Source organism: Thalassophryne amazonica, chromosome 7 (assembly GCF_902500255.1).
Source record: "Thalassophryne amazonica chromosome 7, fThaAma1.1, whole genome shotgun sequence".
Taxonomy (NCBI): Eukaryota; Metazoa; Chordata; class Actinopteri; order Batrachoidiformes; family Batrachoididae; genus Thalassophryne; species Thalassophryne amazonica.
In genome coordinates, this window is record NC_047109.1 from 40,436,081 (window position 1) to 40,670,381 (window position 234,301).

The window sequence follows — 234,301 nt, forward strand, 5'->3', positions numbered from 1 at the left end:
ATTATCAACTTTAAAAAATGAGTGCATTAATTGGTGACATTAAATATTCTCGAGGTTGGCACCACATCCGATCCAAACGTGAGAATTCGTATTCCGCGACGAGCCACTCAGTAAAAACATGCTCGTGGTGTATTGAAATAAGCTGGTTTGGTTTTGTCTCTAGCTTGGATCTATCAGCCAGCTGATAGCAATCATTGCCTGGAACAATGAGCTTTATACCCTTTTGAAAAGTGACCAAATTACATGTATTTGCACAGTTCTGTGATGTTTTCACCTACAAAAAACGGCCACTAGAGGGCGCTGGGGTCATGCTGGATGTGGAGAATAAAGATGGTCATAAAACTGGGTTAAGGGGTGTAAACTGTTAATATCTTTGCCGTCTGTCTGCTGTTTTTATCTGCAAGGTACTGCAGTGTGACAAGTGCCAGAACATTGGAAAACCACGCGTTGTTCCACAAACACTGGAATTTATTAAGGTAATAATGTGTAATCATACCCACATATTTATTTTATTTTTGGCTTTTCCCTTTTTGGACTCTGTAACCACAGTGGGTCTTATATTGATTAGGTTGTTGATTTAGCACAAGGATATGCAATACTCCAGATATAGATTTGGTGGTCTTAAACAGGAAGCAAGTACATAAAGCACTTGTGCCAGCATTCTGTCCTGATTGTTACTGGTTACTTTTATTTTAGATTTCTGTTTTTTTTCCTGCTGCTCTTAAAAGCAAGAAGGCAGTTACAGAAATATGGTTCTTCAATCCAGACAAAGTGTATTTCGGTTTTTGTTTTGTTTTCTTTTTGTTTCTGGGTGCCAGCAAACCCACCCCACCCAAAAACAAAACATGCCAGACATTTTTTTTCCCTTTCTTTTCAAAGTGTAGTACTTTTTCTGTTTGCCAGCTCAGAGCAATTTTACATTGAAAATCTCTCAAATTTTGGTGCTGTAACCAGTGGAAGAAAATTAAGTAAAAAAATAAAATTTACATTATCAACGGTACATCCTTAATCCCGACTCACTTTAATGTCACTGCAGTGTGATGATATCGACCAGCAGTGGCCTCTGGATGAAACAGCAGCAGCTGCAGTCACTATAGCGGACCCGCAGGAAACCGGCATTGCTGACACCGTCACACCGCGGTCATACACGCCAGTGTCTCATGAACAGTCTGGTTCAACATGGAACACTTCAGACGATGGAACCTCAGTGGAAAATTCAATCAACAGCACATCTGTTCCTGCATCAGTCAAGAAGAAGAGACGACATGCACAGGCAGAGATGTTTCAGACTCTAGCTACCTTCTGCAGCGAGCACATGGCAAGATGCACGGCGATGCTTTCGGAAATGCACGCTTGTGTTAACAGTCAGCAAGATGAGTGCACCAGCTTGCTCTAGCAGTCGCACACTCCCTCCGTAAACTCCCACCTGAACGACTGGAAATGACAAAAACAAAGATTTATGCTTTACTGGGTGAAGCACATAACCAATCATAACTTGTGTTTTTTTTTTTTTTGTCTCATCCCCCTCAACAGCCGGAAGCAACAAGAATTTCCTAGATTTCTTTTAAACTTCCAACTCATTTTGGGTCTTTTTAGATCTTAAAAAAAAAAAAAAAGGGATCCAGATAACTTTTTAAAAATCATTTGTTACTAAACACACTCCATGTTCAGTTCATCATTAAAACACATTGGAGCCTCACACAAAACCTTTACATACACATCTCACTGTTTCAGTATGATGAGCTCATAAGAATGTGCTGCACCAGATTCAGCGAACACTTCGTAAATCCTTATAATTGTGTAAATTATGTGCGTAAACCTACTGAATTCTGCCAATATGCAAATTCTCCCTATTGCATATTATCACCTATGAGCCACTGTAGATGGAGCACTGTTATTGCCTGATTGCAGAGATTCACATACTGTTAGCCATACTTCCGGTTGCGCTGTGACTGACAGTGGTCATAAAATGAGCATTAAAAATGCATCCATGAAGTGTAAACCAGACTTGAGAAACTAAATAACAAATACATACGCTGCAACACAACCATACCCCACTGATTTAGTTCTCCTTCGGTGGCATACAGCAGCCACTAAGAATACAGTGCTACTGTCCGACACCGCTTTTCACTTCAGTTTTGTGAGCTTCAGTAATTCGTTCCCCAGGTTCAACACGCATCCGATTGTCAGTCACATTTGTTCTTGATTTATCGATTTGTTCCTGTTGAGATCAGGAATAAATTGTTCACAGAACTGGTATGCAGCTGCTTCAGACTTCAGAGCTTCATAAACTTCGATATTTCCAAGTTCCACAGGTCAGTCACATTTGTCCAAATACAGTCAGAATCAGAATCGCCTTTATTGTCATTGTAATTTGCTTTGCAGTGATATTAGAGTGCAACTCCAAAAGGTGCTCTTCCTGAGGTGCAAGTAACTGTTAGCCAAATAAAAGATAATAAAATTTAACAATAAATTATTCAAAGTATGTCAATTAAGCAGGTGTCATGTGCTGAGACTGCAGTGATCCTGGAATTGTTGTAAACATCCCTTTCTTATATTTCCCACTTTTGTTTTAACAAGGATAGTCTGAAGTAAAAATGTCATTTAGTTATTGGTTACTGAATTGCATTTTATGCACAGAATTAGTCATACTGAGATTGTTGCACTGACTTTTTGTCATGCTAAGTTGTATATATTTATTTACAAATGCTGAGTTTGTTTCTCAATTGCAAGTAGTAAGAAAACCTGAGACCAATTTCAGCACAGCAAAAGTGGCAGACATTGTTTTCCAGCAGTGCACATGGTAATTTAGTTTTCAGGGAGTACACATGTGCACTTGTAAATTCAGTACGGTACAACCTCAGTATTTGACAGTAAGCTTGCATATCGTGAACAGCGAGTGGTGCTGGTCATAATCTTATAAACTTGCACAGCTTTCTCATAGACAAAAATAAAACTGTCAGGTGTTGTGTGAATGGGACTGGACGTTCAGCAGCCAGAGGAAAAACAGGATGTTGACAATGCAGTGCATTCTGGGTCAATTTTTTCCCTATAGGGAAAATAGGATAAATCGGTGTGCTTTCACAAGAGTGAGATACCATAACTTCCCAAAAATACCAAATCAGGTTATGCTCCCCACCCATATAAATCAGAGGTGTCCAATCAGGTGCTTTTAATGCTGTTTCATTCCGCCAAACGTCCTTTTTGTCACTGAAATAAGGAAATACTCAATATTAACATGAATTTTAAAAACAAGTGTCTTTGCATCAAGACAGTTACGTCTGCCACAGGGTAAGTCACTGTCATTTCCCCTAATGTGGACTAAAAAAAGTATATCTGAGGCTATATGAATTAACAGAATGGTATGTAAATTATGTCAGCTTTCAGACAATTTTTTTTTTAAAAGTGATGAAAATTCAGTTACTGAAAACTAAAGTTTGGATGACGCAAACCAACACGACTCCACTACAGATTGGATCACTCAAAGTTTGTATCTACAGGGGGAAAAAAAATTATAAACAAATCTAGTACAACTGGTTCTTGGCATGGCATCATTGTTGTGAAGACACCAGACAATAATAATACATGTATTAGTGTTTAAGGGTAAATGTGCTCATGTAAATAAGTTTTTTTTTGACTGTGTTTTAACTATATCTGTGTTTGTGTTAAAACATTGACAAGGCCCATTTCAGTTTAAAACATTAGAATGTGACGCCCCCAGTGCTAACCTTAACTTATGACCTGCTTATCCAAACTTGTCCAAGGTATTAAACAAGATAACATATCTGTAAAGATTAGTGCTTAAACTTAAACTGTTCAAAGTTATCACTCGGACAAATCTGTCCAGGGCGAGCTTGAACACAGTACCACGGTCAAATGAGTGGTAAGAAAAAAGTATGTAATTCACGGACAAAGGAAAAAACATTTGGCAACGGACAAATTACTTAAAAAAAAAAATGTTGGACAGGATCAGAGGCATTTCGGTACGGCGGTGAGTCAGAGTTATTTGTCCTGTGGTGCATCCTGCCAGGGTGTTGTTCCTTCAGGAGACTGGGAAAAAGGCATGAGGTTCCTCCGCACTCCAACAGCAGCCCTGGAGGCTGTACCGTGTTGTGACAGCGGTCCAGGGTTAACAAGCCCACTGTCATCTGCCACCTGCCTTCTCCACTCACAGTCCTGCATCTCACCAGATTCTGACTGTGAGTCTGTGAAGTTGAGTGGGATGTATCTGGCTGCTTGTACATTTGTGTCATCAGTACTGATGAGGTAGTTGTGGAGGGCCACGCATGCCTTGACCACATTTATCGCCTTGTCTGTATGGAACTCAATTGGCCTTCCAAGAATCCGCCACCTTGCAGTGAGAATGCTGAAAGAGTTCTCGATGATGCTCCTTGCTCTGGCGTGTCGGTAATTGTATAAGCGAGGCCCCTCCTCAAGGTTTGAACCTGAAGACAGAAAAAACATTAAATGAGCCACGTGCCTCTTTCACAAGTCTGTTCCAGACTGCCATTTCACAGTCAAGGTTGACTGGACAAGGTTGGCAGTCGTACTGCGAGGGAGATGTCTACTGTAAGCCCAGACAACAAATGAAAACGCATTCTCTCTCTTGCATGTCAGGTCTGGGAGCATGTACTGGTGCTGTTGCACATCACTGCATCCACAGAACAGAACCGCCTTGGGCCCTGTATGGCAGCAACCCAAGCAGACAAACAATCCCATGTCCACCTCTCAAAAGTAACCATGCGTCTGCTGCAGCTAAGTGAAGCACCAATGTCCCCTTGGATTCTTCAGGTGCTGGGGTACATCCAGAAAGTATTCACAGCATTTTTCCACATTTATGTTACAGCCTTATTTCAAAATTGATGAAATTCATTTTTCCCTCAAAATTCTACACATAATACCCCATAATGACAATGAAAAAAAATAATGAGATTTTGCAAATTTATTAAAAATAAAAACTAAGAAATTGCATGTACTAAGCATTCACAGCCTTTGCCATGAAGCACAAAATTGAGCTCAGGTGCATCCTGTTTCCATTGATCATCTTTGAGATGTTTCTACGGCTTAACTGGAGTCCACCTGGATTAAATTCATATGGACATGATTTGGAAAGGCACACACCTGTCTACATATAAGGTCCCACAGTTGATGGTGCATGTCAGAGCACAAACCAAGCATGAAGTCAAAGGAACTGGCTGTAGACCTCCGAGACAGGATTGCCTTGAGGCACAAATCTGGGGAAGGGTACAGAAACATTTCTGCTGCTTTGAAGGTCCCAATGAGCACAGTGGTCTCCATCATCCGTAAATGGAAGAAATTCAGATCTACCAGGACTCTTCCTAGAGCTGGCTGCCCGTCTTGAGTTCAGCGATTGGGGAAGAAGGGCCTTAGTCAGGAAGGTGACCAAGAACCTGATGGTCACTGTCAGAGCTCCAGCATTCCTCTGTGGAATGAGGAGAACCTTCCAGAAGGACAACCATCTCTGCAGCAATTCACCAATCAGGCCTGTATGGTAGAGTCGCCAGACAGAAGCCACAGCCCACCTGGAGTTTGCCAAAAGGCACCTGAAGGACTCTCAGACCATGACAAATAAAATCTTCCGGTCTGATTAGACAAAGATTGAACTCTTTGGCATGAATCCCAGGCATCGTGTGGAGGACACCAGGCACCATCCCTACAGTTAAGTATGGTGGTCAGCATTGAGGGAAAGATGAACCCAGCAATGTATAGAGACATCCTGGATGAAAACCTGCTGCAGGGCGCTCTTGACCTCAGATTGAGGCAACAGTTCATCTTTTAGCAAGACAATGACTCTAAGCACACAGTCAAGACATCAAAGTAGTGGCTTCAGGACAACTCTGTGAACGTCCTTGAGTCGCCCAGCCAGAGCCCAGACCTGAATCCAATTGAACTTCTCTGGAGAGATCTGAAAATGGCTGTGCACGACGCTCCCCATCCAACCTGATGGAGCTTGAGAGGTGCTGCAAAGAGGAATGGGCAAAACTGCCCAAAGATAGGTGCACCAAGCTTATGGCATCATATTCAGGAAGACTTGAGGCTGTAATTACTGCCAAAGATGCATCAACAAAGTATTGAGCAAAGGTGGTGGCCAAGTGGTTAATGCGCTTGGTTTCAGTGCAGAAGGTTCCGGGTTCAAATCCCGCCCCTGCCACATTTCTCCATGTAATGTGGAGATGCATCAGGAAGGGCATCCGGCGTAAAACCTGTGCCAATTCAGCATGCAGATCCACCTTGGATTTGCTGTGGTGACCCCAAGTGCAAACAAGGGAGCAGCCAAAGGGACTTACTTTTTTATGTACATGTGGTTTCTAGTATTTTATTTTTAGCAAATCTGAGAGGGAAAAAAACAAAACTTTTCATGTTGTCATTATGGGGTGTTGAGTAGAATTTTGAGGGGAAAAAGAATGTAACCCATTTTGGAATAAGGCTGAAAAAAGCAAAAAGCTGTGAATACTTTATGGGTGTACTGCAACTAAAATGCAATCCATGCAATTAGTACCCACCTGGAAATGGTTTCATGAGATTCAAATGCAGTGGAAAGTCCGCATCCCCAACAATTACAGGTGGTGATTTGATGTTGGTTCCAGGAAGGCAAGAAGGTGGTGGAAAGTCCAGTTTGTTCTGCAGCAAGCTGTTACCAAAGGAGCTCTGCTGGAAAACATCTCCATCATCACCATAGGATCCCACATCAATCATTGTGAATTTATAACGGGCATCACACATGGCCAGCAGGACAATAGCCTGATTGTCCTTATTACCGACAAACTCGCTGCCAGAACGAGGTGGCGCTCTAATCTTTATGTGCTTGCTATCAATGGCACCCACACAATTGGGAAAATTACACAAACCCCAGAAATCTTCAGCAATGGCAGACCAACCGTCACGGTTGGGGAAAGCCACAAATTGTGCATGCAGGACCTGCCAGATGAGCTGACATATTTCAGACAGAATGCGGCAGACGGTGGTGGATCCCATCTTGAAGCTGGCGGCCACACTTTTCTGAGTGGCCCCTGAAGCCAGGATCCTCAGCGCCACGGCGAGACGCTCACCGGGGCTGATGGGACAACTGTGGGTCGACTGGTGGCTGACGTGCGGCTCCAAGCGCTGCAATAAGTCCGAAAACCGCTGCTGCGACATGCGAAAATACTTGAAATGCATGTTTTCGTCGATACTGTACATCTGCCGTAGGAGACTGTACTCGCCCTGGTCGGGCCTGGACTCGTACAGAGGACTGACGTACCAGCGCCTTTTCCGCCGACGTTTGGCTTCTCGACACATTTTACCGTAACACTTCCACATGTCCTCTTCGAGCAGCGCATACAAAGCTATTTCAACTTTCAGGGCGTGTAACAGAGATATTTGTCTGTCCATCCTCGATATTTTGTCTTCTTCGCTTTATTTCTTTTAATGGTCGTTACCAGCCCTTTTAACAGTGCATTAGCGCCACCTTCTGCTCTGGCGTGTAAATCACACAGTACGCGCAGTACGTTTGCATTCCTTGAGAATGAAAACACACAGTCTCTCTACGCTACAGTGGCGGCGCTAGGAAATGTTTGTTGGGGGGGGCTGGGTAAAAGTTGGAGGGGCTCCACAAAATGTCAATGAAATGAACAATACGAGGGCTGTCCGTAAAGTATAGGTCCTTTTTTATTTTTTTCTAAAACTATATGGATTTCATTCATATGTTTTTACGTCAGACATGCTTGAACCCTCGTGCGCATGCGTGAGTTTTTCCACGCCTGTCGGTGACGTCATTCGCCTGTGAGCACTCCTTGTGGGAGGAGTCGTCCAGCCCTTCGTCGGAATTCCTTTGTCTGAGAAGTTGCTGAGAGACTGGCGCTTTGTTTGATCAAAATTTTTTCTAAACCTGTGAGACACACCGAAGTGGACATGGTTCGAAAAATTAAGCTGGTTTTCAGTGAAAATTTTAACAGCTGATGAGAGATTTTGAGGTGATTCTGTCGCTTTAAGGACTTTTCACGGTGCGAGACGTCGCGCTGCGCTCTCAGGCAGCTTCATCAGCCTGTTTCAATCTTAAAACCTCCACATTTCAGGCTCTATTGATCCAGGACGTCGTGAGAGAACAGAGAAGTTTCAGAAGAAGTCGGTTTCAGCATTTTATCCGGATATTCCACTGTTAAAGGAGATTTTTTAATGAAAGACGTGCAGGCGGATTGCAGCGTCGGCTCGCAGCCGCCGCGACGCTCCGCCACAGGAAAAACACCTCTGTTGGAAGCCTTGAGGACAAGTTGGAACATCTCCAGCTGATAAACAATTTCTCATATACTCACTCCACTGAAAGCCATCAAAAGCCGCCTGGATTTTACAAATGGTTATCAACACGGAGGTGTTTTTCCTGTGCCGCCGCGCCGCGTCGGCTGCGTCCCGACGCGCGGACCCGTCCGCACGTCTTTCATTAAAAAATCTCCTTTAACAGTGGAATATCCGGATAAAATGCTGAAACCGACTTCTTCTGAAACTTATCTGTTCTCTCACGACGTCCTGGATCAATAGAGCCTGAAATGTGGAGGTTTTAAGCTTGAAACAGGCTGATGACGCTGCCTGAGAGCGCAGCGCGACGTCTCGCACCGTGAAAAGTCCTTAAAGCGACAGAATCACCTCAAAATCTCTCATCAGCTGTTAAAATTTTCACTGAAAACCAGCTTAATTTTTTGAACCATGTCCACTTCGATGTGTCTCACAGGTTTAGAAAAAATTTTGATCAAACAAAGCACCAGTCTCTCAGCAACTTCTCAGACAAAGGAATTCCGACGAGGGGCTGGACGACTCCTCCCACAAGGAGTGCTCACAGGCGAATGACATCACCGACAGGCGTGGAAAAACTCACGCATGCGCACGAGGGTGCAAGCATGTCTGACGTAAAAACATATGAATGAAATCCATATAGTTTTTGAAAAAAATAAAAGGACCTATACTTTACGGACAGCCCTCGTATATAGTAAATTGCTTTATAAATACCAAGGTATATGTTTTAGTCACCTGTGCTCCTCTAAAATGTGGTATCAATGCACACACATGACTTAGAATCACATGCTTTGTGATCTACAAACACAAATTTCTGATTTGTAACGTGTGTGGGTTTTTACAAATAAGTGTTTATTTGCAAAACTGAAAATCCTGTTTGCTGATGATACCAATATTTTTTTCATTCAGGGGATAATATAGTACAATTGCAGGAGGTATAACTACAGAAATGAACAAATTAAAAAAAATATGGTTTCACAGTAATAGATTATCATTAAATTTAGGTAAGACAAAAATAATGTTATTTGAAAATTGTAGAATAAACACACAGGTAAAGATAAAAGTAGAGGGGGTAGAAATTGAGAGGGTTCATGAAATAAAATGTTTGGGGTAATTATAGATGACAAAATCAGCTGGAAACCACATATCAAACATATACAGAATAAAGTCTCAAGAAACATTGTAGTAATAAATAAAGCATGGTTTGCTGAGGGGTTTGGGGCAACAACTACAAAACCTCATTAAGTTCATTAAATATCCTACAGAAAAGAGCGATACGCATCATTCACAAAGCTGGTTATCAGGATCACACAAACACATTATTTCTAAAGTCACAATTACTCAGCTTACTGACATTGTGCAATACCAAACAGCACAAATAATGTTCAAAGCAAGAAATAATTTATTACCGGGGAATATTCAGCAACTGTTCAAAAATCATGAAGGGGATTACGATCTTAAGGAGGAAATGTAACTTTAAAGAACCAAGATTTCATACAACCAGGAAACGTTTTTGTCTATCAGCAGGGGTGAGACTTCTGAAGGGATTTAGTGTGGAACTGAAGCAATGTTCAAATATGAGACAGTTCAAAATGCTGTATAAAAATAAGATTTTCAAAGGTATGAGGATGAAGGAGGTGTGGCCAATCAGCAGGTGTTTTAGGGGCAAATGTCTAGTTATTATTATGTTGTTTTTTTTTATATTATTATTATTCATGTATTTTTTGTTGTTTTTGGTTTTTTTTTTTTGTTTTTTTGTTTTCTTCTTTCCTTGCTTTTGCCAGCCTTGCTAGTCTTTTTTGTGGCGTTTCTTTGTATTATGTTTATATGGTACATGTGGATTTATATGTGCGACTATACATGTGCTGATGGATGAATGTACTTGATTATGTACCAGTAGATTCAGTAGATTCTCACAAATCCAACAAGACCAAGCATTCATGATATGCACACTCTTAAGGCTATGAAATTGGGCTATTAGTAAAAAAAGTAGAAAAGGGGGTGTTCAAATAATAGTAGCATCTGCTGTTGCACACTACACACACACACTATAAACTCAAAACTATTATGTTCAAACTGATTTTTTTTTTAGCAATCCTGTGAATCACTAAACTAGTATTTAGTTGTATAACCACAGTTTTTCATGATTTCTTCACATCTGCGAGGCATTAATTTTGTTGGTTTGGAACCAAGATTTTGCTCATTTACTAGTGTGCTTGGGGTCATTGTCTTGTTGAAACACCCATTTCAAGGGCATGTCCTCTTAAGCATAAGGCGACATGACCTCTTCAAGTATTGTGACATATGCAAACTGATCCATGATACCTGGTATGCGATATATAGGCCCAACACCATAGTAGGAGAAACATGGCCATATCATGATGCTTGCACCACCATGCTTCACTGTCTTCACTGTGAACTGTGGCTTTAATTCAGAGTTTGGGGGTCGTCTCACAACTGCCCTTGGACCCAAAAAGAACAATTTTACTCTCATCAGTCCACAAATTATTCCTCCATTTCTCTTTAGGCCAGTTGATGTGTTCTTTGGCAAATTGTAACCTCTTCTGCACGTCTTTTATTTAACAGAGGGACTTTGGGGGGATTCTTGCACACAAGTATATTATTAATGTCTTTAAAAATAATTTTTTTTTTTTTTTAAACATGCATAACAGTGTCTGTTTCATCTTGCCCTTTACTGTATTGTTCCATGCAAGTGTTCTGTTTTTAGACTGGCCAATAGATGTCGCCATATTTAATTGTATAAGGCTCTATGATTGTAACCACTTAATTAATTGTATCAAATGTTTCAACCATCTATTTCTAATTACTCACTAGATGGAGGACCGGGGCGATCCCCTCATTTGCTGGCTGTTGCCAGAGCGCCGCCATTTTGGTTAGCGTCTGACAACCAGACATCAACAGAAAGCAATGTGGGCATGATCAATGTTTTCAAGAGAGTTTCACCATGAATCTGCATTTTCTGTGCTATTACTGTGCTGTAACATTTATTCAAACTTACTCCGACATTTGTACAGCCAATATTTGTCAAAACACATACAGAAGGGATCAGATTATTTCTACAATAGACTTGAATTAATTTGTTAGTTCCAGTCCAAATGTTGTGAAGCAAGATAGCAAATAATACTATCAGTTTGTCAACACACTATGTCTGCCACAACACAAGATACTAGTCTGAAACTTAATTAAGTTTATGAAGTTAAGTTAAAGATGGGAAATAATCAGGGGTGAAAGTAAGAGCTTCGTGCGCTAGCATCATATTAAAGATATTAATATTAAAGACTGTTCTTAACCCACCTGTGGCACTGCTTTTACAGAGTGCTTCTCCGTGAAAATTTCAAATAAAATAAATAAAATCAAGCAGCCATGCCAGTCAGGGTGAAAGTAAGATTATTCAGTAATTTCTGGATCAAGGTGAAAGAAATCTGAAAACACTTCGCTGGAATATGGAGTATATCATAGAGAAATTAATCTCATTCATGTATTCTTATATTAGTAGACTATACAATGTCAAAGCGATTGTCATGCAACCCACCAAACTGAGAGAAAAAGTATTTCCATTCTATGAATTTACTCTTACAGAATATCTCAGGATGGAAAACGATGTGAAGAAGAAACCCGAGGCTAATTAAAAAGGGATGAATTGAGTCTTATGAAAGTGACTTCTAATTGAATCACTAAACGAATGGTGCGATATTTATCATGACAAAGCATTCGGGCAGTAAAACTGAAGTCACTACTTTACAGAATACCTACCGATCAAAAAAAAAATTCTAACCTTTATTCAGAAATTTTAGTCATTTCCCCCACATCATTTATATTACATATAAAACACATTTATGAAAGCTCACACCACAATTTATCACTTATTTTTTATTTATTTAAACTTTATTTAACCAGCTGACACTCCTTTGTCAGCTTGTCGCAGCACCTGAATGCTGCACAAAACAGTATTTTCAGATCACTTTAACCCAAGTTTAAGTCAGTGCATCATAGATTTCTACTTAATCTCATGCCTGATGGCGCAGAATAACGCTAAGCAAGATGGCTTGCTGCTGGCAACAGCTCACAGGCTGCATCCCATCTAGTGGATTAAATAGAAATCTTTGGGTTCAACACACTGAACCATTTTAACACATTTGCTCCATGTTGATTCAGTGGTTGAAAAGGAAAAAGCTTCGGTTTCTCCATCACTAGTTGGTGTCTTTCCTCACTAATCAGCTTCTTGCAGTCAGTTTTTGGGAACTGCTTACTCCTGGCAGATTGACAGTACTACACTGTCTGCATTTCTCAATGGATTGATGTAAATGAAGTTCAAGACCTATGCAGTGATGTACAGTAGAAATGTTAATGTATCCATCTCCTGAACTGTCTAAAGAAAACTGACTGGAAAAGTGACTATTTACTCGAGGCACCCGGGCACTTTGTACGACAACTGATGAATTTCATGATTAAACTCGGGGTTAGGGTTATACATTAACAGTTACAATGGATAGTTAAAATAGCAATGGGTATTGCAGTATTAACAATTTTGCATACGGTACCGTATCAATAGCAACGGCGCCCAAACTTATAAACATTTGGCATTTATCTTTTATTTTGTGTTATATTGTAGAGATTAATTTGTGAGTTTAAAGGGTATGATTTTTAGGAATTTTAATATAAAAAAAACTTCAAAAGTGTAGCTGCTGACAGGTGTGTAAATATGTAAACAGATATCGCCGTCACACACGCAGACTGAACGCTTTTTATTAAAGCCAGTGTTCGTTCTTACTGTAGAACCTGAGACGGATCTCCGTGTTTCCTGTACAGAAGAGCAGTTTGTCCAGCGGACTGACTGAAAGCACAAACATCAAACACCTTCTTCTCTCTGAAGACTTTTACAAGCAGCGGCGACGCGCCTCCTGCACACCAGCTGGGGTGGCAGCAACATTACGACACCCCCAATATCACAAACAAATTGTTTTGAAAAAATAGCTCTGCTACTCTGCGAGATTTATAATTTCTCAGAAAAAAATATCTGAACTTTGCAGAAAAGAAGCCATATTAAGATTTCTTCTTTTTCTGCAATTGGAAGTTGGTGGCAAACCAGATAAGGAACACTTACCGCCACCAACTGGACTGGCGTCGTGCTTAATACATAGATCAGCGTTTTTCATTGCCCTGCAATTGCCTGGCGTCCTTTCCAGCCTGTACCCTGTCTCACATCCCGTGACTGCTGGGATAAACTCCAACTAAGGGCGCAATTTAGAACTATAAATTGGGGGGGACAAAGTGCGAGGCCCGCATGGCCGAGCCCATAGGCCGGGGGTCTGGGGCCGCTTTAGGCCCCAGAAGCCAACGGTTTCTAGATAAGCTCTGCATTCTGAGCATCCAGAACAGTAATTTTAATGTTTGAGAAGACCATAAAGTGGACACCATTTGACTTATGCAATTTGAAACTGTGGATATAAGTACTTTATTCTGAGAATAGCCAGCATTGATTTTAACATCCTGGTGTAAATAAGGTATCACCACATGTGTAGAACTCAAAAAGAAGGATAGGTTGAGTTTTCATTAAAAAAAAAAAACAACTGCAATGTGGTAAAATGTATTCATAAATATGAAAGAACAGGCTCAATAATTATTAACTATCCCGCATACTGTATTTTTTTCCAAGATTTGTTTTTGCATAAGTTTGAAAAAACAACAGATCAATTACTTATCATGAATTTAATTTTCGAAGTGGCACTAATGACAACACTCATACTGAACATAATTTCGCATGCATAGACTGATTTTGGAGATCAAGCAATAATTGCAGATGTGCTTTCTGAGGTCCCAGATAGCTTTTCTGATTTCCTTTTCTAACTTTCAGAATTTAGTAAATTAACATATGGTCCATTGATACTTATGTGTAGACACTATAGTCCCTAGAGGCAACTATTTTTGGTTTCAAATCTGGGCAAATGCAGTCCCAGAAAATTCTGAATGTGACAAACAAGAAACAGGTGTTGTAAACAAGTTAATGCTGCTAAAATACAAACTTGCAGAAACAAAGCTACTATTCTGACATGGTTTTGCACATAAGACTGACATGGCATGTTTCAAGTACACACATATATGTCAGAAGGTGGGGGGGACATACCATAATTGGGTATAGAAAATGGATGGATGGATGGTTTTCACCACAGTGCAACCAGAACGCTAGTATTCAAATAATGAATGTTTCGCTCCTGGACTTCCAGTGTGTCAATGACAGCAGCGTGTCACACTTTATGGAAGAAGGTGTTTATAAAATTCTTCAAACCTTTGACAAAGCCTACATTAACACTGGTCTTCACATCAATCTGAAGAAAATACAGGTCCTCCATCAGCCATCAACCCAAAGCTTCCTGCTGTGACTGCATGGACAGGTCCTAAAGAACATGACCCACTGCCACTTTCCATACCTGGGCAGTGGGCACCAAGGACAAGATTCAGCACTGACGAAGACTGCAGGAACTGACATCGGCTAGCATCGCACCCCTGTTTTCAACATCGGAGACCTTCGACACCATGCGAAAATCCTTGTCTATATGTAACGGAGGCCAGCAGGTGTCGCTGTGCATATGTAGTAAGTAAACCTCACTCCCAATAGCTCAAAAGGATTCTCTGGTCACAAGGCCAGAGCCCTGGGTTTTAGTCTTCTGGTTACAGAGTGCGACTCCCATGCCGGGGATCGTGAGTTCGCGTGAGTTCGTGACTCCACCCATTCACTCCCGAGGAGAGCGAATGGGTAGAGTCAAAACAACACAGAGTGCAGCTGCTACATATAAAAGTCATCATGCCAAACTTGCTGTATGGGTCTGAGACCTTTAACACAGTGGCTGCCACCTGAGACCCTTGAGCACTTTCCACCAACGTTGCCTGAGAAGTGTCCTCTGCATCATGTGGAAGTCTACATCAGCATCCTGGCTGAAATCAATCTCTAGAGCATCGACTGTGTCATCCAGGACCAGCTTTTGTGGTGGGTCACATCGTTAGGATGGACGGCAGCCGACTTCCCAAGCAGTCCTCCTACTCTCAGCTGAGCAAAGGAAAACGGTCCAAAGGAGGGACCTGGGAAGAACACACGAGGAGCTGAGCCAGCTGGCAAGCAAATGGTCCCATAAGTTCTTCAAAAAAAATGCTTTCAGGACTAACACTGAATGAGGAAAGCAGAAAGAGGGAAGGAAGAAAAAGCAAGATGAAGACCAATCAAGAAATAAAAACATCAAGACAATAAGCTGATATTGCTTTGTTCTAAATTACCCCCTGATCTCCGTTGGGTGGAGCAGTTTTTTACGGGTTTTATGGTTCCCAGTTCACTCATAGAGTAACGCAAATTAATTAAATCACTCACTCACTCATCATCAATGCTTAATTCCAATTAAAGGTCATGGGGGCTGGAGCCTATTCTGGGCCATTAGTCATAGGGCATGAGGTGGGGTACACCCAGGATAGGATGCCAGTCTGTCCAGGCCCACTCATAGACAAACAAACACATTCACACCCAATGCGTACATATTAATCAATCGGGTGTTATACAATCCACCAATAAAATAACAAGGATATATTTAGGCGTCCTATAATGTCCAGATAATGTTTGTGTTCCATTCATGCATTGGTCAGAATATTTGCATGAGTTGCAGGAGTGAAAGCTCCATCTTTCATGAATTGTTCTCTCATGGAACAGGAAGCCGACAGCAGCAGGGCCAAATACAGCTCTGTGTCTGCCACAGCAGCCACCGACACGCCACTGAGCAAAGGTGAGAGCAGTTGAGGACCAAAGTGAAGGGTGTAGAAGCACGTCCGCTTTCCTCAATCCAGTGAAAATCATGATCAGAACTTATGCAATTCTTTGTCGGACAGCCACTAATAGATGACCCTGTGAACCCTGCCTAAGCTTCAAATCAGCTTATTGCATACTGGGTTTAGCTTCCTTGTATCATGGACACACTTTTGTAAAAAGGTAATAGAGTTGTTAAATAAAGGAAAATGTAAGAAATGCCAGGAAATGGAACCAAACAGCATGAAAAAAGACATCAGTCATACAATAAAGTATTTTTTCTATACACTAGGACAGATAATCAATAACACTGGACATACGACACCAATCAAATGACAAGGATTTGGTACCTCTATTCACACACCCCCCCCCCCCTTTTTTATTTATTATTTGTTGGTTTTGGGTCGGTTCTTACACATTTCGCCCTCCTCTTCAGTTGGTGGCAGTAATGTGCCGATAGGTTTGCGGCAATATTTATATATGACGAGGAGGAAGAGGGAGCTTTTGGCTGAAATTGGCTATGGTGTGGGCTCTTGAATGGGTGGAAGAAGTGAGACCGGAGAGGGTTGTCATCTGCTCTGACTCAGCTGCTGTGTTGCAGTCCTTGGAGTCCGGCCTCTTCCCGGTGTAGGCCTGATCTGGTGGTTGAGGTGCTGACTGCTTTGCTCAGAGTGGAGAAGGGAGGGTCAGACGTGTGCTTCCTGTGGGTCCCAGCACATGTGGGGGTTAGGGGTAATGAAATTGTGGATCAGGTACAAAGAACGCTTTAAGACATGACACTGTAGATCTTGAGGTGGGTCATAGCAGCTCTGAACATAAAGCCATTATTACAAAAGTAGTGTGGGCTCAATGGCAGCAAGGATTGGGACAATGGAAATAAGGGTATTCATTTTATAGTGTGCAGAAGTCTGTTTTTGGTGACTGCCCAACCCGGGGGAATAACAGAAGGGAGCAAGTACTGTTAACAAGACTGAGGTTAGGACACTGTGGACTGGCGTCTGACCTATGTCTAATTGGTAAACAACCACAATGGATTGTGTGAAACCTGCACAAAGAAAGAGACTATCCCTCATGTTCTGATGGAGTGTAAAAGATTTTCTGAGCAGAGAGTTCTTTTTTCCATCTTTTTGATCTTGGTTTTAAGTTTGTTTCTATTAAAGTGCTGCTTGATCCGTCTGCACGTCAGCAAGAGGTCTACAATGCCCTGATGGATTTTGTGTTCAGCTCTGGCTGCAGCAGTCTGAGTAGAGTGTAGTAGTCATGGTCTGCCAGTGAAAGGCAGCAATGCGCTGACTGGCGCGCAGCCTGCCAGAAATCCATAAGAAGAAGAAGAAGGAGCTTTTGCAGTCAAGCCCTTTGATGTTCACTATTTTTGCGAAACAACTCAGCAGCGTGTGTGAACGGTGAGGCTTAACCAGTTAATTACACGAAATTGTATATTTTCAGGCACTTAGACCTGTTTAGGAAGCATTCGATTCATACGTCTCGTAGTTGTTTCTCCTCCACTCAGTTCTTATACGTTGCTACTAGCTGGTTAGCTAGCTGTCGATAATAACTAGGGACTTTACCAAGTGCACAAAAAGTCTGTCTCCTGCGGTTACCAGAGCAGACACGTTTATACAGTCATTTGCTCAGTTCTAGGTCACTTTTTTGAAAGTCCCGCAATACGGAGCCATAATGCAACTGAATATCCTTTATTGGGTGTTGTATTGGGTATTTGGATGTTATCTAACTGAAAAAGTCAGGATGGGGTTAGCCCTTCTAAAGTGTGAAGCCACATTATGTGTGGTGCAAATATTTGCTGGAAATGGATCACTTTGCCCGGTTCTGGATCACGACACTGTGTCACTTTGGGGTCATTCCTGGCATCTGGCCGGAGCCTTCTAATGCAGAATGATACACACTGTGCCCGAGATTGTGTTTTGAACACAAAATGATATAAATTCTACCTATTAAATGAGAATTTTACTTAGTTTCAAAAGGCACTGTTATACCTTTTTACAAGCAAAAAATGAGGTGTTTACTCAAATTGGTTGGCATTCCTTAATAAATGAAGATAAAATAAAATCTGTGGTAATAAAGCTTTTAATTCAATGAAATGGGTCAGGATAGCACAAGATGCACCAACTTGCTATCATTTTGCACATTATATTGTTAGAGATGGAGAGCAAAGGAGGGTTTAAATGTGGCGGTGAGATTTCTCCCGAATTAAAAAGTAGAAGCCCCCACATTCTTGCCCATTCATGATGTTGAGATGACCCCCAAAGTACACATGGCTCACAAGTACTGACACAAGGCTGCTGCTTCAGTGATCCACAACCGGGAAATTTTTGTGTCAGAGATAAATGCGTGCAGCAATTAAACAGCAAGACATAACACACTGACATCTTCTACCCATGTAAGTAAGTATTTTCCCACTCTAGAACCAATGACACTGAATGGCTAACTCACCTTTGCTACTTCTTAGAGATCGTCCACTTTCACACTTGCACAAATGAGTGAGTCGGAAAACGTGCGCACACCACGGAGACCAGATGTTTTGATTCCTCTGCTTATCACAAAGATGGCTGGATCTGGTCGAGCTTGTGGTCGTTTGTAGACAAAATATCCGTCTTTCCATTGGTACCAAGTATTAGCTTATTCGTGCTGATTACGAGAAACAGTGGCACAAATACTACAGCGGTGATCCGGAGCCGGCAATGATCCAGAACTGGGCAAGTGACTGTAATGGAGTCAGTGAGTGAGTGGACCCGCAAAATTTCCAGTGAATCTCCTGTTTTGAGCAATGTTTACATCTTTTAAAATGTAATTTGCAGTTATATATAGGGTTGCACTGATGATCCACAATTTTTCACTTCCGATCCTATCCCGATACCTGAATTTGGATATCTGCCGATACCGATACTTTTTCGATCTGTTTGCTTTAAAATTATCATTATCATTAATTTTGTTTTATATGAGGATTTTTTTTTAAAAGGAGACCTGAAAGTTGAGCTACAATTTGACGGTGTATCTAAGGTGAAAGCTGAGATTTGATGTTTTGGTGAAAGAATTGAGTACTTTTATTTTTTTATAGACTTTTATAGCCTTATTTTTTGTAGACTTAAAGAGAAAAGACAGCACTCTCTCTCTCGCTGTCTGTCTCTCTCCCACTCTCTCTCTCCCTCTCTCTCTTTCTCACTCACTTTCTCTCTCCCTCCATCTCTCTCTTTCTTTCTCGCTGTTTTCGTGCTGTGCAAACTTCAAACTTTTGGAAAAATGAAGCCTTTCAACTGTAAAATAGGTGAATCATCATCGACGTTCATGTGCAAGATTTTAATGGAGACTTTTTTCCCTTTCAGCTGACAGAATCTCTTTTTGGCTTCTCCTCCTCAGCTGCACACTGGGCTGGCTTTTCATAGTGTTTTACAGCCTTGGGACAGTGAAACGGCTAACTTTTTAGCACACATTTTCAGCAACAGTATTTTTTCAGAAAATCCGTGGTTGACAAACAGATAATTTGAACCCGAGAACCAGGCAGAAATTTACTGCTACCCACAGCTAGAACACTGCGGAAGAGAGTGCTCTCAAACAGCCCGGCTTCAGAAAACTTCCTCCTCCCGCTCCGCAACAAACAAGCAGGGCGCAAACAACAGCAGTGGAGAGGATTCACAGTGACTCTATTCACAGTATCAGAAAATGTCGCGGGTTGGATCGGTATTTTTCGATATGTGAATTAAGTCGGTATTTCGGCCCCATCCCTAATATTCATATAGGCCGAGTACATTGTGGAATCATGTCTGAAGCTGTGTTGTGTGTGATGCTCCTCATCTTGTTTTCCAGCTATGGACACAAGGATGCATGATGTTTTCCTCTTCGTCACTCAGGGTTTATACCCCGAGGGTTGGGAAAGGCTAAACGACAAACTTTGAGGCGGCTTGCTGTCAAATTTAAATTAAAAGGTTAGTTAACTTATTTGAATTGTCTCTGTTTCTAGGCAGAGGTTGAGATGAAAATTGTGAATGCAGCCTATTTTTCCATCTTTGAATGAAACAACTACATCTCTGCTAACTGTATGTTTCTCTTATGTTGTTTTGCTCATTAACTGCATGTGTGTACCCCCAGATGGTGAGTTGTATTATGGCAACCGGAGGGTTGTCAAAACCAGAGAGGAGGCACGGTCACTTTTCCACAGGTTCCATGAGTCGCCAACAGGAGTGCACCACGGCATCAGTAAAACGAGGACTGCTTTGAGTTCCAGGTTTTACTGGTCTGCAATGTCAAAAGACATAAATAACTGGGTACGTACACCTCACATTGACAGCCCTACTACCCCTGGATAAGTATTTATCCCTTTTCCCCCCATTAATTTCAAGCAATATTATCAACTTTAAAAAATGAGTGCATTAATTGGTGACATTAAATATTCTCGAGGTTGGCACCACATCCGATCCAAACGTGAGAATTCGTATTCCGCGACGAGCCACTCAGTAAAAACATGCTCGTGGTGTATTGAAATAAGCTGGTTTGGTTTTGTCTCTAGCTTGGATCTATCAGCCAGCTGATAGCAATCATTGCCTGGAACAATGAGCTTTATACCCTTTTGAAAAGTGACCAAATTACATGTATTTGCACAGTTCTGTGATGTTTTCACCTACAAAAAACGGCCACTAGAGGGCGCTGGGGTCATGCTGGATGTGGAGAATAAAGATGGTCATAAACTGGGTTAAGGGGTGTAAACTGTTAATATCTTTGCCGTCTGTCTGCTGTTTTTATCTGCAAGGTACTGCAGTGTGACAAGTGCCAGAACATTGGAAAACCACGCGTTGTTCCACAAACACTGGAATTTATTAAGGTAATAATGTGTAATCATACCCACATATTTATTTTATTTTGGCTTTTCCCTTTTTGGACTCTGTAACCACAGTGGGTCTTATATTGATTAGGTTGTTGATTTAGCACAAGGATATGCAATACTCCAGATATAGATTTGGTGGTCTTAAACAGGAAGCAAGTACATAAAGCACTTGTGCCAGCATTCTGTCCTGATTGTTACTGGTTACTTTTATTTTAGATTTCTGTTTTTTTTCCTGCTGCTCTTAAAAGCAAGAAGGCAGTTACAGAAATATGGTTCTTCAATCCAGACAAAGTGTATTTCGGTTTTTGTTTTGTTTTCTTTTTTGTTTCTGGGTGCCAGCAAACCCACCCCACCCAAAAACAAAACATGCCAGACATTTTTTTTCCCTTTCTTTTCAAAGTGTAGTACTTTTTCTGTTTGCCAGCTCAGAGCAATTTTACATTGAAAATCTCTCAAATTTTGGTGCTGTAACCAGTGGAAGAAAATTAAGTAAAAAAATAAAATTTACATTATCAACGGTACATCCTTAATCCCGACTCACTTTAATGTCACTGCAGTGTGATGATATCGACCAGCAGTGGCCTCTGGATGAAACAGCAGCAGCTGCAGTCACTATAGCGGACCCGCAGGAAACCGGCATTGCTGACACCGTCACACCGCGGTCATACACGCCAGTGTCTCATGAACAGTCTGGTTCAACATGGAACACTTCAGACGATGGAACCTCAGTGGAAAATTCAATCAACAGCACATCTGTTCCTGCATCAGTCAAGAAGAAGAGACGACATGCACAGGCAGAGATGTTTCAGACTCTAGCTACCTTCTGCAGCGAGCACATGGCAAGATGCACGGCGATGCTTTCGGAAATGCACGCTTGTGTTAACAGTCAGCAAGATGAGTGCACCAGCTTTGCTCTAGCAGTCGCACACTCCCTCCGTAAACTCCCACCTGAACGACTGGAAATGACAAAAACAAAGATTTATGCTTTACTGGGTGAAGCACATAACCAATCATAACTTGTGTTTTTTTTTTTTTTTGTCTCATCCCCCTCAACAGCCGGAAGCAACAAGAATTTCCTAGATTTCTTTTAAACTTCCAACTCATTTTGGGTCTTTTTAGATCTTAAAAAAAAAAAAAAAGGGATCCAGATAACTTTTTAAAAATCATTTGTTACTAAACACACTCCATGTTCAGTTCATCATTAAAACACATTGGAGCCTCACACAAAACCTTTACATACACATCTCACTGTTTCAGTATGATGAGCTCATAAGAATGTGCTGCACCAGATTCAGCGAACACTCGTAAATCCTTATAATTGTGTAAATTATGTGCGTAAACCTACTGAATTCTGCCAATATGCAAATTCTCCCTATTGCATATTATCACCTATGAGCCACTGTAGATGGAGCACTGTTATTGCCTGATTGCAGAGATTCACATACTGTTAGCCATACTTCCGGTTGCGCTGTGACTGACAGTGGTCATAAAATGAGCATTAAAAATGCATCCATGAAGTGTAAACCAGACTTGAGAAACTAAATAACAAATACATACGCTGCAACACAACCATACCCCACTGATTTTAGTTCTCCTTCGGTGGCATACAGCAGCCACTAAGAATACAGTGCTACTGTCCGACACCGCTTTTCACTTCAGTTTTGTGAGCTTCAGTAATTCGTTCCCCAGGTTCAACACGCATCCGATTGTCAGTCACATTTGTTTCTTGATTTATCGATTTGTTCCTGTTGAGATCAGGAATAAATTGTTCACAGAACTGGTATGCAGCTGCTTCAGACTTCAGAGCTTCATAAACTTCGATATTTCCAAGTTCCACAGGTCAGTCACATTTGTCCAAATACAGTCAGAATCAGAATCGCCTTTATTGTCATTGTAATTTGCTTTGCAGTGATATTAGAGTGCAACTCCAAAAGGTGCTCTTCTGAGGTGCAAGTAACTGTTAGCCAAATAAAAGATAATAAAATTTAACAATAAATTATTCAAAGTATGTCAATTAAGCAGGTGTCATGTGCTGAGACTGCAGTGATCCTGGAATTGTTGTAAACATCCCTTTCTTATATTTCCCACTTTTGTTTTAACAAGTATAGTCTTGAAGTTAAAAATGTCATTTAGTTATTGGTTACTGAATTGCATTTTATGCACAGAATTAGTCATACTGAGATTGTTGCACTGACTTTTTGTCATGCTAAGTTGTATATATTTATTTACAAATGCTGAGTTTGTTTCTCAATTGCAAGTAGTAAGAAACCTGAGACCAATTTCAGCACAGCAAAAGTGGCAGACATTTGTTTTCCAGCAGTGCACATGGGTAATTTAGTTTTCAGGGAGTACACATGTGCACTTGTAAATTCAGTACGGTACAACCTCAGTATTTGACAGTAAGCTTGCATATCGTGAACAGCGAGTGGTGCTGGTCATAATCTTATAAACTTGCACAGCTTTCTCATAGACAAAAATAAAACTGTCAGGTGTTGTGTGAATGGGACTGGACGTTCAGCAGCCAGAGGAAAAACAGGATGTTGACAATGCAGTGCATTCTGGGTCAATTTTTTCCCTATAGGGAAAATAGGGATAAATCGGTGTGCTTTCACAAGAGTGAGATACCATAACTTCCCAAAAATACCAAATCAGGTTATGCTCCCCACCCATATAAATCAGAGGTGTCCAATCAGGTGCTTTTAATGCTGTTTCATTCCGCCAAACGTCCTTTTTGTCACTGAAATAAGGAAATACTCAATATTAACATGAATTTTAAAAACAAGTGTCTTTGCATCAAGACAGTTACTGTCTGCCACAGGGTAAGTCACTGTCATTTCCCCTAATGTGGGACTAAAAAAAGTATATCTGAGGCTATATGAATTAACAGAATGGTATGTAAATTATGTCAGCTTTTCAGACAATTTTTTTTAAAAGTGATGAAATATTCAGTTACTGAAAACTAAAGTTTGGATGACGCAAACAAACACGACTCCAACTACAGATTTGGATCACTCAAATGTTTGTATCTACAGGGGGAAAAAAAATTATAAACAAATCTAAGTACAACTGGTTCTTGCATGGCATCCATTGTTGTGAAGACACAGACAATAAATAATACATTTATTAGTGTTTAAGGGTAAATGTGCTCATTGTAAATAAGTTTTTTTTTGACTGTGTTTTAACTATATCTGTGTTTGTGTTAAACATTGACAAGGCCCATTTCAGTTTAAAACATTAGAAATGTGACTGCCCCAGTGCTAACCTTAACTTATGACCTGCTTATCCAAACTTGTCCAAGGTATTAAACAAGATAACATATCTGTAAAGATTAGTGCTTAAAACTTAAACTGTTCCAAGTTATCACTCGGACAAATCTGTCCAGTGGCGAGCTTGAACACAGTACCACTGTCAAATGAGTGGTAAGAAAAAAGTATGTAATTCAAGACAAAGGAAAAACATTTGGCAAGGACAAATTACTTAAAAAAAAAATGTTGGACAGGATCAGAGGCATTTCGGCCGGTGACGTCAGAGTTATTTGTCCTGTGGTGCATCCTGCCAGGGTGTTGTTCCTTCAGGAGACTGGAAAAAGTGCATGAGGTTCCTCCGCACTCCAACAGCAGCCCTGGAGGCTGTACCGTGTGACAGCGGTCCAGGGTTAACAAGCCCACTGTCATCTGCCACCTGCCTTCTCCACTCACAGTCCTGCATCTCACCAGATTCTGACTGTGAGTCTGTGAAGTTGAGTGGGATGTATCTGGCTGCTTGTACATTTGTGTCATCAGTACTGATGAGGTAGTTGTGGAGGGCCACGCATGCCTTGACCACATTTATCGCCTTGTCTGTATGGAACTCAATTGGCCTTCCAAGAATCCGCCACCTTGCAGTGAGAATGCTGAAAGAGTTCTCGATGATGCTCCTTGCTCTGGCGTGTCGGTAATTGTATAAGCGAGGCCCCTCCTCAAGGTTTGAACCTGAAGACAGAAAAAACATTAAATGAGCCACGTGCCTCTTTCACAAGTCTGTTCCAGACTGCCATTTCACAGTCAAGGTTGACTGGACAAGGTTGGCAGTCGTACTGCGAGGGAGATGTCTACTGTAAGCCCAGACAACAAATGAAAACGCATTCTCTCTCTTGCATGTCAGGTCTGGGAGCATGTACTGGTGCTGTTGCACATCACTGCATCCACCACAGAACAGAACCGCCTTGGGCCCTGTATGGCAGCAACCCAAGCAGACAAACAATCCCATGTCCACCTCTCAAAAGTAACCATGCGTCTGCTGCAGCTAAGTGAAGCACCAATGTCCCCTTGGATTTCTTCAGGTGCTGGGGTACATCCAGAAAGTATTCACAGCATTTTTCCACATTTATGTTACAGCCTTATTTCAAAATTGATGAAATTCATTTTTCCCTCAAAATTCTACACATAATACCCCATAATGACAATGAAAAAAATTTTAATGAGATTTTTGCAAATTTATTAAAAATAAAAACTAAGAAATTGCATGTACTAAGCATTCACAGCCTTTGCCATGAAGCACAAAATTGAGCTCAGGTGCATCCTGTTTCCATTGATCATCTTTGAGATGTTTCTACGGCTTAACTGGAGTCCACCTGGATTAAATTCATATGGACATGATTTGGAAAGGCACACACCTGTCTACATATAAGGTCCCACAGTTGATGGTGCATGTCAGAGCACAAACCAAGCATGAAGTCAAAGGAACTGGCTGTAGACCTCCGAGACAGGATTGCCTTGAGGCACAAATCTGGGGAAGGGTACAGAAACATTTCTGCTGCTTTGAAGGTCCCAATGAGCACAGTGGTCTCCATCATCCGTAAATGGAAGAAATTCAGATCTACCAGGACTCTTCCTAGAGCTGGCTGCCCGTCTTGAGTTCAGCGATTGGGGAAGAAGGGCCTTAGTCAGGAAGGTGACCAAGAACCTGATGGTCACTGTCAGAGCTCCAGCATTCCTCTGTGGAATGAGGAGAACCTTCCAGAAGGACAACCATCTCTGCAGCAATTCACCAATCAGGCCTGTATGGTAGAGTCGCCAGACAGAAGCCACAGCCCACCTGGAGTTTGCCAAAAGGCACCTGAAGGACTCTCAGACCATGACAAATAAAATCTTCCGGTCTGATTAGACAAAGATTGAACTCTTTGGCATGAATCCCAGGCATCGTGTGGAGGACACCAGGCACCATCCCTACAGTTAAGTATGGTGGTCAGCATTGAGGGAAAGATGAACCCAGCAATGTATAGAGACATCCTGGATGAAAACCTGCTGCAGGGCGCTCTTGACCTCAGATTGAGGCAACAGTTCATCTTTTAGCAAGACAATGACTCTAAGCACACAGTCAAGACATCAAAGTAGTGGCTTCAGGACAACTCTGTGAACGTCCTTGAGTCGCCCAGCCAGAGCCCAGACCTGAATCCAATTGAACTTCTCTGGAGAGATCTGAAAATGGCTGTGCACGACGCTCCCCATCCAACCTGATGGAGCTTGAGAGGTGCTGCAAAGAGGAATGGGCAAAACTGCCCAAAGATAGGTGCACCAAGCTTATGGCATCATATTCAGGAAGACTTGAGGCTGTAATTACTGCCAAAGATGCATCAACAAAGTATTGAGCAAAGGTGGTGGCCAAGTGGTTAATGCGCTTGGTTTCAGTGCAGAAGGTTCCGGGTTCAAATCCCGCCCCTGCCACATTTCTCCATGTAATGTGGAGATGCATCAGGAAGGGCATCCGGCGTAAAACCTGTGCCAATTCAGCATGCAGATCCACCTTGGATTTGCTGTGGTGACCCCAAGTGCAAACAAGGGAGCAGCCAAAGGGACTTACTTTTTTTATGTACATGTGGTTTCTTAGTATTTTATTTTTAGCAAATCTGAGAGGGAAAAAAACAAAACTTTTCATGTTGTCATTATGGGGTGTTGAGTAGAATTTTGAGGGGAAAAAGAATGTAACCCATTTTGGAATAAGGCTGAAAAAAGCAAAAAGCTGTGAATACTTTATGGGTGTACTGCAACTAAAATGCAATCCATGCAATTAGTACCCACCTGGAAATGGTTTCATGAGATTCAAATGCAGTGGAAAGTCCGCATCCCCAACAATTACAGGTGGTGATTTGATGTTGGTTCCAGGAAGGCAAGAAGGTGGTGGAAAGTCCAGTTTGTTCTGCAGCAAGCTGTTACCAAAGGAGCTCTGCTGGAAAACATCTCCATCATCACCATAGGATCCCACATCAATCATTGTGAATTTATAACGGGCATCACACATGGCCAGCAGGACAATAGCCTGATTGTCCTTATTACCGACAAACTCGCTGCCAGAACGAGGTGGCGCTCTAATCTTTATGTGCTTGCTATCAATGGCACCCACACAATTGGGAAAATTACACAAACCCCAGAAATCTTCAGCAATGGCAGACCAACCGTCACGGTTGGGGAAAGCCACAAATTGTGCATGCAGGACCTGCCAGATGAGCTGACATATTTCAGACAGAATGCGGCAGACGGTGGTGGATCCCATCTTGAAGCTGGCGGCCACACTTTTCTGAGTGGCCCCTGAAGCCAGGATCCTCAGCGCCACGGCGAGCCGCTCACCGGGGCTGATGGGACAACTGTGGGTCGACTGGTGGCTGACGTGCGGCTCCAAGCGCTGCAATAAGTCCGAAAACCGCTGCTGCGACATGCGAAAATACTTGAAATGCATGTTTTCGTCGATACTGTACATCTGCCGTAGGAGACTGTACTCGCCCTGGTCGGGCCTGGACTCGTACAGAGGACTGACGTACCAGCGCCTTTTCCGCCGACGTTTGGCTTCTCGACACATTTTACCGTAACACTTCCACATGTCCTCTTCGAGCAGCGCATACAAAGCTATTTCAACTTTCAGGGCGTGTAACAGAGATATTTGTCTGTCCATCCTCGATATTTTGTCTTCTTCGCTTTATTTCTTTTAATGGTCGTTACCAGCCCTTTTAACAGTGCATTAGCGCCACCTTCTGCTCTGGCGTGTAAATCACACAGTACGCGCAGTACGTTTGCATTCCTTGAGAATGAAAACACACAGTCTCTCTACGCTACAGTGGCGGCGCTAGGAAATGTTTGTTGGGGGGGGCTGGGTAAAAGTTGGAGGGGCTCCACAAAATGTCAATGAAATGAACAATACGAGGGCTGTCCGTAAAGTATAGGTCCTTTTTTATTTTTTTCTAAAACTATATGGATTTCATTCATATGTTTTTACGTCAGACATGCTTGAACCCTCGTGCGCATGCGTGAGTTTTTCCACGCCTGTCGGTGACGTCATTCGCCTGTGAGCACTCCTTGTGGGAGGAGTCGTCCAGCCCTTCGTCGGAATTCCTTTGTCTGAGAAGTTGCTGAGAGACTGGCGCTTTGTTTGATCAAAATTTTTTCTAAACCTGTGAGACACACCGAAGTGGACATGGTTCGAAAAATTAAGCTGGTTTTCAGTGAAAATTTTAACAGCTGATGAGAGATTTTGAGGTGATTCTGTCGCTTTAAGGACTTTTCACGGTGCGAGACGTCGCGCTGCGCTCTCAGGCGGCTTCATCAGCCTGTTTCAATCTTAAAACCTCCACATTTCAGGCTCTATTGATCCAGGACGTCGTGAGAGAACAGAGAAGTTTCAGAAGAAGTCGGTTTCAGCATTTTATCCGGATATTCCACTGTTAAAGGAGATTTTTTTAATGAAAGACGTGCAGGCGGATTGCAGTGTCGGCTCGCAGCCGCCGCGACGCTCCGCCACAGGAAAAACACCTCTGTTGGAAGCCTTGAGGACAAGTTGGAACATCTCCAGCTGATAAACAATTTCTCATATACTCACTCCACTGAAAGCCATCAAAAGCCGCCTGGATTTTACAAATGGTTATCAACACGGAGGTGTTTTTCCTGTGCCGCCGCGCCGCGTCGGCTGCGTCCCGACGCGCGGACCCGTCCGCACGTCTTTCATTAAAAAAATCTCCTTTAACAGTGGAATATCCGGATAAAATGCTGAAACCGACTTCTTCTGAAACTTATCTGTTCTCTCACGACGTCCTGGATCAATAGAGCCTGAAATGTGGAGGTTTTAAGCTTGAAACAGGCTGATGACGCCGCCTGAGAGCGCAGCGCGACGTCTCGCACCGTGAAAAGTCCTTAAAGCGACAGAATCACCTCAAAATCTCTCATCAGCTGTTAAAATTTTCACTGAAAACCAGCTTAATTTTTCGAACCATGTCCACTTCGATGTGTCTCACAGGTTTAGAAAAAATTTTGATCAAACAAAGCACCAGTCTCTCAGCAACTTCTCAGACAAAGGAATTCCGACGAGGGGCTGGACGACTCCTCCCACAAGGAGTGCTCACAGGCGAATGACATCACCGACAGGCGTGGAAAAACTCACGCATGCGCACGAGGGTGCAAGCATGTCTGACGTAAAAACATATGAATGAAATCCATATAGTTTTTGAAAAAAATAAAAAGGACCTATACTTTACGGACAGCCCTCGTATATAGTAAATTGCTTTATAAATACCAAGGTATATGTTTTAGTCACCTGTGCTCCTCTAAAATGTGGTATCAATGCACACACATGACTTAGAATCACATGCTTTGTGATCTACAAACACAAATTTCTGATTTGTAACGTGTGTGGGTTTTTACAAATAAGTGTTTATTTGCAAAACTGAAAATCCTGTTTGCTGATGATACCAATATTTTTTTCATTCAGGGGATAATATAGTACAATTGCAGGAGGTAATAACTACAGAAATGAACAAATTAAAAAAAATATGGTTTCACAGTAATAGATTATCATTAAATTTAGGTAAGACAAAAATAATGTTATTTGAAAATTGTAGAATAAACACACAGGTAAAGATAAAAGTAGAGGGGGTAGAAATTGAGAGGGTTCATGAAATAAAATGTTTGGGGTAATTATAGATGACAAAATCAGCTGGAAACCACATATCAAACATATACAGAATAAAGTCTCAAGAAACATTGTAGTAATAAATAAAGCATGGTTTGCTGAGGTTTGGGGCAACAACTACAAAACCTCATTAAGTTCATTAAATATCCTACAGAAAAGAGCGATACGCATCATTCACAAAGCTGGTTATCAGGATCACACAAACACATTATTTCTAAAGTCACAATTACTCAGCTTACTGACATTGTGCAATACCAAACAGCACAAATAATGTTCAAAGCAAGAAATAATTTATTACCGGGGAATATTCAGCAACTGTTCAAAAATCATGAAGGGGATTACGATCTTAAGGAGGAAATGTAACTTTAAAGAACCAAGATTTCATACAACCAGGAAACGTTTTTGTCTATCAGCAGCGGGGTGAGACTTCTGAAGGGATTTAGTGTGGAACTGAAGCAATGTTCAAATATGAGACAGTTCAAAATGCTGTATAAAAATAAGATTTTCAAAAGGTATGAGGATGAAGGAGGTGTGGCCAATCAGCAGGTGTTTTAGGGGCAAATGTCTAGTTATTATTATGTTGTTTTTTTTTATTATTATTATTATTCATGTATTTTTTGTTGTTTTTGGTTTTTTTTTTTTGTTTTTTTGTTTTCTCTTCTTTCCTTGCTTTTGCCAGCCTTGCTAGTCTTTTTTGTGGCGTTTCTTTGTATTATGTTTATATGGTACATGTGGATTTATATGTGCGACTATACATGTGCTGATGGATGAATGTACTTGATTATGTACCAGTAGATTCAGTAGATTCTCACAAATCCAACAAGACCAAGCATTCATGATATGCACACTCTTAAGGCTATGAAATTGGGCTATTAGTAAAAAAAAGTAGAAAAGGGGGTGTTCACAATAATAGTAGCATCTGCTGTTGCACACTACACACACACACTATAAACTCAAAACTATTATGTTCAAACTGATTTTTTTTTTAGCAATCCTGTGAATCACTAAACTAGTATTTAGTTGTATAACCACAGTTTTTCATGATTTCTTCACATCTGCGAGGCATTAATTTTGTTGGTTTGGAACCAAGATTTTGCTCATTTACTAGTGTGCTTGGGGTCATTGTCTTGTTGAAACACCCATTTCAAGGGCATGTCCTCTTAAGCATAAGGCGACATGACCTCTTCAAGTATTGTGACATATGCAAACTGATCCATGATACCTGGTATGCGATATATAGGCCCAACACCATAGTAGGAGAAACATGCCCATATCATGATGCTTGCACCACCATGCTTCACTGTCTTCACTGTGAACTGTGGCTTTAATTCAGAGTTTGGGGGTCGTCTCACAAACTGCCCTTGGACCCAAAAAGAACAATTTTACTCTCATCAGTCCACAAATTATTCCTCCATTTCTCTTTAGGCCAGTTGATGTGTTCTTTGGCAAATTGTAACCTCTTCTGCACGTCTTTTATTTAACAGAGGGACTTTGCGGGGGATTCTTGCAAATAAATTAGCTTCACACAGGCGTCTTCTAACTGTCACAGCACTTACAGGTAAGTTCAGACTGTCTTTAATCAACCTGGAGCTGATCAATGGGTGAGCCTTTCCCATTCTGGTTATTCTTCTATCCATTTTGATGGCTGTTTTCCGTTTGCTTCCACGCGTCTTTTTTTTTTTTTGTCCATTTTAAAGCATTGGAGATCATTGTAGATGAACAGCCTATAATTTTTTGCACCTGTGTATAAGTTTTCCCCTCTCCAATCAACTTTTTAATCAAACTACGCTGTTCTTCTGAACAATGTCTTGAATGTCCCATTGTCCTCAGGCTTTCAAAGAGAAAAGCATGTTCAGCAGGTGCTGGCTTCATCCTTAAATAGGGGACACCTGATTCACACCTGTTTGTTCCACAAAATTGACGAACCCACTGACTGAATGCCACACTACTATTATTGTGAACACCCCCTTTTCTACTTTTTTTTTTACTAATAGCCCAATTTCATAGCCTTAAGAGTGTGTATATCATAAACGCTTGGTCTTGTTGGATTTGTGAGAATCTACTGAATCTACTGGTATCTTGTTTCCCATGTAACAATAAGAAATATACTCAAAACCTGGATTAATCTTTTTAATCACATAGCACTACTATTATTCTGAACACTACTGTATATCATGTGTAAGTTAATTATGTTATTTACTTAAGGACAAGGGGTGCGAGTAAATAAGTTTTACTTCTTCTCACTCCTTTTTGAATATCCATTGATTATAGTTTTCTTTATACTTCATATTATTATTGTTATTTATTTTGTGCCTTGATATTCAAAATAAACATTTAAATCAATTCCTGAGATGTACAGCTCCTGCGCATAAATCTGGCCGCTTGTGACATCACACACAGGAAGTGGGAACATTAAAAGACAAAAATTCTTCCAAATGTCATAAAACTGTCACTTTCTACAAGGAAATTTTTAAAGAGAATTAATGTTAAAGAATCCATTTATTTTGTTATTGCACAATTTTTTTTTCCTCCGTCTCTTTTTTTTATGTTAATGCTGTGAATGTTATTTACTCCATTGGCCAGGCAGGTTTTCGGTACCACTGAAGGTGACAAAACAACACTTCAGCCAGCCTCAGTGTACCATGGCCTATGCTATGTCTTGAACTTTATTTACGTCAGTTATGAAGAAACACAAACAGTATGGCACTCTGTGGTAAATCTGTGTGGAGTAGACAGTTCTCAAAAAAAGAGTGACTCTGCAAGAAGGAGAAGAGTGAGGAAAGGCACCAAGACACCCAATCCAAGAGAACTTACGGGCTTCTGTGGCTGTGATTGGAGAAATTGTGCAGAGTGCAAGTTTTGCACTATGTATCCCCAGTTATACAGCTTCATGATGAAGTGGTATAGAAGAGGATTTCCTTAAAAAGAAGACGTGAAAGTTCAGCTACAATTTACCAGAGATGCAAGCCTAGATTTAACGTTTTAGTGAAAGAAAACCCTCTTCTATACCACTTCATCATGAAGCTGTATAACTGGGGATACATAGTGCAAAACTTGCACTCTGCACAATTTCTCCAATCACAGCCACAGAAGTCTGTAAAATCTTCCAGGTTGTCTGGGTGTCTTGGTGGCTTTCCTCACTCTTCTCTTTCTTGCACAGTCACTCAGTTTTTGAGAACTGTCTACTCCACACAGATTTACCACAGAGTGCCATACTGTTTGTATACTCAACAAAAATATAAACGCAACACTTTTGGTTTTGCTCCCATTTTGTATGAGATGAACTCAAAGATCTAAAACTTTTTCCACATACACAATATCACCATTTCCCTCAAATATTGTTCACAAACCAGTCGAAATCTGTGATAGTGAGCACTTCTCCTTTGCTGAGATAATCCATCCCACCTCACAGGTGTGCCATATCAAGATGCTGATTAGACACCATGATTAGTGCACAGGTGTGCCTTAGACTGCCCACAATAAAAGGCCACTCTGAAAGGTGCAGTTTTGTTTTATTGGGGGGGGGGATACCAGTCAGTATCTGGTGTGACCACCATTTGCCTCATGCAGTGCAACACATCTCCTTCGCATCATCCATGAAGAGAACACCTCTCCAGCGTGCCAAACACCAGCGAATGTGAGCATTTGCCCACTCAAGTCGGTTACGATGACGAACTGGAGTCAGGTTGAGACCCCGATGAGGACGACGAGCATGCAGATGAGCTTCCCTGAGATGGTTTCTGACAGTTTGTGCAGAAATTCTTTGGTTATGCAAACCGACTGTTTCAGCAGCTGTCCGAGTGGCTGGTCTCAGACGATCTTGGAGGTGAACATGCTGGATGTGGAGGTCCTGGGCTGGTGTGGTTACACGTGGTCTGCGGTTGTGAGGCTGGTTGGATGTACTGCCAAATTCTCTGAAACGCCTTTGGAGACGGCTTATGGTAGAGAAATGAACATTCAATACACGAGCAACAGCTCTGGTTGACATTCCTGCTGTCAGCATGCCAACTGCACGCTCCCTCAAATCTTGCGACATCTGTGGCATTGTGCTGTGTGATAAAACTGCACCGTTCAGAGTGGCCTTTTATTGTGGGCAGTCTAAGGCACACCTGTGCACTAATCATGGTGTCTAATCAGCATCTTGGTATGGCACACCTGTGAGGTGGGATGGATTATCTCAGCAAAGGAGAAGTGCTCACTATCACAGATTTAGACTGGTTTGTGAACAATATTTGAGGGAAATGGTGATATTGTGTATGTGGAAAAGGTTTTAGATCTTTGAGTTCATCTCATACAAAATGGGAGCAAAACCAAAAGTGTTGCGTTTATATTTTTGTTGAGTATATTTCTTCATAACTGACATAAAGTTCAAGACATATTCTGTGACTTGGAAATGTTCATGTATCCATCCCCTGACTTGTCTGAAGAAAACTGGCAATTAAACTAATCATTAACAGGTATTATACCAAAGGGGCTGATTACTTATGCAACCCATCATCTTGGCTTTTATATTTTTAATTAATTTATATCAACATGTAGAAATTTACTTGTTTGAGTCTAAAGGAAGATAATTTTTGAAATTTTTATATTGATAAGCCTGATTTCCTTTTTGCATTTGAAATGCCATAAACAAAGTAAAATGTGTGAAATACCAAGGGGCTGAATACTTTTGCAAGCCACTGTACAAAACACAATGCTAAAATACCCTCTGCCATATGAGCATAGAAACAGGAAACAGAATGTGACCTTTTAATTTCTCAAAACAGGTTAAGGTTAGTCATCTTTGAACTTGAACTGGGACAAGGTCTGTGTCCCAAAAATGTTCCCTGTGAATTTGAAGACCCTGGCAGTAATAGGACTGGACTTATACTGAGCACAGACAGGTGGACGGACGCAATGTCTTCGCAATACCCGGTGGCCATATTTTTGCCTCGGGTAAAAAATCAAAACAACACATAACTATTTGGATTTATGGCACCCTCTATTACTAATACTTGCCCGGTGATCTAAGGGATACCTTGCAGAGGGGCACTGGTGGAGAGCCTTGGGGTCATCCAATTGAATAAGTTTGTCTCTGTAGCCTGCTTGTATTTCTTTTTTTTCTTAATTACTTATAACTCAGATTGCTCCATGTTTATAGTTCAGTTTTGTTTTAGTTTTTTTGTGTTGTTCTGTTTTTAAAGTTACAATTTCAATAAAAATATGTTTACAAAAAAACACAAAGCATGAAATTGACGTTTAAAAAATACTTTCAGTGGTACTTATGGATTTTATTATTAAATAAGCAAATAAAAATAGTGGTTACTCAATTTCGCCATCCTCATCAGAATATTCTTCACTGTCATCATTTAAAGTACTGCATCCAGTGATATTATGACACTCATGTCTGGCACACACACAGATGATCTGTGCATGGAAAATTGTTTTGCAGACATGTACAATTGATTGCACCTCTGCATTTAGTTTTTTTTTTTTTTTTTTTTACAATTACCAATGCAAATTCCATTACACAATCATGCAATTGTATAAAACCACAATTAACAGGAAATCAATTAACCATGAGATACAGTATTCCAATTATGCAACTGATGAACAGCAAAAACAAAACAAAAAGAAATTGGCCAGACGTTTCACGTGCGGCAATGCATATAAAGTCACAATCACCGTGAATTTAAAGGCCATGAAATGTGGTATTTCAATCATATAATTGCTAATAAGTACATATAAATAACTACAACCCCAATTCCAATGAAGTTGGGATGTTGTGTAAAATGTAAATAAAAACAGAATACAATGATTTGCAAATCCTCTTCAACCTATATTCAACTGAATACACCACAAAGACAAGATATTTAATGTTCAAACTGATAACCTTTGTTTTTTTTTTGCAAATACTTGTTCATTTTGAAATGGATGCCTGCAATACGTTTAAAAAAAGCTGGGACAGTGGTATGTTTACAACTGTGTTTCATCACCTTTCCTTCAAACAACACTCAATAAGCGTTTGGGAACTGAAGACACTAATTGTTGAAGCTTTGTAGGTGGAATTTTTTCCCATTCTTGCTTGATGTAGGACTTCTGCTGTTCAACAGTCCGGGGTCTCCGTTGTATTTTGCACTTCATAATGCGCCACACATTTTCAATGGGCGACAGGTCTGAACTGCAGGCAGGCCAGTCTAGTACCCGCATTCTTTTACTACGAAGCCACACTGTTGTAACACATGCAGAATGTGGCTTGGCATTGTCTTGCTGAAATAAGCAGGACGTCCCTGAAAAAGACATTGCTTGGATGGCACCATGTGTTGCTCCAAAACCTGAATGTACCTTTCAGCATTGATGGTGCCATCACAGATGTGTAAGTTGCCTATGCCATGGGCACTAACACACCCCCATACCATCACAGATTCTGGCTTTTGAATTTAGTGTTGGTAACAATCTGGATGGTCTTTTTCCTCTTTTGCCAGAGGACACGACGTCCATGATTTCCAAAAACAATTTGAAATGTGGACTCATCAGACCACAGCACACTTTTCCACTTTGCGTCTGTCCATTTCAAATGAGCTCGGGCCCAGAGAAGGTAGCAGCATTTCTGGATGTTGTTGATGTATGGCTTTCGCTTTGCATGGTAGAGTTTTAACTTGCACTTGTACAGTAGTGTTCACAATAATAGTAGTGCTATGTGACTAAAAAGATTAATCCAGGTTTTGAGTATATTTCTTATTGTTACATGGGAAACAAGGTAACAGTAGATTCAGTAGATTCTCACAAATCCAACAAGACCAAGCATTCATGATATGCACACTCTTAAGGCTACGAAATTGGGCTATTAGTAAAAAACGTAGAAAAGGGGGTGTTCACAATAATAGTAGTGTGGCATTCAGTCAGTGAGTTCATCAATTTTGTGTAACAAACAGGTGTGAATCAGGTGTCCCCTATTTAAGGATGAAGCCAGCACCTGTTGAACATGCTTTTCGCTTTGAAAGCCTGAGGAAAATGGGACGTTCAAGACATTGTTCAGAAGAAGAGAAATGGAGGAATATTTTGTGGACTGATGTGAGTAAAATTGTTCTTTTTTGGGTCCAAGGGCCGCAGACAGTTTGTGAGACAACCCCCAGACTCTGAATTCAAGTCACAGTTCACAGTGAAGACAGTGAAGCATGGTGGTGCAAGCATCATGATATGGGCATGTTTCTCCTACTATGGTGTTGGGCCTATATATTGCATACCAGGTATCATGGATCAGTTTGGATATGTCAAGTACTTGAAGAGGTCATGTTGCCTTATGCTGAAGAGGACATGCCCTTGAAATGGGTGTTTCAACAAGACAGTGACCCCAAGCACACTAGTAAACAAGCAAAATCTTGGTTCCAAACCAACAAAATTAACAGCAGATGCTACTATTATTGTGAACACCCCCTTTTCTTTTCTTTTTTAACTAATAGCCCAATTTCATAGCCTTAAGAGTGTGCTTGTTTCCCATGTAACAATAAAAAATAGACTCAAAACCTGGATTAATCTTTTTAGTCACATAGCACTACTATTATTCTGAACACTACTGTAGATGTAGCGATGAACTGTGTTAACTGACAATGGTTTTCTGAAGTCAATCCCATCGTCACGTCTTCCGAAGAGGAAGCAGAGACTGGGGACTCAGAGGCGGACTCATCCATTACCCAGGCCGAAGTCACTGAGGTGGTTAGAAAGCTCCTCGGTGGCAAGGCTCCTGGGGTGGATAAAATCCGTCCTGAGTACCTTAAGTCTCTGGATGTTGTGGGGCTGTCTTGGCTGACACGCCTCTGCAACATCGCGTGGCGATCAGGGACAGTGCCTCTGGATTGGCAGACCGGGGTGGTGGTCCCTCTGTTTAAGAAGGGGGACCGGAGGGTATGTTCCAACTATAGGGGGATCACACTCCTCAGCCTCCCCGGTAAGGTCTATTCCAGAGTATTGGAGAGGAGAATTCGACCGATAGTCGAACCTCGGATTCAGGAGCAGCAGTGTGGTTTTCGTCCTGGTCGCGGCACACTGGACCAGCTCTACACACTCCATCGGGTGCTCGAGGGTTCATGGGAGTTTGCCCAACCAGTCCACATGTGTTTTGTGGATCTGGAGAAGGCGTTCGACCGTGTGCTCCGGGAGTACAGGGTCCGGGGTCCTTTGCTAAGGGCTATCCAGTCCCTGTACGACCGCAGCAGGAGCTTGGCTCGCATTGCCGGTAGTAAGTCAAACCTGTTTCCAGTGCACGTTGGCCTCCGCCAGGGCTGCCCTGTGTCACCGGTTCTGTTCATTATTTTTATGGACAGAATTTCTAGGCGCAGCCAGGGTGTAGAGGGGGTCCGGTTTGGGAACCACAGAATCTCGTCTCTGCTGTTTGCGGACGATGTGGTTCTGTTGGCTTCGTCAAATCAGGACCTTCAGCGTGCACTGGGGCGGTTTGCAGCCAAGTGTGAAGCGTCCAGGATGAAAATCAGCACCTCCAAATCCGAGGCAATGGTTCTCGACCGGAAAAAGGTGCTTTGCCCTCTTCAGGTCGGTGGAGTGTCCTTGCCTTAAGTGGAGGAGTTTAAGTATCTCAGGGTCTTGTTCACGAGTGAGGGACAGATGGAGCGTGAGATCGATAGATGGATCGGTGCAGCATCTGCAGTGATGCGGTCGCTGTATCGGACCGTCGTGGTGAAGAGAGAGCTGAGTAGGGTGGCAAAGCTCTCAATTTACCGATCGATCTACGTTCCGATCCTCACCTATGGTCATGACATTTGGCTCATGACCGAAAGAACGAGATCGCGAGTACAAGCGGCCGAGATGAGTTTCCTCCGCAGGATGGCTGGGCGCTCCCTTAGAGATAGGGTGAGGAGCTCGGTCACTCGGGAGGAGCTCGGAGTCGAGCCGCTGCTCCTCCACGTCGAAAGGAGTCAGTTGAGGTGGCTCGGGCATCTTTTCCGGATGCCCCCTGGACGCCTCGCTGGAGAGGTGTTCCGGGCATGTCCCACTGGGAGGAGGCCCCGGGGAAGACCCAGGACACGCTGGAGGGACTACATCTCTCGGCTGGCTTGGGAACGCCTTGGGGTTCCCCCGGAGGAGTTGGGGGAGGTGTGTGTGGATCGGGAGGTCTGGGCGGCCTTGCTTGAGCTGCTGCTCCCACGACCCGATTCCGGATAAAGCGGAAGAAAATGGATGGATGGATGGTTTTCTGAAGTGTTCCTGGGCACACGCGTAAGATCCTTTACACAAGGAGTAAGAGAGATCAAAGGTCACGGGCATTCAATGTTGGTTTTTGGCCTTGCCGCTTACATGTAGAAAGTTCTCCAGATTCTCTGAATCTGACTATATTATGGACTGTAGATGATGGAATCCCAAAATTCCTTGCAATTGAATGTTGAGAAACATTGTTCTTAAACTGCTGGACTATTTTTTCATGCAGTTCTTCACAAAGTGGTGATCCTTGCCTCATCTTTGCTTGTGAACAGCTGAGCCTTTTGGGGATGCTTCTTTTATACCCAATCATGACACTCACCTGTTTCCAGTTAACCTGTTCACCTGTGGAATGTTCCAAACAGGTGTTCTCTGAGCATTCATCAACTTTCCCAGTCTTTTGTTGCGCCTGTCCCAGCTTTTTTGAAACGTGTTGCAGGCATTGATTTCAAAATGAGCAAATATTTGCACAAAAACGTTTATCAGTTTGATCATTAAATATCTTGTCTTTGTGGTGTATTCAATTGAGTATAGGTTGAAGAGGATTTGAAAATCACTGTATTCTGTTTTTATTTACATTTTACACAATGTCCCAACTTCATTGGAACTGGGGTTGTAAAAAAAATGAATGAATGAGAAGCTGGAAGTTCTCCTACATGTCTAGCAATTAGAATTGTGAGATCATTGGAAATAAGGCTGTGTGTGAGATTGTGTATTTCATGATGTCGATCAATGCATCAAGTATTGGTGTATTCAGATTTCTTTGAATATCAGTGGGTCATACATAACCAACAACAGAATTTACACAGACAAACAGCATAGTTATCTTCATTGATTTGTATCACCATGACCAACACGTTATACTTCACAATCTTCATAAACAGCCCCCCAGGTAGACAAAGGCAGTGATACACAGACAGTGAGTCACAGCAGTTGCTTCATCATATATAAAATTTTAGCTTAGGTGAAATATCAAGCTTACCCACATAGAAGCTGCAGCACCTGATTTTTTTGATGCTTTATGTAGTTCTTTCAACCTGTTCCCATTCAGTAAAGTGTGAGTAGCGTGTCTTGTGTAATCCATCGTCGGGTATTGCAGGTTTACCATTATTATTGCCATCTATACTGTATATTAAAGCCAAGTGCCCTCTTTGTATGTATGAATATGTATGGCTTTGATCACAGAAACTGGGGAGTGCTGACATTTGCTGTTTGGTATGCCTCTCTATTTTGGGTCAAGGATAAACGGTGCGAAAACAAAGTTGATAGAAAAATATTATTGGAGGCTAACAGCAGTGATGAAAAACTGACACACACCATTCCAGTTGGAGGCGGTTAATCATCTATATATTAAAAGCCAAGTGGCCTCTGTGTACTTGTATGTGTGCGTGCATATGTATAACTTCAATCATGGACAAACTGGGGAGAGCTGACATTTGCTGTTTGGTATGCTTTTTTGGGGTCAAGGATGAACGGCGCCAAACTGTAGTGTTGATGGGACTAATATTTTTGGAGAAACTACGGATATTACCTAACAACACTGAATGATGGACATTACATTCGACACACCATTCCAGCAGGGGGCAGTAAATCATCTAAATATCAAAAGCGAAGCGGCCTTTGTGTAATTCCTATTTCTTCACTTCCTGTAAGTAATAAATTTGCTAATGTTTGTTTGTTTTGATTTGGAACAGAACATGCAGTGTTCCCAATGCATTTGTGTCTGTGGAAATGAAATCCGTTGGATTTTGAGTTACACTCACTTTTTTCAACATGCGCAAGCAATGGACACATTTAGGTCATGTCAATCCAACAGGCCTTGTTTCAGTTTGGGGTCAGTACTCATCCCAGTTATAATGTTAAAATAGAGCTATCAAATAACATTTTTATTAACCCTGCGATGTTCTGTAAATTCGGCCCTAAAAACTGGAAGACAACAAAAACATGAATATTGAAATATTTATTAGGAAACGGAGCAGATCTTTACATAAAACAATCACAGTAATACTTTGAAAAGCCTACATGCTGCTCATAATTGACAAACTAACCATTAAATCACCTGAGATAAGATACATGTAGTCTTATGGCAGTGAGCATTGATACATTCACTGGTAAAAAAATGCACATTTTTTGCCATTTACCTGAGGATATAAACACCACATTATGAAATGGCTGATGGTCATGAACAAGATAAAAGTACACACAAAGCAACAAGTTAACCAGGCTACAGATTGCTTTATGTGATTCAAAGGTTACCCTGAGCACATGGTCTCATCCTTACTTACATTTGATATGTCTAATCCATCTAACTCCCAGCAATCCACATCACAATAACAACACCACTGAGGGGTCAAAAAGGTTTTGTCAGTTTCCCAACCATCAATAAGTACAGCAGAATATTGCAAACATCACAACCCTTTCACGTGTTTGACAGTTGTCTTTCAACAAGATGGTCCTGCTAAAGCTGTAATCACAAAACCTGTGCAGAAAGGAAAACTGTCATTACTCAGAATATTTAATTTCAAACAAATGTGGGAGGTCTGACCAACTGACAGTAGAGTTCAACATAAATCTGAATGTTAATTCACCCGAGACATTCTTTTGGTCGTAAGCAGTGATAGTCTGAAACACTATCAACCATTGTGTTGAAATGAAACAACCCCTGATTACACACTACTCTCTCCAGTCCTTTGACAATATTCTACTATGTCCCCATCCACACAGATTATACAGCAAAAAAAAAAAAAAAAATACAATCATGGAACATTTCTTCAAATCACATCATGGCATGTTTAAGAGGAATGACTCAGAAGGAAAAAAAAAAAAAAATCCATAATTGAGAATTCGGCATAGTATATTCACAAAAGAGACACGTAGCTTGTAACTCTAAAAAAAAAAATTTGAATTGTTAGACATAATGTGGGACAAATGTCTGTGGCTTTTTATAGGTGAGAAATTCAAGAACAGATTCCACCAATCCTGTCTTAGTATAGTCCGACAAACATAAATGCAACACTTTCTGTTTGCTCGTTTTTTTTTCCCATGGATTGAAGTAAAAGATCTCAGATTTCTTTTAATAATTACACTACACATTACTTCTATCAAAATTGTGTTCATAACTTTGTTAAAATCCATGATTGTGAGCACCTGCTTTCCATATGACAGGAGTGGCACATCAAGTTGCTGATTAAACAGCATGATTATTGCGCAGATGTGCTTCAGACAGATTACAATAAAAAGGTCACTCTAAAATGTGCACTTTTAATCACACAGCACAATGCCACAAATGTCATATGTTTAAGGGATTTTAAATTGGCATGCTGACTGCAGACACTTTGCCCATGAACTGAAGTTTCATTTTATTACCTTAAACTACCTCCAATATCATTTTCAGCTGTGATTTCACATACCTTGATTTCCAGAGTATAAGTCACAGGTTACTTTTTTTTTTTTTTTTTTTTTTTTTTTTTTTTTTTACTACTTTGGGAGGTCCTACAACTTCAATTCCATCTGGGTGTACAAGTACAACTTAATCCCAAAAATAATTTATAAATCGGGTTTCATGGGAATAAAAGCAAAATGAAATAAAAATTATAAATTCCTAAATGCCAATGCAACAATGCACAAAAAATTAATAATTAAAGATGTGAGGATTCAGAAAAAGGTGCAACTTATGCTCTGGAAAATACAGTGATAAAGATCTCTTTTCAAAATCAACTGCACATGTTAGAATGCTCTTTTATTGTGACTAGTCCAAAGTAAAGCTGTCCATTAGTCATGCCATTTAATCAGCAACTTGATGTACCACACCCGGTAGATGGACAGATTATCTTGGAGAGGTTCTACTAACATTGATTTACAAAATTTGAGAAACACAGAACTTGTGAAGAAACCCTATTTTTGTATATTTGTTTTTTTTTTAACGTCAACTCGTGAAAAATTGGAGTGAAAACAAAAGTGTTGCCTTTATACTTCTGTGAGTACACAGTGATTCATTTGTCACATGATTCTATCAATATCCATCCCAAACTGATCTTGAGAAACCACTCCTCAACTCCTTACAATCAATCTAAAGAAATCCCTGAGTATTCAGATGGGTGATTCCTGAGACAAGTCTGAGGTAGAAGTTCTCCAAAGTTTTTCCTCCTAATCAGCAAACTGGTATACACATTTTAATAAAAAATAGTAATAATGAAAAAACTAGAAAGGCATAAAATAATGAATGTATTATGAAAGAAATTAATGCGTCATACACGTGATAGTGCAGAACAATATTGCAGTGGTCTTGGCATAGATTATCCCAGAGAGCCTTTATGTCAAAGACTTACCATGCACAGAAATGTATATGAAAAACAAAAAACATACAAGGAAATTAAACTAATTCACATTTTAAAGTGGTCATATTATATGGACATACATAATGGAACTCTAAAAGGAGCCATTTAAGGACTAGATGTAGGTAATTTAAAATTTGTTTCCACTTGCAGACAAAGACCACATTGGACTGTAAAAATCTCAAACCAATTGTACAATATAACCCCTTTAAGGTCAGTCCTCATAATACTATGTACCAGTACATATGTATGGTATAGTCTGGTTCATGAGTTGCAGTATCAAACTCACAATCAATACTTGTCAAGAACATATGTACAGAATGGTGCAAGTTTCTTGACGTTAAAAACTGTGTATCCTGTTAAAAACTGTATCCGAAATATGTTCTGAAGTCTTACGTAGTACTATAAGACATTTGGCAGTTTTCTAATAGAATGTTCATTGCTGTGAGGATTTTACATGAGCAAAAGGACAAGCTGCTGCACTCTTGGATGAAAATAAATTAGTATGATTTGTTTTTTAAACTTTAGAATAATTTTACATATATATTAATTGGGTGTAAAAGAACATGTCAGCTTCTCCTGTAAAACGGGAGTAAAATGCTGATTAACTAGCTACTTCTACACGCTGCTCCATGCAGGCTTGGTGTTCCTGAACTATTACCCTAGTAAGGGTTACATGGAGGTCATGACTTAAATAACTACCCAGGATCACAATGGATTACAAAAAAAAAAAAAAAAAAAAAAAAGCAAAAAGTGGAATGTCAAAATCTCAATACTTTAAAGTTGATTTTAAAATCCAAGTGTAATTTTAACACTATGTTAAAAGTTAATAATATCAGTGTTGATTCAGCTCTCGACAAGTGTAATTTAACTCGACAGTTAAATTACATGTCCATGACATGAGTGACCAATAAGTAAAAGGTGTAACACACAAAGTCAGTTTTCAACAGTGCTGCTGTGACAGCGCTGGGTCTTGGGTTCAAACCCAACCTCAGGTGTTCGTCAGTGTTCCTAAAAACACTGGCCACACAATTACACTTCTCAATCCAAGCAGTGATAAAGTACTTACTATAGTGTCAAAAATACACTTTCATACGCCATAAAGTACACTGAATTCCAGAAAGTTAATGCTATCAAACTGCTAATAGCTTAACATTATTAAAAGTATAACAACTCATAACTGGTGAAAACTACATAAAGAGCTATACTGTTATTTTTAACACTACTGTATGCAAGGTGAATTAACACTGAGGATTGTACAGTATACACTGTCAACATTGGGCCTCATGCAAGAATATTTTTAGAAACTTCCAAATTTACCGTATTTGTTTGGCATGATGGTCTGCATGTGTAAACCTCATGAATACTACCCACTGTAAATCAGCATGTACTGACAAGAGTACGTTTCCATAAATACGTGCCATAAATACCAAATAAGGCCACATGCACTGCCGATCAGGACAACGGCAGAGGCAATGCTGGAGAGAAATCTATTATTATTAGTAGTAGTAGTGTTTTAATATGAGTATTATGTGCCAGAAAGGGATTAATGGCTCCAGCTGGGGTGGGAGATCAGACTGGTTCATAAGAAGAATGGCCCAGTCTGCAAAAGAGAGACAAGGTTTCCTATAACACGCATCTACAGAGGGTGCTGCATATTTTCCCATTGTGGGACTAACTACTAAAGGAATAGGTTATTGTATCTTCAGTTAATGATACCGTTAAATGACTAAATTTAGAATTATACCACATTTCAAACATCAACAATTATAACATTTATGTACACTGCAAACAAAAAACACCCGCCATGTCATTTTATGGGGGGAAAAAAAAAAAAACTGGCAGCCTTGGGTGCGGGAATAATTCTGTAAAAACAACAACAAAACCCCACAGTAAAAATGTCAATACCTTTTCAGAAAATACTGTAAATTTTACAAAATAAAACAATTATAATTTCCAAAAATAAAAAATAATGCAGAGAGAATGAGGTATGGGCCACATTGAACCAGGGGTATTCTATTTGGGAAACCAGAAAACTGCTTGCACTACCATTCTGTCACATGTTGTCAGTTTGCCTGAAAATGCACAGAACTGCAGAAACTCTTATCCGATTGATAGATAGCCTACTCAATTCTAAGCAGACATGAAATATGTTAATATGGCAGAATGAAATGCAATTCATTACATTTTCATAGTAGTTCTGATTGTGTTGACAGCGTAGTAGTGTGAACAGCAAACGTGTCTGCCTCCCAAGCAAAATTTCCCAAGTTCAAGGCTGCCATATTCTATTCTCATTGTTCAGCTGGAGTTGTGTTAGGAAAACCAGTTTATATGGCTCCTATGCTAATCCTCCAGTGGTTGCTCTGAGCAAAATGGGAGCAGCACCACCAAATGTCATTGAATGGGATTCAGTGTAAAACCTGTTGAATTTCCTGGTTTAAAATTTTTTTTTTTTTTTTTTTGCAAATTACAACAGCTTTATGAGGTAAAACTTACAGGCCTCTCTGTAAAGGCATTTGCACAACTTTTACTGTATTATTTTTTTATTAACAGAATTATTCTGGCAACCACAGCAGTCAGTTTTTTTTCCCCCCCTAAAAATCCATGTATTTTTGTTTAAAACAGTGTAGGATTTTCAAACTAAAATGGCATCAAAACAATGAAATATTTGATCCATTACTAAAAATATAGGTTTGGAAAATAACTAACTCCACAGCACACTACAGGTATGAAAGACAATGGCAAAAAAGTAAAAATCTCAAAATCCGAGAAAAATTTGCGAAAGTTGAAATGCTCTTAAATCACTTGTACAACCACTTATGATCAAATATGTTCATAGAGTGGTTCTTGCATGAGGTCCAATGTGTCTGATTCTACCTAATTCAAGTATCAAGAGGAGAGCTCACAAAAGCGCTCAGTAACAGTCCAAGCAGAGGGAGAATGGATACTGTACGTACATGGGGTACTCTCGTCCTTGGGCTTCCATACGTTTTAGGGTTTCAAATAAAAATAAAAATTTTAAAAACATTTTAAAAGTGATCGTCTTTAATGTCAAAGTCAAAACAAATCTCTATAACATAATTTAAATAAAAATCATTCATTTTCTATACCCGCTTATCCCAATCAAGTGTCATGGGGGGCTGGAGCCTATCCCAGCAGACAGAGGGTGTGTGGCGGTGTACACCCTGGACGGGATGCCAGACTATCACAGGGATACATATAGACAGACAAACTTAGTCACACTTGCATGCACACCTATGGGGTTAATTTAAAAGTTTCCACTTCACCTAACCCGCGTTAAGTGGGAGGAAGCCAGTGCACACTTAAGCGAACCCATGTGACTATGGGGACAACGTGCATGATTTAAATGGAATTAAATTATAAATATTACTTTATTCAAATTATGCTGAGATTTTTTTTCTTTTTGAGATTATCAAACATACATTTTGAAGAATTTGTGTAAAGAAACCTGATTATTATTATTGTTTATTTGTTAGTTGTTTTGATGTGATAAAGTTATAAAAACATATAAAGTGTGTAATTTTTATAGGGGGTGCTATATATTATATTCAGTGGAATTTTATCAAATCCAAATTAAGCAATTTTTCACCTTTTAGCCAAAAATTAAAAATGTGAAAAATACTGCCATGTAATGTTAAATGTAATGGAAATCCTGCATAACTGCTGTAGTGCAAAAAAGGATCCAATTTTAATTCTACATCAATCCAGCGATTTCCAGAGCTGTGTTTAGAGCAGAAAATATCCTGATGTACCATCAGTAGTTACCAACAACAAGACTGACCATGCACCATGGAGGTAGACTGCCATCAAAATGCTAAACAAAAATAATGACAAATTAGCTGACTACCACTCCTCGTCTGACATTCATTTGGCCCCAAGTAGGAGAAAATATAAAATAAGAAATCTATAGACCTGCACTATTGGCACATGCCAATAGATTGCCAATAGCTTTGTCCTAAAACCCGTCCCATGAGGTTTTGCATATCCTCCCATTCTCCAAAGCGATACGCAAACTAACATTCATCGCGGAGACACAAACAGGTCCTCCCCTTTGTCGGATAGTCAGGTGTAACAGTCAGGAGGAGACAAAATTGTAAGGCAGCTAATGTACTAAACACACTGAGTATTAAGCAAAGACATGGACTTCTAATGCCATCATGAGACATGCAGCATCAAGTTAAAAACAAATGAAAATTCTCCAAAAACAACAAGTCATCAAGAAAATGTGTTCTATGGCATTAGTTATTAGAGCCGCAAAGCCTTCAGTCAAAACCAGAGATTCCCATTTCAAAAATGTCCTGAGTGCAATTGTACAGTAGTATTCCTGAGTGTTACAACCAAATTAAAAGCCCAAACAAAAGAAACACCTTCACGAGCAATTTTTTTGGTCAATCTGAGGAAGTTCCAAAAGCAGGTTTGAAAGGTAAAAGGGAGTGTTGCTTCCCATTTCCCCTCAAAGCAATTGATTGGCTTCTGTGCTTCCTCAGCTTCCAAGTTGCTCCCCTTTTTTAAGCCTTAATCAGATTTTTTCAGGAGGTGGTGCTGAGTGGGTGTGCTCCTGCTCGTCCTCTTTTAAGGAGGACGGTTTTTCCCTGAGAACCTGGTGAGGACTGCTGTGCTTTGATTGGGCAGCTGGCGACCATGTGCTCAGTGCTCTGGCAGAAATGGGCACTTTTTGGGCTGGGGTGGTAACTTGCACTCTTTGGCATGATGGTCCAGGCCTCCGCAGTTGTAGCATCTGTAAGCGCAAAGAGAATTTCATCACATGTATAATATTATGTGAGAAGCACCTGTTGGTCATTAGAGGGCAGTATTTTACTTGTCCTGACTTGAATTGGTAAAAGGCACTCCAGGGGGGCGTTACCTACTTTTATGTTTTTGTTTTTAAATGTTGTCCAGTTAGGTTCAAATAGCCCCTGTTCCATTTTCCTGAAAAAGCCATGCATGAGAATCAAATTATGTGACATTTCATAGTGTTCCTCAAGCTGTGTGCACATTATCAAGGAAAAACATTTTTGTTGTGTCTCTTCCATTACTGTATGGCAGTGCACTGCAACGGTCTTGTAGAGAGAAAAATCTGATGCATACTGCAGAGGCACGCTGCATCAACCATTCAAATTAGTTGAATCCCGAACTTAAAAATTTGATGAAGATATGGACAGCCAATAGGGGCAATTGCATGCACAGAAGTATCCCTCACACAATGCATTAGGGATTGTCTGTATGCTTATAGCCGGCATCCATGGATGTAAACAAAGAGAGATATGGTACTTTTAAGCCAATGTTGGACCCAGAAGATGTCACTGGAGCTGTTATTAACTCACCATTCAAGGCAGGAACAGTAGCAGCACTAAAAACATGGTTAAAGTGCAGAATTGCAAGTTTAAAAGGCAAGAAAAAGGATCTGATAGAGGAAAGTTCAACTAACTTACTACTAGGAGTTACTACCTTGTGAGTATGGGGTAAATAGCACATATTTAGGAGATTATATATCAAGTGTTCATAAAATGCTTATATTTGGCCTTTTTCCACAGAGGAAAAAATGAACAAAGATAATCTTGGCGAGGCCTCTTTGATATCATTCAGACTGTTGAGTGTGCACTGCATCATCTCTGTGCTGAGCCAAAACACCACGCATTTCTTGGTGAATGGGACAGATATCTGAAGCTTTTGTACAACATCATGTTACCAAGTTATGTGTCAATGGTGTTCATAGATTTTCCGCAGTTGTGGACAAAACTATTACACTGGTGGTTTTGATGGAAGTGGTTTGAAGTGGATAAATGTTGGTGTGTCTACCATACAAGTTTTCTGCAGATTCTGTGTACCTCCTGAGCATGTCTGTGCATCCACAGCAGGCACCATTCCCACAATCTCCTGCATGACCAAAATCTAATATGATGGGTATGCAATCCCCCTATCAAATCAATTTTATTTATATAGCGCCAAATCACAACAAACGTTTGCCCCAAGGTGCTTATTATTGTAAGGCAAAAGCTATACAATAATTACAGAAAAACCCCAATGGTCAAAACGACCCCCTGTGAGCAATCACTTGGCGACAGTGGGAAGGAAAAAACTCCTTTTAACAGGAAGAAAACCTCCAGCAGAACCAGCTCAAGGAGGGGCAGTCTTCTGCTAGGACTGGTTGGGGCTGAGGGGAGAGAATCAGGAAAAAGACATGCTGTGGAAGAGAGCAAGATCAATCACTAATGAATTAAATGCAGAGTGGTGCATACAGAGCAAAAAGAGAAAGAAAACACTGCATCATGGGAACCCCCCAGCAGTCTAAGTCTATAGCAGCATAACTAAGGGATGGTTCGGGTCACCTGATCCAGCCCTAACTATAAGCTTTAGCAAAAAGGAAAGTTTTAAGCCTAATCTTAAAAGTAGAGAGGGTGTCTGTCTCCTGATCCAAATTGGGAGCTGCTTCCACAGGAGAGGAGCCTGAAAGCTGAAGGCCTGCCTCCCATTCTACTCTTAAAAACCCTAGGAACTACAAGTAAGCCTGCAGTCAGAGCGAGCACTCTATTGGGTGATATGGTACTATGAGGTCCCTAAGGCTTTTCAGGGAACTTTTAGGACAACCTGATAATAATGAATTACAATAGTCCAGCCTAGAGGAAATAAATGCATGAATTAGTTTTTCAGCATCACTCTGAGACAAGACCTTTCTAATTTTAGAGATATTGTGCAAATGCAAAAAAGCAGTTCCTACATATTTGCTTAATATGCGCATTGAAGGACATATCCTGATCAAAATGAGTCCAAGATTTCTCACAGTATTACTAGAGGTCAGGGTAATGCCATCCAGAGTAAGGATCTGGTTAGACACCATGTTTCTAAGATTTGTGGGGCCAAGTACAATAACTTCAGTTTTATCTGAATTTAAAAGCAGGAAATTAGAGGTTATCCATGTCTTTATGTCTGTTAGACATTCCTGCAGTTTAATTGGTGTGTGTCCTCTGGCTTCATGGATAGATAAAGCTGGGTATCATCTGCGTAACAATGAAAATTTAAGCAATTCTTTCTAATAATACTAAGGGAAGCATGTATAAAGTGAATAAAATTGGTCCTAGCACAGAACCTTGTGGAACTCCATAATTAACCTTAGTCTGTGAAGAAGACTCCCCATTTACATGAACAAATTGTAATCTATTAGATAAATATGATTCAAACCACTGCAGCACAGTGCCTTTAATACCTATGGCATGCTCTAATTTCTAATAAAATTTTATTGTCAACAGTATCAAAAGCAGCACTGAGGTCTAACAGGACAAGCACAGAGATGAATCCACTGTCTGAGGCCATAAGAAGAAGGTTGGAGATTGGCCTATAATTAGCTAAGATAGCTGGGTCAAGTGATGGCTTTTTAAGTAATGGTTTAATTACTGCCACCTTAAAAGCCTGTGGTACATAGCCAACTAATAAAGAGAGATTGATCATATTTAAGATCGAAGCATTAATTAATGGTCGGGCTTCCTTGAGCAGCCTGGTAGGAATGGGGTCTAATATAGACATGTTGATGGTTTGGAGGAAGTAACTAATGAAAATAACTCAGACAGAACAATTGGAGAGAAAGAGTCTAACCAAATACCAGCATTACTGAAAGCAGCCAAAGATAACGATATGTCTTTGGGATGGTTATGAGTAATTTTTTCTCTAATAGTTTAACTTTAACTAGTAATGACTTCATGACTTTCTTTGCTAATAAAATTTTAAGGAATACTCGGCTCAATGAAAGAGCCGAGAGACCCCTATGAAAGTAGGATAGTGACTGTGCTCACAATGGAGGCGAGGTCACTGTTAAAAAGGCATGCATTCTAATTATGAAAACTGTCCAACAACAGTTTCATGTCAACATCAGGTCAAGTATGGGACCCTGCATTGGTGGCATGTGTCGCTGCATCTACCACTCTACAGAACAACCTTGGTCCTGGATAGCAACCATTCATACAGACATCTGAATCCACCTCAACCTCTCTAAGGCCCTGTACAGACTGAGGTTGGCTATCCAGCTCGAGCCAGATTGCTTTCTAGCTGGAAAGTTTTCAGACCTGTTTTTCCAAATCAGACTCATCCTACATATGCATCCAAACTCAATCCAGCTCTCACGCCAAATGCTTTGCAGTTTCATCAAAAATTGTGGCAAGAATTCAGGAAGAATTTCTTGGATCTGGAGATCATGGCACGGGTGTGTGTGGAGTTAGATGTGCGAGTGGGTTTTGTGTGTGTGTGTGTGTGTGTGTGTGTGTGTGTGTGTGTGTGTGTGTGAGACACATGCAAGGGAACCCACTGAGTGGATTCTCTTGGTGAGAAGGTGCTACAGAGAAAGAAAGTTGTGCCATCCTTGCTGTTGCAACCGCACTGAGGAGAGGACGCTGTGGGTGCACAAATATAGTGAGGACGTTTGACATCATGATCCACAAGTTCGCCGGATTTTAGCCATATTTGTGTTCAGTCCTCAGTGAATCCTGCTAAAATCCAGCTCAACCCTGGGTTGAGAAAATAATTAATCTTAAATCAGAGTAGCACTGTTCAAATTCAGAAAAAAAAACCTATTCCCAACACCAGTATGAACGGGACCTAAAGTAAACATCTACCCTATCTTCCACAGCCAGATGAAACATGGGTGTCCCCTTGGCCTTTTCCAGTTGTTGGGGTCATCAGCAGCTGCCTGAGAAACATCACATGGCTAATGTCCTGTAGTTCTTGTTCCCTCACAGTTCAAGTGAGTCACCTTATCCGAGTGTCCGTAAGTAAGCGGCCATTTCACAGTCATTCCAGTGGCACCCAAGGGTCCTTAAAGACATATTAGGTCGCTAGCATCACAACCATAGAGTAAGAAAGGAAGCATTATGACCCTAAAACCTGGACCCTTATTTTAAAACAGAGACGTTGGCATTGCCAAACATTTCCTATCCAGGAACCACATGCCTCTACAAGCTTTTCCTCTTCCTCTGTATATCCCAAAGGCCAAGGACATGAATGTCACTGGTAAAGTACTGTAAGCGAACTTCTCAGCAAGTTCAAAACTTTCAACTGCAGTCCGACATATGTCTGTTGGCTGATACTCTCAGCCAATATGAGACTTTCACAAGTGCATCGTTCACCATTATTTTTGCTGAAACAAAGATTTATTTCACTGAACAAACAATGCAGAAAAACACATTGTCTGTTGGAAACAGTATCATTATGTAGTTTGTCCAATAGAGGGTGCTCTAACAGCATTGTTTACAATGCTGTCAACCATGGCTGGGACCCCCTTCACTCCTTGGTCACATTAGCTACAAGAGACAGAGGTCAAGCAACCAGCTGCCATTCATTTTCAGTCAGAGTGGGCATTTTATGGAGTCAAGAGACAAGTGGTCACCATGTCTCCAGCTGGACAGGTTCAAAATAGATGGGAAATTAGACAGGAAGCATTTTAGGGAAATGCTGAGTGATGCAACACAGCAATTGCCAATTCAAGTGAAGGCAATTTGATGGAAGCACGACACACAATCTTTGGTTGCTCAAACAAATAAGGGTTGACAACCCCCACCCCCCCCAGACAGTTTGATTTCTGTATAAATATGGCTGTTTTTTCTGGTAAACGGATGCAGTCCACCCCCCACCCCTTTAAATTTTGTCAAAATTAATGTGAATTAAACATATATTGGCTATATATCAGTATCAATTTTTTTGCTCCCTATAATCAGTATAGAACCCCCCCCTCCAAAAAAAAAAAAAAAACTATATCGGTCAGGTTCTACTTTCAATGCATACAGATACACTTCAGATGGTTGAACCCAGAAAGTCATTGAAAGCTTGGATGTTAGTCTTGATCCATGATAACTACAAAGCCAGACTCTCTGAATCATCTCTTAGGTTCTGAGGTGCTACAATTGCAGCATCTATTGATTCTACAACGTTCACTGCATCAACTGCGAAGTCTAGGTCAGGAAACCTTTCCTCACCAAAGACACCCCAGCTGCTGGTCTCCACAAACCTCCCGAGCGCACATATCATGCATGTGTTAAACTGTGTAGGAGAGAGGGCACATCTCTGATAAACGTCAGAAGTCAATAGCAAAGGTCAGACACTTTTCATCCGCTCTACACAGCACTCAGTACATGTGTATCAGCTGCTTAGGATGACCAGCAACTTGTTGAGGATCCCATGAATTTTCAGGATCAAAACACTTTGTGCTTTACTTTTGAGAGCAGAGTAAAAAACAAACAAACCTACATGGGAATATGCCTGCTTTCAAATCCAGCTATCTGGTTAGTTATGAATACAGTTTAAAATCTGAAATGAGGGCAGTTAATGTAGTGAAGTTAGTGATCTGGTTTAATGATACCAAAGAGGAAGAAGAATGGCACCACCAGTGAGGAATACAAAGTCACAATACTAAGTTGATCAAAAACTGTCCATTTCTTTTGCATGCGATGGTATAATGTAGAGGTTGGCCTATTTTCTTCGTCGAAGCCAGGCTTTCCACTGAACTTTATTGTATTTAAGTACAATTGTTTTATTGAACACCACAAGGGGCCAAGCAAACGCCATCTCCCACTTCTGTTCAAAGGCAAGCTACAGAATAGCCACGTGTGCACGGGCAGAAGACAGATGGGCCGTGGGTGTGAGCTGGTCAGTCTCTGCCACTGTGCACTCCTGCAACCATTATAGCACCATATGAGTTTGGACAGGGTGGCTGCCGTGGGTCAGTTTGCCTTTGTAGCAGCAGCCATTGGGGTGGTGTCAAGGTCTACACCGTCACAGGAGCTTCCTACATCAGCATCCATCAGGGAGCAAGAGGAGCGAAGGGGAAGTGGTCCTTTGTCTAAAAAAGCTGCAGTAATGACCTCTGAACCCTGACCCCCACACCCTCTCCTCAGTTCTCCAACACCCAATCCTATACCATCCCAACCCCCGGCCTTCTTGCATTTACTCATACACAGTTTCCATGGCAACAGTGACCTTCACCCCTTTGCCTGGGCTCGTGCATCTGTTATCAATTAAATGGACACGAGCTTTTTTTCCTCTTGCTCAGTCATATATACATCCACAGCAGTGGCCTATTAAATACAGACTGTGGTTTACTTCAGGGCATACTGTGGGATCTCAGCAAAGCACTCCCCAACTGAGGACAGATCAGTTAATCCTGTCCGTAAAATGCCCCATAATTAAAAAAAAAAAAAATGTTTACAATCCAATATGCGTGTATGACACATCATTTGTAGCATAATGAGCCATGCTGGAGGAAAATGATCTCCATGGATCAGTATGGATGAGGGAGGGTTATTGAACCGCGTCAGTCCTCCCACGACTTTGAGGCGGTAATGATCTCTGCTTTCATACCGGCTACTCTGTGGTTCTAATCACCACTGACAGAGCGGTGACGATAATACACCTCTAACCCTGCCATATATTGATATTCAGGAGGACACAAAAATCATGCCCCGCCCCCCCATCCCTGCAGCACTTTTTTTGTTTTCCTCGAGAAGGAGTCATTGTTGCCTTGAGATCAAACTGTCAAAACCTTAAATAAATAATAAAAAAGTTTTAAGTGTGTTGCAAAACCCATGAAACATATTTAAAATTAATGATTGTTCTACGTGTGGCTTGATGTTTTTTTTTTTTTTTGGGGGGGGGGGGGGTGGAACTTCTGATCACAATGGCAGAACAGGTTGGGGAAGGGAGACAGTCCGCGGGTGAGAATTCACTGGGGGCCAGCAGATTTAAATAGTTATTGATCCAGGTCACACGTCAAGCCTGCTGCTGTGACCCTTATAGGGAACAGAGGTGGGGGTTGGGGGTCGAGAGAGAGAAAGGAAAATATGGAGAAACTACAACAACACCAACAAGTATGTGTATCTGTTCCAAATGGGACACAACAGTGACTGAAGACCAGCTTTACAACATAAATGGTCTTGAATGCAGATGAGCCAGGTTTTTAAGTTTCATCTTAAAAATCACGTTATTTTATTAATCTTATTGCATTGTTGAAAAATGTGAACTGAAATTTGAAATGTTCTTTCCCAAAGTCCAAAAAAACCCTAAAACATCATTCAAGTTTAAAAGAAATGTGCATCTGAGGTTGGATAGTCCATCTCACCTGTCACCTTTGGACCGTCGTTTCTGGACCTTTTTGCCTTTGGGTCTCCTGTCACTACCAATGCAGTAGATGCCTCCTGGACCTGTCACTCGCAGGGACTCGAGGCCTTTTGATGATTTCTTGAAGGTAAATTCAACTGCTTCTCCTTCCTTCAGGCTGCGGAAGCCTTCCATATGCAACTTACTCTGAGGGGACATGAAGACAAGAGCCATCAAAATTTTGTTTTCCTTCTCAGGAACTCTTGTTTTGTTTGCATAACTTATGATTGTGAACTTATTGTTGGAGTGTTTCAGATGATTCTAGAATTAATTTGAAAGTAACTTAAGTGTGTTGATAACCCATCCTAAAATTTATGGAAATGATTTATTAGCTTGGATCTTAGTGTTAAAGGTCCTTTATACACAAGATTGCTGGTCTTATTGTCCTTTACACATGTTCTCCAGCAACTCTCTTTACATGTTCTGGAGTAGCTAGTATTAAAAAAGAAAAAAGAAAAGTCATCAGGAGACAATATATCCCCTCCAGCCCCTACAAATCAGTAACACAAAGTGTCCCAAGTAACCCCGAATGAAACTTGTCAACTGGTTCTTGAAATATTGCACTATACAAGGGCTGGCAATGACAATATTTTGACTATCTTGCTGTGACCTTGAAATTAACCCCAAGGCCACTGTAATCAACTAGTGTCGGGGAATCACTCAAGTTCATGCTTATGCTCAGTATGAAATGAAATTGGTCAACTGGTTCTTGAGATATCATGCCATCAAGCAAAAAGGGATGGACGGACATTTAATTTAACCAGGTTAGTCCCACTGAGATCAAAATTTATTTTTACAAGGGAGACCTGGACAATTATAAAGTTTCCAATCCATCTAACCTGTATGGCTTTAAATGTGGGAGGAAACACAGGGAGAACATGCAAACTCCAGACAGAAAGGCCACAGGTGGAAGTAGATCACATGACCTCCTTGCTGTGAAGAAACAGTGCTAACCACTAAGCCACCGTGCTGCCACGTACACACACGATAAACATTGAATGGTTGTCCCAACCTACTTTGTAGGGTTGTTATAGTTTTATGTACTTTGTGAGGCTATCAGATACTCATTTGTTATTTTTGAACCATAGCTATAAATATATTTATGACCATCATGGGTCGTGTTTTGGCATTTAGTTCTAATTTCCATGTTGTCCTGTTCCTGGTTTATTCTCCATACGACATCATCACCATCAGTGTTCTCTGGTTAATCATCTCCTGTATTAGACTCTTTAGTGATATGGGCCAGGAGAACACAGTCAGTTGGTGCAGATCCTGATACAAGGGGATACAGGTTTGTTTGGTTTTTTTTTTTACTTAAAATTATGAGAGATTGTCTTGTATCCTGATGAACCTGATGAATCTGAGAGCTTATATATTTGTTTCCTCCGGTAGATTATGTCTGACCTCTAATATTCAAAGACATTTCCACCTGGGGAAGAAAAAATAAAACACCACAACTGGGCCAATTACAACCAAATTTATCTGATATGGGGTGGGCTTTATATAATGACAGACATCACAACCCCATTGAGGCACTTTTCTAAATGACCAAGATGGCTGCCACAGATTCCACCAGCATTAAACACCAGTATATTTTCTTTCATAGAAGAACAAACAACTGCACTTCAAGCCTTTATTGGCAAGAAAGATGTGTTTGCTGTATTTCTAACTGGCAGCATGGTTGATTAGCGGTTAGCACTGATGCCTCACGCAAGAAGGTTCTGGGATCACTTCCTGACCTCTCTGTGTGGAGTTTGCATGTTCTTCCCATGTCTGTGTGAATTTCCTCCTGGTGCTCTGGTTTAAAAACAACCACGCTTATTTAGGGTCTGCTCCTTTCTCTACTATTGACCAAGGTAGTGTCTTGACATCTGGAGTTGGTCCCTGGGCGCCAGACTGTGGCTTGCAACGGTCCCTAGTGGTTAGATTGTGTCTAACTGTAATAAGGATGGAGTAAATGCAGCAGGCTTGTATGCATAATGACAAAGTCTCTACTAATATTATTATTAGCTAAAAGTTTAATTTTCCAACTGGCCCTGTTTGCTAAAAATGTCTGCCAGTGGCTTTGACTACTATTGCTTCTTCATTGGCTGCTTCCATAGAGGAACAGATCAGGGAACAACCTGGGAGGTAGAAATCCACATGGACAGCGCCAGCTTTTATTTTGTAGCCCGGAGTCGTGGCTGAAAATAGTGAGCACAGGTGAAAAACTCCAGCTTCAGTGAGTAGGTCCAACAACATATTTGCCCCATCCACTCACAAAAACAGCCAATTCTAATTAGTTCAGTTCTTCAGGTAGAGGAACTAATCAGTGAAATCACTTTCTTATCCCCCAGGTACACAGGTAGACATGGTAAGCGTTATTCACTGAAACTGGGGTTTATCACCTCTGGAAGCAAGACAAGAAAACTTCATAAGGACTGTTGTGGATTAAGTTATTTATATTTAAATGGTATGCGTTGGCTACTAAATATTGTCATAAAAGCTCATCTATATGGCTTGTCAATCTATTTATAATTAGATCAAGGATTTATAAATCCATCTATCCATATGTTATAAAGGGTTAACAACCACAGCCTAAATGTAGTTATGGAAGCTAACTCACAAGTAGTTGTAGTGTCGAGCTGAAAACGTGATAACAGCACAAATACAGACAAAGCAGCAGGATGCAATTAACACCACTGTTAACTACAGTGACCTATGTTATTAGTGTTAGGAGCAGCTTGTTAGTTTACCTAAATGTATTCCGTGGGAGCTAACAAGCTTACAATTGAGCCTTTTGTACCCCCCAGTGTACATTTCATTGCTGTGATTGGTTGTAGGTCTTGACAATCCAACATATTGAGCAGCACAGTGGTGCAAGCAGGTTAGCGCTCGTCTCTGGAGTTGCATAATGAAGGACATGTAGTGTAAAAGTCTCCCAAATAAATATGTGCATCCATACTGAATCCACTGTGGTGATGACCCCAAACAAATCAGGAGCGGGACAAAGTTATTTACAAAACATTAAAATACAAAAAAATATAATGCAAAACAGCCACAGACAAGAACAAAATTAAACTCAACATTCCAATCGAACATGATATCAAGTCAGGTCTGGTAGCATGAACTGACCCTGTGCATAGTCTCATCCACTACACTACCGAACCACCTTGAATAGAAACCACCCAGACAAACAACTGGTCCGTTTTACCTTTCAAAGGCAACCATTTATCTGTCATGGACAGGTGAATCGAAGTAGTCCTCTTGGCTGCCTTCAGCCTTCAGATGGTCCTAAAGACTGAGGCACCTCTGGGCTGGACCAGAGAAACAAAACAGCCAAAATCATAGGTGATGTTCCCTCATAACGCAAGTACAACCCTAAAATGGAGTGATATGGGGAGTGCAAATAAAAAGCAAAATGCAGTGATCCTTACATTTACTTTGTCATGTTTTGGACCTGGTCCTGCTCAGAACCATGTTTTGTCCCCCAGTCTTCATCCGTTTCCTTCTATATTGATCTTCTATATTAATCTATATTGATACCATTATCAATTCCGCTTATAGATCCCATTCCTTATCGATTCCCTTATCAATACCTCTTGTGAATTTTCTGTGTACTAAAAGTAGGCTTTACAGGTTTTCTATATCAACATTTTATTGAGTCTTAAAGTAAATAAATGTGAAATAGGTCACTGGATCCTTAAACTCTAGACATAATAAGCTCGACATGGTGGATCCTTGATCTCTGGACATAAATAGAAATAAACAAAATCTGTAGTTTTTGACAAAAGCATTTCCTTTCAGATATTGACATGAATGTCTTTCCATACGTCCGACCTGAGCTCTTGGAGCTGGCTGTGCTGCATGTCAGGATGTAATTCATAAAGAATGCAGGACGCCTCATTTTGGGAGGGGGAAAAAAACGTTTTACTCGATTCTAGTTTATTATGTAGCGTTTGGAAAGACTCACTCACTCATCTTCAACCCCAGACCTCAGACTCCCCTTTCCCGTGCCACATTGACCACCTCTGACTGGGGGATCCTGAGACATTCCCAGGCCAGTGTGGAGATATAATCTCTCTACCTAGTCCTGGGTCTTCCCCGGGGTGTCCTCCCAGAGAGTGCCTGGAACACCTCCCTCGGGAGGTAATTGAACTCCTTCACTTGGGGCAAGGCCGTATTCCCTACCCAGAGTAGGCAATCCATCGGTTTCCTACTGAGAACCATGGCCTCAGATTTAGAGGTGCTGACCCTCATCCCAGCTGCTTCACACTCGGCTGCAAACCAATCCAGTGAGTGTTGGAGGTCATCGGCCGATGAAGCCAACAGGACCACATCATCTGCATAAAGCAGTGCTGAGACCCTGAGCCCACCAAACCAGAAACCCTCCTCCCCCCGACTATGCCTCGATATCCTGTCCATGAATATCAAACAGGATTGGTGACAAGGCGCAGCCCTGGCGGAGGCCAACCACCACCAGAAACGAGTCCGACTTACTGCCGAGCACAGCTCTCTCTTTGCGAGTACAGAGATTGGATGGTCCTGAGAAGAGACCCCCCTCACGCCATACTCCTGCAGCACCTCCCACAGTATCTCCCGGGGTACCCAATCATACGCCTTCCCCAAGTCCAAAAAACATGTAGATTGGGTGGGCATACTCTCAGGCACCCTCCAGGATCCTTGTGAGAGTAAAGAGCTGGTCGGTTGTTCCATGACCAGGCCAGAACCCGCAGTGTTCCTCTTCAATCAGAGGTTCGGCTATCGGCCGAACCCTCCTTTACAGCATCCTGGAGTAGACTTTACCAGGGAGGCTGAGTAGTGTGATGCCCCTGTAGTTGGCACACACTCTGGTCCCCCTTTTTAAATATGGGGACCACCACCCCAGTTTGCCACTCCTTAGGCACTGTCCCAGACCTCAACACAATGTTGAAGAGACGTCTCATCCAAGACAATCCCTCCACACCCAGAGCCTTCAGCATTTCTGGACGGATCTCATCAACCCCCGGGGCCTTGCCACTGCGGAGTTGTTTGACTACCTCTGACTTCCACCAAGGAAACTGATGACAATCCTCCATCATCTTCCAGCTCTGCCCCTACTTCTGCGTTTGGAAAGACGTGTCATTTTATTTAAAGCAGCAATTCATTTTGAAGTTATTAATTCTGACCAGACTCTGTCTTGGCAGAGAGCGGCACAGCGCTTGGAGCTGTGCCAACGGCACGGAGGATAATTCTCGTTTCTTGGCTGCAACAAGACAAGAGTCCCAGTTCGTGATTTTAATCCACACAAAAGTGACTCACGATTGACATATTTTAATGGCTCAGAGGGGTTAAAAAGCGGACTTGCCACTTCTGAAGAGCAGGGAATCAAAGAACCAACAAGCCAGTGGATCGAAGCATTGCTTCATTGGTTCACACTTCAAAGTGGAGTCGCGCTGCAGAAGCGGTTGATTACAGAGCTGCTGCAGGGTCTGCAATCAACGTAGAGAAGTGATCATTTTCCTGACAAACACCCTCAAAAACAATGGCTGCTCTGAAGGACTGATAAAGGAATTGTTAAGCAAAAAGACTACTGATATCGGTGATCGAATCATTTCTTAACAATACCCGAAAAGAACCGGTTCTCGATACCCAACCCTAGTTATACTTCACCCACATGTTGTTCTGTCCTAGTTTAGTCTCTGCTTTTTCTTGTTGTGTAGTCATTCTGTGTTATCACGTTAGGTTTTATTCTTCAGCGACATGTTGAGTTCTGTCCTAGTTTAGACCCAGCCATTTTTTTTGTTCATCTTTTTCAGTTCTTGCATTTGTTCTTAGTTCCTCTCACATTTAGATTTTAGGTATCTTTATTTCTTAGTTGTATTACATTTGTCTTGTCACATTTCTGTTTTTGCTGCTTGTGTTCGACATGCCCACTTGTCACTCCACTCTCATCCAGCCACATCTTCCTCCCTGCACCTGCTTCACATCACTCACCGATTCCTCTCTGTATTTAAGCCCCATGTTGTCCTCTGTTCTGTGCTAGGTCGTTGTGCATATTGACTCATTCCAAACCTCTCGTTTTTCTGCCATAGCCTGTTACCTTGCCTTTTACAACCCTCGCCTATTTTGACCTTGCCTTTTGTCTGAGCCAGTTGACCTGCTTCTCCGTGCCTGAACCCTGCTTGTTTGTGACTCGTTTTTGCCTCCTTCTGTACACCTGTTTGTCCGTGCTTGACCTCTGCTCGTTACTGACCACGCCACTGCCTCACGACTGTCTGTACCTCCGCCTGCCAGTTTGTCATCCAGTGTATCGACCTCAGCCCATTTTGATTAAACCTTTTCCTAAATCCCACCTCTGAGCCATGAGTCTGTAAATGTGTCTGCCTGCCTGCCGTGCCACGTCACCACAGTTCCCGACAGACTCCAGTTTTGTTGCAGACAGTATGAACCCAAGATATATCATCTTATTTCTGCTCAACTTCATTTAATTTTTTTTAAATATACATCCATTACCGCATTTAAGACCTGCAACTTTCCAAAATGTTGGGACCCTAAATCATTTACCATTTTATAATGTTGCTAAAATGTTGGGACCCTAAATCATTTACCATTTTATAATGTTGCTTTTCCTTCTCACAACACTTAGATATTTTGGCATTGAAGAAACTTTGTGATGTGTGCAGAATGGCTGGAAAATATGTCTTCTTGAAGGCAGCATATGCTGTTGCTCTAAAAATCTCAGTGTACTTTTCTCCATTAATGCTGCAATCACAGAAGTGTAAATTACCTTTGCCAAAGGCATTGACCTCAACCCCATACCATGACAGACTCTGGCTTTTGGACTTGTTGCTGGTAACAGTCCCTCTTGACTTTTGTCCGGAGCACACAGTGTGAATTTCTTCCAAAAATATCTGGAATACTGATCTGCCTGACCGCAATACACATTTCCACTCTGTAATGGACCAACCCAGATCTCAAGGAGTCCAGAGAATTCCACAGAGCTTCTGGATAAGGGTAACGTAAGGCTTCTTTTTTGTATACAGTGATGTTTTAAATGGCATGTATCAATGTTATACAAATAATGAATGTTTCAACGGTATGAATATTTATTTAATGAGGTGACAGATGGAACATACCATTCAACAAGGCTATTGCAGGGCCAAATACAGACAGACAGACATCCACACTTCTACGGTCAATTTGAAGTGTCTGATTCACCCAACCTGCATGTCTTTGGAAGTGGGAGGAAGCCAGAGCACCCAAAGGAGCCACGTGAACACGGGAAAGACATGCCAACTCCACACAGAACAAACCAGGTAAAAAGTGGACCCACAACCTTCTTGCTGTGAGCAGCAGTGCTAACCACTAAGCCACCATGCCACCTGTTGTCCAATCCACCCACTTTGACTTAGGGAAGTAACCTGTGCTACCCACACAGCAAAATCTAAAGTATTAATTTCAGTTAATTTGCCAGTGTAACTTATGTTGAGTTACTTGATGTTGTTTTATGATGTTCTTCTAACACATGTAGTGTTAAAATAGCTTTAGGGGTGGTGCTGTTTCAGCGTGTGAAGCTCATACAATCTTGGCTGAGTTGCATTCTACATCTGGGGTTTTTTTCATGCTCCTCGGTCTTCGATGAGTGGCGTAGGTGTCCTGAAGATTCGGTTAATAAGGTAAGAAACCAAATATTTTAATGTTTACAAGTTATTAACCGTTGTATAAACTATGTGTTTACATTAAAAGAGAAAAATGATTATTGTGGCTCTGAAGCTGGCAGAGTATTGCTAATATTACAGCTTCACCAGGCTTGCTTGCTTCCTTCAGTCGGTAGTGGACTTCTCTTTCTTCACAGTATACCAGAATGTGCAGCCATTAGAAGTACTCTTACAGTACGTTTCACTTTAATTAAGATGATTAGGGATGTTAAGTAATGTTTTGGTTAGAGTCGAGTGCTGGTCAGTGTTTAACACTAAATGAAATGCTGGTGTAAAGTGTGGCAGGAGACGATATCTTGTGCAAAAATTGTGTCAGGAAGAGGTAGACTATAATTGTAGGTTACAACTATTAATATAATACTTACATTAGTACTTGAATTCATAAGGTGTAGGTTTGCGCACATCTGTGTGTGAAAGGACAAGCTTGCTCAGACGTTAAAAATGGTAGTGTGTGTGCAGGCGCTAATGCAGCATTTTAAAAATATGCTCCCGTGTGACCATTGATCAGACAGATGGCAAAGAACCACGGTGTGGAGATACAAAGCCTCAAATTGTGTACCAACATGCTACGAATGTACTCCCAAATATCATATGATGAGTGGTACCAGAGAGATAACTTGGTATGCTCCGCACGTTTCCCGCTCCCTCTCCTCACTTGGACATTCACTCATTGCAAACTGCCCCACAGGTTACACCATGAGACGGGTGAGGAGGAACGGTAACTTTTAGAAAACAGAGCAAGAAGACAAACTGAAGCAATTTCTCATGATAGACTGATTTAGAATTTGATGTTATGTTTCGCTTCACAGTGATCGCTGATACCTTTGTTCAGTGGGCCAAATGCATCTGATTTCATTAAATCACTGCATGTTAGACAGACAGAGCCGACACAGTATGAAGGGGAGAGATAAAGATGGAGTCCGTAATAGGTACAATAGGTGGCCAGTACTACACTGCATGATTCAGGTTCATTTATTCCAGACATGTCAAAAACCACATGGACAAAACATAAACACACCCACATCTACATAACTTTAACACCAACAAGATTTAAATACATCTATACATACACACATACATACATACATACCTACACATTAACATATACACATACTCAAATTTTTTTCCCCATTTCTATTTTCATGTTTCCTTTTTGTGAATATTTACAAATAAAATAAAGGTAATCAATAGTAAATTAAATATTTTCTTAATGTTTATACCCTGTCTATATACCCATAACAGTTGTACAGAAAGCACATTTAATCTATATATTAAAAACCAAGTGGCCTCTGTGTACATGTATGCGTGCGTGTGCATAACTTTGATCATGGACAAACTGGGGAGAGCCGACATTTGCCATTTGTTATGCTTATGGATTTCGGGTGAAGTATGAACACCACCAAAACGGAACGTTGATGGGACTAATATTTTTGGCAATATTACCCACCAACAGTGAACAATGGACATTGATTATTACATTCTGGACTCATACACCATTCCAGCAGGGGGCTGTAAATCATTATATATACATATATATATATACATACATATATATATATGCTTATGTATTTTTGGTCACGGATGAACGCTGCCAAAATGGAACGTTGATAGGACTAATATTTTTGGAGAAATTACGTAACAATGAACAATGGACGTTGACAACTATATTCTGGACTAACACGGCATTCGAAATCATTAGAGAAACTTTGCATAATTTATCACCCTTGAAAAATGTCAGCTAGCTATTGTATAAACACTTCCCAATCTAGACCCCGTGGATCCCCACAGGGAATGCGCTAGTTAATTGTATAATTGGACTGTAAAAGTTTCCACTGTGTATTAATATCATCCAAATAGAGCTTTTATTTATTTATTAAATCTTGGGCCAAATGTGCCTCTATGTACTTGGAATGCTCTCATTTATGTTGCAACAATGTGTTTGTGTGGTCACTGAAAGATTTTAATTAAAAAAGAAAACTTTTTAGTCGTGTGAATACTTTATTTGGTTGGTCCACGTGTTTTTTGCTTTTTCCTCCACTGTAATTTGATGGCCACTTGCATTTCAGCTTTCTTGCACAGAGAAAATTAAACAGTTTGTATTTTCTTCTTTTCCAATGGGTACAGTTGCAAGATGCTGCCATATTGCTGAAGGTGAAATATAAGAGTGCCAAGGGTGCATCAAACTACCTTCAGGTTTCACTTATTTGGAATTCTTCAGTGAAGGTGAGCAGTGTTGCCAAAGTTACTTTCAAAAAGTAATTACTGATTACTCCTTGAAAAGTAACTTAGTTACTTTACCGATTACTCAATTTTAAAAGTAATCAAGTTAGATTACTAGTTACTTTCAGGAGCTGCAGACAACACCCCCCACCACCTCAATATGAAAATGATAACCCATTTTGCCAATACTCACTTTATAGGCACCCTTTCTTTACTTCAATGAACATAAATACTAGTTTCATAAAAAATAATATAAAGACATCTTCCTTGACCTCATATTTAACTGTTGACAGCACTGTAATGGTAAAATTTAACATTTCTAACCTACATTGTTTATAAATGTAACTATTATCCATCATGGACAACTCCTCTCACCCTCTGCACTGGGCTGTAGTGGAGCTGAGTAGCTCCTTCAGTGACAGACTGAGGCACCCTCAGTGCAAGAAGGAATGATACCGCAGGTCGTTCATCCCTGCTGCTGTCAGACTGTACAATAACACTGAAAATAACCACATGCAATAATATGTCCACAAATCATGTGCAATAACAACTTGTTTACAAATTCCAGCACTAGTGTCACCTTATCACATCTAAACTCCACTTCACATATTGTAAATAAGATGCTCCTATTTTTTAATTCCAAATCATGATTTTATATACATATACACAACACTTTTGGTTTTGCTCCCATTTTGTATGAGATGAACTCAAAGATCTAAAACTTTTTCCACATACACAATATCACCATTTCCCTCAAATATTGTTCACAAACCAGTCTAAATCTGTGATAGTGAGCACTTCTCCTTTGCTGAGATAATCCATCCCACCTCACAGGTGTGCCATATCAAGATGCTGATTAGACACCATGATTAGTGCACAGGTGTGCCTTAGACTGCGCGCCCACCACAGGAAACACCTCCGTGTTGATAACCATTTGTAAAATCCAGGAGGCTTTTGGTGGCTTTCAGTTGAGTGAGTATCTGAGAAATTGTTTAACAGCAGGGCATGTTCCAACTTGTCCTTAAGGCTTCCAACAGAGGTGTTTTTCCTGTGGCGGGCGTGCCAATCTGTCCGCACGTCTTTCATTAAAAAAAATTTCCTTTAACAGTGGAATGTCCGGATAAACTGCTGATTCCGACCTCTTCTGAAAGTTCTCTGTTCTCTCACGATGCCCTGGGTCAGAGGCTTAAATTTGGAGGTTTTCAGCTTGAAACAGGATGACGACATCGCCTCGGAGCGCTGCGCGACGTCTCGCTCCGTGGGAAGTCCTTAAGGCGATAGAAACAATCCAAAATCTCAGCCGTTAAAATTTTCACCGAAAGCCAGCTGAATTTCTCGAATGGTGTCCACTCGGATGTGCCTCACAGTTTTTGAAAAAATTTTGATCAAGCACAGCACCAGTCTCTCAGCAACTTCTCAGACAAAGGAATTCCGATGAGGGGGCTGGACCACTCCTTCCACAAGGCGTGCTCACAGGCGAATGACGTCACCGACAGGTGTGAAAAAACTCTTGCATGCCCACGAGGGTTCAAGCTTGGCTGATGTAATCACATGTGATTCAAATCCATATGGTTTTTTTTAAAAAAAAAAAAAAGGTCAGATATTTTCTAACAGACCTCATATATATATATATATATATATATATATATATATATATATATATATATATATATATATATATATATATATATATATATATATATATAAAAATTTTCTACCTCATTTTCTTATTTTATTGTATTGTTACAAGTATTATTATTGCTAATCTTTGCACACGCTGTTTGATGCACATTTTCTTCTACTCACACTCATCTTGTGCGTTTATTAAGAGCTGACGTAATGTGAATTTCTCCACTATGAGATCTATAGTCTTATCTTATTAAACTTTGTAACATTTTTCTAACATTTAAATTCTTTCTAAACGTTTTAGTTGTTGAAATTATTATTATAAGTAGTATTAGTATGAAATAATGTCTTCCAAAGTGGACCTTTAATCTAGTGCTGTTGTGGGGAGCCACTCCCCGTCCACGCTCCCTGCCCGCATGGATTCACCCCTGGCTTGCTGTTTGAACAGAAGAATGGATAACGTTTATGTATGCAGAAAACATGACCAGATTGACATGTAAAAGTTTTTAAATCAGTGTTTTTACGTAATGTCATCCTCAGAAAGAGATGTGGGTGCATTTGGGTGGGGAAAAAAGCATTAGTATTTGCGCGTCACGGATCAGCTGTTTTTAACTAGGACACGTACAGAGTCGCACAGAGTTTTAAAAGAAAAAAAGCGTGAAAATGTCTTTGTAAAACCATGGCTCTGAGCGTCACCACGCTTTCAGAGAAAACTGTTTTTCAAGTCAGAGCTGAGCTGTACAGCGGATGTGGCTCTGCACAGCAGCTGCCTGAAAGAGGGCAGTTAAAACCTTCCCCTGCATCTTGTCGGTACACCTGTTTTGAAGCTGTGATTGACCCACTATACAAAAATAATAGTAACGCCCAATGACTTAGAGAAGTAACTTTAATCTGATTACTGATTTGGAAAGATTAACGTGTTAGATTACTCGTTACTGAAAAAAGCAATCAGATTAGAGTAACATGTTACCAGCATCACTGAAGATGAGTAATAAAATTACTTTTGTAATAAACAGCTACCTGAACACAGCACAAGGTTTTATGTGGCTTAATGATTTTAAGAGACTATTTCCCCCTCTACTTTGAACTGTTTATTAAAATTAAAGAAGTGCAATACTACATTAATATCTGTTTCATTTTTATGATAGGTCATGAAGCTTCCAAATGCTTTAGTCAGTAGAGGGAAGCATGCTGTTTGTATTATGTTTCCTGCTGCATAAAGTTGTGATTTTTTGTGATATTCAAGTGTTAAATTGTATGCCAACATGTGCTTTCTGGGACAGTCTTAAAAACCCTCGTCTGAATCCTCTTGCTCTTGCTGGTTGACTGGTTTTGATTGTTGCCACCATGGAGGTGCCAATTTCCCCAAGGCTCAGTTTTAGGGCCTATTTTATTCACAATTTATACTACTGGCCTGTGTGCAAACCTATCAAACACCTTCAACCATCTTTATGCTGATGACACTGTAATCTGTTATTCAAACTCAGTGACACAGGCATTTTAATTTTTGCAGTGCTTTTGATGTAGTGCAGGACCATCTGGAGAAATTCAAACTAGTCTTGAATGCAAAAAAAAAATCTAAATAATGTGTTGGTCACCTCTTTCCTTGGAGAATATACCATCAATTAAAACTGCTCGACGTGATATTCTTGAGCTAGTCAGCAGTTACAAGTATTTAGGACTAACTCCACTGACAGTTTTCTTTTAAAGGCCATCTTAAACACTTGATCTCCAAATTAAGGGTGAAGCAAGGCTTCCTTTATAGAAATAAGTCATGTTTTTCCTTAAGTGCTCAGAAGCTCCTGATAACTGCTGCCTTCCTGTCCTGATTAGACTATGGTAATGTGTATATGTGTGCTTCAACCAGTTGTCAACAATCCCTGACCCTGATGTATCATTATGCCCTGAGATTCATCACTGGTTGTAGCAGCCTCACCCATCACTGAGTGGTATACCAAAGCTGGGATGCCTTCTCTGACTGCAAGGCGATATACACATTGATTAGTCTGGTTTACAAGACTGTTATTGGACTGGTTCCGATTTATTTTTCCAGTTTAGTTTGGAGATCTGAAAGCCATTATACTCTGTGCTCTAATGACATGTTATGCTTTTGTGTACCTCGTGCCCACACTGAAATGGGAAAGAAAGCCTTTAGTTTTTTCTGCTTCCTCTGACTGGAAAGCCCTCCATTCCAAATTGAAACTGTCCATGTCGGTTTCTTTGAACACCTTCCTCTCTATTGTAAGAGACCACATACTTCACATTTTTTTGAAACTGACACAGCAGAGGAGGACATTCTTCTTAAGGTGGTAGAGTGTAATCAAGATTTATACCTGACCATACATGACATTTCAGATGATCATAGGTTTAATCAATCAATCAATCAATTTTATTTATATAGCGCCAAATCACAACAAACAGTTGCCCCAAGGCGCTTTATATTGTAAGGCAAGGCCATACAATAATTACGTAAAAACCCCAATGGTCAAAACGACCCCCTGAGCAAGCACTTGGCGACAGTGGGAAGGAAAAACTCCCTTTTAACAGGAAGAAACCTCCAGCAGAACCAGGCTCAGGGAGGGGCAGTCTTCTGCTGGGACTGGTTGGGGCTGAGGGAGAGAACCAGGAAAAAGACATGCTGTGGAGGGGAGCAGAGATCAATCACTAATGATTAAATGCAGAGTGGTGCATACAGAGCAAAAAGAGAAAGAAACACTCAGTGCATCATGGGAACCCCCCAGCAGTCTAAGTCTATAGCAGCATAACTAAGGGATGGTTCAGGGTCACCCGATCCAGCCCTAACTATAAGCTTTAGCAAAAAGGAAAGTTTTAAGCCTAATCTTAAAAGTAGAGAGGATGTCTGTCTCCCTGATCCGAATTGGGAGCTGGTTCCACAGAAGAGGAGCCTGAAAGCTGAAGGGTCTGCCTCCCATTCTACTCTTACAAACCCTAGGAACTACAAGTAAGCCTGCAGTCTGAGAGCGAAGCGCTCTATTGGGGTGATATGGTACTATGGAGCTCCCTAAGATAAGATGGGACCTGATTATTCAAAACCTTATAAGTAAGAAGAAGAATTTTAAATTCTATTCTAGAATTAACAGGAAGCCAATGAAGAGAGGCCAATATGGGTGAGATATGCTCTCTCCTTCTAGTCCCCGTCAGTACTCTAGCTGCAGCATTTTGAATTAACTGAAGGCTTTTCAGGGAACTTTTAGGACAACCTGATAATAATGAATTACAATAGTCCAGCCTAGAGGAAATAAATGCATGAATTAGTTTTTCAGCATCACTCTGAGACAAGACCTTTCTAATTTTAGAGATATTGTGTAAATGCAAAAAAGCAGTCTTTATTTAATATGCGCTTTGAATGACATATCCTGATCAAAAATGACTCCAAGATTTCTCACAGTATTACTAGAGGTCAGGGTAATGCCATCCAGAGTAAGGATCTGGTTAGACACCATGTTTCTAAGATTTGTGGGGCCAAGTACAATAACTTCAGTTTTATATGAGTTTAAAAGCAGGAAATTAGAGGTCATCCATGTCCTTATGTCTGTAAGACAATCCTGCAGTTTAGCTAATTGGTGTGTGTCCTCTGGCTTCATGGATAGATAAAGCTGGGTATCATCTGCGTAACAATGAAAATTTAAGCAATGCCGTCTAATAATACTGCCTAAGGGAAGCATGTATAAAGTGAATAAAATTGGTCCTAGCACAGAACCTTGTGGAACTCCATAATTAACCTTAGTCTGTGAAGAAGATTCCCCATTTACATGAACAAATTGTAATCTATTAGATAAATATGATTCAAACCACCACATCGCAGTGCCTTTAATACCTATGGCATGCTCTAATCTCTGTAATAAAATTTTATGGTCAACAGTATCAAAGCAGCACTGAGGTCTAACAGAACAAGCACAGAGATGAGTCCACTGTCTGAGGCCATAAGAAGATCATTTGTAACCTTCACTAATGCCGTTTCTGTACTATGATGAATTCTAAAACCTGACTGAAACTCTTCAAATTGACCATTCCTCTGCAGATGATCAGTTAGCTGTTTTACAACTACCCTTGCAAGAATTTTTGAGAGAAAAGGAAGGTTGGAGATTGGCCTATAATTAGCTAAGATAGCTGGGTCAAGTGATGGCTTTTTAAGTAATGGTTTAATCTGATGGCAGATCGGAAGGAAAGGGCATCAGAGTAGTGATCAAACATAAATTAAGTTTTACAAGACATAGAAACGAGAAAAATCAACACCAACAAAATTTTGAAAACAATACACAGAACTCTGGAATATTTGGAATGGGACAATTTGTTTATTATATACAGTTGTATGTAAATGTTTGGGCACCCCTGATAATTTTCATGATTTTCCTTTATAAATCATTGGTTGTCTGGATTAGAAATTTCAGTTAAATATATCATATAGCAGATGAACATACTGATATTTGAGATGTGAAATGAAGATTCTAGTATTTACAGAAAGTGTGCAATATTTATTGAAACAAAATTAGGCAGGTGCATACATTTTTTCATTTTATTTATTTGAATACATTTAGCACTAATCATTGAACACAAAATTGGTTTGTAAGATCATTGACCCTTGACCACCTTACACAGGTGAATCCAATCATGAGAGGGTATTTAAGGAGGCCATTTGCAAATGTGTCTCCTCTTTGCATCACTTCTAATGAGTGGCAACATGGGACCCTCTAAACAACTCAAATCACCTGAAAACAAAGATTGTTCAACATCATGGTTTAGTGGAAGGATACAAAAAGCTGTCTCAGAGATTTCAGCTGTCAGTTTCCACTGTGAGGAACATAGTGAGGAAATGGAAGACCATAGGCACAGTACTAGTTAAGGCCCAAAATGGCAGGCCAAGAAAAATCTCATAAGCTGAAGTGAAGGATGGTGAGAACAGTCATTGTCACAGACCAGACCTTCCAGCAGAATCCAGACTCCCATTGGAAGCTATAGCAAGTGTTTAGAGGCCGTTATTTCTGTAAAAGGAGGATCTACTAAATATTGATATTGTTTTTTTTCTGTTGAAGTGCCCAAATTTATGCACCAGCTTAATTTTGTTTAAATAATTATTGCACACTTTCTGTAAATCCTATAAACTTCATTTCACCTCTCAAATATCACTGTTTGTCTGCTATACGATATATTTAACTGAAATTGTTGATCCAAACAACCAATGACTTATAAAAGGAAAATCATAGAAATCATCAGGGGTGCCCAAACTTTTACATACAACTATAAATCATTGGTCAGACCGCATATGGAATTCGCAAATCAAATATGGTTGCCATACCTGAAAAAGCACATTAACGCACTCAAAAACATTCAAAGGAAGGCCACAAAACTACCTGGATAGGTAGAAGTTTAACGACCTTACTTACTCTGAACAGTTGGAGAAAAATGAAGATCCCTACCCTAGCACATCGGCGGCTGAAAGGAGATATGATAAAGCTCTACAAAATATTGAAGGGAAATACGACGCTGCAGCTTTGAACTTCATAAATCTATGTAACACATCAACAAGGGGCCATCATCTTAAACTTGCGGGGGGGGGAGAAATCACACCCAAACTGAACATCAAAGAATATGCATTCACAGTCCCATCAACAAACACCTGGAACAATCTTCCCGAACACGTCGCGAGTGCACCAACCCTCAACTGTTTTAAAAACCACCTTAAACATTGGATACATATACCACTGCACTACCACTATGAGGAGTGGTAGTGCTGCTCGACCCCAGGGACACCAAGAACAGAACACAGCCAGACTCGGACAATGAGCAGGAAGAAGCAGAGAGCTATGAGAGCCTAACGCTGGAAATCATAGGTTGCATAAGTAGGATCAATATTTTATATAATATTGTGTGTAATAAATTTTTAAAAAAGAAACTGGACTCTGGATGCACACTACAGATTTTCATTAATATTCAGGTCTGGGGACTGAGATGGCCATTCCAGAACATTGTACTTGTTCCTCTACATTAATGCCTTAGTAGATTTTGAGCAGTGTTTAGGGTCGTCTTGTTGAAAGATCCAGTCCCGGCGCGACTTCAACTTTGTCACTGATTCATGAACATTGTTCTCAAGAATCTGCTAATATTGACTGGAATCCATGTGACCCTCAACTTTAACAAGATTCCTCGTACCTGCACTGGCCACATAGCCCCACAGCATGATGGAACCACCTCCAGATTTTACTGTAGGTAGCAAGTGTTTATCTTGGAATGCTGTGTTCTTTTTCAGCCATGCATACTGCCCCTTGTTATGTCCAAATAACTTTTTTTCATCAGTCCACAGCACCTTATTCCAAAATAAAGCTGGCTTGTCCAAATGTGCTTTAGCATACCTCAAGCGGCTTTTTCTTGGCCTGCCACTTCGGGCCTTAACTAGCACTGTGCTTGCGGCCTTCCATTTCCTCACTATGTTCCTCACAGTGCAAACTGACAGCTGAAATCTCAGACAGCGTTTTGTATCCTTCCCCTAAACCATGATGTTGAACAATCTTTGTTTTCAGGTCATATGAGAGTTGATTAGAGGCTCCCATGTTGGCACTCATTAGAAGAGATGCAAAGAGGGGAAACATTTGCAAATGGCCACCTTAAATACCCTTTCTCATGACTGGATTCACCTGTGTAAGGAGGTCAAGGGTCAATGAACTTACCAAACCAATTTTGTGTTCCAATGACTAGTGCTAAATGTATTCAAATCAATAAAATGACAAGGGTGCCCAAATTTATGCACCTGCCCAATTTTGTTTAAATAATTATTGCACACTTTCTGTAAATACTAGAAACTTCATTTCAGTTCTCAAATAGTGTGTTCATCTGCTATGATATATTTAACTGAAATTTCTGATCCAGACAACCAAGGATTTATAAAGGAAAATCATGAAAATTATCAGGGGTGCCCAAACTTTTACATACAACTGTATATAATAAACAGAAATTGTCCCGTTCCAAATATTCCAAAGTTCTGTGTATTGTTCGTTTTGATTTTTCTTGTTTATGTCTTGTAAAACTTAATTTATCGTCGATCACTATACTCTGATGTCCTTCCCTTCCGATCTGCCATCAGATTAAACCTACGATAATCTGCAATGTTGTCATGTATGGTCAGCTATAAATCTGGATTGCACTCTACCACCTTAAGAAGGATGTCCTCCTCTGCTCCTCAAATCAATAAAATGGCAAGGGTGCCCAAATATATGCACCTGCCCAATTTTGTTTAAATAATTATTGCACACTTTCGGTAAATCCTAGAAACCTCTTGTCACTTCTCAAACATCACTGTTTGTCTGCTATATGATATATTTAACTGAAATTGCTGATCCAAACAACCAATGATTTAAAAACATAGAAATCATTAGGGGTGCCCAAATTTTGCATACAACTGTAATGCAATTCACCATGGTAACAGGCATATTAAAGCCAGAGCCTCTCTTTAGTACAGAGGGCATGCAGACAATAATATGTACATTGCATATTTATCATAAGTTAATTCAGTGTTACCAGTTGTAAACCTGAACGTTGATTTTCACCAATCCTGCTTTCCTCAACAGGGCCATGTTCTTCTCATAAGATAACTTCTGTTGTATTTTGTGATATACAACCCCTGGCAAAAATTATGGAATCACCGGCCTCTGAGGATGTTCATTCAGTTGTTTAATTTTGTAGAAAAATAAAAAAAGCAGATCACAGTCATGACACAAAACTAAAGTCATTTCAAATGGCAACTTCTGGCTTTAAGAAACACTATAAGAAATCAGGAAAAAAAAATTGGGGGAGTCAGTAACGGTTACTTTTTTAAACCAAGCAGAGGGGGAAAAAAAAAAAAATAAAAAAAAATATGGAATCATGAAAACAAAAGAACACCCCAACACATCACTTGTATTTTGTTGCACCACCTCTGGCTTTTATAACAGCTTGCAGTCTCTGAGGCATGGACTTAATGAGTGACAAACAGTACTCTTCATCAATCTGGCTCCAACTTTCTCTGATTGCTGTTGCCAGATCAGCTTTGCAGGTTGGAGCCTTGTCATGGACCATTTTCTTCAACTTCCAAAGATTTTCAATTGGATTAAGATCCGGACTAATTGCAGGCCATGACATCATCAATGACTGTGGAAATTTACATGTTCTCTTAAGACAGTCATCTTTATAAATCTCACTGGAACAGCACCAAACAAAAGTTCCAGCATCATCACCTTGCCCAATGCAGATTCGAGATTCATCACTGAATATGACTTTCATCCAGTCATCCACAGTCCACGATTTCTTTTCCTCAGCCCATTGTAGCCTTGTTTTTTCTGTTTAGATGTTAATGATGGCTTTCGGTTAGCTTTTCTGTATGTAAATCCCATTTCCTTTAGGCAGTTTCTTACAGTTCGGTCACAGACATTGACTCCAGTTTCCTCCCATTCATTCCTCATTTGTTTTGTTGTGCATTTTCGATTTTTGAAACATATTGCTTTAAGTTTTCTGTCTTGACGCTTTGATGTCTTCCTTGGTCTACCAGTATGTTTGTATTCGGTCCAGAGTTTAGACACAGCTGACTGTGAACAACCAACATCTTTTGCAACATTGCGTAATGATTTACCCTCTTTTAAGAGTTTGATAATCCTCCTTTGTTTCAACTGACATCTCTCGTGTTGGAGCCATGATTCATGTCAGTCCACTTGGTGCAACAGCTCTCCAAGGTGTGATCACTCCTTTTTAGATGCAGACTAACGAGCAGATCTGATTTGATGCAGGTGTTAGTTTTGGGGATGAAAATTTACAGGGTGATTCCATAATTTATTCCTTAGAATTGAGTGAGTCCATATTTTTTTCTCTCTGCTTGGTCTAAAAAAGTAACCGTTACAGACTGCCACAATTTTTTCTTGATTTCTTATAGTGTTTCTTAAAGCCAGAAAGTTGCCATTTGAAATGACTTTAGTTTTGTGTCATGTCTGTGATCTGCTTTTTTTCTACAAAATTAAACAACTGAATGAACATCCTGAGGCCGGTGATTCCATAATTATTGCCAGGGGTTGTATAAGCTGACAAGATTGACTGTCTGCACTTTCTGCAGCAGAATGCGAAGTATGCCCTGGGAAATATTACTCTTTCCTTCACTGAAAGATCCTTTTTCCTCCTAAAGGTTATGCAAGTTTTAAAACAGCATTACTTTAACAGTTTTGCAATCTGGAGATTTGGGTGTTAGTTTATATGGATATTAGAAAACAGATAAATTCACTTTTAACATTTGGAATACACTATGTTCTTCTTATGTTTATCAATGCTGTAGCTTCTCCTTATCTTAGATCATGATTGGAGAAAAGCCCCATTTCTTTTAAATCAACTTAACAGGAGCACTTCTATGAACATACGCTGATACAGTTGTATGGGACACCAAGAAACAAAATTTTAACCATCACTTCAAGGTGTAAAAATATAATGTTTAGTTTTTTTAATTTATTTTTCAGTCATGCTGCAGCACTGATTCACACCTGTGGGAAAGAGGCCCAACAATCATGTATTCTTCCTGTAGGCTGAACCAGAACAGGAAAGATGCTTTCTACATTGCTGTGGATATACATCTCATCCTTCACCAAGCTACCAGCTCTTTGGGAGCCTTTGGCGCATGGGCACACAATCTGACATGCCAGTGAGTAAACTAGAGGTCAACTGTTGTAAACTGTGTGTGAACTGTACGCGGTTGCGTGCTCTTGCGCAAAGAAAATTTTAAAGTGTTCAAAACATCTGGCATGCATTAATTTTGTGAACTCATTACAAACATTGCACAACTATTCTAAAACACTGTGTGTCACTGCGTGCAGGGTATCTGAATGATGATGAAATGTTACATTTATAATAAACATAATTCTACAGATACATTATGTAACAAGCCATTACAATATAAATATTATAAATAACTACCTTTGAGTCAAGATTCCAAATGCATTCTGCAGCGCACAACGTGCACAAGCCAACCTGTAGCTGTACATAATTTCTCTATGATTCTGGGAGCGATGACAGACGGTTTCATCAGCCAAATTCTGAGAGCAAATATGTCATTGGCTATGAAATGGTTATTTTATACAGCGTAGTGTTAAGTGGGACAAAGTGCAGCATCCAGCGGGACAAAGCAGGTCACATTGGCATGATGAATTGTGTGGCAGTACAGGGATCAGGTTTGTGCAAGTGTCAAGGCATCATTACATCGTCACAGACTGAGAGGGTGCTGAATAACAAAGAAGCCCCTGCTCCAAAATTGACACCTTAGACAGAATTTATTTTCCATTTGTACTCACACAAAAGATTTGGCTACACTGGAAATATTGTGCAGCGCTCACAAGTAAACAAATATAAGGTACAAAGGTATAGCAGTATAAAATGGATACCAAGTGTACCTGAGAAAAAAAAAAAAAAAAAAAAAAAAAAATTATATATATATATATATATATATATATATATTACAGTGTCAGATTAATGGGGATAGAGAACAGCAGTGACTGCACACTTATTCTAACACAGTGGATACTGCAGAGATAATAAAGTGTAAATTGCACATGTTGATCAAACAGATATTGCACTAATGACTTATTTCAAAAGGTATACAATAAAATACTGCACATTAGGTTATAGTTGAGTGTTAAATATTGTCCAGTGGGTTTTGGTTGTGAACAGTGCAATTACTCTGTGTTCAGGGATGCCAACAGTCTGACTGTGGACATGAAGGAAAAAAAAAAACAAAAAAACTTTGAATCAAGTCCTGTGTGTATTGATGCCTTCTGCTCTACTTTTCCTCAGGCTGGAAGCTGTGTGTTTGGGCCTGAGGAGAAAGTGAAGAGGATGGTGAAGGTCCCTGATGGGGAATGTGAATTTCTCCTCTGAGATCAATAAAGTTTATCTTTTAATGTGCTGTGCCTTCTTTTTGCAACGTTGACTGTAAATTGAATCTATTGATGGAAGACCTTCAAGGTAGGCTGAAATCTGTAGGAGACCACAAGGACAAGGTTTTTTGGCCAGACAAGACAAAGATTGAGCCATTTGGCCACAATGAAAAGAGGTATGTTCAGAGGAGTAAAGGTGATACTTTCAAACCTAAGAACACTGTACCTGTGCAGTGCAGCATTATGCTCTGGGGTTGTTTTGCTGCCAGTGGTACTGCTGCACTGCACAAAGTGGATAGAGCAATGAAAAAGGAGGGCTACCTCCAAATTCTTTAAACGTCACCTCAAATCAACAGCTAGACAATTGAAACTTTGCCTCAACTGGGCATTCCAAGAGGACAATGATCCCAAGCATACATCAAAACTGGTTGTGGGTTGGATAATGCAGGAATCTGGAATGGCCTTCCCAAAGCTCCAACTACTGAAAAGTTGTGAGCTATGCTGAAAAGCCAGGTTTGTGCCAGGAAACCAACCACTGTATATGAACTCTCCCAATTCTGCCAAGAAGAGTGGTCAAATACATACACACACACACACACACCTTCAACCGCTTAGTCCAATCAAGGGTCGCGGGGGGCTGGAGCCTATCCCAGCAGTCAGAGCGCGAGGCGGGGTACACTCAGGACAAGACCCCAGTCTGTCACAGGGCCACAAACAGACAAACATTCACACACACTCGCACACCTATGGACAACTTAAAGATTCCAGTCCACCTAACCCACGTGGATGTGGGAGGAAACCGGAGCACCCAGAGGAACCCCACGCAAACACGGGGAGAACATGCAAACTCCACAGGCAGAAATTGAACCCATGAACTTCTTGCTGTGAGGCAACAGTGCTAACCACTAAGCCACCGTGCTGCCAGTGGTCAAATATTCAGCCAGAATTACACTGAACAAAAATATAAAAGCAACACTTTTGTTTTTGCTCCTATTTTTCATGAGCTGAACTCAAAGATCTAAAACATTTTCTTTATACACAGAAGACCCATTTCTCTCAAATATTGTTCATAAAGCTGTCTAAATCTGTGTTAATGAGCACTTCTCCTTTGCTAGGAGAATCCATCCCACCTCACAAACCATTTTTGTAACCTAGAATGCAAATATAAATTGTAAATTTCAAAAACATATGTACAAATGTAGCAAACAAAGTTATATACACAACAATTTACATTAAAATGCAGGAAATGCTTCGTTATTTTGTACAACTATTTACAAAATAAGATGCCACACAAATTTGTGCCACTTAGAAAAACAATTCCTGTCCAATACAAGACAGGTGTTGGGACATGTCACAGGCCTGACATTTTGTCATTCCTCCTGCTGTCCACCTGGAGGCAGGGTTGGCACCTCAGTCCATCTTTGGTAGCTTTTTCTTTTTTTAAATTCCTCAGTAACAATCCCACATGGGGTTCATCAACCCCTGTGTATTTCCTGTTCATTTACTATAATTGTCTGCTTTAATGGTCCTGGCATTATCTAGTGGTACTTTCAGGACAATTGTTTAACATCTACAATAACTGAAAAGTGTGTGACAATGGAGCTAAATGGTAAATTGACTGCATTTATATAGCGCTTTTCCATCTGCATCAGACACTCAAAGCACTTTACAATTATGCCTCACATTCACCCCCATGTCAGGGTGCTGCCATACAAGGTGCTCACTACACACCGGGAGCAATAGGGGATTAAAGACCTTGCCCAAGGGCCCTTAGTGATTTTCCAGTCAGGCGGGGAATTGAACCCAGGATCTTCTGGTCTCAAGCCCAACACCTTAACCACTAGACACATTACCTCCCCTAACTGGAGGGGAGGTGATGGTCTAGTGCTGGAGCTGAAATGACAAGCGCTTGCAAGGATTATTCTTAAAGGAAGGTACACTGGGGAGATTCAGGTTGACTGACGGAGACTCAGATTAATGGAGTTTGCGGCCATCTAGCACCCGCTGCGCCCCCCCCCCAAAAAAATTGCATTAGAACACACTGGAAAGACCAGAGCAGATGACCATGTAGCATGTACTTTCTACACGTGTAAACCCTCCATGCCACTAGGTCTGTCGTTCAGAATGGTAAACCAGAACTAGCCACCGACAGCTCCCAGTGAATGCTTGCTTCAAAGTGAGTTTTTTCTCCCCACTGTATTTGTAAGCATTGATTCAACCTTTGTTATTTACGTTTCTCTTTTTGTGCACTGAGTTGCTTAAGTTGAACAGCCAATCAGAGTGCACACTCTCACCCACAGATGCCAATGGCAATTAAAAGTTCTGAACCAGCAAAAAAGCCACTAATGACTGACAGACGAGTACATACTACGAGACACACAGAGCCAACATACATAATAGATTCCAAAGAAGGCCAGATGGCTGACCCTTGGCTCAGTGTTTTAACAGGATCCAGCCTCAAGCCCCTTTCACATTGGCGCATTCGTAGAGCGGCGTATTGCAGCATTTTGTTTCATTTAAGTATGCCCGAATTGCGCGTGTACTCAGCCATTTTCCGTGTTCATAGATCTGCTTGCAGCTGCGTGTGTTCACTTTTTAATGTGTGTTAATGTTTGATCACACACAGAGAGCGAGAGAGACACCAACCTACTGTTTTTTTTTTGTGTTTCTGGATTTGAGTTGAGGTTCGATTCCCTGTTCTGATCACACAGACGCTGTGGGCTGTGTGATCATGTTCTCAGCTGATTCCTCTGGATTCACGCACTCAGTTTTTCATTGTGTACAGGAGCACCATGTTGCACAGACTTGCATGCAGTAACGCTGTGCTGCGCAAACCTGCTTTAAATGCTGAAGAAAATTAAACATGCTTAATTTCTTCCATCCTGCGCGCATAGCCCTCAACATACTGCTGCGTAGGGAGCAAAAACTCGATGTAGAGCTGCTATTCCCCGGGCGCCTAATGGCGACTTCTGCTCCTACCGGCAATTAGGATGGGTTAAATGCAGTAGACATATTTCATTGTTCAGGGAACATGTTCTTCTGTGCATATGACAATAAAATTCCTTTGAATCCTTGAATCCTTAAAAGTGGATGGAGAGCTGCTCAACTCGGCGTAGATGATATGCTACAATAAGCAGCTCTACGAATACGCCAATGTGAAAGGGGCTTCAGCAACTTGCCACTCAGCAACTGAAATGATCTGGGTTTAACCTGAGCGGCAACACACAAGCTAGATAGTTTCCTCTTCCATGACAACTGTGAATTAGTTGAAGATGCTTTAATTACTGTAATTTCTGGAGTATAAACCGCTCTTTTTTCCACCACAAACTTTGAATACTGCAGCTTAAACAATGATGCAGCTAATTTATGGATGTTTACATGCTTTCTCATAAGCTGAAATACATCAATTAATGCTGTCCATTAATTGGCTGAAAGCTGTGTTCCTCATGTGGCCTAAGTTCACATATAAATATAAAGTCTTATCTGTTAGTTTTAGTGGATTCATCAACACGTCCTGAAGAAAATGACATCTGAAGATACTTTAGTGCCTTGTCGTGACTAGGGATGGGTATTGAGAACCGGTTCCTTTCGGGTATCGTTAAGAAATGATTCGATCCACCGACATCAATAAGCTTTGTGCTTAACGATTCTGTTATCGGTCCTTCAGAATGGCCGTTGTTTTGGCGAGTGTTCGTCAGGAAAATGATCATTTCTCTACATTCATTACAGACACTGCAGCGGGTCCTTAACTTTTCTGCAGCGCGGCTTTGCTTTGACCCTTGAACCAATCAAAGCGTGGTTCACAGATTGAAGTAATGCTTCGGTCGATTGCTTCGTTTATTTCTTTCGCTTAATTTTCCCCCGCTAAAACCCTAAATAGCATACGTCTGTGAGTATTATTTACCTTTTCTATGTTAAACCGACCTGTTATGGTCTTCTGAAACAGTTGATGGATGTATTTTATAACTTAAAAACGGGAGCGATGCTAACGCGTTAGCATGTCTATGGCAGTGGTGGGCACACTTCCGATAATAGATAATTATCGAAGATAATGTTTTCATTATCGGATTACCTTTTTAGATAAATTTAAAAACCATCATCGGACTAATTATTTTCCGATGAATTACCGTCCGATAACTTTTAGACCAATAACGTACTAAACTAAGCTGAACAGTGAAAAACATTTTAAAACTGTTAAAGCTGTTGAGATCTACCTGTTAAAAGTTTCCTAACAGGCATGTTGTTCTACCCTCTGCAAACAGAAACCACTCTATCGTCTGTAAGCAAAGGAGAACTGGTGACCAAAAAAAAAAAAAAAAAAAAAAAAGTCATTTCCTTTAACACCATACTAATATAATTACAATGTCACCAAGTCATCCAGAGGCATACATGTTTAACTTATGGTTCAAATTTTAACCACTCATTTTAGACAAGTTATTTAAAATTATTGTCATGTCTGAAGTTTATAAAGTGAAAATATCAGATACATGTTTTTGTTTTAAAGTAATGTGCTAATTTTTAAGGTTTTGTGAGCACATGCTGTACCAGGCAGCAATGCATTATGGGTAGCATAAGGTAATCTCAGACACTCTGTTCAGGGTCCACAGATAACAGCATTAAACTGTAGTGCCTAAAACTGTTGTGAATATATTCTCTGGGTTTATAGACGTTAGTGTATTTGCGTTTGTTAAATTCCACGCATCTTAAATGTAGCAGACACGGATTAACTGGAATTTTTCACCACTTTCATCCCTGAATATGAGTTGTGATTCACTTTTGTGCGGATTCAAGTTACTACTGGAACTCCTGTCTTGTTGCGAGAAAGAAACGAGAATCATCCTCTGTTCTGTTCACACAGCTCCAAACGTTGCGCGGCTCTCTGACAAGTCAAGATAGAACGATAGAATTCAGTCTGAATTAATAACTTCAAAGCGAAACAGTTTTATTTTTATTTATGTCCAGAGATGAAGGATACAGTGACTAATTTCATATTTATTTACTTTAAGACTCAAGGAAATACATAGAAAACCTGTAAAGCCTACTTTTAGTACAAAATTCATGAGGTATCGATAGGGGAAACAATAAGGTATCGGATCGATAATGGCATCGATAGATAAAACCTTATCAATACCCATCCCTAGTCGTGACTGAAGAAAACTCCCTCTGGCATTTTGCACTACAGTTGCGCCTCCGTCACATCAGTCAGCGGAGCCTTCTTTCACCCCCCACCGGATCTCATCTTTGCACCACAAGTTAGAAAAGTCACAGCGCCTCACTAACGTCTCATTAACCACAGACACCAGGCGATCCTGGCTGCACATGATGACATCCTCTCATGATCCACAAAGAAAAAAAAGAAAGTTTAAATTAGTCAGTTCTCCGTGTGGAGCAGAGATGCCACGCGACACCGTGCGCGCAGTGGATGGCGTGCTCGTCAGAGAAAAAAAAAAAAAAAAAAAGCATTTATGGTACGTATTTAATTAAAAGTTAAAAAATCCTTCTGTCCAACATCTGTGTAAATACCTCATGTTACAATGTGGAGACCTGTGGTTTATAGACAAGTGCAGCTTATTTATGTACAATTTCTTTTTAAAATTGGTGGGTGCAGCTTATATTCAGGTGCGCTCTACAGTCCAGAAATTATGGTAATAAAGTTCTTTATAATTGTGGGCGTGGTTGCTTTGAGTGACACTGACTCTGTTCATTGACGACGCCTCCCGTAGTCTGCCACGAGGATGGAGCCACTCTGTTTTGTGTCTGTTAGATTATTGTTACTCCTTTCTCAAATATCAGTGAGTTCGTCTGCTATATGATATATATTTAACTGAAATTTCTGATCCAGACAACCAATGATTTATAAAGAAAAATCATGAAAATTATCAAGGGTGCCTAAACATTTGCATACAACTGTGTGTATACACACACACACACACACACACACAGTCTATGGTTTAACCCCAAGAAGTCAACCATCCAACACAGCCAAGCTCTGCAAGTGTTCGCTGAATGCAAGTGCAATTGTATCTTTGTAGCCTGAATTGGCTTTCACAATTAATTTAATTCAGTTATCTAGGCTGCTTACTGGGACATCCTGAGAATTCATGGGATCCCCCCCAAAAGTTGCTAAATATTATAGCCAGTGTATACACAGGCACTGTCAGTGCTGCACTGAACAGGGACAGAATGTGTCATTTATTTTTTTTTAGTAAATACTTGTATGTATCAGGGAAATGTTCTGGCTATGACACTGCTCAATGTTTGCTGGTACGGGGTATTGAGTAAGTTTGTGTTGACCACTGGCTTAGATTTTCTGTGTTGATGAGGAAAGATTCATTAACCTCAAGTTCATAGACTAGTGGTGTCCGAAGTATTCCAAAAAGAGCCAAGAGGGTGCAGGTTTTCTTTGCAGCCACTGACTCCAACAGGTGGTTTCACTGATTAACATCATTGAGCAGATGGGATGAGTTCATCAGTGAAGAGGTGAGAACACAGCCTGCAGGATCTCTGCACAGAGGAATCAGGGTGCACAGTTTGACTGCAGGCAGACTCTGCACTCTGATTTCTCTTCTACTGTAGTTTCTATTTGTTCTTGTGCTGAGCTGCAGGTCTGCGTTCTGAGTTCTGTTATAGATTATCTTTCTTCCTTTGACATGTTCGTGCATGCACACGCACGAACCGTCCGTGAGTAAATGTGGAGTTATACTTGATGTGGACATGAACCGTCTCTGGCAATCAGTCTGTGAGCAGGACTTTTATGAACTTTATTTAAACACATTTGCGAGAGAAGAGCGAGGAGCTGCAGCAGTAGCATTTTTTTTTTTCTTGTCATGATGATGCCCAACGCAACTCGAAGCAGCCCCGGTGTGAAAGGGGGTTAAAAGCTAGGCTTTCAATGATTTCGTCAACTCAGCCATCAAGACTGTATGTGGTGAAAGTGTTGAAGTTCTCTCTGAATTCATTGGACTTTGACGGCCCCCTGTGCTTCCCAGAATGCACCGCGGTGCCAGCAGAGTTCCGGTGTCTCACAGCACATGTAAACAATGGCTAGTGAGGATGTGGACGGGGGTGATCCATCGAGTTCACGGATGATTAGGACGATGACACATTCTCCCAAGTTGAGAGAGTTATCTAGAGGAGGTGTAGCACCTGTGATGGACTTCTGCCATACTCTGATGTTGTACTGTTGTCCATACTTCGGGAGGTTTGTTTACATTGTGCCCTGAGCCAGAACTCTGCTGAAACTGACCTCTCGCGCGAGTCACAGACCACGGGATAGCGCGATGTTCACAACTGCGAAACAGCGAATGGTGTCATGATGTCCCTGGACAGAGGTGTTTGGACACACTGATATCTTTGCAGAAGAATGAAAGTCCAAGTCTTCAGGGTCCTGGTGCTTCCTGTAGAGTTGTGAGAGTTAAACGCTAACCAGTGACCTAAGGCAATGAATGGATGTCTTTGGTGCGAGGTTTCGTCGGATAATGCAGGATGACTGTGTCAAATGAGAGTATCACTTGGATTATGAGGGCCTGATCCAGCACACAGGTGCCTCAGTATCAATGATCTCAACAGGGGCACTCAATTTACATGGCTATGGTAGATATATAGTCACTTTGTAGATGTGGGGATGTCTCCCTGGAAAGATGACATCCATGACTCAACATGACCCAGACTAATACATACGCCAAGACCTGAGACCTTGCCTGTTAGCCACCACAAAGACAAAAAAAAGCACAATGTGCTTGTAGTGTAGACTTGCAGCTTTCATTCAAATGGGTTTAAAATGTAGACAGAGACAGATAGATTTAGCCATTTAGGTATTACAGCCATGTGTAGACAGATTCTCTATATTCAGAGCCAATATGTAAATGGACAAACCAATAATAAAGATTATTTTTAATACAAATCACCACTTTTACAGTTAGTTCTCTTTAAAGAAATTAGGGGATGGATACATGAACATTTCCAAGTCATTGTGTATTACTTGGACTTCAGTTTAGATCAAACATTTAATGCAAATAGATAAACCCAATGGGCCTCATGTATCAACGTTGCGTACGGCAATATTTGAGCATATGTGGTGTACGCCAAAATGGCTGTGCTACTCGGCATTTATCAATGTGGTCGTTGGCGTACGGTGCGCTGAAAATATACACCAGGTCGAGAGGTGGTGTAAATTATACACCAAAATGAACCAGCACTGGAATCCACATAAAAATGATCAACATGATAAACAGTGCCATTATACAAATCAATGCATATGTTAAATAAATAACACTTTCTTGATTATACTACATAATAATACAAATCCTGCTTTTGCGGGATTGTTGGTCTCGAGCACGATCCGTGGCCACAGCACTGACTGCAAAGAAAGCGCTGCTCGCCTTTTTCTCCAGACTTCGAACCTGGAGCCAGAGCAACGCTGAGCTTAACTGTATGTGGTGTGATCGTTTTAGACAATGGAATTGATAATTACAATTGTAGTGTTGTCATTCCCTTCGCCTGTGCTGCAATCAGGTTTTGTCTTCTCCATTCGTTTGTTACAATAAAATAAAGAAACATTTTAAAAATAAAGAAATCTGAAAAATTAGGCGTGTCTTAATTGAGCGAGCAAATATCCATGTCAAGAATTATTGACATGTGAAAAGAGAATACAGTGGTCCCTCACTATAACGCGGTTCACCTTTCGCGGCCTCGCAGTTTCGCAGATTTTTTTAGTCCAATTTTGCATGCTTTTTTTTTTTTTTTTTTTTACAGTGCATTATGGTCTGTGTTATCTGTTTATAAGAATCTTCTCGCCCAGAGGAAAAAAAGAGCGCCAACAACTACCCATAACTGTGTTCTTCACTCGGAAAAAGACGCGGCGTCAGGAAGAAGAGGCGCAGTCAGAGGAACTGTGAAATACTGGTCAGTCACTATTAATAATTTATGTGTCCAACCTCGTAGGATGATCGTTAAAATTAAATTTGTTAGTTCTAAAAGCCATCATAATTATTTATAGGAAAACGTTCCATTTTTATTTCTCAAACAAATGTTTGGGCCTGAAAACAGGTTGGTCTTATTTCTCTACAAAGGTTTGAACTTAGAGTGTTTACACACGAGAGGAAAGTGAGAAAATGTTCATGCCTGATTGAGAAAAGTGTATAAAGTGGTTTTACAGCTTTAAAACATCTATAATTATAAAAAATAACGCTGACTACTTCGCAGACTTTGCTTATTGCGGGCTATTTTTAGAACGTAACTCCCGCGATAAACGAGGGACCACTGTAACACTTTTTTGATTATACTACAAAACAATTAATACGACGGCCGCTTTTGACGCTCTATTGGCACGCGTCGTGATTGATGGAGTTCTTTTTCTTTGCCGTCTTCCATGTCGTAAAATGAGGGTGTGTCTGAAGCGGAGTCTGAATATTTATGGGCGTGTTCATTATAATTACGATTGTTTTCACCCGCCGCATTTATCAAGGTCACATCGGGTGTACGCCGGAAATGGGCAGGTGTGCACTGCTTGATATGTCACGGCAACTTTGGTGTACTTCAAATTTACACCGTAAATTTACGCCACAAGTGCGCAACATTGATACATGAGGCCCAATGTCTTTTAAAAAAGTAACCAAGTTTATGTATTTATCATAAATAAATAAATGTTTCAAATGCAGAGAAACTAGTTTAGCTGACAGTTACGTCTCACATTAAGTTTATTAATTTATGTTAAAACTATAATCCAAAATAGACAGAAAACTTGCATGAAACTAAAATATATACATTTTAGAACTGGGTGTAAATATTTTTGGACTGGAGGTTGGTGTTAATAAGGCTGAAGGGCATGTTGGTTTTTGTGTAGAGGGATGCACTCTACTGATATATACGTACAATGGCAGCATTTGAACACTTTGGCCACTGAAAAACATCCCCCACCCACCCTGTGCTGTGTGACACCATTGGAGCCTGGTCGGACTTATCTGATGTTTTAAAGTGATTGTGATGCCTCTCCTGATAAATAAACAAACTACAAAGTTCCCTGTTCTCACTCATTCGCCCTGTCCAAAGACATTTGGCCAACAATGGTTTATCTTTTTGCTGTGTTTAAGTGTTAAACCTGAAGGGAGTAATCTTCAACACCCCCCCCCCCCCCCCCCCCCCCAAGTGGAGCAGCATTCCACACCGCTGCTCCACCCCCACCCCTGTTCCCACCCACATCGCCAAGCTCCAAACACTGACCATCGCCACCAGCCCTAAAACTGCAGGGGTTAGCATGAGAACTGGGGGTGGGGGTCAGGGTGACATTCTTTGGATATTTGTTTGGCAGAGAGATATGCAAGATAAAAGTTGAGAGAAAAACACCATGATCAAATCCGATTGATGGCTCCTGTTCATATCTACATCTGAATCTCAGTGATTTGAAAACCTGCACATTTTAATTTTGGTTGCAAATTTAATTAATGACTACCTTCGGTATAATCACACTTCGGTAAAAAACACAGCTACAACAAGAGCAATCAGGGATTTCTGACATCCGCCAATACAGATCACGTCTAAAATGCAGTGGAGTCTTCCATGCCCCAATATCCATCTGTGGGGCATATTTGGTGAGAATCCGCAAAAGTCTTTTTATTCATAATCCTTCAAAGCCTATATAAAGTGAAATCTTGATCCAGAATCCAGATCACCTCCAAAACTGAATGGATTCTTCCATGGCCTAATATCTATCTGTGGTGAAAATTTTGTCAAAATCCGTACAGTAGTTTTGACGTAATCCTGCTAACAGACAAATAAACGCAGATGATTTTATTGCGTCCCTGGCGGACGTAATAATAATAAATATTAAGACTAAAAGTGGGAACAAAATGAGTCTGCTTCACTAGACCCCTTTCCATTCTGGGCATGATTACCCACACCTCCATATCGTTAGGCAGAAAAAGTAAACAGATCAAGTGCCTGTGTGCCAGTTATTGCTAAAGGCAGACCATGGTTAATTCGTACGTGGTGTTCGGGTGTACAAACCGTCACTAAGATTTTTGGCTTCCCAACAGTCATTACACAAAGAATGAAGCTGTTTTCTAGCAAGCGACGCCAGCTGTGGTTGGTTTAGAGCAACCCTGACCCAAACAAACGCCGTTACAAAGTGTGTTCTGAGCATTTTCTCTCTGAAGCAAGAATATTAAAATATATATATTTTTTAAACACCCCTGTTTCAATGACTCCACGCATGCTACAGCGATTCTTTGGATGAAGTAACATTTGCCCGCTACAAGGAGAAGCTAAAGGCATTTGATGGCATTGATCCTTAAGAGGTAGAAGCTGGGGCTGAAGTTTGGATGTTATTTTTTGCCATGACAAAAATCCACCATGGACAAGTTAGTTGATATCCTTTTAGTGACTCCTTCACTATGCTATATTTGGTGTCTTTAAACTAACTTATGTTTAAACTTGCAATTTCTGACCGACAATATGGAGGTGTGCTAGGAGTCATGGGTAGCCAAGCCCAGAATGGAAAAGGGGACTATTAGAACAAGCTAACTGATATAAAAATAAAAACAGGAACGTTCCTTAACCTAACACCATTGGACAAGCTATTACAGAATAAGAGAGCCATGATTGTTAAAAAAAAAAAAAAAAAAAAATGTTGAGATTTTAAGCCTTGATTTTCTAATTAATAACAGGTCACAGCCAAATGACTTTAGCCTATTTGGTCAAAGTCTTTGATTGTACCGGAAAAGTGAAATTCCATAAATTATGTAGTTAGCAGACCAATCACAGGCCATGCAGTTGTCTCAAAGTGTAGTTACAATTTTGGGGAGGTGCGCATCAGGCTCCAAAGAAGGGCTCAGAGAGGGTTCCCAATGACAGATAATCATTTTCAGATACAGTGGGTAAAATAAGTATTCAGCATGTCACCATTTTTCTGTTTTTTCTAAAACGGTGCCATTGACATTAAATTTTCACCAAATCTTACAAACCCTAGGAACTACAAGTAAGCCTGCAGTCTGAGAGCAAAGTGCTCTATTGGGGTGATATGGTACTATGAGGTCCCTAAGATAAGATGGGACCTGATTATTCAAAACCAGATGTCGGTAACAACCCAAGTAATCCACACATTCAAAGATATTAAAGCATAGATGTCCATAAATTATGTGTAATAATGTCAAATGACATGGGCGGGGGGGTGGGGGGTTGGAGTATTGAACACCTGAAGAAAGGGAGCTGCAAAAAAGGCATGGGAGGACACCAACTGAAATCTATCAGTAAGTAGAAAGCAATCCTGCCCCTTGTCGGTGTAAATTAATATCAGCTAGTTGAGTCCCATCTGCTGGCCTATAAAAAGGTGTCTCATCACCAAGGTATCACACAAGAAACATCTCTACAGTGCTTCCAGGATTATTTACACATGAAACAACGTACATACTGCAAAGTGTGGGACAAGCTTGGAAATAAACTCATGTCTGAACCTGATAGTGGAGTAAGCGAACATACCAGGCACCTTTCTGGCACTGAATTACAGCGGTACAAGGAGACAATTGCTGTTTTGGGTGCTTGTACACAGCACCGGGCGTGTTGATGTCTTTGTTAACTGCGCCTGGAGTGACATTGCTGGATTTGGAGTTCAGCGACATCATGGTGTACCTTGTGGGGAATCTTTCACCGTACACCTTACAAACAGTGCGGACAGCTACAAGTACTTCAGAGCAGGCTGGGTGAATGACGCTATAAGATCTTGAACTTTCAGTCCAAGAAGTTGCATGTTATCACTGCACGTGGAAGTACAGTCAGCATGCTAAGGACTTAAGTTAGTTGAGGACTGCAGACTTACATATTTATAATAGCATTTAGTGATAATGTTTGTCATTAGCTTGTACTGAATTTTGTGTACACTGTTGTGGGACTGCGGCGCAAAACTCAGCTGAGTCTCACTGTTTTTTGTGGTCCCATCAGCTTCCGCAACAAAATGAGTAACATTTTCGTTACTTTTTTTTCCATTTCTAACCCTACCCTTAATGATTATGTTCATCATTAACTTTATTGAATTTTGTGTACGATGCTGTGGGATTGCGGCGCAAAACTCAGTTGAGTCTCACTGTTTTTTGTGGTCCCATCAGCTTCCGCAACAAAATGAGTAACATTTTCGTTACTTTTTTTTCCATTTCTAACCCTACCCTTAATGATTATGTTCATCATTAACTTTATTGAATTTTGTGTACGATGCTGTGGGATTGTGGGGCAAAAGCCAGTGCTATGTGTCCACTGGAATCCTGTAGAAGCTCACATTCTCCTTCTGTCCACATGTGTTGCGACAAACTATATAAGTCTCTGGCATGGTGTAATAGTGGAAAAAAATGGCAAAAGAACAAAAGAAAGATGAGTTGAGATGGCTTGTTCACACAGCCAAGTGTATTGTGACCGGCTAAACCTGACCTTGTGCTGTGCGCGGCACCGCCCTGCACGCGACGTCACGTGCAAAGCCTCTATTACAAGGATTTGTACGAGTTACATGAAATTCCTACTAAAAATGTGAGACTAGTTGATTTCAGAATGCAGGCACCCAAGCATGAAACTGACGGAGTCTAGCTTTATTAATCATAACAAGGACTTGTATCATGTTTCAAAAACATGACACTGTCGTCTGCGCCAGTAGTAAGTCAATTACAGCCACTGAGGCCTATTGGGCTGATGTTCATCATCGGAAACCTTGCATGAAGTGGCTGGAAGACTTCACATCAGTCCACTATAGGTTAGCTCCCCAGCCAAGGCCAGCATCCATTTACAGCTGGGTCTACTGGGACAAGCCCGATGAAGTGACTTATCTATGCAAACTGAAGATGAAATTGGCAACAATAAGAACTATGTTTGACAAAATAATATGCATCTCATGTCGCTTTCTGCACAGGGTTTACTGAAGACTTTTCCAAAAGATGTGGAAATGTACAAGAAGGTGCATGTTGCATTTTCAGGTCTTTGCCTTTGGTATGTCACTTATTTTCTGGAAATGTAACCAGTTCTGTGGGAAAGTAGCAAAAATTCAAACCTGATGGAAAGTAGTTCTTCCCAAACAATTTCTTTCAACACTCTCTTTGGAAGCTGAAAGTCAGTCAGTTTTAACATTTCATACTTTGGGCTCCAGCTTTTTTGGCTTTGACAATGACGGTCACAGTACAACTAGTTTCACCCAAACTGTTAACTGTTCGACAACAGATTTTGTGTCAAACATTAAGTTCAAACAAGAAAAGTGCAATTTTATTAATCTTGGCACGGCAAACATGGTGGAAACAGAGTCACATCCACACCTGAGGTAGAGATTTAGGCCTTGTCCAAACGGAAATACAACGTTCCCCATTTGATCCTTTTCTTTGTTGCTTTCAAAAAGTCTTCCATAATCACAGCACCATTTCAAGAAATGCGACTATGACATCATCACTTCAGATAAGTTCAGTAATGCTTGCCCATACAAAAAACACAAAGCCAGATTTTTTCAGATTCATCCACTCTGGGACCAATTTTCAAAAAGTAACCTTTGATGCCTGAAAACCCCGGCTCTGCGTGGATGAAACGCCTATACGATACAAACTTTTGCTGACACGCCTGAACCTATCTCTGCATGGATGGGACCTCAGAATTCCACCTTGAGGAAAATTTTAAGTTCCAACTTCAGACAAAAATGTGACATAAATCTCAAAGAGCTTTCTTAAACTTGATCAACCAAGTCTGCTTGATTCAGCTCAAATAACATGAATGTGCTTTGAACTAGCAATGACTGAAACAAAACAGGCAAAATAAGCAATCATGCCAAATACTGGAATGTTCACAAATGGCTAAAATGTACCCGGATCTGCTGTACTGTCTGATGGAAACAAATGGTGAGCCATGACATTTGGGTGGCAACATGGATGACTCACAACCTTGGTTCCGGTGTCGCCGACTGAACAGCACCCCCTAAAAACAAAAATCGGTCTGCCCTGCCTTCACTGTGCATGCGTCATTAGCCACGGTTCACCGATTATCACCTTGTTTCTGCTTAAAACTGCACTCCAGTTATCTATCTCAGCGACAGATATCTGAAGCTTTTGTACAACAATCATTTCCACATAAATTGAGCATTTCATCATAAAAGACAGAGGAACGATCAGAGCGCAGCAGCCAGATGAGCTGCTGCGTTCACTGCGCCACTGTCATTTCAAAGCGTCAGTAGTGACTCACCGATTATCGCCTTGTTTCTGCTTAAAACTGACTTTAAAATGATTTAAGAGGTTTTACTTTGTCATCTGATGGTTAATAATCACATTATTCCCTTTGACTGCTTTGGCTGTAGAGAGTCAGAGGAGCTGCTGTGGTCCTAAATGATGCATGTGTAGTGAAGGCATTCGGTCTGCAACACCGGTGTTTTGTTTTGTTTTTTTACAATTAACCCATTTAACATCTATTATATAACGACTGAGTGGATCCTTGTCAGTTGATTGGTGGGTTGTATGTCACGTGACATGGATTATTCATACCATTTACCGTTGTGTTTCACTGACCATGCAAAAGTTTTTTTAAAGTGTGCAATTTTGGTGCTATATGAAATGTGCTACTGTACGCCCCGATCACCGCACATGCTCACACTAATGGGGCAGCATTTACCTAAACATTGAGGAGTTTGTTTTGCTGTCGGACGACGATTTGAATGAGCTAACTGACACTGCTAATTTTTCTAACACACACACAAATAAATAATCCACTACACTGTAAGCCGTCTGGAGGCAAGAAATGATGTTAGGATGAAAAGCTGGACAAATTTATGATGTGATTTATCGCTGGACTGAGGAACAACACGGAGTCCCTTTCAGTGCACGACATGACGGATGACATCGTCACAATTGTGGACTACAATTTAAAGTTTGTGTTGGACCAGTGGAACACCAAAATGTAAGTCCCTTTTCTGTTTATAAATTTAAAAAAAATATATCAAATGACAAGGATCTAGGGTGGGGGCCAAGTGGTTAATGAACTTGGTTTCAGTGCAGAAGGTTCCAGGTTCAAATCCCACCCCTGCCACATTTCTCCATGTAATGTGGAGTTGCATCAGGCAGTGTATCCGGCATAAAACCTGTGCCAATTCAACATAGATCCACCTTGGATTTGCTGTGGCGACCCCGAGTGGAAACAAGGAAGCAGCCGAAGGGACTTACTTACTATAAAACAAATAATGAATGTTTTTTCACTCTTTCAATGGTCTGAGTATTTAATTCAGTGAAAGCTGGAAAGTTCCATTCAACTCGGCTTCATCTTGTTCAATGGTACATTCCAGCTTTCACCGAATTAAATATTTGTACCACTGAACTCATTCATTATTTGTATACCATATGTGACCTCCTCCAGCCTATACTGGACTGAGGATACCCACACGGCCTCATTATGTTTAAGCAGGTTATTCATGCACAGGATCAAGGTATGACTGTTGACATGAGGCACCTGAGCTTCATGCTCTGAAAGCTTTGTGCACAATATGTGCAGAAGACAGTTGAAGAGAAAGACATCAGAGCTGTGAAGGGACAAAAGGAGGACTGCTGCTGAGACAAAAAAGGGTTTGGTCGCAGCCAAGGGGAGTTTTTCATTTGGATGCATGCCTCTATTGTCCATGACACAAAGGCCTGCAGACCATGAGAGATTATTTTCCTCGACACGTGGCTGCTAATTAGGGCTGAGGCCTCACTTTGGCCATAACCACAAGTAGCCAATAAACGTCACATCAATAGAAACGGCAAGGGTGATGGCAGGAATGAATGTTTGAGGAAATACAACTCATGGAATTAAGCTTGTGTAAATGTTCAATCTGTAAACCTATTTATTCAGTTAAAGGTTAGAGTGGAACTGGAGACAGGACACACCCTGGAAAGGATGGCAATCGATTGCAGGGTGTCCATATGTTCATTATCAATAATTATTGTCAATAACTCCATTATCTTTTATGACATGAGGATCTGAGACATTTGATTGATTAAAAAAAAAAAAAAAAAAAACAGCCAAATGGTGTACCATTCCCAGTTTCTGCACTGTCATCCACAGAAGCCTATAATTCTTTCAGAGTTGTTTTGGACGTCTTCAGCTTTGTTCAGAAGCAGGGGTGCTGGCCAAGTGGTTAATGCGCTTGGTTTTAGTTCGGAAGGTTCTGGGTTCAAATCCCACCCCTGCCACATTTCTCCATGTAATGTGGAGTTGCGTCAGGAAGGGCATCCGGCGTAATACCTGTGCCAAATCAACATGCAGATCCACCTTGGATTTGCTGTGGTGACCCCGAGTGCAAACAAGGGAGCAGCCGAAGGGACTTACTTCAGCTTTGTTCAGACAGAGTAAAAATGTGATTTATGTGCATATCTGATTAGAATCGGATTCTATGCTGCAAGTCTGGACATTTAAATGGTGCATGAAATCAATTTTTTCCCAAATATGTTTTAATCCTCATTCATAGGTAGCTTGAAATACCATTCAAATTGCATTTTTCAAGTCTGCTTTTGTCTGAATGCCCAGATTGGATTCCAACTATGCTTTGTCATGTCTGTGACGTTTTACACGGTCAGAGCTGATGGCTTACTGCCGGGTGACAGGAACAAAGGGGGGGAGCTCTTATAGGCGCACATGCACACAAAGCCTAAACAAACCTCTAAAAGCACTTCAAAAAAAAAAAAAAAAAAAAAAAAAAAAGCTCACACCTGAAAAGCACTACATGGCAGAGTTTCAGCTGCTCAGTCTCTCTAAATCAAATTTCACTGCATTTTGTGTAACCATTTCTGGACCTGACTTTTAGAGTGCACATTCAGTTTGGACTTTGTGTGCATGTGAGCTCACACTTTTTCCCTAATGTGTCCTTTTGCTGATTGATGTGTCACCTGATTTTTGCCACAGGACAAATTATTTCAATCCATTACTAATCATCTTAAGCCTGGGTCCCACCGAATAATGAAGGCCGAAGAAGGAGCCACGCATGGGTGTGGGGTGATTATTTGAAGAATGACCCACGTTTTCATCTATCACGTATCCACTATGAAGGTGCCACTATGTGCCTCTCTGTACCCCGCATGTGCCGCGTAGCAGCCTCTAGTGAGCCACGACCGACCTGTCATTACAGCCTCGAATGGCTCGCATCAGCCACGTAGTGCCATGATAACGCCATGTTGGTGCACGTTTAGGCATGAGTTTGGTCCAAACCTCCAGCCCTCCCACACCTGGTCCCTTTAAAGTGTGGGTTTTCAATTCACAGAAGCATTTGAAGATGTCTTTTTTTTTTTTTTTTTTTTTAAACGCAGTCCAAAAATAGACACTCCAGCACAGTTCCCCAGTTGTGCGCCAGGCTGCTGTCCACCTGTAATGCACCAGACCAGCTAGACCCGAACCACGGGTTCCTGGAGAGCCGCCTCTGTGCTCCTCACTGGCTCCACAGCTCTCTGGCTTTTTTTTTTGCGGCTTTAAACACACAAAACTTTGTCAGTTTATTTCTGCAAAAATGGCTCTTTTGCACGAGCACTGCTGTTGTCCTTTCATGGACAGCCGCTTCTCTGCTCTTTCTGGCTTCCTTTCCATCCATGGCTTGCTGGCTTTATTTTTTCCTTGGCTTTAAACAATCATTTTTACAATGTGAATCCACTTTTGACTTTGTGTTCGTCCATTTATTTCTGCAAAAGCACTCTTTTGCGCGCAGTGCCATTCTGCATACAGAATGAGGTGGCCGTTTTATTATATATACCTGTGGATCATTTTATATATTTCTTTATTTCTTCCGCAGCTTACAAGTCACCATGATACAACTTTTAACTTTGTGTTATGTCTTCAAAATCGGTCTTTTGCGTGCTCTCCACCTGTGTTGCCGCACAGCTCCTGCTCTTAGCTGCTCCACTGGAGCCATTATCTTCCATGGCTTTAAACACACATCCACTTTCACGCAGTCACCCAAATTTTAACTTTGTGTTCGTCCAACATTGACTGAAATATCACTCTTGTGAGCTGGCGTTCTGCCTAAATGCTCGTTTGAAGCGTGATGATGAGTCACTGCATCAGTGCGCACACACAGCGGAGTTCATGTGATCCATTAATTCCAGAAGTGATTAAAGGTATTTTCGGCATCCAAGGTTTGACAGAAAATTATTAATCCGCTACAAAATAATTTTATATAGAGTCCAGCGCACAGAGCCAGTGGAATTGTGTGGAGGAGAGCCGCTCCAAAAATAGCATCTCAGGTCCTGCCTCAGTGCGCACACACAGCGGAGCTCATGTGATCCATTAACAAGATATTAAAATCAACATACAGACATACTTTTACAGCAAGGAACTGTTTTATCAAGCTTTAAAAAAAAAAAATTAAAAAATTACCTTAAGCTGTTCAAAATACATGCCACATGGAGCAGGAAAGAGATGGGAAAAAAGTGTCCAGATGAAACAGTCCTCTGTGATGCCAGAAGTGATTAGAAGTGTTTTCAACATCTAAGGTTTGGCAGAAAATGATTAATCCACTACAAAATATATAGAGTCCAGCGCACAGAGCATGTGTAATTGTGTGCGCAAGAGGAGGAGCCGCTCCAAAAATAGCCTCTCAGGTCCCGCGTAGCTGCCAGGCGCATGGATAATGGACTTTTAGCAGACTCGTAAGCACCACGCAAATGCCTCTAAGCAGTCGCAGTAACACGAACACAAACTGCGCCACGCTGTTGTTGCTAAATTTTGAACATCTTGAAATTAGCGCCACGCTCAGAGAGGAGCCTCGTTACGATAATGCCTCGAAGAGCCACTATACTGCCACGAAAGCTCATGAAAACAAAAACAGGGTGCGTGGCTCCTTCGTCACTCCTTCACTCGGTGGGACCGAGGCTTTACTCAGACCGTCAGATTGAGCACACCTTTCTGTCTACTTCTTCACATAACTTGTGACATGTACCGAGAAAACAAAAATACAAACACTCAGCGTAAGGTCCATGCATAGTGGTGCTCAATGTGTAATCATGATGCCAATATTTCAATACAGAAAACTAACAACTCAGATGTGTGATTGTTGTTACATTGTCAGTGCACATACGCAGCAGTGCCTAAATCTCACACAAATTACGCCCCTTTCACACTGGGGCTACCCCCAGTTGCGTCATTATGATGCCGCCGCGTGGAAGCAACCTAGTGCCGAGATGATGCAGCTCGGCACCACAACAGTGCGAGGGGCGCAAACAAAAATGAAACGTTTAATTTTTTTGCGTCCTCTGCTCAACGCAGAATTAAGTGGTTTCAGTGCAAGTCAGAGCAACAGGACGGTACTCAGCGTGACACTCACAAGACAACGTTACCCGACGCCAATTTATGATTTCTGCTGTGTTCCACTGTTCCCGAAGTATAAATCACGCAGGATTGTTTTTATACCGTGTACACAATGCCGTAAAAACGACACACGCAAAAACAGCACAGAAAAAAAAAGTTTAAAAAAATGCGGATTGCAATTGCAGCAGCTCCTCGCTTTTCTCTCACAAATATGTTTGTATGAAGTCCATAAGTTCTGCTCACAGACTGATTGCCAGAGACAGGACATGTCAACAGTAGAACTCCAGACATCTCCACATCTGCTCACAGACGGTTCGTTCGCGCGTCATGTGCCTGTAGTTACGCGGAGCATGCATGTCCACATTAAACCACTTTGCTCTCTTCGGCGGTCTGTTAATGACAGTAGTCATCTGAGCATTTCAAACGAGACAGTGTCTGATAACTGTACAGATTTCATGTTGGCACATTTACTCTTAAACACTCTTGTTATCCCTAATATTTCATATACAAGATACAACACTTCAGAATGGGGGAGAATATATTTTTCTTGAATTTTCTACAGACAAATGGCTCACTGAATGCAGGAATGAAAATGGATTGACTCTTTCACTTGTATCATGTCAGCAATGGACAGATCATTAGCTCACACACTGAAAAATACAGTGAAGAAAATAAGCATTTGAACACCCTGCGATTTTGCAAGTTCTCCCACTTAGAAATCATGGAGTGGTCTGAAATTTTCATCTTAGGTACATGTCCACTGAGGAAAAAAACAAAAAAAAAACAAATCACAATGTATGATTTTTTTAAATAATTTATTTGTATGTTACTGCTGCAAATAAGTATTTGAACACCTGTGAAAATCAATGTTAATATTTGGTACAGTAGCCTTTGTTTGCAATTACAGAGGTCAAATGTTTCCTGTAGTTGTTCACCAGGTTTGCACACATTGCAGCAGGAATTTTGGAATCTCACAATACATGACCCCATCCATCCTCCCTTCAATACGGTGCAGTCGTCCTGTCCCTTTTGCAGAAGAGCACCCCCGGAGTATGATGTTTCCACCCCCATGCTTCACGGTTGGGATGGTTTTCTTGGGGTTGTTCTCATCTTCTAAACATGGTAAGTGGAGTTGATTCCAAAAAGCTCTATTCTGGTCTCATCTGACCACATGACCTTCTCCCATGCCTCCTCTGGATCATCCAGATGGTCACTGGTGAACTTCAAACAGCCCTGGACATGTGCTGGCTTGAGCAGGGGGACCTTGTTGCCCTGCAGGATTTTAAACCATGACAGCATCATGTGTTACTAATGTAATCTTTGTGACTGTGGTCCCAGCTCTCTTCAGGTCACTGACCAGGTCCTCCTGTGTAGTTCTGAGCTTTCTCAGAATCATCCTTACCCCACAAAGTGAGATCTTGCATGGAATCCCAGACCGAGGGAGATCGACAGTCATCTTGTGTTTCTTCCACTTTCTAATAAATAATCCTAACAGTTGTTGTCCTCTACCAAGCTGCTTGCCTGTGCCCTTAGACAGCTCTTTGGTCTTGGCTATGGTGGACAGGTTGGAGTGTGAGAACAAGTGTCTTTTATACAGGTAAAAAGTTCAAACAGGTGCAATTAATACAGGTAAATAGTGCAGAATAAGAGGGCTTCTTAAAGAAAAATTAACAGGTCTGTGTGAGCCAGAATTCTTGCTGGTTGGTAGGTGTTCAAATACTTATTTGCAGCAGTAACATACAAATAAATAAATAAATAAATAAAAAACATACATTGTGATTTCTGGATTTTTTTTTTTTTTTTTTTTTTTTTTTAAGAAAATCTCTCTCACAGTGGACATGCACCTAAGATGAAAATTTCAGACCCCTCCAAGATTTCTAAGGGGGGAGAACTTGCAAAACCGCAGGGTGTTCAAATACTTATTTTCCTCACTGTATAGACCTTTGTAGACCCAACATGTAAATGTAGCACTGATGAAACTACACCAGAAATATAAATATGTGAGCAGTATTAGTCCGGGGGCCAGTGGAGCCCACCATACGCCCCCCACCACTGGACTGAGTAGTATAATAAAATATTCCAGTGGGTGTCGACTTTAAGATTTGACCTGTACCTCATTTGCATGAAACCAAAATGGCCACCCATGCTTGTCAGAAAGATATTGAATACACCACAAAGACAAGATATTTAATATTCAAACTGATTGTTTTTGTGCAAATATTTGCTCATTTTGAAATGGATGCCTGCAACGTACCACTGTGTTACATCACCTTTCCTTCTAACACTCAATAAGTGTTTGGGAACTGAGGACACTAATAATTGAAGCTTTGTAGGTGGAATTCTTTCCCACTCTTGCTTGATGTACGACTTCAGTTGGTGGTGGCCGGCTGCTGTCTCTCTCTGCTCAGTGTGAGGGGCTGTCAAACCGGGCAAGTCACAGCTCTGTCGCTGGCCACTCTTTCTTCTGTGTTTCCCTCAGACTCACACTGAGTGTTTGACTTTTTAATTTTTGCTTTTTTTAGGCAACACACAATACTTCACAAACACTAAGTTAAATAAAATAATAATAAAAAAAAAAACTGACTGCGAGGGACCCAGTCTATCAACCTTTATAAAACTTAAAAAAAAAAAAAAAAAAAGTTAAATGTTACAAGTTGGAGAAAACAAAAACAGAAAGCCACATCCCATCGCCATTTCAGCAAAATGCCAACACTTTGGCGCAGTGACATTGTGCCATTGCTTAGGGAGAGCCCTGGACTATTGATGTTATTTAAAAACGCAAGAGTACTTTTTATCCGATTACTTGAGTAATCATCAGGATAATCGATAGAATACTCGATTACTAAAATAATCAATAGCTGCAGCCCTACTCCCATGTTGCCACTCATAAGAAATGCAAAAAGGTGAAACATTTGCAAATGGCCACCTTAAATACCCTTTCTCATGATTGGATTCACCTGTGTAAGGAGGTCAAGGGTCAATGAGCTTACCAAACCAATTTTGTGTTCCAATAATTTTGTTGACAGTTTTCACACATTCTGTAAATACTAGAAAATTGATTTTACTTCTCAAATATCTGTGTGTTCGTCTGCTGTATGATATACTGAACTGAAATTTCTGATTCAGACAGCCAATGATTTATAATGGAAAATCATGAAACTATCAGGGATGCCCAAACTTTGCATACAACTGTACATACATTACATGCTAATATAAGTGGTACAGTGGCTTACTGGTTAGCACTGTCGCCTCACAGCAAGAACATTGTGGTATCACTTCCGACATGTTCCATTCAGTGCAGAGTTTGCGTGTTCTCCCAGTGCTTCCATGGGTTCCCTCTGGGTTTACCTTGGCTCTTGCCCTATGACTGCTGGGACAGGCTCTACTCATCGTTGTCAGTAGATTCAATAAGAAATCTCTTTTTTTTCTTGTAGAATGATCATCAGAAGGAATGAAAACATGAATGGAACAGCCAACAAGAGTTTAAAAAAAAAAAAAAAAATCAAAATGTACACTCAATATAGCAATGAAACAATGTGTCAACTTTGCAACCATCAGTATGTTGGTGGTACAACACTGCCTGAAGAAATACAGCCAGCTTAGTGTACTTTTGTTCAAGTGTAACTAATTTATATTAATCCTGTGCCAGTTTTAGGAATAGTCACTGGGTAGTTTGTTTACTCCAGATGTTAAATAAAGTAAATGGTCACCGCTGTGCTCCGGAGTTTTGCTGTATCTGTTAGCTGTTTAATCTGCGCAGTTAGATTGATCTAGTTAACTAGATAACGATTTGTTTCACAGTGTAATCTTCACGTGCCTTAACTAAAGCACTCCCTCTGCTGAATCACCTCTAAATTATTTACACATTATTCACTTTGTGTGTTTTTAGGAATCCGCTAGCTTAGCGCAGCTACTAGCTCTTAGCCGGTTTAGCATGGCGGCTTCTCCTGTCTCTCCCGCACTTTTCTGCTCTGGGTGTGAAATGTTTAGTTATTCCTCGGCCTCCTTTAGCAGTAATGGTACTTGTAATAAGTGTAGCTTATTCGTAGCTTTGGAGGCCAGGCTGGGCGAATTGGAGACTCGGCTCCGCACCGTGGAAAATTCTACAGCTAGCCAGGCCCCTGTAGTCGGTGCGGACCAAGGTAGCTTAGCCGCCGTTAGTTTCCCTCTGGCAGATCCCGAGCAGCCGGGAAAGCAGGCCGACTGGGTGACTGTGAGGAGGAAGCGTAGTTCTAAACAGAAGCCCCGTGTACACCGCCAATCCGTTCACATTTCTAACCGTTTTTCCCCCACTCGGTGACACACCCGCCGAGGATCAGACTCTGGTTATTGGCGACTCTGTTTTGAGAAATGTGAAGTTAGCGACACCAGCAACCATAGTCAATTGTCTTCCGGGGGCCAGAGCAGGCGACATTGAAGGAAATTTGAAACTGCTGGCTAAGGCTAAGCGTAAATTTGGTAAGATTGTAATTCACGTCGGCAGTAATGACACCCGGTTACGCCAATCGGAGGTCACTAAAATTAACATTGAATCGGTGTGTAACTTTGCAAAAACAATGTCAGACTCTGTAGTTTTCTCTGGGCCCCTCCCCAATCAGACTGGGAGTGACATGTTTAGCCACATGTTCTCCTTGAATTGCTGGCTGTCTGAGTGGTGTCCAAAAAATGAGGTGGGCTTCATAGATAATTGGCAAAGCTTCTGGGGAAAACCTGGTCTTGTTAGGAGAGACGGCATCCATCCCACTTTGGATGGAGCAGCTCTCATTTCTAGAAATCTGGCCAATTTTCTTAAATCCTCCAAACCGTGACTATCCAGGGTTGGAACCAGGAAGCAGAGTTGTAGTCTTACACACCGCTCTGCAGCTTTTCTCCCCCTGCCATCCCCTCATTACCCCATCCCCGTAGAGACGGTGCCTGCTCCCAGACCACCAATAACCAGCAAAAATCTATTTAAGCATAAAAATTCAAAAAGAAAAAATAATATAGCACCTTCAACCGCACCACAGACTAAAACAGTTAAATGTAGTCTATTAAACATTAGGTCTCTCTCTTCTGAGTCCCTGTTAGTAAATGATATAATAATTGATCAACATATTCATTTATTCTGCCTTACAGAAACCTGGTTACAGCAGGATGAATATGTTAGTTTAAATGAGTCAACACCCCTGAGTCACACTAACTGCCAGAATGCTCGTAGCATGGGCCGAGGCGGAGGATTATCAGCAATCTTCCATTCCAGCTTATTAATTAATCAAAAACCCAGACAGAGCTTTAATTCATTTGAAAGCTTGACTCTTAGTCTTGTTCATCCAAATTGGAAGTCCCAAAAACCAGTTTTATTTGTGATTATCTATCGTCCACCTGGTCGTTACTGTGAGTTTCTCTGTGAATTTTCAGACCTTTTGTCTGACTTAGTGCTTAGCTCAGATAAGATAATTATAGTGGGCGATTTTAACATCCACACAGATGCTGAGAATGACAGCCTCAACACTGCATTTAATCTATTATTAGACTCAATTGGCTTTGCTCAAAATGTAAATGAGCCCACCCACCACTTTAATCATATCTTAGATCTTGTTCTGACTTATGGTATGGAAATTGAAGACTTAACAGTATTCCCTGAAAACTCCCTTCTGTCTGATCATTTCTTAATAACATTTACTCTGATGGACTACCCAGCAGTGGGGAATAAGTTTCATTACACTAGAAGTCTTTCAGAAAGCGCTGTAACTAGGTTTAAGGATATGATTCCTTCTTTATGTTCTCTAATGCCATATACCAACACAGTGCAGAGTAGCTACCTAAACTCTGTAAGTGAGATAGAGTATCTCGTCAATAGTTTTACATCCTCATTGAAGACAACTTTGGATGCTGTAGCTCCTCTGAAAAAGAGAGCTTTAAATCAGAAGTGCCTGACTCCGTGGTATAACTCACAAACTCGCAGCTTAAGTTGGAGAGGAAATGGCGTCTCAGATCTTCACTTAGCCTGGAAAGAGAGTCTGTTGCTCTATAAAAAAAGCCCTCTGTAAAGCTAGGACATCTTACTACTCATCACTAATTGAAGAAAATAAGAACAACCCCAGGTTTCTTTTCAGCACTGTAGCCAGGCTGACAAAGTCAGAGCTCTATTGAGCCGAGTATTCCATTAACTTTAACTAGTAATGACTTCATGACTTTCTTTGCTTATAAAATTTTAACTATTAGAGAAAAAATTACTCATAACCATCCCAAAGACGTATCGTTATCTTTGGCTGCTTTCAGTGACGCCGGTATTTGGTTAGACTCTTTCTCTCAGATTGTTCTGTCTGAGTTATTTTCATTAGTTACTTCATCCAAACCATCAACATGTCTATTAGACCCCATTCCTACCAGGCTGCTCAAGGAAGCCCTACCATTATTTAATGCTTCGATCTTAAATATGATCAATTTATCTTTATTAGTTGGCTATGTACCACAGGCTTTTAAGGTGGCAGTAATTAAACCATTACTTAAAAAGCCATCACTTGACCCAGCTATCTTAGCTAATTATAGGCCAATCTCCAACCTTCCTTTTCTCTCAAAAATTCTTGAAAGGGTAGTTGTAAAACAGCTAACTGATCATCTGCAGAGGAATGGTCTATTTGAAGAGTTTCAGTCAGGTTTTAGAATTCATCATAGTACAGAAACATCATTAGTGAAGGTTACAAATGATCTTCTTATGGCCTCAGACAGTGGACTCATCTCTGTGCTTGTTCTGTTAGACCTCAGTGCTGCTTTTGATACTGCTGACCATAAAATTTTATTAGAGAGATTAGAGCATGCCATAGGTATTAAAGGCACTGCGGTGGTTTGAATCATATTTATCTAATAGATTACAATTTGTTCATGTAAATGGGGAATCTTCTTCACAGACTAAGGTTAATTATGGCGTTCCACAAGGTTCTGTGCTAGAACCAATTTTGTTCACTTTATACATGCTTCCCTTAGGCAGTATTATTAGACGGCATTGCTTAAATTTTCATTGTTACGCAGATGATACCCAGCTTTATCTATCCATGAAGTCAGAGGACACACATCAATTAGCTAAACTGCAGGATTGTCTTACAGACAAAGACATGGATGACCTCTAATTTTCTGCTTTTAAACTCATAAAACTGAAGTTATTGTACTTGGCCCCACAAATCTTAAAAACATGGTGTCTGTCCAGATCCTTACTCTGGACGGCATTACCCTGACCTCTAGTAATACTGTGAGAAATCTTGGAGTCATTTTTGATCAGGATATGTCATTCAAAGCGCATATTAAACAAATATGTAGGACTGCTTTTTTGCATTTACGCAATATCTCTAAAATTAGAAAGGCCTTGTCTCAGAGTGATGCTGAAAAACTAATTCATGCATTTATTTCCTCTAGGCTGGACTATTGTAATTCATTATTATCAGGTTGTCCTAAAAGTTCCCTGAAAAGCCTTCAGTTAATTCAAAATGCTGCAGCTAGAGTACTAATGGGGACTAGAAGGAGAGAGTATATCTCACCCATATTGGCCTCTCTTCATTGGCTTCCTGTTAATTCTAGAATAGAATTTAAAATTCTTCTTCTTACTTATAAGGTTTTGAATAATCAGGTCCCATCTTATCTTAGGGACCTCATAGTACCATATCACCCCAATAGAGCGCTTCGCTCTCAGACTGCAGGCTTACTTGTAGTTCCTAGGGTTTGTAAGAGTAGAACGGGAGGCAGAGCCTTCAGCTTTCAGGCTCCTCTCCTGTGGAACCAGCTCCCAATTCAGATCAGGGAGACAGACACCCTCTCTACTTTTAAGATTAGGCTTAAAACTTTCCTTTTTGCTAAAGCTTATAGTTAGGGCTGGATCAGGTGACCCTGAACCATTCCTTAGTTATGCTGCTATAGACTTAGACTGCTGGGGGGTTCCCATGATGCACTGAGTGTTTCTTTCTCTTTTTGCTCTGTATGCACCACTCTGCATTTAATCATTAGTGATTGATCTCTGCTCCCCTCCACAACATGTCTTTTTCCTGGTTCTCTCCCTCAGCCCCAACAAGTCCCAGCAGAGGACTGCCCCTCCCTGAGCCTGGTTCTGCTGGAGGTTTCTTCCTGTTAAAAGGGAGTTTTTCCTTCCCACTGTCGCCAAGTGCTTGCTCACAGGGGGTCGTTTTGACCGTTGGGGTTTTTACGGAATTATTGTATGGCCTTGCCTTACAATATAAAGCGCCTTGGGGCAACTGTTTGTTGTGATTTGGCGCTATATAAATAAAATGAAATAATACCACCAGAAAAAGGTGGGAGTTGATTATCTAGTGGTTAAAGCATTGGGCTTGAGACCAGAGGATCCCCGGCTCAAATCCCAGCCTGACTGGGAAATCACTAAGAGCCCTTGGGCAAGATCCTTAATCCCCTAGTTGCTCCCGGTGTTAGTGGGCACCTTGCATGGCACCAGCCTCACATCGGGGTGAATGTGAGGGATTGATGTGTAAAGCGGCTCCCGGTGTTAGTGGGCACCTTGCATGGCACCAGCCTCACATCGGCGTGAATGTGAGGGATTGATGTGTAAAGCGCTTTGAGCGTCTGATGCAGATGGAAAAGTGCTATATAAATGCAGTCCATTTACCATATGGTCTAAGTCAGTGGTTCCCAAACGTTTTCTGCCAGGCCCCCCTTTGGCCAATCAAAATTGTCTCAGGCCCCCCCTACCCCTGACTGTACACATCAACATGTAAATGTATGACAGTCACAAACTGCTATTGTTTATATAGAATAAACCTCAATGAAACTTTGAACTTTTGTAGAAATAATAACCACAGCTTATAACTGTTTTTTAAAATTCTGAATGTTTGAGGATGAACATTTCCCTGTGAATAAAACATTGAACATCTTGAATATGTTTTCTTCCAGCCCTGCAATAAGTCAGTGGCTACAGTGGGCTTGTTTTGTGTCACAGATCTTCCCCAGTCTTGGGTGCAGCTGTGAGACAGCCACTCTCAGTTCATTTTCAATGTCCAGTTTTGATCTGTACTTTGTCTTGATGGAGGCAACAGCAGAAAAACAGGTAGGATGTGGCAAAAGGGAGGAGTGTGGTCAAGACTCTCCTGCCCAGCAGTGGGTACTCCTTCTCCACTCCAATCTAAAATGCAGACAATGTCTTGGACTTGAACTCCAGTCGCATCCTTGAATCTGAGGTGACATCAATGAACTGCTCTTCCTCTGCTGTGCTAAAGTCATCAGCTGGAGTTGCACTGAAGGGGTCTCTGATCCAGTCATATTTTGATGAATCTTGCACCGGAAAATACTTTTGGAAATGTGTTTTAAGGGCAGAGATGTGATTTTTCATGCATGGGATCACTGTGTTCTGCAGCTTGTTTGAGTCAATGAATGACTTCAAGCTTTCAAATGAGTCTATATTCCCCCCCGTAACTCGCTGCTCCCACATCCCTAATTTTCTTGTGAATGATGTGATTTTATCTGCCAGCTGTGGGAGGTGTGTCTTAGTGCCCTGCATCTGCAGATTAAGTTCATTAAGTTTTTGAAACATGTCACTCAGTTATGCAAGCTTCATGAGGAAGTTGTTATCTTTAAACTTGTGGGCAAGCTCATTACCCTCCTCCTCCAGGAAGATTTTGATCTCATCCAGCAATTCAAACACCCTGGACAAAACCTTCCCCCGTGACAGCCACCGGGACTCGCTGTGGAACAGTACAGCTGTGTGGTCGGAGCCCATCTCCTCACACAAGGCAGAGAAAATCCGGGCTTTGGCAGGTCGTGTTTTGATGAAGTTTACCGTGGCAATAACGTCGGTCATAACATCATTCAGCTCAGGACTCAGCTGTTTGGAAGCAAGCGCCTCTCGGTGTATCATGCAGTGCGTCCACTGCACCTCTGGGGAGAGGTGCTTGATGAGCGCCTGCAGCCCTCCCTGTCTCCCAGCCATTGCTTGAGCGCCGTCTGTGCAGATTCCCACACAGTCCTCCCATTTTAAATCAGCATCTTTCAAGTAAGTGTCAATGATGTTAAACAACTCACCCGCAGTGGCCCTGTTTTTTACAGGTTTACAGAAAAGCAAATCTTCCCTCAAATCCTCACTATCGATGAATCTGACATATATTATTAATAAACAGTCCTTGTTGCTGTCCGTGGCTTCGTCCACCTGCAGAGCAAAACGGTTGTCTCCTAACTTGTCATTGAGCTGCTCCTCCATATCTTTTGACATGTCATAGATGCGCCTTGGTATTGTTTGATAGAGGTATACTTTAGTTTATTGGCAACTGTTTCATCAATCATCGTGGAAACCATATCAATAGCTGCAGGCAGTATTAATTCCTCAGCGATGGTGTGTGGTTTTTTACATTTTGCAACTCTGTAGGCTACTTTATAAGAGGCAAGTTGCGGATTTGATGTAGAAACAGCTGCGTTTGTAAACGTATTCTGTTGTGCACGACAGCTGAGAAGTTTTTTCCTGAAGCACTCCACAGGCTTCTGTGTGTGTGCAGGATGTAAGGTCTCTAAGTGACGCTTTAGCTTGTTTGGCTTCATGCTGTCGGAAGCTAGCACTTTGAGGCACAGCACACACTGTGGTCTCTTCATTACCCACCGTTGTACATGTGAAGCCGAGGGTGAGATATGAATCGTCATATTTTCTTGACTTTGCTTTAGTATTGTCTGTTGCGGTGTCATTATTGCCCTTACGTTTCCCTGGAGGTCCGCTGACATTTGCCATGGTTTGCTAGCTGTCCAACACAAAGTATATTGTTTATATTTAGCCTTGTCACGCCCCCCCCCCCCCCCCCGCAATGATGCCGTGCACGGCCCACTTTGGGAACCACTGCTCTAAGTAAAGAAAAATTGATTTTGAGCAGTTTATTTCTGTAAACATGATTTTTTTTCCCTTCAAATTACACCTGTAAGACATAAGCAGAGCACTCAAAAGCTTGACTGTTACCAAGGTTTTAATATCAAATCAATTTTATTTATATAGCACCAAATCACAACAAACAGTTGCCCCAAAGCACTTTATATTGTAAGGCAAAAGCCATACAATAATTACAGAAAAACCCCAATGGCAAAACAACCCCCTGTGAGCAACCACTTGGTGACAGTGGGAAGGAAAAACTCCCTTTTAACAGGAAGAAACCTCCAGCAGAACGAGGCTCAATGAGGGGCAGTCTTCTGCTGGGACTGGTTGGGGCTGAGGGGAGAGAATCAGGAAAAAGACATGCTGTGGAAGAGCATGTCTTTTCAGAAAGCCACATCCAACCTTCAACCTGTCCAACCTTCACTGGGTGTTTCGGCCCTGTGAAGGTTGGACACCACCTGACGACATCTGCTCCTGGCCTAAAGCTACAGCTACCTGCTAAGGTAGCTGAGGAAGGCACCAACAAGTGTATTTGCCAGTACATGTCCAGGGCCGTATGAAGTTTGCCAGAGAGCATATGGATGATCCAGAAGAGGATTGGGAGAATATGATGTGATCCGATGAAACCAAAATAGAACTTTTGAGAAACATCATGCTTTGGGGCTGTTTTTCTGCAAAGAGGACAGGACGACTGATCCATGTTAAGAGAAGAATGAATGGGGCCACGTATCATGAGATTTTAAGCCAAAACCTCTTTCCTTCAGTGAGAACATTGAAGATGCAATGTGGCTGGGTCTTCCAACATGACAATGATCCCAAACACACCGCTCAGGCAACGAAGGAGTGGCTCTGTAAAAAGCATTTCAAGGTCCTGGAGTGGCCGAGCCAGTCTAGATGTCAACCCCACATAAAATTTGTGGAGGGAGTTGAAAATCCGTGTTGCCCAGCGACAGCCCCAAAACATCACTGCTCTAGAGGAGATCTGCATGGAGGAATGGGCCAAAATACCAGCTACAGTGTGTGCAAATCTGGTGAAGCCTTACAGGAAACATTACAGGAAACATTTGACCTCTGTCATTGCCAACAAAGATTATGTTACAAAGTATTGAGTTGAACTTTTGTTATTGACCAAATACTTATTTTCCACCATAATTTACAATTAATTTTTTTAAAAATCCTACAATGTGATTTCCTGTATATTTTTTTTTCCCCCACATTTTGTCTCTCATAGTTGAAGTGTACCTATGATGAAAATTACAGACCTCTCTCATCTTTCTAAGTAGGAGAACTTGCACAATCAGGGACTGACTAAATACTTTTTTGCCCCACTGTATGTGCTCCAGAAATGTTTCCACAACTAGAAGAGTGTACTTTAACTAGGTAAAAATACTTTCATATTGTGCCAAGGTGCTTCATTCACGTTTTTAAACTCAAGTCATTTTATTAATTTATCCAACTTTTGATTTTAGTTTACTACACTTTGAGTAAGAAAAAAAAAAGTGTAAAATGTAAGAGAAAACTCATACTAACAAACCAAGTATGTTTATCCAAGGATTAAGAGGTTTTGTCATTCATAAACTCACCATCCAACTTAATGTAATATAAACTGTTGGTACTTAAATCATTTGGCTACCAGGCATCAATCATGGGGCTTTTCCACAGAGCACCGTTCCTTCCCATTTCATCCTCAGCAGCAAACTGCCTCATGTTTTGACATTTCATAGGAACTTCCTCAATCTTGATCTTGTTCAAATGTCTTTACGCGGCTTAGTCCAAGTGAGTGAAGCTTGAAACTTGTTTGATCATGCTCCATCAGGGTAAAAATTTGAAGCAGAAGGAGCATTTTTTTTGTGGTTCTGACCGAGGGCACAGATCCTTACTTTCATTTTCAGGTGGATTGCCAGGTCTGCACTTCATAAATCCCTCCCACATTTTATGGTAGTGGGGGAAGGAGACCCCCACTACCATGAAGCACAGATTGGTAATCACTGCACTGAAAAGTACTGTACATATGTACTCCAAACACCCCTTTTTGCACTGTCCCATTCCATTTTATTTAACAGTGAATATAGTTTTGTCTATTTGACTCTACTGCTTGTGTTTTTCTTTTCTTATCGTTTATGCGCAGATTTATGCAACAGATTCAATTCCTTGTATGTGCAAACTTACTTGGGAATAAATATGATTCCAATTTATAGGCCAGTCTGTAGGAGGCAAGCCAGAGCAAACCATTTCATCCTGTTTTTGCACTTTTTTTTTTTAATCATGGGCAATCATAGCAGAACAGCACCCTGTGGAATAGGGGTGTTAGGTAGAAACTAATGTTAACTTGCACGCGCACACACAGGTTGCCAACTCCCTGAAATGAAAATGAGGGATACCTATGTGCTGGGTTGGCCAGACAGGTGGCCTATATCCAAGGCAGACCCGCTGAAAATTTTTAGGATTTTTTTGTTTGCTTGTTTTTTTCCCCTCCAATTTTCCACTCTATTTGAGCTATTTCGAGGCAGGTCGTTTGCAGTCCGATCCATTCTATAATCATAAGGAAATGCAATGGCTTCATACCTATAACAACATTATATACAAAAACACTGAAAGCTGAATTTGACGAGATTCATGGGGGGAGAGATTTACTAGATTCAGTAGAAGAGATACTTTTGTGCAAAATGTAAGTCTCTCAAACTTTCTTCTGCTTAAATCAAAACTATTTAAAATACTGAAAAATAAATCCCAATGCAAAATATTTTTTAATGTTCAGTGCAAACAGAACTAAAAATATAAAGTCAGTAGTAAAACTGTAAACAAAAGGCAATTTGTGCCTCAAAAAAAAAAATATATATTTATTTATTATGTATAGGTATTGTTTTTGTGTAGTATATTAATCACCTGTACAACATTTTTTTTTTAAATCCGGTATGACCTGTTTGGGCCTGTAAGATCTGAGTAAAAGAGTTTGTGCATGTACCTACAGTACATCCAGAAAGTATTCACATCGCTTCACATGTTCCACGATGTTACAGCTTTATTCCAAAATGGAAAAAATTGATTTTTCCCCCTCAAAGTTCTACTCACAATAACCCATAATGACATCATGAAAGAAGTTGTTTTGAAAATTTATTAAAAAAAAAAAAAAAAAACCACAGAAATCACAAGTATTCACACCCTTTGCTCAATACTTTGTTGATGCACTTTTAGCAGCAATTACAGCCTCAAGTCTTCTCAAATATGATGCCACAAGCTTGGTGCACCTATTTTTGGTCAGTTTTTCCCCCATTCCTCTTTGCAGGACCTCAAGCTCCATCAGGTTGGATGGGGAGCGTCGGTGCACAGACATTTTCAGATCTCTCCAGAGATGTTCAATCGGATTCAAGTCTGGGCTCTGGCTGGGCCACTCAAGTACATCCACAAAGAGTTCAATCTTTGTCTTATCAGACCAGAGAATTTTGTTTTTCATTGTCTGAGAGTCCTTTGGGTGTCTTTTGGCAAACTCCAGGTGGGCTGCCATGTGCCTTTTACTAAGGAGTTGCTTCAGTCTGGCCACTCTACCATACAAGCCTGATTGGTGGATTGCTGCAGAGATGGTTGTCCTTCTTGAAGGTTCTCCTCTCTCCACAGAGGAATGCTGGAGCTCTGACGGAGTGAACATCAGGTTCTTGGTCATCTGCCTGACTAAGGCCCTTCTCACCTCCTGCTGGATCCAAACTTCTGTTTACGGATGATGGAAGCCACTATGCTCATTGGGACCTTTAAAGCAGCAGAAATATTTCTGTACCCTTCCCCAGATTTGTGTCTCGAGAGAATCCTGTCTCCGAGGTCTGCAGACAATTACTTTGACTTCATGCTTGGTTTGTTTACCGACATGTACTGTCAACTGTGGGATCTTATATGCAGACAGGTGTGTGCCTTTCCAAATCATGTCCAACCAAACTGAACTTATCCTAGGTGGACTCTAATTAAGCAGTAGAAACATCTGCGCACCTGAGATCAATTTTGAGCTTCATGGCAAAGGCTGTGAACACTTGTGTATGTGATTTCTTAGTGTTTTTTTTTTTAATTAAGTGTGCAAAAATCTACAAAAACCTTTTTTCATATTGTCATTATTTGTAGAATTTTGATGTGGAAAAAGTGAAACCCTGTGAATACACCATACACACACACACACACACACACACACACACATATAATGTATATATTAACAGTAAAATAGCATGGTCCTCAAACACGGACGGCACCCCGGGAAGAGCTGCAGCACAAATCATCATTAGGATGACCCCAGGGCCAGATATTCATTTGCCCATGCCAAGGACATGTCCTCCACTTTTCTCCAGTTCATCACACCAGCCATTGAAAAGATCATACTGGAAATGACAAATTTGGAGGGTTCCTGCAAATATGGAGACAACTTGAAAAATATGGATCGGACTGACCTGCGTGGCTACATAGGTCTTTTGATCTGAGCAGGTGTCTATAGGTCTCGTGATGAGGCTACATCTAGTCTCTGGGATGCATAGAGTGGAAGGACAATTTTTCTTGCCACAATGCCACTCAAAGTCTTCCACACTTTTCAAGAATGCTAAGATTTGAGAACCATGAGTCAAGACAGCAAGGCGTGTGACAGACAAACTGGCAACCATCAGAGAGGTCTGGGGCAAGTGGGTTGAGCGTCTGCCATACCTTTACAACCCTGGACCTGAAGTCACAGTAGATGAGCAGTTGGTTCCATTCAAAAGGTAACTTTTATTTTCATTTATGTAATGTTACTTACCTGAAATTTATATTTTTACTTTGTTGATTCATGTGATTTTTTTTTCTGTGACACTCACACTCATTACTGATTGTAATCTTTGTTTAAATCAGGTCGCTGTCCTTTCAGGCATTATATGCCAAGCAAGCCAGCAAAATATGGGTGGCCCGTGATGCAAAATCCAGCTATGCATGAAATATGCAAGTCTACACCAGGGAGCTGCCCAGAGAAGAACCAGGAGATGCGTGCTGCGCTTGATTTGGTTGGACTGAGGGGGCACAATGTCACATGTGACAACTTTTTCACCTCCTATGAACTCGGCCAGCAACTTCTGAAAAGGAAAATGACCATGGTTGGCACTGTCCAGAAAAACAAGCCTGAACTCCCCCCTGCACTCCTTGCAACAAGAGGGAAAGTGGTCTTTGCGACAAAGTTTGCCTTCACCCCCACCACTTAAAAAAAGAACAAGAACGTGGTCCTGCTGAGGACACTGCACAAGGCAGCTGGAATTACTGATCGTGAAGACAGGAAGCCAACCATCATCCCGGACTACAACCGCACTAAAGGGGCTGTGGACAACCTTGACAAGGTTATTGGAATGTACAGCTGCAGAAGGATGACTGCACGCTGGCCCCTGGTCATTTGTATGTCACGTGATTCCACAACATCCTTGATGTCTCATCATACAATGCCTTTGTGATACGGCAGACGATCCACCAAACCTGGATGGCTGAGAGGAAGAACAAGAGGAGGATTTTCCTGGAGCAGTCGGGAAAGGCTCTTGTCAACCCATGCATCGAAAGAAGGGAGCGCCTCCCCCACACAGAAGCCTCTGCAGCATTTGTGAGAGCTGCTCAGGAAGCCGAATCTTTTCCTGAACCACCTGAGGCTGCAGCTGGTTCAGGCAAGAGAAAAAGATACAATTTCTGCCCCTGGAAGAAGGACTGCAAGGCGAAAGTTGTGTGCTGCACGTGTGAGAAATACGTCTGCAAAGCTCATGCTTGCACATACTGTCCCCACATGTGCTAAGTAGAGTTGATGTAGTGGATTGTTCAATGTCAAGCAACATTTTGCTGTTATTAGAGAAGAGATGTATTTGATAATTCACCTCCTAAAGAAGATTAACAAAGAGTAAACTGTTGGGAAAGTTCCAGACTGATGACTTATTTTTCCTTTCAATAAAATTAATTCAATAGTAATTTCTTCACGTTGATATAATAGTAATAATAAAACCTTTACTGTATAAAATAAAACTATTATGACAGCTGGGTTGTGGTAAAATAAAAAAGAAAGAAAGAGAAATACATAATCATGTTTACTGGTGAAAGTCTTTTTTCCAGTGTTAGAAAAAAATATATGATAAAACTGAATAAAACTGAGTTGATTTGATAGATAACAGGATGTTTCATCATGCAAAATAGATACTGGATTTAAAATTCAATTAAGCTGCCTTATTTTAGGGCTTTGGTGAAGGTGGGTCATTTTTGACCCATAGGACAAGGGGAGTATACAGAATGTTAAGACTGCACAAGGGTTAATCATCCGTCCATTATGTTTGTTTATTAAATTAGATAAATAATAAAATCTTAAATTCATTGCAATGTCCCCATACGATCCAGCCCATCTATGACGGTGAGGATAGTACTGCCTGCTGAGCTTGACTCCCACACCTCTAATTCAGTTTTACAGCGATGAACATGTCTCTTCCAGTATCTTCTAAGCAAGCGACACTGAGTGACAGGGCTTCGACCAATGAGATGAATGCATTACCATAAATCACCCTGTCATACAGTCTATGTTTGATTCTCACAGAAAAATGGGACAAAATTGTGTCCTTTCAGTTTCAATTTATTTAACTTTATATACCACCAAATTACAACAAAGCTGCCCCAAGATGCTCCACACAAGTAAGGTCTAACCTTACCAACCCCTCGAGCAAGCACACAGGTGACAGTGGTAACGAAAATACTCCCTCTGATGATATTGAGGAACAAACTTCCTTTATCAGTTCGATACAGGACACATATTTTAGTTTCCAAATACGGGATGATTGGCAACCATAATGTTCACCCATACACACCAGCAAGCTAACATCAGAGAGCTGTGGAGTCATATGTCTAGCGAAGGTCAATATAGCTGGATCTGAATACTAAGTATGTACTTAAAGTCGGGTAGTACACATTACCCAACCATTGGTGTAGCACGTACTAGAAGTAAGTGCACAAATAGTCGTGACACAAGTTAAGTACTCTGCAGTCGTCTTACATGTCCTTTGCCCCAGAATTTTGCAAATGGCACATATGCACATATGTAACAGAGGCCAGCAGGTAATGCTGTGCATTATAAATTAAGTAAACCTCACAGCCCAAGACCAAAAGACACTCTGTCGACAGACATTAGAGCCCATGGGGTTTTAGCCTCATGGTTAGAGAACCTACCTCCCACCTCAAGGACCGTGAGTTCAAGCCCACTGAAAAATGAAGTAGGGCTGAAAAACTCAAATAATTCAATTACAAAAATGATTGAGGCAAATTCACTGAATGCTGTAATATATATATATATATTTTCTCCACTCAGATTGCAATAGCCAATCACAGCTTAGCTTTTATGTCCATCATTTACCTGTATTTTGGCATGCTTGGCACCAGAAAGTTATGTTGGATCCAAAAAGGCTAGGACCAAATGTTATATTGGATTGGTTCCCACTGACCAATAGTGTTAGAGCTTACTGCCAACAACACCGGTCATCATCACCGTGATTGCTCTCACTGCCTCTGATGCGTTACTGAGTCTGCGGTCTTGGTAAACGCAGCAGCGGGCCACTCACACAGCCCTCCTGTCTGCTGTGCGGAGCTGCGCCAAATCTGGCAACAGGTCCAGAGACTACGCTTGCTGTTTTGATGCGGATGTTTGACCGCAGCCGCAGAGCTCCGTGGCCACCGAGAGAGGACTTGGATTCTTTGCGGGTCCCGCATCCGTACCTCCGGAGGCAGTGAGCGAATGGAGAGTTCTGCGTGTCTGTTTATAATCTTCTCGCCCAGAAGAAGAAGAAGAAGAAGAAAAAAAAAAGTGTTTACACAGGAGAGAAAAGAAAGAAAATGTTAATCCCTGTTTGAGAAAAGTGTATAAAGTGTGTAGTGAGGGGTTTTACAGGCTTAAAACATCTAGAGTAATTGCAAAAAATAGCACTGACGACTTTGCGGATTTCGCTTATCGCGGGTTATTTTTAGAATGTAACTCCCGCGATAAATGAGGGACTACTGTGTGTGTATATGTATACGAGTATATGCCAGACCTGTATGTGGTGCTATAACGCTTCCACAAAAAAATGGAGAAGACAATAGAGCATGCACATAACCAAAGTCTTAAGAGAGAATCTGGAAACAGACAATGACATTTTAAGCTAAGCAATGAGACTGTGCATAAAAAAAATAAAAATTTAAAAAACACACACACACACTGCACACGATGCTGTGTTTTGGTTCACTGGCTCCTCTCCACCTTGCAGATGAAATAAAAAGATGCACACTATAACTGAATCAAGGTTAACTATTCCAAAAAAAAATCAGAGTTTTCATCAACAGGGTGAAAGTGGATTTATCATTGTGGGTTTTGCAGAAAAGCTGCACTCCACTGACCACCTGCGCTTACGGTCTGGGAAAGTTCTGAAACTTGTTAGGATGTGAAAAAACAAATGGTTACCCAGGAAAACAAATGGGGAACACCCTAAATGTGAAAATCTGCAGGATGCGGCAGCGGCATTGTGTCACTGTTTAGGGAGAGCCCTGGCACTATAGATATCTTAGAGAATCTTATAGAATTACTGTTTTATCTGATTACTTGATAAAATACATACTCAAATCCAAGAATATTTGAGAGCTTCAGTCCTAGAATAAAGCAACGCAGGGTACTCGTAACCTAGACCCATGAATGCCACAAGAATTTCTTTAATGCACCGGCATTAAACAACCCCACGGCCCCTCAGATGTGGTTACCGGATTTCTTTATGTCCACTATCTTTGAATTTTCCTGGCACGTTCTACTACTTCAGTTATCAGGCTGCAGTTGTATCATGGGATGGTGTAGTGTAGTCTGTTTGCACACTATGGACACAGTATCTCAGAGTACTTTTCACCTACTCCTAAACATACCGAGTGTGCAAACTGCTTTTTGCCTACTATATAGTGAACAAACATGAATATGTGGATGTTGTCTGGGTGTAAAGTTAGCTAAACTTTCTAGCTGACAATGATATACTTTAAGTGAGGAGTATTCCATTTAATACTTTATCTGTAAGTAAGTCCCTTCGGCTGCTCCCTTGTTTGCACTTGGGGTCGCCACACCAAATCCAAGGTGGATCTGCATGTTGAATTGGCAGAAGTTTTACACCGGATGCCCTTCCTGACGCAACTCCACATTACATGGAGAAATGTGGTAGGGGTGGGATTTGAACCCGGAACCTTCTGAACTGAAACCAACCGCATTAACCACTTGGCCTGTGATATCTTTAAATGATGCCACATTCATCTGAACATCTCCAGCACCAGATTAGACAGAACTTTATTAATCCCTTGGGAAGGCTTCCTCAGGGAAACTGAGGTTCCAGCAGCATTTATAGCAGCACACAAGGTAAGAAGCACACAGTATCAAAAGTGAAAGAAAAGCAATTTGCAAATATAAGTATAAATACTGCTCACGACTGGCTACTACTGTTCCTCTCCTTCCCATCCTTTGTCTTCCCGTTATTCCTCCTCCCCCCAAGTGAGGAGTTGTACAGTCTGTACAGAAAAACTGTTGTCAAATTAACAAAATATTAAATGAAATGTGGCACTTTATGTAAAAAAGAAAAATAAAAAAAATACCGACTGGAAAATTTGCAGGATGTCGATATAAAAACAAGAAAGCCATTATAACGTGCAACCACACCCACGTGCCCAGGCACAGGGTGCTGAGAGACGGCAAAGAGCTCTTAATCACTTTATGACAGGAACCTTGAGGTGAATGGGCAGTCAGAGGGGGCTCCTTTCATTCACATGCTAAACCTTTATCTTATCAGACACAGTGGAGGTGCTTAGCACAGAAAAGCACCCTGCCCCCTCCGTCCCACTTCACCGTCACCAACCTGTGAGCGTTTCCCCCAATTCATGTTTTCAGCTCAGAGAGTATAACCTTAAAAAAAGAAAAGGCACCTAAAACTGCACTCAACCCCAAACTGCGCCCCCCAGATTATGCATTTTTAATGTCTAATGTTACCAAGTTGCAGGGGAAGCAGGCGGAATCATCAAATGTGCACTTCGTAAGAATTAGACCACTTTTTTTGGGGAGCGGGGGGTGCAGAAATATATTTTGGGTAAATGTGTGATGCGCTGCTCAAGTTGTAGAAGGTCTGATCCTACCTGGTGGACAAATACATCAATTGGTTCATCCAGCGGCACTCCCTCCCGGCTGGTCATGGACAGGAACCCGAAGCCCATGCGGACGTTGAACCACTTACAGACTCCAACCCCATGGAACGACTGTGGGTCCCTTTCTGTGCTTGGCCCCTCATCCTCTTCGGTTTTACAAACTCCTGAAATTATAAGTTTGTTGAACTTTAAAAAAATGTATATGAAATGTGTGTCTTGATGTCCTGCTTAAAAAAAGATACATAATGTATATAGGCTCTAAAAATGCTACACTTTCATAAGGCTTCAAATGTGTCAGTGTTAAACTACAAAAAGCAAGGTGGTGCATGAGGTTTGTTTTTTTATGGTTTTTTGATAAAGTCAGATGTGTTGATTTGTCTTTCATTACATAAGATTAGACACATTTTAGAACCTTAAAATACAGAAAGTGGCTCTTGAGCACAAACTTTAAAAAGAAAAACAAAAAAGCACAGATTATAATAATTTTTTTTTTTTAATAGAAGAAAGTTGCTTTCTGTCTACCTTCAAATTAAAATTGGAAAGCTACATGTTTCAATATGAAATTCAAAAGCACACTGGCCCTTGAGGCCCATTTAAAAAAAAGAGCAGAGTACTTTTTAAAAATGCAAAATAAATCAGTTTTCTAAACCTACAGACCTGCCATCTCTCTCTCTCTCTCTAATTAGAATAAAGTGGCATTTCTTTAAAATGCAGTAACCAGACTGTGTGCCTCTTGGGGCCCACCTTAAAAAACAAAACAAAAAAACCCATACACACACACAAATACGATTAAAATCTCTGTCAAGGCTGTAAAAGTGGCATTCCCGCTTCTATTAAAGTAGAATAAAGCAACGTTTTCATTAAAATATAAACGCACAAATTGGTTCTTGAGGTCGATTTTGCAAAACACAAAAATTTGAAAAAAGTTTATTTATTTATGGGAAACCTATTTTCTTTTTATCTTAGTCAACGTAGAATAAAGCTACACTTTAAAAGTAAAAAAACAAACAAAAGACAAGCAGAGAGTAGCTCCTGAGAACCTGTTTTTTTGTTTAAATGGCGTATTTAAAAGGAAAAAAATGGACAATTTTCGATTAGTTTGCAAAAGTGCTGTTGTCTGTCTACCTTAGTGTGAAATAAAGAATGTACCGACACTTTCGAACTTTAAAATTGTAGAAGCAGAGTAGCTGTTTAGGTCCACCTTAAAAAATAAATAAATAAAAAAAAAAATGCAAATTTTCGAAATGTCTTAAAATTCTCGTTTCCGCCGTCTTTCACGTGTGAAATTGGAATAAAGAGACGTTTTAATTTAATGAATCACGTTAACTTGAGACTGTAAAAACAAGCATTCATATTAAGTGTGTGAGAAATCTACAGTTTCACCCACACGCGGTGTTTGGAGCGTTAATGCATTGAGGATTACACATCACGCGTGTAAAATCCCCTCAATACAGTCTCACCATTCCCCGGAAAACGTCTTAATTAACTCGTGGGGGGAGAGGAAAAAAAAAAGAAGCTTAATTAACACGTAAAGTACACGCAGCTGGTTTTGTTACTCGACCTGGGAGTTCCTGGTTGGACACGGAGCCCATTTCTTCTGTTCTGCCTTGAGTCCAAATGAGCACCCAGACTGCAGCGTCCAGATTTGGCCCCTGGTTCCGATCCTCGCCGGTGGCCCTGCGCATGCAAAATGAAGCTGCGCGGCCCGAGGGAGGTAAACAAAAGGGGGCTGGTGTAACCTATTCCCCTAAACAATGAGGGGGGGGGACCACAAAACAACACCCCCCCCCGAGGGGGGGTGGGGGGGTGGGTGGAGGAAAAAACAAAACCCTAAAAGACAAAGAGAGGACAGCCGGCCCCCTTACACATCGCTGACATACCTTCTGCCATGTCCGTGGGTTTATTGTCTGCTCAGTATGAAATGAACACAACACACACCTTCGCGTGACGCGCTCTCACAGTCCCCCACGCACAGACTATATACACTGAGGAAGGCGACCAATCACATTCCTGCAACAATTAAATAAATAACTAATGAGATCGATACATACCTGTGATAGTTTTAAAAATGAGCTTCTGAAAATGCATGTTCACCCCACAAGCAAAAACTTCACCATTTTCAAGAAAAGTTTAAAAACAACTCATGAATCCATTTAGGTTTCGAAAAGTAAATCAGGGCTCTTTTCGGTTTCACTTAAATGTATTTATTTGTGATTGGATTGCACTTTATTTTAAGCCTGGATTTATTTCTATTTTTTTCTTAGTCAGCATTGAGTTTTGATTTTTTTTTCTTCTTTCGTCATTGTTTTTCATTTTTTAAATTTTATTCTGTTAAACTTGTGTTTTGCAAACTTCTTCTTCTTCTTCTTCTTCTTCTCCTCCTCCTCCTCATTATTATTATTATTATTATTATTATTATTATTATTATTATTATTATTATTATTATTAACAAAGGACGTTTGTAAAAGTAAATTAACTTTATATATGAAAAATCTGGATGTGGGAGTTAATTTATTAAATTTTTTTCATGATGCGGATAGCGGATAAAAATGAATTTGAAATGATAATGATCGGAACGGATCAATAGTGATTGATGACAGCACAATAACACGATTGTCTTTGTCTAGTGCCAGCTAAACCAAAGGCAAATGGTGATTTTTAAAATAAAAACCATTAAACTATAATTTTATATACGATTATATATATATATATATATATATATATATATATATATATATATATATATATATATATATATATATATATATATATATATATATATATATATCAGGTTTCAGAGTCCCCCATTGCAGACTGAATAGATAGGAACTCTTTTGTTCCTATATCAATCATAAATCATCAATCAATCATAAATATCAAAAATCAAATATCATAATAAACACCGCTAACAATTAGGCACATTAGGAGGTTTTAGTATTTGTATGTTTTTTATTTATTTATTTTTATTCTTTATTTATGTATTTATTTATTTTTATTTATTGTTATGAACTGTTTATGTCTTGTTCTGTATCTTTGTATGGGTCATGATTTTTGAGAAGTCCAAGACAAATTTCCCCATGGGGACATTAAAAGTATCTATCTATCTATCTATCTATCTATCTATCTATCTATCTATCTATCTATCTATCTATCTATCTATCTATCTATCTATCTATCTATCTATCTGTCTATCTGTCTATCTGTCTGTCTGTCTGTCTGTCTATCTATCTATCTATGGCAATAATGTAACATTAGTTTTTCCTAATGTATATGGGGGAATTTTTAATAAACTAATGTTACATTGTTGCCTTTTCATGCATCTGTAATGCTCATTTACTTTAATAAATATTTCTAAAAGCGTTTTTTTTATTCTATCTATCTATCTATCTATCTATCTATCTATCTATCTATCTATCTATCTATCTATCTATCTATCTATCTATCTATCTATCTATCTATCTATCTATCTATCTATCTATCTATCTATCTATCTATCTATCTATCACGTGCCAGACGTGACCTGTCAATGCCATCACATGTCCCACGTCGCCCCCTTTCGGACACACAAAGCGCACTATAATTAACACAGAAGTGTGTGTCAGGTCAAACCTACATTCGTGTTCAGACCTCATCCCGCAGTGTAATGGTGATTTCTTCAGAACAAAAATGCTTTGTACAAATGGAGTGTTAATACATTTATGTGTGTGTTGATTTTCAACGACGAACATAATATACAGACATACTGAGAAATAATACTGAGAAATAACACAGGTAGTATACATCCACAGACTAATTTGACAGATGTTGCAGGAAGTGAAGTATTTTGAATTTATAACATCAAAATAAAATGTACATACTCGTATGACTGAGCGGTCCAAGGTAACTGTCTCATAGGCACTCATCAGGTCTGGGAGCGTGGACTGGTGCAGTGCATCACCCCATCCACTGCACTCCAGAACTGGAACCTAACTACCTATCTTACCACAACCAAGTGAAGCATAGGCACCCCCTTGTTCTTGTCTAGGTGTCCTCAACACTAAGTCACCTGTGTGCTTAGATCATGCACAAAGAAAAGTACCACATGGCAACAGAGTAAGTGGTACCCAAGGTTTCTGTTATCACATTAGGTCCCTTGTTAGTTTTCAAGTCTCACAACTATACAGTAAGACAGGAAGCACCGGCATGCTAAAGACGTGGACTTTTATGCTCCTGCAAAGATATGGGCATCACCAAACGCCTCTGGCCAGCAACCTCATGACTTCATAAGCTCTTCCCAGGCGTCTCTCGACCTACAAAGGCTGAAGACCCAAAGACATGAACGCCACTGCTGAGGTAAGTGAATCTTTCACTGCGTACAGTGCACATCTGATGGCCAAGTCCAGGTAGCCATTGAAAGCCTAGGTCTTCACCAGTAATCAAGGACAATCACAAACACAGGGAATCTGAGTCCACACCCAGCTGTTCACATTATGCTGTCAGGGTAGACATGGAATCCACACCTGCAAAGTCAAGGTCAGTAAACCTTTTATCATTGACAAAGGCATCAAAGATGCTGTTCTCCACAAATATCCAACATACAGGCTCTGCTCTCTATATCTGGAGTCGGTACCCTGGTGCTGCACAACAACTCCTCCTAGTGGTTTGAGTGTGTCAGACTGTAACTGGGATGGGTTAAATGCAGAGGACAAATTTTGCTGTATGTATACATGCATGTACAATCAACTCAATTCAGCATTTATTTCTAAAGCACATTTAAAACGACAGCAGTCGACCAAAGTGCTGTACATAATTAAAAAATGGGCACCAAGTTACCCCCAATCGTAAATAAATAAATAAATAACAATAAAATTGTAACAGGCAATCAAACAAATAAAAGACAAAGTAAAATAAAGAGTAAAAAGTAGTAGGAAATAATTTAATTTAGTTTAATTAATTTCATTTACATAGCCTCAAATCACAACAAAGCTGCCTCAAGGTCCATTGCATAAGTTAGGTCTAACCTTACCAACCCCTAGAGCAAGCACACAGGTAACAGTGGTAAGAAAAAACTCCCTCTGATGAAGTTGTGGTAGAAACCTCAAGCAGACCACACTAAAAGGGGTGACCCACTGTTTGGCCATGCTACCAACACACTTGACAAATATACAGGAAATTTTGGTAGCCCATGCTGGTGTCCAGAATGGGAGGCCTGCAGAAGAAGACAGTACAATGACAAGAAAAGCCCTTCTTCTAGCACCCAGTCCATAGAAGCAATGAACTCAGTGGGTGCCAGAACACATCCCAGACAAACACCAAAACCCGAGTCTCTGTGCTCACCCTGCATAGCACTGACGACACTTGTGTATAAACTGGATAAGATGTCCAGCAACTTGTTGAAGATCCCACAAATGTTCAGCATATCCTTTTATGTCAAAAAGTAACCAAAAATCAAGCTTTTTTGTAGATGCTGTACAATAAAACGATTGCATAAGCCATGCTATATTTCACAGGAGACACTTCCATCATTTGGTCTATTCACTCCATGTTGAACATTTTATCCATTTAAACCGACACTTAACAGCAATGTTACAAGTGTACAAAACTCCCAGGATCAGAATTATTAACCTACAAATGATCAGTCATGCATGTTTCCATCAATACAAGCTGCAAATGTTAATGGCTGCTGAATAACGTCAGCACATATGATCACCCAGATCTGGACAAGCACCACCCAACCACAACATAAATAATACAGACATAATTCAGTGAATTACAAATATGAACTGATAAAGTTATTAAATATAAAAGTATTAGGAAATATCACAAATAGAGTAGTATTTCAAAGGGCCTTTTGTTTATGACCCCCTTTAAATTTCCATCTCCCTGAGAAAAAAGACAATTTTCCCATTGGTAGTATGTAGTTACATTACCTGACCACTAGATGTCCGTATAATTCTTATCTTCGTGATGAACAGTGGGACGACAAACAGCAGAGCTTTAACTTTATTTAAAAAATTTTAACATTAACTGTAGACTTTGTTTATAGATATAATTATTATATTGTTTCTAAACATCACATGTTACCACTCCTTTTATGTGAATGCTTTCTCCCTTCATTTATCATGTCTCTGAAAATAATTTTGTTTGTTTCTATACTATATATTTATTTTATCTTATAGTTTTACTGCTCTTAGTCTTCTGTTGTTTAGTTTTAGCTTCAAATCTGGCATATATTATGCTACATTTTTTAGATGGACTATAATTTTATTTATTTATTATTATTGATATTATTGTTGATTTTAATGTAAAGAAGGGCGTTATTTTGTTGTGAAAAGTGCTATCATTATTAATACACACAAACACACACACACACACACACACACACACATATATATATATATATATATATATATATATATATATATATATATATATATATATATATATATATATATGTTCCACGTGCATATATGCACGTGGAACATAAAAGTGGGCGGGGTATGCAGAGTCACGCACTGGTACCAAACAGCATCATCGCAGTTTGGACTTCAGTGAGCATAGCGTTTTCAAGGAACAACTCCGGGTCCGGGTTCGTGAAGTCGCACACGTGGAACATTTCCACTCGACAGAGCAGAAGTATTTATTATGAAGTGACACTCGCGGGATGTTTAAAAAAAAAGACGAGCCTGCAGAGCAAAGTGACAGATCCCACAGAGTTGGTGACATGTAGATATTTTGAGGAGCCCACAGAGATTTCTTTTCCCTCCTGATCTTGTCCACGCCGCGTGCCTCTTTTGGGAGGGAGCTGGCCCATTCCCGACGGAGATGGCAAGATTGCGCAAGAAAGCTTGCATTGCGCTTTTTCTCTTCACGCTCTTCGTCTTCGGGACTATGATGGGTTTAAGGACTCTAAAACCCAGTGACGGATTCTCGGATCTGGCTCCGGGCTTTGCGCTTCTGCCTATGATCGCGGGGAAAATGGACCGGCCATCCGCGTCCCGTGTCGGCACGGCGTCCCCCGGTGAAGCGCATCCGGCTGGCAGCAACACCAAATCGGTTTTATCCAGCTCCGGCACCGAGGGCGCAGTCTTTCACGATATCCACATTTTCTACTACACCTGGTACGGGAACCCGCACACGGACGGTAGATACATCCACTGGGACCACGTCCTGGTCCCACACTGGGACCCCAAAATCGCTGCCAGCTACCCAAGAGGGAGGCACATGCCGCCAGAGGACATCAGCTCCAGCTTCTACCCTGAACTTAATCCGTACAGTTCCAGGGATCCGGAGGTGTTGGAGTCCCACATGGAGCAGATCGTGGCATGTGCAGCAGGTACAGTCCAGATCCCCCTGAGACAGCGGCACAGAAGCGCGCCTTCAGCACCACACACACGGTGGACAGCTCCTCGTGCGCAATCCAGCAGGAGTGTCTGATCAGCAGCTGAGGTCTAACTTTTCTCACCTGCAGTAATGTGCAAAATAATTTAGCCATATTTTCTTGAAACAAAACAAAACAAACAACAAAAAAAGAACACATACACACACAGGGATGCTGCAAAAATATTACAGGCTTCTAAACATCAAGTAAGTTGAAACAAGAAAGGCACTCCGTAGAGAGCATTTTCACACCAATGTCCTAGAGTATCCCTTGCTCTAAATTAAACTCTAAATTTCTGTCCATAATCCACTCTTGTAGATCACCCCGACATCTGGATCATTATCTGGAGCTGGACCAGTGTACACCTTTGCAGGGGCGCCACCAGGGATTTTGGGCCCCATGAAAAGAAATCTTACTGGGCCACCCCCAATATTATTTTGTCAGTATTATAATTGTATTAAGGGCTTCTCTGGCCCCCTAGAATCCTTCTCCTTAGTCTCCCCTTTTCGGCACCCCTCCACCTATGGAAGATAAACCTGGGCTAGAGGACATATGTGTGAATTTTCTCATGAAGGTCTCTGCATCCAAGGTGGATCCGCATGTGGATGTGGCACACGTTTTATGCCGGATGCCCTTCCTGATGCAACTCCACATTACATGGAGAAATGTGGAAGGGGTGGGGTTTGAACTGGGAACCTTCTGTATGGAAATCAAGCGCACTAACCACCCCTGCAAGGGCTCTGCATTACAATACCATTGGAAAAACTGACCAAAATCTCCAAAATGACCTATCACAATTTCAACAATAGTTTTAAAAAAGTATTACACGATGCACTGACATTGAATGGTTTCTTCCTTGGCTCACAACTCATCACTCCATCAAGTTTTATTACAGTGGGACAATTACTTCCCTGCTAACAAACCAACAAACCATCACACTGCAAAACCTCAAAATCCTACTGTGTATATTTATCTTATTTCAAATAAAAACATCCAGTTACACTTAATATAAGACACAATCATCTAACAAGTAAAATTTAAACCACATACTAAGGCTTGTTTTTTGACAATGCATCTAAAATATCTTCAATTTTCACTTGTTCCATTGTCAGATTTATTTATTTTTGGCTACTTACAAGTTTTAAAAACCTTGTTTTCATGGAAAAAATGAAAAGCAATAGATAGATACACGATACACACCCTACATGCTCTTTCAAACTGAGACATCAGGTTATATTATAAATACCTGAAGGAATACACATAGGTGAGGTAAGGTGGGTTTTATTAATTATGACATGTAACGTCATACTGTAACTTTGTGTGACTTCATCATGAAGTCACTTATGTCATCCTTAACAGCTATTTTACTGATCAATATGAGCTTTTGATCCGATCTGTAGCCACATGGGCAGTGGCGATATGACAGTAAACTTATTTTTTGAGAAATGTATTTGTTGACCATGACCTTTGACCAGTCTGTTCCAAAAGTTAATCATCTGGAGACACAAGTTTGATGAAAATCTGTCCAGTCACATAGTGTTTATTCATTTATTTTTTGTTATTTTGTCCCCTTTCACGCTCTCTCTCTCTCTCTCTCTCTCTCTCACACACACACACACACACATGCACACAAAGGTCCAATGTGCTAATGTCATAGCGAATTGTCTGTTGTCCAGCATCCATCCACAATTCATTGAAGGTGCTTCTTCTTCTTCAGTTCTTGATGGATTTTGGTTCCAATGGTTTTATTCGCTCTCTCTAAGCAATGTTCACTATTTGTCCTCACAGAATTTGAAAAATTTCGATTTTAGACAAAATACAGACTTTTAGTAGTGAAAAGTATTTTTTCCAAAGCAGAAGGTTCCCGGGTCAAGGCCCCCCACTGCCCATTCTCAATTAATCAAATATGGATGTTTTTTGGAATGAAAACTAGGAAATTCACCCAAAATGCTTATTCTCCTTTGTCATAGGTTTTTGCTTCAAATGGTTTTGTGTGATTCATCTAAACACGGCTGACAATTCTTCCTTGAATTTCTTGTGAAAATATAGACTTTTGGTGGTGAAAACACCTAAATTCACCCAAAATTAGGGCACATTCTGGAATTGCATGGTTGCTTAAAAAAAAAAAAAAATCAAGTCATCAAAATAACAAACCCTTCAGGAAAATTTACACATTGTCATGAAGATTTGGAAAGAAAACCTCGACTATCACCAAAAATATTTACAGTAGTATGTAAATCACCACCAAGACACAGCTGTAAACATTTCACCTGGTAGTTCAGGTTTCATTCAGAATTGTACTATTTACACAATAGTACAAATGCTAAAATGACTCACTGAAAATTTACAGCGATAGGTAACAAATTTTTATTGACAATATGTCATCATTTTCTTCAGCTGCATCATGTGGGGAAATAGTTTGGAGAACAAAACCAAATGAGCTATGTGGCATTCATGCTCTGTTCCCCCCCCCCCCCATTTAATTTGTTTTATGTATTTTGTGTGGACTATAGCATGGATTTACATCACAACATGACACATTTGTTGATCTGCACACATTTGAAGACATATGAGCAGTTTTGACCACGTTGGCTTCTTTGTCATCATCAAAACCTTTAAATAAGACATATTTGAGCCTTCAAGCTGTTTTGTTCAATCATATTTGCCCAGTATCATGGCTTTATGATTTTCCCTTGAATGCATCACCTGTTTTATGCTCATGGTCTGTGACAAAAAGGTGCTTCCTAAAGGCAAGCGAAAACTTATATGCTGGTTTTGAGTAACAGCCTCGTTTGTCTTGCAGGAGCAGTTACACGATAGGCCAAGTCATTTTGATGCTGCAGCGCTGCAGGTTACAGTACACCACCCAGAGTGATGAGCAGAAACAGCACCACCAAAACAGATGGAGAATGAGAAAGTCTGCTTACTGTGCTTTTTAGAATATTCCATTTAATTAGGTATAGATGCAAGGAAGCCGAACTCTGAAATGTGCTACTTGGCTCAGTGATTGATTCAAACTCACAGGGGCCCGCAAGTAAAATGAGTGGCAGCAGTCATGCTCTCATGCACAGATGTAGTTGGATATCATAATCTAATTATGCCAGCAGCTCCACGGCAATTGGATGTGAGTTTAATTAATTATGTCTGAGTGAACATCCAATGTTCCGCATCCTCTTTGGTGCCAGGCAACACTGTGGCTGACGTGAAGCCATTCGTCAGCCTGCGTGACAGCATGAACCAGCATTTCTTTATTGGGATTTATGAGCAGACACATACTTGAGTTGCGCAGAAACAGTTCTGTGAAAGCAAGATGCAATAAATTTGGTGCACTCAAGCAAATGCTTATTTATCAGAAGATAGTCAGTTAGGTGCTTGGGGGGAGGGGGGTACACTGTTGTGCCACAGATGTTGTTTGAAATACTAGCCATTATTATTCCACTTTGCATAGGAACACGATGTACTTTATGGCGGAGCTTAACAGCCGACAAGTCTCCACACTGCTCACCCAACTCAATCTCATGAGTTTGTTTTCGTGATGGGAGTTGTTTTAATCTTACTATTATTAACCCTACCCCATCCCCCAACCATAACCATAACTCCCTCCCAGACCCCCGTGCATCACTTTTCATTTCGTGCTCCCCTCATGGAATGTATTTGAATGAATTTGTGCTCCTGTTACGAAAATGTGGCACTTTTTGTGACAATATCACAAACCAATAGATTAAGGTATATTTCGTGATGCTGAATGACAAAACGCCATGAGATATGGTAGGCTCATCACACCTTACCTCTGTGTCTGGCACAGCCTTATATACTGGTGCTTACCACCCCTGCAGGTAACCCAAGTTACTGCACCTTCAGAACCTTCCAGATACCACAGCCCTCCTCGTAGACTTTAACTACACCCAGTGTTGTATAGTAACTAAGTAAAAATACTTCACTACTGTACTTAAGTATGTTTTGGGAGACTTTGTACTTTACTTGAGTTTTTTTAATTCAGCGTACTTTCACTTTTACTTCACTACATTTCCGACGTTAATTGCATACTTCTACTCTGATACATTTTCTATGCACCGTGCTGTTACTCGTTACAAAAAAAAACAACACACGCACGCACGCACGCACACACACACACACACACACACACACACACACACACACACACACGAAAAAAGTCATCACCCAGAGACAACTAGTGACTGCAACGAAGTCAGGCCAGTTTGTCATGAGGCATGTCCGGTAGGCTTTTTTGCAGTTGCGCACTTGGAGAGTGTTTGTCAAGAAAATGATAATTTTTCTACATTGATTACAGACCTGCAGCGGGTCTGTAATCAACTTTTCTGCAGCACAGCATTGCTTTGAACCTTGAACCAATCAAAGCAGTGATTCTTGGATTCATTGTTTAATTTCGCTTTATCCTAATTTTTCCCCACTAAAACCCTAAAGAACATATGTCTGTGAGTAATATGTAATATTTTTATGTTAAACCTACCTGTTATGGTCTTCTGGAACAGTTGATAGATGTATTTTATAACTTAAAAACGGGACAGATGCTAACGTGTTAGCATGTCTATGGCGTTTTCAATGTTAAAGTTAGCATTAAGCTGTTCGCATCAGCACGTTGTGTTGATGTGTTTTCTGTATAATTAATGGCTCAGCATTCGTTGTCGTAAAAGAGTCAAATTGTAATATTTTAAATTTATTTTTATTCATATTAATAATAGCAGCAACAATAATAGTCTACATAATAGACAATAATAGTCAATAATAATAGACTAATAATGTTATAAGACAATTTTAGAGAAAGAGACAAAAAGAACCTAATGAAACAAAACACGACAGAAAAGATAAAACCATGTAATAATGAAAATAAATAAATACATATAGACATAAATAACTGTTTCCTGTGAACACCTAGTGAGTAGCCTACTCTCGTTTAGGTTTTGAAACCTCGTTTCTGAAGTGTTTTTGTGTGATGTGCACAATTTTCAGTATTTTGGCTAATACTACCAGTCATTTACACGCCTAGATAAACTTTGTAATATAAAAAAATCAGTCCGTTTTTGATTATTAACATTTACTTGTACTTTTACTTTCAATACTTGAGTACATTTAGTTCTACATTACTTGTCATACTTAAGTACAATAAATACAAGATACTTTAAGACTTTTACTTGAGCAGCATTTCAATCGGTGACTTGAACTTCTACCAATGTCATTTTTTTAAATGGGTATTTGTACTTTTACTTAAGTGTGATTTTCCTGTACTTTATCCAACACTGAGTACACCTGACTCTTCTCTATTTACATGCATGTGCAGTTCTTTCTTTTAAAACACACATTATTATTTACATTTTTCTACAAGTCCAGGCATTTTGGAGGACACACATTTCTCCCGAGACTCTCCACACGTTGTGTACCCACAGGATTTTCCACAGCTTGGTCCCTTTTCACCAAAACCTGAGGAACCGCATTCTGAGGACAGTTGGTTAAGTGTTCACCTGCAGCCTCATTTGACTCATTTTCGGAATCATTCCAGTTCATTGTCAAAATCAAAAGCAAAATTATCATCATCATCATTGACAATGTCTGGATTTGCATTCTTTTCTTCCAACACAATCGACACCTAATCATCCTGTGCTGGGAAAAGAGACATTTATCTTTGTTTACATGAAGATTATGGTTTTGCATCATTTTTTAGAACTTCCTCTAAATTTTCTGTCCTGTCCAGTGATCAAAATGTCATCCAAATAACATATTGCTCCATCTAAACCCTGTAAAACTTGATCCACCAATTTTTGGAAGATTACAGGTGCAGTGCCCACCCCATAAGGAAGTCTGTTTAACTTATACAGGCCCTTATGAGTGCTGATTATTAAGAACAGTTTTAAACCCTCATCCAGTTCCACTTGTTGATATGCTTGTGACAACTCTAGCTTGGTGAATCTGTCACCTCCTACCAACTTTGTGAACAGGTCTTGTGGTTTTGGAATGGGGTACTGATCTGCCTTCAACCAAGGGTTTATGGACACTTTGTAGTCACCACATATCCCGACAGAGTTATCCAATTATGGTATGCTTACAGTGGGTGTAGCCCACTCATTATAACTAGCAGCTGTGATAACACCTTCTGTTTCCAATTTGGTTAACTGTGCTTCCGCTGCATCTTTAAGTGTATAAGGCACAGGGCGAAGTTTACAAAATTTTGGAATGGACCTCAGTACAACATGTAGTTTAGCTTTCATGCCTTTTACTTTTCCCAGGTTAGGTTGGAACACCTCTAGATATCTCCGACAAAGCTCTTCTACACTCTCTGGTGCCTCTTGGTTTACAAAAGACTGATTGCTTACACACACTTTGCAAACTTTGGTTCACTGTGTCAAAACTCTATACACAAGCAAGATAAGAACTCTTCCGCATCAAACTCCATCGTGTGGATGGAGTTTCATCAGTTGACTTCCTGTTCCGGAGCACAGCAGTGTTCTGCTGTATCTGTTAGCTGTTTGAACTGAGCTGTTTGAGTTCTTTGAATTAACAGTCTTTTTCAAGACTTTTTTTTTTTTTTACTTTTTCACCGTGCTCCAATGCCTAAGGAAGACCTCTAACGGTCGAAGCATCGCGACGGAGCTCTTTTATCAGCTGGCCTTCATCAGCGTTGGCAGGCTAACTAGCTTGCTAACGCTTTCGTTTTTATTTTTGTTTTATTTTTTAGCACTGTTGTCGTGCTGCTCCACAGCTTGCCTAGTGGATTTTTATTTTATTTTTTAGCACTGTTGTCGTGCGTTACCTGTGCTGCTCCACAGCCTGTTCAGTGGATTTTTATTTTATTTTTTAGCACTGTTGTCGTGCTGCTCCACAGCTTGCCTAGTGGATTTTTATTTTATTTTTTAGCACTGTTGTCATGTGTTACCTGTGCTGCTCCACAGCCTGTTCAGTGGATTTTTATTTTATTTTAGCACTGTTGTCGTGCGTTACCTGTGCTGCTCCACAGCCTGTTCAGTGGATTTTTATTTTATTTTTTAGCACTGTTGTCGTGCGTTACCTGTGCTGCTCCACAGCCTGTTCAGTGGATTTTTATTTTATTTTTTAGCACTGTTGTCATGTGTTACCTGTGCTGCTCCACAGCCTGTTCAGTGGATTTTTATTTTTTTTTAGCACTGTTGTCGTGCGTTGCCTGTGCTGCTCCACAGCCTGTTCAGTGGATTTTTATTTTTTTTTAGCACTGTTGTCGTGCGTTACCTGTGCTGCTCCACAGCCTGTTCAGTGGATTTTTATTTTTTTTTAGCACTGTTGTCGTGCGTTGCCTGTGCTGCTCCACAGCCTGTTCAGTGGATTTTTATTTTATTTTTACCACTGTTGTCATGTGTTACCTGTGCTGCTCCACAGCCTGTTCAGTGGATTTTTATTTTATTTTTACCACTGTTGTCGTGCGTTACCTGTGCTGCTCCACAGCCTGTTCAGTGGATTTTTATTTTATTTTAGCGCTGTTGTCGTGCGTTGCCTGTGCTGTTCCACAGCCTGTCCAGTGGATTTTTATTTTATTTTTACCACTGTTGTCGTGTGTTACCTGTGCTGCTCCACAGCCTGTCCAGTGGATTTTGATTTTGATTTTATTTTTTTTTAGCACTGTTGTCGTGTGTTACCTGTGCTGCTCCACAGCCTGTCTAGTGGATTTTTATTTTATTTTTTACCACTGTTGTCGTGTGTTACCTGTGCTGCTCCGCAGCCTGTCCAGTGGATTTTTATTTTATTATTATTATTATTTATTTTTTTTTATTTATTTATTTTTTTTTTTTTAGCACTGTTGTCGTGCGTTACCTGTGCTGCTCCACAGCCTGTCCAGTGGATTTTTATTTTATTTTTTAGCACTGTTGTCGTGCGTTACCTGTGCTGCTCCACAGCCTGTCCAGTGGATTTTTATTTTATTTTTTACCACTGTTGTCGTGCGTTACCTGTGCTGCTCCACAGCCTGTCCAGTGGATTTTTATTTTATTTTTTACCACTGTTGTCGTGCGTTACCTGTGCTGCTCCACAGCCTGTCCAGTGGATTTTTATTTTTATTTTATTTTTTTTTTGGCGCTGTTGTCGTGCGTTACCTGTGCTGCTCCACAGCCTGTCCAGTGGATTTTTATTTAGCGCTGTTGTCGTGCGTTACCTGTGCTGCTCCACAGCCTGTCTAGTGGATTTTTATTTTGTTTTAGCACTGTTGTCGTGCGTTACCTGTGCTGCTCCACAGCCTGTCCAGTGGATTTTGATTTAGCACTGTTGTCGTGCGTTACCTGTGCTGCTCCACAGCCTGTCCAGTGGATTTTTATTTTGTTTTAGCACTGTTGTCGTGCGTTGCCTGTGCTGCTCCACAGCCTGTCCAGTGGATTTTTATTTTTATTTTATTTTTTAGCACTGTTGTCGTGCGTTACCTGTGCTGCTCCACAGCCTGTCTAGTGGATTTTTATTTTGTTTTAGCACTGTTGTCGTGCGTTGCCTGTGCTGCTCCACAGCCTGTCCTGTGGATTTTTATTTTTATTTTATTTTATTTTTTAGCACTGTTGTTGTGCGTTACCTGTGCTGCTCCACAGCCTGTCTAGTGGATTTTTATTTTATTTTAGCACTGTTGTCGTGCGTTACCTGTGCTGCTCCACAGCCTGTCCAGTGGATTTTTATTTTATTTTTTAGCACTGTTGTCGTGCGTTACCTGTGCTGCTCCACAGCCTGTTCAGTGGATTTTTATTTTATTTTTTAGCACTGTTGTCGTGCGTTACCTGTGCTGCTCCACAGCCTGTTCAGTGGATTTTTATTTTATTTTTTAGCACTGTTGTCGTGCGTTACCTGTGCTGCTCCACAGCCTGTTCAGTGGATTTTTATTTTATTTTTTAGCACTGTTGTCGTGCGTTACCTGTGCTGCTCCACAGCCTGTTCAGTGGATTTTTATTTTATTTTTTAGCACTGTTGTCGTGCGTTACCTGTGCTGCTCCACAGCCTGTTCAGTGGATTTTTATTTTATTTTTTAGCACTGTTGTCGTGCGTTACCTGTGCTGCTCCACAGCCTGTTCAGTGGATTTTTATTTTATTTTTTAGCACTGTTGTCGTGTGTTACCTGTGCTGCTCCACAGCCTGTTCAGTGGATTTTTATTTTATTTTAGCGCTGTTGTCGTGCGTTGCCTGTGCTGCTCCACAGCCTGTCCAGTGGATTTTTATTTTATTTTTAGCACTGTTGTCGTGCGTTACCTGCGCTGCTCCACAGCCTGTTCAGTGGATTTTTATTTTATTTTTTAGCACTGTTGTCGTGTGTTACCTGCGCTGCTCCACAGCCTGTCCAGTGGATTTTTATTTTATTTTTAGCACTGTTGTCGTGCGTTACCTGTGCTGCTCCACAGCCTGTCCAGTGGATTTTTATTTTATTTTTAGCACTGTTGTCGTGCGTTACCTGGGCTGCTCCACAGCCTGTTCAGTGGATTTTTATTTTATTTTTTGGCACTGTTGTCGTGTGTTACCTGCGCTGCTCCACAGCCTGTTCAGTGGATTTTTGTTTTGTTTTTTGGCACTGTTGTCGTGCGTTACCTGTGCTGCTCCACAGCCTGTCCAGTGGATTTTTATTTTATTTTTTGGCACTGTTGTCGTGCGTTACCTGTGCTGCTCCACAGCCTGTCCAGTGGATTTTTATTTTATTTTTTGGCACTGTTGTCGTGTGTTACCTGCGCTGCTCCACAGCCTGTCCAGTGGATTTTTGTTTTGTTTTTTGGCACTGTTGTCGTGCGTTACCTGTGCTGCTCCACAGCCTGTCCAGTGGATTTTGATTTTGATTTTATTTTTTTTTAGCACTGTTGTCGTGTGTTACCTGTGCTGCTCCACAGCCTGTCTAGTGGATTTTTATTTTATTTTTTACCACTGTTGTCGTGTGTTACCTGTGCTGCTCCGCAGCCTGTCCAGTGGATTTTTATTTTATTATTATTATTTTTTTTATTTTTTTATTTATTTATTTATTTATTTTAGCACTGTTGTCGTGCGTTACCTGTGCTGCTCCACAGCCTGTCCAGTGGATTTTTATTTTATTTTTTAGCACTGTTGTCGTGCGTTACCTGTGCTGCTCCACAGCCTGTCCAGTGGATTTTTATTTTATTTTTTACCACTGTTGTCGTGCGTTACCTGTGCTGCTCCACAGCCTGTCCAGTGGATTTTTATTTTATTTTTTACCACTGTTGTCGTGCGTTACCTGTGCTGCTCCACAGCCTGTCCAGTGGATTTTTATTTTTATTTTTATTTTATTATTTTTTTGGCGCTGTTGTCGTGCGTTACCTGTGCTGCTCCACAGCCTGTCTAGTGGATTTTTATTTTGTTTTAGCACTGTTGTCGTGCGTTGCCTGTGCTGCTCCACAGCCTGTCCAGTGGATTTTTATTTTTATTTTATTTTATTTTTTAGCACTGTTGTTGTGCGTTACCTGTGCTGCTCCACAGCCTGTCTAGTGGATTTTTATTTTGTTTTAGCACTGTTGTCATGCGTTACCTGTGCTGCTCCACAGCCTGTCCAGTGGATTTTTATTTTGTTTTAGCACTGTTGTCGTGCGTTGCCTGTGCTGCTCCACAGCCTGTCCAGTGGATTTTTATTTTTATTTTATTTTTTAGCACTGTTGTCGTGCGTTACCTGTGCTGCTCCACAGCCTGTCTAGTGGATTTTTATTTTGTTTTAGCACTGTTGTCGTGCGTTGCCTGTGCTGCTCCACAGCCTGTCCTGTGGATTTTTATTTTTATTTTATTTTATTTTTTAGCACTGTTGTTGTGCGTTACCTGTGCTGCTCCACAGCCTGTCTAGTGGATTTTTATTTTATTTTAGCACTGTTGTCGTGCGTTACCTGTGCTGCTCCACAGCCTGTCCAGTGGATTTTTATTTTATTTTTTAGCACTGTTGTCATGTGTTACCTGTGCTGCTCCACAGCCTGTCTAGTGGATTTTTATTTTATTTTAGCACTGTTGTCGTGTGTTACCTGTGCTGCTCCACAGCCTGTTCAGTGGATTTTTATTTTATTTTTTAGCACTGTTGTCATGTGTTACCTGTGCTGCTCCACAGCCTGTCCTGTGGATTTTTATTTTTATTTTATTTTATTTTTTAGCACTGTTGTTGTGCGTTACCTGTGCTGCTCCACAGCCTGTCTAGTGGATTTTTATTTTATTTTAGCACTGTTGTCGTGCGTTACCTGTGCTGCTCCACAGCCTGTCCAGTGGATTTTTATTTTATTTTTTAGCACTGTTGTCGTGCGTTACCTGTGCTGCTCCACAGCCTGTTCAGTGGATTTTTATTTTATTTTTTAGCACTGTTGTCGTGCGTTACCTGTGCTGCTCCACAGCCTGTTCAGTGGATTTTTATTTTATTTTTTAGCACTGTTGTCGTGCGTTACCTGTGCTGCTCCACAGCCTGTTCAGTGGATTTTTATTTTATTTTTTAGCACTGTTGTCGTGCGTTACCTGTGCTGCTCCACAGCCTGTTCAGTGGATTTTTATTTTATTTTTTAGCACTGTTGTCGTGTGTTACCTGTGCTGCTCCACAGCCTGTTCAGTGGATTTTTATTTTATTTTTTAGCACTGTTGTCGTGTGTTACCTGTGCTGCTCCACAGCCTGTTCAGTGGATTTTTATTTTATTTTTAGCACTGTTGTCGTGCGTTACCTGTGCTGCTCCACAGCCTGTTCAGTGGATTTTTATTTTATTTTTTAGCACTGTTGTCGTGTGTTACCTGCGCTGCTCCACAGCCTGTCCAGTGGATTTTTATTTTATTTTTAGCACTGTTGTCGTGCGTTACCTGTGCTGCTCCACAGCCTGTCCAGTGGATTTTTATTTTATTTTTAGCACTGTTGTCGTGCGTTACCTGGGCTGCTCCACAGCCTGTTCAGTGGATTTTTATTTTATTTTTTGGCACTGTTGTCGTGTGTTACCTGCGCTGCTCCACAGCCTGTCCAGTGGATTTTTATTTTATTTTTTGGCACTGTTGTCGTGCGTTACCTGTGCTGCTCCACAGCCTGTCCAGTGGATTTTTATTTTATTTTTTGGCACTGTTGTCGTGCGTTACCTGTGCTGCTCCACAGCCTGTTCAGTGGATTTTTATTTTATTTTAGCGCTGTTGTCGTGCGTTGCCTGTGCTGTTCCACAGCCTGTCCAGTGGATTTTTATTTTATTTTTACCACTGTTGTCGTGTGTTACCTGTGCTGCTCCACAGCCTGTCCAGTGGATTTTTGTTTTGTTTTTTGGCACTGTTGTCGTGCATTACCTGTGCTGCTCCACAGCCTGTCCAGTGGATTTTTATTTTATTTTTTGGCACTGTTGTCGTGTGTTACCTGCGCTGCTCCACAGCCTGTCCAGTGGATTTTTGTTTTGTTTTTTGGCACTGTTGTCGTGCGTTACCTGTGCTGCTCCACAGCCTGTCCAGTGGATTTTGATTTTATTTTTTTTTAGCACTGTTGTCGTGTGTTACCTGTGCTGCTCCACAGCCTGTCTAGTGGATTTTTATTTTATTTTTTACCACTGTTGTCGTGTGTTACCTGTGCTGCTCCGCAGCCTGTCCAGTGGATTTTTATTTTATTATTATTATTTTTTTTATTTTTTTATTTATTTATTTATTTTTTTTAGCACTGTTGTCGTGCGTTACCTGTGCTGCTCCACAGCCTGTCCAGTGGATTTTTATTTTATTTTTTAGCACTGTTGTCGTGCGTTACCTGTGCTGCTCCACAGCCTGTCCAGTGGATTTTTATTTTATTTTTTAGCACTGTTGTCGTGCGTTACCTGTGCTGCTCCACAGCCTGTCCAGTGGATTTTTATTTTATTTTTTACCACTGTTGTCGTGCGTTACCTGTGCTGCTCCACAGCCTGTCCAGTGGATTTTTATTTTTATTTTTATTTTATTTTTTTTTTGGCGCTGTTGTCGTGCGTTACCTGTGCTGCTCCACAGCCTGTCTAGTGGATTTTTATTTTGTTTTAGCACTGTTGTCGTGCGTTGCCTGTGCTGCTCCACAGCCTGTCCAGTGGATTTTTATTTTTATTTTATTTTATTTTTTAGCACTGTTGTTGTGCGTTACCTGTGCTGCTCCACAGCCTGTCTAGTGGATTTTTATTTTGTTTTAGCACTGTTGTCATGCGTTACCTGTGCTGCTCCACAGCCTGTCCAGTGGATTTTTATTTTGTTTTAGCACTGTTGTCGTGCGTTGCCTGTGCTGCTCCACAGCCTGTCCAGTGGATTTTTATTTTTATTTTATTTTTTAGCACTGTTGTCGTGCGTTACCTGTGCTGCTCCACAGCCTGTCTAGTGGATTTTTTTGTTTTAGCACTGTTGTCGTGCGTTGCCTGTGCTGCTCCACAGCCTGTCCTGTGGATTTTTATTTTTATTTTATTTTATTTTTTAGCACTGTTGTTGTGCGTTACCTGTGCTGCTCCACAGCCTGTCTAGTGGATTTTTATTTTATTTTAGCACTGTTGTCGTGCGTTACCTGTGCTGCTCCACAGCCTGTCCAGTGGATTTTTATTTTATTTTTTAGCACTGTTGTCGTGCGTTACCTGTGCTGCTCCACAGCCTGTTCAGTGGATTTTTATTTTATTTTTTAGCACTGTTGTCGTGCGTTACCTGTGCTGCTCCACAGCCTGTTCAGTGGATTTTTATTTTATTTTTTAGCACTGTTGTCGTGCGTTACCTGTGCTGCTCCACAGCCTGTTCAGTGGATTTTTATTTTATTTTTTAGCACTGTTGTCGTGCGTTACCTGTGCTGCTCCACAGCCTGTTCAGTGGATTTTTATTTTATTTTTTAGCACTGTTGTCGTGTGTTACCTGTGCTGCTCCACAGCCTGTTCAGTGGATTTTTATTTTATTTTTTAGCACTGTTGTCATGTGTTACCTGTGCTGCTCCACAGCCTGTTCAGTGGATTTTTATTTTATTTTTTAGCACTGTTATCGTGTGTTACCTGTGCTGCTCCACAGCCTGTTCAGTGGATTTTTATTTTATTTTAGCACTGTTGTCATGTGTTACCTGTGCTGCTCCACAGCCTGTTCAGTGGATTTTTATTTTATTTTAGCGTTGTTGTCGTGCGTTGCCTGTGCTGCTCCACAGCCTGTCCAGTGGATTTTTATTTTATTTTTAGCACTGTTGTCGTACGTTACCTGTGCTGCTCCACAGCCTGTTCAGTGGATTTTTATTTTATTTTTTAGCACTGTTGTCGTGCGTTACCTGTGCTGTTCCACAGCCTGTCCAGTGGATTTTTATTTTATTTTTTACCACTGTTGTCGTGTGTTACCTGTGCTGCTCCACAGCCTGTCCAGTGGATTTTTATTTTATTTTTTGGCACTGTTGTCGTGTGTTACCTGCGCTGCTCCACAGCCTGTTCAGTGGATTTTTGTTTTGTTTTTTGGCACTGTTGTCGTGCGTTACCTGTGCTGCTCCACAGCCTGTCCAGTGGATTTTTATTTTATTTTTTGGCACTGTTGTCGTGCGTTACCTGTGCTGCTCCACAGCCTGTCCAGTGGATTTTGATTTTGATTTAATTTTTTTTTAGCACTGTTGTCGTGCGTTACCTGTGCTGCTCCACAGCCTGTCCAGTGGATTTTTGTTTTGTTTTTTGGCACTGTTGTCGTGCGTTACCTGTGCTGCTCCACAGCCTGTCCAGTGGATTTTTATTTTATTTTTTGGCACTGTTGTCGTGCGTTACCTGTGCTGCTCCACAGCCTGTCCAGTGGATTTTGATTTTGATTTTATTTTTTTTTGGCACTGTTGTCGTGTGTTACCTGTGCTGCTCCACAGCCTGTCTAGTGGATTTTTATTTTATTTTTTACCACTGTTGTCGTGCGTTACCTGTGCTGCTCCGCAGCCTGTCCAGTGGATTTTTATTTTATTATTATTATTTTTTTTATTTTTTTATTTTTTTATTTTTTTTTTTAGCACTGTTGTCGTGCGTTACCTGTGCTGCTCCACAGCCTGTCCAGTGGATTTTTATTTTGTTTTAGCACTGTTGTCGTGCGTTGCCTGTGCTGCTCCACAGCCTGTCCAGTGGATTTTTATTTTTATTTTATTTTTTAGCACTGTTGTCGTGCGTTACCTGTGCTGCTCCACAGCCTGTCTAGTGGATTTTTATTTTGTTTTAGCACTGTTGTCGTGCGTTGCCTGTGCTGCTCCACAGCCTGTCCTGTGGATTTTTATTTTTATTTTATTTTATTTTTTAGCACTGTTGTTGTGCGTTACCTGTGCTGCTCCACAGCCTGTCTAGTGGATTTTTATTTTATTTTAGCACTGTTGTCGTGCGTTACCTGTGCTGCTCCACAGCCTGTCCAGTGGATTTTTATTTTATTTTTTAGCACTGTTGTCGTGCGTTACCTGTGCTGCTCCACAGCCTGTTCAGTGGATTTTTATTTTATTTTTTATCACTGTTGTCGTGCGTTACCTGTGCTGCTCCACAGCCTGTTCAGTGGATTTTTATTTTATTTTTTAGCACTGTTGTCGTGCGTTACCTGTGCTGTTCCACAGCCTGTCCAGTGGATTTTTATTTTATTTTTTACCACTGTTGTCGTGTGTTACCTGTGCTGCTCCACAGCCTGTCCAGTGGATTTTTATTTTATTTTTTGGCACTGTTGTCGTGTGTTACCTGCGCTGCTCCACAGCCTGTTCAGTGGATTTTTGTTTTGTTTTTTGGCACTGTTGTCGTGCGTTACCTGTGCTGCTCCACAGCCTGTCCAGTGGATTTTTATTTTATTTTTTGGCACTGTTGTCGTGCGTTACCTGTGCTGCTCCACAGCCTGTCCAGTGGATTTTGATTTTGATTTTATTTTTTTTTAGCACTGTTGTCGTGTGTTACCTGTGCTGCTCCACAGCCTGTCTAGTGGATTTTTATTTTATTTTTTACCACTGTTGTCGTGTGTTACCTGTGCTGCTCCGCAGCCTGTCCAGTGGATTTTTATTTTATTATTATTATTTTTTTAATTTTTTTATTTTTTAATTTTTTTTTTTTAGCACTGTTGTCGTGCGTTACCTGTGCTGCTCCACAGCCTGTCCAGTGGATTTTTATTTTATTTTTTAGCACTGTTGTCGTGCGTTACCTGTGCTGCTCCACAGCCTGTCCAGTGGATTTTTATTTTATTTTTTACCACTGTTGTCGTGCATTACCTGTGCTGCTCCACAGCCTGTCCAGTGGATTTTTATTTTATTTTTTACCACTGTTGTCGTGCGTTACCTGTGCTGCTCCACAGCCTGTCCAGTGGATTTTGATTTTGATTTTGATTTTTTTTTTTTGGCGCTGTTGTCGTGCGTTACCTGTGCTGCTCCACAGCCTGTCTAGTGGATTTTTATTTTGTTTTAGCACTGTTGTCGTGCGTTGCCTGTGCTGCTCCACAGCCTGTCCAGTGGATTTTTTTTATTTTATTTTATTTTTTAGCACTGTTGTTGTGCGTTACCTGTGCTGCTCCACAGCCTGTCTAGTGGATTTTGATTTTGTTTTAGCACTGTTGTCGTGCGTTACCTGTGCTGCTCCACAGCCTGTCCAGTGGATTTTGATTTAGCACTGTTGTCGTGCGTTACCTGTGCTGCTCCACAGCCTGTCCAGTGGATTTTTATTTTGTTTTAGCACTGTTGTCGTGCGTTGCCTGTGCTGCTCCACAGCCTGTCCAGTGGATTTTTATTTTTATTTTATTTTTTAGCACTGTTGTCGTGCGTTACCTGTGCTGCTCCACAGCCTGTCTAGTGGATTTTTATTTTGTTTTAGCACTGTTGTCGTGCGTTGCCTGTGCTGCTCCACAGCCTGTCCTGTGGATTTTTATTTTTATTTTATTTTATTTTTTAGCACTGTTGTTGTGCGTTACCTGTGCTGCTCCACAGCCTGTCTAGTGGATTTTTATTTTATTTTAGCACTGTTGTCGTGCGTTACCTGTGCTGCTCCACAGCCTGTCTAGTGTCGGATTCCCTGTTTGGGAATCCGCTAGCTTAGCGTAGCTACTAGCTCTTAGCCGTTTTAGCATGGCGGCTTCTCCTGTCTCTCCCGTACTTTTCTGCTCTGGGTGTGAAATGTTTAGTTATTCCTCGGCCTCTTTTAGCAGTAAGGTTCGGCTCCGCACCGTGGAAAATTCTACAGCTAGCCAGGCCCCTGTAGTCGGTGCGGACCAAGGTAGCTTAGCCGCCGTTAGTTCCCCCCTGGCAGACCCCGTGCAGTCGGGAAGGCAGGCTGACTGGGTGACTGTGAGGAGGAAGCGTAGCCCTAAACAGAAGCCCCGTGTACACCGTCAACCCGTTCACATCTCTAACCGTTTTTCCCCACTCGACGATACACTCGCCGAGGATCAAACTCTGGTTATTGGCGACTCTGTTTTGAGAAATGTGAAGTTAGCGACACCAGCAACCATTGTCAATTGTCTTCCGGGGGCCAGAGCAGGCGACATCGAAGGACATTTGAAATTGCTGGCTAAGGCTAAGCGTAAATTTGGTAAGATTGTAATTCACGTCGGCAGTAATGACACTCGGTTACGCCAATCGGAGGTCACTAAAATTAACATTGAATCGGTGTGTAACTTTGCAAAAACAATGTCGGACTCTGTTGTTTTCTCTGGGCCCCTCCCCAATCAGACCAGGAGTGACATGTTTAGCCGCATGTTCTCCTTGAATTGCTGGCTGTCTGAGTGGTGTCCAAAAAATGAGGTGGGCTTCATTGATAATTGGCAAAGCTTCTGGGGAAAACCTGGTCTTGTTAGGAGAGACGGCATCCATCCCACTTTAGAGGGAGCAGCTCTCATTTCTAGAAATCTGGCCAATTTTTTGGGATCCTCCAAACTGTGACTGTCTAGCGTTGGGACCAGGAGGCAGAGCTGTGGTCTTATACACCTCTCTGCAGCTTCTCTCCCCCTGCCATCCCCCTATTACCCCATCCCCGTAGAGACGGTGCCTGCTCCTAGACCACCAATAACTAGCAAAAATCTATTTAAGCATAAAAATTCAAAAAGAAAAAATAATATAGCACCTTCAATTGCACCACAGACTAAAACAGTTAAATGTGGTCTATTAAACATTAGGTCTCTTTCTTCTAAGTCCCTGTTGGTAAATGATATAATAATTGATCAACGTATTGATTTATTCTGCCTAACAGAAACTTGGTTACAGCAGGATGAATATGTTAGTTTAAATGAGTCAACACCCCCGAGTCACACTAACTGTCAGAATGCTCGTAGCACGGGCCGGGGCGGAGGATTAGCAGCAATCTTCCATTCCAGCTTATTAATTAATCAAAAACCTAGACAGAGCTTTAATTCATTTGAAAGCTTGTCTCTTAGTCTTGTCCATCCAAATTGGAAGTCCCAAAAACCAGTTTTATTTGTTATTATCTATCGTCCACCTGGTCGTTACTGTGAGTTTCTCTGTGAATTTTCAGACCTTTTGTCTGACTTAGTGCTTAGCTCAGATAAGATAATTATAGTGGGCGATTTTAACATCCACACAGATGCTGAGAATGACAGCCTCAACACTGCATTTAATCTATTATTAGACTCTATCGGCTTTGCTCAAAAAGTAAATGAGTCCACCCACCACTTTAATCATATTTTAGATCTTGTTCTGACTTATGGTATGGAAATAGAAGACTTAACAGTATTCCCTGAAAACTCCCTTTTGTCTGATCATTTTTTAATAACATTTACATTTACCCTGATGGACTACCCTGCAGTGAGGAATAAGTTTCATTACACTAGAAGTCTTTCAGAAAGCGCTGTAACTAGGTTTAAGGATATGATTCCTTCTTTATGTTCTCTAATGTCATATACCAACACAGAGCAGAGTAGCTACCTAAACTCTGTAAGGGAGTTAGAGTATCTTGTCAATAGTTTTACATCCTCATTGAAGACAACTTTGGATGCTGTAGCTCCTCTGAAAAAGAGAGCTTTAAATCAGAAGTGTCTGACTCCGTGGTATAACTCACAAACTCGTAGCTTAAAGCTGATAACCCGTAAGTTGGAGAGGAAATGGTGTCTCACTAATTTAGAAGATCTTCACTTAGCCTGGAAAAAGAGTTTGTTGCTCTATAAGAAAGCCCTTCGTGAAGCTAGGACATCTTTCTACTCATCACTAATTGAAGAAAATAAGAACAACCCCAGGTTTCTTTTCAGCACTGTAGCCAGGCTGACAAAGAGTCAGAGCTCTATTGAGCTGAGTATTCCATTAACTTTAACTAGTAATGACTTCATGACTTTCTTTGCTAACAAAATTTTGACTATTAGAGAAAAAATTACTCATAACCATCCCAAAGATGTATCGTTATCTTTGGCTGCTTTCAGTGATGCCGGTATTTGGTTAGACTCTTTCTCTCCGATTGTTCTGTCTGAGTTATTTTCATTAGTTACTTCATCCAAACCATCAACATGCTTATTAGACCCCATTCCTGCCAGGCTGCTCAAGGAAGTCCTACCATTATTTAATGCTTCAATCTTAAATATGATCAATCTATCTTTGTTAGTTGGTTATGTACCACAGGCCTTTAAGGTGGCAGTAATTAAACCATTACTTAAAAAGCCATCACTTGACCCAGCTATCTTAGCTAATTATAGGCCAATCTCCAACCTTCCTTTTCTCTCAAAGATTCTTGAGAGGGTAGTTGTAAAACAGCTAACTGATCACCTGCAGAGGAATGGTCTATTTGAAGAGTTTCAGTCAGGTTTTAGAATTCATCATAGTACAGAAACAGCATTAGTGAAGGTTACAAATGATCTTCTTATGGCTTCGGACAGTGGACTTATCTCTGTGCTTGTTCTGTTGGACCTCAGTGCTGCTTTTGATACTGTTGACCATAAAATTTTATTACAGAGATTAGAGCATGTCATAGGTATTAAAGGCATTGCGCTGCGGTGGTTTGAATCATATTTGTCTAATAGATTACAGTTTGTTCATGTAAATGGGGAATCTTCTTCACAGACTAAAGTTAATTATGGAGTTCCACAAGGTTCTGTGCTAGGACCAATTTTATTCACTTTATACATGCTTCCCTTGGGCAGTATTATTAGACGGTATTGCTTAAATTTTCATTGTTACGCAGATGATACCCAGCTTTATCTATCCATGAAGCCAGAGGATACGCACCAATTAGCTAAACTGCAGGATTGTCTTAGAGACATAAAGACATGGATGACCTCTAATTTCCTGCTTTTAAACTCAGATAAAACTGAAGTTATTGTACTTGGCCCCACAAATCTTAGAAGCATGGTGTCTAACCAGATCGTTACTCTGGATGGCATTTCCCTGATCTCTAGTAATACTGTGAGAAATCTTGGAGTTATTTTTGATCAGGATATGTCATTCAAAGCGCATATTAAACAAATATGTAGGACTGCCTTTTTGCATTTACGCAATATCTCTAAAATCAGAAAGGTCTTGTCTCAGAGTGATGCTGAAAAACTAATTCATGCATTTATTTCCTCTAGGCTGGACTATTGTAATTCATTATTATCAGGTTGTCCTAAAAGTTCCCTAAAAAGCCTTCAGTTGGTTCAGAATGCTGCAGCTAGAGTACTGACGGGGACTAGCAGGAGAGAGCATATCTCACCCGTGTTGGCCTCCCTTCATTGGCTTCCTGTTAATGCTAGAATAGAATTTAAAATTCTTCTTCTTACTTATAAGGTTTTGAATAATCAGGTCCCATCTTATCTTAGGGACCTCGTAGTACCATATTACCCCATTAGAGCGCTTCGCTCTCAGACTGCGGGCTTACTTGTAGTTCCTAGGGTTTGTAAGAGTAGAATGGGAGGCAGAGCCTTCAGCTTTCAGGCTCCTCTCCTGTGGAACCAGCTCCCAATTCAGATCAGGGAGACAGATACCCTCTCTACTTTTAAGATTAGTCTTAAAACTTTCCTTTTCGCTAAGGCTTATAGTTAGGGCTGGATCGGGTGACCCTGGACCATCCCTTGGTTATGTTGCTTTAGACGTAGACTGTGTTTCATAATTATTGTATGGCCTTGCCTTGCAATGTGGAGCGCCTTGGGGCAACTGTTTGTTGTGATTTGGCGCTATACAAGAAAAAAGTTGATTGATTGATTGATAAGACACAACACTTGTTGTAAAACACCTCATAGCTCTGTCAAAATGAAACCCTACAATCTAAACCTAACAATCCCTCCTATATAATGTCATTCTAGCAGCAAAAGGATACAAACATGCAACAATTTCAAATCAACAGCAACACACTGATGTGTTCTACAGAAAACACTGAAGTCGATGTAGGTGTACTCATGAGGCTGTGCAGCTGTTTCAAGGTCAAGAACTCACTGAAACAGAACATACATACGTACATACATATGTACATACATAAAACAGGCACCTATATCTTCAAGAAAGCTCCCTCACACACACACTCGCATCTACACAGCATTTCACAGAGTTACTGTAACAACCATTGGATCATATCACAATACAGTGTATATAAAGTGCAATGACACATACTTGGACATACTCATAGTGGAGATCCTTGACCCCCTGGCTGTTTCTTTCAAATGGAACCATGTAGAGCTGTTTCATGATGACTTGTTTCTGCAAAAATCGGACTGTGGAAATGCTGACCTGGTTACAGTTTTTGCCGATTGCTTACACTTTTTTCAAAATTTGGCTCACTGTATCAAAATGCTACACACAAGCAAGATAAGACACAACACTTGTAAAACAAATCGCAGCTCTGTCAAAATGAAACTGTACAATCAAACCTAACAATCCCTCCTAAAAATGTCATTCTAGCAACAAAATGATACACACATGCACCATTTTGAAACACTTTAAAATCAACAGCAACACACTGATGTGTTTTACACAAAACACTGAAGTCAAAACCTTTTTATTTACTTTTACTCAAACAAGAGCTCAAAGTTACAGTATTTAGCAACAAAACTGTTATTTCCCTGTTGTTTTGTTTCTTTGTTTGTTTACAAAGAAATACAAATTTCTTACAAATACCGAAAAAAGATAGAGTACTGTACAGTTCAATTTCAAAATGCAAGTCCAAACAATTAAAATAAGTGTTTACACTACTGTACTTCATGATACAGTAACATCACTTGACAGTACTACCCACTGTGTGGTGGCTGAGGTTTGGGTGGACCCTTTGTTCAGCTTCCCTCAGTGTGAGGCCGTGGTTCATTACATGGTCCACCAAAGTTGCTCGAATTTCATCGGAAACATTTCTCCTTCTTGCTCTTCCTTGTCTTTGTCCTTGTCCACGTATCTGTCTTTGTCTTCCTCTGTCTCTTTCTTTGAGTCTCACTGCTGCCACGATTGCAGATTTTAACAAATGTCTTACTTGAGCTCTATTTGTAGTGCCAAAGGTCAGACTGATTGGTGAGTTTTCTGTGTGTGTTTTCAGATGTATGCATAAGTATTTCTAGTTACCTGATGTGTTTTGCATTTTTACTAAAAGTGTTTTCCCAATGATAACAAGGTATTTTATCTTTGAGTAAAGTGTCTACTGTAGGAACCTGTGTGTAATGTTCTGCGCAACTGTGTTGAAGAATTGCAAGCAAAGTGCAAAGTAGAAAATGTGTTTAAGGTATTGTCACATTTTGTTTTAGCTATTGTTTCAAGAAGTTTCGGATTTGAAGCTTTAGTCTAAGCATTCGCTTTTTGGGTGTAAGCAGTTGGCAAAAACTGTAATCTTTCAATCCAATGTCTTCCCATTAAGGCTGGCCCACATCCTTTTACCACAAACAAAGCTAGTGTATAACTGTTTTCCTTACATTTTACCACCACTTGGAGGAGCCCTTTAACCTCCAGTGCTTGTTTGCTGTAGGTTCTCAAATCCTGACCAGTTGGTACAAGTTTACCCTTTTTACCCGAGGCCAACATATGGCGAGGGATGACAACCAATCAGAATAAAGCTGCATCGTGACGTCAGTGGCTGGTCCCTTTAAACCCATTTTCCTTTGTGCTTATATACATGTCTCTCATATATTATGTAAAAGCTAGTGAGAAATAAACACTTCTAAAACCGAAAACGCCATTTTTGGAACCTGCTAACACCTCTGAATTTATTTTGCGGACGTTAGCATGGTGACATCACAGGCTGGTAGCTAGCAGCAAAACGGTTTCATTTGTGTGTAAACATATCCTCTTTGTCATATATTATGTAAAAGATAGCGAGAAATAAACACTTCTATTTTCAATTTAAATTTATTTTCATTTATATAGCGCCAAATCACAACAGAGTTGCCTCAAAGCGCTTCACACAGGTAAGGTCTAACCTTACCAACCCACAGAGCAACAGTGGTAAGGAAAAACTCCCTCTGAGGAAGAAACCTCAAGCAGACAAGACTCAAAGGGTGACCCTCTGCTTGGACCATGCTACAGACATAAATTACAGAAACAATTCACAGAACAATTCACGGACGAATATACAAGAATTGCTATTGGTGCACAGGACAGGAGGGTTGCCAACACAAATACAACTCCCATCTCTGGATGGAGCTGCACCTTAAACAGAGAGAAAAAACAGAATCAGCCATGAGAAAGACAAAAAATACTGTATAATTTGCCAGCATTAAACAACAAGAAAAACAGAAGAAATGCTAAGTTGATCGCCGGCCACTAGCCCTAAACTTCATTAAAAGACCCTGAATTTAGGTAAAGTTGAGGCCGCAGCCCGCTCCAATTACTAATAAATGAATTAAAAGAGTAAAAAGCGTAAAACTGAAAATGCTCTTTTTGTAACCCGATAACACATTTTGTGGTGTTAGCGTGTACGCCAACTTCTGCTAACTCAAAGCTAACTTCCTGTGGAGTTAAATTTGTCTCATTAATACCAGCAAATGTACAGAGGGTGATTCTCCAAATATTCCTTGATTTGCATAACTTCTGCTTTTGTCAAAAGCTCATGTACACACACACACGCAAAGCCTCCTGCAGATGCTGTTAAAACGTAAATATTGTTTTTGATTGACTGATTAATAGAGGAGCTGACGTATAAATTGTACGTAAGACAACAGGATCTTAATAATAAATTAAACAACTGCAAATTATAAAGAACACAAGGCTCATACGGCCGAGGGTATTTTAGCATTGCATTATATTTAAACCTTCGTTTGTACAGTGCTTCTGATATAAGATACGGCTGCTCCTGTATCAAACTCCAATTTAATTTGTTTACCATTTACCTGCACATAAACATAAGAAGGTTTCATCACACCGCTAACAGTTCCAGACCCTTGTTTTTACCTCCCCTGTTTTTCACATTAGAGTCTGGTTTGGATGTGACCTTAAATGTTTTAGATGAAGGAAGCTGAGATCTCTGCCTCCTCACGTGCAGCTGTCAGGGTGTTGACCTTGGCATGTGGCATGTCATGTGGTTCCTCCCGATCCGTTGGAGCATCAACCGTGGCATGCAACGTGTTATGTGATTCTTCCCGATTGTGATCATCACTCTGCTTCACTGTCATTCGGTGATTGGTCCGCTTGGGCTGTCTGGCGCCTTTCTTTTCCAGTTGGGAACACTCTGCCTCTTTTTGTCGTGTGCTTCCTCTGGTCATGAGCAACACGTCCTGGCGATGTGCCCTTTCTTGTAGCATCTGTGGCACTCCACCTCTTTAAAATGGCAGTTGTCTGGCACATGCCCTCTCCCTTTGCACCTGTAGCACAGTTTTCCACTTTCCTCTTTCTTGAGAACAGCTTTCATGAAAACAGTGTTGGTTTTCAGGGACTTTTGTGACCACTGCTTTGCGTTTTGTTTTGCCACTTTGTGTGCCATGACTGTGAATATCATAAACGAATCTATCTCTTGATACATCGTCCAAAAATGCCTCAAATTTGTACGTTGAAGCTAGTTTTCTGAGACTAGCCATGAATTCACTGATAGACTCATCTTCTCTTTGCCTTCAGGTGTTAAACTTATATCTTTCAGTGATAAAGTTTGTTTTTGGCACAAAATGGGCACGTAGGAGACTTATTCAGTCAGTCAACTTTCATTCGGATGGCTTTCCTGGCGAACACAAGTCCATAAGCAACGTGTGATCTTGTTTTCCAACGACAGTCAAAAACTCTTCTTTCAAATTTTTATCACCATACTTCGGTACATTTGCCACAAAGAATTGTTCCAGCCACTCCATGTAATCTTCAAATTCTTATTCTGTTTCATCAAAGTGGAGGTCTTCTCCATTCCCAAATGCAGTCACCATTACACATGTGCTCAGTCGTCTCAACGGAGTTCAGACTTTGGCTCAAAACTCACTTCCAAAGCAGTATCCCAATCCTCGTCACCAATTTTCTGTTGTGTCACAGATATTGTTTGAAATACGAGCCAAGGAAGCTGACGACTTTGCACAGGAACACAACAAATTTATTATAGAGCTTCACAGCTGACAAGTCTCCACACTGCCCATAACACCCTCCTTCTTCGTCTGGCTCTGCACAGTACTGTTGTGACGTTCGCGAACGAGCCGGTTCTTTTGAACGGCTCTTTAATATGAACGAAGGGAGCCGAGTCGCGGCTGCGCGTGAGCTGTTCTTTTTGTCGTTCTTTTTTTTTTTCATGCATGTTTGTTTCACACTGCTCCCAGGAACATCCAGTTGCGGTTGCGGCTGTGGCTGCCCCCCCGCATAGAAAGAGAGCAGCTACAGGGGGAGGGGCACAGGCAGCATGTGCCTTCACATGAGTACTCCTGCAGGGGGGAGGGGGGGGTTCTTGTGGCGCGAAAATATTGTACCACCTAGTGGAATATTTACAATGAATTCAGACCAAAATTCTTTTCAACATATTATAATGGGGTTATAATCAGTATTTCCAAATAATTCAAACTCAGATAATGGTTGATAATGGCTGTGATATCAGATTTAAAGTGAATAGAAAAAAGAACATGTGCAATACAAAAACTTTCAAAATCAAAAAATATATGGAAAGAACAAAAAATAAATGGTGTTTCTCAGTATGGGTTTCCTTGGTTATTTACAATGCGTTAACGCCATCTACTGGCTACTTTAAGCAACAACAGGTTTGGTTTAATGTCAGGTTTCTATTCCCTGTTCTCTTCTCGTTTGGAACGACATTTCAGTCAGTCAACACCAGTCTTTTGCCTGAGCGTGCTGTTCTCCCCAAGGATTCATGTCGATGTCCACTGCTGGCAGAAAAGGTAGGGAGACAGAATAGGGGAGCAAATTTGAAAAGTGACATTGAGATGGCTCATCTCTCTCTCTCTCTCTCTCTCTCTCTCTCTCTCTCTCTCTCTCTCTCTCTCTGTCTCAATATTTTTAGGCTTAATTATCAATTTATGTCACAAATGGCGCTAGGAATTTCTAACCAGAATGCAATGTAATGGCAAAGTGCGCATGCACACTGCAGCATGCACCACCACGAATGTGCACATGGCAGAAATTGATAATTAAGCCTAAAATACTTTAAAAAAAAAAGAGCCATATGAGCCAGTTTTTTGAACGGCTCTTTGAAAGGAACATGCCATAAAGATCTGGATCCCCCCAAAGAGCCACAAATCCCATCTCTACTGCACAGTCACAGCCTTATATACTGGTGCTTAGCACTCCTGCAGGTAACCCAAGTTACTGCACTTTCAGAACCTTCCAGATACCACATGCACATCACAACTTCATACCACAGTAGAAGCATCTGTCTGTGATCTGCAAAAATGTGAAATAATTATTTTTGATGGATCAGAAAACTTTATTGCCCTGTACATAGGTGAAGTGGCAAAGCAGGATGTTGTAATCAGTGCAATCGGTCCTGTGTGTGTCTGTCTAAACTAAACATAATGCAATGCTAAAATCAGTGGTGGGCACACTTCAGCTAATCCAGTAACAGAATTATCAAAGCCAATGTTTTTGCTCGCAGATTAGTTTTTCAGATAAGTTTTAAAACCATCATCGGACCAATTGTCTTCCGATAAATTTAGTTCAGATAACTTTCAGTCCGATAACATTTTTTTTGCTTGTAAAGTGAGCAAAGTTTAACGGTCAAAAACGTTGGTAACCCTAAAATCAAACATTTTAGTCCATCTGTTGTGTGTTTGTAGCAGACTGGCTGCCTGTCACTTGCTGATGACATCATCATTAAGCGCAAAACGCGATTGGCAGGTCGATGCAGGGAGCATTGTGGGTAGTGTAGTTCAGGTTCACTTTGGACGTTACAGTGAGTGAGTCCACTCGACACAAAAACAAAATGGACTGATTTTAACATTATTTTATTTTATCTCTTTGTGGCTGTAATTTAATCGCCAAGACTAGGTGGGGGAGAGGAGCTCTCACGGCACAGCTGTGTGTACAGAGGGACTTTTCTTCACGTTTGGACACTGTTTTGGATTTTTTTAAAAAGGACGTTCTATGTGGATTATTTATTCAGATAAATCCCACTGAAACTAAGGATTTATATTTACTACGTGTATTTTACTCTGCCAATCAATGTATTAAAGGACGAATTTTGGATGTTTAAGCCGCAGGGTTCAAAGCATGTGAAAAAGCAGCAGCTTTTTAGTTTGTAAATGATGGTGTATAATACTGAGATAAACTGTGACTTTGAATACTGTGTTTTACTGCTTTTGAAGGATGATTACAGTGTATGGGGTTTTATTTTTTTATTCATTCATTTTTCATGCGTTCTTATGTGTTTGTGATTCTTGAATTTACCCAGCAGCGAAAAGTTAAACTGGTTTTCAGAAGCCAACAGTGTAATCTGATGTGGCCACATCTGAATCAATACTAAAAGTTATCGGTTATCGGTAATAAAGATACATTTTTTAGCAGTTTATCGGTTTAGCGTCATAAAAGATAACTTTTCAGTTATTGGATTAATGGTTATCAAAGCTATCCTTTTGGTTAGCTGTGCCCACCACTGGCAAAAATACCCTCAGTCATATGAGCATCACAATGGGAAACAGAATGTGACTTTTTGACCTCTTAAAATAGGTCAAGGTTAGCCATCTTTGAACTTGTCCAAGGTCTGTGTTCCAAGAATGTTCCCTGTGAATTTGAACACCCTGGCAGTTATAGGACTGGACTTATGCTGAGCACAGACAGACAGACAGACAGACATACAGATGGACAGATGGATGCAAAGCGTTTGTAATACCCGATGGTCATATTGTAGCCTCAGGTAAAAATGGGAACATTTATAGTGTGAAAAACATACAACCCCAATTCCAATGAAGTTGGGACGTTGTGTGAATGTAAATTAAAAACAGAATACAATGATTTGCAAATCCTCTTCAACCTATATTCCATTGAATACACCACAAAGACAAGATATAACATACTGATAGACTTTTTGTTTTTGTGCAAATATTTGCTCATTTTCAAATGGATGCCTGCAACACATTTCAAAAAAGCTGGGACAGTGGTATGTTTACCACTGTGTTACATCATCTTTCCTTCTAACAACACTCATTAAGCATTTGGGAACTGAGGACACTAATTGTGAGTGTCATGATTGGGTATAAAAGGAGCATCCACAAAAGTCTCAGCCATTCACAAGCAAAGATGGGGCGAGGATCACCACTTTGTGAACAACTGCGTGAAAAAATAGTCCAACAGTTTAAGAACAATGTTTCTCAATGTTCTATTGCAAGGAATTTAGAGATTCATCATCTACAGTCCATAATATACTCAGAAGATTCAGAGAATCTGGAGAACTTTCTACACATAAGCGGCAAGGCCGAAAACCAACACCCAAACACACCAAACCCGTGACCTTTGATCCCTCAGACGGCACTACATTACAAAAACCAACATCATTGTGTAAAGGATCATACCGCGTGGGCTCAGGAACACTTTAGAAAACCATTGTCAGTTAACACAGTTTCGTCTCCACATCTACAAGTGCAAGTTAAAACTCTACCATGCAAAGCGAAAGCCATACATCAACAACATCCAGAAACGCTGCCACCTTCTCTGGGCCCAAGCTCATTTGAAACGGACAGACGCAAAGTGGAAACGTGTGCTGTGGTCTGATGAGTCCACATTTCAAATTGTTTTTGGAAATCATGGACGTTGTGTCCTCCGGACAAAAGAGGAAAAAGACCATCCAGATTGTTACCAGCACAAAGTTCAAAAGCCAGCATCTGTAATGATATGGGGGTGTGTTCATACCCAAGGCATGGGCAACTTACACATCTGTGATGGCACCATCAATGCTGAAAGGTACATCCAGGTTTGGAGCAACACATGCTGCCATCCAAGCAAAGTCTTTTCAGGGACATCCCTGCTTATTTCAGCAAGACAATGCCAAGACACATTCTGCACGTGTTACAACAGCGTGGCTTTGTAGTAAAAGAGTGCAGGTACTAGACTGGCCTGCCTGCAGTCCAGACCTGTCGGCCATTGAAAATGTGTGGCACATTATGAAGCGCAAAATACGACAACGGAGACCCCAGACTGTTGAACAACTGAAGACGTACATCAAGCATGAATGGGAAAGAATTCCACCTACAAAGCTTCAACAATTAGTGTCCTCAGTTCTCAAATGCTTATTGAGTGTTGTTAGAAGGAAAGGTGATGTAACACAGTGGTAAACATACCACTGTCCCAGCTTTTTTGAAACGTGTTGCAGGCATCTATTTCAAAAAGAGCAAATATTTGCACAAAAACAATAAAGTTTATCAGTTTGATCATTAAATATCTGTCTTTGTGGTGTATTCAATTGAATATAGGTTGAAGAGGATTTGAAAATCACTGTATTCTGTTTTTATTTACATTTTACACAATGTCCCCAACTTCATTAGAATTGGGGTTGTAAAAAAATAATGAATGAATGAAAGCTGGAAGTTCTCCTACATGTCTAGCAATTAGAATTGTGAGATCATTGGAAATAAGGCTGTGTGTGAGATTGTGTATTTCATGATGTCGATCAATGCATCAAGTATTGGTGTATTCAGATTTCTTTGAATATCAGTGGGTCATACATAACCAACAACAGAATTTACACAGACAAACAGCATAGTTATCTTCATTGATTTGTATCACCACGACCAACACGTTATACTTCACAATCTGTTGTATGGCTGGGGGGGCCTGGCTGCCTTTTTGTTTCTGTCTTTTGTTTTTCCTTCCAGGTGGCTTGCATTTGGGACTGAGTGGCTGTGTAGCTGAGTTTATCAGGACCTCACCCTGATCACCTGCGGCTCGTCAGGACTCACAGCTGTGGTGCATCTACATGGATTGGAACATGGTGGCATTTAAGACTGGAGTACTGTTGTGTGGGCCGCTGAAGAGGAGGTACTGCTGGCCCACCACCACCAGAGGGCGCCCTGCCTGGAGTGCGGGCTCCAGACATCGGAGGGCGCTGCCGCCTCACAGGAGTAGCCAGGGTGACAGCTGTTACCCATCACCTGAGACAGCTGATATCAATCACCAGGGAGGTATATCAGCAGGACGGCATCTCCACCTCATTGCCGAGATATCGCTCTACTAAGGAGGTAACGAACTCAGCCAGTTGCGTTATTCAGAGAAGTAATACTTTGTTGCTTGTGCTTAGGTCAGCTGAAGACCGTATTGGCGTGGTTGGATAAGTACTCACATTCCAATCCTACAGTGCTGTTTTTGAGTAGAGGTGGAGGTGGTGTTTCCACCTGTGTGTTGCTGGGTGCGGCCGCACCCACACCTGACTGTTTCTGTTCCTTGCCAGGAGTACCGGATCCGACGAGCGGAGGCAGTGGCCACCTGGGAGTTTCGGGACTTGGCGGCTCCAGTATTCCCGGGGTTCGGTGGCAGAGGAAATCGGATGGTTCCGGTTCGACTCGGACAGACGTCTCCTATCGTCGAGGCCTGCCCACACGACACCATTGGAATTCGGCTTACTGCTATAATTGTAATCTGTTGTGTTTGTTGTGCGTGTTCACAACAGTAAAGCTTTGTGATTTGACTTCCTCCATTGTCCGTTCATTTGCGGCCCCTGTTGTGGGTCCGTGTACCTCCGGGCGCCGCTGCAGCTCTCCCTCCCATAGACCCTGTGCGTAACATTGACGTTCCACTGGTCGTTCAACGACCCCTCCCACCTTCCCCGGAAGCATACATAAGGCCCCCAGAGCCGTACGGAGGCTGTGTGGAGACGTGCGCGGATTTTCCTTATGCAGTGTTCGCTCGTTCTTCGCACAGCGTCCTGTTATGTACGCGACCGATGCTAGCAAGGTAGCTTATGTAATAAACCTGCTTCGCGGTGAGGCACGCGCTTGGGCTACAGCGCTCTGGAGCAGAACTCACGGCTCCTTCAGACATATGATGGGTTTGTGAGGGAGTTCAGAACCGTGTTCGATCACCCGAATAGAGGAAGAAACCGCTTCAACAGTGCTACTGTCGATGAGACAGGGGCGTCGGAGCGCAGCTGCTTATGCAGTCGACTTCTGCATCGCGGCTGCGAGGTCCGGCTGGGAATAGCACTGCCCTCCGCGGCCACCTTGTTACAACGGACTGTCATTGGTTCTTAAGGAGCACCTGGTGGCTAAGGACGAACCGCGGGATTTAGATGGGCTTATCGATCTTGTCATACGATTAGACAATCGGTTAGAGGAACGTCGTCGGAACGAGACGAAGGGCGTGGCCGGGCACGCGCCGTCCCTCTCCCTTCCGGTTCCGACCGCGCCCCGCCTTCCCCACGCTCCACGGCTCCGGTGCTCCGTGTGGCTACAGCTCCCCCTGCTGACGAAGCTATGGACACGAGCAGGGCAACATTAGGGCACCAGATACACAGAGGAGGCAGGCCCGCGGAGTATGTTTTAATTGTGGCTCGACAGAGCACCAAGTGAGAGACTGCCCCGAGCGGTTTAAACACCAACGCCCGCCCCTAGAGACTGGGCTAAGGGTGGGCCGAGACATTCACGTGGGACACACCCACATTGCCACACGACTCCCAGTTACGATCCTTTATGAGGAATCAACCCTGAAAGCCCCAGCACTGGTGGACACGGGCTCTGAAGGGAATCTGTTGGACAGCAGATGGGCCAGGGAGATAGGGCTCCCTCTGGTGGCGCTTACCTCGCCTGTGCAGGTGCGAACACTAGATGGCTCCCCTACTCCTCCAATCACGCATAAGACACCACCTGTAACTCTGGTGGTGTCCGGAAATCACCGGGAGGAGATCGAGTTTTTTTGTGACTCCTGCTACCTCCCGAGTGATTTTGGGGTTTCCCTGGATGTTGAAACACAATCCCCGGATCGATGGCCGTCCGGGGTAGTGGTTCAGTGGAGCGAGGACCTGCACATCGGGTGGTTTAGGTTCCTCGGTCCTCCGCGCTCCCAGGCTAAGGAGGAGGTCAGAGTCCCGCCCAATCTGGGGATGGTGCCGGTGGAGTACCACGACCTTGTTGACGGTGTTCAGCAAGGATCTGGCGCTCACCACTTCCCCCCCACCGTCCTTATGATTGTGCCATTGATTTGGTTCCGGGCAGTGAGTTCCCGTCCAGCAGGCTGCTACAACCTCTCACGGCATGACGTGAATCAATGGAGACCTACATCCGGGACTCGTTAGCCGCCGGTTGATCCGGAATTTCCACCTCCCCGATGGGTGCAGGTTTCTTTTTTGTGGGTAAAAAAGACGGCGGACTTCGTCCATGCATTGATTATAGGGGACTGAACGAAATCACGGTTCGCAACCGATACCCGTTGCCCCTATTGGATTCGGTGTTCATGCCCCTGCATGGAGCTAAGGTATTCACCAAGCTTGATCTTAGGAATGCGTATCACCTGGTTCGGATCCGGAAGGGAGACGAGTGGAAGACGGCATTTAACACCCCCTTGGGTCACTTTGAGTACCTGGTCATGCCGTTCGGTCTCACAAACGCTCCCGCGACTTTCCAAGCGTTGGTTAATGATGTCTTGTGGGATTTCCTGCACCGGTTCGTCTTCGTATACCTGGACGATATACTCATCTTTTCTCCGGACCCTGAGACCCATGTGAAGCATGTACGTCAGGTCCTGCAGCGGTTGTTGGAGAACCGACTGTTTGTGAAGGGCGAGAAGTGTGAGTTCCACCGCACTTCTTTGTCCTTCCTGGGGTTCATCATCTCCTCCAACTCCGTCGCTCCTGATCCGGCCAAGGTTGCGGCGGTGAGAGACTGGCCCCAACCCACAAGCCGTAGGAAGCTGCAACAGTTCCTCGGCTTTGCTAATTTCTACAGGAGGTTCATTAAGGGCTACAGTCAGGTAGTTAGCCCCCTGACAGCCCTAACCTCGCCAAAAGTTCCCTTCACCTGGTCGGATCGTTGCGATGCCGCGTTCAAGGAGTTGAAACGGTGCTTCTCGTCTGCACCCGTTCTGGTGCAGCCCGATCCTAGTCGCCAGTTAGTGGTTGAAGTGGATGCCTCGGACTCAGGGATAGGAGCCGTGCTGTCCCAGAGCGGGAAGACCGATAAGGTTCTTCACCCGTGTGCCTATCTTTCCCGCAGGTTGACCCGGCCGAACGGAACTATGACGTCGGCAATCGAGAACTCCTTGCGGTGAAAGAGGCTCTTGAGGAGTGGAGACATCTGTTGGAGGGAACGTCCGTGCCATTTACGGTCTTCACTGACCACCGGAACCTGGAGTATATCAGGACCGCCAAGCGGCTGAATCCCAGGCAAGCCCGCTGGTCACTGTTCTTCGGCCGTTTTGACTTCCGGATCACCTACCGTCCCGGGACCAAAATCAAGATCGGATGCTTTGTCCGGGTACATGAAGACGAAGTCAGAACGGAGTCGCGGATCCCCCGGATCCCATCATCCCGGAGTCCACTATCGTGGCCACCCTCACCTGGGACGTGGAGAAGACCGTCCGGGAGGCCCTGGCACGAGACCCGGACCCCGGAACCGGGCTGAAGAACAGACTCTACGTCCCACCAGAGGCAAGGGCTGCGGTCCTGGACTTCTGTCACGGTTCTAAGCCCTCCTGTCATCCTGGGGTGCGAAGAACCGTGGCCGTCGTCCGGCAGCGCTTCTGGTGGGCGTCCCTGGAGACCGACGTCCGGGATTAATCCAGGCCTGTACCACCTGCGCCAGGGGCAAAGCCGACCACCGCAAGTCCTCGGGTTTGCTACAGCCGCTGCCCGTACCTCATCGCCCCTGGTCTCACATCGGCCTGGATTTTGTCACGGGCCTCCCGCCGTCCCAGGGAAACACCGTCATCCTCACGATAGTGGACCGATTCTCCAAGGCGGCCCACTTCGTGGCCCTCCCGAAGCTCCCAACGGCCCAGGAGACAGCGGACCTCCTGGTCCACCACGTCGTCCGTCTGCATGTGATACCATCAGACATCGTCTCCGATCGCGGTCCCCAGTTCTCCTCGCACGTCTGGAGGAGCTTTTGCCGGGAACTGGGGGCCACGGTCAGTCTCTCGTCCGGGTATCACCCCCAAACCAACGGGCAAGCAGAACGGGCCAATCAAGAGATGGAGCAGACGCTACGTTGTGTGACAGCCGCGCACCCGGCGGCCTGGAGTACTTATCTGGCCTGGATCGAGTACGCCCACAACAGTCAAGTGTCATCAGCCACCGGCCTCTCCCCTTTTGAGGTGTGTTTGGGGTATCAGCCCCCATTGTTTCCGGTGGTTGAGGGAGAGGTCGGTGTGCCCCTCGGTCCAGACCCACCTGCGGAAGTGCTGTCGGGTGTGGCGTGCCGCCCGTTCTGCTTTGTTGAGGGCCCGGATGAGGGCGAAGACCCATGCAGACCGGCGGCGGACCCCGGCTCCTACGTATCATCCTGGGCAGGAAGTGTGGTTGTCCACCAAGGACATTCCACTGCAAGTGCCCTCCCCGAAACAACAGGACCGGTACATAGGACCGTTTAAGATCCTCAAGGTCATCAATCCCGCCGCAGTGAGGCTTAAGCTTCCGGCCTCACTGCGGATTCATCCAGTGTTCCATGTCTCGAGAATCAAACCACATCACACCTCACCCCTCTGCGCTCCGGGTCCGGCACCACCTCCTGCCCGGATCATCGACGGCGAGCCGGCTTGGACTGTGCGCCGGCTACTGGACGTCCGACGGATGGGCCGGGGTTTTCAATATCTGGTGGACTGGGAAGGGTACGGTCCCGAAGAACGCTCCTGGGTGAAGAAGAGCTTCATCCTGGACCCGGCCCTCCTGGCCGACTTCTACCGCCGCCACCCGGACAAGCTGGTCGAGCGCCAGGAGGCGCCCGTTAAGGGGGGGTCCTGTTGTGTGGGCCGCTGAAGAGGAGGTACTGCTGGCCCACCACCACCAGAGGGCGCCCTGCCTGGAGTGCGGGCTCCAGACATCGGAGGCGCTGCCGCCTCACAGGAGTAGCCAGGGTGACAGCTGTCACCCATCACCTGAGACAGCTGATATCAATCACCAGGGAGGTATATCAGCAGGACGGCATCTCCACCTCATTGCCGAGATATCGCTCTACTAAGGAGGTAACGAACTCAGCCAGTTGTGTTATTCAGAGAAGTAATACTTTGTTGCTTGTGCTTAGGTCAGCTGAAGACCGTATTGGACGTGGTTGGATAAGTACTCACATTCCAATCCTACAGTGCTGTTTTTGAGTAGAGGTGGAGGTGGTGTTTCCACCCTGTGTGTTGCTGGGTGCGGCCGCACCCACACCTGACTGTTTCTGTTCCTTGCCAGCAGTACCGGATCCGACGAGCGGAGGCAGTGGCCACCTGGGAGTTCGGGACTTGGCGGCTCCAGTATTCCCGGGGTTCGGTGGCAGAGGAAATCGGATGGTTCCGGTTCGACTCGGACAGACGTCTCCTATCGTCGAGCCTGCCCACACGACACCATTGGAATTCGGCTTACTGCTATAATTGTAATCTGTTGTGTTTGTTGTGCGTGTTCACAACAGTAAAGCTTTGTGATTTGACTTCCTCCATTGTCCGTTCATTTGCGCCCCCTGTTGTGGTCCGTGTACCTACACTTTCACAACAAGTACACAGTGGTATTTGCCAGAGACTCGACCTTGTGACCAGACGGGTGAGATCGTCGTCTCGAGAGCCATCTCATCATCAGTGGATGCAGAGAATGTCCAGGTTTGATGCATGGTCTGTGAAGGAGGAGGGGGTGAGGTCTCACACTCGTCAGCACACTTCCTGAGGTACGTTAGATTTTGTGACTAACATTTATACAGTCAGTAAATGTGGTGTCCCTCACACCTTATTATATGAGCTGTATGTAGTCGTTAATCAGCTTCCACTGCTGTGGAGTTTTGTGAACAGGGTGTTCTATGCCTGCAGGGTGGGAAGCTGATTAGTAATTAAGCCAGGAAGTGTTTGCTGTTGTACACCTTTGAGCGGTCCCTCTGTGTGTAGAGTGTGGACTCACATGATGATTTCTTCTTTCACAGACTCGGTTTGTCGCGGCCACCTGGGGGGTGTCGGCGGGGTCCTTGGGTCCGAACTGGTTCTGGCTTCGGACCGTTTTGTGCTGCTGGGAGCACACCGCTAATCCGCCACGCCAGACCGCGCACTTATTTGTTTGTTTTTTCACATCACTGTTATGTTTATTAAACCCTGTTATCCTTTGTACCGTGCTCTGCTTATTTTATACTGGGTCCTTCAAACGCTGGTCGGTTCTCCGGGCTGCGTCCGACACATAACACAATCTTCAAAAACAGCCCCCTGCTATATCTATTATCTATTTCTGCTATATCTCTGCAAACAGTAGGGCTAGAAAGACTACCTGTATTTTATATCGGTCAGCAAAATATTTATGATTGATTGGTATAATGAACTGTTGACATGAATACATCCCAGTGTGCAGAGCAAAGGCAGGGTTTGCATCAGCCCTCTGACTTTCATTTGGAGTTTTCAAATGAGTTCAGATGTTTGAGAAAGACATCATTGTAGATTCTTAAAAGAAATGTAAGCTTGGTATTTCCTCAAGATAAATGTCAACAGTTTTTGATCTCGTCAAGAACAGTGCATCATTTCAACAAAATCCTGCATATATTGTATACTTGCTGTATTTTAGACAGGGTTACATCAGTTAACATGTATGAATCAGAATCTTTATCCCAGATCCATGTTGCCGTGTGTCTCCAGGGGTTCTGGTGCTTTCCTGGTATCCTCCTGGTCTGGCTGATGACAACGGCGAACCCACTGAGGATTTTGTACCAGCTGTACTGGATGCTGCGTATCGACACAATCTGAAGGTACAGGGTGTCAGCAAATTCTGAGACAAGGAGGGAGAGGCGAGGGAAAGGGGGAAAAAACAATATATCAAATCTCTTCTATCCTCAGACTTCACTGCAACCACAAGTTTTTTGTTTGTTTGGGTAGTTTTATACATATTTGGTGTTGTCTTTCAAAACTACATGCAGACACAATGCATTTTCTTTGCAACGTTAACAGCGGGACAGGCAGAGTTGCTTCTGCTTGTTAGAAGGAACTAGTTGAGGTTGTTCAGGTATCTGATCAGGAAGCCTCCAGGCATTTCCAACTAGGACAAGACTCCTGGGTAGTCTTAGATTTTTTTTTTGCTGGAATGGTTACACATTCAATATGGGAACACCTTAGGCTTCCCCAAAGTAGCTGCATGATGTGACTGAAGACAGGGACACCTGCACTACTTAACCGGTGTCACCGACCAAACCGTCTCCTCTAAAAGTTGGTCTGCCGTGCCTTCACTGTGCCTTCACTGGGCCTTCACTGCACATGTCTGATTCTGACTCTCTGAGTCTGACTCTTTACCCAAAGTGATCAAAGGGAATAATGTTATTAACCTTAAATCATTCTAAAGTCAGTTTTAAGCAGAAACAGAGCTATTTTAAGCAGAAATGACTTGATAATCTGTGAATCGCTACTGACACTTTGAAATGACGGGGCGTCGTAGCTCATCAGACTCAGACGTGCTGCTGTGGCACTCTGATCGGCTCCCCGTCTTTTACTATGAAACAATGCAGTAATTATGTGGAAATGATTGTTGTACAAAAGCTTCAGATATCAATTTCTAACATGGCGGCGAACAATCTACCAAATGCGTCCTCATGTTTTCCAAGAAGATGCCTTTCACAAGTCTTAAATACTTGCAATTTTTGTTTCAACAAAATGCCAATCAGACATTTAAGGAGATTTACAAAAACATTTATTGTGATCATTCCAACAATTGTTCAAATCATTATTTTTACTCTAAAAATGTTTCAAATAAAGAATAATTCTTCAGTTTAGAGAATAGTTATTATTGTTTTCTTCACAATGAAACAGTTATCACAACTAGACCATTCTTCATATGTTTGAACAATAAACCATGATATTGACAAGTATTAGACTCCTATTTCCTACCCTTTTCCATCTGAGGCAGATCCTCAAAGTGTTTTGCAACAATGCCTCACTTTCACCTATTCTGACTCACACACCAGCGTCAGGGTGACAGAATGCGCACAGGGACTAACTTGGAGATTAATGACCCTGCATAATGACACCTTAGTGAATCTCCAGTCTGACTGCGAATAGACCTGAGTATCCAGAACATGTGGTGTATCTGGCCTTTATGCTTTGATTATGTTTTCTTTTAACCTGTAATCAGGATTGCTGAATAGTTTAGTGGTCAGGATCAGTGGTCAGGATCCACCCCTTAATCTTGACAAAAAGACAGAAACACAAATAAACAGCGACAATAGCATAACCTCCATGGAGACATATTAAGATCAAAGAATAGCAATTATGATGAAAGATTAGTGATCAGAATCAAAGATCAAGGATCACAGACAATGATTAAGATCATAGGTGAGTAATCACAAACAAGGGTGATTCATCAGGATCCAAGAATGTTGGAGAAGAAATCAAAACAATACAACTCTGACAGTGGAAAAGAAAGTGATAGAAGAGTAAAATGTCAACAGAGAAGTAAAGAAAGGACTTTGGTTGAATGTGTTTGCTCTGAGTGCCCTTCCATCCATCAACCATGCTGAGTGAATGGAGCAGTCAGAAAATGATGACCAATATTTCACATGTTGTCATTGATTAGAGAGCTTGCCAGTACTCAGATTACTAACACAAAATGTGTATTGTACTGTATAAAGCACAGAAGATAAGCCTGAGAGCTGCTGATGCACAGACTGTTCTGGGCATCCTTTAAAGCTATCTTAGAGAGTTCACTTGTTATGTGTCGGACGCAGCTCGGAGAACCGACCAGCGTTTGAAGGACCCAGTATGAAATAAGCAGAGCACGGTACAAAGGCTAACTGAATTTAATACATAACAGTGATAATATAATAACAAAAAGGTGCGGCCTGGCGTGGTGCGCTCCCAGCAGCGCTAACGGTCCGGAGCCAGAAGCTGTTTCGGACCCAAGGACCCCGACCCCCCCGGGTGGCCGCAACAACCGAGTCTGTGAAAGAAGGAACCATTATGTGAGTCCACACTCTACACACAGAACACTTAAAGGTGTACAAACAGCAAACACTTCCTGGCTTGATTACTGATCAGCTTCCCAACCTGCAGGCATGGAACATCCAGTTCACAAAACTCCACTGCAGTGGAAGCTGATACATGACTAACAAACAGCTCAATACAATAAGGTGTGAGGGACACCACATTTACTGACTGTATAACTGTTAGTCACAAAATCTAACGTACCTCAGGAAGTGTGCTGACGAGCGTGAAACCTCACCCCTCCTCTTTCACAGACTGTGCATCAAACCTGGACGTTCTCAGCATCCGCTGTTGATGAGATGGCTCCCGAGACGACGATCTCACCCGTCTGGTCACAAGGTCGAGTCTCTGGCAAATACACACTGTGCACTCCAGTCTTAAATGCCAACATGTTCCAATCCATCCAGATGCACCACAGCTGTGAGTCCTGACAAGTCGCAGGTGATCAGGGTGAGGTCCTGACAGCCTCAGCAACACAGCCACTCAGTCCCAAACGCAAGCCACCTGGGAGGAAAACCAAAAAACAGAAACAAACCGGCAGCCAGGCCCCCCCAGCCATATAACATCACTCGTGGATTCATTTATTTATTTATTTTAGCTGTAGTTTTTCCCAGCAAAAACTGGTGTTCATCAGGGATATGTTCTGGTTCGTACACTGTTCATTGCTTGCATGGACTGGATGTTGGGTAGGATTGTGGAAAGCAATGATTTAGGTTCTTTTGTTAGTGATGAAAGGTCTACTGACCTTGACTTCATGAACAATGCTGTAATCATTGCAGAATCAATGGATACTTTGCAGCATTTGAGAAGCTGAATGAGGAATCAGAGTGTCTACAACCCCTGGCAAAAATTATGGAATCACCGGCCTCAGAGGATGTTCATTCAGTTGTTTAATTTTGTAGAAAAAAAGCAGATCACAGACATGACACAAAACTAAAGTCATTTCAAATGGCAACTTTCTGGCTTTAAGAAACACTATAAGAAATCAAGAAAAAAGATTGTGGCAGTCAGTAACGGTTACTTTTTTAGACCAAGCAGAGGAAAAAAATATGGAATCACTCAATTCTGAGGAAAAAATTATGGAATCACCCTGTAAATTTTCATCCCCCAAATTATCACCTGCATCAAATCAGATCTGCTCGTTGACATTGACCCTGTGCCATGACATTGACCCTATGTGTCTTTTTGCAAGGAATGTTTTCGCAGTTTTTGCTCTATGGCAAGATGCATTATCATCTTGAAAAATGATTTGATCATTCCCAAACATCCTTTCAATTGTCCAAAATATCAACATAAACGTGCATTTATTGATGATGTAATGACAGCCATCTCCCCAGTGCCTTTACCTGACATGCAGCCCCATATCATCAATGACTGTGGAAATTTACATGTTCTCTTCAGGCAGTCATCTTTATAAATCTCATTGGAAAGGCACCAAAAAAGTTCCAGCATCATCACCTTGCCCAATGCAGATTCGAGATTCATCACTGAATATGACTTTCATCCAGTCATCCACAGTCCACAATTGCTTTTCCTTTGCCCATAGTAACCTTGTTTTTTTCTGTTTAGGTGTTAATGATGCCTTTCATTTAGCTTTTCTGTATGTAAATCCCATTTCCTTTAGGCGGTTTCTTACAGTTCGGTCACAGACGTTGACTCCAGTTTCCTCCCATTCGTTCCTCATTTGTTTTGTTGTACATTTTTCGATTTTTGAGACATATTGCTTTAAGTTTTCTGTCTTGACGCTTTGATGTCTTCCTTGGTCTACCAGTATGTTTGCCTTTAACAACCTTCCCATGTTGTTTGTACTTGGTCCAGAGTTTAGACACAGCTGACTGTGAACAACCAACATCTTTTGCAACATTGCGTGATGATTTACTCTCTTTTAAGAGTTTGATAATCCTCTCCTTTGTTTCAATTGACATCTCTCGTGTTGGAGCCATGATTCATGTCAGTCCACTTGGTGCAACAGCTCTCCAAGGTGTGTTCACTCCTTTTTAGATGCAGACTAACGAGCAGATCTGATATGATGCAGGTGTTAGTTTGGGGATGAAAATTTACAGGGTGATTCCATAATTTTTTCCTCAGAATTGAGTGATTCCATATTTTTTTCCTCTGCTTGGTCTAAAAAGGTAACCATTACTGACTGCCACAATCTTTTTTTCTTGATTTCTTATAGTGTTTCTTAAAGCCAAAGTTGCCATTTGAAATGACTTTAGTTTTGTGTCATGTCTGTGATCTGCTTTTTTTCTACAAAATTAAACAACTGAATGAACATCCTCTGAGGCCGGTGATTCCATAATTTTTGCCAGGGGTTGTAGGTTTGTAAATGTCCTTAATTAAACAAAATGAAGATTCAGTATTTTAATGACTTCCTAGACTCAGCCATCAGAAGTGTATCTGTTTGTGGCAAAAGTGGTGAACATTTGGAGACATTTACTTATCTCGGCAGTGACATACATGTCTCTGGGCCCTCAGCCTTTCAGTTAGAGCAATGCCTGGGGAAGAGTCATGAGGTCTTTGGACAGAAGTGTTTGGTAATGCTAACTTTCTGGTGCTACCAAACTGTATGGTTGCCAGACTTGGATGCTAGCTCGTGACCTGTGATGACTGGATGTTTGGTGATGGACTCTTTGGAGGATCCTTGGGTACCGTTGGAATGACTTTGTGTCAAACGATTGGTTATTCAGGGAGTGTAAGAGTATCACTTACATTTTGATGGAGTGGCAGCTTTGACATTTTGACCATGTGGCACATTTCACTACAGTTTTTGCCGATTGCTTACACTTTTTCAAAATTTGGCTCACTGTATCAAAATGCTACACACAAGCAAGATAAGACACAACACTTGTAAAACAAATCGCAGCTCTGTCAAAATGAAACTGTACAATCAAACCTAACAATCCCTCCTAAAAATGTCATTCTAGCAACAAAATGATACACACATGCACCATTTTGAAACACTTTAAAATCAACAGCAACACACTGATGTGTTTTACACAAAACACTGAAGTCAAAACCTTTTTATTTACTTTTACTCAAACAAGAGCTCAAAGTTACAGTATTTAGCAACAAAACTGTTATTTCCCTGTTGTTTTGTTTCTTTGTTTGTTTACAAAGAAATACAAATTTCTTACAAATACCGAAAAAAGATAGAGTACTGTACAGTTCAATTTCAAAATGCAAGTCCAAACAATTAAAATAAGTGTTTACACTACTGTACTTCATGATACAGTAACATCACTTGACAGTACTACCCACTGTGTGGTGGCTGAGGTTTGGGTGGACCCTTTGTTCAGCTTCCCTCAGTGTGAGGCCGTGGTTCATTACATGGTCCACCAAAGTTGCTCGAATTTCATCGGAAACATTTCTCCTTCTTGCTCTTCCTTGTCTTTGTCCTTGTCCACGTATCTGTCTTTGTCTTCCTCTGTCTCTTTCTTTGAGTCTCACTGCTGCCACGATTGCAGATTTTAACAAATGTCTTACTTGAGCTCTATTTGTAGTGCCAAAGGTCAGACTGATTGGTGAGTTTTGTGTGTGTTTTCAGATGTATGCATAAGTATTTCTAGTTACCTGATGTGTTTTGCATTTTTACTAAAAGTGTTTTCCCAATGATAACAAGGTATTTTATCTTTGAGTAAAGTGTCTACTGTAGGAACCTGTGTGTAATGTTCTGCGCAACTGTGTTGAAGAATTGCAAGCAAAGTGCAAAGTAGAAAATGTGTTTAAGGTATTGTCACATTTTGTTTTAGCTATTGTTTCAAGAAGTTTCGGATTTGAAGCTTTAGTCTAAGCATTCGCTTTTTGGGTGGTAAGCAGTTGGCAAAAACTGTAATCTTTCATCCAATGTCTTCCCATTAAGGCTGGCCCACATCCTTTTACCACAAACAAAGCTAGTGTATAACTGTTTCCTTACATTTTACCACCACTTGGAGGAGCCCTTTAACCTCCAGTGCTTGTTGGCTGTAGGTTCTCAAATCCTGACCAGTTGGTACAAGTTTACCCTTTTATACCCGAGGCCAACATATGGCGAGGGATGACAACCAATCAGAATAAAGCTGCATCGTGACGTCAGTGGCTGGTCCCCTTTAAACCCATTTCCTTTGTGCTTATATACATGCTCTCATATATTATGTAAAAGCTAGTGAGAAATAACACTTCTAAAACCGAAAAACGCCATTTTTGGAACCTGCTAACACCTCTGAATTTATTTTGCGGACGTTAGCATGGTGACCATCACAGGCTGGTAGCTAGCAGCAAAAACGGTTTCATTTGTGTGTAAACATATCCTCTTTGTCATATATTATGTAAAGATAGCGAGAAATAACACTTCTATTTTCAATTTAAATTTATTTTCATTTATATAGCGCCAAATCACAACAGAGTTGCCTCAAAGCGCTTCACACAGGTAAGGTCTAACCTTACCAACCCACAGAGCAACAGTGGTAAGGAAAAACTCCCTCTGAGGAGAAACCTCAAGCAGACAAGACTCAAAGGGTGACCCTCTGCTTGGACCATGCTACAGACATAAATTACAGAAACAATTCACAGACAATTCACGGACGAATATACAAGAATTGCTATTGGTGCACAGGACAGGAGGGTTGCCAACACAAATACAACTCCCATCTCTGGATGGAGCTGCACCTTAAACAGAGAGAAAAAACAGAATCAGCCATGAGAAAGACAAAAATACTGTATAATTTGCCAGCATTAACAACAAGAAAAACAGAAGAAATGCTAAGTTGATCGCCGGCCACTAGCCCTAAACTTCATTAAAAGACCCTGAATTTAGGTAAAGTTGAGGCCGCAGCCCGCTCCAATTACTAATAAATGAATTAAAAGAGTAAAAAGCGTAAAACTGAAAATGCTCTTTTTGTAACCCGATAACACATTTTGTGGTGTTAGCGTGTACGCCAACTTCTGCTAACTCAAAGCTAACTTCCTGTGGAGTTAAATTTGTCTCATTAATACCAGCAAATGTACAGAGGATGATTCTCCAAATATTCCTTGATTTGCATAACTTCTGCTTTTGTCAAAAGCTCATGTACACACACACACGCAAAGCCTCCTGCAGATGCTGTTAAAACGTAAATATTGTTTTTGATTGACTGATTAATAGAGGAGCTGACGTATAAATTGTACGTAAGACAACAGGATCTTAATAATAAATTAAACAACTGCAAATTATAAAGAACACAAGGCTCATACGGCCGAGGGTATTTTAGCATTGCATTATATTTAAACCTTCGTTTGTACAGTGCTTCTGATATAAGATACGGCTGCTCCTGTATCAAACTCCAATTTAATTTGTTTACCATTTACCTGCACATAAACATAAGAAGGTTTCATCACACCGCTAACAGTTCCAGACCCTTGTTTTTACCTCCCCTGTTTTTCACATTAGAGTCTGGTTTGGATGTGACCTTAAATGTTTAGATGAAGGAAGCTGAGATCTCTGCCTCCTCACGTGCAGCTGTCAGGGTGTTGACCTTGGCATGTGGCATGTCATGTGGTTCCTCCCGATCCGTTGGAGCATCACCGTGGCATGCAACGTGTTATGTGATTCTTCCCGATTGTGATCATCACTCTGCTTCACTGTCATCGGTGATTGGTCCGCTTGGGCTGTCTGGCGCCTTTCTTTTCCAGTTGGGAACACTCTGCCTCTTTTTGTCGTGTGCTTCCTCTGGTCATGAGCACACGTCCTGGCGATGTGCCCTTTCTTGTAGCATCTGTGGCACTCCACCTCTTTAAATGGCAGTTGTCTGGCACATGCCCTCTCCCTTTGCACCTGTAGCACAGTTTTCCACTTTCCTCTTTCTTGAGAACAGCTTTCATGAAACAGTGTGGTTTTCAGGGACTGTTGTGACCACTGCTTTGCGTTTTGTTTTGCCACTTGTGTGCCATGACTGTGATATCATAAACGAATCTATCTCTTGATACATCGTCCAAAAATGCCTCAAATTGTACGTTGAAGCTAGTTTTCTGAGACTAGCCATGAATTCACTGATAGACTCATCTTCTCTTTGCCTTCAGGTGTTAAACTTATATCTTTCAGTGATAAAGTTTGTTTTTGGCACAAAATGGGCACGTAGGAGACTTATTCAGTCAGTCAACTTTCATTCGGATGGCTTTCCTGGCGAACACAAGTCCATAAGCAACGTGTGATCTTGTTTTCCAACGACAGTCAAAAACTCTTCTTTCAAATTTTTATCACCATACTTCGGTACATTTGCCACAAAGAATTGTTCCAGCCACTCCATGTAATCTTCAAATTCTTATTCTGTTTCATCAAAGTGGAGGTCTTCTCCATTCCCAAATGCAGTCACCATTACACATGTGCTCAGTCGTCTCAACGGAGTTCAGACTTTGGCTCAAAACTCACTTCCAAAGCAGTATCCCAATCCTCGTCACCAATTTTCTGTTGTGTCACAGATATTGTTTGAAATACGAGCCAAGGAAGCTGACGACTTTGCACAGGAACACAACAAATTTATTATAGAGCTTCACAGCTGACAAGTCTCCACACCTGCCCATAACACCTCCTTCTTCGTCTGGCTCTGCACAGTACTGTTGTGACGTTCGCGAACGAGCCGGTTCTTTTGAACGGCTCTTTAATATGAACGAAGGGAGCCGAGTCGCGGCTGCGCGTGAGCTGTTCTTTTTGTCGTTCTTTTTTTTTTTCATGCATGTTTGTTTCACACTGCTCCCAGGAACATCCAGTTGCGGTTGCGGCTGTGGCTGCCCCCCCGCATAGAAAGAGAGCAGCTACAGGGGGAGGGGCACAGGCAGCATGTGCCTTCACATGAGTACTCCTGCAGGGGGAGGGGGGGGTTCTTGTGGCGCGAAAATATTGTACCACCTAGTGGAATATTTACAATGAATTCAGACCAAAATTCTTTTCAACATATTATAATGGGGTTATAATCAGTATTTCCAAATAATTCAAACTCAGATAATGGTTGATAATGGCTGTGATATCAGATTTAAAGTGAATAGAAAAAAGAACATGTGCAATACAAAAACTTTCAAAATCAAAAAATATATGGAAAGAACAAAAAATAAATGGTGTTTCTCAGTATGGGTTTCCTTGGTTATTTACAATGCGTTAACGCCATCTACTGGCTACTTTAAGCAACAACAGGTTTGGTTTAATGTCAGGTTCTATTCCCTGTTCTCTTCTCGTTGGAACGACATTTCAGTCAGTCAACACCAGTCTTTTGCCTGAGCGTGCTGTTCTCCCCAAGGATTCATGTCGATGTCCACTGCTGGCAGAAAAGGTAGGGAGACAGAATAGGGGAGCAAATTTGAAAAGTGACATTGAGATGGCTCATCTCTCTCTCTCTCTCTCTCTCTCTCTCTCTCTCTCTCTCTCTCTCTCTCTCTCTCTCTGTCTCAATATTTTTAGGCTTAATTATCAATTTATGTCACAAATGGCGCTAGGAATTTCTAACCAGAATGCAATGTAATGGCAAAGTGCGCATGCACACTGCAGCATGCACCACCACGAATGTGCACATGGCAGAAATTGATAATTAAGCCTAAAATACTTTAAAAAAAAAGAGCCATATGAGCCAGTTTTGTTGAACGGCTCTTTGAAAGGACATGCATAAAGATCTGGATCCCCCAAAGAGCCACAAATCCCATCTCTACTGCACAGTCCACAGCCTTATATACTGGTGCTTAGCACTCCTGCAGGTAACCCAAGTTACTGCACTTTCAGAACCTTCCAGATACCACATGCACATCACAACTTCATACCACAGTAGAAGCATCTGTCTGTGATCTGCAAAAATGTGAAATAATTATTTTTGATGGATCAGAAAACTTTATTGCCCTGTACATAGGTGAAGTGGCAAAGCAGGATGTTGTAATCAGTGCAATCGGTCCTGTGTGTGTCTGTCTAAACTAAACATAATGCAATGCTAAAATCAGTGGTGGGCACACTTCAGCTAATCCAGTAACAGAATTATCAAAGCCAATGTTTTTGCTCGCAGATTAGTTTTTCAGATAAGTTTTAAAACCATCATCGGACCAATTGTCTTCCGATAAATTTAGTTCAGATAACTTTCAGTCCGATAACATTTTTTTTGCTTGTAAAGTGAGCAAAGTTTAACGGTCAAAACGTTGGTAACCCTAAAATCAAACATTTTAGTCCATCTGTTGTGTGTTTGTAGCAGACTGGCTGCCTGTCACTTGCTGATGACAGTCATCATAAGCGCAAAACGCGATTGGCAGGTCGATGCAGGAGCATTGTGGGTAGTGTAGTTCAGGTTCACTTTGGACGTTACAGTGAGTGAGTCCACTCGACACAAAACAAAATGGACTGATTTTAACATATTTTATTTTATCTCTTTGTGGCTGTAATTTAATCGCCAAGACTAGGTGGGGGAGAGGAGCTCTCACGGCACAGCTGTGTGTACAGAGGGACTTTTCTTCACGTTTGGACACTGTTTTGGATTTTTTTAAAAAGGACGTTCTATGTGATTATTTATTCAGATAAATCCCACTGAAACTAAGGATTTATATTACTACGTGTATTTTACTCTGCCAATCATGTATTAAAGGACGAATTTTGGATGTTTAAGCCGCAGGGTTCAAAGCATGTGAAAAAGCAGCAGCTTTTTAGTTTGTAATGATGGTGTATAAATACTGAGATAAACTGTGACTTTGAATACTGTGTTTTACTGCTTTTGAAGGATGATTACCGGTGTATGGGGTTTTATTTTTTTATTCATTCATTTTTCTATGCGTTCTTATGTGTTTGTGATTCTTGAATTTACCCAGCAGCGAAAAGTTAAACTGGTTTTCAGAAGCCAACAGTGTAATCTGATGTGGCCACATCTGAATCAATACTAAAAGTTATCGGTTATCGGTAATAAAGATACATTTTTTAGCAGTTTATCGGTTTAGCGTCATAAAAGATAACTTTCAGTTATTGGATTAATGGTTATCAAAGCTATCCTTTTGGTTAGCTGTGCCCACCACTGGCAAAATACCCTCAGTCATATGAGCATCACAATGGGAAACAGAATGTGACTTTTTGACCTCTTAAAATAGGTCAAGGTTAGCCATCTTTGAACTTGTCCAAGGTCTGTGTTCCAAGAATGTTCCCTGTGAATTTGAACACCCTGGCAGTTATAGGACTGGACTTATGCTGAGCACAGACAGACAGACAGACAGACATACAGATGGACAGATGGATGCAAAGCGTTTGTAATACCCGATGGTCATATTGTAGCCTCAGGTAAAAATGGGAACATTTATAGTGTGAAAAACATACAACCCCAATTCCAATGAAGTTGGGACGTTGTGTGAAATGTAAATTAAAAACAGAATACAATGATTTGCAAATCCTCTTCAACCTATATTCCATTGAATACACCACAAAGACAAGATATAACATACTGATAGACTTTTTTGTTTTTGTGCAAATATTTGCTCATTTTGAAATGGATGCCTGCAACACATTTCAAAAAAGCTGGGACAGTGGTATGTTTACCACTGTGTTACATCATCTTTCCTTCTAACAACACTCATTAAGCATTTGGGAACTGAGGACACTAATTGTGAGTGTCATGATTGGGTATAAAAGGAGCATCCACAAAAGTCTCAGCCATTCACAAGCAAAGATGGGGCGAGGATCACCACTTTGTGAACAACTGCGTGAAAAAATAGTCCAACAGTTTAAGAACAATGTTTCTCAATGTTCTATTGCAAGGAATTTAGAGATTCCATCATCTACAGTCCATAATATACTCAGAAGATTCAGAGAATCTGGAGAACTTTCTACACATAAGCGGCAAGGCCGAAAACCAACACCCAAACACACCAAACCCGTGACCTTTGATCCCTCAGACGGCACTACATTACAAAACCAACATCATTGTGTAAAGGATCATACCGCGTGGGCTCAGGAACACTTTAGAAAACCATTGTCAGTTAACACAGTTCGTCTCCACATCTACAAGTGCAAGTTAAAACTCTACCATGCAAAGCGAAAGCCATACATCAACAACATCCAGAAACGCTGCCACCTTCTCTGGGCCCAAGCTCATTTGAAACGGACAGACGCAAAGTGGAAACGTGTGCTGTGGTCTGATGAGTCCACATTTCAAATTGTTTTTGGAAATCATGGACGTTGTGTCCTCCGGACAAAAGAGGAAAAAGACCATCCAGATTGTTACCAGCACAAAGTTCAAAAGCCAGCATCTGTAATGATATGGGGGTGTGTTCATACCCAAGGCATGGGCAACTTACACATCTGTGATGGCACCATCAATGCTGAAAGGTACATCCAGGTTTTGGAGCAACACATGCTGCCATCCAAGCAAAGTCTTTTTCAGGGACATCCCTGCTTATTTCAGCAAGACAATGCCAAGACACATTCTGCACGTGTTACAACAGCGTGGCTTTGTAGTAAAAGAGTGCAGGTACTAGACTGGCCTGCCTGCAGTCCAGACCTGTCGGCCATTGAAAATGTGTGGCACATTATGAAGCGCAAAATACGACAACGGAGACCCCAGACTGTTGAACAACTGAAGACGTACATCAAGCATGAATGGGAAAGAATTCCACCTACAAAGCTTCAACAATTAGTGTCCTCAGTTCTCAAATGCTTATTGAGTGTTGTTAGAAGGAAAGGTGATGTAACACAGTGGTAAACATACCACTGTCCCAGCTTTTTTGAAACGTGTTGCAGGCATCTATTTCAAAAAGAGCAAATATTTGCACAAAAACAATAAAGTTTATCAGTTTGATCATTAAATATCTTGTCTTTGTGGTGTATTCAATTGAATATAGGTTGAAGAGGATTTGAAAATCACTGTATTCTGTTTTTATTTACATTTTACACAATGTCCCAACTTCATTAGAATTGGGGTTGTAAAAAAAATAATGAATGAATGAAAAGCTGGAAGTTCTCCTACATGTCTAGCAATTAGAATTGTGAGATCATTGGAAATAAGGCTGTGTGTGAGATTGTGTATTTCATGATGTCGATCAATGCATCAAGTATTGGTGTATTCAGATTTCTTTGAATATCAGTGGGTCATACATAACCAACAACAGAATTTACACAGACAAACAGCATAGTTATCTTCATTGATTTGTATCACCACGACCAACACGTTATACTTCACAATCTGTTGTATGGCTGGGGGGGCCTGGCTGCCTTTTTGTTTCTGTCTTTTGTTTTTCCTTCCAGGTGGCTTGCATTTGGGACTGAGTGGCTGTGTAGCTGAGTTTATCAGGACCTCACCCTGATCACCTGCGGCTCGTCAGGACTCACAGCTGTGGTGCATCTACATGGATTGGAACATGGTGGCATTTAAGACTGGAGTACTGTTGTGTGGGCCGCTGAAGAGGAGGTACTGCTGGCCCACCACCACCAGAGGGCGCCCTGCCTGGAGTGCGGGCTCCAGACATCGGAGGGCGCTGCCGCCTCACAGGAGTAGCCAGGGTGACAGCTGTTACCCATCACCTGAGACAGCTGATATCAATCACCAGGGAGGTATATCAGCAGGACGGCATCTCCACCTCATTGCCGAGATATCGCTCTACTAAGGAGGTAACGAACTCAGCCAGTTGCGTTATTCAGAGAAGTAATACTTTGTTGCTTGTGCTTAGGTCAGCTGAAGACCGTATTGGACGTGGTTGGATAAGTACTCACATTCCAATCCTACAGTGCTGTTTTTGAGTAGAGGTGGAGGTGGTGTTTCCACCCTGTGTGTTGCTGGGTGCGGCCGCACCCACACCTGACTGTTTCTGTTCCTTGCCAGGAGTACCGGATCCGACGAGCGGAGGCAGTGGCCACCTGGGAGTTCGGGACTTGGCGGCTCCAGTATTCCCGGGGTTCGGTGGCAGAGGAAATCGGATGGTTCCGGTTCGACTCGGACAGACGTCTCCTATCGTCGAGCCTGCCCACACGACACCATTGGAATTCGGCTTACTGCTATAATTGTAATCTGTTGTGTTTGTTGTGCGTGTTCACAACAGTAAAGCTTTGTGATTTGACTTCCTCCATTGTCCGTTCATTTGCGCCCCCTGTTGTGGGTCCGTGTACCTCCGGGCGCCGCTGCAGCTCTCCCTCCCATAGACCCTGTGCGTAACATTGACGTTCCACTGGTCGTTCAACGACCCCTCCCACCTTCCCCGGAAGCATACATAAGCCCCCCAGAGCCGTACGGAGGCTGTGTGGAGACGTGCGCGGATTTCCTTATGCAGTGTTCGCTCGTCTTCGCACAGCGTCCTGTTATGTACGCGACCGATGCTAGCAAGGTAGCTTATGTAATAAACCTGCTTCGCGGTGAGGCACGCGCTTGGGCTACAGCGCTCTGGGAGCAGAACTCACGGCTCCTTCAGACATATGATGGGTTTGTGAGGGAGTTCAGAACCGTGTTCGATCACCCTAATAGAGGAGAAACCGCTTCAACAGTGCTACTGTCGATGAGACAGGGGCGTCGGAGCGCAGCTGCTTATGCAGTCGACTTCTGCATCGCGGCTGCGAGGTCCGGCTGGAATAGCACTGCCCTCCGCGCCACCTTTGTAAACGGACTGTCATTGGTTCTTAAGGAGCACCTGGTGGCTAAGGACGAACCGCGGGATTTAGATGGGCTTATCGATCTTGTCATACGATTAGACAATCGGTTAGAGGAACGTCGTCGGGAACGAGACGAAGGGCGTGGCCGGGCACGCGCCGTCCCTCTCCCTTCCGGTTCCGACCGCGCCCCGCCTTCCCCACGCTCCACGGCTCCGGTGCTCCGTGTGGCTACAGCTCCCCCTGCTGACGAAGCTATGGACACGAGCAGGGCAACATTTAGGGCACCAGATACACAGAGGAGGCAGGCCCGCGGAGTATGTTTTAATTGTGGCTCGACAGAGCACCAAGTGAGAGACTGCCCCGAGCGGTTAAACACCAACGCCCGCCCCTAGAGACTGGGCTAAGGGTGGGCCGAGACATTCACGTGGGACACACCCACATTGCCACACGACTCCCAGTTACGATCCTTTATGAGGAATCAACCCTGAAAGCCCCAGCACTGGTGGACACGGGCTCTGAAGGGAATCTGTTGGACAGCAGATGGGCCAGGGAGATAGGGCTCCCTCTGGTGGCGCTTACCTCGCCTGTGCAGGTGCGAACACTAGATGGCTCCCTACTCCCTCCAATCACGCATAAGACACCACCTGTAACTCTGGTGGTGTCCGGAAATCACCGGGAGGAGATCGAGTTTTTTGTGACTCCTGCTACCTCCCGAGTGATTTTGGGGTTTCCCTGGATGTTGAAACACAATCCCCGGATCGATTGGCCGTCCGGGGTAGTGGTTCAGTGGAGCGAGACCTGCCATCGGGTGTGTTTAGGTTCCTCGGTTCCTCCCGGCTCCCAGGCTAAGGAGGAGGTCAGAGTCCCGCCCAATCTGGGGATGGTGCCGGTGGAGTACCACGACCTTGTTGACGTGTTCAGCAAGGATCTGGCGCTCACCCTTCCCCCCCACCGTCCTTATGATTGTGCCATTGATTTGGTTCCGGGCAGTGAGTTCCCGTCCAGCAGGCTGTACAACCTCTCACGGCCTGAGCGTGAATCAATGGAGACCTACATCCGGGACTCGTTAGCCGCCGGGTTGATCCGGAATTCCACCTCCCCGATGGGTGCAGGTTTCTTTTTTGTGGGTAAAAAAGACGGCGGACTTCGTCCATGCATTGATTATAGGGGACTGAACGAAATCACGGTTCGCAACCGATACCCGTTGCCCCTATTGGATTCGGTGTTCATGCCCCTGCATGGAGCTAAGGTATTCACCAAGCTTGATCTTAGGAATGCGTATCACCTGGTTCGGATCCGGAAGGGAGACGAGTGGAAGACGGCATTTAACACCCCCTTGGGTCACTTTGAGTACCTGGTCATGCCGTTCGGTCTCACAAACGCTCCCGCGACTTTCCAAGCGTTGGTTAATGATGTCTTGTGGGATTTCCTGCACCGGTTCGTCTTCGTATACCTGGACGATATACTCATCTTTTCTCCGGACCCTGAGACCCATGTGAAGCATGTACGTCAGGTCCTGCAGCGGTTGTTGGAGAACCGACTGTTTGTGAAGGGCGAGAAGTGTGAGTTCCACCGCACTTCTTTGTCCTTCCTGGGGTTCATCATCTCCTCCAACTCCGTCGCTCCTGATCCGGCCAAGGTTGCGGCGGTGAGAGACTGGCCCCAACCCACAAGCCGTAGGAAGCTGCAACAGTTCCTCGGCTTTGCTAATTTCTACAGGAGGTTCATTAAGGGCTACAGTCAGGTAGTTAGCCCCCTGACAGCCCTAACCTCGCCAAAAGTTCCCTTCACCTGGTCGGATCGTTGCGATGCCGCGTTCAAGGAGTTGAAACGGTGCTTCTCGTCTGCACCCGTTCTGGTGCAGCCCGATCCTAGTCGCCAGTTAGTGGTTGAAGTGGATGCCTCGGACTCAGGGATAGGAGCCGTGCTGTCCCAGAGCGGGAAGACCGATAAGGTTCTTCACCCGTGTGCCTATCTTTCCCGCAGGTTGACCCCGGCCGAACGGAACTATGACGTCGGCAATCGAGAACTCCTTGCGGTGAAAGAGGCTCTTGAGGAGTGGAGACATCTGTTGGAGGGAACGTCCGTGCCATTTACGGTCTTCACTGACCACCGGAACCTGGAGTATATCAGGACCGCCAAGCGGCTGAATCCCAGGCAAGCCCGCTGGTCACTGTTCTTCGGCCGTTTTGACTTCCGGATCACCTACCGTCCCGGGACCAAAAATCAAAGATCGGATGCTTTGTCCCGGGTACATGAAGACGAAGTCAGAACGGAGTCGTCGGATCCCCCGGATCCCATCATCCCGGAGTCCACTATCGTGGCCACCCTCACCTGGGACGTGGAGAAGACCGTCCGGGAGGCCCTGGCACGAGACCCGGACCCCGGAACCGGGCTGAAGAACAGACTCTACGTCCCACCAGAGGCAAGGGCTGCGGTCCTGGACTTCTGTCACGGTTCTAAGCTCTCCTGTCATCCTGGGGTGCGAAGAACCGTGGCAGTCGTCCGGCAGCGTTTCTGGTGGGCGTCCCTGGAGACCGACGTCCGGGATTATATCCAGGCCTGTACCACCTGCGCCAGGGGCAAAGCCGACCACCGCAAGTCCTCGGGTTTGCTACAGCCGCTGCCCGTACCTCATCGCCCCTGGTCTCACATCGGCCTGGATTTTGTCACGGGCCTCCCGCCGTCCCAGGGAAACACCGTCATCCTCACGATAGTGGACCGATTCTCCAAGGCGGCCCACTTCGTGGCCCTCCCGAAGCTCCCAACGGCCCAGGAGACAGCGGACCTCCTGGTCCACCACGTCGTCCGTCTGCATGTGATACCATCAGACATCGTCTCCGATCGCGGTCCCCAGTTCTCCTCACACGTCTGGAGGAGCTTTTGCCGGGAACTGGGGGCCACGGTCAGTCTCTCGTCCGGGTATCACCCCCAAACCAACGGGCAAGCAGAACGGGCCAATCAAGAGATGGAGCAGACGCTACGTTGTGTGACAGCCGCGCACCCGGCGGCCTGGAGTACTTATCTGGCCTGGATCGAGTACGCCCACAACAGTCAAGTGTCATCAGCCACCGGCCTCTCCCCTTTTGAGGTGTGTTTGGGGTATCAGCCCCCATTGTTTCCGGTGGTTGAGGGAGAGGTCGGTGTGCCCTCGGTCCAGACCCACCTGCGGAAGTGCTGTCGGGTGTGGCGTGCCGCCCGTTCTGCTTTGTTGAGGGCCCGGATGAGGGCGAAGACCCATGCAGACCGGCGGCGGACCCCGGCTCCTACGTATCATCCTGGGCAGGAAGTGTGGTTGTCCACCAAGGACATTCCACTGCAAGTGCCCTCCCCGAAACAACAGGACCGGTACATAGGACCGTTTAAGATCCTCAAGGTCATCAATCCCGCCGCAGTGAGGCTTAAGCTTCCGGCCTCACTGCGGATTCATCCAGTGTTCCATGTCTCGAGAATCAAACCACATCACACCTCACCCCTCTGCGCTCCGGGTCCGGCACCACCTCCTGCCCGGATCATCGACGGCGAGCCGGCTTGGACTGTGCGCCGGCTACTGGACGTCCGACGGATGGGCCGGGGTTTTCAATATCTGGTGGACTGGGAAGGGTACGGTCCCGAAGAACGCTCCTGGGTGAAGAAGAGCTTCATCCTGGACCCGGCCCTCCTGGCCGACTTCTACCGCCGCCACCCGGACAAGCCTGGTCGAGCGCCAGGAGGCGCCCGTTAAGGGGGGGGGTCCTGTTGTGTGGGCCGCTGAAGAGGAGGTACTGCTGGCCCACCACCACCAGAGGGCGCCCTGCCTGGAGTGCGGGCTCCAGACATCGGAGGGCGCTGCCGCCTCACAGGAGTAGCCAGGGTGACAGCTGTCACCCATCACCTGAGACAGCTGATATCAATCACCAGGGAGGTATATCAGCAGGACGGCATCTCCACCTCATTGCCGAGATATCGCTCTACTAAGGAGGTAACGAACTCAGCCAGTTGTGTTATTCAGAGAAGTAATACTTTGTTGCTTGTGCTTAGGTCAGCTGAAGACCGTATTGGACGTGGTTGGATAAGTACTCACATTCCAATCCTACAGTGCTGTTTTTGAGTAGAGGTGGAGGTGGTGTTTCCACCCTGTGTGTTGCTGGGTGCGGCCGCACCCACACCTGACTGTTTCTGTTCCTTGCCAGCAGTACCGGATCCGACGAGCGGAGGCAGTGGCCACCTGGGAGTTCGGGACTTGGCGGCTCCAGTATTCCCGGGGTTCGGTGGCAGAGGAAATCGGATGGTTCCGGTTCGACTCGGACAGACGTCTCCTATCGTCGAGCCTGCCCACACGACACCATTGGAATTCGGCTTACTGCTATAATTGTAATCTGTTGTGTTTGTTGTGCGTGTTCACAACAGTAAAGCTTTGTGATTTGACTTCCTCCATTGTCCGTTCATTTGCGCCCCCTGTTGTGGGTCCGTGTACCTACACTTTCACAACAAGTACACAGTGTGTATTTGCCAGAGACTCGACCTTGTGACCAGACGGGTGAGATCGTCGTCTCGAGAGCCATCTCATCATCAGTGGATGCAGAGAATGTCCAGGTTTGATGCATGGTCTGTGAAGGAGGAGGGGGTGAGGTCTCACACTCGTCAGCACACTTCCTGAGGTACGTTAGATTTTGTGACTAACATTTATACAGTCAGTAAATGTGGTGTCCCTCACACCTTATTATATTGAGCTGTATGTAGTCGTTTAATCAGCTTCCACTGCTGTGGAGTTTTGTGAACAGGGTGTTCTATGCCTGCAGGGTGGGAAGCTGATTAGTAATTAAGCCAGGAAGTGTTTGCTGTTTGTACACCTTTGAGCGGTCCCTCTGTGTGTAGAGTGTGGACTCACATGATGATTTCTTCTTTCACAGACTCGGTTTGTCGCGGCCACCTGGGGGGTGTCGGCGGGGTCCTTGGGTCCGAACTGGTTCTGGCTTCGGACCGTTTTGTGCTGCTGGGAGCACACCGCTAATCCGCCACGCCAGACCGCGCACTTATTTGTTTGTATTTTTTCACATCACTGTTATGTTTATTAAACCCTGTTATCCTTTGTACCGTGCTCTGCTTATTTTATACTGGGTCCTTCAAACGCTGGTCGGTTCTCCGGGCTGCGTCCGACACATAACACAATCTTCAAAAACAGCCCCCTGCTATATCTATTATCTATTTCTGCTATATCTCTGCAAACAGTAGGGCTAGAAAGACTACCTGTATTTTATATCGGTCAGCAAAATATTTATGATTGATTGGTATAATGAACTGTTGACATGAATACATCCCAGTGTGCAGAGCAAAGGCAGGGTTTGCATCAGCCCTCTGACTTTCATTTGGAGTTTTCAAATGAGTTCAGATGTTTGAGAAAGACATCATTGTAGATTCTTAAAAGAAATGTAAGCTTGGTATTTCCTCAAGATAAATGTCAACAGTTTTTGATCTCGTCAAGAACAGTGCATCATTTCAACAAAATCCTGCATATATTGTATACTTGCTGTATTTTAGACAGGGTTACATCAGTTAACATGTATGAATCAGAATCTTTATCCCAGATCCATGTTGCCGTGTGTCTCCAGGGGTTCTGGTGCTTTCCTGGTATCCTCCTGGTCTGGCTGATGACAACGGCGAACCCACTGAGGATTTTGTACCAGCTGTACTGGATGCTGCGTATCGACACAATCTGAAGGTACAGGGTGTCAGCAAATTCTGAGACAAGGAGGGAGAGGCGAGGGAAAGGGGGAAAAAACAATATATCAAATCTCTTCTATCCTCAGACTTCACTGCAACCACAAGTTTTTTGTTTGTTTGGGTAGTTTTATACATATTTGGTGTTGTCTTTCAAAACTACATGCAGACACAATGCATTTTCTTTGCAACGTTAACAGCGGGACAGGCAGAGTTGCTTCTGCTTGTTAGAAGGAACTAGTTGAGGTTGTTCAGGTATCTGATCAGGAAGCCTCCAGGCATTTCCAACTAGGACAAGACTCCTGGGTAGTCTTAGATTTTTTTTTTTGCTGGAATGGTTACACATTCAATATGGGAACACCTTAGGCTTCCCCAAAGTAGCTGCATGATGTGACTGAAGACAGGGACACCTGCACTACTTAACCGGTGTCACCGACCAAACCGTCTCCTCTAAAAGTTGGTCTGCCGTGCCTTCACTGTGCCTTCACTGGGCCTTCACTGCACATGTCTGATTCTGACTCTCTGAGTCTGACTCTTTACCCAAAGTGATCAAAGGGAATAATGTTATTAACCTTAAATCATTCTAAAGTCAGTTTTAAGCAGAAACAGAGCTATTTTAAGCAGAAATGACTTGATAATCTGTGAATCGCTACTGACACTTTGAAATGACGGGGCGTCGTAGCTCATCAGACTCAGACGTGCTGCTGTGGCACTCTGATCGGCTCCCCGTCTTTTACTATGAAACAATGCAGTAATTATGTGGAAATGATTGTTGTACAAAAGCTTCAGATATCAATTTCTAACATGGCGGCGAACAATCTACCAAATGCGTCCTCATGTTTTCCAAAGAAGATGCCTTTCACAAGTCTTAAATACTTGCAATTTTTGTTTCAACAAAATGCCAATCAGACATTTAAGGAGATTTACAAAAACATTTATTGTGATCATTCCAACAATTGTTCAAATCATTATTTTTACTCTAAAAATGTTTCAAATAAAGAATAATTCTTCAGTTTAGAGAATAGTTATTATTGTTTTCTTCACAATGAAACAGTTATCACAACTAGACCATTCTTCATATGTTTGAACAATAAACCATGATATTGACAAGTATTAGACTCCTATTTTCCTACCCTTTTCCATCTGAGGCAGATCCTCAAAGTGTTTTGCAACAATGCCTCACTTTCACCTATTCTGACTCACACACCAGCGTCAGGGTGACAGAATGCGCACAGGGACTAACTTGGAGATTAATGACCCTGCATAATGACACCTTAGTGAATCTCCAGTCTGACTGCGAATAGACCTGAGTATCCAGAACATGTGGTGTATCTGGCCTTTATGCTTTGATTATGTTTTCTTTTAACCTGTAATCAGGATTGCTGAATAGTTTAGTGGTCAGGATCAGTGGTCAGGATCCACCCCTTAATCTTGACAAAAAGACAGAAACACAAATAAACAGCGACAATAGCATAACCTCCATGGAGACATATTAAGATCAAAGAATAGCAATTATGATGAAAGATTAGTGATCAGAATCAAAGATCAAGGATCACAGACAATGATTAAGATCATAGGTGAGTAATCACAAACAAGGGTGATTCATCAGGATCCAAGAATGTTGGAGAAGAAATCAAAACAATACAACTCTGACAGTGGAAAAGAAAGTGATAGAAGAGTAAAATGTCAACAGAGAAGTAAAGAAAGGACTTTGGTTGAATGTGTTTGCTCTCTGAGTGCCCTTCCATCCATCAACCATGCTGAGTGAATGGAGCAGTCAGAAAATGATGACCAATATTTCACATGTTGTCATTGATTAGAGAGCTTGCCAGTACTCAGATTACTAACACAAAATGTGTATTGTACTGTATAAAGCACAGAAGATAAGCCTGAGAGCTGCTGATGCACAGACTGTTCTGGGCATCCTTTAAAGCTATCTTAGAGAGTTCACTTGTTATGTGTCGGACGCAGCTCGGAGAACCGACCAGCGTTTGAAGGACCCAGTATGAAATAAGCAGAGCACGGTACAAAGGCTAACTGAATTTAATACATAACAGTGATAATATAATAACAAAAAGGTGCGGCCTGGCGTGGTGCGCTCCCAGCAGCGCTAACGGTCCGGAGCCAGAAGCTGTTTCGGACCCAAGGACCCCGCCGACACCCCCCGGGTGGCCGCAACAACCGAGTCTGTGAAAGAAGGAACCATTATGTGAGTCCACACTCTACACACAGAACACTTAAAGGTGTACAAACAGCAAACACTTCCTGGCTTGATTACTGATCAGCTTCCCAACCTGCAGGCATGGAACATCCAGTTCACAAAACTCCACTGCAGTGGAAGCTGATACATGACTAACAAACAGCTCAATACAATAAGGTGTGAGGGACACCACATTTACTGACTGTATAACTGTTAGTCACAAAATCTAACGTACCTCAGGAAGTGTGCTGACGAGCGTGAAACCTCACCCCCTCCTCTTTCACAGACTGTGCATCAAACCTGGACGTTCTCAGCATCCGCTGTTGATGAGATGGCTCCCGAGACGACGATCTCACCCGTCTGGTCACAAGGTCGAGTCTCTGGCAAATACACACTGTGCACTCCAGTCTTAAATGCCAACATGTTCCAATCCATCCAGATGCACCACAGCTGTGAGTCCTGACAAGTCGCAGGTGATCAGGGTGAGGTCCTGACAGCCTCAGCAACACAGCCACTCAGTCCCAAACGCAAGCCACCTGGGAGGAAAACCAAAAAACAGAAACAAACCGGCAGCCAGGCCCCCCCAGCCATATAACATCACTCGTGGATTCATTTATTTATTTATTTTAGCTGTAGTTTTTCCCAGCAAAAACTGGTGTTCATCAGGGATATGTTCTGGTTCGTACACTGTTCATTGCTTGCATGGACTGGATGTTGGGTAGGATTGTGGAAAGCAATGATTTAGGTTCTTTTGTTAGTGATGAAAGGTCTACTGACCTTGACTTCATGAACAATGCTGTAATCATTGCAGAATCAATGGATACTTTGCAGCATTTGAGAAGCTGAATGAGGAATCAGAGTGTCTACAACCCCTGGCAAAAATTATGGAATCACCGGCCTCAGAGGATGTTCATTCAGTTGTTTAATTTTGTAGAAAAAAAGCAGATCACAGACATGACACAAAACTAAAGTCATTTCAAATGGCAACTTTCTGGCTTTAAGAAACACTATAAGAAATCAAGAAAAAAGATTGTGGCAGTCAGTAACGGTTACTTTTTTAGACCAAGCAGAGGAAAAAAATATGGAATCACTCAATTCTGAGGAAAAAATTATGGAATCACCCTGTAAATTTTCATCCCCCAAATTATCACCTGCATCAAATCAGATCTGCTCGTTGACATTGACCCTGTGCCATGACATTGACCCTATGTGTCTTTTTGCAAGGAATGTTTTCGCAGTTTTTGCTCTATGGCAAGATGCATTATCATCTTGAAAAATGATTTGATCATTCCCAAACATCCTTTCAATTGTCCAAAATATCAACATAAACGTGCATTTATTGATGATGTAATGACAGCCATCTCCCCAGTGCCTTTACCTGACATGCAGCCCCATATCATCAATGACTGTGGAAATTTACATGTTCTCTTCAGGCAGTCATCTTTATAAATCTCATTGGAAAGGCACCAAACAAAAGTTCCAGCATCATCACCTTGCCCAATGCAGATTCGAGATTCATCACTGAATATGACTTTCATCCAGTCATCCACAGTCCACAATTGCTTTTCCTTTGCCCATAGTAACCTTGTTTTTTTCTGTTTAGGTGTTAATGATGCCTTTCATTTAGCTTTTCTGTATGTAAATCCCATTTCCTTTAGGCGGTTTCTTACAGTTCGGTCACAGACGTTGACTCCAGTTTCCTCCCATTCGTTCCTCATTTGTTTTGTTGTACATTTTTCGATTTTTGAGACATATTGCTTTAAGTTTTCTGTCTTGACGCTTTGATGTCTTCCTTGGTCTACCAGTATGTTTGCCTTTAACAACCTTCCCATGTTGTTTGTACTTGGTCCAGAGTTTAGACACAGCTGACTGTGAACAACCAACATCTTTTGCAACATTGCGTGATGATTTACTCTCTTTTAAGAGTTTGATAATCCTCTCCTTTGTTTCAATTGACATCTCTCGTGTTGGAGCCATGATTCATGTCAGTCCACTTGGTGCAACAGCTCTCCAAGGTGTGTTCACTCCTTTTTAGATGCAGACTAACGAGCAGATCTGATATGATGCAGGTGTTAGTTTTGGGGATGAAAATTTACAGGGTGATTCCATAATTTTTTCCTCAGAATTGAGTGATTCCATATTTTTTTCCTCTGCTTGGTCTAAAAAGGTAACCATTACTGACTGCCACAATCTTTTTTTCTTGATTTCTTATAGTGTTTCTTAAAGCCAGAAAGTTGCCATTTGAAATGACTTTAGTTTTGTGTCATGTCTGTGATCTGCTTTTTTTCTACAAAATTAAACAACTGAATGAACATCCTCTGAGGCCGGTGATTCCATAATTTTTGCCAGGGGTTGTAGGTTTGTAAATGTCCTTAATTAAACAAAATGAAGATTCAGTATTTTAATGACTTCCTAGACTCAGCCATCAGAAGTGTATCTGTTTGTGGCAAAAGTGGTGAACATTTGGAGACATTTACTTATCTCGGCAGTGACATACATGTCTCTGGGCCCTCAGCCTTTCAGTTAGAGCAATGCCTGGGGAAGAGTCATGAGGTCTTTGGACAGAAGTGTTTGGTAATGCTAACTTTCTGGTGCTACCAAACTGTATGGTTGCCAGACTTGGATGCTAGCTCGTGACCTGTGATGACTGGATGTCTTTGGTGATGGACTCTTTGGAGGATCCTTGGGTACCGTTGGAATGACTTTGTGTCAAACGATTGGTTATTCAGGGAGTGTAAGAGTATCACTTACATTTTGATGGAGTGGCAGCTTTGACATTTTGACCATGTGGCACATTTCACTGCCCATGATCCAGCACGTAGGTGCCTGAGTGTTGAGGACCCCAGTGGCTGGAGAAGGCCAAGGGACACCCAGGTTTCACCTGGCTGTTCCAGACTGATCATTATTTTAGAGATGTGGGAATGAACCAGTTGTTTGCCTGGGTGGTTGCCATGCAGGACCCAAGATGGTTCCGTGGTGTCATGGAAGCAGTAAAGCACAGCACCAACACATGCTCCCAGACTTGACTTACCTTGACACCAGTAGAGTCAGACAGCTGTTCTTGTATCTGCACATCAGTGGCTGGAAAATTTACTTGTCAGTGTGGTCATATAAAAAATATATATATTTTGGTCCATCTTGTCAAAATCTTTTGGTCCATCTTGTCAAACTTTAAGAAGGAATCTTCTTGGTTCTCCATTCAGATTTGTGATGGACAGAAAGTGAGACTGATGTTTTTTTGATGAGATAGTGACAGGATCCCTCACACAGGTGTCTGACTTTGTGATGGAAACCTTTCAGCTGTTCTTGAGTTCACAGTTTGAAAAGGCTTCATGTGTTTGAAATAGTAAAAGTGATTTTGAGGCTAAAGTGAACTTTTTTTTATATGTGACTCAAACCAAAATAACAGCCTGGAGCAGGCTGAGTCTATCACTAAATAATGCATCAACAGTCATTTACTGGATATGCTTCATGTTTAAGTGAAGAAACACAGCCAGCAGAGATGGGAGGTGGAAGAGGAAGTCCTTTAAAACAAGTCAGGAAGTCGCGAAAGAGTCAATATTGATAAGTATACAAAATAAAGTGCAGGGCAACTGTGAAGTTTGAGTGAAAGAAAAAAATTAAATACATCACTACATAAATATTTGAGCATTGTCAAAGTTTGTTATATTGGCTGTGTGCAAGAGCATATTGGATTTATTATTAACAAAAACAAAATCAAATATGATCCCAGATTTCTTCTTTTGTCGATCACCTTTCATGGCTGATTCATATTCCATACAGATTGTTTGAGCTATTCTCAGGTCAAGATATGTCTCCCAAAGTCCTGCCTGCTATGGGCCAAAGCAAATGCTGAGTAATTGTGTAATGGCCCGTGGTGCCTGAGCAGTTCACACCGTGCCACAGCTGGACATCATCTGCCATCATTAGATTGTCAGGGTCACATTATTTCACTTTCACTGGTGCTTTTATTTTGGTGGTTTCTGTCAATGTTGTTTTCCACAGCATTTTTCCAGTTCATATGCCCTCCCAATTGTTGATCTCATACACACCTCTTTCCTCCCTGATTCTGTTATTTAACCTACACATTTCTGTCACTCTAGTGCCAGAATGTCTTGCCCCATTCAAGTCTTTTAGTGTTATATTCCTTGTTTTGTTGTTGTTGTTTTTCAAGCTTGCCTGCAGTTTTTGGACTATTTACTGTACTTCGTACAACAATCATCTGTGTTTTGAAACTTTGCCTGTACCTGTAAATTGTCTTCCTAGTTTGCCCCTCGCAGTGGTGGGCACAGCTAACCAAAAAGTTAGCTTCGATAACCATTAATCAGATAACTGAAAAGTTAGCTTTTATAACGATAAACAGATAAACAGCTGAAAAGTTATCTTTATTATAGATAACCGAGAACTATTAGTATTGATTTGGATGCGACTACAATCAGATTACGCTGTCGGCTTCTGATAAACTTAAGCGCCGCAGGGGCTGCTGGGTAAATTCAAGGATCGCAAACACAAAGAACACACGAAAAATTAATTAATAAAAAAAAAACAAACACTGTCCTCATCTTTCAAAAGCAGTAAAACACAGTATTAGAAGTCACAGTTTATCTCGGTATTTGATACACCGTTGTTTAAAAGCTAAAAGCTGCTGCTTTTTTGCTTTGAACTCTGCAGCTTAAACAACCAAAATACGTCCATTAATGCATTGATTGGCAGAGTAAAATACACGTAGTAAATATAAATTCTTACCTGTTAGTTTCAGTGGGATTCATCAAAATAAATAATCCACATAAAGTGTCCATTTTAAATGCAAAACAATGTCTAAACGTGAAGAATAGTCCCACCCTCTGTACACCGAGCTGCACCATGAGAGCGATTACATTACAGCCACAAACAAAAATAAAATAAAATAATGTCAAAATTAGTCTGTTTTGTTTTTGTGTTGAGCGGACTCACTGTAATGCCCAAAGTGAAACTGAACTAGACTACCCACAATGCTCCGTGCGTCGAACGGCCAATCATGTTTTGCGCTTAATGATGTCGTCATCAGTAAGTGACAGGCAGCCAGTCTGCTCTGTGGCTATAAACACACAACAAATGGACTGAAATATTTGATTTTAGGGATTACAAATGTTTTTATCTGTTAAACTTTATCAGCAAAAAAAAAAAAAAAAAAAGTTATCGGACTGAAAGTTATCTGAACTAAATGGAAGATAATTGGTCCGATGATGGTTTTAAAATTGATCTGAAAAGGTAATCCGATAGCAAAAACATTAGCTTCGATAATTATCTGCTATCGGATTAGCTGAACTGTGCCCACCACTGGGCCCTCGTGAATACTGTTGCCTCACAGACTGCCTTCTTTTGTTTATCGACCTCTGCCTGCCCATCGACCAACAATAAAACCTGCCTTATGTATCTACCCCAGGCTTGCTTAGTTCATTACACAGACAGAGACATTTACACCTGGCATAAAAATGTGTGTCATATTTGTTAATAAATATCCTAAAATACATATGTCATATAATATTATTGATTTCAGACTCTCTAAACCCATGTTGATATATTGTAGCATTTCTGTTGGGGGTTATGTAAGGTTAAGAGCCATGACTGTCAGCAAGTTTGTACTGGGTCAGTATGTTCTTGATATCACAGTAAGTTACTGTACTCTTGTTAAGATATTTGTCTGCACCCAAAGTATCTCTCGTAAAAACCTGCGTCTTTCATTATCTTCAGACAACTTTATTGATCCCAAAAAGGGCAATTACGTTTACACTCCAATTACCTCAGACAATATACAGCAGTTAATCCACAATTATTACTTGTTTACCGTAATAATGGCACACATCAAAATGAAAGACAACACATATACATTTGACATTGTTTATGTGTACTAAACGTGAAGCAGTCCGTCATCCAAATTGAGGTAAGTGGGTGAAGACATTCCTCTGGAGGTAAACATTGGGCAATTTGTCCTTGAGGCTAGATAAACCTGGAGTGTTGTGGTTGAGCAGTGAAAAACACTTTTAACAGTTCCACTTGAACAACCAAATCCCAATTATGAATTAAGAATTTTCCCAATTATGAATTAAGAACATTCACCGGCCTCCGAAACCTTCAGTTTCAACTGCAAGGCACGCATCAGCTCCAAGGTGTCATCCAATTTGCGTCTGAGTTCAAGAGTCAACGCGGTCTGAGAATGCACTGCCTTGCCAACCTTGTTAATCATGACGGACAAGCGAGGGCCCGTGGTTCTTGATGCCGCCATCTTGATAATTTTCCTGTGGATCAGGGCAGCACATAAGCCAAAAAGTACCAGCCCTGCTGCCATGAGACCAAAAATGAATAAATCCTCGACGTCCTCAACGGAGAAAGGCACCAAGCATGCAACACACCAAGACCCCCGGGAGTCGAGGACATAGCCCGCAGGATACATTCCATCTGGGCAGGTAGGATCCCCCAGTCCTGACCTTCTTGTACAAAAAATGGTGTCAGTAGCGTTCAGAGACCAGCTGATCAATTCCATGGTTAATCCAATAGTAGTCCAATAGATCCAGAATCCAATATAATTTGAGGAATTCACAGTCTGGTGAAGTCAGGACTTGAAGGATAAAGGCAGAGAACAGAGATAAGGGAGAGTGGAGGAGATGCGACCACCCTCGTCGGAGTCCCAAGCAGCTCTCTTGTTGTTGTAGTTAGCCACATGGCTTAAACATGACATGGTATTTTTTGATCACGTAAACACACACATGGGAGGATCACTTCTTTATCATTGATGTCAATAGATAAAGCCTTACTGTAAACTGTGTTCGGGGTCTCATTCCTGAACGAGCTCCTGCGTGACCTCGGGACGGTGAGAACACCAGATCTAGTATGATTAACCTCACATGAAATGAATTATACTGTCCTTTTTGTAACAGAGTCTCTTTGATTCAGGACAGACCCAAAGAACTCAGGGGCTAACAGTTTGGTGCTGAAACCCGGGATCAAACCAGGGACCTTTAGACCATCCATTTTCCATACCCCCTTACTCCAACATCCAGCTAAGGGTCATGGGGGGTGGTGAAGCCTATTCCAGTAGTCAGCACGCAAGGCAGGATACACCCTGGACAGGGCACCAGTCTGTCACAGAGCCACATATAGACAGACAAACATTCACACTCGTACGCACACCTACGGAAGTTTCCATTTCACCTAACTTGCATGCATTTTTTATGTGGAAGGAAGCCAGAGCACCCGGAGGGAACCCACGCAAACATGGGGAGAACATAGAAACTCCTCACAGAAAGGATGGGAAGTGATCCCATGACCTTCTTGCTATGAGACATCAGTGCTAACCACTAAGCCACCATGCCATCTCTGTCTTATCCAGATTATCTGCTCATAAACCTGATACCATTTGCACTTGGTATTAATGTGTCACCGGTGACCACAATGAAATCAAACTGAAATGTAAGTGCATTGTCCAGCTCACATCACACCTGCTCTGGTTTGCTCTGGTTTCAAATTTGGGGAAGAACCTCCTGGAGCACAACCTCAAGAACTGCTCCAACAACTGGAAGACCTGGGAAGAACAAGTGTGGGACTGAGCCAGCTGGAGAGCAGTGATGCACACGCGAGTGGAAGTCTCCAAAAAAAAAAAAAATGCGTTTACATTTAAAAGCAACCACGTGCAGCGTTTATTTTATTTACTTATTATTTTTATTTATTTATTTTATTTTTATTTTATTTTATTTACTGTTTATTTATCTGCCACATCCTTTCCACAAGCGGGTTGGATTTGATGGTTTGTCAGGTCAGTCCTGATAGATTTTCTATTACATTTCTTTCTTTTGCCGTTCGCCTGCAGGCAAATAAACTCCATCTCTTTTCTCAGGAAGGATGAGTTTTGTAGCAGACGCTGTCAGAGAAATGGATCGCACACTCAATGGAAGGATACGTTTTGTGGTGTCCAGGGACCGAGCAGGCACAATACTCTGAGATAACACTGAAATGAAACAGTTTTAGAATCAAACTCAAAGGATAAATTCTTGTTTGGGTGAACTCCGGCACGTTCCCTGAACAAGATGTTTATCTTTTCATGCTCACATAGGAAATATTGTTCTCCTCTCCCACTGATAATTTGAAACTTGTGCAATTTTTCTAAAGTAAAACTTCAAATAATGAAGTGATAGCATCCATGTGCATGAAGACAGAACAGGATGTGTAAAACTGACATTTGACACCACTGAGCTTGACCTTCATCCAAATAATTGACCTTTAGCTGTAGAATTCATGAAAGTGTGTGGAACATTTGGTCCAAATAGGGCTGAAAATCTAATTCCTTGACCTTTGCCAAAATTAATTTTTTTAAGGTTAATTTCGGGGTCATTGACAAACCAAGTTTGGTAGAAATCAGCAAAAGGACCTTGGAGGAGTAGACCAACAAACAGAGGCAGACATGACCTTTGACCCTAGTGAATGACTTTTGGCAAATTTAGCCTCACCTGGGTACTTCCAGAACCTACCTCTATATGTGTGCCATGTTTGGTGCAAATTGGAGTGAAAAAGTTAAATTTTGAAAGTTGACCCCAATGGTTGACCTTTGGTAAATATAGAAACTTGTCTCTGCAGTTGCAGCACCCACCTAGATATCTGTGCCAATCAAAACCTTTGAACTTTGATCCCAATGATCCAGACCTTTGTCAAAATATCAAATTCTGGGGTTGATGGTGATCAGTATGTCGTGTTTGGTGGAAATCTGCAAAAGGGTCTGGGAGGATTAGGGGAACAGATAGACATATGTTTCTTAAATTATAGTGTAATTTATTTGCTCTTCTCAACTGAAAGGTGCACAGCAAAATCTCCATGTTAAATGAATGCTGTAAAGTTTTGTGGGACTGTCCATTTGTTGTGTATTTATTTGTCTCTGTGTCATGTTTGCATGTATAGGTCATGTCTGTGTCCTGTGTGGCATTCTGTCATGGTATATGTGTGTGTTCCCTTGCTTCATGTCCGAGTCTTAGGTCTGTGAGTTACATACTTCCCCTTTTTCTGTCAGTTGTGTGCTTATGTGTGTATATGGGCACGCCCCAGTTCATGTGTGAGTCTGGTGTGTGTGTGTGTGTGTGTGTGCGCACGCCCCCCGATTCATGTCTATATCTGGTATGTGTGGGTGTGTGTAGGCGTGTCTGTCTCCTGGCTGTCATCTGTGTGTGTTCTGTCGTTTCTTTATCTGGAGTATGTGTGTGTGTGTGTGTGTGTGTGTGTGTGTATATATACATCCTCGATTCATCTTTGAGTCATCTGTGTGTGTTCGGTCATGTGCGCCACTTCTCCCTGCCTCTGGTGTGTGTTGTGTGGTTGTTGTGTGCTACACTATGGCGCAGATGTGTAGTTTGTTGATCATCTGTGTTTGCGAATGTGTCTGTCCCCGGTCTGTGCCTCGGCATCATCCACCTGCTTCGTGTGTACATCGTCTTTGGTCTGTTGTTTTCTGGGTTTTGGTTTTGATTGTCATGTATGTTTGATATCTTTGATGTTTCATTCTTCGTTTTCATATTTGTTTCCCTCAGAGGTTGTGTTATTTCCGTATGTATATTTTTCTTCATCCACGGTTTTGGTTATTTTCCGACTCACACTTTGTTGGCAGTGTTATTATTCTATCTCTGGTTATTGTCTGTATAATTATGTATCTCTTGGGTGTTCTCTTCGTTCACGTGCATCTCTTAGTTCCACCTTCTTGCACACCTGTTGCCCTTTAGTGCAGTCTTTATAAGCCACACCTTGTTTTCTGGTCAGTTGCCTTTATTATGAGTGTTTGTTGTCTCCTCTTTGTTTCTTGGGTTGTAAGTAATTTTCTGTCTTCATACTTTGCAGTGTTCCCAATTTTAGTTTTTGTCTCCTGGTTCCCTCACTGTATGTTCACATCCTCTCTCCATGTTATATTTTGGTGTCACCTTGGATTATTAAAGCACCTTGGTTTTTCTATCTTTACACCTGCCTACTTCTGGGGCTCAACTTGACTTTGTTGCTGGCTCCAAATTGTAACAGGAAAGTGTCCATATGTGTTGCTCTTTTCGGTATTAAATTACCACTGACACTCTTCTCTCTTCCTGTTGGATCCTTCTTCTTTTAGTTGGGATCCTCTTCCTTCATGCATCCCACACACTCACGATTTAAAACCTTGTCTGTTGGGAAAGTGTAGTGACACGGACCCACAACAGGGGGCGTAAATGAGCGGACAATAGATGAGCCAAAAATACAACACTTTACTGTTGTGAAATGTGCACAATGAGAATACAGACAAACGCAGAATTTGGATCACAATCAAAATATACAAGGTGATGTGTGGGTAGGCTTGAGGATAGGAGACGTCCGTCTCGAGTAGAACCGGATCCCACATGAATTCCACTGCCACTGAACCCGAAGGATACTGGAGCCGCCAAGTCCCGAGTCCCCAGGTGGTCACCGTCTCCGACTGTCGGATCTGGTACTGCTGGCAGGAAGCAGAAGAACAGATGTGATGAGTGTGTGACAGTACACTAATACACTCAGTAAACAGTCAGCAAGTCGTCTTTCCAGGTGGGAAACAACACCTCCACCTTTAACACAGAACACAGTTGTGCAGAGCCTAAGAGCTACTTATCGTTTTGGAGTGAGGGTGAAGAACGTCACTCCAACACGGACCACAAAACGCAGCACCCAACTGACAGCAGCTACAGCAACTCCTGCAAACACTCAGAAAAGAGATCACGTGCGTAACGGCACAGTCAAACGGCTGAGAATATCTCGGCGACGAGGTGGAGATGTCGTCCGGCTTTTGTGTGTGTGGTTGATGACCTGGTGATTGGTGACAGCTGTCATAGTTGATGAGTGACAGCTGTCACCCTGGCTGTTCTTGTGAGGTGGCAGCGCCCTCTCGTGCCTGAAGCCCGCACTTCAGGCAGGGGGCCCTTTGGTAGTGGGCCAGCAGTACCTCCTCTTCAGCGGCCCACACAACAGGACCCCCCCCTCAACGGGCGCCCGACCCGGCTTGTCGGGATGGCGATGGTAGAAATCGGCCAGGAGGGCCGGATCCAGGATGAGGCTCCTCTTCACCCAGGAGCGTTCTTCGGGTCCATAACCCTCCCAGTCCACCAAGTACTGGAAACCCTGGCCCTTCCGGCGGACGTCCAGGAGCCGACGCACAGTCCAAGCTGGCTCTCCGTCGATGATCCGGGCAGGAGGCGGTGCCGGTCCGGGAGCACAGAGGGGTGAGGTGTGATAGGGTTTCAACCTGGAGACATGGAAAGCCGGGTGGATCCGCAGTGAAGCTGGGAGCTGGAGCTTCACTGCGGCAGGACTGATGACCTTGAGGATCTTAAATGGTCCAATGTATCTGTCTTTGAGTTTTGGGGAGTCCACTTGTGGAGGAACGTATTTCGTGGAAAGCCATACCTCCTGCCCGGGCTGGTATGCAGGGGCCGGGGAACGCCGGCGATCTGCATGGGCTTTGGCCCTCATCCGGGCTTTCAACAAGGCAGAACGGGCGGTGCGCCACACCCGACGACACCTCCGCAGGTGGGCCTGGACCGAGGGCACACCGACCTCTCCCTCCACCACAGGAAACAATGGGGGCTGGTACCCCAGACACACCTCAAATGGGGAGAGGCCGGTGGCAGAGGACACCTGGCTGTTATGCGCGTACTCGATCCAGGCCAGATGTTCACTCCAGGCCATCGGGTGCGCGGACGTCACACAGTGCAGGGCTTGCTCCAGTTCTTGGTTGGCCCGTTCTGCCTGTCCGTTGGTCTGCGGGTGATACCCGGACGAAAGGCTCACGGTGGCCCCCAGTTCCCTGCAGAAACTCCTCCAGACTTGAGAGGAGAACTGGGGACCTCAATCCGAGATGATGTCCACGGGTATCCCATGCAGACGCACGACGTGGTGGACCAGGAGGTCTGCTGTCTCCTTGGCCATAGGGAGCTTCGGGAGGGCCACGAAGTGGGCCGCCTTGGAGAATCGGTCCACTATCATGAGGATGGTAGTCATGTCCCGGGACGGCAGGAGGTCCGTGAGGAAGTCCAGGCCGATGTGGGACCAGGGGCGATGGGGCACAGGTAACGGTTGGAGGAGTCCTTGTGCCCGTTGGTGGTCAGCTTTACCCCTGGCGCAAGTGGTGCAGGCCTGGACATAGTCCCGGATGTTGGCTTCCATGGACGCCCACCAGAAGCGCTGCCGGACCACTGCCACGGTCCTTCGCACCCCTGGATGGCAGGAGAGTTTGGAACCGTGACACAAGTCCAGGACGGCAGCTCTGGCCTCTGGTGGGACATAGAGGCGGTTCTTCGGTCCATTACCTGGGTCCGGGTTCCATGCCAGGGCCTCCCGGACGGTCGTCTCAACGTCCCAGGTGAGGGTGGCCACGATAGTGGACTCAGGTAGGATGGATTCCGGCGGATTCGACAGCTCGGTTTTGACTTCGACTTCGTGAACCCGGGACAGAGCATTCAATCTTTGGTTCTTGGTCCCGGGGCAGAAGGTGATCCGGAAGTCAAAACGCCCGAAGAACAATGACCAGCGGGCTTGCCTGGGGTTCAGCCGCTCGGCGGTCCTGATATACTCCAGGTTCCGGTGGTCCATGAAAACCGTAAATGGTACTGCGGCTCCCTCTAACAGATGTCTCCACTCCTCAAGAGCCTCCTTCACTGCGAGGAGTTCCCGATTGCCCACGTCATAGTTCCGCTCAGCTGGGGTCAACCTGCGTGAAAAATAGGCACAAGGATGGAGAATCTGATCGGACTCCCCGCTCTGGGACAGCACGGCTCCTATCCCTGAGTTCGAGGCATCCACTTCTACCACAAACTGGCGGCTAGGATCGGGCTTCACCAGAACTGGTGCAGTCGAAAACCGGCGTTTCAACTCCCTAAACGTGGCCTCGCACCGATCCGACCAGGTAAATGGTACTTTGGAGGAGGTCAGAGCTGTCAGGGGACTAACTACCTGACTGTAGCCCTTTATGAACCTCCTGTAGAAATTCGCAAAGCCGAGGAACTGTTGCAGCTTCCTACGGCTTGTCGGTTGGGGCCAGTCTCTCACCGCTGCAACCTTGGCCGGATCAGGGGCGACGGAGTTGGAGGAGATTATGAACCCCAGGAAGGACAAAGAAGCGTGGTGGAACTCACACTTCTCGCCCTTCACAAACAGCCGGTTCTCCAACAACCGCTGCAGGACCTGACGTACATGCTGGACATGGGTCGCAGGATCCGGGGAAAAAATGAGAATATCGTCTAGGTATACGAAGACGAATCGGTGCAGGAAGTCCCGCAAGACGTCATTTACCAAAGCCTGAAACGTCACGGGGGCGTTGGTGAGGCTGAACGGCATGACCAGGTACTCAAAGTGACCTAATGGGGTGTTAAATGTCGTCTTCCACTCGTCTCCCTTCCGGATCCGAACCAGGTGGTACGCATTCCTAAGATCGAGTTTTGTGAATATTTGGGCTCCATGCAGGGGCGTGAACACCGAATCTAACAGGGGTAGAGGGTACCGGTTGCGGACTGTAATCTCATTCAGTCCCCTGTAGTCAATGCATGGACGGAGTCCGCCGTCTTTCTTGCCCACAAAAAAGAAACCTGCACCCATCGGTGAGGTGGAGTTCCGGATCAGCCCGGCAGCTAACGAGTCCCGGATGTAGGTCTCCATTGATTCGCGTTCCGGATGTGAGAGGTTGTACAGCCGGCTGGACGGATACTCAGTGCCCGGGATCAAATCAATGGTGCAATCGTACGGACGGTGTGGGGGAAGAGTGAGTGCCAGATCTTTGCTGAAGACGTCAGCGAGATCGTGGTACTCCTCAGGCACCGCCGCAAGATTAGGGGGAACTTTAACCTCCTCGTTAGCGGTCAAACCGGGCGGAATCGAGGATTCCTGGTGACAGGTTTCGCTCCACTGAGCCACAACCCCAGACGGCCAATCAATCCGGGGATTGTGTTTGATCATCCAAGGGAAGCCCAAAATCACGCGGGAGGTAGAAGGAGTCAAAAAAACTCAATCTCCTCCCGATGATTCCCAGACACCACCAGAGTCACAGGTAGTGTCTTGTGTGTGATTAAAGGGAGAAGGGTGCCATCTAGTGCCCGTACCTTCAATGGCGAAGGAAGCGCCACCAGAGAGAGCCCTACCTCCCTTGCCCATCTGCTGTCCAGCAGATTTCCTTCTGACCCCGTGTCCACCAGTGCAGGGGCCTGAAGGGTTAGATCCCCACTCAGGATCATAACTGGGAGTCGTGCAGAATGACGGGCTTGTCCCACATGAATTTCTTGGCCCACCCTTAACCCAGTTTCTAAGAGCGGGCGTTCATGTTTAACCGTTTGGGGCAGTCTCTCTGCTGATGCTCCTTTGAGCCTCAGATAAAGCACTCCCCGCGGACCAGTCTCCTTTGTCTGTTAGTGGTTCTGACTTTAGCCCTGCTCGTGTCCATAGCATCGTCAGCAGGGGGAGCTGTCGCCAAACGGAGTGCTGAGGCAGTGGAGCGTGGGGAGGGCGGTACCTTTTCGGATCTGGAAGGGAGAGGGATGGCGCGTACCCGACCGCGCCCTTCGTCTCGCTCCCGACGGCGTTCCTCTAACTGATTGTCTAATCGTATGACCAGATCAATAAGCCCATCTAAATCCCGCGGCTCATCCTTAGCCACCAGATGCTCCTTCAGGACTGATGACAGTCCGTTTACAAAGGCGGCCGCGATGCGGAAGTCGACCGCATACTCAGCTGCAGTCCGACGCCCTGTCTCATTGACAGCAACGCTGTTGAAGCAGTCTCGCCTCTGTTTGGGTGATGAAATACTGTTCTGAACTCCCTCACAAACCCAGTATAAGAGGTAAGGAGCCGTGAATTCTGCTCCCAGAGCGCCGTAGCCCAGGCGCGTGCCTCACCTCGAAGCAAATTAATCACATAAGCCACCCTACTGGCGTCGGATGCGTACATCACAGGACACTGTGAAAAGACGAGCGAACACTGCATTAAAAAGTCCGCGCAGATCTCCACACAACCCCCGTATGGCTCTGGGGGACTTATGTATGCTTCAGGGGATGGTGGGGGGGGGGGTTGTTGAATGACCAGTGGAATGTCTATATTCGGCACCAGGTCAGCAGGAGGAGGAGCTGCAGCAGCACCCTGAGCGTGCACAGTGAGAGCCTCCATCCGGCGATTGAGGATGAACCGAGCAGTAAAGGCGGTGAGGATTTGCTGCAACTCACCTAACACGCCTCCTGCAGACGCCTGTGCACCCTGCTCTTCCATTGGCTGTCCATCAGATGGTTGACGTCCCTCGGGATCCATGACAATGGCCAAGATATCCTGTTGGGAAAGTGTAGTGACACAGACCCACAACAGGGGGCGTAAATGAGCGGACAATAGATGAGCCAAAAATACAACACTTTACTGTTGTGAAATGTGCACAACGAGAATACAGACAAACGCAGAATTTGGATCACAATCAAAATATACAAGGTGATGTGTGGGTAGGCTCGAGGATAGGAGATGTCCGTCTCGAGTAGAACCGGATCCCACACTAATTCCACTGCCACTGAACCCGAAGGATACTGGAGCCGCCAAGTCCCGAGTCCCCAAGTGGTCACCGTCTCCGACTGTCGGATCTGGTACTGCTGGCAGGAAGCAGAAGAACAGATGTGATGAGTGTGTGACAGTACACTAATACACTCAGTAAACAGTCAGCAAGTCATCTTTCCAGGTGGGAAACAACACCTCCATCTTTAACACAGAACACAGTTGTGCAGAGCCTAAGAGCTACTTATCGTTTTGGCGTGAGGGTGAAGAACGTCACTCCAACACGGACCACAAAACGCAGCACCCAGCTGACAGCAGCTACAGCAACTCCTGCAAACACTCAGAAAAGACATCACGTGCGTAACGGCACAGTCAAACAGCTGAGAGTTTACCATAGAGGTAGACGATATCTCGGCGACGAGGTGGAGATGTCGTCCGGCTTTTGTGTGTGTGGTTGATGACCTGGTGATTGGTGACAGCTGTCATAGTTGATGAGTGACAGCTGTCACCCCGGCTGTTCTTGTGAGGCGGCAGCGCCCTCTCGTGCCTGAAGCCCGCACTTCAGGCAGGGCGCCCTTTGGTAGTGGGCCAGCAGTACCTCCTCTTCAGCGGCCCACACAACACTTGTCCTTATCTTGGAAAACTTTAGAGGGTCCAGGAGGGCGTCCATGTTGAACACTCTCTCAGCAGCTGTGGTTTAGTTATAATTATGACTACATGTTCAGAAATGTATGATTTCCTCTTGTGTCCTTTGACATCCTTTTGTAATCTTTTGCATTTCCGTGGGGCTCATAGCAATGGTGTACATGCTGTAAAATCACCTGGAGGTTTTCCTGAAGTACCACAGTTGTGCTCACGCCTTAATGCAGGGTGGGTGTAGCAGTGTTGTTTTTGGAAACATCACATGGCACAAGTCAATCAATCAATCAACTTTTTTCTTATATAGCGCCAAATCACAACAAACAGTTGCCCCAAGGCGCTCCATATTGTAAGGCAAGGCCATACAATAATTATAAAAACGTTATGTCATCAAACCCCTCACCTCTTGCGTTTATGGTCAGCTGTTATCTGAGGAAGCTCACGGTTACAGAGTGGGAGCTTCTGGAATGCGTATCTGTGAAAGCCAGAACCTGGCTTAAGGAAGCTCAGGCTTTTGAAGAGTTAGTGGATATTTTCAGTAAAATTATGTTACGCAATTGGATTTGGGGAACTGGACATGAGAGATTAGTGGAAGAAAACACAATAGGAAAAGAATCAATGGCAACTGAAAAGCACACTCTTTACTATGTGCTATGCAATTAACTGCAATCATAGACTGAGTGCATGGATGAGTTTTTACAATGTGTGACATTAATGACTTTAACATGAAAATGCAAATTAAAAAGCAACAACTAAAACCTAGTGATTGTATATTTACATTTGTTCTGACCACTATTTTATTGCAGACAGTATGAACCCAAGATATTTCATGTTTAGTGTCGACAATTTTATTTAATTTGTTAATATATACCCCGCCTCACGCCCTATGACTGCTGTGATAGTCTTCAACCCCCCGACCCTTAATTGGAGTAAGCGGTTGAAGATGAGTGTGTGTGACTGTGTGTTAATATACATTGATTCCTGCATTTCAGGCCTGAAACAGTGTCCAAAAAAGTTTGGACACTAAAGCATTTAACACTTTGCAATGTTGCCTTTCTAATGTCTAAATATTGGTAACTGTTCATTGAAAGAGTACACTTATGCAAATCCAAGTCAGAAAAAGTAGGGACAGCAGTGGGTGGGTGGGGGTGGGGGGGATTTAGAAATGTTGCCATTCTGTCTCAAAACACTTAAAGGAAGTTTTGGCATTGAGGGTACCAAGCAATAAAGCATTTCAGATTTAATTTCTTCCTGCAAACATGTCTTCAAGTGTGGAGCAGTATGGAGACATAATTATTGTATTTTTCAGTCAATTCAAGTCAAAATTATCCACATATACAAAACTGCAAGTAGGCCAGTCCAGTGTTCATCCCATCTTCTTTGGTAGCCATGCTTTTGTAATGTGCGCAGAATGTGGTTTTGTATTGTCTTGTTGAAAAATGCATGTATGTCTCTGGAAAAGATGTCCTCTTACAGGCAGCACATGCTGCTGTAAAATCTCATTGTACTTTTGCTGCATCAGTATTGCATCATAGAAGTGTAAATTACCTTTTCCAAGTTCATGGATACAAGCCCATACCATGAGAGACCCTGGCTTTTGGACTTATTCCTGGATTGGTTCTTTTCGTCTTGGGTCTAGAGCACACAGTCTTTCTCTTAAAAAAAGATCTGCAATACTGATTCTTCATTTTTGCACAGTAGAGTTTTACGTGGCATTTGTGACTTTAACTATACTGCAGTGTTTGACAAAGGATTCCTAAAGTAATCCCTTGTCCATGTGGTTATATCATCCATTGATGAATGCTGATTTTTGAGGCAGTGCCATCTGAGGGATTGGAGATCATGGATTTTCAGTTGCACCCTTACTTTTTATGCACTGAAGTTACTTCAGATTTCTTGAATAATCATTTAATGATATTATGCACTGTGGAGGAAGAAATATGTAAATCCCTTCCAATCGTTCTTTGAGGAACATTCTTTTTAAACATTTCAGGAATTTTTTTTCATGCATTTGTTGACAAACTGGAGATTATCTGCCCACCTTTGATGCTCAAAGATGCAGCCTTTTGTGGATACTAGTTTTGTACCAGTTTTCTCTGTATACAAGGAGACTGAAGAGAGAATTCTTCCTGAAACAATCAGCTGAGAGACTTAAAATGTTGAGCAACTGTATTCAAGGCCATATACTCAGCTTGTGTATCGAATAAATATTGTCATTGTGTCCTGCTCACCAAAGGTCACACCGGTTAACCCAACTCATTTTCCCAACACCTGGGCCTATTAGTGAGTGGTAATGTCCAGGCAAATAGGTTAAAGCATTTTTATGGTTCCTAAACACTGACATGACAAGCCCACTTCTCATCCAGTATGATATTCGCTGAGCACGTAGAAATTATGGCTCATTTCCACCAAGCAGTCCGGGTCAGTATGGCATGGTACGGAATGCAATTTTGCGCATTTCTACATTGAGCTTTAGGGATGGGTACCAAAATATCAGCCCCCTATCGTACCACTTTTTGGCACCCTTCACTTGGGGTATCAAAATAATGGAACAGTAACAAAAGGGAGGAGCTAATCCACTGCCTTCCATTGGTTGGCTCATAGCAACATAGGAACTTGTCACCACCCTAATCATTGTAGCAGCAAAAACTAAAGCTACAGTACAAAGTGGCACACTAATAATAATAATAATAATAATAATAATAATAATAATGAAATATATATACAAGGTCTGTCAATAAAGTATAGGTCCTTTTTATTTTTTTCAAAAACTATATGGATTTCATTCATATGTTTTTACGTCAGACATGCTTGAACCCTCGTGCGCATACATGAGTTTTTCCACGCCTGTCGGTGACGTCATTCGCCTGTGAGCACTCCTTGTGGGAGGAGTCGTCCAGCCCCTCATTGGAATTCCTTTGTCTGAGAAGTTGCTGAGAGACTGGCGCTTTGTTTGATCAAAATTTTTTTCTAAACCTGTGAGACACATCGAAGTGGACACGGTTCGAAAAATTAAGCTGGTTTTCGGTGAAAATTTTAACAGCTGATGAGAGATTTTGACGTGATACTGTCGCTTTAAGGACTTCCCACGGTGCGAGACGTCGCGCAGCGCTCTCAGGAGCCGTCGTCAGCCTGTTTCAAGCTGAAAACCTCCACATTTCAGGCTCTATTGATCCAGGACGTCGTGAGAGAACAGAGAAGTTTCAGAAGAAGTCGGTTTCAGCATTTTATCCGGATATTCCACTGTTAAAGGAGATTTTTTTAATGAAAGACGTGTGGGCGGATTGCAGCATCGGCTCGCAGCCGCCGCGACGCTCCGCCACAGGAAAAACACCTCCGTTGGAAGCCTTAAGGACAAGTTGGAACATGTCCAGCTGTTAAATAATTTATCATATACTCACTCCACTGAAAGCCATCAAAAGCCGCCTGGATTTTACAAATGGTTATCAACACGGAGGTGTTTTTCCTGTGCTGCCGCACCGCGCCGGCTGCGTCCCGACGCGCGGACCCGTCCGAACGTCTTTCATTAAAAAAATCTCCTTTAACAGTGGAATATCCGGATAAAACGCTGAAACCAACTTCCTCCTCACAGGTGTGCCATACCAAGATGCTGATTAGACACCATGATTAGTGCACAGGTGTGCCTTAGACTGCCCACAATAAAAGGCCACTCTGAAAGGTGCAGTTTTGTTTTATTGGGGGGGGGGGGGGGGGATACCAGTCAGTATCTGGTGTGACCACCATTTGCCTCATGCAGTGCAACACATCTCCTTCGCATAGAGTTGATCAGGTTGTCATTTGTGGCCTGTGGAATGTTGGTCCACTCCTCTTCAGTGGCTGTGCGGAGTTGCTGGATATTGACAGGAACTGGTAGACGCTGTCGTATACGCCGGTCCAGAGCATCCCAAACATGCTCAATGGGTGACATGTCCGGTGAGTATGCCGGCCATGCAAGAACTGGGACATTTTCAGCTTCCAAGAATTGTGTACAGATCCTTGCAACATGGGGCCGTGCATTATCAAGCTGCAACATGAGGTGATGTTCTTGGATGTTGGCACAACAATGGGCCTCAGGATCTCATCACTGCATCTCTGTGCATTCAAAATGCCATCAATAAAATGCACCTGTGTTCTTCATCCATAACAGACGCCTGCCCATACCATAACCCCACCGCCACCATGGGCCACTCGATCCACAACATTGACATCAGAAAACCGCTCACCCACACGACGCCACACACGCTGTCTGCCATCTGCCCTGAACAGTGTGAACCAGGATTCATCCATGAAGAGAACACCTCTCCAACGTGCCAAATGCCAGCGAATGTGAGCATTTACCCACTCAAGTCGGTTACGACGACGAACTGGAGTCAGGTCGAGACCCCGATGAGGATGACAAGCATGCAGATGAGCTTCCCTGAGACGATTTCTGACAGTTTGTGCAGAAATTCTTTGGTTATGCAAACCGATTGTTTCAGCAGCTGTCCGAGTGGCTGGTCTCAGACGATCTTGGAGGTGAACATTCTGGATGTGGAGTTCCTGGGCTGGTGTGGTTACACGTGGTCTGCGGTTGTGAGGCTGGTTGGATGTACTGCCAAATTCTCTGAAACACCTTTGCAGACGGCTTATGGTAGAGAAATGAACATTCAATACACGAGCAACAGCTCTGGTTGACATTCCTGCTGTCAGCATGCCAATTGCACGCTCCCTCAAATCTTGCGACATCGTGCTGTGTGATAAAACTGCACCTTTCAGAGTGTCCTTTTATTGTGGGCAGTCTAAGGCACACCTGTGCACTAATCATGGTGTCTAATCAGCATCTTGGTATGGCACACCTGTGAGGTGGGATGGATTATCTCAGCAAAGGAGAAGTGCTCGCTATCACAGATTTAGACTGGTTTGTGAACAATATTTGAGGGAAATGGTGATATTGTGTATGTGGAAAAAGTTTTAGATCTTTGAGTTCATCTCATACAAAATGGGAGCAAAACCAAAAGTGTTGCATTTATATTTTTGTTGATATATATATATATATATATATATATATATACGAGGGCTGTCAATAAAGTAATGGTCCTTTTTATTTTTTTCAAAAACTATATGGATTTCATTCATATGTTTTTACGTCAGACATGCTTGAACCCTCGTGCGCATGCGTGAGTTTTTCCACGCCTGTCGGTGATGTCATTCGCCTGTGAGCACTCCTTGTGGGAGGAGTCGTCCAGCCCCTCGTCGGAATTCCTTTGTCTGACAAGTTGCTGAGAGACTGGCGCTTTGTTTGATCAAAATTTTTTCTAAACCTGTGAGACACATCGAAGTGGACACGGTTCGAAAAATTAAGCTGGTTTTCAGTGAAAATTTTAACGGCTGATGAGAGATTTTGAGGTGATTCTGTCGCTTTAAGGACTTCCCACGGTGCGAGACGTCGCTCAGCGCTCTCAGCCGCCGTCGTCAGCCTGTTTCAAGCTGAAAACCTCCACATTTCAGGTTCTATTGATCCAGGACCTCGTGAGAGAACAGAGAAGTTTCAGAAGAAGTCGGTTTCAGCATTTTATCCGGATATTCCACTGTTAAAGGAGATTTTTTTAATGAAAGACATGCGGACGGGTCCGCACGTCGGGACGCTCCGCCACAGGAAAAACACCTCTGTTGAAAGCCTTAAGGACAAGTTGGAACATGTCCTGCCTGTTAAACAATTTCTCATATACTCACTCCACTGAAAGCCATCAAAAGCCGCCTGGATTTTACAAATGGCTATCAACACGGAGGTGTTTTTCCTGTGCCGCCGCACCGCGTCGGCTGCGTCCCGACGCGCGGATCCGTCCGCACGTCTTTCATTAAAAAAATCTCCTTTAACAGTGGAATATCCGGATAAAATGCTGAAACCGACTTCTTCTGAAACTTCTCTGTTCTCTCACGACGTCCTGGATCAATAGAGCCTGAAATGTGGAGTTTTTCAGCTTGAACAGGCTGACGACGGCGGCTGAGAGCGCTGAGCGACGTCTCACACCGTGGGAAGTCCTTAAAGCGACAGAATCACCTCAAAATCTCTCATCAGCCGTTAAAATTTTCACTGAAAACCAGCTTAATTTTTCGAACCGTGTCCACTTCGATGTGTCTCACAGGTTTAGAAAAAATTTTGATCAAACAACGCGCCAGTCTCTCAGCAACTTCTCAGACAAAGAAATTCCGACGAGGGGCTGGACGACTCCTCCCACAAGGAGTGCTCACAGGCGAATGACGTCACCGACAGGCGTGGAAAAACTCACGCATGCGCACGAGGGTTCAAGCATGTCTGACATAAAACATATGAATGAAATCCATATAGTTTTTGAAAAAAATAAAAAGGACCGTTACTTTATTGACAGCCCTCGTATATCGCTTTTGTGACGGGCTGGAGAGAGCGCACAATGCACACATTGACAGGCTGTCCCAGCTGAAATGGACCATCAGTTCATGAGGACACACAGCAGGCGAACTGAATGTCACCTCTGTCTGACAGGACACGCGTGTCCTGTGAGCGGCGCGCCACAGGAATATATGACAAGCCAGTCGTATAGCAGTGTTTCATTGAAATCAGATAAGTGCTGAGGTTAAATAATCATGTCTCATTGAATAAATACAGAGATCAAATATGTGAATCCAAAATGTTTTGATTGTGAATTTGGTAGTTTGATAGTGATAAATGTTACTGAGCCCTGTGGATCTTATCAGTGACACGGACACATTTTAAGTAAATTAATGGTCTGATTGTCATTAACTGGGGGATCCTAAGACATAAGCATGTCACACTGGCTGATGTCTTGTTTAGGTGACCTTGGCTTCATCTCCGAAAGTCATTTTTCTTTCACGTTGTTTCCCTCGTGTGTCCACTGTGCAGAAAGAAATGTGTTTTACTTTGATCATGTATAATTCAACATCACGAATTCCCTGGTTGTGCCTTAGAATGTTTAATAGACACTTTTTCTGTTGGCATCACTTCTTCAGGTTGTTCCTCTGCTGCTTTTCTTTGCCATATGTAAAGAGTCACTTTCACCAGAGACATGGACTGAGAGTGAGGACGGACAGAATACATTTTGAAAACTAGAGCACAGCACTCGTAGAGCGCAAACCTCCGCCAACACTAGTTTCCTATTACTGTACACAAATTTTTACCTTGGAAAAAAATGTTCAAGGTAAAAGTCAGGTTAGAAGTGGCTTTTCATAAGCTAAAATATAATACAAGTATAAATCAAAAGGGGTCTTCATTGTTAAAATCAAATATCTGCTAAACCCACAATACAGATCAGATGTTGATCAAACTTAGTCTATTCATTGAGAGTGCCAGTTTGCACCTCATTGTCATAAATGAGAGAGAGATTGAGGCACACCATCCACATTCCAGATCAGATCCTGATCAAACATTGTCAGGTGATAGCCTGTGCCAGTCTGTACCTCACATTAAAATTTGAGAGTGATTGGGGCACATTTGATTAAGATATAATGTGAAATATACATTAAAAACCTTCCTTTTTAGAATGACTTTTGCACAACCAGCCACGCGCTGACATTTTATTTGTTTCTTATCTGCAAATATTTTTGGACGCATATTTTTACTGATGTGTCTGTTTTAAATTTGCTTATTGTCTTATGGTTTTAAGTTATTCTCTGTTTTTATCTGTCTGTGAAGCACTTTGGCCACACTCTGGGCTGTGGAAAGGGCTATATAAACTTTCATTGATCGACTGATTGATTAAATGGGGTTTTCAATGTTAAATTTAAATGGCCACAAAATTTGTCAGTCAATAAAGGATGCCATCCTATATCAAACATTCAAATATGAAAGAAATTTGATCTTTGTGACAGAGTTATGAATTTTTGAAAATTCATTCAATGTTAAACAGAGGGATTTTTCCAATGTTCCAAGATTTTTGCTGACTTTGATCTATGACCTTGAAAAATGAATCAGTTCTTGCTTATTAGGATATGTAAAAAAAAATTAAAAAGTAAAAAAAAAATCATAAAGATATATGAAAAATTGTGAGTTACAGGCTGTTCACATCAGACAAACAAACAAACAAACAAACGTGAAAACATACGGTAACTTCTGCCCAACTTCACTGGCAGAGGTATAAAAAAAAGGAAGCATGCTACTGGGTTTGAAGCACCAAGGCCCTTATTTACGAAAAATTGCACAGGCTTTGTGCTAAAACTGCATGAATGAGCAAAAGGCAAAAATGGCATATGAACAAAAACAATCAGACTTATAAAGATGTTTACATGCAGCAAATACAAGCATTCAGAGAATTCATACCTCTGCCAATGTTACATATTGCTTAAAACGTCTTCTGGATGCTGGATCCGAAATATGTTCCAAATCAAATTCAGAATCTCTCATTTTCTATGAAATTATTCATCTGTTCACCAAATTTAATCAACATCTATCTCACATTGTTTTGAGTTAAATGTTGGCCTGACTAAAGTGTAATATGTTATATTTAATAAGATATTTTCATGAAAAAAGACACAAATGTGCAGTTTACTGCATTTTATTTTTTTTCTTGTGTAAAAACAGCTTAGATGTAGTTTGACCGAAACAAATTGTCATTAAACTTAAATAAAACAGGGATGAAGTGGAGGTGTAAGAGTCACTAGGTGTTTACAGGAAACAGTTATTTCTATATTTATTTATTTATTTTCATTGATAGTTGGTTTAATCTTTTCTGTTTTGTTTTATCAGATTCTTTTTGTCTGTTTCTCTAAAACTGTATTGTGGCATTTTTAGTTATTATTACTATTATTGTTGTTGTTGCTATTATTATTATTGATATATAAATAAAAATAAATGAATAAAATATTACATAAATAAAAATAAATGAATAAAATATTACAATTTGTAATACATTTGACTCTTTTATGACAACAAATGCTGAGCCATGAATTATTATACAGAAAACAAATCTGCTGACAGCTGCAACAGCTTAATGCTAACTTCAACATTGAAAACGCCATAGACATGCTAACGTGTTAGCATCGGTCCCGTTTATAAGTTATAAAATACATCTATCAACTGTTTCAGAAGACCATAACAGGTCAGATTAACATAAAAAGGTAAATATTACTCACAGACATATGCTCTTTGGGTTTTAGTGGGGAAAAATTAAGATTAAGCAAAATAAAACACTGAATCAACAACCAGATCGAAGCACTGCTTTGATCTGCGAATCACTGCTTCAATTAGTTCAAGGTTCAAAGCAAAGCTGCGCTGCAGAAACGGTTTTATATGGAAGAAACGAAACATTTGAGGTAAAACAAAGTTATTTAACAACTAACTGATGACAAAGTTAGTTGACAACTATTTTAATAATCGATTAAATCGATTAGTTGTTTCAGCACTACTAAACACCTCCTCTTTCTGTGATGATGTGTGTGTGTGTGTGTGTGTGTGTGTGTGTGTGTGTGTGTGTGTGTGTGTGTGTGTGTGTGTGTGTGTGTGTGTGTGTGTGTGTGTGTGTGTGTGTGTGTGTGTGTGTGTGTGTGTGTGTGTGTGTGTGTGTGGCAGAGTGCCACCTGTGTGCCTGGACTAAACCATTGTACAACTGTGCAGGGGTGGGAAGGGCCCTCATCTTTCAATATTATTGTTAGAGCAGAATTATGTTTTGTAACATTTATACATTCATTCTAATTATATTATTTTACAACATGAATTGTATGGACATTAATAACATGCAACACAAAAATGTATTTAATGCCAGTTTTTTGTGGGCCCCCCATGCTCTGGGCCCTGGGTACATAGTACCCTTTACTCCCCCAGTCCGACGTCCCTGGTGCCAACCATTCTTCTGGATCTCATTTCCTCCGGGGCACTTAGATCACCTCCAAAACTGACTGATTTATCCCCAGAACATTATCTATCTCCTCAACAAATTTAATTGAAATCCATTCATGGCTTTTTGAGTTATCCTGCTAACAAAAACATAAACAAACAAACAAACAAACAAACACCAGTGAAAACATCACCTCCTTGGTAGAGGTAATAACTGTATGCACCAAAGGGACTAAAGTGGGCACCACATGCTGCAGAATGCGGTTTGAATCCTAGTGCATGTACCTAATACTCAAAAAGAATACAACTCAATTTTTTTATGAATTACAGGAGACCACTTAAAAGACATTATGTAATTCAATTCACATATTTCTATTTATTCATAAACTTGGCACATTTACCATTTTTCTTTATTTAAAAAGTTTTAGGCACAGTAAGCATTTAACTTGTACTCTACTGTGCATCCTTTTTTCTAAGATTGAGCATCTGCCAATACAAGCCTGAATTTGCTTGAGCTGCTGCCCCCACGACCCAACTCCGGATAAAGCGGAAGAAAATGGATGGATAACAATATTATTTTGCTTGATATAATAACTGCACATTACAGTACAACAACTTCATCATGTTGTTCTGGGTTTCTTACAGGAAGATTAACTCCATCATTTTTGTCTGAGAGCCTTTTATTTTGTGACAAACTGATCCTCGTCCAGCACATTCATTATGAACACGCACACACACACACACACACACACACACACACACACACACACACACACACACACACACACACACACACACACACACACACACAGCTCCAGCACTGAACAAAGCAGTGATGGTTCACCGCAGCCTTAACGTGCGGCCAAAAGGTGCATCGCTGACACTAAGCTGATGTCGGCGCTAAAAGCTGCTGTGTGCGACTCTCCCTGCTGCAGTCTGGACCATGTGACTCTCTGGTCACTTTCCTGCAGGCTGTGTGTGTGTGTGTGTGTGTGTGTGTGTGTGTGTGTGTGTGTGTGTGTGTGTGTGTGTGTGTGTGTGTGTGTGTGTGTGTGTGTGTGTGTGTGTGTGAGTGAGAGAGAGAGAGAGAGTGTTGTAACAGCACAAAAACACAACACAACAGAGTGTGGCAGCTGGCGTGTGCAGCGCAGTTAAACAAAGCACCAGAAACTGAAACAGACGCCACAGTGCACATGCTGTGTCCTTTATAAATCAACCGCATTGTCTCCGACTCCGGGGACTTGATACGTCTTTGCTAGAGACTGTTACTGTAACTTCTAGGGGAGAGAGGTCAAAGGGCAAGAAACACAACATTTGTTGTTGTGTTGGATAATGTAACGTTCCACCACTCTGCTGCAGTCACTGACTAGTTTTTGCTGCACATCCCAGTATGTCTGTCCTTTTCTCGCCTCCGTACTCACCTTTCCTGAACCCCACAGCAGAGTTTTTGTCTGCATGGAGGTGGAACGTTTATGACCAGCTGTCCTTAGTGGATGCCATGAAAGCAGGGTGTGAAGATATTCCACCGAAAGCCTGCCAGGGTTGGATCAAACATCCTAAAAGATTCTTCCCAAGGTGCCACAGAAGACATAAGATATGCTGTTGGCACAAACATGTGGCCAAATGCAGACTAGAGGGAGTGAATTCCCCTAATTATGCATAATTTTATGACTTCATTTAAACTATGTACATAAAAATTAATTTCCTGCACAGTTGTCATGAACAGGGAAACTATAACTATGGAGACTAAAACCATTTTTTGTACCAGGCTGCTGATGTGTTTAATTCTGCTGTAAAGTTGGGGATTTTAACATGGGGGTCTATGGGGAGTTACTCTGTTTTTTTCAGGCAGTCTCCAGTGGCCATTCGAGGAACAACAAGTTTTGGCACTCTGTTTTCCAGCTCGGGAGGTTTCCACTTGGTCACTACTGTCACTGCACTTCAAAATAAAATGTTGTTTACCTCTGATCTAGTGTCATGAGTTAAGTAAGTTTATGAATGTTGGAAAATACCATGTAAAACTTAATTTTAGATGTAATTTGATTGATTCAAGACCTGGAAAGGGAAGAATGTAACCCACAAAAAAAGCAGAAAATTGTGAACCTGTAAAAACTGTTGAAATTCAGGTCTAAAAATGATTTAGTTATTATTTGTGAGAGGAGGGGTACACTCTTGTGATAGACCACCTTGATGTTTTATTATATGTATCATTTGACTTTTGATTGGATCAGTCAAAGATCAAGGTCAAATTTCCAGCCCCTTGCTAATATATAGATAAATAGCTAAGTGCATTGAAATTCAATGCGTTCCTGTTGGTGGGTAACTTGGAGAATTTAAATGTGGATTATATTGCACTCTTGTATCCATCTGACCTCTCAGAGTTTTGAGTTTGGATCATATCCACATACTTCTCCTCCTTTTATAAGTCAACAGTCTCCCCAGAGGCACTATTGAGTTCCAGTCAGTTGTTGCCACGGTTACCTCTAAGTGCTTACGACAGCATCTTTCTTTTAGTGACAGTAATTTGATGAATGAAACCCAACAAGGTGTACACGCTTTCTTTTCAGGTTGCATTTCACATCCAACCATACAGAGGACGCAACGACCAAAGTGTCCATGACAACATCAAGTACATCATTGACAGGTAAGCTGAACGACTTTTTCAACGCTCAGTCAGCTCGGATGGAAACGCATTGAAGCTTTAAACATAGATGAAAGAAAACTGCAGAACTGAAACACTTTTAGAAAGCCATTCAGATTATATAAAACCATTGTGATTATTTATGAATGAGTTTCTGAAGCACAGACTTAATGGGGTTGTTTGAAAAAAGGTGCACCTGTCATGTACCTTTAACTGTGACTCCTCCCCCCTTTAAAAAAAAAAAACCTATTTCTAGGTTGTGGAGACATTTCAGGGGTTGTATCCATTTATCCCCCCTCCAAATTCAAGAACTTTGTAAATTTAATGAGACTTTTTGTGTGCAGACTGAACCACAGAACAACCACTGGTCTTTCTTTTGGACACAGGTTAACAGGTCTACCAACAGCAGCGGCAATTGCCGTTTTAATTTATTTTTTTGCGCGTACAACATCTAGATTGTTATCAAATGTAGTGTGGCTTATCCTACTGATTTGTGTCTACAGTTCCTCAACAATAATGCAGGTGAAGTCTCTCCAGCTCAGTTTCAGTATATTTTTGATGATTAAAACACAGGCTTTGTATCAATTCAAAGGCTGCTGCATTTGTTGACCCCATATGTTATAAGTTGTATGACTCTACTGTCCCATTTTGAATGCTCCTTGGAGCTGATGTTCAGCTGATGAAAATTAAAGATACAGTATTTGTATCCTTCAATTTCAATTTATTTCATTTTATATAAGGCCAAATCACAACAAAGCTGCCTCAAGGCACTTCACATGAGTAAGGTCTAAAGTTACCAACCCCTAGAACAAGCACACAGGTGACAGTGGTAAGGAAAATCTCCCTCGGATGATGTTGAGGAAGAAACCTCAAGCAGACCAGACACAGAGGGGCGACCCACTGCTTACGTCATTCTAACAATTACAAGGATTTTAGAAAGTTTTACAAAGTTGTAGAAACAGAAAACAGGACATCAAACAGCAAGGGGGGGGGGGGGTCACCCAGTGCCCTGGGGTGCAGGGCCAGTTTTCAGTCATAGTGCCGTCAATAGGCCTTTAATTTGGGCAGTGAAGGCCCAACACTAACCCTACATAAATGCCACTGTGGGCTGCATCAGCAGTGACCAAGAGGCTGAGTACAGGAGTGTGGTGGACAGGTTTGTGGAGTGGTGTGGACTCAACCACCTGCATCTCAACATATCTAAGATGAAGGAGCTGGTGGTGGACTTCGGAAGATGGAAGACCTGTACAAAATCAGTTACCATCAATGGAACTGAGGTGGACATTGTTGACTACTACAAGGACCTGGGTGTCCACATACAGTAGTGTTCAGAATAATAGTAGTGCTATGTGACTAAAAAGATTAATCCAGGTTTAATCAAACTATGCTGTTCTTCTGAACAATGTCTTGAACGTCCCATTTTTCTCAGGCTTTCAAAGAGAAAAGCATGTTCAACAGGTGCTGGCTTCATCCTTAAATAGGGGACACCTGATTCACACTTGTTTGTTCCAATTTCATAGCCTTAAGAGTGTGCATATCATGAATGTTTGGTCTTGTTGGATTTGTGAGAATCTACTGAATCTACTGGTACCTTGTTTCCCATGTAACAATAAGAAATATACTTAAAACCTGGATTAATCTTTTTAGTCACATAGCACTACTATTATTCTGAACGCTACTGTAGATAAACTAGACTGGACTGTAAACACAGATGCTGTGTATAAGAAAGGTCAGTGCCAACTGTACTTCTTCAGAAGGCTCTTTCAATGTCTGCAGAAATATGTTGCAGATATTTTACCACTTGGTGGTCTTCAGCATCATCATCTACACTGTAGTGTGCAGGGACGACAGGCTGAAGGCAGCTGACACAAACAGACTCAACAAGCTCATCAGGAGAGCTGGCTCTGTCCTGGGGGTTGAGCTGGAGTCCATGGAGGTGTCAGAGAGGAGGATGTTGAGGAAACTGCTCAGCATCCAGGAAAACACCTCTGCATGCCGCACTGATGTCCTGTCAGAGCACCTTTAGCTATAGACTTAGACCACCGAAGTGCACCACAGAACATTACAGGAGTTTCTGGCAAAATTTGATGCAGTCGTGCTGCTGTAGTCGTTTCGCCATTTTCCTTGCAAAAAAAAAAAAAAACGACGAGAGACTCCACCCATCCTCACACAAAGGCTGCTTGCAAGCAAATGACGCAATCGACAGGCGTGAAAAAACTCACACATGCGCACGAAGGTTCAAGGTTGGCTCATGCAAGCACACGTGATTCAAATCCATCAAGTTTTTGAAAAAAATAAAAAGGTTGGATACTTTTCTAACAGACCTCGTATATTTAATAATTAAGAATTAAGTATTAATTAAGTATTAATTAAGTATAATTTCCCTTTCTCATGCCATTATCATATATTTTCCCACATTTTTTTTGGGGGGGGGGGGGGAGCATAGTAATTCATGGCCATTGGCACCTGGGAAGAAGATAGAATATAATGTTGGCTTGTTTCTTATGATTATGAGACTTTTAATTCACAACTGTTTACAGAAATACTCAAAAATATGACAGACTGGAGACAATACAAAGGGTACACATTTTCAACTTGAAAAATATTGAAGTATGATTGAGGTTGATTGATATGAAGTCAAACGTTGACAAGGCCCCCTCTGTGGACTACAGTGAAATGTTTCCACACTGCTTGACTGCATTATAACTTTTCTGTCTTATGGTGCGTACAGATATGGTGAGCACGGGGCCTTCTACAAGTTCACTTCGAACATAGGGAAAAGTCTTCCTCTGTTTTACATCTATGACTCCTACTTGACTCCTCCAGAGGCCTGGTCTGAATTTTTGACTCCCACCGGCTCCCACAGTGTGCGCGGCTCAGCTTACGATGCCATTTTCATCGCTCTGATTGTGGAGGAGCACCACAAGCACGACATCCTGGCAGGCGGCTTTGATGGCATGTACACTTACTTTGCCTCCAATGGTTTCTCCTTCGGCTCCTCTCAACAGAACTGGAAGACCGTCAAGGCCTTTTGCGACGGTAACAATCTGCTCTTCATCCCGACCATAGGACCAGGCTACATTGACACCACCATCAGGCCATGGAACAACCACAACACACGCAACCGGGTCAACGGCCGGTATTATGAAACAGCTCTGCAGGCGGCGCTGAATGTGCGACCTGAGATTGTCTCCATAACATCTTTTAATGAATGGCATGAAGGGACGCAGATAGAGAGGGCGATGCCCAAAAAAACAGCAACCCGCATGTACTTGGACTACCAGCCACACGGGCCTGATCACTACTTGGAGCTGACCCGCCACTGGGCGGAGCAGTTCCACAAAGAAAAGGAGCAGTGGCTGGTGTGAGCTGAAACAGGAATTGGATGCAGAAAATGGTCCATGCAGATGCACAGTTACTGTTCACAGTGTTTGCAAACATGTATGCTTCCAGGTCTAATGTTCCCAGGGTCTGAGGATTCCAGGTCTAATGTACCCAGGGTCTGAAGATTCCAGGTCTGATGTAAACAGGGTCTGAGGATTCCAGGTCTAATGTACCCAGGGTCTGAGGATTCCAGGTCTAATGTTCCCGGGGTCTGAGGATTCCAGGTCTAATGTTCCCAGTGTCTGAGGATTCCAGGTGTAATGTTCCTGGGGTCTGAGGATTCCAGGACTAATGTTCCTTGGGTCCGAGGATTCCAGGTGTAATGTTCCCAGGGTCTGAGTATTCCAGGTGTAATGTTCCCAGGGTCTGAGGATTCCAGGTTTAATGTTCCCAGGGTCTGAGGATTCCATGTCTAATGTGCCCAGGGTCTGAGGATTCCAGGTGTAACATCTTCAGGCTCTGAGAATTCCAGGTGTAACATTTCCAGGGTCTGTGAATTCCAGGTCTAATGTACCCAGGGTCTGAGGATTCCAGGTCTAATGTTCCCAGGGTCTGAAGATTCCAGGTCTAATGTTCCCGGGGTCTGAGGATTCCAGGTCTAATGTACCCAGGGTCTGAAGATTCCAGGTCTAATGTACACAGGGTCTGAGGATTCCAGGTCTAATGTACCCAGGGTCTGAGGATTCCAGGTCTAATGTTCCAGGGGTCTGAGGATTCCAGGTGTAATGTTCCTTGGGTCTGAGGATTCCAGGACTAATGTTCCTTGGGTCCGAGGATTCCAGGTGTAATGTTCCCAGGGTCTGAGTATTCCAGGTCTAATGTTCCCGGGGTCTGAGGATTCCAGGTCTAATGTTCCTTGGGTCCGAGGATTCCAGGTGTAATGTTCCCAGGGTCTGAGTATTCCAGGTTTAATGTTCCCAGGGTCTGAGGATTCCAGGTTTAATGTTCCCAGGGTCTGAGGAGTCCAGGTCTAATGTTCCTAGGGTCTGAGGATTCCAGGTCTAATGTGCCCAGGGTCTGAGGATTCCAGGTGTAACGTCTCCAGGCTCTGAGAATTCCAGGTGTAACGTTCCCAGGGTCTGAGGATTCCAGGTCTAATGTTCCCAGGGTCTGAAGATTCCAGGTCTAATGTTCCCAGGGTCTGAAGATTCCAGGTCTAATGTTCCCGGGGTCTGAGGATTCTAGGTCTAATGTTCCCGGGGTCTGAGGATTCCAGGTCTAATGTGCCCAGGGTCTAAGGATTCCAGGTCTAATGTGCCCAGGGTCTAAGGATTCCAGGGATTATTTTCCCAGGGTCTGAAGATTCCAGGTCTAATGTTCCCGAGGTCTGAGGATTCCAGGTGTAATGTTTCCAGGGTCTAAGGATTACAGGTGTAATGTTCCCATGGTCTGAGGATTCCAGGTCTAATGTTCCTTGGGTCTGAGGATTCTAGGTCTGATGTTCCCAGGGTCTGAGGATTCCAGGTGTAATGTTCCCAGGGTCTGAGGATTCCAGGTGTAATGTTCTCAGGGTCTGAGGATTCCAGATGTAATGTTCCCAGGGTCTGAGGATTCCAGGTCTAATGTACCCAGGGTCTGAGGGTTCCAGGTCTAATGTATCCAGGGTCTGAGGGTTCCAGGTCTAATGTATCCAGGGTCTGAAGATTCCAGGTCTAATGTTCCCAGTGTCTGAGGATTCTAGGTCTAATGTTCCTGGGGTCTGAGGATTCTAGGTCTAATGTTTCCAGGGTAATGTTCACAGGTAATGTTCCCAGGGTGTACGGATTCCAGGTGTAATGTTCCCAGGGTCTGAGGATTCCAGGTCTGATGTACCCAGGGTCTGAGGATTCCAGGTCTAATGTACCCAGGGTCTGAGGATTCCAGGTCTAATGTACCCAGGGTCTGAGGATTCCAGGTCTAATGTACCCAGGGTCTGAAGATTCCAGGTCTAATGTTCCCGGGGTCTGAAGATTCTAGGTATAATGTTCCCACGGTCTGGGGATTCCAGGTCTAATGTTCCTGGGGGTCTGAGGATTCCAGGTCTAATGTTCCTGGGGGTCTGAGGATTCCAGGTGTAATGGTCCCGGGGTCTGAGGATTCCAGGTCTAATGTTCCCAGGGTCTGAGGATTGCAGGTCTAATGTTTCCAGGGTCTGAGAATTCCAACTGTAACACTTCCAGGGTCTGAGGATTCCAGGTCTGTTTCCAGGGTCCTGTGTTTCCAGATGTAATGTTCTGAGGTTTCTATGATTACGATTTCACACAATAAAGTTCCTGAAATTTCTTTTGGGATTGCCGAATGTGGCGATCGAGCCGGCCATCACACCAGTGGCCAAATGACAGCGAATGGCACCCGAATGCCCATTCGACCCACACTCGGCCACAGTCGAGGTGCCACCCACGAATTTCCAGCAGCAGTCACGGGGCACTTAGAAAATGTGGGCCCACATGGGGAAAAATAAAAAACAAACAAAATCACCTTTGGATCACCCCCAGCCATGTCATACAGCCAGGCTGAACCATCTGAAATTGTCCGTGTGATCTTTGTGATCAGCCAATGCTAATGTCACATCCAACACATATGTTATAGTCCACATGATATGGTGTCCTTTGGCATACTGCGCACTAAGCGGCCACACAAAGCTGGATACGTGGACCCTCCATGTGGCCGGCTGCTTTCACCTCCGTGTGGCTGGCTGATGTGTTCATGATGTCAGCGTGTGGATGCCTCACATCCGTGCGTCATCCACGCAGGTGGCCAGGCAGGTACATCAGGCAGGTACATCAGGCAGGTACATCAGGCAGGTACATCAGGCAGGTACATCAGGCAGGTGGCCCGCAGCAGCTATGAACTTCACTGGCTTGACCACCGGTCACTGCATGCACGAGGGAGAGAGGGAGTGTTGTTTTTATTTCATTTTATTTAATCTAATTAATGTAATTACATTAATTCCTTGTTTACTTCCATGGGCGTCCTTCATGAACGTATTCTCTGCTCTTTGTGACAGGAATTAAATCCTTTAACAGACAAAAATAAAACCATTTGTTTCCTCAATTCCAACACAGATGCCGTCCCAGCGTCAGGGCACCAAGCATCAATTAAAAATCATTACCAGTAACATGATTGTCTTACATTTCAACAGTACATTCATTGTTCTTAGAACACTATGTAAAAAATTTTATTTTTGTTTTGTTCCTGGGTACACAGTGTGTTTTCCTAACCTGTTATGCCTTAAATAAATAGAAAATAGCTGTTATTCCACAGAAACTTTGCTTCTGTGATCAGGACAATGATATTTGAAATTTGTCTGTTTTCAAGAATATTCTCGATTCTAGAATATTCTTTAACTGCTAGAACTGTCCAGAATTTTCTAGAAGTTTCCAGAATTATCTAGAAATTTCAAGAAACTTTTAGAACTTTCTAAAATGTTAAAGAAAATAAAATCAAAGTTTGTGCTGAATGTAGTCATTTTTCCATAGACTTTAGACATAAGCAGTTGAAATACACTTAGAAGCCAGGAACAAAAACTGTGTTACATAGTGTTATGTTCTATATTCTCTCATTATTTGGCCTGTTTCGCCCAACTTCCGTGTTGTGCGTGCAGATGCCTTAAAGTACTGATTATTATTTATTTTTTAGTGTTTTTGAAGGTCTCTGAAGAGGTGATATTTTCTATACCAAAGAACACGTGGCCTTTGGACCATACCAAAAAGTTAAAGTCAATTTTTTTGCTGTAATGATGTTTTTTCTTTTTGAATGGTTACTGGGTGGGGGGCGAGGCTCTGGACGCTGTAAAGAACCTTGAGGCAATTTAAGTTGCTGTTGTGTACACAAGTGGATGAAATTTTTGGTACCGCAATATTTTATGTACACATTTTAATATATGGTCATAAATAAATGCAAGGAAAGGAGTTTTGTTTAATCAAAATATTTTGAAAAACATCCAAAGTTTTTGGCAACAAGAACAAAACAAAATGAGAAATCGTGCATATAGTGTAACGTTTGTTTGTTGCACCGCCACTCGCAGCCTCATAGAGAAGTGGAGCAGAAAGGGATTTTCATACAACAAAACAGATCAAATCTAGGCTTACTCAGGCAAACTAGCTGAAATTTCACATCATTTAAAAAAAAAAAAATCCTCTCTTCCACTCCACCATGAAGCTGTATACAGTGGATCTGGTGTCGCAGACCGAACGGTCCTCCCCTAAAAACTGGTCCACCCTGCCTTCACTGTGCACGCGTCACTTGGGACCACAGCAGCATGTCTGAGTCTACTCTATGCCCAAAGTGATCAAAGGGAACAATGTGATTATTAACCATCATATGTCAAAGAAAAACCTCTTAAATCATTCTAAAGTCAGTTTTAAGCAGAAATGAGGCGATAATCGGTGAGTCGCTACTGACACTTTGAATATGACAGAGGTGCAGTGAATGCAGCACCAGCAGCTCGCCACGGCTGCTGCACTCTGATCGCTTCCTCCGTCTTTTATTATGAAATAATGTTGAATTTTTGTGGAAATGATTGTTGTACAAAAGCTTCAGATATCTGTCACTGAGATACATGATGACTGGAATGCAGTTTGAAATAGAAACGGGGTGATTATTAGTGAACTGCGGCTGATGCACAGAAATGATGCATGTGCAGTGAAGGCAGGATGGACCAATTTTTAGGGGGACAGTTCGGTCGGCGCCCCCGGAAAGTATTCACAGCAGTTCACTTTTTTCACATTTTGTTATATTACAGACTTAATGCAAAATGGATGAAATTCATTTTTCCCTCAAAATTCTACACACAATACCCCATAATGACAATGTGAAAAAAGTTTTCTTTATTTATTTATTTTTGCAAATTTATTAAAAATAAATAAATTACAACAGACCAAAGTTACACTGTATGCAGGTTCTATAGTCACAGTCACAGATGGCTATGACTTCTTCAGAGTTGTCTTGGGTGTCTTGATGGCTTTCCTCACTCATTTCCTTCTTGCATGGTCACTCAGTTTTTGAGAACTGCCTCCGCCAGACAGATTTACCATACAGTACTGTATTGTTTGTATTTCTTAAACATTGTTGGAAATGATATCCAAGACATGCTGAGTGGCATAGAAATGTTCATGTATTGTGTCTAGTATGTCTAGTGTGCTGGTAGCATGGCCCAAGCAGAGGGTCGCCCCTTTGAGTCTGTCTGCTTAAGGTTTCTTCCTCAATATCATCAGAGGGAGTTTTTCCTTACCACTGTCCCCTGTCTGTTTGCTCTAGGGGTTGGTATGGTTAGACCTTACTTATGCATTGCACCCGAGGCAGCTTTGTTGTGATTTGGCGCTATGTAAATAAAATAAATTAAATTATTTCCTACTACTTTTACTTTTTAATTTTACTTTGACTTTTATTTGTTTTATTGCCTGTTGTAATTTTATTGTTATTTTTAATTCATTTATTTACGAATGGGTGTTAACTTGGTGCCGATTTTTTAGTTATGTACAGCACTTTGGTCAACTGCTGTCATTTTAAACGTGCTTTAGAAACAAAGGTTGAGTTGATTTGAGATGTATCCATCCCTTGACTTATCTAAAGAAAACTGGCTGTAAAAATGATGATTTACTCTAAGTCCATCAACAGGGTGCCAATAACTGTCCAGTATTCACTTTATTTTTATTTTATGTCAGGATTTTTTTTTTTCACTTCATGAAATAATTTCGTTTTGTTTGTGTTTCCAAATAACTTTGGACATTTTTAAAAAATATTTTGATTAGTAAAATCACTTTTTTTGCATATATTTCTGACCATATATTAAAATGTGTAAATAAAATATAGAGGTGGCAACAATTTTGTGCATGTGTATAGTACATGAAACTGGTAGTTCTACATGTCACCCCTTTAATTTATTTAGAATAAAGGGGACAACTAAGTGCCACTACTACATTAAAAATATGAACTTGCTGTGACTCATACTAAAGTGATACACACAAAGGGTTAAACAGTAAATAAACATATGAAACTGAGCTTAATTAGACTGAAGTCATGAGGTAAGAGGCTACATTTGATTTTCTTTTGTGGTGAATTAAGAAAAAGATAAAATTTGACAGATACAAAAAGAAAACACATACATTTTTTGTTGTTTACCCCTCTTTACTTTTAGCACAATATAGGGATACAGGGATTCAAGTAAACATTACAACATGTTGTTTTTTTATGTTTTCAGGGCTTTTTGTTGTTCCCTTAACATGCCCACACATACATCACAAACACCTGTTCTGATTTTCTGACATAAATAAATATAATCAATGTTTATGTGCTTACTTCACCTGTTTCTGCAGATTACCAAACTAACTCATTAAATAACTAACTACATTCAACTGGAGCAGGCTACAATTATGAATTGTAAGATTTTCATGAACAATGTACCATGATGAAATACCACATTGTAACCGATAACACGCAGTAAAGGAACAACTGTGCAAACAATGATCAAATGTACAAACATGCCCCAGATGTCGCATCATTTCAAGTTTGCAACTATGCTACAGTAAGGCCAGGATTTGTACCATGTTTCAGTCTGTTTAGTTGGGCCTCCAGTTTTCTCCTTTTTTTCATAATCATAAAAATATCTATAAACCACTGGTATATATGTGTGCTTTTGTCTCTAACCGTTTGTTAGAGATCCATGTAGTAGTGGTGGGAAACAGAAAACTGCTTTGATGATTTCCTGCAATAGCCCATGTGAATACATAACTAGTGGACATCTTTTTCAGTTTCCCATTATGTGCTATAGAGATGGGAAACATCGGGCCCTGGAAACATAGGACCTTTGGAGCATAACACAATGAGAACACAGAAATCTAGAAATGGGGAACATAGGACCTTTTGTCATGCTCCTGTTATGCTCCATATGGATTTGGAGAGCATAGGACCCTGGGATCATAGTAATGACCCAATGAAGAAGATAGGACTCTAGACCTGGGGGAACATAGGACTGACAAGATAGGAATCTAGTCGTGAGGAGCATGGGATCGTGGGAAGATAGGAATTAATAATTGGGGAACATGGGACCCTGGGAACATAGTAATGAGCCCAATCACAACAGCTAGTCAGCTACCATAGTCCAGTCATCACTCCCACTGAACATATCTATGAAAAAAATACATTATGTGCACATAGACAAGCGTAATAAGCTAATTTTCAGTACAGTTGTCAAAAAAAAATGATACAGGTTCATTTAAAAAGTTACAATATGAAAAAGTTCTATATTTTTTGTCAGTTATTTCAGAAAGTGAAAATTATATATATATTCTAGATTCCTTATATATAAAGGAAAATATTTCAAACATTTTTTATGTTAATTTAATAATTATGGCCGACTGCTGAAAAAACATCTAAATATTAAAATATTTCTTTTCAAGTTTGATTAACTCTGTTTATGCAATCTAAATACAGTGAATCTCTTCAACTGGTTCAGTCCACACAACCAAAACCATGGAGAGAGACTGCTGATTGGATAGATATTCATTGACACTCTCGACAAGGAGAGTAAGTCACAGAGGGTCTGTTGCTGAAAGGACCAGCTGTTCACAGAGTGTTAGACCAAACAAATCATGGAAAGTTGACTGGAAGGGAAACGTGATAGGAAAACATGCACAAGCAACAGGGATGGCTGCAGCCTTGACATGATTGTCAAGCAAAGCTGATTTAAGAACTTGGAGGAGCTTCACAAGGAATGGACTGAGGCTGGAGTCAGTGCATCAAGGGCCAGCATGCACAGAGGTGTCCAGAAATGGGCTACAAGTATCACATTCGGGGTGTCAAGCCACTCCTGAATCAGAAACAATTTCAGAAATATCTTACCTGGGCTAACGAGAAAAAGAACTGGACTGTTGACAGATGTCCAAAGTTTTTTTTTTTTTTTTTTTTTCAGATGAAAGAAAATTTAGCTTTCATTCAGAAATCAAGGTCCTGGAAACTGGATGAACAGCAGAATCCAAGTTGCTTGAAGTTCAGTGTGAAGTTTCCAGAGGCAGTGATGATTTGGTGCCATGTCATCCGCTAGTGTTGGTCCACTGTGTGTTATCAAGTACAAAGTCAACGTAGTCGTCTACCAGGGGATTTTAAAGCACCTCATGCTTCCATCTGCTGACAAGCTTTAAGGAGACGCTGATTTCCTTTTCCAGCAGGACTTGGCACCTATCCATAGTGGCAAAACTACAATAAACCATTTTGCTGACCATGTTGTTACTGTACTTGATTGGTCCCATGGACAATACCTGATTGATAAGGATTGTCAAGTGGAAGATGAAAGACACCAGACCCAACAGTACAGATGAGCTGAAAGACCACTATCAAAGCAACCTGGACTTTCCCAGGTTAATTCATTCAAAAGAGCCCCAACAGAGTGCTGAGGGTATTAATGAGCATATTTTTCACAAGGTTGACATTACTGTGCTATAAATACTTTTTTGGGGGTTGATCTAATATTTTGAGATACACATTTGTTGAAGTTATAGGCCCTAGTTATCAAAATTAAAATAAAAAAGTGTTTGAAACATTTTAGTTTGTATGAGTGTAGAATGTACCAAATTTTCACTTTCCGGAATACCTGGGAGAAATATTGTACTTTTTCACAATATTCAAACTTTGTGAGATGCACCTGTATATGGAGGAAATAATCAATTTCAGCATTTGATTTTTAGCATGATTTTAGATATCATGATGGCTGGTGACAAAGGTTTGATTTTACGCTTCATTCCTACTTTGCTCCAAGACTTCCATTGTGGCTCCATAATGTCATACTACCCGACAGCACCCCACATGGTTGTGTAGATAAAGGGTATATAACATGATAACTTCAAGCCCCAAATCTGTTCTCTAGCCTTCATGGGTCCTGAGGTAGGAACAGGAGCTATTTAAAATAGGCATTTCTGGCCATTTTCAAGAAAAATGTTGAATTGAAGCAAATATAAAAGGAGACTGTGAGTACTTTACTCATGTTCTGATCACTGGACTCGGTGGTTACTGAAATATGAGGACTGCATGAATTATTTTTAAGCCTTTAGCACAGTAACGCTTCACTTTCTGACCAGGTGTTCCATTACAGCCCAGAGAATCTTTTATCTTGTCAAAAACGTGGCAGTTTAAGACTGTAGCACCACAGGCTTCTGAACCACAGGTTTCTGACACACAACCTCCACAGGCACACAGACGGGTGGATACAGTGCACAATGCGCATGTGGAGTGTGTGCTGTAAAGATGTGTGCGAGAAGCCAACTATTAAAGTTCCACACCTGCATTTTTCTCCAGATCTGGTACGAAATTAATGGCTATTCAATTGAATACACCACAAAGACAAGATATTTAATGTTCAAACCGATAAACTTAATTGTTTTTGTGCAAATATTTGCTCATTTTGAAATGGATGCCTGCAACACATTTCAAAAAAAGCTGGGACAGTGGTATGTTTACCATTGTGTTACATCACTTTTCCTTCTAACAACACTCAATAAGCGTTTGGGAACTGAGGACACTAATTGTTGAAGCTTTGTAGGTGGAATTCTTTCCCATTCTTGCTTGATGTACAACTTCGGTTGTTCAACAGTCCGGGGTCTCCGTTGTCGTATTTTATACTTCATAATGTGCCACACAGTTTCAATGGGCAACAGGTCTGGACTGCAGGCAGGCTAGTCTAGTACCCGCACTCTTTTACTACGAAGCCACGCTGTTGTAACACGTGCAGAATGTCGCTTGGCATTGTCTTGCTGAAAAAAGCAGAGATGTCCCTGAAAAAGACGTTGCTTGGATGGCAGCATGTGTTGCTCCAAAACCTGGATGTACCATTCAGCATTGATGGTGCCATCATAGATGTGTAAGTTGCCCATGCCATGGGCACTAACACACCCCCATACCATCACAGATGCTGGCTTTTGAACTATTACTCTTTTGTCCAGAGAACACGGCATCCGTGATTTCCAAAAACAATTTGAAATGTGGACTCATCAGACCACAGCACACCTTACCACTTTGCGTCTGTCCATTTCACATGAGCTCGGGCCCAGAGAAGGCAGTGGTGTTTCTGCATGTTGTTGATGTATGGCTTTCGCTTTGCATGGTAGAGTTTTAACTTGCACTTGTAGATGCAGCGACAAACTGTGTTCATTGACATTGGTTTTCTGAAGTGTTCCTGAGCCCACGTGGTAAGATCCTTTACACAATGACGTTGGTTTTAATGCAGTGCTGTCTGAGGGATCGAAGGTCACGGGCATTCAATGTTGGTTTTTGGCCTTGCCGTTTACGTGTAGAAAGTGCTTCAGATTCTCTGAATCTTCTGATTATATTATGGACTATAGATGATGGAATCCCTAAATTCCTTGCAATTGAAAGTTGAGCAACATTTTTCTTAAACTGTTGGACTATTTTTTTCACACAGTTGTTCACAAAGTGGTGATCCTCACATCATCTTTGCTTGTGAACGGCTGAGCCTTTTGGGGATGCTCCTTTTATACCCATTACCCAATCATGACACTCATGTGTTTCCAATTAACCTATTCACCTGTGGAATGTTCCAAACAGATGTTCTTTGAGCATTTATCAACTTTCCCAGTCTTTTGTTGCCCCTGTCCCAGTTTTTTTTTTTTTTTTTTTTTGAAACATGGTGCAGGCATCCAATTCAAAATGAGCAAATATTTGCACAAAAACAAAAAGTCTATCAGTTTGAACATTAAATATCTTGTCTTTGTGGTGTATTCAATTGAATATAGTTTGAAGAGGATTTGCAAATCATTGTATTCTGTTTTTTTATTTACATTTCACACAATGTCCCAACTTCTTTGGAATTGGGGTTGTAGTAGATCCTCCTTTTGCAGAAATAACAGCCTCTACCAGGGGTGGCCAAGTTCGGTCCTCGAGAGCCACCTTCCTGACACTCTTAGTTGTCTCCCTGCTCCAACACACCTGAATCCAATGAAAGGCTCATTAAAAGTCTGCTAATGAGTCTTTCATTGGATTCAGGTGTGTTGGAGCAGGGAGATGACTAAGAGTGTCAGGAAGGTGGCTCTCGAGGACCGAACTTGGCCACCCCTGCTCTAAACACTTCCTATAGCTTCCAATGAGAGTCTGGATTCTGGTTGAAGGTATTTTGGACCATTCCTCTTTTCAAAACATCTCAGGTTTGTTGGTTTCTGAGCATGGACAGCCCGCTTAAAATCACACCACAGATTTTCAATAATATTCAGGTCTGGGGTACTGAGATGGCGATTTCAGAATGTTGTACTTGTTCCTCTGCATGAATGCCTTAGTAGATTTTGAGCAGTGTTTAGGATCGTTGTCTTGTTGAAAGATCCAGCCCTGGTGCAACTCCAACTTTGTCACTGATTCATGAATATTGTTCTCAAGAATCAGCTGATATTGACTAGAATCCATGTGACCCTCAACTTTAACAAGATTCCCAGTACCTGCACTGGCCACACAGCCACACAGCAAGATGGATCCACCTCTAAATTTTACTGTAGGTAGCAAGTGTTTTTCTTGGAATGCTGTGTTCTTTTTCAGCCATGCATGCCATGCCACCCCTTGTTATGTCCAAATAACTCAATTTTAGTTTCATCAGTCCACAGCACCTTATTCCAAAAAATGAAGCTGGCTTGTCCAAATGTGCTTTAGCATACCTCAAGCGACTCTGTTTGTGGCGTGTATGCAGAAAAGGCTTCCTCTGCATTACAGCATCATACAGCATCTCTTTGTGCAAAGTGCTCTGTATAGTTGAACGATGCACAGAGACACTATCTGCAGCAAGATCATGTAGGTCTTTGGAGCAGGTATGTGGGTTGACTATGACTGTTCTCACCATCATTCACTTCAGCTTATCTGAGATTTTTCTTGGCCTGTCACTTTGGGCCTTAACTAGTACTGTGCCTGTGGTCTTCCATTTCCTCACTATGTTCCTCACAGTTGAAACTGACAGCTGAAATCTCTGAGACAGCTTTTTGTATCCTTCCCCTAAACCATGATGATGAACAATCTTTGTTTTCAGGTCATTTGAGAGTTGTTTAGAGGCCCCCATGTTGCCACTCATTACAAGAGATGCAAAGAGGGGAAACATTTGCAAATGGCCAGCTTAAATACCCTTTCTCATGATTGGATTCACAGGTGTAAGGAGGTCAAGGGTAAATGAGCTTACCAAACCAATTCTGTGTTCCAATAATTAGTGTTAAATGTATTCAAATTAATAAAATGACAAGGGTTCCCAAATTTATGCACCTGCCCAATTTTAAATAATTATTGCACACTTTCTGTAAATACTAGAAACTTCATTTAACTTCTCAAATATCAGTGTGTTCATCTTCTATATGATTTAACTGAAATTTCTGATCCAGACAACCAATGATTTATAAAGGAAAATCCTGAAAATTATCAGGGGTGCCCAAACTTTTGCATACAACTGAAAATAAATAAATAAATAAATAAATAAAATAAAATAAATAAATATATATATATATATCAAGCAGCTGATCATGTTGGAACTGACTGTTCCCTGGGAAGACCGGATGGACGAGGCCAACGAGAGGAAGCGTGCAAAGTACCGTGAGCTGGTGGAAGAGTGGCGGAGACAAGGCTGGAGGGCATGTTGCGAACCAGTGGAGGTCGGTTGCAGAGGTTTTGCGGGGCGTTCTCTCTGCAGAACATTTACGATGCTGGGGATCACGGGCCAGGCTAAGAGAATTGCCTTGAGAAACTGACCAACTGAAGCCGCAGAAAAAGCCACAAGATGGCTTTGGATGAAGAGGGCAGATCCGTGGACTGCTGCTGCTGGGACACAAGCTGGGGTCTGATCACCCCTGGCTAGGTCGCCTGGGCGAGGGTGTCTGATGTTGATAGACCCGAAACACCCAATGACCCCAGGTTACATCACTGATGATGTGTCACTGATGTATCACTGATGATGGGGTTGTGAGTAGAATTTTACGGGAAAATTTAATTTACTCCATTTTGGAAGAAGGCTGGAAGATAAAATGTGGAAGACGTGAAGTGGTGTGAATACTTTCTGGATCCATTGTAAATAGGACCTACTCAGGTTCATTTGAGCAATCTAAGAATGAACAAACAGACGTGAAACCGTAAACTGTGATCAATAAAATATGAAGGCTTCATGTGGCTTTTAAGGCTGTACAATTCAGGTTTATTTGAGGTGATGAGTTAAAGGGTTGGACCACAATTAAACCAACCAGTCAAAAATACATTTACCAGATTGGCCATTTAAAGCAGCAATCTTGTGCAAAAATCTATTTTTAATCTACCTTTTACAGTTTCATATACCAGGCTTTCATTTTTACCACCTTCAGACTCCCACAATTCCATCAGTGTGTCTGCAGAAACTTTCTTGCTGGATGCAAATAAGAATGCTTCATCTAAATGTCCGAGGTAGTTTTTTTTAACTACAGCCTTTAATGCGTCTTCTGAAGACACTTGGTGATCGATATTGCAGTGCATCCAGAAAGTGTTTACAGCCCTTCAGTTTTTCCAAATTTTATCTTACAGCCTTATTCCAAAATGGAGTAAATTTTTTTCCTCAAAATTCTACACATAATACCCCATAATGACAATGTGAAAAGTTAAAATTTTTGCAAATTTACTAAAAATAAACTAAGAAATCACATGCACATAAGTATTCACACCATTTGCTCAATACTTTGTTGATGCGCCTTTGGCAGAAATTACAGCCTCAGGTCCTCTTGAATATGATGCCACAAGCTTGGTGCACCTATCTTTGGGCAGTTTTGCCCATTCCTCTTTGCAGCACCTCTCAAGCAACATCAGATTGGATTGGGAGCGTCGGTGCACAGCCATTTTCAGATCTCTACAGAGATGTTCAGTTGGATTCAGGTCTGGGCTCTGGCTGGGCTACTCAAGGACATTCACAGAGTTCTCCTGAAGCCACTCCTTTGATATCTTGGCTGTGCGCTTAGGGTCATTGTCCGGCTGAAAGATGAACTGTCACCCCACTCTGAGGTCAGGAGCGCTCTGGAGCATGTTTTCATCCAGGATGTCTCTGTATATTGCTGCATTCATCCACAGGCACGCCTGGCATTCATGCCAGAGTTCAATCTTTGTCTCATCAGACCAGAGAATTTTGTTTCTCATGGTCTGAGAGTCCTTCAGGTGCCTTTTGGAAAACTCCAGGTAAGCTGCCATGTGCCTTTTACTTAGGACTGGCTTCTGTCTGCCTACACTAACATACAGGCCTGATTTGTGGATTGCTGCAGAGATGGTTCATTTCAGAGACTTAGAAACCAAAGATGGTTTTTGTATTTTATTTGCCGGTGATACGACTGTGTTCTGTCGTGGGGATCATTTGGGTCAGCTTTTGGATGAAGTGGAGAAGGAATTACATAAATTCAAACAATGGTTTGATTCAATCAATCACTTCATCTTGGTAAAACAAAGTGTATTATATTTAGAAATAAGCCCAGGAATTCAAGTCGAAGCTTACCAATACATGCCGCTGAAATTGAAACTGCAATTCAAACAAAATTTCTTGCAGTTAAGTTGGAAAACACACATATCAAATCCATTGCAATTCTGTACAAATCTCAAGAGTTCCTCTCTCAGTATTAATTGCTTTATATCATGAATTAATAGCTCCATATATGACATACTGTATTGAGGTGTGGGGAAATACATTTAAAACAAATACTAATTCAATATTGCCATTGCAAAACAAAGCCATAAGAATTATCAGCAATAAGTCTTACCGTGAGCCAACCCATTATTTATTTGCTTAACTATTCTGAAATTCATGGACTTAGTTTTATTTTATTTTATTTATATTACAATACAAACCATGTACAAAGCAAACAAAAAACAAAAAAAAAAACTTTTACCTCAACATGTCCAAAATCTGTTTAAAATGGACTTATAATTTGAGAGGAATATTGACATTTGATAAACCAAGGACACGAACTACTGTAAAAAGTCACTATGTCTGTTAAAGGAGTGAACATTTGGAACAACTGTCCAGAGGGTATTAAATTATGCTGTACTCTAGCCAACTTTAAAAGACGTTATAAAAACTATATAATTTCTGGTTACAGTATGGACAATTAGGTTTGTTGAATTTGTACTATTATTTTTTGGATTGTGCAATGTTCGCTATTATTTTGTTATGATGAGAAATTTAAGTTCATTGATTATCTTCACGTTTGTGCTTTGCTTGTTCTGCTTATGTTGTGAGAAGGAAAATTTACTGAGGTAAAAGGGGTAGGTGTATATAAGCTTTTGCTTCTACCTACACCCTTTTGGTTATTTAGGTTAACTGAAAAATCTTTTTTTTTCCTTTGTACATTCAAAAAAAGTGGCTCAATGGATGAACTGCAGCCACAGCTCAAATAAAACATCCATGCAAGATAATGTAACTTGAGTTGGGACTACATATATTTATTAGATGGAATCCAATCCAATGAGTCAGTTGTTTGAGTGATTACTCAAACAACTGACTCGTTGGATGAACTCAATTCAGTTATGGGCAGGATTTCCATCTAATAAATATATATAGTCCCAACTAAATTAAACTGTCTTGCATGGATGCTCTTTGAGTTGGGGCTACATATATTTATTAGATGGAAATTCTGCCCGTAATTGAATTGAGTTCATCCAATGCATGTTTTTTTCAGTGTACCAAAATAAAACTTCATTCTTTCTGGACGGTTCTCTCTCCAGAGAGAAATGCTGGAGCTCTAACAAAGTGGCCATCAGGTTCTCGGTAACCTCCCTGACTCAGGTCCTTCTCCCCTGATCACTCAGTTTAGATGGGTGGCCAGGTCTTGTAAGAGTCCTGGTGGATCTGTACTCGTCCCGATTTGTGCCTCAAAACAAGCCTGTCTCAGAGGTCTACAGACAATTCCTTTGACTTCATGCTTGGTTTGTACTCTGACATGCACCGTCAGCGGTGAGACCTTGTATGTCGACAGGTGTGTGCCTTTCCAAATCATGTCCAATCAACTGAATTTACCTCAGGTGTATTCCAATTAAGCTATAGAAACATCTCAATGCTGAT

The 234,301-nt window shown here is 42.0% G+C and overlaps 5 protein-coding genes across 5 annotated transcripts; 2 read left to right on the forward strand and 3 right to left on the reverse strand.

Annotated features, from left to right (window-relative positions):
• Positions 1 to 4,002: 4,002 nt before the first annotated feature.
• On the reverse strand, positions 4,003 to 7,392 carry LOC117513428 (putative nuclease HARBI1). Its single transcript, XM_034173613.1, has 2 exons — positions 6,525 to 7,392; positions 4,003 to 4,445 (listed from the first exon to the last, which is right to left on the reverse strand). The coding sequence occupies exons 1-2, from the start codon at positions 7,390 to 7,392 to the stop codon at positions 4,003 to 4,005; spliced, it is 1,311 nt and encodes a 436-aa protein (XP_034029504.1).
• An 8,599-nt stretch (positions 7,393 to 15,991) lies between these two features.
• Positions 15,992 to 24,061, forward strand: LOC117513429. The gene is made up of 5 exons (XM_034173614.1): positions 15,992 to 16,073; positions 19,960 to 20,034; positions 20,198 to 20,373; positions 20,856 to 20,927; positions 21,488 to 24,061. Exons 1-5 carry the CDS (start codon positions 15,992 to 15,994, stop codon positions 21,944 to 21,946), a joined length of 864 nt encoding a protein of 287 aa, XP_034029505.1. The 3' UTR covers positions 21,947 to 24,061.
• A 384-nt stretch (positions 24,062 to 24,445) lies between these two features.
• On the reverse strand, positions 24,446 to 27,886 carry LOC117513825 (putative nuclease HARBI1). Its single transcript, XM_034174054.1, has 2 exons — positions 26,990 to 27,886; positions 24,446 to 24,901 (listed from the first exon to the last, which is right to left on the reverse strand). The coding sequence occupies exons 1-2, from the start codon at positions 27,855 to 27,857 to the stop codon at positions 24,462 to 24,464; spliced, it is 1,308 nt and encodes a 435-aa protein (XP_034029945.1). The 5' UTR covers positions 27,858 to 27,886; the 3' UTR covers positions 24,446 to 24,461.
• A 20,044-nt stretch (positions 27,887 to 47,930) lies between these two features.
• On the reverse strand, positions 47,931 to 121,122 carry si:ch1073-284b18.2 (protein lin-28 homolog A). Its single transcript, XM_034173615.1, is given in 6 exon segments — positions 47,931 to 47,999; positions 48,001 to 48,078; positions 48,080 to 48,149; positions 55,509 to 55,693; positions 119,224 to 119,396; positions 121,113 to 121,122. Coding segments are annotated over 6 exon segments (585 nt in total).
• Positions 121,123 to 125,933: 4,811 nt separating this feature from the next.
• Positions 125,934 to 218,284, forward strand: LOC117513826 (glycoprotein endo-alpha-1,2-mannosidase-like protein). The gene is made up of 4 exons (XM_034174055.1): positions 125,934 to 126,547; positions 163,521 to 163,630; positions 214,829 to 214,905; positions 217,634 to 218,284. Exons 1-4 carry the CDS (start codon positions 126,037 to 126,039, stop codon positions 218,268 to 218,270), a joined length of 1,335 nt encoding a protein of 444 aa, XP_034029946.1. The 5' UTR covers positions 125,934 to 126,036; the 3' UTR covers positions 218,271 to 218,284.
• The last annotated feature ends 16,017 nt before the right edge of the window (positions 218,285 to 234,301 follow it).

Bases quoted from the DNA above. Each gene is read 5' to 3' on its own strand.
- LOC117513428 (XM_034173613.1), bottom strand. From the start codon at position 7,392: ATGGACAGACAAATATCTCTGTTACACGCCCTGAAAGTTGAAATAGCT. The intron at 4,446-6,524 runs GTGGGTACTAAT...TTCTGTCTTCAG, and splicing joins TCTCATGAAACCATTTCCAG to GTTCAAACCTTGAGGAGGGG.
- LOC117513429 (XM_034173614.1), top strand. From the start codon at position 15,992: ATGGAACAGGAAGCCGACAGCAGCAGGGCCAAATACAGCTCTGTGTCT. The intron at 16,074-19,959 runs GTGAGAGCAGTT...TTCGTCACTCAG, and splicing joins CGACACGCCACTGAGCAAAG to GGTTTATACCCCGAGGGTTG. The intron at 20,374-20,855 runs GTACGTACACCT...TTTATCTGCAAG, and splicing joins CAAAAGACATAAATAACTGG to GTACTGCAGTGTGACAAGTG.
- LOC117513825 (XM_034174054.1), bottom strand. From the start codon at position 27,857: ATGGACAGACAAATATCTCTGTTACACGCCCTGAAAGTTGAAATAGCT. The intron at 24,902-26,989 runs GTGGGTACTAAT...TTCTGTCTTCAG, and splicing joins TCTCATGAAACCATTTCCAG to GTTCAAACCTTGAGGAGGGG.
- LOC117513826 (XM_034174055.1), top strand. From the start codon at position 126,037: ATGGCAAGATTGCGCAAGAAAGCTTGCATTGCGCTTTTTCTCTTCACG. The intron at 126,548-163,520 runs GTACAGTCCAGA...GTGTGTCTCCAG, and splicing joins GATCGTGGCATGTGCAGCAG to GGGTTCTGGTGCTTTCCTGG. The intron at 214,906-217,633 runs GTAAGCTGAACG...TGGTGCGTACAG, and splicing joins ATCAAGTACATCATTGACAG to ATATGGTGAGCACGGGGCCT.